This window comes from Paroedura picta, chromosome 3, assembly GCF_049243985.1.
Source record: "Paroedura picta isolate Pp20150507F chromosome 3, Ppicta_v3.0, whole genome shotgun sequence".
In the NCBI taxonomy this organism is placed as follows: domain Eukaryota; kingdom Metazoa; phylum Chordata; class Lepidosauria; order Squamata; family Gekkonidae; genus Paroedura; species Paroedura picta.
In genome coordinates this window covers 160,572,091-160,834,713 of record NC_135371.1, presented here as the reverse complement: position 1 = coordinate 160,834,713, position 262,623 = coordinate 160,572,091, and the positions used below count along the sequence as shown (strand labels likewise).

At 48.2% G+C, this 262,623-nt stretch overlaps 9 protein-coding genes and 3 long non-coding RNA genes across 35 annotated transcripts; 2 read left to right on the top strand and 10 right to left on the bottom strand.

The window, feature by feature from the left end:
• Positions 1-38,897: 38,897 nt before the first annotated feature.
• On the bottom strand, positions 38,898-185,834 carry LOC143833348 (homeobox protein Hox-D3-like). 19 transcript variants are annotated; one of them, XR_013229609.1, is made up of 5 exons: positions 161,165-161,310; positions 47,695-47,802; positions 42,824-42,934; positions 41,111-41,315; positions 38,898-40,895 (listed from the first exon to the last, which is right to left on the bottom strand). XR_013229609.1 is itself a non-coding variant. In XM_077329056.1 (3 exons), exons 2-3 carry the CDS (start codon positions 73,098-73,100, stop codon positions 69,449-69,451), a joined length of 1,011 nt encoding a protein of 336 aa, XP_077185171.1. In that variant the 5' UTR covers positions 73,101-73,145; positions 185,720-185,753; the 3' UTR covers positions 68,116-69,448. The 19 variants fall into 19 exon arrangements, 3 of the variants coding, with proteins under 3 accessions (XP_077185171.1, XP_077185169.1, XP_077185170.1); XR_013229614.1 differs by lacking the exon at positions 41,111-41,315 and having other exon boundaries at positions 38,898-39,668; positions 40,675-40,895; positions 161,165-161,302; XR_013229601.1 differs by lacking the exons at positions 41,111-41,315; positions 161,165-161,310 and adding an exon at positions 185,720-185,834.
• Positions 138,907-143,246, bottom strand: HOXC4 (homeobox C4). The gene is made up of 2 exons (XM_077329052.1): positions 140,057-143,246; positions 138,907-139,399 (listed from the first exon to the last, which is right to left on the bottom strand). The coding sequence occupies exons 1-2, from the start codon at positions 140,748-140,750 to the stop codon at positions 139,038-139,040; spliced, it is 1,056 nt and encodes a 351-aa protein (XP_077185167.1). The 5' UTR covers positions 140,751-143,246; the 3' UTR covers positions 138,907-139,037.
• LOC143833345 (uncharacterized) lies at positions 156,888-160,767 on the top strand. Its single transcript, XR_013229600.1, has 3 exons — positions 156,888-157,565; positions 158,495-158,607; positions 159,194-160,767. It is a non-coding gene; the product is annotated as an uncharacterized LOC143833345 (long non-coding RNA).
• HOXC5 (homeobox C5) lies at positions 165,524-167,214 on the bottom strand. The gene is made up of 2 exons (XM_077329063.1): positions 166,461-167,214; positions 165,524-165,745 (listed from the first exon to the last, which is right to left on the bottom strand). The coding sequence occupies exons 1-2, from the start codon at positions 166,999-167,001 to the stop codon at positions 165,531-165,533; spliced, it is 756 nt and encodes a 251-aa protein (XP_077185178.1). The 5' UTR covers positions 167,002-167,214; the 3' UTR covers positions 165,524-165,530.
• Positions 169,680-176,063, bottom strand: HOXC6 (homeobox C6). 2 transcript variants are annotated; one of them, XM_077329064.1, is made up of 2 exons: positions 172,032-176,063; positions 169,680-171,091 (listed from the first exon to the last, which is right to left on the bottom strand). In XM_077329064.1, the coding sequence occupies exons 1-2, from the start codon at positions 172,429-172,431 to the stop codon at positions 170,757-170,759; spliced, it is 735 nt and encodes a 244-aa protein (XP_077185179.1). In that variant the 5' UTR covers positions 172,432-176,063; the 3' UTR covers positions 169,680-170,756. The 2 variants fall into 2 exon arrangements, with proteins under 2 accessions (XP_077185179.1, XP_077185180.1); XM_077329065.1 differs by having other exon boundaries at positions 169,680-171,067; positions 172,032-176,062.
• A 5,767-nt stretch (positions 185,835-191,601) lies between the features above and the next one.
• On the bottom strand, positions 191,602-217,015 carry HOXC8 (homeobox C8). Of its 3 annotated transcripts, none has more exons than XM_077329059.1 (3): positions 216,715-217,015; positions 195,297-195,696; positions 191,602-193,511 (listed from the first exon to the last, which is right to left on the bottom strand). In XM_077329059.1, exons 1-3 carry the CDS (start codon positions 216,934-216,936, stop codon positions 193,219-193,221), a joined length of 915 nt encoding a protein of 304 aa, XP_077185174.1. In that variant the 5' UTR covers positions 216,937-217,015; the 3' UTR covers positions 191,602-193,218. The 3 variants fall into 3 exon arrangements, with proteins under 3 accessions (XP_077185174.1, XP_077185173.1, XP_077185175.1); XM_077329058.1 differs by lacking the exon at positions 216,715-217,015 and adding an exon at positions 197,846-199,062 and having other exon boundaries at positions 195,297-195,769; XM_077329060.1 differs by lacking the exon at positions 216,715-217,015 and having other exon boundaries at positions 195,297-197,470.
• On the bottom strand, positions 203,020-206,515 carry HOXC9 (homeobox C9). Its single transcript, XM_077329062.1, has 2 exons — positions 205,617-206,515; positions 203,020-203,557 (listed from the first exon to the last, which is right to left on the bottom strand). Exons 1-2 carry the CDS (start codon positions 206,173-206,175, stop codon positions 203,310-203,312), a joined length of 807 nt encoding a protein of 268 aa, XP_077185177.1. The 5' UTR covers positions 206,176-206,515; the 3' UTR covers positions 203,020-203,309.
• A 307-nt stretch (positions 217,016-217,322) lies between the features above and the next one.
• On the bottom strand, positions 217,323-222,646 carry HOXC10 (homeobox C10). The gene is made up of 2 exons (XM_077329051.1): positions 221,580-222,646; positions 217,323-218,431 (listed from the first exon to the last, which is right to left on the bottom strand). The coding sequence occupies exons 1-2, from the start codon at positions 222,427-222,429 to the stop codon at positions 218,154-218,156; spliced, it is 1,128 nt and encodes a 375-aa protein (XP_077185166.1). The 5' UTR covers positions 222,430-222,646; the 3' UTR covers positions 217,323-218,153.
• A 10,681-nt stretch (positions 222,647-233,327) lies between these two features.
• HOXC11 (homeobox C11) lies at positions 233,328-237,855 on the bottom strand. Of its 2 annotated transcripts, none has more exons than XM_077329049.1 (2): positions 236,049-237,855; positions 233,328-234,610 (listed from the first exon to the last, which is right to left on the bottom strand). In XM_077329049.1, the coding sequence occupies exons 1-2, from the start codon at positions 236,756-236,758 to the stop codon at positions 234,379-234,381; spliced, it is 942 nt and encodes a 313-aa protein (XP_077185164.1). In that variant the 5' UTR covers positions 236,759-237,855; the 3' UTR covers positions 233,328-234,378. The 2 variants fall into 2 exon arrangements, with proteins under 2 accessions (XP_077185164.1, XP_077185165.1); XM_077329050.1 differs by having other exon boundaries at positions 236,053-237,852.
• Positions 237,856-242,844: 4,989 nt separating this feature from the next.
• Positions 242,845-246,460, bottom strand: LOC143833342 (uncharacterized). 2 transcript variants are annotated; one of them, XR_013229598.1, is made up of 3 exons: positions 246,372-246,460; positions 245,991-246,127; positions 242,845-243,356 (listed from the first exon to the last, which is right to left on the bottom strand). It is a non-coding gene; the product is annotated as an uncharacterized LOC143833342 (long non-coding RNA). The 2 variants fall into 2 exon arrangements; XR_013229597.1 differs by lacking the exon at positions 246,372-246,460 and having other exon boundaries at positions 245,991-246,359.
• LOC143833343 (uncharacterized) lies at positions 246,349-252,574 on the top strand. The gene is made up of 3 exons (XR_013229599.1): positions 246,349-246,478; positions 246,688-250,546; positions 251,224-252,574. It is a non-coding gene; the product is annotated as an uncharacterized LOC143833343 (long non-coding RNA).
• A 6,945-nt stretch (positions 252,575-259,519) lies between these two features.
• HOXC12 (homeobox C12) lies at positions 259,520-261,984 on the bottom strand. The gene is made up of 2 exons (XM_077324376.1): positions 261,400-261,984; positions 259,520-259,984 (listed from the first exon to the last, which is right to left on the bottom strand). Exons 1-2 carry the CDS (start codon positions 261,962-261,964, stop codon positions 259,746-259,748), a joined length of 804 nt encoding a protein of 267 aa, XP_077180491.1. The 5' UTR covers positions 261,965-261,984; the 3' UTR covers positions 259,520-259,745.
• Positions 261,985-262,623: the final 639 nt, after the last annotated feature.

Genomic DNA, 262,623 nt, shown 5'->3' with positions numbered 1-262,623 from the left:
GGTTTTCTGGTTTGTTCTGGTTTGTGGGCAAACCCTCTATGGTAGAATTAGCTTCTTACCATAGAGTTTTGTCCCCAAACCAGAGTATAGCACCCATCCCAACATCATCTACATGTCTATGTTGCTTCTCTGGGCACGTTTCCCCCCCTGCTTTTTGCTTGTTTCATTTCTGCTACTTCCTGATAGCCCGGAAGAAGGGGGAAGGACTCCCAATTGGAGGATCCCCCACCACCACCTGGGGACTGGCAAACCTAATAAGAGCCCAACTGGATCAGTCCAGTGGTCCATCTAGTTCACCATGCTCCCTTACCTAGTGGCCACTCAGTTATTCTAAGCCACTGGGGTTTTAAGGGTTCATTCATGCCTGTTTAGACTCTTCACTGGCTCAGTCTGCTTGACCCAGGGGTAGTCAAACTGCGGCCCTCCAGATGTCCATGGATCACAGTTCCCATGAGCCCCTGCCAGCATTTGCTGGCAGGGGCTTGTGGGAATTGTAGTCCATGGACATCTGGAGAGCCACAATTAGAGGCTTAGAGGAATGGGAAGGCGACTGTAAGCCGCTTTGAGCCTCCTTTGGGTAGGGAAAAGCGGCATATAAGAACCAACTCTTCCTCTTCTTCTTCTTAACCCATTGTAAAGGACTCTAATGAGGGCACCTTCCTTGCACCTCACCCCTTTCTCGGCGGTCCAGCCCAGGCCCCTCCCCTCCAATGAAGTGTCAGAAACAAGGTTTTAAGTCAAGAATCCCCGCCTTTCAGCCTTATGATTCCTGCTTGCCTCGGAAATCTGTATCTCCATGTCCTTCCCCAGGGAGGAATTCATTCAGCAAGCCCTTCTGCCCCCTCCATTCCTCCTTTTTTGCATAATGCTTAATTAATCTGGTGATGGGCCCTTTAAGGAAAGAATTATATGACCAGGAACAATAAAAAAGAGACATCGGAAAGTCTCTGACAAGCTGCTTAAATCCATTTTATGAGGCGATTAGAGCCAGAGAGATCATCGTTCTGAGTGCTTTATTTTTATCCTTCCTCTGCTCCTGCAAACATGTTCTTACCCCTTCCTGTCCTCATTAACAGCCGAGCGAGCGTTAGATAGAGTTACCGTTTTAATGGTCCGCGTTGACTCTAGTCCCCCACCATGAGCACTCTCTTCCCAGCCCCTAACTGTTTTGTTTCCCCTGTTATGAGCCTCCAGCCAGCCAGTTGTCTGTCTTACGGTCACTGGAGTGTGCTAGCAGATTGGAGGCCCGGCAAATAAAGTGAGCAGAAGGGGAAATGGCTTGCAGCAGGAAAAGGGGCCTTTCCTCAGTGTGTCTGGGGAGGGGGGGGGAGAGCCTGAGCAGAAGCCTTACTATAGGCAAGACCTGAACGGGCACATTGCAAATGAGTCAGATCCTAAATACCCTGTGGACTAATTGACAGGTACATATGTCTCTCCAAGGCAGCAAGCTAGGGTCACAAGCTTCACGTTGTGAAATACCTGGAGATTTAGGGAGGTAGAAGGCTGATTCTACCACAGAGGTTTTGTCTCCAAATCATAGCGCCACCCCTGACGTCCCTGACATGCTTTCGTCAATTCCAGGTGACATAGGTGCTTGGTCTGTGTGGTGCTGTTGTATATGTAGCCAGGCTAACAATCCTACGGAGGTCCAAGGTAGGATCAACCACCAACAGGTTCTAACCATCAAGCTCCAGGGATCCCCGCTGCAGGATCCAATGCGTTTAAACTAGTCAAGAGGATCTGGCCAATGGCACGCAGCCAAACTGGATCTTTTTGTCTTGGATGTGTATATAATTTGGGGTTTCCTGAGGAGGGGGGGGGGGTTCAGTGCAGTCTTGGTACAACTTGTTATGTTCTGGCACCAATAAAGAGCTGCCACGATTCCAGTGCTTGTGGTTCTTAACCCACAAAGATCTACCACAGTTCTAACAGGGGCAAAGACCAGGACACTGGGAGTCCATTTCAGCTCTTTCTTGTCACCCCAGCATGATGGAGCAAGAACCAAGACTGAACCGAAGAAACCCGCCAGTGCGGTATTGGTCAATTTCACTTTAAACTGACTGGATCCTGCAGATGGCATCTAGCTGCACATAAGTCAGTTACCGTACAGGTTTACAACCCTGCCTCGGACGTCAAGCTTGGTCCTTGGCAGAACTAAAGACAGAACACCCATAGGTGCATCATATTTATTTCTGGCTGCTTCACTTCCTGCTCCAAGTAAGTCCCTCCCCCCCAGCCCCCACTGGCTGGTCCAATGGAACTGTGGTCTATTTAGAGCAATGAATGACACTTTTCGTGTGTAGCCATGTCTTTCCAAGGGGGTCTGATCTCCATGGCCTTGCATTAAATAAAATTCCATGGGAAGATAATGCCTAATGACAAGTAACCTTAGTATAGATTAGATTAGACCCAAGCATTAGAAGAAGAAGAAGAAGAAGAAGAAGAAGAAGAAGAAGAAGAAGAAGAAGAAGAAGAAGAAGAAGAAGAAGAAGAAGAAGAAGAAGAAGAGTTGGTTCTTATATGCCACTTTTCTCTACCAGAAAGAATCTCAAAGTGGCTTACAATCGCCTTCCTTTCCTCTCCCCACAACAGACACCTGGGAGGGACATGAGGCTGAGAGAGCCCTGATATTATTACTTGGTCACAACAGCTTCATCAGCGCCATGACGAGCCCAAGGTCTGGCTGCATGTGGGGGAGCGGGGACTCAAACCTGGCTCACCAAATTAGTAGTCCACACTCCTAACCACTACACCTCACTCCTAATCCATACACCAAGAAGAAGTTTGGTTTTTATACCCCCGCGTTTCACTACTCAAAGGATTCTCAAAGTGGAACAGTAGAACATTGAGAATGAGGTTCAGTAGCATCTCAGAGACTAAGGAGAGCCTCATGGCCTCTTCTGGCAGTCTGCAGTCCACCCAGGGATAATCTCTGAATAGTCTAACATTGGCCAAGCATTCGTGTCCTGTTTTAAGGTCTGGATTTAATATCCAATGATATTGGAGTTCAGGGGTGGCAAATTCCATGAAACTCACCTTTTCTCCAGTACAACATACATGATTCCTCCCACCCCAACTTATCACTGACAGTTTTGTGCTGTGAGGTGAGCATGAGGGGTAGTGACTGACCCCTGAGCTTCATAGGTGGAGGAGGGATATATGAACTCAGGTTTCCCGAGATCCTGCACTTCAACCACAATCCTGCACTTGTCATTCTGAACGGTGTGGATATTTATGAACATTCCTCACCTGGTGGAATGAGCTCCCTGAGGAGATCAGAGTCCTGCCCGAACTTCTGCAGGGCCTGCAAAAGGGAGCTCCTCCACCAGGCATTGGGTTGAGGCCGACCGACTTGGAACATCTGCTGGGCCCCCCCCTCAGACGCCCTTCCATGACTGAACAATTTGATCCCCCCCAAGTGTTGTTATTCATGTTGTGTTGTGAATTGTTACTTGATAGATTGTTGTGATGTTCTATTGAAATTTGTATAATGTTATAGATTGCTATCATGCTCCATGTAAATCGCCCAGAGCTGTAAAGAATGGGCGGTATACAAATCCAAATAAACAAAAGTGATTTCAGTGGCAGAGTCAGATAAATTGTCAAATATTGTGAAGGATCAAAATACAGACTCTTTTCTTTACAGGCCTCGAACCCTTTCCTAAAGTTTATAGAACTAACTATGTCTGGAACAGTCTCGGCAGCTTTTAGATTATAGATGGCAAAGACAGATATGAAAGAATACTATGTTCTTTTTGTTCTGCATAGACTTTAAAAGCTGTTATTTTTTCTTTGAGACCGAAGCACAACTAATGTTTATTGGAGATGAAACTTTGAAGATTTAGAGGGGTGGGCGGAGGTCCTAATTCGGTTTTCAATATGATATACATTTTCTCTTCACTACTCCGTACTCATATTCGTATAGAACGGGATTTTGTTATGGAAATTCCTAGCCGTTTCTTTTTTGTTTGATAGAGAATTCCATGAAATATTTTTGAAATAAGGAAAATCTGAAATTTAAAAACCACACGTTGGGCACCTACTTTGGATCCTAGGCCTGTTTCTTCACCGTGCGCACCTTAAGCCTTGCGCACAAAGTAAAACCTTTTTTGTTTTTTGCAAGCAAAGCAAGAAGCGTCCTTTGGCTCCCGCTCACATGAGCAGCTCTTTGGTCATGGCCGGACTGTGGGAGAAGTCAATGGTCCCTCCGTGGCCTGCCTGGAACTGCTTTGCAGGCCTCACGCGATGGTGGAAGCGACTTCATTATTATCAAGCCATCCTTGACAGATGGGTCTCTAGCCTTGAGTATCTCCCGTCCAAGGGAGCCACGCGGCCTCTTTTGGCAGCCTGCTCCATTGTCCAAACTGTTCTTAGAGTGATAAAGTTTCTCCTAACGTGCCGCTTAATGTTTCCCTGCTGCAGCATCAGCCTGCTCCTCGCTCGCCTCTCATTTACTAATGAGAATAATTGGTCCTCGGCCCACTTTTTACCGCATCCCTTTACATATTTTCCGCCAGCCATCATGTCTCCCATATGTCATCTTTGCTCCGGTCTGAACATGCCGGGCTCTCTCGGCCGTTCTCTCCGAGGTCCCGTTCTGCAAGCTTTCCATCATTTTTGTGTCTCTCCTCTGAACTCCCTCCAGAATGGCTGGAGGGGGGAAGAACCTGGCACCAGGCATTGCATATCTTATGCGATACGGGCAAATCTGGTGCAGGGGACAGTGGGCTAAGCTGTCGGGTCATGTAAAACAGTATGACCCCATTACAATTGGGCATGGATGTTTGTCGGTTTTTAGATCTCATCCAATAGCAACGGCTGGAAGTCTAAAATAATGAGTTCTTTTTATAAAAAGCAACAACCAGTGTTTACAACTGGAATAAAATTAGGCCAATTGGTGCCCATTCACTTAATTTACCTGTTTGTTTGCCTGACACGAATGGCTCTGTTTTTTTTCTTGCCGAGCTCAGAACGGCCGAGTCCATTTTAAACTTTTGGCAAAGAATGTGAAAGGAGACCTGGAGCCATTCCACACCCATTTAAAAAAGTGAAATTCGTAGCTTTTGTAAACACCATATTTTGGCATTTTGCACAACATGTTGAACATTCAGCATTACAGCAGCAAACTAGCAGCGACATCCTCCATCTTAAAGCGCTTGCAGGGGAATTGCATAAACTGGATTCCCCCTACCTTGTAGCCGGATGAGAGTAGCCAGCAATCCACTAGCAAAAGACACGTGCGTTACCAAAGTGGCCGAAGTAGCAAGATCTCCAGCTCCAGTACCCGCTCTCGACCCCGCCTCCCTCTCTCTTCACCCAAAACAGGGCTTTCTTTCTTTCTTTCTTTCTTTCTTTCTTTCTTTCTTTCTTTCTTTCTTTCTTTCTTTCTTTCTTTCTTTCTTTCTTTCTTTCTTTCTTTCTTTCTTTCTTTCTTTCTTTCTGAAAAATGCCTGGAGCAACAAATAGGCACCCAATTGCCCAGGCAGAGCACAAAATAAACTTTCCCCCACCAGTTTTCCCATAAAGCATGCCTCTTCCCCACCACAAAAAAAATATATATTCTTTTTAACTTCAAGGCTTTGGAATGCAAGAGGGCTTGCAGTAAAGGGAGCCCTATGCATCTATGAATAGATGCATACACGTTTAAAAGCATAAGTCTCATTTTAAAAAATGGTTGGCATTAAAGGTAAAGGTAAAGGTATCCCCTGTGCAAGCACCGAGTCATATCTGACCCTTGGGGTGACGCCCTCTAGCGTTTTCATGGCAGACTCAATACGGGGTGGTTTGCCAGTGCCTTCCCCAGTCATCACCGTTTACCCCCCAGCAAGCTGGGTACTCATTTTACCGACCTCGGAAGGATGGAAGGCTGAGTCAACCTTGAGCCGGCTGCTGGGATTGAACTCCCAGCCTCATGGGCAAAGCTTTCAGACAGCTGCCTTACCACTCTGCGCCACAAGAGGCTCATACTGGCATTGCGGTTGGCATTGCGGTTCCTTTAAAAAAGGGAGAAAGGTGATTGGCCTCCTGTCTTGATTGACAGGTGGAAGATAGGAGCATCTATAGCATGTTCCCCTCTTCTGCCATTTCAAGCATGCGTGCGGTGTGGCAAGACGCATGAGATGACAGCAGAGGATCCAGCAGGTGAGGAATACTTGGAGGCACGGGTTTTTTTAAGCATCACACCATTGCGCTGGCATAATGCTAGGTTTTTTTTTACTGTGCGGAATGGTCCCTGGCTTTTGAACAATATTGGGAATAATGTTAAGTGATTGGTGCGATGCATTTGGAGGGGGGTAACTGCAAGGATTTATCAGAAGGTCAAGGTTGGGGACTCAAAGGGACATATATACAAGGGCTCTCTATCTGAAACACCCATTTTATGCCTGAAAGGACTTCTAGGAGTTTGGGGAGGAGTCTAGGAGCCTCCAGTATCCCCCATAAACTATATTATTATTATTATTATTATTATTATTATTATTATTATTATTATTATTATTATTATTATTATTATTATTATTATTATTATTAAGATGCATTGGCCACCCCTTCCAAGGAGAGATTCAGGATGGCTAACATCAATAAAATAAATATACAAAGAAATTTGTTTAAAGATATGGGTTTTAATGGGATTTTATTTGGGGATTTTATTGTATTGGACCACTATGTAACCCTATGTAACCCGCCATGAGCCGGCAGTGGCAGGTAATAAATGTAATGATGACAACAACAACAACAACAACAACAACAACAACAACATATAAAGATGAAGATAAACATGAAGCCTGGAATTTACAGAGTAGAATGCTGTTCAGGGGACATACTCGGAGAGGCAGTCACCCTCCAAAGCAGCCCTTTTCTCCAGGGAATCTGATCTCTGTAGTCTGGAGATGCGCTGTAATTCCAAGTGCTCCCCAGGCCCCACCTGGAGGTTGCCGCCAAAGAGAGACTGACAATTCAAGTAGAATGGGAGCCAAGAAGAGAATGAGGTAGGGGAATATTCCTGTTACACATAGATTAATTCGCTTTGAACAGTTTTAAACGCATACATGGATATGATATTTTTTATTTGACAGAAAACAGCTATTACTTCCGAAAACATGGCGATAAACCTAGGTACCCGTTCTGGCTGATTTACACAGGATTTTGCCGGATAAGACAAATTACATTTTGATTTGTTGTGAAGTTTGAAATAAATAATTTATTGGACTGTCATTGTTGATTCTCTTCTCAGCTCCTCCCTGGAGGTTGGCATCTCTACTTGTTTGTAAGTCAATGAACAAGTTCAAAGCATTGGAGGGGAGAGGATGCATTTGGTTATTGAATGGCTGGTTTTCGCCAAGAACTGGAAGTCATCGGAAATACCAACTATTCCGTTCTGGCTTGACAAAGTGGCTGATTTGCCGAAAATGGCAAAACACACCTGTGCAGTTCATAGAAAACCGATGGTGGAATTTCAATGGTGGAACATTCCGATGGCAGAACAGTGGCACCTTTATATGGATTATCTTGCTGAATGAAAAAATCTAGGAGGCAAGTGGGACTTTGGGAGGAGGGGGAATGGGGATGTAATATAACATGATATGTTTCTTGAATGAATGAATGAATGAATGAAGGAATGAATGAATGAATGAATGAATGAATGAATGAATGAATGAATGAATGAATGGAGGGAGGGAGGGAGGGAGGGAGGAAGGGAGGGAGGGAGGGAGGGAGAAGTAAGCGAATAGCTGATGGAATGATTTCATACAATTAAAACCTTCCGATTGATAACACTAAATGCTTAATATTGAACTGAAGTCTCTTAAGCTGCTCTCTCCAAGTAAGGAAGTGAAAGGGGCTGATTTAATCTCCTTTGAGAGAAAGTTGTAGCCGATTAGGCAGTAAATCGCACTCTTTTGTTAGAGACGGAAATTTGTTTTCGTGGGAAGGAAACCTGAATCTGATTGTGTTTCTTATTACGTATATTCGTGTTTAGGGATTTGTATTGCTTTCGCATGGTCTCGTTCGTGTGTGAGAGGTATGTGCTTGTTGTATGGGAGATGTAGTTTATGCTACAGTGCATGTATGCATGGGCTAATTTTCCAGGTGCATGAATGAAAGGAAATATGTACACAAAAGGTGACTATAAAGCCGGTAGCTTTCCAGAACGGAGAAGCATAACTGAGCAAATATTCTGACTGGATCATCACTGTACACTGCAGGGATTAGGGAAGTGTGAACTTTGTGAAAAATGTGTTGGGTAAACAGACGTCCTGCGTTCAGCAGCCATGAGTAGTTAGGATTGGATCTGTTAGCCTTGACTCTGTTTGCTTATCTGCTGCCTGTGTCCTCAAAAAGCTGCCAAACAGCTTTACAGCCCTGAAATAGCTATGGGGGCTGAGCGTAATGATCTTTTGGGGTGCAGTTCAAGTCCCTTTTCTTGTGGGGTCTTTGCATCTGGACAGGAGTTATTTAAAACTCTTGTACTACTTGTAATATACTGATAGATAGATAGATAGATAGATAGATAGATAGATAGATAGATAGATAGATAGATAGATAGATAGACAGACAGACAGACAGACAGACAGACAGACAGACAGACAGAGACATGGGGGATCAGTATATATAAAGTATATCCATATCTGTGGTCTAATTTCACATGTTTAAGTGGTCAGTGGAAGGGTTGTGTACCTCTGCATGAGTATTTCTAAGGATTCAAATGGGTAGCCATGTTGGTCTGAAGTAGCACAATAAAATCAGAGTCCAGTAGCACCTTTAAGACCAATAAAGATTTATTTAAGGTGTGAGCTTTCGAGTGCAAGCACGCTTCCTCAGACTATCGATGGATTCTTATGTATTTATGGATTCCTTTGGATGGTAGTTCATAGTCTGAGGAAGAGTGCTTGCACTCGAAAGCTCAGTTGGTCTTAAATCTTTGTTGGTCTTAAAAGTGTTACTGGTCCCTGATTTTATTGTGTTTCTAAGGATGTTTGCTTACATTTCTGAATTGGAACATTTTTTTGTGTTCAGACCTTAGTTAATAATCAGTGTAGTTACCCTCAGGAAACTAGTCCCTCAGGAAACTAGTTCTTGTGTATTTTATGGCCTACCTCCTTAGGGTGGAGTTGCCTGGGCATGTGCAGCCCTGCTAGACTCCTTTTCTATCTCTGATTCTGAAAAGTTTCTTGCCTTTGTTGTCAAAAAAAACCTTCTACATGTGCACCCTGATTATCTGCTACTGGATTTTGGCTTTTAGGACTGAAATGGCCATTTCCAGAAAGATTTCCAACATTGTTCAGAACAATTATTCCAGTCTTTGTTGGGAAACAGCTACAGTCCACAAAATTGGAAACGTAAACCTCTGAAATGAGTGAGGTTTGCTGATTCCAGATTGGAAAATTCCTGGAGATTGGCAGGAAAATGGATCTTGGAGAATATGTGGTTTGGGGAGGGAAGGGACCTCTTCAGTGTGCAATGCCACAGAACTTACCCTTCAAAGCGGCCATTTTCTCCAGGGGAGGTGACCTCTGTTGTTAGATCCGTGGGTTCAGAGGTGGACCCTGCCACTGGAAGTGATTTGCACTCTGTGCTAAGACTCCAGCATAGTACAAGCAGAATTGAGAACTGAACCAAAGAAGCCCAAATGATCCCAACTTATATACAGAAGCCACACAAACAATCTTCCTGCCCATGTGTGCTATTGGCCGGTTTCACTTTAAACCGACTGGATCCAGCAGACAGGATCTAGCCATGCACTGGTCAATTTCGTGCCGGCTAGGATTCTGCCTCGGACCTCAAGTTTGGTCCTCAGCAGATTTACAGACACAGCATCTGTATAGAGCAGTTGTATTTCTGTGTCAAGGCCGACTTCAAGGTCAGCAACCTTAGCCTTTGGGCTAGCTACTCTGACCCGTCTCCTCAGAGGCCAAGGAATCAAACCTGCCGATGAATGGCACTGAACAGGAATGTGAAAAGATGAATAGTCACACGCTCAAAGTGTGCGTTGGGTAATATTCCTCTCCAAATCATCGATTTTTTTAATGCTGGTAAAGGTTTTCTGAATCTGAATCCTCAGTTTTTTTTCTTTTCTTAATTTTATTACAGATTCTTATTTTTCAGAAAGTAAGAGAAAGAAATAGAATGGTTAAAATTAATCATCCTACTACTTATACACATTATAATAACAATGTATTAGAAATGCTGGCAAGGGCTCCTGGGAATTGTAGTCCATGGACATCTGGAGGGCCGCAGTTTGACTACCCCTGTATTAGAAGATAACCTCCTTCTTATTCAATTTTAGCTATCTGTTTAAATAGTTCAGATAGGGGCCCCTGAATCATCAGTTTTTTCCATCCACCCAGATTTTGAATGCGGCATCGTCAGGACCAAGTCCATGTGTTTCCTGCACTCTGCAATGCCATTTTCCTGAACTGGGTGGGAATATATTGGAGTAGCCATAGACCTCCAGTGCTACCCTAGGCAGAGCTTTTGTGCTCATGGTCACTTCTTCAGACGGTGGAACAAAAGCCATAAGAGTACAGATAGAAGGCGATAATCATAAGTATTCTTATGATCCTTTCCCCATGGTCAATAAACAATAGATATTAGAAGATAAAGGGGGGGAGGTATCGATCTTCACCGACCCCAGCCTCAACTATAGACCTGGTGGAAGAGCTCCATCTTGCAGGCCTTGCAGTATGCTGAGAGATCCCGTAGGGCCCGCAGCTTACCCGGGAGCTCATTCCACCAGGTTGGGGCCAGGACCGAAAAGGCCCTGGCTGTGGTTGACGCTAGGCGTGCTTCCCTGGGGCCGGGAAAGTCTGTGGACATCTATGGAAGTCTATGGACGTAGGATACAATTCTGTTTAGGATGCTACGGTTAAATGTGCCTCTGTTAGGAAGGATCCAACAGTCCACTCTTATGTGGATGAACGGCACCAACCCCACGTCCATCTCTGTTGTGGAAAAATGTATTTGCTTCCAAATGTTTCTGTGACATGTTTGCAAGGCAAAAAAAAAAAAAAATACTGTGAGATTTTTCAAGCGTTTTCTGTTCTACAGTCCAGGCTCTCCATAGATCCTCCTCGCAAAATAACAGCAGCGAGGAGAGTGAAATCGCCATAAATTTCCATTATTTATACAAGAAGATGGAGCGTGCTGCAGGCCAAAAAACGCACAGTAATGCTTTTTACATAGTGAAATAATAATATCCCTTTTGTGGCTGGAAGACTCTCTGCTGCAATCCAGAATCCCCCCAGGGGGCTCCGGCAGCTTCCTTTTCTCATGTATTTATTTTGTGTTAGAAAGTTCTGAATGACAAACGACGAAATATTCCGGATCCATCAAAAGTCTAACACACTTCCCCCCTTGTTTGTATTTTATTTTCATAGCCGTTCCGAAGCAAATAAAAAAAATAAGGTACTTGGGGAAGCATAAATGCGCCCGTAACTTTCCCTTCTTCCCCTTTTATAAAGGGAATAAAGGAAGCCTTAGATTTCCCTGGCCCCTACGGTGCCCGTTTGCAAGGGCCAGCAGCTACAAGTTGCCGTGCGAAATCTGTATTCCCATCCCAGCCTAGCTTGAGAGCCAGAGTAATGCTTTGCTCTGTATGCAAACTCTTGTCATTACCATGGTTATCGATTGGCATTATTGGAGATCAGAGGCTGAAGACAGAGGGACAGGACACCAGTGAGCTTCCCAAGGTCACTTTTCAAGTTTTCATTAGTCAGGAACAGATTTCTTAATGTTTTAATGCCGCCCTCGTGTTGTGGATGCAAAGCAGCCAGTCAATCAGATATCTGGGAGATTTTCAGCCAAGGCTGTGTATACAATCTCCGGTATGCTGAAATTATGTGTCCAGGCCATACAAATCCTATGTCAAGAATAGATAAGGGGGGGGGGGAGCTGTGATGTGCATTGATGATGCAAATTGCATATATTTGCACCATTTCTTTTCCAGGATAAGTTGTTTTTTTTAAAAGATAATTTATTCTACGCCTGGTTTTTCACAAGGAAGTATGCAGAACGCTTCTTTGTGTGAGTGCCATGGACTTTTGCAGGGGGCAACTCTGCGCTGTAAATCTTCTGCTTGCTCTTGATAACCTAATGGCTATGGCAAGAGTCCAGTTTTGTCATCTTGGACACTCCCAGTGTCATCCTGGGCACAATAAAATCAGAGTCCAGTAGCGCCTTTAAGACCAACCAAGATTTATTCAAGGCGCTCTAGTGCAAGCCCTGGACTCTGATTTTATTGTGCTACTTCAGACCAACACGGCTACCCACTCGAATCTATCCTAGGCATAGTCGCTCCAATAAAAGTCACAGTGGAGTTTTGCTTTGAAAACCTAACGGGCTTGACATAAGTCACAGTGGTCTTATGTTGAGCCCGTTGGGTTTTCGAGGCAAGAGACATGCCGAGATGGTTTGCCATGGCCTGCTTCTGTGTCATGACCATGACCATGGTGGTCTCCCATTCAAACTCTAACCAGGGCCAGCCCTGCTTAGCTTCCAAGTTCTCACAAGATCAGGCTAGTCTGTTTAGGATGGCCCTTATGCCCCAGATGTTTGTTTTTACTTTGTCCTGTAGACTTCAGTGGGAGGTTCTGAGAACCGAACTGTTGAAGTCCTTTGTCTCCATATCCACATCCTGGTTTCCGTTTCTTGGCAAGACCCAAGAGCTGGCTTTTTGATATGATGAACAAAGGTAGCAAACTTACAAAAGGTGTACAAATCTGAGAGTGGCGGGTTATCTAAGACTGCGATCTTAAGGATGCTATCCTAGGAATAAGCCCCACGGGGTAACATAGAATTGAGTAGCCTTACTTGGACTGGCTCCTTTAATCTTACGTTCTCTTTCATCCATTGGCAATTATTCTGGATTGACCAGGCAGTGCTCAAACCTCTCGATGCGCCATCCTCAAAAGGTATGCGGATTTGTGCATTGGGTTTATTTTTAATGAAAGACATCTTTGGGCACGATCCAGCCCTACTTAAGTACCTTTTGTTCCTGTTTATTTTAATGAAAGAGAGCGAACAGGAGAGAGGGGTACCTTGTCTACTGTCTCCCACAGAAATCAATGGAATTCCTGGTTTTAGCTGGATCAATTGCCTTTTTAAAAATTGCCTTTTAAAACTACCGTTAGGAAACAATGAAGACATTTTCAACATTAAAACCTTTGAAGGTATAGATTCGGCCTGCCCGAGCCAAGGTATGTTACATACCATGTCATGTCCCACTGGGAAGAAAAAAACAACAAGAGACTATTACAATCATCCGTCAAATGTTACTGACAAGAGAAGAACGGGAGAATTATAGCCTGCTCCATCTGGAACATGCTTTCTTCAGAAGCACATTTCAGGAAGGAAGCCGCAGAACTTGGAGAAAGGAAACCAGACTGGGCATTAGGGTTTGTGGGGAGAAAAAAAAAACCCAAGCAAAATGCAAGAGTCTATTCTAAAACCCATTACACCAACGACTTCAAAACCAGTGAGCAGGCCATAGAAAATAAAGGCAGACACTCTTCTTTGAGTTATGGTGGAAAGTCTTAAGTACACCATTGCTAATTTTACACAAGATCATGGCTCGGCTATTTTGGTGGGGTTTTTTAAAATAGTCTAGAGAACGTTTTGTGGTTTGGTCATAGGGCTGGGTCAAGCTATATGTTAGCCGGTTCTACTGGGGTGGCAATTTGGATTACAAGATTTTTTGATGTTTCAGTCCACATTTATGACTCCTCCTCCTCCTCCTCTAACCAAGCGCAACTTCAATGTTTAATATTTCTAGGACGGGCTTCTGCTTTGGGGCATACAGCACAATTTCACCGATCTGCTGAAGTGCCGACAGAACTGTTTATACTAAGGATACTTATCGAACCAGCCTTTCCTTGCTGTTCCCTTGCGCCTCTCTCCGAAACAGCTCCAAGGAGTCAGGCACAGAATGTTCATAGAATCATAGATTCATAGAGTTGGAAGGGGCCATGCAGGCCATCTAGTCCAACCCCCTGCTCAACGCAGGATCAGCCCAAAGCATCCTAAAGCATCCAAGAAAAGTGTGTATCCAGCCTTTGCTTGAAGACTGCCAGTGAAAGGGAGCTCACCACCTCCTTAGGCAGCCTATTTCACTGCTGAACTACTCTGACTGTGAAAATCTTTTCCTGATATCTAGCCTATATCGTTGTAGTTTAAACCCATTACTGTGTGTCCTCTCCTCTGCAGCCAATGGAAACAGCATCCTGCCCTCCTCCAGGTGACAACCTTTCAAATTAAGTATTTGAAAGGGGTTTGAGTATTTGAAGAGGGCTAACATGTCCCCTCTCAACCTCCTTTTCTCCAGGCTGAACATTCCCAAGTCCCTCAACCTACCTTCATAGGGCTTGGTCCCTTGGCCCCAGATCATCCTCGTCGTTCTCCTCTGTACCTTTTCAATGTTGCATAGGCAGCAGAGGGGGGGGGGAATGTAGTGAGAAGAGAAAATTGGTGGATACCCTGGGCCTTTTCGCACAGGGATCTTTGTTGCAAATTGTTTGCGGAATGAAAAATCGCCATTTAAAATAGTGGAATTCGTCGTTATGCATACCTGCCTTTGTAGTGGAATCAGTTGCGTTTTTTAGCGTTTCCCACAGGCTTCCGGTCTCGGCAGAAATCGCTAGAAAGGAAGCGCTATTGCCAAGCTCGTCCCGCCCCTGGCCGTCAAGCAGCCAATGGGCAGCCGTTAGCATGCTCCCAAACAGCCCCTTTCCCTTTAAGAAAGGTTTTTTTTAAAAAAAAACGACCCATAGCAACGAATCTAGGTAGATTCGTTGCTACGGAGAGACCCATCCAGCTGCCTAATGTGAGCTGTCGTTTGATTGTATGATCGTTTGCACGCTGCCTCGAGTGATAAAAAAAAAATCCCCCCCCCTCTCACGGGCCCGATTTTCGGCTGAATTTATTTGTAAAAAATAAAGGGACTTTATTTCAGCAAACGGGCTTTTCAGTGGTTTGTGCTTAGTGACTAAAGGTGAAGGACTGAAGCCAGGGAAGCCTCTAAACAGAAAGAGGCTCGCCGGTGCGTTTATCCCCGCTCGCTCGGAGAAAAAAAAATGGCGATCGCTTCGCCGGAAGTTTGGAGGAGAGAGCCAGGGGGAGGGACTTTGAAGAACCAGCAACAATGGTAACGCACAGGTCTTTAGCGCTACTGTTGCAGATTGGTTGCAGGAGTGTATCGCTATCCGGAGGGTGAATCCACTTTTCTGGATTCCCCTGAAAGTGCCACAACGAAGCGCTTTTTGCTGATTGGTTTCAGGATTGTTGCAGATTGTCTACGACGTCGTGGGTTATGGCAAATTAGTAGCGTTTCCAAATAGCAACCATTCTGCTACTTTGAAGCCGTGCGAAATGGCCCCCTGTCTAGTTAATCCCCCAGTGAGGCTTGGAGGTGCCCCAGCGTTGTAAGTGATCCATAGACTACAGAGATCAGTTCTTCTTGGAAAAAACAATGGCTGCTTGGGGAGGGAGGAGGGTTCAACAGCATGATACCCTACTGTTGTCTCCTCCTTTCCCCAAACTCCACCCTCCCTTGGCTCCACTCCCAAAGCTCCAGACATCTCCCAACCCTACTCCTGCCAAATTTGTGAGCTGTTATGGAACCCCCATAAACATTGTTTTAAAGCACGAAGGGACGGCATTTACCCTTTGCTATACAAGCATGAAGCATTCAAGTGTACTGCTTGTCCCTCTTAACCACCTTTCCAAGTATGTAGGGTCACTGTTGCTTCCACTTTCATGGGACTCTTGTTGGCCTTGACCAAGGCAGTATCGACCTAGCAGAAGCATCAGTTTCTGGGCAAAGTCCGTAATACGTCCCACATAGGAATGCCAGCCCCTGGAATTATAACTTATCTAACTGGATTTATCTTTAAAGGAAGGAATTAGTTTTCATATCTGGATATAGTGCAAATTAGAGACACTTTGTCACCCCCAGCCCTAACCCTGCTATTGAAAGTCTACCTTCCTAGGTCCTAGCCCAGGGGTAGTCAAACTGCGGCCCTCCAGATGTCCATGGACTACAATTCCCAGGAGCCCCCTGCCAGCGAATGCTGGCAGGGGGCTCCTGGGAATTGTAGTCCATGGACATCTGGAGGGCTGCAGTTTGACTACCCCTGTCCTAGCCGTAGGGCTTCACGAGATGTAATACATGGCCAGCACCCTCCTCTCAATTCCTCTCTGCAGCTGACGAGCACTGCAAGAAGCAGAAGTCACCACCATATATGGAGCCCTGCACTTGGTTCCAGAGACCTCCCAAGATCAGTCTTCTTGCTCAAATGATGCTGCTACTAGTGGCTTCCCATGTGAGAACTGGGGGCACATAATTTGAGCCCTTCCCAGTGCATGCACCACTGAGCTGCATTCTGAGTTGCATTCTGCATTCTCCACCCTTGATCCTGTCTGCACATATTGGATGATGCACTTTTGCAGCTGGATTTTCCTGTGCAGAACAAGATAATCTACTTGGAAAAGCGCATTATCCAAAGTGTGCATAACAGTCTCTGCTACTGAATCACCTTTTAGGCGGGCGGAAGAGGTTGTAGTGGGGCATGAGGCATCAACAAGAATCCCTTCCCTAAAACTCCTTCCATTAAGCCTCCGGTAAATAAATAAAGCCCTTGAAAACCCATTGACTTCAGTGATGGAGACTGAAGCAAAGGCTCAATTGAAACATAGGGAAAATGTGACAAAAATAAATAGGATCTTCTTCCAGGACGAGGTTTCATGGGCAAGAGCTAATTTCTTCACATTCTGCATTGGATCAAGTGGTCTCTATGCAGGGGTCACCCCTGGTCACTGGTGGAAGATGGGGGCGTAGGGTTGCCAGGTCTAGGTAGGGAAACTCCTGGAAATTTGGGGGTGAAGCCTGGATGAACAGGGATCTCAATGGGGTGCAATGCCTTAGAGCCCCCCCTCCCAAGCAGTCATTTTCTCCAGGGGAACTGATCTCTGTAGTGTGTAGAGCTGTGATTACAAGAACCTGTGATTCCATGAACCTGGAGGGTGGCATCCCTGGATCCCTGACCCATCAAAGTTTATGCTGGAGTAAAATGTTATCAGTCCTGAGAGTGCTCCCAGGAACCGGGCTCCTGCCTGTTACTATGAACAATAATAATATTATTTTCTTCCAAATTATTGTTTTCTCCTTATCTAAATTCAAAGCTCGGGTAGAAGAAGCAGCAGCAGAAGAAGAAGCAGAAGAAGAAGAGTTGGTTCTTATATACCGTTTTTCTGTACCAGAAGGAGTCTCAAAGCGGCTTACAGTCACCTTCCCTTTCCTCTCCCCACAACAGACACCCTGTGAGGGAGGTGAGGCTGAGAGAGCCCTGATATTACTGAAGAAGAAGAGTTGGTTCTTATATGCCGCTTTTCTCTACCCGAAGGAGTCTCAAAGCGGCTTACAGTTGCCTTCCCTTCCCTCTCCCCACAACAGACATCCTTGAGGTAGGTGAGGCTGAGAGAACCCTGATATTATGGCTTGGTCAGAACTGCTGTATCAGGACTGTGATGAGCCCAAGGTCACCCAGCTGGCTGCATGTGGGGGATCGGGGGATCAAACCCGGCTTGCCCGATTAGAAGCTGCTGCTCTGAACCATTCCGCCAAGCTGGCTTTTCTCTTTCAATCCTGGCGATGTTTCCAATGCAAAGGGTAAGGTGCATGTTTACTCTGAAGTAAGTCCTGCTGGGTCCAGTGAGGCTTACTCCCAAATAGGTGCGTAGCAGTATGGCGGGGGTTGCTGTCCCAAGCATACTTGTTTGGGAAATATTCCCTGCTGGGCTCAGTGGCTCATATCTTCGGATTAAAATGCTTACGTTTTGGGCTGTATTTCTTACATGTCGCTCCCAACTAGACTGGGCCGGGTTGTCCTTTTATTTTAAAAAAAGGTGCCCTTTGACTCTCCATTTGTTGATGTATCTCACCTGTTTCTTCCCCCCTATTCCCAGCAATTACTCCCTCAAGATGAAATACATTCTGCGGGACACTAATGCCCGAAATGCCTTGCTTCTACATAGCAATTTATGAACATGCGAATTTATTGGGTAATGAAATTTATGGCCCAGGCTATTAAAAAGTGAACTTCCCAGCTCTGGAGAGAGAGGGTTTAAATCTTCGGATCAGCCACAGAATCTCCACCAAGCTTCGGACTCCAGCACGTGCCATTCGGAAGTAATAAACCAGGAGCATTCCTGCTTTCGGTTCCTTATCAACAACCAAACAGGAACAAGATGGAGGGAGGGGGGATGCATATTTGAACCAGTACAGTCTTCGGGGCTAGTGATAGGGGGGGTAGGGTGGCCAGCTCCAGATTGGGAAATCTGGGGATGGAGCCCGGGAAGGTGGGGACTCCAATGGGTACAAAACCACAGAGTCTGCCCTCCAAAGCACCCCTTTTCTCCAGGTGGAACTGATCTCTGTCATCTGGAAATGAGCTGTAATTCTGGGGGCCATTCCGCACCGGGATCCATGTTGCAAATTGTTTGTGGAATGAAAATTCGCCATTTTAAATAGTGGAATTCGTCGTTATGCATACCTGCCTTTGTAGTGGAATCCAGTTGCGTTTCTCACAGGGTTCCGGTCTCGGCAAAAATCGCTAGCCTGGAAGCACTACTGCCGAGCTCGTCCCGCCCCCGGCCGTCAAGCAGCCAATGGACGGCTGTTATCATGCTCCCAAACAGCCCCTTTCCCTTTAAGGAAGGTTTTAAAAAAATACACTTGTTCCAACGAATCTCCGTTGATTCGTTGCAACGGAGAGACCCATCCAGCTGGCAGGTAGTGTTTGAGCTGCCGTTTCATCGTTGACACGCTCCCCCCGAGTGAAAAAAAAAATCCCCCCCTCACGGGCGCGATTTTCGGCCGAAAACAGTGTGAAAAATAAAGGGAAAATAAACCAGCAAACAGGCTTCTGTGTTGCTTGTGAGAGGCAGGGGGAGGGACTTTGTAGAAACCGCAACAATGGTAACGCACAGAACTTTCCCGCTAGTGTTGCAGATTGGTTGCAGGAGTGTAGCACTTTCCGGAGGGTGAATCCATTTTTTGGGATTTCCCGGAAAGCGCTACAACGAAGCGCTTTTTGCGGATCGGTTTCAGGAGTGTTGCAGATTGTCAATGACGTTGTGCATAACGGCAAAACTGTAGCGATTTCAATTAGTAACCATTGTGCTATTTTGGACGAATGCGGAACGGCCCTGGGGATCCCCTGGAGGATGGCATCCCTAGGGGACTGAAACGCATGACCTGTGTACACAGTTGCATCCAGGGACAAAAAAGGGGGAACTGCTGCTGGTGAGACAAAATACTCTGTTAATAGTAGTGGCCAGCAATAGGAGATCTCATGCAAATGAGTCTGGCTCAGAATTAAATTGTGGGATGGAGGGGACGGAATCAGTATACTTATGGTGGAATATCAGTACACCTGGTGGAATGAGCTCCCGGGTGAGCTGCGGGCCCTGCGGGACCCTTCAACGTTCCGCAGGGCCTGCAAGACGGAGCTCTTCCGCCAGGTCTGTGGTTGAGGCTGGGGCTGCTGGGGTACATCGACTGCTCTCCCTGGGCTTCTTCTTGAACACCGTTGACCTCCTTCTCCTCCAACCCCCCCCCCTTTTTTTAGGAATGTGGGTAAGAAGGGGATCTTATTATTGTGCTGCCATGTTGTGACATTTTAAAGTCTTTTAATGGGTTTTTTAAGATATTGTAACCCGCCACGAGCCATTTGGGAGTGGCGAGAAATAAATTGAAATAATAATAATAATAATAATAATAATAATAATAATAATAATAATAATAATAATAATAATAATAATAATGTCCGTAGGCAACCAGTTGGTCTGGGGAAGACCCTCTAAAGAGTTTCTCGGGATCACCTACAAGCTCCCTTGCTTGTTGATGCTTATTCGTTGCAATGGTTAGATTTATGTGCTCACTTTCTCTTTCTGGTTGTTAAAAACTACGAACCAGAGGCACTGAATCCGGGCCGTAGCCCAGTACCCATTTTCAAACAAGGTAGAGCTACCAGATATTTTGGTGACTAAGGTGGAAAGTCTATCTTTTCCACCTCCCCCGGAAACAGCACAATTGTTACCATGGGCACCATCCATCGTGAAGTTTTCCCAGAAAATCCCATATTTGCTTGTGCAGGAGATCTCTTTAGTGTGGCGGTCTTCAACCTTTCCAGACATGGGACCCAATTTTAATATCCAGGTGGCAGCATGGAAGCCACTGGACTCCAACCATGCGACACCAAGAGACACGAACACACACTCATGAACAACTGTTGGTCCATCCAGGTCAGTGTTCTGTACTCAGGTTGGCCTCGGCTTTCCAGTTTTCCAGGCAGGACCTCCCTGATGCTTTCAAGTGGTGATGCTGAGGATCAAACCTGGGACCTTCTGCTTGCCAAGCATGTCCTCTCCCCCAAGGGATATCAGTCCCCAAGGGGATCTGGGGATCCTCTGGAAATATAGTTCATCTCCAGGTGGCAGGAATCAGTTCCCCCGGAGAAAATGGCTGCTTGGGAGGGAAACTCCATAGCATTAACACTGAGGTAACGCCCTGCCCCAAATCCCACCCACTCCCAGCACCACCCCCAAAGTCTCCAGGTATTTCCCCACCTAGAGCTGGCCACCCTCTCCAGACTACAGAGATCAGTTCCCCTGAAGAAAACGGCTGCTTGGGAGGGGGGGACTGCATAGCGTTAGACTCCACTGAGGCCCCTCCCTGCCCCAAACCCCGCCCACTCCCGGCTCCACACCCAAAGCCTCCAGGTATTCCCCAACACAGAGCTTGGCAACCCCATCCAGACTACAGAGATCACTTTCCCTGGAGAGAATGGCTGCTTGGGAGGGTGGACTCCATAGCATTAGACTCCAGTAGAGTCCCTCCCTGCCCCCGATCCCTCCTATTCTGGGCTCCCTGCCCAAAGGCTCCAGGTATTTCCCAGTCTCAAGCTGGCAGTCCTTCCATGTGACCTCAGAGTCATGGGACAGGAAGAGGTGGGCAATTGTAATGACTTCATCTGTGCCAAGACCAGGTGGGATACCAAAAACTGAGGGGAAGGAAAGAGCAGCAGAGCGCCAGGAGTTGTACCATAGCAAGTAGCAAGCCAAGGGTCAGAGAGCTATGGAGGAATCCTCACCACTGGCTCATCATCCTGATACATATCTTTGTGTGAAGAGATGGAAAATCATGGCGTGCTTGCTCCCGACACCAGCAGCAGGCCTGAGAGGCAGCCCAAAATGCAACTCTACAGGGTCTTGCAACTCAGAGGTTGGGCTCTGCAGCCCACCTGGTTGTCCTGGCTCACAGGCCGAAGATCCCCTCCTAGCGGATTGCGTGCCTGTAGGTCAGCATTATCTGCCTCCCATTCTGCTTCCATGCTGCCTGCCATCTGCCTCCAGTGATGGCCCTTGTATCTTGCCATCTGACTGCAACAACCCCAGTTCTGGCTGCCAACCAAGTATCGCTCATTGTCGCTCACGAGCAGCCGCCGCTGCCAGAACAAAAGCCTTTTGCATCTTGCCTGGCTCCACCGTGTCCCCTTCTGATGTCATGCTGTAATCATATCCCCCTGTTCTCATGTTCCGATCGGGCCTGCCAGATCCAGAAAACAGAGATCATGCCTGGAGCTCGAAAAGCTTTGGGGCCCTTAGACCAGGGGGAGTCAACCTGTGGTCCTCCAGATGTCCATGGACTACAATTCCCATGAGCCCCTGCCAGCGTTTGGGGCCCTTAGACCAGGGGTAGTCAACCTGTGGTCCTCCAGATGTCCATGGACTACAATTCCCATGAGCCCCTGCCAGCGTTTGGGGCCCTTAGACCAGGGGTAGTCAACCTGTGGTCCTCCAGATGTCCATGGACTACAATTCCCATGAGCCCCCTGCCAGCGTTTGCTGGCAGGGGGCTCATGGGAATTGTAGTCCATGAACATCTGGAGGACCACAGGTTGACTACCCCTGCATTAGACAATAATCTGCAGTGGCCACTCCAGTGGTTCAGAGACCCATTCACAAATCTGACAATGTCCTTTTCACTCCTTGTACTTCTGACACCTCACTTCAGCCTCTCCTACCAGGAAAGCAGGATGCCCGGGGTCCTGTCCGTATGCGTGATAACCATTTTGTGTGAAAGGGCCATTGGGTGCATTTTCTAGCCATGGTACATGCCAGCCAAAATTCAGATTTTGGAAGACTTGCTTTTGGATAGACCAAAACCTGCAAAAGATCGGTGTTGCCCTTTTCAGAGTGAGAGCACATATTTATTTGTTTGTTTGTTTGTTTGATTTCTATACTGCCCTCCCATATGGCTCAGGCCGGTTTACATACAACTGAGCAGGAAATCTCTTTGGCTATTGGCTAAGCTGCTGTGATGTCGCAGAAGGTTCCTAAAAGGTAAGTGAGAACCTAGGAAGTTCATGTATTGTTTTGAAATAACTTGACAAAAAATTCTTCTAATTCCTCATAAACATTTCTGTTCTGTGCCTCAGAATCGGAATTGTATTTGTGTGTTTACAGGATACGAACATCTTTATCACATCACATGCTATGTATAAACCAGAAATTACAGGTAACTCTAGCACAACGAAATTTGAGTCCAATAACATCTTGAAGACCGACAAAGGCTTATTCTGGGTGTGAGCTTTTGTGTGCATGCACACTTCCTCAGACAATGTACATGCACACAGAAGCTCGTGCCTTGAATAAATCTTTGTTGGTCTTAACGGTGCTCTTGGACCCAAATTTTGCTGTGCTGCTTCAGACCCGCACGGCTACCCCTTTGAAGGTAACTCTAGTACCTCTGTCCTTCAAAGGAAATTGTGTTGCATCTTCTCCTTTCTTTTCTTGCTTCATCCTCTCCTTCCTCCTCTTGTCTCCCTTTTGTTCGGCGTGGAGAACCGATCTGGCGATCATTTTTATGAACATCATGCTGCAGGAGCAGCTAGTGAAGCATTTCGAAATATAATTAGAAATCTAAATATGACACTGCTGTTACACTCAGAGACCTCGTGCCATAAAACACCGGGGCCGTGATTTGTGCCAGCCAGCCCCTGTGTCATGTCCCATCGTGTCTGCGTATAGATATAGATACTTATATACTCACATCCAGGCACACGTGCATGCCAGCTCCTGTAAGCACTTGATTACTTAAAGATTGCCCATGAGCTTTCAATTACTTCCTATTAATGTATTTACTCTTTGTATCTTTCATCAAGCTAAAGGGGGATGCTGGCCTTCTTTGTTTGTTTGTTAGCTGCTGCTGCTGCTGCTGCTGCTGCTGCTACTTCACTGGGGATGGCTTGAATTTAGCAAATGGCACATATTTCAACATTAAAGCTGCTTGCGATCATCACAGGCATGAAAGATGCCTCAAATAAAGTCTTGCTCCACATGCAGCCGTTCCTGTCTGCACTCGGGCAGTATATCTCCTGTATTTTAATTAAGTGGGTGTTCTCTCTCTTTCTCTCTCTCTCTCTCTCACTCACACACACACACACACACACACTCAAACAGTGTGTCATACATTACCAGCGGTCATCTCATATGTCACCAAAGCTCAACCATCCCTGAGAGAGAGCCAGTTTAGTGTAGTGGTTAGGAGTGCGGACTTCTAATCTGGCATGCCGGGTTCGATTCCACACTCCACCACATGTAGCCAGCTGGGTGACCTTGGGCTCAGCACAGCACTGATAAAGCTGTTCTGACCGAGCAGGAATATCAGGGCTCTCTCAGCCTCACCCACCCCACAGGGTGTCTGTTGTGGGGAGAGGAAAGGGAAGGTGATTGTAAGCTGCTTTGAGCCTCCTTTGGGTAGAGAAAAGCGGCATATAAGAACCAGCTCTTCTTCTTCTTCTTCTTCTTCTTCTTCTTCTGCATTCCCCAGTCAGTAGTTCAGAGGCTGGAGACAGTCATTGTGGTGAGAAAACAGAACACAGGAAGAAGCTGTGGGTCCCCAGGGGGAGAAAGATGGGTATAAATAATATTCAAATGCTTGGGAAAAATGCATGCAAATTTTACAAAATAGCTGCTGATTTCTGATTTGATTTGATTTGATTTGATTTGATTTGATTTGATTTGATTTGATTTGATTTGATTTGATTTGATTTGATTTGATTTGATTTGATTTGATTTGGATTAGGCTGCCCCTCTCCGAAGTGGTCTTGGGGCAGCCTATAAAACAGATGGAATACAGATCCCAATACAAGACAAAACATTATGCTAAAAACAACCCCCATAACTCTTACTGTAATCACTCCATCTTAAAACCAGATGTCACACTGTTGTCCACACGAAGACCCGGATGAAAGTTCTTTTTGCCAAGTTCTTGCTTCTTCAGAGGGCCCAAATAAAAGAACCACACAGTTTACAGCTGTCCTAGAAGAATTGTCCACAGTTTTAACAGAGTCTTTCCAGTTCACAGAAACATCTCTTCTCCCAGGTCATTCCAGAATCGTCGGCTTGGGGGCTTAAGGTGATATTAGAATTTGACTCTTTCTTACCTCCCACCTCAATCAATCAATCAATCAGTTTTTATTTACGGTCATAGACCAACCAGTAGAAAACATAAAATTACAGATATAAAATCATCTTTTTACAGTGCAGTCCTATGCACAGCTGCACCATTCTAAGTCCATTGATTTCATACTATGCTTAAGGGAGTCCTGCTATTGTCTATGGAAGAGCTGATGTCGCACAGAGACTAACGTGAGCTAAGTCAAACCTTTGTTATATTAAGAACCGGAAGGTTAAGAAAACAGCACCTGTGGGCCAGATAATACTGTTAGTTAATTTTAAAATTAATACAAGCAACAAAAACCCACTTTTATTTCACAATAAATGATAAACAATTGGCCCTAGCAATTATCTAAATTATCGTTAATGATCTACAATGGGGGTAGTCAAACTGCGGCCCTCCAGATGTCCATGGACTACAATTCCCATGAGCCCTTGCCAGCAAATGCCTGATTCTACAATACCCCTGATTCTACAATAACCTCTAGGATAGTTGAGGGATTGGAATCCGTGCCTGACACGGAGAGATTGAGAGAGTTGGGCACATGTAGCTTGGAGAAGAGCCGGGCCAGGGGAGATAGGACAGTTGTGTTTAACTATGTAAAAGGTAGACATGTTGATGAGGGGGCCCAACGTGCTTATGGAAGCTTTAGGCCAGGGGTAGTCAAACTGTGGCCCTCCAGATGTCCATGGACTACAATTCCCAAGAGCCCCCTGCCAGCATTCGTTTGACTACCCCTGCGAGACTAGGCCGAGGAGCATTGGGTTCAAATTACAGGAAAGCACGTTCCGTCTAAACATTAGAAAGCATTTTCTGATGTTGAGGGCTGCTCGTAGATGAAGTATGCTGCCTGGGGGGGGGGGGGTGGAGGTTGGCGGACCTCCTTCCTTGGAAGTTTTTAGGAGGAGATTGGATGAGCCCCTGTCAGGAGGGTATGTTTTTTAAGTCCCTGAGAAGGGGGCAGGGGAGGCTCAACTGGATATCCCTCTGTGGTCTCTCCGAGCTCTGGGTGATTCTGATTCTCCCAAAAGTGACAGTTAATGACCCTGACCAAATGTGATTGAGTCTGACCGGTCTTCCTCAGTGGTAGACTCATCACATTGCAAAACCACGTCTCCAGACGTATAAATGTTGTTTATCATAAAACTGACTGAGCTGAAGTCATTCTGGTCATTATTGTCTATGACTTAGGGAAAGAATATTGATAAAAATCCCTTCATTCTTGAGAATTTACAGCCTGAGTCAGCCACAGTTATTCCTATAATGATGATTCAGCCACGTACCTTTCTGTCTTGGAAAAGTTCTGTAAAGCCAGGAGCCAGTCGTGACGGCTCATTTATTGCAGGACAATGCATGAAGCCGCACACTTTTCTCTGTATAGATTTATGGCCTCTGTCTGTAACAACAGACCCATGACTGCTGCTTATACGCACTGGAAAGTGACCGTGTGAATCATTGGCTCAGAGGAGAAAAGTCTTTGGTTTAGCACACTCGTGCTGCTTGTTTGTAATGCTACACCTCCCTTGAATCCTGACGTCACCCTACGAAATTTGCTGATTTGACATTCCCAGTGTAAATACCAGCTTGGCCCCGAGTCCCTGTTTCCATGGGATATGGAACACACATTGCAGCGTGGTATCTCTCCTGAGCACAAGGAAACTTGACAGGTATGTGCACAATGGAAATCTCCATAGGAAGTTCAGGAATTATGCGGTTCCTCGCAGCTATTTTAGTGTGGATGGGAGAGGGGCTCAGAGTCTAAATCTTCACACCATGTTCATGTGCTCGTGCGCACTGTCCATTGCTGAGGCCCCAGCAGGACAAAACTGGATCAATTTGGGATGAAAACTCACAGCAGCCACCTGAAATTTAACACCTTTCTCCAAGGCTGTTAACCATCCATGCTAAGAGCAAAGGAGCAAATCCAAATGTTTGATAAAGAGCTCCCATTTGGCCTAATGGTTTCATACCTAATTCTATCCAGCTGGCTAAAATGGGAGCAAAATGAGAAATCCTTGTGTTTTTCTTTTCTTTTGGTGCACTAGTAAGTAGGCTGACAAATTATGCCGTTCAAGATTCAGACTGGAAAGGAAAGCAGTCTGGGCTTGTGTGTGTGTGTGTGTGTGTGTTCACAGGTGGCTTTTCACTTTTGCCCTTTAAAAAAAATTTACAAGATGGTTTCTTTCATTTTTCACGTGTCCTTGATCCCTAGCAAATGACCAAAATGGAAGAGTTAGTTCATCCTTTTCTCTTAAAGGATAGATTCAAATGGGTAGCCGTTTTTGTATGAAGTAGCACAATAAAATCAGAGACCAGTAGCACCTTTAAGACCAACAAAGATTGATTCAGGGCGTGAGCTTTTGAGTGCAAGCACTCGAAAGCTCACACCCTGAATAAATCTTTGTTGGTCTTAAAGGTGCTACCTGGGCTCTGGTTTTACTTTTCTCTTAAAGTTACACTTGTGTCTTGGAACAATTTGTTAGCACCTGCAAGACGCCTACTTGGGGAAATACAAAAAGGCTGGTAAAAATGTCCACTCACCGTTCTTGGCTCCCGTTTCATATTCACGGCAGAGACAGAGTATGAAAGGTCTCCTGATCTTTCTGCAGGGAGGGTAGCTCTGGGGAGTCAGGTTCCATACGGCAGTGCTCAAGGAGCCTTGAAGAAAATAAATATCATTCATTCCCAGAAATCTTGAAATGGTGGTGGCACCAAAGTGCTTTTGCGATAATAAATGTCTCTCTCGTTGCTTCACCAAGCTCTTGAAAGTTTTAGGGAACGTCTGAGTCTCCGGAGAAACGGTGGGTGATGCTCAGCACGGGCTGGGGTTGAAACCTGATTACAATTCTTCGGTAACATTCAGTCACACATTCCCCCGTGTCGTTTATTTATTCTATTTTATTTCCATTGTTTAGTGTCCACCTTTCTCATGGGGTCTCGAGGCAGATTACGCAGAGTGAGGCAATAAAATCAAACGAGATGGAATGTTTCAATAAACAATGGGACAGGATTTTGATTCTAAAACCAAGCAGTATTCTGAAAATCCTGAGAGCCAGTGTAGTGTAGTGGTTAAGAGAGGTGGCATCTAATATGGCAAGCCAGGTTTGATGCCCCCACTCATCCTCCCCATGCAGCCAGCTGAGTGACAGTCCTGTTAGAGCTGTTCTCACCTAACAGTCCTGTCAAGGCTCTCTCAGTCCCACCTCCCTCACAGGGAGTCTGTTGTGGGGAGAGGAAAGGGAAGGCAATTGTGTGTTGAGACTCCTGCAGGTAGTGAAAAGTGGGATAGAAAAGCCAGCTTTTCTTCTTCTCTTCAAAAACAAAACTGAGGCAAAGCAAAAGTGTTCACATGACACTAACTGAGGCAAAATTACACAAAGGGATTCAGCCCACAACAAACTATACCCGTAAATACAGCCCGCAGTCCCCAATCATTTATCCAAGTAACTTTATAATTACTTTTGTACAGTCCTAACCAACTGCTTGTGCAGAAAAACCCTCTTGAATAATTCCGCTACTTCTGCTGGTAGAGGTGAGGAAATGTTGAGAAAAACATCACCAGTAAATAAACGCTATAGAGAGAAAGATGGGAATTTTTCAAAGGTGGTCCCAAGTTGAGCATTCTGTAAAATTCTTCCCTCAGCTTCGTGGACAGCAACAACATACTTGACCAATGACTGATTGATTGATTGATTGAATTATATGCCACCATTCCCAGTAACTGGCTAATGGCAGATAAAACTCCGTAACAATACAATCCCATTAAAATACCAACACATTTCAAAAACAATTATTTAAGAACACATGGCCGTCAAAATCTCAGTCTCCCCATACCGGTGCACCTGCTCCTGGGGCAGCAAGGGGCTATGTCAATAAAGACACACCCTAAGGGGGGAGCCCATTAGATCTTCCTGCACTGGCGTCAACCATAAACCTGGCGGAAGCGCTCCGTCTTACAGGCCCTGTGGACCATCACATTGTTGCCACCAGCTTCTATAAACTACATTTAAAATGCTGGTAAGCTAATCTGAATGTGATCTCTGTGGAAGGCCTAATGGCCATCCTTTGCAGTACCAAGCAGAAGAAGAAGAAGAAGAAGAACAAGAGTTGGTTCTTATATGAGGCTTTTCCCTACCCGAAGGAGGCTCAAAGCGGCTTACAGTCGCCTTCCCTGTCCTCTCCCCACAACAGACACCCTGTGAGGGAGGTGAGGCTGAGAGAGCCCTGATATTCCTGCCTTCCCTTTCCTCTCCCCACAACAGACACCCTGTGGGGTGGGTGAGGCTGAGAGAGCCCTGATATCACTGCCCGGTCAGAACAGCTTTATCAGTGCCGTGGCGAGCCCAAGGTCACCCAGCTGGTTGCATGTGGGGGAGCGCAGAATCGAACCTGGCATGCCAGATTAGAAGTCCGCACTCCTAACCACTACACCAAACTGGCACCAAAAGCAGGTGTGTATTAGGCTTGTGTGCTTCGGCCGTTCAAGCCCAAAGTGGCCTGCGCCACAGGGTTACTAGGACAAGTCAAATGCCATCCTCATTCCATGGTTTATTTATTTTTTGCTGCATCTCTTCATGAGCAGACATTACTGAACCTTTGCAAGTCTCTATACCCCCCCCCAAAAAAAATTTTTTTTTAAGCACTAAGATTAATCTGCAGGCTAGGAGATTCCCATAAGTGCAGACATTACTGTATTCTTTTATTGCAAGTCTCCACGCCCTCCCAGTGTTGCTTTATTTAAAAAGAAAATTTATTTTTCTGCAAGCTATGGCATCTGAACCTTTGAGAGCTAAATGTATCTCCCCGATGTGACACCCATAGCTCTTCTTTTCCCATGGCGGCCCACAGCCTGTGTTTCAGAAATGTGGGCAAGACCCTTCCCCTGCAGGGACTGTGCTTTGCAATTGTTTCCCTCCTCAAGAGCAAGGCCACTAGAGTAGCATCAAAGTCATAAACCTCCCTGAAGTACAGCCCTCATGCCAGGGAGAACAGTAGCCACAGCCATTTGGGTTGACGGTATTTGTGAATGCGTTTTGGAGTGCCATGCACACAGCTCTTTCGTGTACACTTTCAGGGAAGAAGAAGAAGAAGAAGAAGAAGAAGAAGAAGAAGAAGAAGAAGAAGAAGAAGAAGAAGAAGAAGAGTTGGTTCTTATATGCCGCTTTTCCCTACCCGAAGGAGGCTCAAAGCGGCTTACAGTCGCCTTCCCTTTCCTCTCCCCACAACAGACACCCTGTGGGGTGGGTGAGGCTGAAAGTGCCCTGATATCACCGCTCAGTCAGAACAGTTTTATCAGTGCCGTGGCAAGCCCAAGGTCACCCAGCTGGCTGCATGTGGGGGAGTGCAGAATCGAACCTGGCATGCCAGATTAGAAGTCCGCACTCCTAACCACTACACCAAACTGGCTCTGGGAGTGGGGATGGGAGCAGAAGGGTCACCCAGCAACCTGAGGTGCAAACGGCCCTCAGTTCTCAGACTGGCTTTGAAGCCCTGCTCTTGGTTTCTCCACCAGACTGAGGCAAGCTTGCAGAACCAGGCCAATGAGAGAGGAGGAGGGTGAGAAGAGGATGCTGTGAGGATGGACAGGGGAGGGTCAAGGAGGCAAGTTCTTCTGCAAAAGCGCTCCCACTTGCAGTGTAAGCAGGAGGTAACTCACAACTTGAAGCCTGCTGGGATGCCACGGCTGAAGCTCCTGATGATGTAGGCTGGCCAAAGCTGGCAGCAGTCGGCCGGGGGAAGTGAGTGGAGGTCCATGCCAGTCTGAGGCAAATTGGCAGATCCAGGCTGGCAAGAGTAGAAGAAAACTGATTCACAGAAGAGGGTGAGGTGAGGATGAGTGGGGAAGGATCAAAAGGGCAAGAGGGTTCCCTGCCGGTCAGACTTGATGGTCCTTTAGCAACTACCTAATCTGGAAGAGATGCTAGGCACAGAAGAGTTGTCTTCTTTTTATTTAAAACCAATCATATTTGAAGGAAGGCCGAGCGTCAAAGAATTGAGGCTTTTGAACTCTGGTGCTGGAGAAGACTCTTGCGAGTCCCTTGGACTGCAAGGCGAACAAACCGGTCAGTCCTAGAGGAGATCAGCCCAGACTGCTCCTTAGAAGGCCAGATCCTGAAGATGAAGCTCAAATACTTTGGCCACCTCATGAGAAGGAAGGGCTCCCTGGAGAAGAGCCTAATGCTGGGAGCGATCGAGGGTGAAAGAAGTAGGGGATGACAGAGAATGAGGTGGCTGGATGGATTCACTGAAGCAGTCTTTGTGAGCTTAAATGGACTCCGGGGAATGGTAGAGGACAGGAAGGCCTTGGAGGATCATTGTCCATGGGGTCACAATGGGTCGGACATGACTTTGCACCTAACAACAACAAATCATATTTGCCTTCCAATGGCCATTCACAAAAAAACTTGTGTGCTTTCCATTTAAAATGACCGCAGTCTCTTCTCATGGTCATGACTATGCCAACCATGACAGAATGAACGTGCTGTTGGAAGAGCCCCTTTTGAAGCAAACTGGAAAGTTTCTCCAAGAACGTTGTCGCTTGACCCCATAAATGACTTTAGGGTCAATAGATCTGCTGGGGAAGCCCATCTGCGATTTAGGAGGGTATCTATGTAATTTCCGTTTACCGAAAAAAAGAGAGAGGTTATTTATGGTTTATTTGAGATACCAGATCATTGGATGCTTGCTTCCATCAATTTGTCACTGTTTTTATCATCACCAATTGCCCATAACTGGCGCGCATTTAAAACAACATTGATCTTGATATTATGGTGTCATAATATGACAGTAATAGTTGTAGCCTGTTCGGGCAGCCCAGTTGCTAAGATTGATGGCTTTCAACGCACCAATTATATTCTGTCCATCTAAGTGATAAAGAGAGCGTTGGAGGCATTCAATAGACAAATTAGATCTCTTTCCCAATTATTTCTTTTATTTTATAAGGCCACATGTTTGATTAACACCTTTTCCCTTCTCTTATTATCTGACACGTTTGGTACATTCATCCCCCATGTGTTTTAATTTTATGGGTGTAATGAAAGATATGGAAGACATCCACAGAGCTGACGACACTTGTATCCATTCTCCTGCCATATGTGTGCGATTTTCTATTTTTATTTTCCCTCTGTGAACATTTCAGAGCTGCAATCCTACTCACCGTCTCCTAGAAGTAAGGCCCTTTTAATAAAATGGCACTTGCTTCTGAGTAGACCTGCTCAGGATAGTTCACAAAGCTTCTCCCCTATTTCCTTGAATGGGGTGGGAGGGATAACAGGAGGGGAAATACGGGCTGTGCTGTAAACAAACCACAGTCGTCCCCCCCATCGTTGTTTAGTTGTTGTTTTTTTAGTTTACAACAGCGGCAAACATAAAACACACATAGAAACGATTGTAATGCAATTAGTTTGTTGCAAAGAAGCCCCGAAACACACAATACAGAGGCTGCGATAAGAACCATAAAAATGCATTTCTGCTTCTTAATAGCCATTAAATGGACATAAACTGCAATTGTAGAATTTATACAAAATAAATTAACGGGCACAGGCTAAGGAGGGGAACTTCCAGCGAGGCCATGGACTTCTTTATTGACAAACTGCCAGTCAAAATGTAATAAATGACCATCTCTGCTTGTTCTGAATACTAAATCTGCAGCTGGCTGGTATCGTTTTGGTGAAGGATTACTTTGTTGTACCAGTGAACGGAAACCAAAACACAGCAGTTCGAGATGCAAGGGGAAATCCCTTCCAAATAAGTGGGGTGAGATTTTATTTTTCGGTGTGAGCTACCCTTTGGTCTACACATGTGCGTAAGCGTGGTTCTGTATCCATCTACATTTCTAGATACACACTTGGTCCATGATCCTGCACATGAGGAGCTGGCAGCATCTGGACAACATCTGGGCTGCAAAGCTATTGCCTGCGGTCGCTTGTTAGCCTGCCAAATTGGAATCAAGGTGCGATGAAAACATTGGCCACAAAGTTACTGATAAACAGGGAGGGGAGGGCGTAAGTAAGAGGCAGTCCATGTTTATAGGTTATCTCATTACGTCCGGTTTTGGCCTTTGTATGTCATGGCAATGCTCAAGTTCATGTACTCCAGAGCAGTGATGTCATTCCCAATTTTATTAAGGACCCAGCATCACAAGTGGTGGTTAATTGAACATATGAAGCTCCCTTTGGTCCATCAACTTGAGTTTTATCAGTTCTGGCTGGCAGATGCTCCCTAGGGGCTCTAGATCTGGGATTCCCAACCAGGGGTCTGCGGACCCCCAGGGCTCCATGGGCACTCTGGAGGGGGCCTACGGCATTTCCCATCCTGCCCTAATGGACTTGGCCATGAGCTAGGGAACTGGCTGCTTCCGTGGCTCCCCCTCCTCCCCCTCCCAAGTGTGAGTTCTCTCGTGGTTTCTGACCCGGGAGGGGGTGGAGCCTGTGTGCCTACTCCTGTCTTAAATTGCCTCCTGTCGCTCCCCCCTGAGTAAGGTGTCCAGATTTTAACATTGGTAAAAAAATTGGTCTATATGGAGCAACAAAAATGTTCATAGAACTCATAGAACGCAAAAATAGCAATATACATATTTTTAATTCAACATAAGTACAATATGCCGCTTTTCTCTACCCAAAGGAGGCTCAAAGCAGCTTACAATCACCTTCCCTTTCCCCTCCCCACAACAAACACCCTGCGAGTTGGGTGAGGCTGAGAGAGCCCTGCTATTCCTGCTCGGTCAGAACAGTTTTATCAGTGCTGTGGCGAGCCCAAGGTCACCCAGCTGGCTGCATGTGGGGGAGCAGGGAATCAAACCTGGCTCGCCAGATTAGAAGTCTGCACTCCTAACCACTACACCAAGCTGATTTCAGCATCTCTCAAGAGGCAAGTGGGGGAGAAGAGGCGATGATCTACAGGGAGGCAGGGAGGCTTTTTTCCTCCATTGGGACAGTTGTGGCCAACCAGCCTCTGCCATCATTGAGGCTCAGTGAGAAAAATGCCACCTTCCAGATTTCAGCAATATCCGCCTCTCGAATGGCAACAGCGGGTGAAACAAGAAGCACCAGGGAAATGTGATGGAGCTAACATGTCAACTAGTTGGCCATCAAGACCTGTCTCCTCCAACTCATCCCTTCTCCAAGGCACTCAAGATGTCCCTGCCTACATTTTACCCTCATAAGAACCCTGCAAGGTCGATTGGGTGAGTAGCTCAGAGAAAAGAGAGGGGAAATTCTCAGGAGAACATTTGAAAAAGAAACAAACTTGAACAGACTGTTTTTTCTTTTAGAATCCATGAAGAGCTTCTCTGTAACGTGTAGGGTGAAGAACTATACCAGGGGTAGTCAAACTGCGGCCCTCCAGATGTCCATGGACTACAATTCCATGTAGTGCATAGTGAATTGTAGTGCATGGACATCTGGAGGGCCGCAGTTTGACTACCCCTGAACTATACCAACATGCAGCACTAAGGAGCTTTTAATTCCTGTTGTGTGCGGTAGACACATGACATATTCACAATGCAAATTGTTTAGCTGTGACCAATTTTGCCTAGCATTCTGTCCATTATGCATTTTCCTTCTCTAAGAAATTAGTTTTCCTGTTTCTGTTTTTTTCATACTAACTAGATGGCAGAAATTAAAATGCATGTGCTGTGCGCACCCACTTTATCTCCCCTATTAATGATTTTGGTGGTAGAAAACCTATTCATATTCTCAAGGAAATGGCCATGCAGTTTAATCTTATATAGGACCAACATGGGAGGGCTTATATTCTGTTAAAGCAGTATACCACAAAAGGCTGGGTAAGGCCAGGATTGTTTGTGTTTCAACTATTTTTCTTTTAACATCCTTGGCGTTGGGGGGGGGGATTTTGCCTGTTTCTGAAAGAAATGCTGATTCTGGAAACTTAGGGGGATTGTGAATGGGTGCTGAGGAAGGGTTGTGTCAGTGCTTGGGTCTTGTGGCACTTTGTAATCACCATTTTGTGAATTTCCTCCAGGCCAGACTAGCCAGGCATTCTGATTTGGTGGGTAGGGGGGCATAATCTGGACATGAAATTGGGGACACTGTGGGTGGGCAGCTAGTTGTGAGTTTTCTGCTTTATGCAGGGGGTAGGACTAGATGACCCTAAGGTTCCTGCCAGCTCCATGAATCTATGATTCTACTCTGACATTCTAATCACTACAATACAATCAGGTAGTTCAGATGGAGCTCGAACGAGTCCAAGAGTGAGATCTCTGGCCGAATGTCATATCTGGGAGGGTTCTGACCTTTACTAGCCTCCTGCTCACTTGCTGGAACACGTAAGTGTGAACCCTGTCCTCAGCTGGAGAAAGTTCCTCCATCCCGAGTAGTCTTACTCCAGCCTGAGAAGTCTTCAATGGGAGGAAAATCTAATTAAACTGGAGGAAATGCTCCTTAGGTGGAAGGACAACTTTAACCTTTGCTCCGTGGAGTAGCAAGATTACCTGCTGGCTATTTTAGAAGATGGACCAGTAAACTAATGCTGATGGTCAGCAATATTTGGGTACCACAACGGACTGAAGACTTCTAGAAGTTTGGACCGAAGTAATTAGTAGTGTTGCAACAGTGCACTCCTAAATAAAGGTATGCTCCCCTATGGACTCAGAAATCTATAACTATTTAGGATTACATTTGATGCATGTTCCAGTCCAACTACTAATGACACGTAGACAAATTTCTCAACAAAATGATATGTAGACAAATTTCTCAACTAAAACAGGAAAGTCTTCTGCACGCGGTTAGGGTAGTTCAGAAGGGGAGGGGGGAGCCAAGCCTCTTTCTTTCTTTTCTTGAAGGGGTGGGGAGAGGAGCGAGGCAGGGAGCCTCTTTCTTTTCTTGGAGGGGTGGGGGAGAAGATCAAAAAAGGCAGAGGAGGGAGGAAAAATTGAGGACCGACAGAAGTTGAGAGAAATTAGGGGCTTCTCCTTTAAGGCAAGCTTGTCACATGACCAGATGTGGCCTATCAGAGGTTCTCTACCACGGAGCTTGGTTTTCTAATCCGGATTTGAAAAATATTGAGCATTAAAAGCAGTCTGAGATATCACACAATAAAGGTAGGGTCACTCCGGATCAATCCTTCTTGCTGCAGAAGGAAAATTTAAATCGCCCAAAATCCAAATGGAAATCGCATTCTGTGTAGAGGGCAGGGACTGAATCGACCTGGGATTGGAATAAAAGCTCTGTGCAGTTTACACCTAGGTCGGTCTGTACCTTCCAAGTGATGCTTCCCAATAGGGTTGGGTGCTTTGGTGTGCCTCAGCTGCTTCCGAAATCAGCATCGCTGGCTGCCTCCAGCTTCCACGATCGCCAAAGCGGCCAAGGCATGCCAGAGCTCCCATCCCTACTTCCCAGTAAAACGGTGTGCTTATGTCCTGGCAGAAGTTGCTCAGAAACCCCTCTCCTCTCCCTGAAGAAAAGTTTCTTTAATCGTATTTTCCTAATATTGCCTTTACAAGCCGTTAGGTACCAGGTAATATTTGACCTACTTTCCAGTTCTTTCAAAAACTACAACTGCTTGCGTTCTAATAACATCTACCACCAATTGTCATCTGCTTATTTTCTTTTTTTAAAGAGCAGCTATTTTTAAACGGTTCTTGTAGTGAGTCTTGCTTGATTGTATGTTTTGTAAGGCTCCTTGAAAGCTCCTTTTTGGCACTTAGGTGGAATAAACAAGGCTTAAAAGGTCAGAAACTCATGGGCAGCCAGTCGCCACCACTCTTCCACCAAGTCTGACAGTGATGTGTTGGACGGGATCAGAAGGGGAAGCAAAGAAGAAGTCAGACACATTTTCCTTATTCGCATGAACACATGAAGCTGCCTTAAACTGAACCAGTCCCTCCACATCAGTATTGTCTACTCAGACTGTCAGCTGCTCTCCAGGGTCTTCCCTATCACCCACTGCCAGGTCATTTACCTGGGCTGAATCTGCATGGAGCTTTTATTCCAATCCCAGGTCGATTCAATCCCTGCCATCTACACTGAATATGATTTCCATTTTGATTTGGGGTGAGTTAAATTTTCTCTCTTTAACTTGCATGATGGATCCGGAGTGACCCTACCTTTCTCCCGCGATATCCTGGAGTGGATATAACCAGTAAGCGTGCAGTTGTCTGCTTTCCATGAAATAACGCTGCAAGTCTCCAATGTTGTAGAAAAGCCCTGATTGGCCAGGGTGTCAGTTCAAAGGCTTCCTTGTTCTCAGGTTGCAAGGCTTCCCTTAAAGGGGAAGCCCTAAGTTCTCTCGGCAGAATCTCCAAAAGCCTTAACTTCCCCTCCTCTGCTGTTTCCAAACCTCTCTCCCCCCTCCTGTTCAAGAAAAGAAAGAGGCTCCTTCTGCGCTTGGCTCCCCCCCCACCCCCTTCTGAGCTTCCCTAATCACGTGCAGAAAGCTTTTCTGCTTCAGTGGGGAGGGGGGATAAAGGAAGACCCGAGTTCAAATCAATCTGAATTCAGCGGAATCCACAATGGAATAAATAAAGTCAGTGTAGAATCAGCCCTGGAGAGGCAGGGATTGGAGAGCAAACCTTGAGGACTTCTGCATGCCCAGCAGATCTCCTACCACTGAGCCACGGCCCTTCCCTACTCCTTAGTCCTTAACTGGTTTGCAAGAATATCAATATTTTTTCCTTTATGTGAATTTTTCCTCTTCTCCATTGTGATTAAGAATGTAGTTGGATTTAGGACCTGGAGTAAAAATAATCAACCTAATTAAAATTCATCAACAAAAATTTGGATGTAAATTCAAATACGTCAAAGTCGAATTTTAATGGTCGAATGGTGAAATCGTCATTTTTGGAAAATGTCATGTTTCCAAAATTCAGTTTCTGCTGCATCCTTTGAACACCTTTATAGGCCTACCTTTTCCTCGGACAAATGTAATCTTTAAGTGGGTAACAAAGGGAGTAATCTCAAGCGTGCCTACTCATCCGTAGTTTTCATTGTAGACACCGGAGCTTACTCTGAGTACAACGTTCCTAGGACTGCAGCCAAAATCTGTCTTCAAACACTCTCTGGATTTGGCTTCTGAATAATCTTGCTTTCTAACCTTGAATGCATTTACACGGAAGCAAGGGAGCTGTCCTTGAAAGTGGTTCAGAAACTTTGGCTTGTACAAAGCACAGCAGGAACGCTGTAATAAACACATCAAGCCAGTTCTCCTTCACTTACGTTGCCTTCCAGTTTGCTTCTGGACTCAATACAAAGTGTTGTGTTTGACCTTTAGAGCCCTAAACAGTTTCGGTCCAAAGTGCCTAATGGATCACTTTTTACAGCATCAACCTGTCTAAGCCCTGAGATGGATGGTTGTCCTGTAGAAACCTGCCTTGTGTGAAGGGTGAGTGGCAGTGGTAGGGAGTCAGGGGGGGGCTTTTTCTGCTCTCCCCCCTCCCTGGGTGGAGTTCCGTTCCCACGGACGTGAAGCTGAAGCCCCCTTGACCTTCCAGACACAAGTGAAAATCCTGTTCCAGCAGGATGCTTGATGGCATCACGTCCTCTGACATTGTATTCAGTGGTCAGTTTTTAATATTTGCATTATTTTTTTCATCCCGGATTATTATGGGAAGGGTCTTGGGAGGGGACCTGAAAGGCAGCGCGGGGTAAATAAAGCACTAGAAGAGAGTACTAAATACATCTCTGAAGAGTTCGGTGGAATTGATTTCCTACGTGTGTCAAATCTGTCAATTTGCATTCAACTTATGGCAACTGCACAGGTTTCGCAAGTCAAGTGAGAAGCAGAGGTGGTTTGCCACTGGCTTCCTTTGCAGAATCTTCCTTAGTGGTCTCCCATCCAAGAACTGATTCTGTTTAGCGTCTGTGACCTGATGAGATCAGTCTATACCATACCATTACACAGCTGATCAATTGATTTCCTGTTGATGCAGAATTTAAGTTATAGATTAATCAGCTAAAACATTTAATGAATTCATTGTTGCCAGCTGGCTGTAATCAGAGATAACAACTGATCTGTGAAACAGTGCGTGTTTCTTTATTTCTTAAGGCTATTTTGTTTCCGGTATGTTGCTGTACTGTGACTTTAAAAACTAAATGCCACAGGTACGTCTAACAGGATTTTCCTTTAACAATAAGCAGTAGCTTTTGGCTGCAGTCCTAAGAATACTTTCCTGCAAGTAAAGCTCACTGGATAGCATGGTTCTTGCTCAGCTTTGGAGTAATCCTGAAATGGTCTACTCAGAACAAGTCCCATGTTATTCAATGGGGCTTGCTCATGGGGAAATGTTCTTGGAACTACAGTCTTTGCTTATTCTATGTCTCATTAAATTTCTTTCAGTATCTTAAAAAGGCATCTCAAATGAAGCTCCGATAACATGCAAACCTTTACAAAATAGTTTGGAGGCAGACAATTAACAAACGGACAATCCATGATCTGTTTACAGCAGCATTAATTTATTTATTTACCAAACTTATATCCCATCGTTCTGCCCTCATGGTGGGCCACCAAGGTGGCTAACAAATTAAAACACACACTATAAAGATCATATTTTAATTTTTTTTTTAAATCAACCTCATCACAAAAAAATCCATATCATTAAAACAATCAACAACAGAGCTAAAACACATACATAAGCATTTTAAAAGAACAATTTAAACATCAGTCACAAAAGAGGGTTCACGGGGGGAATGCCAAACAAAATTCTACAAGCGTCACCCACCCACCCCCAGCAGAAGAGGGCAACAGAAGGGAACAGACAAATCTCTTTCTAGAGAGATGAAATTCCAGCATTATGATGCCAACAATGGCTGTGCTTCAGATAGCCAAGTCTTATAATTTCAAGGCACCTTCAGCCATCCTTCCATGATTTGATATTAACATACAAAGTTGCCGGAGATAGACCCATTAGCCCATCTAACCTGGGACTATTCACTTCAAGCCCTTTCACACATGTTGAATAATGCCCTTTCAATGCGCTCTGCAAACAGAATTTACGGCATGAAATAGCAAAACTGACTTGCTGGTGATCACTGACGGGCATTGAAAACAGATTGAAAACACATTATTCAGTGGGTGTAAAAGCACCATTGAACAGCAGTTCTTCAAGAGTTCCGGCAGGGAAAGCTCGTTCTCGGTACTTTCTGCCCACGATCCCGGAGAGATCCTGGGATCATCTGGTCAAACAGATGCCCTACCACGATCCCTGCACAGAGAATCAACAAGTATGGATTCAGGGTTGGTCTATGACCCATGTGGAATGGAATTCTCGAGACTAGGGAGCATTGCATGTTTTAGTGTGCCTGTGTAAAATGAACGCATCTTTCTCTTTAGCATGCTAGACTTCTATAAATATGATGTGATTTGATTTCAGGGTGGGAGAGAAACACTTAACCACCACATCCCCCAAAACGGTTTTTGCCCCACTTGATTGATCTGCCGGTGCAGAAGAGCTTTCACTCATAGCACTGACAGCCAAAACGGACCCACAGCCAATGCGCATGCGTCTCCTCCTGGGAACGATGTGGGTGTCCCCATTTTTGGCACTAATGAACTGTAACAGCAGGAAATGGGAACCACTGGGCTTCCTGTGTTTGTGCATCTCATTAACATTTGAACCTGCTCTCAGCATCCTGAGCTGTTGGATCTGATTAGACGTCATCCTTCCCTAAATGCGGTGCTGCCCAGGGTTGCACAGATGGCCCTTCTAGACCAAAATCCAGTCCCCAGCACATCTGAACCTTTGGTGGTTCCTGTGTGTGTCGGCGTACGTGTGTGTGGGAGTGTGTAACCTCCGAAGAAATCACTTCCCTGTCTAATGACAGAGCGGAGATCAGGTATAGCCCCGAGGCGGGCGGTTTCACATTCTTCTGTCCCCTTAGTCTGTGAAACTATTAGCTATTCTCGCTGCTCCACAGAGATGTCCAATCCCTCTTTGAAACTTGCTGAAACCTTCCTCTCCTCGTGATGAATGAACTTTTAATGGAGAGGAATAGGTCGGCTTGTTTTAAGTGAAACGTTTATATGGAAGTGGATGATTTAAACAACTTGAGCTCCATTAAACAAAAAGGAAAGCTAGATCTTAAAACTCTCATTTGTTTCAGGCGAGTGTCTGGCCTGGGATAAACATGACATTAAGTAGCCATCTGAGCATTGCTAAAACATACATTTGCCTCCGTAATAAAATGTTTTTAAGAGATAGTAATGGTTACCTCGAGAGCGGTTCATATTAGAAGCATTTAAAAGAAAACAAAAAACAGTCCTGAATTCCTTCAATCACTGCCCATCAGCTAACGGAAGCGGCAGACCTCAGAACAGCAGGCACCCGGGATCCACTTGTTTGGCAGAAAACTCGCCTCTTGAGAGGCCCTGCCCCTGAATCGGGTCCCCTGATCTTCCTCCTCCCTTCCCGGATGTCTTGAACCCGCTGTGTCTGTGAAAGAACACGAATACGAGGAAATGTCGATCAACGATATTTAGATGTCGTCCACACCTATCGTAACCTCCCCCTAGCCCCGTTTCCCTGCCAAAATCGGCTCTCAAAGTGGCTCACAGGAACTTTAAAAACAAACTTTTAATAGTCAGCACAAACGTTCCTGCGGGAGAGGAACTGTCTGAGGAAGTGTGCATGTTCGCGAAAGCTCACACCTTGAATAAATCCTGGTTGGCCAACGTAGCGTAGTGATTAAGAGTGGCGGCTTCTAATCTGGCCAGCTGGGTTTGATTCCCTGCTCCTTCACGGGCAGGCAGCTGGGAGATCTTGGCTAGTCACAATCCTGGGCTAGTCACAATCCTGCTAGAGCAGTTCTTAATTGAGCAGTCCTGTCAAAAGCTCATGTACTTCACCGGGTGTCTGTTGCAGAGAGAACAAGGGAAAGAGATTGTAAGCCGCTTTGAGGCTCCTTCAGGCAGTGGAAAGCAGGGTATAAAAACCAAAGCTTCTTCTTAAAAGGTGCCAGTGGACTCGAATTTTGTTCTGCTACTTCAGACCAACATGGCTACGCACCTGAACCTTGGGGAGAGGGTTTCTCACAGTGCAAGCCCTTGCAGAGTTCCTACAGGCCTATTCTTGAGGACTGGAGTATATCTGATTTCAGCTGACCTCCCTGCTTGATTTCCATCCTGATTTCCTGCCCCCTCCTCTCTCCCCAGACTAGAGGCAAAATTGGGCAAATTAAACATTAACCAGCTGCCTGGAAGCAGTGACAAAATGGTTCAAGCAGAGTCGTCTGAAGCTCAGTCCTTCAAAGAATGAGGTCCGGTGGCTTGGTAGGAAGGGACCATGTGAGGAAGCACATCTAACCAAGCTGGATAGTGTGCAGCTATCAGTAGCTCACTCCACCAGGAACCTGAGTGTGATCTTGGATGCTTCCCTCTCAATGGAGGCCTAGGTCATGAGAGGAGCGCGGCTGGCCTTCTACCACCTTCGCCAAGCCAAACTACTAGCGCTCTACTTGGCCCCGGAACACTTAGCCACAGTGATCCATGCGACGGTCACCTCTAGACTGGACTTCTGCAACTTGCTCTACACAGGCCTGCCCTTAACCTTGATCCAGAAACTACAGCTGGTCCAAAATACAGCGGCCACCATGTTGTCCTCACAGCAACACCATGGAGGTTCCACATCCAACCCATCATCCAACAACTATATCCTCCAACAACTGCCCATCCTCCATACTTGGCCATGAGTGAAGAGGAGTTGGGCCAGGATGGCCCAAGTCTTCAGCAACTGCACAGCCCAGGTTCAACATAAGCCTGTTGAATCTATGTTCACTTGCTGCAGGACAATTGAGGGCCTGAGTCACGCCAGGCCCGAGACCATTCTGGACCGGCGCTGATGTTGTGCGGCAGTGAGAATTTGGCCTGATCCGCCACAAGCGGTGAGTCAGACCAAATTCCTGGTGCGGAAATGGTTTTGGAGACTCCTTTGAGTAGTGAAAAGCAGGGTACTTCATCCCAGGAGGAGATGAACTTAATTCCAGAGGGTCCCCAAGTCCCACCTGGGGACTGTCACTCTTGTTGGGATCTCCTATTGAAAGAGCCAGGTAACAAGTGCGGTGAAAGGCTCCTGCTGAGACCCTGGAGATCTGCTGCCCATCTGAGTAGACAATACTGACCTTGATGGGTCAATGGTCTGACTCAGTAGGAGGAGCTTCATGTGTTAATTTAAGACCACCAATGACCTCCTGCCCAGCCTCCACTGGGGAAGGTACAGGATAAATTCCTAGTGGATCATGCCCCCACTATGCTGTCCTTAATGACACCCAGGCCCTGACACCTGTAGAAGCTCTTAACTTTGCCTCTCAGGCAGGCGACATCGGTCAATTTTAAATGTTTGTCACATTCCCAGGTCTTACTTACCTTTGGCAGTAGCCAGGACTGCTCCTTCTGCCTTGTCTTTACTGCAGAGGTCTCCATTCCATTCTGGCTTTGATCATGATGCTACCATGTCTCCGAAAGGACATTGCAGAGCTGGAAAAGGTGCAGAGGAGGGCAACCACAATGATTAGGGAGTCAGAGCACCTTCCCTTTGAGGAAAGGCTAATGGGTCTGGGATTTTTCAGTTCAGAAAGGAGATGACTAAGAGGGGACATGATAGAGGTTGACACTGAGAATTTTTTTTCTCCCTCTCCAAAAATTCTAGATTTCGAGCACGTCCGATTGATGGGCAGTCAGTTCAGGACAGACACAAGGAAATACTACTTCACCAAGACAGTGATCCAACAATGGGCTTCACTGTCAGAAGACATGGTGATGGCCACAGGAATAAATAACTTTAAAAGAGGATTAGATAGATTCGTGGAGGATAGATCTATCATGGCCACTAGCCATGATGGCTGAGGGGAACTTCCACATCCAGTGGCACTAATCCCCTGAATCCCATAGACCAGGAGGGAACATCAAGGGGAGGTCTCAGCCTGGACGCCCTATTACTGGTCATCCCAAAATAGCTGGTTGTCCACACTGTGAGACACGATGCGGACAAGGTGGACTACTGTTCTGATCCAGCAGGGCTCTTCCAATGTTCTTATGTCCCTATCATCTCCTCTTTGGCTGCTTTTCTCAGTGGGGCACAGCAGCCCCCTCCTCCACTGCTGGGCTGAACACCAGAGCTGTGACCAAAGTTTTCAGCCCATCTATCCTCTCTAGAAGGATCTAACAAGAGTGAGAGAAAGCCAAGTGAGCCAAAGGCCCTGCTGTTGTTAACAGAGCTGATTTTGTTGTTGTTGTCGTTGCTAGATTTGCTGTGAGGGAAAGGGACTGCCTCGCCTTCTGTCATGAATTAAATGGAGAATGGAAACTTCCACAATAGGCCTGCAGAAGGAATTTCCCTCTAGCCTGCCCAGAAGGAGGACTCTAGGGAAGGGGAGCTTAGTTCCAGCCAAATTTCTCCAGCTGCAGGCTATCACCTCTGGTGAAGACAGAGGCCCTCATTTCGCCCTGGGCTCCTATGAAGTCATGCTCTTGTGAAGAACGGGAAGGGAAGGGGGCACGGCTTCCCTTGGCACTCATCGTGATCAAGATCTTCAACAGAGGGAGAGCGAGACAAAATGTTTTCCACTTATCAGATTGTCATTGGGGGGGGGGTGTCTTCCCCTGTTAAGGGCATCCAATGAAGCTGGTTGGCGGTGGGTTCAGGAGGGACTCTACGCAACAAGTCCTTCAAGTGGGGAATTCTTTGCCCATGGATGTGATGGTGGCCAAGGCAGAGGCAATTTTAAAAGGGGATTAGAGTGATGGAGGAGAGGTCCGTCAGTGGCTACGAGCCACGGTGACTAAAGGGAACCTCCATGTTCAGAAGGAATCTCAATACCAGGAGTCAACATTAGAGGAAGACCTCGGCCTCTCTGCCCTGCTGCTGGGTCCTCCAGGATAATTGGCTGGTCATTGTGTGAGGCAGGATGCTGGGCTAGATGGACCACTGGTTTGACCCATCTGGGCTCTTCTTTATTCTTCTGGGGTTTAATGGTGGCTCAGGAGTCAAGTATAGCTGCTGAATCATTCAACGCACAACTGCCAGTGGCAATAGCCTTAGCCAATGGGCAACAGAGGCTGCTGCACTGGGCATAGTGCTGGGGAGTTCATGCCCCTCCTGGAGGGGGGTAAAAAAGAAGAGCAGGCTCATGTCACTTGTTTGTACCCCACCCCCATCCGGGGTTTGGGCAGCTGGCTTCTGGTACTGACTCCCACTGACTTTTTATGGCTCCAGCTGTGGATTGGCAGTAATTCTGGGGCCCCATCCTGGATTTTCACTCAGGGCCCTAGAACCACTAAGGCCACTCCTGACAGCCAGATAATTAAGAAGCCAATGAAGGAACCTACAGCCCATTCTGCACACACTGGATAATGCACCATCATGGTGTTTTGCTGCTGGATTTTGCCAATGGTAAATGAAGCTGCAGTGAAGGCGGCTCCTCCCTTTCCCACCTTCTTCTGCCAAGATTCAGCATAGAATCATGGAGTTGGAAGGGACCCTCAGGGTCATCTAGTCCAACCTTCTGCAGAATGCAGGGAATTCACAACTACCTGCCCACCCACAGTGATCCCAGTTCCATGTCCAGAGGATGCCCCCCCCCTACCCCAAGGGGAAAAAAAGACTCTCTGGCCATTCAAGGCTGGAGGAAATTTGCCTTCTGACCCCAAAGTGGCGATGGGCATTTCTCTGGGCATGCAAGAAAGGGCCCCAAGAGCCAAGCTCAGACACATCCTTTCTGCCCAGCTGCTGACAATCTGCCTAAGTTCACAGAATCAGCCTCTCCATCAGATGGCTATCCAGCCTCTGCTTTAAAACTTCCGAAGAAGGAGAAGCCACCATCTTCCGAGGAAGACTGTTGCACCGAGGAACTGCTCTAACTTTCAGGAACTTCTTCTGGATGTTTAGCTGGAAATTATTTTGAATTCATTTCATCCCATTGTTTCTGGTCTGACCCTCCAGGGCAACAGAAGATGAAGCAGAGTTACTGTTACTGCAGAGTTACTGAACTCTGCAGTAACAGTAACTCTGCTTCATCTTCTGTGTGATGGCCCTTCAAGGACTTGAAAATGGCTATCATTCCTGTACATATTCCCCATCTCTCATGGTTGAGAAAATGGCTGCTTTGGAGGGTGGACTCTGGGGTGTTGCCCCCTTCCCTCCCCAAAACCGCCCTCTCCAAGATCCATCCCAAAAATCTCCCAGTTTCCTAACTCAGAGCTGGCAATGCTACCATCTCTGAAGATAGGCAGTAAATGCCCTCTGCTACTAACAGGCTGCAACTTTATTGAGGGAGTCCTGAAGCTACTAAACCTAAACTTTTCTGCTCTCCCAATACTGTCAATATAGGCCTAAAGAGAGAAAGGAAAGTATCTAAAAGCCACCTTTTGTTTGCTGTTAAGTGAATTTCTCTGAGCTCAGACCACCCGTCCCATCTTTTTTGCAGTTCTGCTCATGGGAAAAGCAAAGAGGGCTGTCCTAGCCTGTAGTATTTGGGAACATTTGTACCCTGGAAACTGAAGCCCAGAGCTAAGAGATTCCCTCCAGCCAACTTCAAGCTAAATTTATTTATTTTATTTATTTAAAATGTTTCTCAGCTACCTTTCTCCCTTGTGGAACTCAAGGCGGCTTAAAATGGAAACAAAACGATTCTAAAAAAGAAAATAAAAGCAATCAGATAAAACGACCATTATGAAATATACAGCTGTAAAAACTCCCGCTGGGATTGCCAATAAATAAAAACGGAATTGGTCAAATGCAGGGAGGCTCTTCCATAATCCGGGGGCTGCCACCAAAAAGGCCCTCTCTCATACACCCACAGACAAACATCTTTAATTAATGGGACATCAATCATCCAAGCAAATTCCTCCACCCCTTGGGGATGTTAAAAGGCACTCAACAGTCTTGTATCCTTCCTTCGCAACATGCCATGTCACTGCCAGTGCATCACAAACACCCTTGTTGGCCTACCGTCTCCCAGGCTTTAAGCAGCTCTAGCAGATGCACTGCAGCAATGGATCCTAAAGCTTCCCTAATCCATGTGATCAACACGGCCAATCCCTGTATCCTGAAATGTTACCCCACAAAGCACCAGGTAGAGCAAGAGGTAGGGCAGGACACAGAGCAATGTTCCGCCCAAGATGAAATGGATGGAACCCACTGACCCGTGACTGATGTCATAGTGAAGATGCATTTTTTCCCAAAATTCCAGAAGACACTGCTTCCTGGCAATGACATTCCGGATCTCCTTGACAACAGCCCGACTAGCATCTTATGCATTTGACACCTAACCAGTTCCTCCTTTCCTGTTGGGTTTCTCTCTCATCCTATTAAAGTAAAGGTAAAGGTATCCCCTGTGCAAGCACCGGGTCATGTCTGACCCTTGGGGTGATGCCCTCTAGCGTTTTCATGGCAGACTCAATACGGGGTGGTTTGCCAGTGCCTTCCCCAGTCATTACCGTCATCCTGTTACTGATGCTCAACCCAGTTCCTCAAAAGAATCCCATCCGTTCGGCATCCCATCATTTGCTTGATTATTTGGCTCACCGTTCCTGAGTGTTTCACAGTCAGCAAGCATGGAACTGACCCAGCTCCAGATGTACACCCAGTCCAGTAAACTAGGCAGCCAAAATAGGGGTGGTTGAGGGAGATCTGCCCTCAGATCCCTCATGATTTAAAAAAATAACAACAAAAGAAGAAGAAGAGTGGGTTCTTATATGCCGCTTTACCCTACCTGAAGGAGGCTCAAAGTGGCTTACAGTCGCCTTCCCATTCCTCTCCCCACAACAGACACCCTGTGGGGTGGGTGAGGCTGAGAGAGCCCTGATATCACTGCCCGGTCAGAACAGTTTTATCAGTGCCGTGGCGAGCCCAAGGTCACCCAGCTGGCTGCATGTGGGGGAGCGCAGAATCGAACCTGGCATGCCAGATTAGAAGTCCGCACTCCTAACCACTACACCAAGCTGGTTCTGAGCAGCTACAAGACAAAGGGTTCTGATCTATGGATCAGGACCATGGTAGAGGTTTAAACCTACTGCACAATTTGCCCAATAGTTGATCTCCCCCAGAGCTTTGGTGGGGTGTACAGGCAGATACCGAGCAATCAATTAATGTGGCCGGTTGCTGAAGGCATTTGGGTCGAGAACCAGGACCCACTGCTTGTTTGCTGAGAGGAGGCCATCTCCTGGATGAAGGTGCAGCCAAATGGGAGCATCCCACGGAAAGCGCTGCAACCGCAAAGTATTCACATCATACTCACCTTTCACCTTGCAGGTGGGTGCAGATGGGACGGGTGCAAGGGGGCTTTGATATAATTCTGCATAAGCAGAGTACCCTGTTTGGTTTGCTGATCTCTCTCTGGCAGTACCTGTGAGACACAGGGACAAGCATTTTAGTTGTACACAGTGGCATGCGGAGAGGCAGAGCTGCAGACTGGGGGGCAGGGAAGGGAAAGAAATGCTGGCATGTCCCTGGACACGGCTCCCTCTCCTGTGCTATCCTGCAGTCTGTAACAGAAGAAGAAGAAGAAGAAGAAGAAGAAGAAGAAGAAGAAGAAGAAGAAGAAGAAGAAGAAGAAGAAGAAGAAGAAGAAGAAGAAGAAGAAGAAGAAGAAGAAGAAGAAGAAGAAGAAAAGTTGGTTCTTAGATGTCGGTTCTCCCTACCTGAATGAGGCTCAAAGCGGCCAAATACAGAAATGTGTGCAATTGAGTTTTCCCCAACGAACAAGCATCCTTATCTTGAGTCACCACCAACAGCTGGCCTACGAACAAAAGGCAGCCCATCCCCCCCAAGAGAGCTCAGTCCTTCTGGTGAGTTGTGTGTTTCCAGCAATTTGTCTTGTTTGGGCCTGACTGTGTTGGAAGAAGCCTGCCCTCCTTGAAAGTCCTTCAGCTGTGAAGTGTACACTTGCCTGTTGCCGCCACCTCCCCGGGGCTTCCCAGATCGCCTGCAGCTGTATCTTTGAAGGCACCTTTCTGGAAGAACCTCTCCAGGAATGCTGGCGGGTTCCTTCTCTCCACACCCTCGGTGCAAAGACAGAAGCGCCCTGACAGCCCGCTGAGTGACTGGCTTGCAAGAGATGAAGCGATAACCACAGGGCCCAGCGCACACTTCCTCGCCTTAATGCAAGTTTCTTATTGATAAGGAAAGAGCAAACAGAGAGGGAGGTTCAGAGGGACCGCTGGTTCAGGAGGGCGCTTTGCTCACCTACCAGACATAACACGTGTGCAAACACTGTTTGGCAGTCACCCATCTTGCCCCAAAAGAAAGAGATTTGGCTCTTTTCATGCACCCATCAAGACTTAATCCCAAAGGGACTCCGTCCAACCACCTGTAGAACCCAACCGCCGGGAGCTTTCACCCAGTTTTATTGACGAAACAGCCGAGTTCACTTCCCTGATTTTAGACCTGAGATCAAAAGGGCATTCTCTGTTCACTGGCAAGCAGTGCAGAATCCAGCGTGCCTCTGCCTTTTCGAATGGGGAGTTCACAAGGTGAGAGTTTATCAGGTCTGGTTGCTGAGGACTGGGATTAGCAGCTGTCAAGAAGGTGGCTTTGATGTGCTGCTCAGGGAGGGAGCTGTGCATAGCAGCAGTGGGGCAAACGGCAATCTGGGCCTGGGACAAATGGATTTTTGATCGCAACTATTCTGAAATGTGGACTGGACAAAAATAATAATTCCAGAGTGACATTTTACTCTTAGGGTGGCCAACTGCAGTGGCCAGGATCCTTACAGCAACACCCTGAAGGTCCACATCATCTCCACCAACTGCAGTGGTTGCCAGTTGAATTCTGGATCAGACTAAAGGTTCTGGTAATTACCTTCAAGGCCGTATGTGGTCAGGGCCCAGTGTACCTGAGGGACCGCCTCCCTGCCTATGCCCCCAAAAGAGCTCTGCACTCCACCGCTACCAACCAGCTAATGGTCCCTGGCCCTAAAGAAGTCCACCTGGTCTCGACCAGGGCCAGAGCATTCTCTGTTCTGGCCCCCACCTGGTGGAATGAGCTCCCAGTTCCGCAGGGCCTGCAAAAAGGAGCTCTTCCACCAGGCATTTGGTTGAGACCAGGAATAACCAACAGCGATTGAAATGTCCCTGCTCCACCCCTCCCTCTCAGAACTCCACCAGAGTGTTCTGTGCCTGTTTTGCACTGTTGCAATGCACTGTTTGTTATAACTATTAGTTATTAATATTATTGTATGGTTATTCATATGTTATAGACTGTTTCATGTATTGTTCTTATGTTCCATATAAACTGCCCTGAGCCTCCGGGGAGGGCGGTATATACATATAATAAATAAAACTAAATACAGGATCAGCCTAAAGCATACAGGATAAGTATCTGTCCAGCTACAGCTATAGAATCATAGAGTTGGAATGGGCCATACTGGCCAACATCCTGATCAATCCAGAATCAACCTAAAGCATCTGTGACTTGATGGCTCTCGAGGTAATATTGACAATCCTCCCAATGGTGCAGTGAATGTTGCAAACTGGTTGGACTGATTGGATGGAAAGTTCTATAGGTGCAAGAGTTGATGGTCTTCCCTGCATCCCTCTGCCTCATAAGATCTGCTGAGCTATTGCCAGATCCAACCCACAGACTGCATCAGTTGACCTTTATTATTTTACTAGTATCAAAGCCCACTTTAAAAGTGGGCCTCTGAGCAGGCCTCCCATGCTGCTGGACAGGCAGGAGGCAAGCAAGCATGGTGGCCCAGCAATAAGGTCCAGCATGGCACCATGGAGTGCAGACGTCTGGCCTCCCACAGTGCTGGGTGGGCAGGAGACTTGCAAGCATGGCATGCCAGGCCCGGACTGGCACTACACCCTGCCAGCCTCCCTGACTCTCCAGCTTACTCTGCTGGTTCTTCCTCCTCCAGCCAAGTGGCTGGAAGCAGCACTAAGGAAGAAAAGAGGAGGAGGACAGGGGCGGGGAAACCCAACTGGTCCTCAGTGGGGGACTGCCCTCTCCCTATTGGAGGCATATCCCTCAGTGAGGGCCCATCAGGTAGAGTATGAATTACCTTATTATGGGGAATGACTGATTAAGTTTATAAAATAAATCTGGGATTGTCAAAGTTGATACTGCAGTTTACGGTTGCAATAATCCACTTGAGTGACTCTCAGGGCCATTCTGCACGACTTTAATATAGCACTAGTCTTACATTTTGTTTTCGCCACTAAAACTACGTTCCGCATGACGTCATGAGCAATCTGCAACACTCCTGCAACACTAGCGCCAAAATCGTTTCGTTGTAGCGATTTCCAGGGAATCAGGAAAAGTGGATTCACCCTCAGAAAATCGCTACACTCTTGCCAACAACCTGCAACTCTTGCGAAAAAGACATGTGCGTTCTCAATGTAGTGGTTGCAACAAATTCCCTCTCCCTGGCTCTCTCCTCCAAACTTCCAGCGAAGCGATCGCCATTTTTTCCCCTTGGAGCGGGGAAAGCAACGAACCAGCGAGGCTTCATTCACCCAGCGAGGCTTCTCCGGCTACAGTCCCTCCACAGAAGTGCTTTAAAGCTCCCCTAAGTCCCCAAGCACAACACAACCCCCTGTTCACCAGTTCCCTTTAATTTCGGCCAAAAATCACACCCGTGCGGGGGGGGGATTTTTTTTTCCACTCGGGGAAGCGTGGTAATGATGAATCACCAGCTCACATGCCAGCTAGATGGGTCTCTACGTTGCGAAGAATCAAGGCGTATTCGTTGAAACGTGTGTGTGTGTTTTTTTAAAGGGAAAGGGGCTTTTCGGGAGCATGATAACAACCGTCCATTGGCTGTTCCGTTTGATTGATGGCTAGGGGCGGGAACAAGCACAGAAAAAAATCCCTTCCTTTCTAGCGATTCCTGTGAGACCGGAAACCTGTGGGGAACAAATGAAATGCTACTGGATTCCACTACAAATGCAGGTATGTGGAACGCCGAGATTCCACTATTTAAAATTGTGTTTCTGCTTTGTGAAAGCAATTGGCAACATTGGTCCTTGTGCGGAATGGCCCTCAGAATTCACCATAGTATTCCTTAAAAAAAAACACACCCTCTAGAAAATGAGATTTCAAGTGCTCTCCAGAGATGTGATAATGATTGACATTCACTGGAGACTGTCAACAACTACAACTCCTTGTTTTTTCGCAGTATGTAAATGATCTGCCGAAATCTTAATTGCCTTAGCGTGAAAAATATACCTTCCCATTGATTAGAGATTGGTTAGTGAATGTTGGCAGGTATGGACAAGTTGACGAATGTCGTCAAAGCATATGGGAGGCAGACAAATTGACAAATGTTTTTTGGGGAAACACTGAAACCTTTATTGGAAGCAAAAGTGTAGAGTTAATATTGATAATGTGTTCTGCTTTGGTCAGACAGAGTAATTGGGAAGTATTTATTAGGTATGATGGAAACATTGTTTGGATTTGCATTAAGTATTTTCCATTTCTACCTTTGATATGTTTATTTAAGACGTAATTTAACAAACAAATGTGACGCAGAAACACGGCCGCTTGCCAAACTGTAGTAATGAAAGGCCCGTCCCACAAAGGATGCTTGCTGGAAGCTGCGCCTGATCCTGTGCCCAGTGGAAAAACCCGCTGTTTCCCCGTAAGTATAACTGAGCTCTTGCACAAGAGCCTCTTGTGGTGCAGAGTGGTAAGGCAGCAGTCATGCAGCCTGAAAGCTCTGCCCATGAGGCTGGGAGTTCAATCCCAGCAGCCGGCTCAAGGTTGACTCAGCCTTCCATCCTTCCGAGGTCGGTAAAATGAGTACCCAGCTTGCTGGGGGGTAAACGGTAATGACTGGGGAAGGCACTGGCAAACCACCCCGTATTGAGTCAGCCATGAAAACGCTGGAGGGCGTCACCCCAAGGGTCAGACATAACTCGGTGCTTGTACAGGGGATACCTTTACCTTTTACCTTTATAATTGAGCTACATTGAAGTCAGGTTGTGACCATTTGGGAGTCAAAGGTAAATAGTAACACACCAGCCCTTCTGCTAGGCAGCAGGACGATTCCCAGTGCAGTCTTAAGCAGAGTTGCACACTTCCGAGCCTACTGATTTCAAAGGTCTTAGCAGCATGTCAGTTTGTTTGGGATGCCATTGTAAGAGGTCTTCTCTTCTCCCTTAACAGGGATGCCAGTAGCTGGGGGATCTCACGGGATTATAGCTCATCTCCAGACTAGAGAGATCAGTTCCCCTGGAGAAAATGGCTGCTTTGGAGGGGGAACTCCATAGCATTAGACTCCACTGAGTTCCCCACCACCACCAGCCCAAAATCCCGCCACTCCCGGCTGCACCCCTAAAGCCTCCAGGTATTTCTCAACTGAGAACTGGCAATCTTATCTGCAAATAATCCCAGGTCAAAATGCACTGAGGATGTACATCACCCCCCCCCCCCAGTACACAGACACACACACCCTAACCCTCTCACAGCCTACCTGGATCTGGAGTCACCACCTAACCTTTTCCCTCCACCTGAATTGCAGGAGGGAAGCCTGGAGCCCAGGGCAAAACATAGTCTGAGGATCCTCCTGCTGCCCAGTGATCACCAAAGTTATATGAGTTGTGGGGCTGAAATGTTCTAATATTCAAGTGTGGTGCTAAATATCTTATTGTTACAAGTGCCACCATCTTGAAATGTTGTCTGTCCCAAATGTTCCTTGTATTGCACTATGAAAAACGTTCATTGCAAACCGCTCTGAACCGCAGGGGAGGATGAGAATTTTAAATACATCAGTTGCCATCAGGCCTGATCTACTAGCTCCTTTGAGGTTGGCGGAAGTGTTGATCTGAAGCAACAGAACCACGTTGCAGGCCGGGGGCACCTTAAGGCCAACACGGTTTAATTCTGGGTGTAAGCTTTCAAGTACAGGCACACTTGACTTTTGCTCATACCCTGAATTAAATTCGGTTGGTCATAAAGGTACCCCTGGCCTGGACTCACACTTTGTTCTACTAGCTATTTGATTGGATAAACCACTGTCCTGAATGTCAAAAGTGAAAGGTCAGGGAGGCACCATTTTGTTTGTCTCCTAACTTTGGTCGATAGGAACCAACACGGCTTGGACACTCAGCCGTGGACGACCTTGGCCAGCTGCTCACTCTGCCCCCGTGGTGCATCTCTGCCCCCCATGTTTTCCCCATGCCTAGCTTATGTGGGTCATGCAATATCTGGCATTGGAACACCAGGTATGCAGTTTGCCCCTAAAAAGCAGCCAAAAGGTATGTGCATATGTGTCCATTCTGATCTTGGTAGGAACAGCGGCACTGGGAGATGCCAGTTTGGTGTAGTGGTTAGGAGTGCAGACTTCTAATCAGGCATGCCAGGTTCGATTCTGCACTCCCCCACATGTAGCCAGCTGGGTGACCTTGGGCTCGCCACGGCACTGATAAAATTGTTCTGACCAAGCAGTGATATCAGGGCTCTCTCAGCCTCACCCACCCCACAGGATGTCTGTTGTGGGGAGAGGAAAGGGAAGGCGACTGTAAGCCGCTTTGAGCCTCCTTCGGGTAGGGAAAAGCGGCGTATAAGAACCAACTCTTCTTCTTCTTCTTCTTCTTCTAACCCTCTCCTACCCTGTGCCAGTCCCTTGATATGTAATGGCCTTTCAGAGCGACAGTCTTGATGGAGGGCATCTTCGAGCACAATCAGGGTGCTGGACTTTTTCTCACTCCTGGGGATTTAGAAAGCCTTGGGGGTAGCGTTCCCGATCAGAGAAATGGCATACGGGAACAGTCGTCTCCCCCCTTCCCCCCTACCACATCTGCCGTCCAGATTGCCTCTTTTTCTGCAGCTGTTTCCATGGGATAAATGACCTCAGTCTTGGAACTCCAGCACCACCTGGTTTTTACCCTCCCATTCACAGGGTCCCTCATGCTGGACTCGTTCCACACATGTCGGAAAACGCACTTTCAATGCACACTCAAAGCAAATTTTCCTGTTTCACACTGGAAAAATCCAGCTGCAAAAAAAAAAAAAAAACCCAGTGCAATATCCAGTGTGTGCAGTTCCACCTTTTCTTCCCACTGCATCTTGCAGAGCCCCTGTTTGCTCAACAGCTTTCCTTTCCTCCTGCACCACACGCTTGCAAGGGACCCCAGGAATTTCCCTTTGGGGGCTGCATCTATCCACCCTCACCGTACATCATCTAGGGCAGGGGTAGTCAAACTGCGGCCCTCCAGATGTCCATGGACTACAATTCCCATGATCCCCTGCCAGCATTCGCTGGCAGGGGCTCATGGGAATTGTAGTCCATGGACATCTGGAGGGCCGCAGTTTGACTACCCCTGGTCTAGGCCAGGGGGCTCATGGGAATTGTAGTCCATGGACATCTGGAGGGCCGCAGTTTGACTACCCCTGGTCTAGGCCAGGGGGCTCATGGGAATTGTAGTCCATGGACATCTGGAGGGCCGCAGTTTGACTACCCCAGGGCATCCTAGCCTGTGACACCCCACACACATACACACAAAGACATTCCCTCCAGACTAGCACAGTGACCATCTATGTCTTTGACAACCCTTCAGGTTTGGATACCCGGATCTGCAAAAGCAAGGGCTTGTTAACTACCTGAACTATACGGGCTGCCTTCCGCCGGCTGGGTCACCGGCGATAATCTAAATCACCGGGCGAAGTAGCTGGCCGCGTTTAACTGACACCTTCCCCGCTCCTCCGGAACCCGGCCTGGCCTCCCACTGGCGAGGCCCTGTTGTCTCTCGCTGTTAGAAGAACCCTACCGCCAGACGAGCAAGTCTGTTTATTTCCCCGAGTAATTAATAAGGAAAGGCAGGCGCGCAACTTCGCCTCGCCTGTTGCTAATTAGCGTGGCGTTATGAGGATGGCATTGACACTGCAGGAAGCCGAGGCGCCAGTGATGGTTAATGAATGCTCTACAACCCTTAGTGTTATTTAATTTAATAGGAGAATTAATATCGGGAGGGAAAGAAATTGCCTCTGCTCTGCAGATGGGGGGGGGGGGGAGAGGGAGGCGACATTCATCTTGCTTTATTCCCAGCATCAGCCCACGGAGCGAGCCTCTTAAAGGCGATTTGATTACGCCGTAATGGGCATATCTGGCCTCGGTGGCGGGCGGCAAGAGCAAAGGCCCGTGCACCTTTCGATAGCAGGACAAATGAAATGCACACGTCACCCTTCACCCAACGCAATCCGCTGATCAAGTCCCCCGGTCTTAATTCGATCTGCAAAGATTAGTCCGGCAATAAAAAGTATTACGGGGCCGACGTCCGCGGAGTCTCCCAGGGCATTTTGACAAATGGCTTTATGACAGTAATAGGAGAATTAGAATGCAGCGTTAAAATCCGTGCTGTTTAGCAGAGCTCAACTTTGCCCAAAGAGTTGCCGAGGCATTGCGGTGTTCCTCGGAGGTGGAGGCTCGAGTCGCTTTAGCCGGCAAAGGAGGCTGGCATGGCGATAAATAACAGAGATTTATAAAACGCTCCACTGCCTATTTATTTATTTAGGATTGCTGTTATCGCCGTTTGCTCAGCTCCCACGGCCCGGCACTGAGATGCTGCTTCTCTGTAGAAAGTCAAAGAGGTTGTTCTCCCCCCCCCCTTTCTTTTTTAACCGCATGCTAAATAGGCCTGCGATTGAACCTCATATTATCCTAAGCGATGTTCAGTCTTGGACGACTCGTATCGTTTCCCCAGTGTCATCGTCGCTCCGGAGCATTTATAAAGTAATGATCTGACTGCTCCCGGATCATATTAGCCCCCTGGAATGGCTGTATTTACACCCTTCTTATCGTGTGGCAGAACGAGCTGCAGAGAGATGGAGCCGGGCTCTCTGACGCGGTGGAGGAAACAGGCAGAGATTCCTAGTGTGGCTTTCATTTACCAGTATGACCAGCGCAGGGAGGAAGGTGATTGGTACAGCCTGATCTCAACAGAGCAAAGAAGCTAAGCAAAGTCAGCCTTGGTTAGTACTTGTCAGGGGAACCACCAAAGGAGACGGTGCAGGAGGGTGAGCTACATCCATGTGCTTCCGCTGTTATAGTCCCCAGTGTCGGTGCACATGTGCTTGATGTGCTTGATTCTTCCTTCCTTCTTCCTTCCTTCCTTCCTTCCTTCCTTCCTTCCTTCCTTCCTTCCTTCCTTCCTTCCTTCCTTCCTTCCTTCCTTCCTTCCTTCCTTCCTTCCATCCATCCATCCATCCATCCATCCATCCATCCATCCATCCATTCATTCATTCATTCATTCATTCATTCATTCAATTTATATATCGCCCTCCCCAGCTTTTTCGTCCTTTGAATAGACGACCCTGAAAAGCAGGCTTTAGTGAAACCCTGGCGTCTCTTGACAGCCCTGTAAGGGGTTCCTGAACGGATGGAAGTTAATTAATGTTTATATATTCTCTAAATTAGTTAAACATTTATTAGGTGATATGACCGTATGTGGTCACCTCGAGCCAGCCACCCTTCCCAAAATGGCCATTGAGAGGCCTGGAGGGGGTGGGGAGGGGAGGGGGGCCCCGGCTGGCATGTCCACAGCTGTGCTTCCCAACCATATTCTGCACGATCACACCATTCGCTTTGGGGGTTTATCGAAGCCTGGAGAATGTTTCAGGGGTTTCTCAGTGGTCAAAAAGCTGAGGAAGGCTACTGTCAAATAGGAACTGACCCGGTGGATAAAGCAGCACTGTGTGAGCAATAGAAAAGCTCTTGCCATGGCAGTTTGATCAAGGAGGGCTTCTTTGCTAGGGTTGCCGGCTATAGGTTGGGAAATACCCAGAGATTTGGGGCCTGAGAAGGGTGGGGTTTGGAGAGGGGAGGGGTTTTGATGGACTATAATGCCACAGTGTCTTCCAAAGTAGCCTTTTTCTCCAGGGGAATTGACCTCAGGAGATCTGTTGTAATAGTGAGAAATCTCCGGTCACCACCTGGAGGTTGGCAAGCCTACTTGTTGGCACATGTGGTCATCTATACAAAGTCAACCTGCAGGTGTCTGTAGGCCATGGTGTAAGTAACTTAGAGTGGACAGGAGGTTGCAGTACACTGGGAGCAAAGTGACCCCAGGGTTGGAGCACTGGACTAAAGCAGTGTTCTGAACCTGGAGGTCGGGACCCCTTTGAGGGTCCAATGACCCTTTCACAGGGGTCACGGAGGGGTGAGCCACTTGGGGGGGCGGGTGCCACTCTTCCACTCCTCCTGCAGACGTCTGTCTGGAGCAGCGGAAAAGAGCGAGATCGGCATGGTGGGACAAGAGGCAAAACTGAACTGAGAAACCCCAGGAAAAATCTAATTCATGTACAATCATGAACCATGGATCTTCACGTCATTGGTCAGTTTTGGTTTAATTTCTGTGAAAGAACCCTTGCATAATTTTATGGCTGGGGGTCACCACAACACAAGGAACTGTATTAAAGGGTCGCGGCATTAGGAAGGTTGAGAACCACTGGGCTAAAGGAAACTCTCAAGTGACACCCCATTAGAGGCACACCCTCCTTCTAGCATAAAAAGTGAGAACACCTGGCCCCTGATTCTATTAAAAAGACAAGCGTATCACCCCCCCTCCCAATATACAAAGCATGTGGTGTTGCCCTCACCAAACCTGCTGAAGGCCAGGAATGGGCTCTGCTGACAAAAGCGAAGAGCTGGGCATCTTTTCCTCACAGTTCAGTGGTCCCCAACCCCAGGGCCAGTGACTGGTCCCGGTCCGTATATCAGTCGGTACCGGGCCGCGGCTCCTCATCCTCCTCCCCGGCTGCTGCCTCGGGGGCTGCCCTGCCACTCTGCCGCCGGCTCACCTTTGGTGCTTTCCAGCGGCCGCCATGGATGGGGCTCCCCCTTGATGTGGCACTGTGCAGCTGCTGCTGGCAGCGCCCCCAGTGGGTGGCGGGAAGTTGGGGGTGCCGGCAGGAAAGCAAGTGGAGCAGGGGCTCAGGCAGCGATATCCCTTGGCAAAAGACTGCCCCCCCGCGCCCCCCGGGCCTCAGTAAAATTGTCAAGCGTTGACTGGTCCCCGGTGATAAAAAGGTTGGGGACCACTGCTCTAAATAATGCATTTCCCATCCCCTTTTAATGCGCTTTGCAACTGGATGTTGCTGTGTGGAAGGGCTATGTCCACTTGCAAACCGTCACTGACGTGGATGGAAACTGCATGACTTCGCCTGTGTGAAAGCGCCTGCAGTCTGAACGCACCGTGCACCATGACCTCACCTCTGCCCCACTCAAAGCTCCTGTGGGCTGAATGCAGATGGATGTCAACCAGAACTAGACTCCTCGATACTGAAAGGAAAGGGCAGAGTGAGGTGGGAGGGAAGACGGAGGCTATCAGGAGGACAGAAGGATAAAACCTTGGGTGAAGAAGCCTGCCTTGAACTGTCTCCTTGCCGGCAGCAAGCTTCACAACTCCTGCATGAGGTGTGGAATGGGTGACCGGGAAGGAGAAGAGCTGGGTGGGACCATCACCCGAGGAGGTTTCCTAAGTGCCCTGTAATGCCTTTATCCAGCTAGCTAATAATGAACCCCTTAATGACTCATCTGTAGCTGTGGAAACGACCCGAAGCCACATCAGCTTAATACGTAAATGAAAACCGAAACTGATTTTGCTGCTCTGAATAAAAAGGTATATAGGCCAAGAGAACAGATAAGGGAAATTAGAAAGCAATTCTAATTTTGTTACTGATTCTTGTGCACTGGAACAAAAACTTGTCTGCTTATGTGCCCACTGGTTGACTCCCTGTTCTATCTGGATATAGACACAAATATTACTACAAGTTTATACTGCTTGCAAAGCTGACCAGGAACCAGCCTCATCAGAGCTCACATATAGCACTCAAGCATCATAGAATCATAGAATCATAGAATAATAGAATCATAGAGTTGGAAGGGGCCATACAGGCCATCTAGTCCAACCCCCTGCTCAACGCAGGATCAGCCCAAAGCATCCTAAAGCATCCAAGAAAAGTGTGCATCCAACCTTTGCTTGAAGACTGCCAGTGAGGGGGAGCTCACCACCTCCTTAGGCAGCCTATTCCACTGCTGAACTACTCTGACAGTGAAAAACTTTTTCCTGATATCTAGCCTATATCCTTCCAAAAAGAGACAAGGAGGGATCAGTTAGTGGCTTTTGTGTATCCATACCAATGAGAAGTACTTTGGAGCCTTAAGAGAAAAATTAATTTTCATACGTGCAGTGATCTGAAACACAAAAAGACAGAGCTGAAAAGAAGCCAAGGATCATCTAGTCCAGCCTTTCTCAACTTCTTATCATTGAGAACCCCCTGAAACATTCTTTAGGCTTCAAGAAACCCCAGAAGTGGCACAATTGTTCAGAATATGGCTGGGAAGCCCTGCTGTGTACATGCCCACCTGGGGTCCCTACCTTTCCCACCCCCTCCAGGCCCATCATTGGCCATGGAGATGGGGGGGGGGGGGGCAGGTCAACATGACCATATATGGTCATATCACCCAATAACTGTTTAATGAATTTTAAGATATACTAAAAATTAATTAACTCCCACCCATTCAAGAAACCCTTCCAGGGCTGTCAAGAAACCCCAGGGTTTCACAAAACCCTGATCTAGTCCAACCCTTTGCAGAATGCAAGCCATTTCCAGCCTGCTCCCCCCAACTCCCCCAGTAACCCTAGATCTACATCCAAAGGAAGATCCTTCCTGACCTTCAGCAGGGCTGAAGAGCTGTCTCATCCCTTCTTGCCCTCCCCCTCACGGTCTGCCTGAAATCATAGTGAAGCCAAGACCCTTGGAGCTGCTCTTGAAGACCAGTTTCGTGTCAAAACATCGCCTTGTGTGCATGTCAAGCACATGGGTATACGGGAGAAAAATGTTTCCACAACCTAAAGGATATTCGAGTAGGTAACCATGTTGGTCTGAAGCAATAGATCAAGGTTTGAGTCAAGTGGCACTCTAAGACCAGCAAACCATAATGTCAGTATAAGTTTTTGCATGCAGACACACTTCCGCTTATGCCCAGAATAAAACTTTGTTGATTCAAACTACTTAAAGCAGGGATGGCCAAACTGTCGCTCTCCAGATGTCCATGGCAGGGCCTCATGGGAACTGTAGTCCATGGACATCTGGAGAGCCACAGTTTGGCTGTCCCTGACGAAAGTAATGTGAATGCCGTTTTGTTTGCTGTTGTTTTTAAGGGCTATGAGAAAGGATGAATAGTTTTGTCCTGGTCCCTATTAAAAGGGATCCTGTTTGAGAAAGACTTTCTCAGACTCTGAAGACACACGCACACGTGCAGTTTTTAAGCCAGCTGACCAATGACCAATGTTACCCTTTTTGTCTTTTTTGTTGTTGTTCAGTCTGTACAATGCGAATAATCATGACCTAATACGCAGTGTTGCAATGCAGCAGGCACAACAAAGATCACCAAGCAAATTCTGGTCTCTCAGAACTCTCTCGGCCCCACCTGCCTCACAAGGTGCCCGTGGTAGGAAAAGGAAAGAAAGGTGATTGTAAGCTGCTGTGAGACGCGCTAGAGTAAGGAAAAGTGGGGTATAAAAGCGTACTCTTCTTCTGAAGGCAGAAGGAATAATGGAGGGTGGGAACACCTTTTCAGGGGGAGAAAGGGAATGCAAAGAATTGGAGGAAATCTGGGGAAATGAATGGGGATTTGGGAACAATGCATTTTAAAGGTGAAATGAGGGTGGGGGGGTGGCTTCTGCACCTTGACCTGGATTCAAAGTGCAGCATAGAAACACTGTTTCCCATTTCTACTCCAGCAAAAATTGCGTCCAATAGCACCTTCAAGACCAATAAGGATTTATTCCCACTTTCACTGTGTTGATCCTCTCAGCCCTTACGCACATCCAAACACACCTTTGCGTATGATAATGAAGATCAATCAGGCACGGAGAAGACTACAGATTGCAGTGCGGAGCAACCCAGAAATATGGAAAGATAAGGCATGCTACTTCCTCCCCTGGCCTCAGCAAAGCCCTTTGCAGTAAGCCATTTGCAAGCTGTGGTTATAGCTTTGTCCATTAGTGGGGATGGAGGGGGGGGGGGGTTCAGGGGAGTGGGGCTGCCAAAGCATTCATTACTGAAATCCTGAGCCTGCAGTGGAACAAAGATCCCTTCTGACCTTTCCGTCATATTAGATAGAATTGAGTTAGCACAGATTTTTGATTTAATTCCAGCAATGGAGTTATAATTCGCTTATGGCAGGCTTTTGCTTGAAAAGGCATGCACTGGAATACTGCAGGAAAGTAAAGACGACTGCTCAGGCGATCCCTAGTTGAGGCCATCGTGGATTTAGGGCTGTTTGTTCCTGCAGGATACTGACCTGTATCCTGCCATTCCACGGAGTGATGTGTGAAGCCTTCCTCCAATGGAAGAATCACTTTAGTTGGAGGAAAACCTGGGCCATTTCTGCACATTGCTAAAAATAGCGCTATGCCAGCTGAATGGCATAGTGCTAAATATTATCCCACCTCCTGGCCAGTCCTCACCTTCTTGCTGTCTCTGCCACCTTTTCATGCTTCTCACCCTCCACAAGTGCTGCTGGAAATGGCGGAAGAGATTAACGCGGTTTATACACGACTCTCTTCTGCCTGTTAATCAAGCTAGACAGCCAGCCCCCTTTCTACTGTTTTTAAAGGTCCCGCAATGCCCGCCAATTTTTTTTTATTAATAGTTCTCCGTTTAAACATCTATGCATCTAATCATAGATGCATAGTGCTTTTTGAACATCACCCCTTATGGAAACACGTCTTGAGTCTTAAAAATTTAAATCATTTCTGATTTTTTGGGAGGGACTTTAGAGAGGCATGCTTTGTGTTTTAACTTCTGGAAAAAATTATTTTTGGCTTTGCCTGCACACTTGTACATCCATTCGTTGCTCCAGGCAGTTCGCCTTTAAAAAGAAATTCAGTCGGAAGAAGGGAGTGGGAGGCAGGTGCAAGGGTGGGACATTGGAGGTATAGATAGCACTTCTTTGCCTCCCTACACTTCTTTTGTGTGTAGTCTGTTGGTTGTCCACTGAGGGAAAGAATTTTATAAGTTGGTGAATCCACTTTTTGGGATTCACCAACTTGCGCTTTAATATGGCGGATATTGCAAGGAGTTTGCTGGCCAGATTTGGGAGGTTGGCAATATCATGTGGAGCGCCTGGAATATAGAGTCTGCAGGGGGTGAGTATGATGTTAAATTGATGGCATGCTGAAAGACCCTGGGGAAAGCCTCCTTCAATATGAGGAGCTTCCTCCAGGCTCTGTGCGATCCATGCCTCTGGAGTGGCCTTATCCCTCACAGGATTGCCAATTCCAGGTTGGGAAACTTCTAGAAATCTGAAGATGGATCTTAGGAAGGTACCTCAGTGGAGTTGGTATGTGTCACAGAGTCTACCCTCCAGAGGAACTGACCTCTGTTGACTTACAATCAGTTGTAATTCCAAGAGATCTTCAGGCCCCACCTGGCAACCATATGTGTCACCCACAGATTGCTAATAGGTACTTTTAATCACACACAAGGACATTGGATGTATTTGGAGTATGACATCCCTACACATATTTTTTCTTGTCCTGCTTTTATTTCTGGTCAAATGAGCATTGCAGGCGGGTTTTTGTTTTTGTTTTTTTAACAATGCAGAAACCTGCAGAACCTGTTTCATCAGAAGGAATAGTAGGATGAGTCACCCTTATGACACCCTTCAGTTCAGTGGAAAATTTGGGGTCTTTTCTACAGATTTCAATGACCAAGAATCCCAGATAGCTTTTAAAGTTACAAGATGCAGTTGATTGGGAAGTTCTCCTACTATATTGTACTGCTAGATCCAAGCTCCAAAAGCCTGAAGAAAAAGAAAAGTCTTTAATTTTGTTTTTTAAAAAAAATTCCTACCAACTCCAAGTTTGTTTCTGGGAAGACCAAAGAAGGATAAAGTTCTTGCCCTTATTAAATATTTATCAGTTAATTACAATATGTAGATTGCACCGGTGGCTCATTCATCTTTTAAGAGAGGGAATACAATGAAATACAGTTGAAAGTTGTGTTATCGTAATTGCCTGATGCCACGGGAAACAACCAGAGCAGCGGCAATGTATTTTACATTTATCTGCACCACCGCCTTTTCATTTTGTGTGCAAAGCTGCCTTGGCTGTTGTTTCACAGATACTTAATGTTTGCAAACTCGGCAGTTTCTTCGAAGGTTTCTTCCCAGGGAGAGAGCTGTTATCACCGCAGCAGCAATCTCTCTCTCTCTCTCTCTCTCTCTCTCTCTCTCTCTCCCTGCCAGTGGGAGTAAAAAGTGTTTGACTTTGGAAAATTAATGCTAGTTTCTCAGTGCTTGATTTGGAGCCTTTGTAAGACTTGAGGGGAAAAAAACACACAGCTCAGTGGTCCGTAGAATCATAGAGTGGGAAGGGACCTCCTCGGTCATCTAGTCCAACCCCCTGTACTATTCAGGACACACTCAACCCTATCGCTCATCCACTGTAACCTGCCACCCCCTTAAGCCTTCACAGAATCAGCCTCTCCGTCAGATGGCTGTCCACTTCAGGTTACCTGCCACCCTTTTATAGCTTGCTCACATATCTGTTGGCAAGAATACAGGCCAGCCCGGAACCTTTCTCCCTGACTAGCTAGATTCCAGTTGGTTTTCACTAGGTTGTGTTTCTGACATGTATTCTGCAGGTCCTGGAGTATGGTTGGAGGGTGCAACCTTATTAGTCTGGGACTGTATGGGAGCCCACCTAGGAATCTTATGCCAGCAACCTTGAGATGGAAGAATTGGGATAGTAGTGTACAAAGGCAATAAATTATAATGATGAACGTTTGGGAGAGTCCAGGAAGAGATATAGCAACATAAAGAGCTGTCTGTGCAGGCCAGGCCTTTGACAAGACAGAGGGGAGGGTTGTGGCTCAGTGGCAGGGCATCTGCTCAGTGTGCAGAAGATCCCAGGTTCAATCCCAGGTATCTCCAGTTTAAAAAAAAACAGGCAGTAGGCAATGGGAAAGACCTCTGCCAGAAACCCTGGAGAGCCTCTACCAATCTGAGGGTCACCTTCATGTAATCATCAAGGTCAAGGAAGAAGTGTCTCCTGAAAATAAGAGGGATAGTGCTGGTAATGGTGCTCCACTTTTCTTTGTTTTCCTTTAACTGCTCATCAGAAAGCTTCTCATCCTGGCTCATTTGGGTGGAACACTCTACCTGGTGAGATCAGGGCTCTGTGGGACCTTAAGAAGTTCTGCAGGACCTGTAAAATGGAGTTGTTCCATTGGGCCGATGGTTGAGATTCATCTGAGTCCACCGGCCCCCCTGCCTGATTCCACCAACTTTATTAAGGAGTTGACATCTCTCTAACCCAGTCAACTTTTTGACCATTGAGAACCCCACTGAAACGTTCTTCAGGCTTCAGAAGAAGTGCGATCATGCAGAATATGGTCGGGAAGCATAGCTTTAGACATGTCCACCCAAGGCTCCTCCCCTTCTCACCCCCTCCAGGACCATCATTGGCCACTTGTGGGATGAGAGTCATAGAATCATACAGTTAGAAGGTACCTCCAGGGTCATCTAGTCAAATCCCCTGCACAATGCAGGAAAGTCATAACTACCTGCCTACTCACAGTGACCCCAATTTCATACATGGGGATATCACCAATAAATGCTTAATAGATTTTAAAAATATATTTAAAAGTTCATTAACTCCCACCCATTCAGGAAGCCCTTCCAGGGTCGTCAAGAAACCCCAGGATTGCATAAGACTCAGGTTGAGAGAGACTGCTCTTTACACTGGACCCTCCTTTCTCCTCAGATCCGTGCAAGCGTGTTTGGAAGGTTCGAGTTTGCATTTCGTATTCTCAGAATCTAGATTTATTAGTCGTTTAATGTTAAGATTTTATATGTAAATATTATGAAATGTTGGTGTGCATAGTTTTATTTGTTGTAACTCACCCCGAGACCTTGGGGAAGGGCAGGCTAAAAGTACAGTCATGAAAATGATAATAATAAACTCCACCATCGCCAGGCAGCATCCTGTCCCCTGCCCCATTCTGTAAATTTCCCAAGTCAAAGTTGACATCCATTCTGCAACAGTCTCGCCAGCCCCTCCTGCACAGAAGCAAAAGGCAGTTGTGGGGTCGGGAGCAATTGGGAGGCATTGTGGGGAGATGCCAAACGGAAAGTTTTCTGATGAACAAAGGAAGCCAACCAATACTGAGACAGACCATCTGTGCATCTACCCTGGTTCTGTCCACTGGGACTAGCAGCAGCTTTCCAGGGTCCTGATCTACCCACACAAGAGAAGGATGTAGCAGAGGGCTACCGGAGCAAAAATGGACTGTACCACCATGAGGGGGTAGAATGGACTGCACCACACCTACAGGGGAAGGATGAAATTTTTCTAGCTTCATACTCTCATACTCTCATTGATTGTACCAATCAATTAAGCAGAGTTGCGCCCTTCCAAGTCCCATTGACCTCTATGAGTTAGTAAGGTATACCTCTGCGCTGGATTGTCTATGCCAGTGGTTCTCAACCTGGGGGCCCTTTGGGGGTCGAAAGATCCTTTCACAGGGGTTGCAGCAGGGCAAGCAGCTTGGCCAGGGGACACCATCCACACAACAGCCTTGCGGGGTAGATTGAGACAGAGCGTTCGTCTGTCTGGAGCAGCAGAAAAAAGCGAGATCGGCATGGTGGAACAAGAGGCAGAACTGAACTGAGAAACCCCAGAAAAAAAAAACATTTATATACAATCATGAACCATGGATCTTCACCCCAGTGGCCAGCTTCGGTTTAATTTCCGTGAAAGAACACTTGCATAATTTAATGGTTTGGGGTCACCACAACACGAGGAACTGTATTAAAGGGTCACGGCATTAGAAAAGTTGAGAACCAGTGGTCTACGCTATCGCAAATTATGACCACAGCACTAATGCAGACATTGCATCCCAAGATGTAGCATGGCCACACTAGATGGCTAGTTGAGCAGAAAACAACAGCGAGGGGATCACAATCAAATTCTTCTAGAGCCGCATTTCCTTGTAAAAATGTGAATTTGCATGCTGGTATTTATTTCCCTTCCCCAATTCCCAGTCATGCATGCTCTTAGACTTCAAGTTTTAATCACAAGATGTAATAAATGCTGAATTTCTCAGACTGGTACTTAGCAGCATTACCTGGAGAAAAAAAAAGAACCAACAAGACTTGAAATTTATGGGCAGGAGAGATCCAAAATTCAATCCAATCCTCTTTGTTTCAGTAGGAACAATTTAGGCAGGTGGTCCATTTCCCTCCTGAAACAAACAAAACTTGGAAAGCCCTCGGCTTCCGCCGACTTGGAAAACAAATTGGAAAAAAAAATGTGAAAATAATTTCACATTTCCCACAGCAGGTTTGAATTCCGGTTTGTCCCCCTCCAGATTTCAAATGTGAGCCAAATTTAATTCCAACTTGGGAAGTGCATTGCATACCGATCCCTGATTGCCGCAGAACGATAGTTGCTGTGACCTTAACAGTGTTCGTAATATATGCCTATGAGGTTTTTAAACAAATGTCCCCAATGGCAAATCAAGGGCAGTCTATGATCTGCAGCTAGCAGAAGGCCCATTGCTTTGTGTGGCCGGCGCTTCAAGCTGGGACTTTCGGAGGAAATTGGTTCCTTATTTTGACACCGAGACACAGACCTTCCCCCCCAAAGACCCCAATAAACCAACTGGATTCGCTTTTGCAAACTGGACTTGGGGCCTCCACCCTGAAGTCTCGTAACTTGACGCTGGCCCTTCCAGAAACCCTGCAAAGGAAGACAGAAGGTCTCACTAACCTGTAGGCCCAGGAAATGGAGGTTTCATGGAAGGCGGGGGCCAGTCGGGGGGGAAAAAAACAAAAACAAAACAAAAAAACCCACCCAAGCCCGCTAAGCTCCAGAGCTGCATACTAACTGGGAGATGAAAGAGCTAGAGGCCTTCTGAAGTACGTGCTGTCTCGATGATTAATGGGGGTGAGGGAAGGGTGAGGCCCAGCCCCTAGTACACTACAAGATGGCAAAGTGATTCTAAGAACAACAGAGCAGTGTTCGTGGAGGGAAACCAAGCGGGCCGCGCCAAGAAAACCTCCCGATGCTGTTTGAAAAAGCCTCTTTATTTCCCCAGTATCAAAACAGTACATTAAAAGAGAGGCAGGGAGCCCGGCCGTCGTTTCAAAAAATAAACCCGTGGAGATGCATCAGCCCCACGGCAAAAAAAAAAAAAGCATGGCTCCTCGTCCTGACGGTTGGGGGCGGGGGTTGGGCCCTGTCTGGCTGGAAGACAATGACCCTGCAGAGCGAGCCGCTGGCTTGCCGTTCTGCGGCCTGGCGCAGGTGATTTCTGGGCCGCTGCTGCGTTTGCAAAGAGGTATTAGGGTTCTTAAGAGGCAGGTTCGGCGTTTAGGAGATGCTCCAGGAAGGGTTTCTTGTCACGGAGATTGCTGGCCGTCAGAGCCTTCGATGGCCGGCTTTCACAACAGGGATGGGGGACGCCTGGTGGCTCAAGGCCTGTGGGATGAAGGGACCGGAAGACAAGGACGCAGCCGACTGGCCTCTTTCCCACCACAATTCAAGCTTATTTCAAAAAGTGTGGAGCAGGGGTAGTCAAACTGCGGCCCTCCAGATGTCCATGGACTACAATTCCCAGGAGCTCCTGCCAGCAAACGCTGGCAGGGGCTCCTGGGAATTGTAGTCCATGGACCTCTGGAGGGCCGCAGTTTGACTACCCCTGGTGTAGAGAGAAGGATAATATAAGGCAGTGGTTTCTCAAATGGCATTCTGGGGAACCCCGGAGTTCCTTGGAAGCCTATCAGAAGCTCAGTGAGAAAGTCCGTAGTAGATTCAGGCATGGAACATTTTCCAGGGTGGTTTATAGGATCTTCTGAGAGCCAAGGTGAGGCCTGGTAGTTGGTCAACATCCCTCGGAATGGGAGTGTGCCCTAAAATATTCCCCTGGAATCCTCTGCAGCATGCAAAGGTTCCTTAACAGAAACATCCCAGTGAAATGGGTACCAGGAGGTAGAGAATTTGAACATTCCTAGCGTTGTGTGGAAACAGATGATCATTTTAGGGAATTTGCCATGAGGTGTTTGAACCCTGCCCTTCCTCTGAGGATCTCGGGGCGGCAAACACAATTCTTCCAGTTTTTCCTCACAACAGCTCTGTGAGGTAGGCCGTGCGGAGAAACTGTGACTGGTTCAAGGTGAGGATTTGAACTCAAAGCTCCCAGTCCTGGGCACTGTGACGGAAAAACCTGTGGTTAGTCAGGGAGCTGTAACAACTGGCTAAGTGGCATGAAGAATTTTGCAACCCAGCCAAAAATCTGCGTAAGTAGGAGTTGGGTAAAATTCTTCCAGCCTGATAAGAGGACAGATTTGACCTTGTGTCCTTCATTTGCTGACCACAAGGTGATGTGCACACTATCATAAGGTATTTGTTAATAAATGCTCATCAGATGCTCGGCCGTAAAAAGACAAAGGATTTTGGACAGTCCTTGCTGTGAAAACTAGGAACCAAACAGGAGAAAGGGTGGATTTCACCCCATTGCCAGGAAGATCACAGTAGGGGAATGGAGGCGCTGGGCAAAAACAGGGTACGGAAATACTCCATTCAAGTTAAAGCATTTTACAAGATGGATGCCTGAAAACTAGACCTCCTATGATTACTGTTTTGTATTCCCGCCCCCCAGTGCTACCCTTTCCAAAACACTGGTAAACAGCTGAATACTGAGATAATGGTCATCTTTTTGCAAAGTCATTCACAAAAGCCTTTTTTGTCTGTTTTATAAAAAGGAGATTTATTGCAATCCGTGACCAGACCTTTTTTCATTGGGGGGGGGGGGAAGGACCCCAATCCCCTCTTACTTGAATGTTAAAACTTTGCAACATCCAGCAAGGACCTCTCCCCCACCCATGAACATTCGGTACAGCGAAATAAATAGGAGGTAATGGGTGAGCAGAGAGGAGGAGGGAAGAGACGGTCGTGGTTGCACTTAGAGGTATTTTTTAATGAGTTAATAGGACTGTAGCAATTTCCCCTGCTTGGTTTCCATGGCAGGGAGCCCCCTCACAGATGCATAAGATTTACAGGTCCCTGAGAATCTCCCTGAGGCACAGGATGTGTGGTTAAGTCTGTGTAAATGGGAAGGGAGTCGGAAGGCCCGAGCGGGTGCTGGACGGGGATTTCAGCCACACAGCTGTAGTCCAGGTTTGCCGAGGAGCAGTCAGGGAAGCTGAAGAGTGAGTCAGCCTCAGGCGCATTTCCCAGGTAATTTTCTCCCAGCTCGTTCGGGCTCCCTGGCAGAACCGGAGGTCCGTAAGGATGACCTTCGTGCAAAGAGAGGGGCCCGTATTCAGCCATTAAGGGGCTGTCAAAGAGGGGGTCTGGACAGGCTGCTGAGCTGTATACCTCTCTTGGGCCCTTGCTGCATGAGCCCAGAGCGGCCGTCTCGTAGTCGGCCTCCGTCTGACTGTAGTAGTCGCTCACCAGGGGGCTCCGGCTCGGGGATTTCCTCGTGGCCCCCTTGGCCCGGCTGTCTTTCTTGTACTTCATCCTCCTGTTCTGGAACCAGATCTTGATCTGCCTCTCTGAGAGCCGCAGGAGCCGGGCCATCTCCAGTCTGCGTGGCCGGCATAGGTACCGGTTGAAATGGAACTCTTTCTCAAGCTCCACGAGCTGGGTCTGGGTGTAGGCCGTGCGGACTCTCTTGGGGGAGGAGAGGCTGGGCAGAGAGCTCCGGGGGTCTAAATCGAGGGAATAAAAAGATTCGGTTCAGCTGGAATCCTGATGACCTGTATAAATGCGTATGCTATATACTGCCCAAATTCGGGTACCGATTTAGAGCGGAGTTGAAATCGCTCAGTTTTCGGCAAACAGTTTTGTCTGTCTGAAAACCCACCTCATCTTTTCGGTGGGGACTATCTTCAGTGATCCTTCTGAAGACCTCGGCTTGGTCATATGTATTTCCCTCACGCTCAGTTACTTCCGTCCATCAACAGCACATAGCCAGATCTGATTGGCTCTATAGAATGGTGACATCACCCTGATCACCACATGGCACATGACTGGCTGGGATCCCTCATGTGACTTGTTCCCCAAGGGGAGGAGGAAGTGTTGGGGTAATGATACCAATGAAGCTACAGCACGGGGAAATCCTGATAGTTAAACATTTTGACAGTGCTGAACCAGTGAGCATTTGCACAATTCAAGCATTTTAGGGGGAAATGTCTGACTCTTTGTTCAAAAAACAGACCTGGATAATATTCCATGCAACCTGATGAAATTCTGGATGCTCTTAAAAAAGAGCTCTGAACATCTTGTGGACAAGCTTTTCAAAGCATGGGGATATTGTCATCCATCTGTCTCCCTTTCCAGATGTTACAATTGCTCATACTGAGGGTCTACCAATCACAAATATTGGGATCCTGTGAGCCTTCTGACATATGTGAGCACCATGCTGAGTGAACGCGAGAATGTGCATATTTATTGTGCATGTCTAGCTTTGGTACATATGAATGTTAGCCCTGAAAAATCTAATGACCAGTTTGCATGTGCTGTTCAGAGCTATGTGTACATGGTAAATATGTACGCAACCTTTGTTCCCACAAACTGGTGACTGTACAAAGTGGGAGGATCTGAGTGGCTAGTGGGGTACTGGTCCTTGTGATTGCAACATCCGAATGTATAACCTCTTCTGTGTTTGGCTTGATATTTGTACATCTTTCTAGATATGACTCCACCCATCCTACTTTTAAGAGGTAGAGAGCATTGATCTGTCAAAACAGAACCACTATTCTGTTAAATAATTTTTTTTTAAAAATGAATAAGCGATATGAATGTTCTTTTAAAAATAATTCTAGCGCAAGATCTAGAAACAATGACTTCAGCACAACTTAATGTAATTTTATGACAGGGATAGCCAAACTGTGGCTCTCCGGATGTCCACAGACTACAATTCCCATGATCCTTTGCCAGCGCAGTTTGGCCACCCCTGGTATATGCCTTGTTGTTACCCACCCTGAGCCAACTGCGAAGGGTGGGCTTAAAAAATAAAGTTGTTTGTTGTTGGCATTATTATTACAAAAGCTTAATCCACAAGTGGAAAAGAGGCTCTGCTTGACTAAGGAGGGCAAAGGCCATTTCCAAAGATCCCCCTTATCCATGCAGTCTCACATGTTGTATCTAACATTGTTCCTGGTGCTCAGGGGCTACTTTTGGGGGCAGTGCATAGGTATTTGCTGGGAAGGGGAAGCAAGATGAAATGTGATCTATGACAGCGGTCCGCAAGCTTTCAGCCGCTGCGGACCGCTGCGGCGGAATGGGGGGAGAGGGCGGCCTGGGGGGCCGCGCACACGCGGCAGCCCCAGCGCAAACACGCATGTGCGGACTGCCGCGCATGCGTGTGTGCGCCGCTGCCATGACGGCGGCCGCGGGTCCCCCTCCCAGCACCTCCGGGCCGCCAGCAAATCGGCCGCTAAAGCTTAGCTCAAGCTTCTCTTCCCTCCCCTCCTGAAACAAGAAGCTTGCTGTGCCGCGAGCTAATCGGCCGCTTCTCGCTTCGGGGGGGGGAGGGAAGAAGGAGCCGCGGCCCGGTGCCAAGGTCTTCACGGCCCGGCACCGGGCCGCAGCCCGTGGGTTGGGGACCACTGATCTATGAGGTAGGTTCTTGGTTATGTCCCTCTGGAGCTAATCTACCATAAAGTTTACAGAACTTTGCAAACTGAAGGATTGTGATCCTATGGCTTGACGATCAGTGAACAAAGTAAGATATAAATATAAATAATTAAAATGACTTCCAAGGAGTAAGGGGGGAAATGCTGGAGACATGTATTGAAGACACCTGCTGAAGCCAAAGGAATGCGGCTAGGAAACCATCTAGCAGCTATGGGTTGGATACGGCCAACCTTCTCATTCAATCTCACACAATGACCCTCCATATTACAGTCCCCCCACCACTTGACTTTTGTCCATGCTGATCTCCAGTATGGTCAAAAGAGTGGTGGTCAAAGGAGACATAACTTCTGAGAACATAACTCCCATGAAAAAGCTGGTTGGATCCTCCCCTATATAGGGAGAAAGAGTAGAATATGAAACTAACAAGAAGTATCATACCTATTCTTCTTCTGAGGAATCTCAAGGCAGCATGCATCATGGTGCCCTCCCCATTTAATGCCGACAACAACTATGCGAAGGAGGTTATACTGAGAGAAATGTTGACTGGGCCAAAATCACCCAGTGAACGACATCGCTCTGAGCCTACTCCAACACGCTACCCACCAAATAGCTCTTGAGCTTGGCATCAACGTTTATTTGAAATGCTGGGCAATCTGTTATTGAGATGCGTATTGGATCTGACCACAGGAGAGGACCGATAGAACAAAGTACCTGAAGATGGACGGCTGTTGATCTGCTTGGAGCTGTGTCTTGTTTCCTTCATCCAAGGGAAGACTTGCTTTGGTACATGGTGATTCCGGCCTTTCCTGCTGCCATTGGTGGAGTTGCCACGAGGTTTGGAAGAAGTAACCAATGGAGGCGGTTGCGGACTTGCGGTGCGATCATTGCTGCTCTCTAGAGATCCCTGCTCGGTACCTTTTTGGTCTGTTGGAGACCCTGTAGATGTTTCTAGTTCTGGGGGTGCCAATGGAGCCAGAAATGATTGCTGACTAAAAGAATCTCTCCTAACAGGACCTCGGTTGTCTTCGGGAGGAGCTTTTTGCATTTCCTGTTCTTGACTGACTGAAGAAATGGGGAAGGAGGCGGATACCTTGAAATGAACGTGAAAGGAATCCAGGAGATGAGATGGCAGACAGAACTCCAGCTACTGCCGAGGAAGGATCTTCCCCAAACAAGTGTCCTCCCAGCAAAAGGAAAACATTCTAAGTCAATAGACCTTCAGAAAAGCTCTCACCAACTCTACTGGCGTCTGAGCCAAACCTGCTGAAAATGGAACGTGATCTGTAAACACAGACAGCCTTTGAACCTCAACCTGTCTGCAGTCAAAACCAATTTGCTTCCAGACATTTTCCTGCACAAATGCGGGCGGGGAGTCTTTAGTGGCTAGTTCAACATATTTACAGGGCATTTGGCATCAATATTGCTGTATCTCCTACAACTAACGGGCATCCGGTGGGACAGCAGATACAGACCAAAGAGAGTACTTCTTCACTCAAAGCGTAATTAATTTGAGAAATTCGTTGTCACAAGATAGAGGGAGGGCTGCTAGTTTGGTGGTGGAAACTGCCCTCAAGTCAAAACTGGATGATGGCAATCCTATAGGGTTTGCAAGGTCAGAGACAGAGGTGGATTGCCATTGCCTGCCTTGTAGCAAGGCTGGATTTCCTTGCTGGTTCCCCCATCCCAGTACTAACCAGGACCCACCCTGCTTAGCTCCACAGGTCTGACACAATAGGGCTAGCCTGGACCATCCGGGTCAGAATGGTTCATGACGCCATGGACAAATCTTCAGGGTGTCACAAGCCCCTTTGGCTTTCCTCAATGCATAGGGACATTTTAAAGCAGATCCTCTTTGCATTTCTGGGTTTCCAGCCACGGGGATTTAGGGCAATGCCCTCATGAGGAAGTGTCATAAGCACGAGAAACAGCAGGGCCAAGTGTTGCGATTTTGTCGGAGCATCTAAAAAATATAAAATGTGTAGCTGGGCACAATTCAGATTCGATTCTTTACAACCCCCAACAATTCATGTTTCTAGTCCTTATGGTTTGTGGGTATCCATCTATCCATCCATCCATCCATCCATCCATCCATCCATCCATCCATCCATCCATCATCTGTCTGTCTGTCGGTCCATCTGTCCGTCTGTCTATCTATTCTCTCTCTCTCTCTAAAAGAGTGGGGATTCAGAATAGGAAAGGGAAAGGGGGATAAAGGGTTACTTATGAAGGTGTTCTTTTTATGCTGTATGGGGAATGCCTGTAAGTATGGAGGAAATCAAGAGGGGTGGATGGGCATTGCTGGCAGCTATAGCAAATAAGAATTTTTAATGGTTTTAAATTTTATTAACATGCCATTCTTGTTTTAATGTTCATTGTGGGTTTTTTTTAATTGTTGTAAACTGTCCTGAGACAGCTATGCCAAGAAGGGGCGGTTAAAAATTGAATAAACAAATGTATTTTGCCTTTGGGAAATGCCTTGTTTAAACAAAAATGTATGCATGAGTTACACTTGTGATTTTCTTTCATCAAGGTGCCTCCCCAGGGCCTTTGGAAGGTAAGTTCCTTTGAAGATGAGTTGTAGTGACTCTGCTCTCTAGGAGGCATCCATGTGTCAAGTTGTACGCATGAGCATTAAGGCAGCGCACAACCTCCATTTCTCCCGGGGGACATGCTGAAATATATTTTGAACTGCTCAGAAATTATCTGTAGGGCATTCTTGGGGTGGTGTTGGGGTTCTTTCCCTGAACATAATTTTTTTTTTAATGGTATGTCTTTAAACAGTAAGAACAAACAACCTGGCTTCAAAATAGCTTTTGAAAAATTAACGTATGCAGCATAAACAGGCCTAGAACCTTTAGCAAAGCATAGTGTTGTGTGTTGTGTGTGTGTGTGTGATCCTTAGGTAAGCTGAAACAAACATGCCCCAATTCTGCCCTTTTCAGAAAGCAGTGAAAAGCATTTTCTTCTGCCTTGCATTTGGGAGCTGGGAATCACTTCAAGATGTTGTTTTATTGTCAAATCGAACAAATTTATCTTTGCCTTTTTATAGCCTTTTGCACTGTTATGAGCTGTAAGCTTCTGGGAGAGCCGTTAAGAGGTCTGCCAAGTGGGGCATCGATTTAAATATTAAAAAATTAATAACCTCCAATATTCTTGACTCACCCCACCTCCCTTCCAGATCCACTGCAGAGAGATTCCTTGTCCGCCAAGGGAGCATTTGTATGCTTCTCCTAACCAGTACACAACTGAGAGTGTGCACACATATGCACGGCCTGGTATTTTATATAAGCAGCACTCAAAGTGAGGGCGGGAAATCTCTCCGAAGCACAGATTGCAATGCCAAACCGAGGCCCTCCCATCCCAAGGCAGAATGGGATGAAGGAGCTACCATCGGAATGGTGTTTTCTGAAAGGGGAAGGAGACTCCTAAAGTGGGGGGGGGGGGGGAGAGAGAAAACAAGGCAGCCAAAAATGACTCCACAACTGCAGCCACCCCATAGCCATACCTTCTGCCACTGGAGGGGGCAGGAAAGTAGAAGGCTGGGAGGGAGACAGCATGAATCCATGAGAAATAGCAAGCAATCTCCATAAGATAGACCTTCGGGTGCTTAAACTTAAATAATTCAATCCATGATAAAAATCTAATTTTAATGGGGAAGGGCCAAGTAGCGGGGTCAGTCATTGTCAGTCATTGCTCACACTGGAAGCGGGAAACAGGAAGCAGAAAGCCGCCCTGCACGTTTCCCCTTTTATCTCCACATAAGAACAGATGTGTTCTTTAGAATATCTGTGAAGGAGGGCTGACAACGGCCTTGCTCTCCAGTCTGCCTTGCTGCTTTCTTGGGGACATGGTAGGCCTGCAATGTCACAACTTGGCTGGGGGGAAGGGAGCGCTCTGCCTGCCTTGGGATTTTGCAGCCCTCCATGTAGTGTCTGGCATCTTCTCCTGTATCGGCGAGCCTAATGTTAATCTTCTTCCCTCCATCGTAATGTTAATCTTCTCCCTCCATCGGAAGAGCTGAGATGGTCAGAGCAAGTTTGGAGGAAGACTCGCGATAAAGCAGCAAGAACGTCTTATGAAAGCCGATGAGATGGCAGTGAAGGCAGCAGAGGAGGATTTCAATGCAGCCTCCATTGTGTCCACAAGCTCATGCCCAGCGCAACTATTTATTTATTTATTTATTTATTTATTATATTTCTATACCGCCCTCCCCAGAGGCTCAGGGTGATTCCATCTCTTATCACCCTCTAAGAAGGTCACTCAGGTGGTACTCAATTGGCACTAAGCTGTGACGCTTTTGTGAGTTTTTTCGCAAATAAAACCTTGCCCCTCCACCTAGTGCACAACCTTCCACCAATGGTTAATACAGTAAGAGCAAAGGAGGCCCCTCGGGTATCTTCAAGGGAATGCTACGAATGCTTCAGGGGGCTCTTGCAACCTGGATAGGTTCCTTGCTTCAGTGAGGCCAACCGCCTGCCCCTTGGACCCCTGTTCCTCATGACTCCTCAAAATGGCCAATGAAAGGATTGGGAGGCCCCTCCAGGACATAATCAGTCAGTCCTTATTCACAGGGGTATTTCCGAGTGGGCTAAAGGAGGCCTCTGTTGTAGAAACCATCTCTGGATCTGCAGGACCGTGCCAACTACCGCCCTGTTTTGAGCTTAGCGTTCCTGGGGAAGGTGGTGGACTGGGCAGCTGTGGACCAATGAAAGGATTCCTTGATGCACTCATATCTAGATGATATACACTCATTGGATGGATGGATGGATGGATGGATGGATGCCCTAACACTCAGGCTAGCCCAGTGCCATCCAATCTCAGAAGCTAATCAGGCTTGTCCCTGGTTAGTATTTGGATGGGAGACCTCCAAGGGTGTCCGGGCTGACTACAAACAGGCAGGTAATGTCCTACCACCTCTGAATATCTTTTGCCTTGAAAATCCTGCTGGGTCACCATAAGTCAACAGTGACTTGACAGCACTTTCCATCACTACCACATACATATGTTTATACTTATCATTTAAAACTTATAGATATCTGTATGTACAATTTTAAGTGAACACATAAAACAACTGTGATGCACACCTAGAAAATGTGAAGTGTGGAGTTGGCCCAGAAGGATTTTGCACTGCAAATGCACATCCTGTTAATGTGAGTGGCAAACATCTCTTTCCTTTTTCGTGGAAGGAAACTGAATTTTGGGTGCCTGAAGCGATGCTGAGCCTTCCCCAGCTGGTATAAAGGAGCCAGGATTGCCTTTGTGATGTTGCCAGGATGTTGCAAGGTGTGTTGGCAGTACAGAAAGGTCCATGTTTGGGTGAAGGGATATCACTATTGATGCCTGTGTAATGGTTTGTTTGATGTACATATTGAGAACAATTGTGGAATTCAATTGTCTACCAGTACAATATCTACGTATATTAATTGTGCCAGGTGTGAGTGGATGGAAATAAGCAGGCAGCTCTTTCTAGCATCTCTTTCTCCCACCCCCTTCCCCCTTCCTTTGGCTCCAAAGAGTCAAAGTCTATTCAAGTTCTGCAGTAGGGAATTTTTATTTAAAAGGAAGCAATATTCTCCTTGGGGAGATAAGCAGAGGCTATTGGGGAAAGCACCGGCCTGTAGAAATGATGGCAGGCATACAAAGCAGCTTTGAAAGGTGTTTTGGCTTCGGCAAGAGCAACGGAAGCAAATCATATTAAGTTGGCCGGGGAGCTTTATAGCCGTGACCTCATGAGCAGAAATGGAATGGCCATCCACGATCTGTCCAAAGACAAATTCACTGGCGGAGTGGTGTGCATTTTATTTATTTACTTCATTTATTGTTTACTTATTTATTTACTTCAATTATAAACCCTGCCTTTCTCCTCAGTGGGGAACAACCGTGGGTTACAATCCTCTTTATTCTTTCCTAGCGATAGAAGTTATGTGGCTGGCCCCAAAGCACCCCAGGAACTTCCCGGGCAGCATACCAATTTGAACTCAGCCCTCAGAGATCTACGCCTGACACTCTGACCACTATGCCGCACTAACATGCTTGGCGCAATCTGAAGAATGTATGCATGTATGTATTTATATGGCATCTTTCTCCTCGACAAGGCCTCAAAGTGGCTAACACCGGTCTCCTCCATTTTGCTCTCACAACAACCCTGCAAGGTTGGTGGGGCTGAAAGTGTGTGACTGGCCAAAGGTCACCCAGCCAGCTTCCATGGTGAGGATTCAAACCGGGTTCTCCTAGGTCCTAGTCTGACACTTTAACCATGACACCACACTGGCACTGTTTTGCAGTAAGGCGAGAATTGAAATCTACATCTTTGTTTATATATTAAGCACACACACACACACGTGGTTTTGTAAGACACGGTAATGGTCAAGGAACTATGCAAAATACTGACCCCTTGATCACAGGGAATCAAGTGTAACCTCCAGTCTGGATTACTCAGGGCACTGCCTCACGGGTCCCAAGCCTATGCTGATCACAGCAATATGGGCTAGAAGCCTTCGATGTTTAATTTTTAAAAAACAACAAAGGTATTCTCTGCATGCTGTATTTGACGCCCATCAAACCAGGTGCATTTGCACATCCACCAAAGAGACTCTTCGTGAAATAGCACTTAGTTTGCCCGTATATTTCATTCGGGGAACAGCTGACCAATGACCAATGATGGATTACAGGCAAGGTGCCCAACATAGCAATATCTCGTCGGGACTAATGTCCCATTTAAAAACTTGATCATAACTACCTGAAGTCTCATTGATTTCAATTAGACCTTAATTGTGACTAACTTTGGCCGGTTGGCACTCAGTGGCCGCAGTTTACTCCCCTTTGTAAAAAGCTAGGTAGCCCCCTCCTATTGGTCCTGGGTGCGATAACAGAGACGATTATTGGAAGGAATAACATGACTAATAGCCTGGGTGAGAGGAAGCTGGTGTGAGCTGGTGTGGAATAATGATAAGAAAGAGGCTGCTTCTGGCTCCCCACCCTGTAACAGACAGACAATGCTGGTTAAACATGTTCATGGTGCAATCTTAAACAGAGTTACCCCCTTTTAAGTCCACTGAGGATGCGACTCTGCTTAGGGCTGCAGTGTAAGTTATCTTCACCCCTGGCAAGGAGCAATAGCCCCAAAGGATTCAGAATCCCAAAGCCAATTGGGTGGGGTTTGTAGAAGCAGGGGCTTTTTTTTTTACTTGCCCCCATGCCTGCATCTTTAACATGGAGTGGAATTTAGCAGGTGTCATTTAGCATGATAATAAATGCATGGGCAAGGAGGGGGCTTCTTCCTGGCTAAAATACTGTAATTTGGGCAGTTGTGTTTCCTAAGCACATGAGCCTCACCTTCAGAGAGAACTAGCCGATGTCCAAAATCAGTTCTGGAAGCCATGACAGCTACAGGTAATAACTGTGTTTCCTGATTATTATTTGTAGAGAGAGCATGAATCTCACTGAAGAAGATACTACTACTACTACTACTACTACTACTACTACTACTACTACTACTACTAATAATAATAATAATAATAATAATAATAATAATAAATCTCCCACCCTGAATGCGGATATATTTGAGGGACATCCCCATGTCAATCATCCCTGAGAAGTATTATTTTTTTCTATTCTGTTCACAAGCAAAAGGCTGCTAGCTTGTCCCTCTGCAAATGGGATAGGAATAACATGACTTGGGGAGTCAAGGGGTTTGCAACTTTTTTTCTTTCTTCTCCTTAACATGACTCACCCATGATGATTTTGATCTTTCTCTTCTGCCCCAGTGCATGATGACATGAAGGAGCTTTGTTTTGAATGACTGGGTTGGATCCAGACAAAGCTGTCTGCTGACAAAAGGGATGATGTAATGCCCCCCCTCCCTTCTGCTACAGACTCTTAATTCACCTGCTGTTCTTGAAGTACTGCTCTCTCCCAGAAAGCTGCATTTTGGAGAAATCAGTGGACACTATTCAAGGGGAAGGGAAATGATATTCTGTTCCACTGACAAAACATTTGCTTTGGATCCAACCCCTTATTTTCTTTTAGAATACAACCTGGAAGGAAACTTTTTAAGTGGATGGTGGGGGGGGGAATCTGGTAACAACCCAATTCAGAGTGCAACAAAACATAGTTCCTCTTCTGAACCCCTTGACTTCGTAGATGATCTTTAAAGGTTTGCCACTGAGTGAGAACAGACTATGTAAATGCCACAAGGGAGGAAAGGAAAGGAAAGGAAAGGAAAGGAAAGGAAAGGAAAGGAAAAGGAAAGGAAAAGGAAAGGAAAGGAAAGGAAATGGAGATTGGGTAAAGCCAATAGATGTGCAAGTCTGAAAAGACCTAACATTAAAGCATAAATATAAAAGGTATATTTATGCATCTTATTGGTACGGTCATCTGCTTAAACATTTTTGCCTTGAAAACCCAGGCCTTGAAAACCCATGTGTACAAGTTATCAGCTAGGTCAATCCGATAAAACAAAATATTTTGACTGGATAAAGATGTTCCCTCATTCATTATGGTGCTATCCTAAATATATTTATACCCCTCAATGGGTTTCAAAGGGTGTAACTCTGTTTAGGATTGGAAACTGAATAGCAGGATTTGTTTCCTTGCCTTCTATTGGATTTTGGGGTTGAAATTCTTACTAATTCCACATTGGCCTTGGCAGACATTTTTTAAGATGAAGCATGTCCGCTTCCTAGAGATGACTCTTTTAATATGGTCTCTTCAGCAAGCATAATTCAAAACTAATAATTTAAATTTATAACATTATTTTTCCTTCAAAAGTGCTGCTTTACTCGTATGTCGAGTAATTGATTGATCCATCTGAAAACTCGTCGCTGATTCCATTACAATTAAATAATACAGAACCGAATACAAATGTAAGGAGCGTAATAATGTGCAGGGCTGCATTCTACAAATCAGGGCTTTTTAAAAAAATCACCCTTCCTTCAGTGAGCTCGGGCCTGCATTAATGGTTGGCCCTTTCTTCATTTTATCTTTGCTGCAATTTGGTGGGGCAGATTAGGTGGCGGGAGGTGGAGAGCAGGGAAAGTTAGCCCAAAATCAGCCCATGAGCTTTTTCAGTTGAGTGCAGATTTCGGACTCTGACGTTCTGACCATGTCATCTTGAATACTGGTCTTAATAGGGCAAGATGATCCTTGAAAAACAGCTGAGAAGCAAGAGAGCAAGCAAATCAGGGCCTTGGGGAAATGGAGGCCTCCAAGCCTCAGGAGGTCTGGCTGTGCCAATTCACAAAGCATTCCTTCATTCTGTACATTTTTATCCCATCGTTCCTCAGACATCGTTCTGCCTCCCCCATTTTATGTTCACAACAACCTTACGAGGTAGGTTAGCAGAGACAGAATGACTGCCTAGCACACAGCCGCTAAGCTGTTATGGAGGACTGGGGATTTGAACCCAGCTCTCTACTGTCCAAGAGCCTAGTGTAACACTACACCTGCTTATCCCCCCCCCCAATCTCTCTATCTGGGGAGGAAGAGGATGCTGCAAAGACTTATCATGGCCTCTTTTGGAACCTTCCAACCCCTACACTGGAAGGGTCAGCTTTTTTTAAAAAAAAGACTAGTTTTATTTAGCGACCTAAAGGAGAAAACAAGCAAGTAGTATTCCATTCAGTGTGAAATAAGCTGGCTGCTATATGAATGCAAGCCACATATGTATATATGCATATATGCATGTATGCATATATGTATATATATGAGTACTCAGAGAACCAAACTTCTCAGAGAACTCAGAGTACTCAGAGAACCAAACTTTTAAAACTCTTGGAATAATTTCATTCATAAATTTGTCATATTATTCGGCAAACTATGCTTCAGTTTTCGGGGTCTCAGGCTAACGTATAGTGCCCCTGGTATATTCTTAGGTTTCAATTCCATTGCCACCCCTCCATTTTTCCCCAGGAGAAAGCAGGAATGGCTAGAAGTGGCACCCACCAGCTTCAACGGTCCCCAATATCCTAGGCAAGTGTTAATAGGGAAGTGGCCTCATACTTAGGGACTCTCCATAGCATCTGCCAGGGATTTAAAGTCCTATTTAACCCTATTGTTCCCTTATTGCATTTATTTCCTGATCGACCTCTTTTGCAACTTTGCTACCTAGTCTGGATCCCTTCTCCCAGGGAGGTCTGCTACTGAAGGTAGAATTATTGTCATGGGCTTTAGGAAGTCCAGATTTGTTTCATGTTGCTCAAAAACTGGATCCCATCCACTCCACCTGAACCTATTTCAGTCCTGCATCTCCATCCTGAATCTCCAGCACGCCAGTGACTCATGGGTAAGAAGCCGGGGGTCTGCACATGCTCAGAATAAAGGGAGCATAGTGGTTACGAGTGGCTGCCTCTAATCTGGAGAGGCAGGTCTGATTTCCCCACTCCCTCACGTGCAGCCAGCTGGGTGACCTTAGGCTTGTCATGGTTCTGTTAGAGCTGTTCTTGCAGAACAGTTCTTCCACAGCTCTCTCCACCCCACCTACTTTATAGGGTGTCTGTTGTGGAGAGAGGAAGGGAAGGCACTTTGAGACTCCTTTGGGGAGTAAAAAAAAAACTTTTATTTTTCTAAATTTTAGGGGTAGATCTACTATTTCTGGGAGAACTCCTAAGGGCAATGGAGTCCTAAGAACATTTTCCTGAGAGTAAACTGCATTGAACAGACTTGAGTGGGCTTCTGAGTAAGTCTGCTGAGGGTCTTGGAATTCGAAAGGGGTCTCAGCTCAACTTCTAGGCACCCTGCGAGCCCTTCCGATAAAGGGAGTTGACTCCCGAATAAATGTTGACATCGCTCAAAGTGCAGCCTGAGCCATGAATGACGTATCTGGTTAAGGGCAAGATCTTTTAGGGTTCTCCTGGATCCCCCTTCGGTGGAGACTGTCCCAGAATTTACAAGGAAAAGGTAGAACTCTCTCTATCCTGAGATCAAAGGGTGATGCTCAGTTGAATGCCCCTCCCCTAAAATTGAGCTGGGGGCATAAATGTATGAGCTGGGGGCTCATCCAGGGCCCAGGTGCCTCTGGAGAGCAAGGCATGCTGGGGCACAAGCGCTCCTCCTCCTTCGGGCGGCTTCCAGGTCTCCAGGGCCTCTGGCTGCCTTCCAATGAAATCGCCTGTCCCAGAGAAGGCTGCCGCCCACTACAAGGGCATGAAGAATGTCGTCAAGCATCCCCCTCTCTTTAAAAATATCAATCCAGCTGACCCCCGAAACAATTGAAGCCTACAAATATTAGAATATATCCCGCCCAAATATACACACTTGTAATGCACACGCACACACAAAGTCCTGAAACATTATTGTTCGTTTGTTTATTGTATGGCACGTATGTAGACAGGGGATCCCAGGGATGTATTTCAGGTTGACTTATTTATTTTCAAATTTAGACACCGCCCTGCTACGAGAGCTCAGGGCGGCTTCCAAAATCCAAGTGAAAATGATTGACTTTCTTTGCCAGCCTTGGGGTGTCTCTGGCCATCAGAGAGGACAGTCCTATTGGGTTTTTTTACTGGAAGATCTCCACATAGGGTCGTACTCTTAAGGGCAGCCCAGATGCTTTTAGGGCCATGTTGACCAAAACTAAATCCTGCCCCCCCCATTTAAAAAGAAATAAATAACTCCCCCAGAAAACTTTAAAAGGGGGCATCAAAGTCAAATCACTTTCCTCTCTGCGCCCCAATCCCTCCCCAGTGCGCGCTTACACACACGCAAGCCTTTCTGTACAAAGGAAGTCTCTCTGTCTATAATGTCTCATCCCCCAGTGCAGGAGTGGTTAAAAAAAATGCCGGCCAGTAGCACAGATCCAGTTTCAGGGTTTGCGGAGCCCTAGCAGAGAACAATTGCCGTGGGAGCAGCCAGAGTGCGGGTGGAAGGACCCCACCAGTGGAAAGGGGTGTCTCTGCAAGTGCCCTTAGAGAGGGAAAAGGGGGGAGGAGAGAAGATCCATGGGAGGAAGGCACAGTGCAGGGCCCCTGAAGAAGCCCCTCTGGGCCTGTCCTACATGAGATACATGGATAAAGCGGCCCTGCCCCAGTGAACAAACTTCTGGTCATGAAGGGTGCGCAAAATCATTTCCCTGCAAACAGCTGTTTGTTTGTAATTAGCGGTTGGTTTCTCCCAGCTGAATTTTCAAGCGTCAGGCGTTTGGGGACAGCGACAGAGCGCCTTGGAACGACATCCCCAAAACTTCTTTCTCTGCTGCTTATTGGTTATATCATGAGGGAGGCACGGATCTTTTACGGACACGTGAGTGCATGTTTGTGCGCTCAGAGAGCTGCAGCAGCAACAAAAAAAGTGGGTAGGAACACATGCGTGGGGGGGCACCATACACAGATCAAAGATCAGCACCAGCCACACTCCCTGTAAATCGAGAAACGGGTTGATTTCTCAAGAACTGGTCCCAGCGCCTCCTCTAACACCTCCTGGCCAGTCAACAATGCGCTATGCATTGGCCCACTCATGGAGTGAAGCATCCCGGCAACCCGTTGGGGTCAGAGGGTCTCAACGCGTTGGTCTCTGTGTCGACAATCCCGTTGAGGCAAGAAAGGGCCAGTTCCCCCCCCCCCATCATCCCAAGCCAGCCCCACTGAAATGGGCGCCAAAAGCCTCCTTTCCATCTCTGAAGGGCCATGGCCAGGGGCACATCCCGCCCCCCCCCCCCCCACAGGGTCAAACTGTTATTTGCTCCCAGGAAAATGGAGGGGGAGGTTTTATAGGGAAGGCATGTAGGGAAATTCCTTGGAATTAAGGGCTGATTTCCGAGGCCACGCGCTCGGGATCGGGGCCTAGTCTAGCGCGCCAGTTTCTCTCCTCCGGTCTGGGGCATGGGAGCGCTTGGGGCAGGGAAAGCCTTCGGAGCCCGCGCCGGGCACTTTCGCTTGGAAGAAGCGGACTTGGAACTTAGCAGAACTTTCCCTTTCCACGCGGTTTCGCCTTCGGTCGCCCGGGGGGGGGGGGACGGTCGACTGTGCGCACACGGGGACAAACCGGCCCCCGAGATGGCAGGGCCCACCGGGCGCCCTGGGAACCCCCCGCCCCTCCCCTAACTTGTGATTCCTCTCCCGCGGTTTCTCTGCAGTGGACGGGGCAAAAGATCCGACCTCGGGGGTCATTTGCATGCCCCGATCGGTCCCAAAGAGGTGATTTCCCAGGCAAATCCGCAGGGCCGCTTCGAACGCGCCAAGCCCGCGCCCGCAGCCATTGGCTCGGCCTGCTCCGCTTGCGTATTTATGCTCAGGCGATTCCGATTTATTCCTTGCCAGAGAGCGGCACGCCGGCGGTGGAGGGGAGCGCGCGGGGGGGGGGGGGGAGAGCAGGGCTCTTGGCAGGCCAGTCACGTTATGCAAATCTGGCCTTGATGATTCTGCAGGATCTTTTTTTAAACACACACACACACGCAGGCACACCCTGCTTCTGTTTGAACGCTCTCCCCCCCACCCCCGTCCTTTTTGGTCTGTTCTTTTTCACATTGATGAAGGTGGAAGGACAGGGTGTGTGTGTGTGGGGGGGGGAGAGCCAATAATCTAGGGGCGCCCCTCCCCTCCCAAAGAGAACACCCTACATTCTCTGGAATGGAACGGGGCGCCAGCTTCGAACGGCTCTTTCCACATTCGTCTAGCAACCCCCCCCCCAACAATCCAATTGAGCAACAAAGAAAGATGGGGTGAGGAAAGAAGGGCTTGTGGGGGAGGGGGAGGAAATGGCAGCCCCCCTCCCCCAAGACTGCCACCGCTTTTTCTCTGAAGAGCCTCGCTCTCTCGCTGTCCCCCCCACCCCGTATATTTAAACACAAAAATACATAATGTTAAAGATATATGTAAAGAGAAGAGACGTCTATTGAGCATATATATCTATAGCCTATATGTATACACGCAATATATACAAATAGTATGTACATATTGCCTCTATGTATATATTATTATATCTATGAAAAATCAACTGGATCCTTGAGAATCTGATTCCTGTTTATCTAAAAGCAAGGCGGGTTTTTTGAGGTTCAATTATAAACGATTTTGCACTACAGAAGATGAGAGAGAGAGAGAGAGAGAGAGAGAGAGAGAGAGAGAGAGGCATTTCGAATAGTCACACTTGTCAAACGAGACCATCTTTTAGCTCTCAGAAGCAGCAAATCCATGTGAACTCTGGGTGAACCAAGATTGAAGCCATAAATCATCACTACAAAAGCCGGCTGCTGCATACGAGTTCCAGACCCCTTACCTTTAACGCTTTCGCTGGCGAAGACGGGAAAAGCAGAGCTACAAAAGTTCACGTATTCTGCGCGCAGCCTGAGCAGGGGGGGGGGAGGGGGCCCGGGAAGCTAGACGGCGGGACTTGGGGAAGGGGGGGGCAGGGAGCTTGGGGGTCTGTTTTTTTTTTTAAGGGGTGGGGGTACAGACTGGTATTGGGTTAATCGGGGAAGATTTGGGCTCCTGGAGTGGTGGTTGATCAGTGGTGGGGCAAGAGGGAGGGCCCGGGGTCTGGAAGGGCGACGGGGACGTAATCGCACGTCACTCAACAAAGAGCTGGGACCAGAAAGAAGCGACTGGGGAGAGGGTGTGGGAGGTGGTGGGGGGGGGGAGGCGAGAAGAAGGGAAGCAAAGGGGCAAGAGACGTCAGCCTTGGGAGGGAGGGGGGTGTCCGGTTGTTCACTAACCACATTTGAACAGAAATTAAATATGGCCTTGTGCACAGGGACCAGCCCGAGGCATCCCGGGGCCCGTTCCTTCGTTTCCTGCGGGCTGGGGAGGCAGCATCTCCGCCGGGCTTCGATTCCAGGGACCACCGCCTCTTCCCTTCCTTGCTGGCAAGCCCTTCCCGCCGCCTTTGCTGGGGGCCAGTGGCAAGAATCCCCCCCTTCCCTCCCCTCCGCCCCATATATACCCCGATGCTGATCTTGGAACTGGAGGAAGACCTATCTAGGTTCCTATTTTAAAAGCCACGATTGTCTGGCTGGAGATGAACCGAGAGCGAGGAAAGGGGGGAGGGGAAGGTCCCGGGCGCGCGCGCGAGGGGGGGCGCGGCCGCGCGCCCGGACCCAGTTGACTAATCTATTATGACAAACAATATGATGGATATGGTTTATGTTAATCGCCATGCCCTTTCCTCCAGAATTTAACTGTAAGTTAATGTACACCGGAAACTAGAACTCTACATGCCTTGCTAATGGCTTTAGGTATTAGCTAGTTCTAACGATGCATACAAATGCCCGCGTCTCTGTAGGCTGCCTCAAGATTTATGGCTCTTTTGCCTTCTGTAGCTGTAAACAAGGAGGGGGGGGGGGGAGAGAGAGAGAGAGAGAGAGAGAGAGAAGGAGAAAGAAATCCCAGAGTCGGCGCTATTGACGGCCCCCAAGGAGCCCTTCCTTGAAAATAAATAAATAAACAAACAAACGACCCCAGGTTGTAGGAGGGAATTTCGACGAAGTCGGCAACTTTCTCTAAAATGCGAGTCTGCGGGGGTTTCATTATATAGGGCTGCTTCTCCGGGTGCCCACGCTTCCATGGGAGGGGGGGGGAGGGAAAAGCCACGGAGACCCACCAAGAAAGCATTAAGAGTCGTAATAAAGCCTTCGCCGCTAAAAGGGGTTTCTTTCTACTCCTACGTGAAGACGATGAAGAATGATCATGGATTAGGAAGCGGGGGGGGGGGGGTGGAGAGAAAAGAGAAAGCAAAGTAGAGGGTGTTTAGAAAGGAAAGTTTCGGGGAGGGAAAAACGAAAAAAAAGTATCCCCCCTCCCCATTTAAAAAGCTTGATTGGAAACGATAACAAAGGGACGAGGAAGGTTCGCATCCCACGGGGGGGGGGGAGAGGAGAAGTGAAGAATTTAACTTTTGTATGATTTTTCTCCTCTTTCCCCTTAGATTCGCCTTCGGTGCCCCCCTTCTGCGGGGCTGCATCGCTTGCCGAAGGAAGCGGCCCGGGAAAGGAGCGCGAGAAAACCGCCTGCCGAAGAAACAGCGAAAAGGTGACCGGGGGACGGCGCGGGGGTGTGGGGGCTTCCCTGCCCCAAAGGGGCTGGATGGATAGGTAGCATTTCTTCCGCGCCCGATTTCCTAGGCGCTGATCTTTCGGGGGCTTCGAGGAGGCGATTCGGGCCGTAGATGCTAGAGACCCAAAGTGGGACGGGGAGGGGAGATTGGTGGGTTCGTTATGGAACCCATTCCTGTCTTTTGGGGGGAGGGGGCTCCTGGTCGGCTCAAGGAGACAGGGACGCCGGCGAATCCCTAGATGGTTTCGGAGTGCCGAGGGGGGGGGGGCGATGGAGGCGGCCGCTTAAGGATCCGGGACCGGGCCTTCGCCAGCCCTGCCCAAGGCGGAAGGCCGCTGCTGGTTGCTCGGCCTTCCCTTCGGCTGGGTTGCTGGGCCGTCCGCGGGGCTCTCTGCCGCATCGCCGGGAGGAGGGTTAAAAATGACATATTTTCAAGCCAAGGTTACGATTCAGAAACGGAGCTGAAAGCACCGCTTCGTTCCCAGGCAGGCTTCTATTGCTCCTTTCCACCCCTCTTCTTGCAAAGGGACGATTTGGGGAGCCGTTCGGGGGTCGGGCGGCGTTTCCATCCGGAGGTTTCCATATCCGCACGCTGGCGGCCTGAGAAAACCCGCCCTGTCCTTAGCAGCGACTTGATCGTTTAAGATTACCCGGGCAATATTGGTTCCATGGGATCTCTGACCTTACCATGATTATTTTTATGATTTGTCCCAGGCAGCTATTTGACTGGTAGATGGGAGTCTACGGTTCCGAGATCTATCCAAATCCTTGGAAATTATTATTATTATTGTATTTCTGTTTCGGTGAAACAGCTTCTCTTTTTGCATCGGGATTTTGGTGATGGGCCGCAGCATGTGTGCGTGTGAAGGGGGGTGGTTATAAAATGTTTCTAGAAAAAACGCTGTACACTGAAAAAAACTTCAACCTCTCCTTTTCCAGAGTTACTTCTTCACTGGCTAATTTATGCCTGGAGCTCCCAAATCCTTTACGATTCTGAGAAAGAAAGAAAGAAAGAACAATGCAGCCTGATTTTACACCTATTTACTCAGAAGGAAGTCCCACTAAGCTCAGTGGAGCTTACTCCCAAGTAAGTGTGCTTAAAACAGCTGTGCAAGTTGTTGTTTACCTCTTCTCTGCTTCTTCGCAGTAGCTAGTCCTCTGTAAATCGGGGGTCTCTGAAATGCAGCCCACTGAATTTCCAGTTGTGGGAAACTATCGGGCATATGTGTTTTATTAGCGGTGGGGGACCTTTTTGGATGGGGCAACTGGTGGTGGGGAATCCTTCGCAGCACCAGCTCTTTGCTGGCATCCTTGGAAGACTCTGGCTGAGGGGGAAGAAATGCCCCCTTGGCTCTTAGAGGAACCCGAGGGCCCTTGGTCTGATCCAGCTGGCTCCAGGGCCCCTGCGGGCAGAGTACTTTTGCCCTCCACTGGGGAGAAGTCCTGCCTCAGGATCCCAACAGAGGACTATCGGACTCCAAGCCGGGCTTGCCGACACCCTTTGCAATCAAACCAAAAAAGCGAACCAAAATCTGGGCCCGAAGCATGGAAGTAGGGGGGGGGATATTCTTGGGGGGGGGGGGAGGCTGATTCCAGTCAACAGGCCGGCCCTGCCTGGAAGGCAGGCTTGGCGATTCATAAAATATTTAAAACTCCAAGTCAACCTTTTTCCTATTTATGGCCGTGTATAATTCAACATTATCGTGTATTAATAAGCCAATAATGATAATCTCTATAGGAAAAGCACGCGGGCTGGGCCGCCTTTATGGCCGCCCTTATCCTTTCTAATGACCTTTGGCTCGGCAGAGTAATAACTCATTACGGAATGAGCAATTGTCTGGAGTGCCTTAAATACTTCGCCATCTCCCTCCCCACCCCGCCACCCCCGCCCGCCCCTCGCGCACCGGACACTTCCAAGAAGAGGTACCGGAGGGCAAAACCCTCCTCCTTGGCTTGCTCGGAGGGAAAGAAGAGGCAGCCCCCCACCCCTGGAAGGCTTTCTGTGGTACTGGGGGACCCCTTTGTAGGACTGGAGGCTCAAAGATCTCTTCCTAAAAGTGTGTGGGTCAAAAGAAAAAAAACCAACACATTTTAACCCTATTTTTTCTGAAGCTTAAATAGTCCTGATTATTTAGAGACCCCTGCCCCCACCCCGTCCCAAAACTTGTTCTATTACCAGCAACAGCAGTAACATTAATAATAATTGCATAATCTCTTCACCACGTCTAGCTTCCTAACAGTCAAAGAAGTCGCAGTTCTCCCTCCCCCCCCCCCCCAATTTCGGAGATCTTGACCAGGACCAGCATAACTAGTAAGGGATCCTGAACGTAGCCAGCCTTGAACATTTCAGGCAGGTCACTGGACCATTGGGGGTGGGGGGAGAATTCTAGTGAAAATAGGCCGTTCAGCAAACTTCTGGGAACTAAGAGAAAGCTTTAAGGCAACTGAGAATGAATCCGGTGTGAATCTGGCTAGAAATCAAATCCTACTATGTTAACTTACTGGATCAGGTCAGGTCCCTTATGAAGGTGGCGGGATAAAAAGGAGCAAAGGAAGGCAGGAATAATTCTTATTATACTGTGAGACTTCAGTCATGCACACAACACAGAAATAACAGGTTTCGTTTGTATTTTAAAAACAAGGCAAATGAAATTAAGAAGATTGAAATATACATTTCTACATTGGGGCGGGGGGGGTCTTCCACAAAAGGTATAATTATGCGGAAGGTGAATTTTCTTCCCTCCCTCGCCCATCCACTTCCATGTTTCTAATGCATTTGTCCCTGTGTGTATTAAAGACAAATGTAAACACAAAACCGCCCCTTAGCAATATTCTTTCTTGATTTCCCTGCATGATTGCCGATCTCCCTTCTTCACATGCGACCATCCACCAAAGAGACAAGCCCAGGTACAATGCATTTGCCTTCAATGCTTTGAACAAGAACATTTGTTTTATGGAAATCAAAATGATTTGCTTAGGTGAGACCATGCGAAACATGTGTTTTGTATGGGCGTGTGTGTGAAGAGCCGTCAAGTCGCTTCCAATTTATGGCAACCTTTTGAATTATGACCTCCAAAATAACAAAAAAACAACTACCGAGTTAAAAGCCCCACATAAAACCATACCTTAACCATCCAGACAAAGCACTTAGAAAATTTTATGTGAAAGTAAAGAATTACCTCATTTGGCTGTAAAATTCTAAATGTTTCTAATACTTGATGGGGATTTTCTTCAGTTATGCACTACTTTTATCCTCAATGGGGATCCAAAGCGGCTGATACAGTTCTCTTCAGCTCTGTTTCCCCCTCTAAAGCAGGGGTAGTCAACCTGTGGTCCTCCAGATGTCCATGGACTACAATTCCCATGAGCCCCTGCCAGCATTTGCTGGCAGGGGCTCATGGGAATTGTAGTCCATGGACATCTGGAGGACCACAGGTTGACTACCCCTGCTCTAAAGGACCCTCAATTTTACCCGCAAATAGTGGAACAGTGGACCGGCCCCCACTGGCTTGGTCAAACTAGGTCCGTAAGCACCTCCACAAGATATGCAACTGACCAGGGTGTAGAATTTGATCCAGGGAAGAAGGAGAATGTTTGAAATTGACTGAGGTTTTGATTCCTAGTCTCAAGAAAATAAAATACCTCTCAACCAGTGTGACGTTTTGAAGAAGTGGTGTTAGTTGGTCCCAAAGAATGCTATGATATTGATGGCTGTGCCAGATTTGGGTACTAAAACGGGCTACAGGCTGTCAAGGCTCATCCCACAAGGTCCTTCCTTGGGCTCCAACAACATTCGGGAACTCTCCAGGCCCAGCTCACATCCCTTAGTCCATTTCACGCATTACCTTGAAGATGTTTTAAGTGTGCACCTAGGTAACTTGAGGACACAATGAACATCTGTATCACGTTGGCACGCTCATAGGAAAGTCTTGGTGGGTTGGTGGCTCACATGGAGCGGCCTTCAACTAGTTCAGACAACTGATCCATCAAGGTTCTCAGACCAGTGGTGGCTCTCCAGGGTCTCAGGCCTTTCACCTCACCTCCCATCTGATCCTGTTAAGGGAACAACCCTATGATTCTATGACTCTATGATTCTAACCTTCAGACCTTCTGCATACAAAGCAGATGCTCCAGCACTGAGCCACAACCCCTCTGCTTCCGTGAGTTTTTTTTCTTCCTTTCTTTACTTCGTTGATACCCTTGGCCTTCTCCAGTGGGGACCCAAAATGATTTACACCATTCGCTCCTCCTCCATTTTCTCCTCCACCCAATCTGGTGTGTTAGGGCTGGCTTGGAATATGTGACTGGCCCAAGGTCAGGCAGTAAGCTTCCTGGTGGAATGCTCTCCCCAGTGAGGTCAGGGACCTCTGGGACCCTCAAATGTTCCAGGTGTATGGTTGAGGCCAGGAAACTAACATCTTAGGCCTCCCTGCCTAATGACACCACCCACCAAATATCCACCGATCGAATACAAATTAGCTCCCTCCCCCATAAGGTTGTTAGAAAGTGGCTTTTAATAACATAATTCAAGTCAAGACACCTGCACAAGCCCCCAACCACCAACCAAAGCCCAGAGGCCCCTCTCACCATCCACTGCACAAACAGAAGAAGAAGAAAAAGAACCACAGTGCAGAAAAGGCCACATTACCTATCGTTGAAGGTTGAATGCTACATTATAAACTGCTTTATTCGATACAAGTTCTCATTGTTAAGAGATGTTACTATAGATTTAAGATGCCTATTGTATCGCATTGTATTCTGAAAGTTTCCCTGAGCCGAACGGGAGGGCAGTATATAAATACAATAAAAAGAGACTAATTTAAATTGAAGTTATGCATTAATTGTTTTAACTACGTGCATCGTTTGTATGTTTCATCTAGTTGTTACCTGCTCTGAGCCGCCTGGGAAGGGTGGGCTATCAAAACAAAGCATTATGACTGTTGTTATTCCCTGGCAGAACAGAGATGTGAATCTGGTTCTCTCCAGGGCCTAGTGGGCCGCACAGACCACACTGGCTTGGTTGGTGTCCTAGGTGTGAAACGGTCTTCGGGATGCCGTCTGAGCCGTGAGCGTCTTGCCAGCCAGCTGCTTGTGCCATGCAAATGTCTCAGGCCCCTCAGGAGGATAACGGCTTATTGATAAGCCGTAACAGGGAATCTTATGCACATTCAAGATGTTGCAGCCATTAACTCTCCCACATGAATACATCAATGATATTGATGGGAAGAGGGCATACTTAGGACACCATATGCAGAAGACGGTCACTCCGCTGCCCTGAAACGGTTGCCAAGTGGAACGCGCAGCACCAATACCGTCCCGCTCCCCGAAGCGGCCGTCCGCTAATGCACGGATCGGCGCCGAGAGGTTGCCGTCTGACCTACTCTTTCCAATCCGACAAACTTACTTCTTTCTTTTATTAAAATATTTCCGTGCTTGCTGGGTCACATTTATTACCTTCCCCGCAACTCTAACAACGATCTGATGCAAGACATGTGCCGCGTTGGGGGAGGGGGACGGAGAGAAGCAGGGAAATGAAGCCGGAGGGTAAACATATAACTCACATCACATCCTTTTGATGCTGGATGGCACCTTATGTTTTATAGGGTCCTCCCAAGTTGGAGCAGCCAGGTATGCAAAGAGAGACACGTTATAGGCATAGAAAAAAATAAATAAAGTACAACGCATTGGTGATCCAGTTTTTAGCATTAACGGTGCAATCTTAAGGCGGGTAACATCTTTCTAAGTCCGTGGACGGCAGTGGCCTTGGAAGGCTATATCTCTGTTTAGGATTGCACTGTAAAGAAAAGGAAAAGAGAACATTTCTTTCCCTGGCGACTGCCACTTGCCATTTGCAACCGAATTGTAATCTCAGCAGAGAGGCGATCGAGCATCTCTGGTCAATATTGCCAGTTTGAGACTGATTGGCCGCTATTGAATCTTCACGGGAAACATTTGCCTCTTGCTACCCAAGGATAATGAATAGAGCGACACATAATGCAAATGCTGCCCCAGCCCCACACACATAGAGCTGCTCCTTGCAGCGGCGCACTTCTGAATCCAAACGTCCAGGATGATCGATTCCCCTCTCAGATGGAACGGCGGAGCCTCGGAAGACATGTGGCAAACTGTTTCAAGGCAAACACATTGGAAAAAATCAAATATGGGTTTGCCTTATTCTAATTGCTGTTGGGATGGTTTACAGCATGTCCCCGATGCCCCCGGGCCTGGTGGCAGAAATCAGGGGACATGCAAAGTCTTGTTTTAAATTATTCCTTGTTTCATTCAAATTTGTTCTATGTCCATGTTCCAGGCCTGCTTTTTCTAAGGCAGATTTCAATCTTCACCCATCAAAAGAGAAGGGCAAGGATAAAAATGGGGGTAGAGGTGGGAAACTGTGCAAATAATGCTTCTACGGAAGTGAATAAGAAAGGTGAATTCAACCAAGTCAAAGTGGTGTAGCTGTTACGGTGCTGGACTTGGATCCGGAAGCTTCCTGGTTCGAATCCCCACTCTGCCATGGAATGCTGCATGGTGACCTTGGGCCAGTCACACACCTTCGACCTAACATACCCTCGCAGGGCTGTTGTGAGGCTAAAACAGAGGAGAGAAGGACGATGTAAGCCTCTTTGGTTCTTGTTGGGGAGAGCTGGCATCAACGAAGCAAATAAATGGTGTGCCATGGGATAATTAATCCCCTGAAGTGATCTCGAGCCATCGCCTTCTGTGAGCCAATATGCTATGGAGGGGTGGGCAAACGTTGGCTCTCCAGATATCCATGGACTACAATTCCCACGAGCCTCTGCCTCCTCAGGCAGAGGCTTGTGGGAATTGGAGTCTTTGGACATCTGGAGAGCCGCCATTTGGCCAACCCCGGTACATATTCTTCTCAAGGCACTTTTTGTGGGTATAGAAGAAAGCTCCCTGACAATCACTTCCAGGTACTGAGAAACGACACCAGCCGGCACGCATACATACTCATCTTTGACATCCTAGGTGCTTAGAAAATGCACTGTAGTAACAGATGTGCAAAAACAACGGAACTGGTAATACATAACCGTATTGATCACATCCCACGGAGGCTAGGAAATGTCAAGAACCAATTTCTAAGGATCAACATATTCTGCTCAACTGAAGTTACTTTTAATCAAAGGGCACTGAGGCCTTCTGGTAGCACACCCATGGGGGAAATACAGGCTTCTGTTGGCTGAGCAGCTTAAAGAATTGCAGCCCAGGTAAATATTTTCCGAGGCAGGAAAGCAAAGCAAGGACATCCGACAAGGCGGCCCAGGTGGATCGTCTGTAATCTGCCACTTTGGAAGGCACCGGGACCTCAGCCGTTTGATAAAGGACAATTTTGGGTTGATAACAACATGTTAATTTGCTTGCTTGCTGTTCTTATATGTCAAGCCTCTTTGGTAAAACCGTGAAGGCGGTTCTGAAAGGTCCTGGCAGGGTGGGGTTGGGAGGGAAAGAGCCCATCGTCCTCCTCCTGATTTATTGGCGGCAAAACAAATTCATTAGGGCTGGACCGTCAGAGAGCACAAGTCTTAAAAAGCTGGCAGAGGTGTGCAGCTTTTAAAAGGCCCACTCTGTCAAAGGGGAATGAAAGGAAATTGGCATGAAGGAGACCTGCGTGGAGGAGATGCATGTTATTGTGTTTCTTCTTTCTTTGTAGGCTAATATCAAACTGGCCGCACAATGAAAAGAAATCAAGCCACGGAACAGCATGGGGAAAGCTCTCCTTGGGGCTGACTTTCTAAGTCAGACTTTCATGAAACCCTGGGGTTTCTCGACAGCCCTGGAAGGGTATTCCAGATGGGTGGGAAAATTTAAACATGAAATATTTGTCAGTGCTATGACCATATGTGGTTCTGTTGACCTGTCCTCCCCTCCCAAAATGGGCCCGGAGGGAGTGGGAAGGGGAGGGACCTCGGGTGAGCATGTACACAGCTTTGCTTCCCAACCATATTGGGCACAATTGTACCTCTCGAAGTGTGAAGAATATTGCAAGGATTTCTCCAAGGTAAAAACATTGAGAAAGGCTGTTATAGATGCATATTGATTTCAAAGCAATGGGCATAAAATGACATCCAACATGCAGCCCATGGGACAAATGGGGGTCTCACATGATCATAGGATCGTAGAATCATAGAGTTGGAAGGGGCCATACAGGCCATCTAGTCCAACTCCCTGCTCAACGCAGAATCAGCCCAAAGCATCCAAGAAAAGTGTGTATCCAACCTTTGCTTGAAGACTGCCAGTGAGGGGGAGCTCACCACCTCCTTAGGCAGCCTATTCCACTGCTGAACTACTCTGACTGTGAAAATGTTTTCCTGATATCTAGCCTATATCGTTGTAGTTTAAACCCATTACTACACGTCCTTTCCTCTGCAGCCGGCGGAAACAGCATCCTGCCCTCCTCCAAGTGACAGCCTTTCAAATACTTCTGATCCCAGAAGGCAGCATGCCATAAAAGCCTTGCTGGTTCAAACCAAAGGCCCACCATGTCCAGCATTCTGTTCCTCCAGTAGCCAACTAGATGCCTCTAGCCCTGGGGCCAAATCCCTGCACCAGCATCCCTCCACCCGTGCTCTCCAGCAATTGACAGGAAAAAGCCGTCCTGCCTCTGGCACTGGAGGGAGCAGGCAGTCCCCAGGGCTAGGAGCCATTGTCCCACTCTGGCCTTTTGCACACAAAAACCCGAGACTCTTCAGCTTTAAGCCCAGTGACATTTACATCATGAAATGAGGGCATTCTTTCAGAGAACTGCTGAGACAGAAGCCAAAAGCCACCCTCAGTAGTGCAAACCCAGAGCCAGAATTGAGATGTGCCCTGACAATAGGCCAGACAGTTCTCAAAGAACAGTTCAGTCTGTCGAACACTGGCATTCGCATGGATGTCCTAAACCAGGGTCACCTGATCTTATAGACTCTTAGAAGCTAAGGAGGATCAGCCATGGCCAGTATTTCAATGGCAGCAAGTGTCAGATTCCCCTTGACTTTTCCAATGAATGCTCTTGGCACATTAGCAAAAGCAGTTTATTGAAGTAGCAATTTGAGGCTCATGGTTATTCTTGCTGCAACTGATTTGATAAGCAATACATTGATCAATATAAATTCGGGATTCCTCACTCCCAACAGACCTAAACATGTCCCACCTGAAGAAGATGAGGCTCCCGTTTTCCCCAAGGAAAAGGCGGACTCTTCCATTCCCATGGAAAGCACAGGGAGTAGCTGTTCATCCAGGTGTACATCACATCATTTGTGCCAAGCTGACCAAGGCCAGGCTCACCTGGTAACATCCAAGCTCCCCTCCTCTCATAAATTCTCCTTAAAGGAGTTTAGCAATTCGACTGCACAAGCAAAGCAAATAATAAAAATGGTTACAAGCAGACTTCAACTGTTCTCTCAGGCCCGCTACAAATGACAATCCAGTGCTGGCTGGCACCAACAAGTTACTATTGACACCTCCACAATACCTTACAAATAACAATCCCAAACAACCATGGCAGGAGGCTGACAGCCAGGCTGTGTTGGAACTCCATGGACCCTAGGCAGGAAAGGCGGTTCACATGGAACGTAACAGAACAATACATCAAATGCACTAATCATATGGAATGAATTACAACAGTAACAGTAGCGATCCCTTTCCTTTCTCCACAAGAGACACCCTGTGAGTTGGTGGGCAGAAAGAACTGGACCCATTCAGCTCACATTGAATAATGCACTTTCAGTGTGCTTTGGCAGCTGGATTTTCATGTGCAGAACAGAAAAATCTACTTCTAAAGTGTACTGAAAGTGCATTATCTATTGTGTACAGAATGGGTGAGTACAGCTCTAAGAGAACTGTGAGTGGCCCAAGGTCACCCAGCTGGTTGCATGTGGGGAAAGAGCGGGGATTCAAACCCAGTTCTCAAGATAAGAGTCTGCCACTGTTTAATCACTATGCCCCACTGCTCACACTCGATCAGTGACCAGCACCAGGACTGTAATTATGCGGTTTTATACAAATGGAGACGATTAAGTTGCTTTTGTGCTATTGCTAAGAACAAATTCCATCTTTTTGAATAGCCAACAGGCTACGCTTTTGCTATTATTATCAATGCAAAAATCATATGGCCAGCATCCCTTATGCTGATCATGCAACCCTCTACTGAAAAACCTCAGATCTCCTGACTTGACATCTATACACCTTGGGAGGATGAGTTGGCATCCTGTAACACTGCAGACTTTCTCCTATCTCCTATCAGCCTGCACCAGCATCGTCCCCAACATTGATTTTGTTTCAGGGTCAGGCAGCACATGAACAGCATCCCAGGTCAGTTGAATGTCCCATGTGCATGATAAGCAAGATGCTCTGCCAGTGCCACTAACTGCCAGGCTGGCCTTTGCACAGTGACAGAAAGATGGCTGGGATGCATATCCAGATAATCATGAATTTAAAAATAACCGAACCTTTACTATACTTAACACAGTGCTTTCATATCACTAATGTAACTGATGCAAACTGAAAATCTATGGCCAGGGGTAGTACCTGGAAATGTTTGGATCTAGCCACAATTCAGGTGTTTGGCTGTCTCTCAAGCACAAGGAGGTCAGAGGTAGCAGGTAAGACTCGGCAGATTTGGAATGGACAAGGACATTTGTCAATCAACAGAACTGCACGCACAGCTGAGCAGTCTGGTTTTCCAGAGTATAGTTTGCACCAATCACATTGCTGCTTTATTGACTTGAGGGTAGGGGTAATTTGACCCTCTGCACACAACAATGGCTCTCTTGGGGTACCCTTGCTAAGCAAAGATGTTTTGCTTGCACACCCTGGCATATAGATAGGCAGCACTGCAGACTAGGAAGGGGTTCAGACATTCATCACAATCTTCCCCTCTTTTGAAACAGGCTTAGTTGACAACTTTCCAGTGGCCAGGCCACTTGTCTATGCTAGCTCTTACTGGCCCCCACAGCTAACAGAACAATGCAATCCACATAGACTGTTTCCCATGCAGGACATATGAGTTCTGGTTCCCAGGACATGTTTGCTGTCACTGGCAGCTGCTATAGGAGGCCTACAGATGATCATGCATCATGCGGTAACTTAATACTGCATCTACATCACCAAGTGGTGCATTCCTCATCCATTATGGCTTTGCCAGATATTTTCCCATTGTGATTTTGTAACCAAAAAGAGCAATGCCAGCGAGTGTGCTTATGAATGTATAAAATGAATCTTGTGAACATACAATGATTTGGTGTCAACATTCACTTCTCAGGCAATCCTGTTGGGTAGCACTGCTTCTCCTGGCTGCTACTGTTTCAGCCCCATTTCTATCCCATTGTGCTTCCCCTCCACCAGTATTAACAATGAGGATACTAGCCAATCTGCAATCAGGCAACAACTAGGATGACATCACCATGCTATATAGCCAATCAGAAGCTACATAATGACATCATTTGGAGCAAATGAAATCAGGTGATGGAGAAGGCAGGCTAGTAAATAAAGAGACAGAGATTTTCGAAAGACATTCCAACAAATTGCAATGACGTTACAAATGTTTTCCAAAATGTGAACAATGTTGGTTAAGAGATCATCGCAGCTGGCCAAATGCAAAGGTTACCACTGCCTGTTTTCCCTGATGTGATGCAGATGTGGGGTAAAACTCTCCCCTCTTGTCAGGAGGATGTTACAGATGGTTTACTGACCAACTGGTTACACACATACCATGACCATCTGTTACGAGCTTGATAAATGGCCATATGTACCTTTTGTGGGAAGAAGAGATTAAGGTGTCCTCTCTGTCCCTATGCAGTCCAGAGCTCTTGGGTCTGAGGGCTTTATTCTGCAGGTTGCAGCTGGTTTCAAGAAGAGCTTCCTTTGCTGCCATGGGATCCCACACTTACAGGTTCTCTATTCACCTAAGCTTTTCTGAGCATGACTTGTTCTTCATGAATCAGTATCTCAGGGTCCTCCTGACTGCTGCTCAGTCATTATTCACCCTGGCTCTCCATCCCATCTGCTGCTCTGAACAAGAATGCTCCTCCCTACAAAGGGCAGTTAGATAGCCTCCTAACACCTGTCCATATATTCCATCTCCGACTCCTGATTCATTGCCTTGGGAGAGGATAAGCCCATTAAAATCAATGGGGCTAACCCAAGATAAGCACTAAAAGCAGTCCAAATGTCAAGTGATAGTTCCCCCATCATTCCTTTGACATGTCCTTGTCAACACAGGGGCAGTCCCATTCCCTCTCAGCCGGACCGAGCTCTCATAGCTTGGTGAAAATAAGAGGGGGAAAAGGAGAGGAAGGACAAGATAAGGGGGAACAGACAGACAGACAGACAGACAGCAGTTTGACAGTTTTTTCCCATAAGGTGATCCTGACAACAACCCTACAAAGTCAATTTAACTGAATGAGAATGACTTGCCAAAGACCAACACTGAATATCTTGGCTGCCCAAGAAAATGAAATCAAGCATGTTTCATGCAAGTCAAAGCTACTATACCAGCTGTTCAGGTTGTTTGGTTGCCAACTCCGACTCCAGCCACAACATTGCACATGAGACCTACTAATTTGCTAGTGAATTCCCACCCCCTTTTTTGTTTGTTTGTTTGTTTATTAGATTTCCATACCGCCACTCCCAGGACCAGCCAGCTTGTGGTGGTCCACAATAAAACCACAGCAATAGAAACACTAGTTCCCATAAGAAAGCAAGGCTATGCCATCTTGCCAACAAGTAACAATACAAAAAAGGGGAAATAAAATAGCATAGATGGTGACAATGACTATCCTCTGCTAGACTCTCAGCTCATCCATTCCCAGGTGTATTATCTAAGATCTTAATCAAGGAGGCGATGATGGGCCCAGGGGAGGGGGTCCAGATTTCATAAGGGACGAGGGAGGGCCCACTCTTATTCACCCGGTATTTGGCCTGGCCTCAACCAAAAGCCTGGCGGAAGAGCTCCATCTTGCAGACCCTGCCGAACCCAGAGAGCTCTGATGGGGCCCCATGGCTTTTTCAGCATCACCATGCCAATGATATATATGAATTCCACCACTATTTCTTTCCCCAAAAAAGTCCCAGAAACTGCACTTCTCAAAGAGGCATTAAGAATAACTTACAGAGAATTACCACCATTTCACCAAAAGTTTTCATTTCAATGATTCAGTGTGAGAAACCTTAAAATAGTGTTGTTGTTTTTTACAAACACCATACACGTTCATAATATTGTTAAGGCCAGTGTGCTTATTGCTAGTTTTCTCTGTTTTTGGACAGATCAGTACCTCCAATTTAAACTACTTTATTTGTGATATTAACCCCCCAGGCTATGCAAGGACTGGGAATTATCAGCAAGGCTAGTTAAACTAAGGTTATTCGGGAGAAATCTTGGAACATTACCAATGTTTTATACACAATACTATTTCTGGAAGATGAAATCCTCCCCCCCCCAAAAAAAAAACACACACACACCAACATACACATGTAATACAGATAGCCCCTTTCTGTTTCCCTTTCTCTCTCTCTTTCCCAGGCCTTCTCATTTTCTTCAGAGACAGAAAAAGGTGTTTGCAGCCCATCACAGCTCTTGAAAACAGTCTGTTGTGGATGCAGCTATGGGTCACTCCTACCTACCAATTAAAGCTCAGGGCCCTATATTGGCCTGTCTCTCTTCCTCCCTGCTTTCTTTGCTCTGTTTTCTTTTTTTCTTTCTTTCTTTTTTCGGGTAGTGGTGATGATGATCAACTGATCTGCATGCCAGCAAATATTCCTAGCCACTCAATGGTTTCTATATTCTCCAGACCTTGTCCTTTTTCATTGGCCCTCCGATATATCTTTTCTTGGGACATGATGTCTGGTAGAAGGGACATCTGATGCCTAAGTAGACTGCTTGTTGAATGTGTCTGCTCCCCATCCCACCTTCCCAATTATACTCCATCCAGGTCCTTCATCATGGGTGCCATTTTTTAAGCACCTGCTGAAATCCGTCCTTCAAGAGAGCCAGTGTGATGTGGTGGAGAACTGGGTTGGAGTCCCTGCTTTCCACAGGCAGTGAGTTGGGTGACCTTGGGCCAGGCCCAGTTCTCTCAGGCCCCTCTCAGCCTCACAGGCTGTCTGCTATACGGAGAGGGACGGTAGGCAATTGTAAGTTACTTTGGGACTCTTTCAGACAGAAGGAAGCGAGGTCCAAGAAAACAGCTCTTAGTCTTCATCACTGCACACTTCATCAGGTGCTTAAGGCTGATCATGTGATGAAATGTCCCATGGCCTGCTGGGACTTCAGCAGGGGCTTCTAATGCTTTGATGACTTCAGATGGGAGCATTCCCGTACCATTCGTGGATGCTTTGGTACTTTCCTCGGACCAGAGTCAATAAGACTACTGGATCATGACTTTCTATCGCTTCATAGTCATTACTTAGTAGACTCCCACTGATTTCCTGTCTCCAGACTCTTTTTCCCTGTCACATTTTGCCTCCTTAAACTGCATATTACCTGCATACGATGGGTTTCCCTGCATCGACATAACAGCTAGTCAATCATTCTGGAAAAAACATGCAGAGTTGTGTTGTATTTAATGATTCACAAAGTTACTTGGGAAAAATTGTTAGGGCCTGTGGAGCCTATCATTGCATACAACTTTCTTAAACTAGTATCCCACCACATAATTTTGTGTCGTTTTATCTGTTATCATGCTAACACTTGTGCCTTGCTTCCGTTCTGCTTTTAGACTTCTGGTTGTTTCTGCAAGCCTATCAACCTATTGCTTTGCTTATTGAATGGCCTGAGAGTCAACTGCATTGACTCCAAGGCAGACAATTCACCCTTACCATTTGGTGGCTTTAATATTTCTGAAAAGCCACAATGGGCGGAGTGGTGTCCAGGACACGTCCAGGTGTCCAGCTTGCATTCCCCTGCACAGGCCAACTTGGGCGCACCAAGCAAAGCTCCAGAAGCTGGCCACAAGGCGCTCAGCCAGCCTCATGGCCAGACACAACCTAGCCGATGAGGAGGGTGCTCCTGCAGTGCCATGTCTTCGCCATCTATCAACCCAGCCGCCAGCAGCCATGGCGGCCCAAATGGCAGCACAGCCATCACCCCACCTGGCAATGGGGCCTCCGGCTCGGCCGCCACACACCAGTCTTACCAGCTGAGGGGCCGTTGCCCCAGCCTGCAGCACAACACCCCGTTCAACCGCCGCACACCCTCCACCCGCCCGCCAAGCTGTCAGCCCCGCCACAAACTTCAATGGTAGGTTGGCCAGACCCTTCTGGGGGTGCCCACCACTAGCAACAGGATTTCAGGCAAGTAACATAAATAAAATACATATTGCCTCTGAGAAACCTAAGCCAAGTTTCTGGGGACGATACAAATCTCATGGCAAACATATTCAGTGGCCACATGTGCCTAGTTTAATTGATGTGAGTTGATCACCAGGTTCATTCAGTTCAGAATTACGTGACCGGAAAGTGGGCTGAACAGATTTGGGGAGAGGGGGTGTTTGAAAACTATGCCAGCTGGATAACACTGCAGATTCAAAAAAATCAGCAACCCTTAATGTTCTTCGGGACTACTTCACTGGAGAGCAAGACTTTAAAAAAAACACTGTTTATTTTGGACTGATTGGTATGATTAAAGACTGATTTAACTGCCTGTTCAAACAACTGTCTTCCACACATAGCAATGGCACAGCAAGGACAGGAGGATGTATGAATGTGGGGGAGCAACCTGACGGCCATAGAGGGGTCAACAAACAAACTGTCTATTGAAAAACTGACTCCGTTTGCGAATGATGAGCAGGACATAATCTGAAATGGTGGAGGTTTGAGCATCTTTAAGCTTTTCCTATATCTTGTCACAGGACGTTCTGGTTTGCCATTATGACACTCTTATTAACCTACAGATACGCCACTTATGTGGATCACTACAAAGGTAAATGGGTGTAGTCCCACCCCTTCCCAAACCCATTCCTCCTTGGGCTTCATCCACAAATCCCCAAGGATTTCCTTTGAGCCTTGGTTCACCCTCCTCCCCTCCACTGCCTCAACTCATGTTATCTAGCCACTATTCAAGTATTAGTACCTTTCTTTCCAAGGTGTGAGAAAGAGCAGATGAACTGTTTAAACAGCTTACAAGATCACATACGCCTCTTTAGCAACAAGTGTTTATATATATATATATATATATATATATATATATATATATATATATATATATATATATATATATATATATATATATATATATATATATATATATATATATATATATATATATATATATATATATATATATATATATATATATATATATATATATATATATATATATATATATATATATATATATATATATATATATATATATATATATATATATATATATATATATATATAACTAGACTGTGATCCAGCTTCTTCCAAGCTGCCCTGATTTTAAGCAGGTGCTGAAGTCACACCTTGTAACCAGCGCAAGCCCAAGTGCTTCGCTTTGGTTGGATTGTTCCCTTAATTCTTTGTCCAAGCGTTTGGGTCTCTTGCTGCGTCTCCTGCTTTTAGTGCGTAACAACAGCAGGACAGATTAGATTACAGATCATAATCTTGCTGTAGCCAAGAGCCAGCAGATTGGAATAGCTAACCTAATAAGACTGTCTCCCTTTAAGCTTGTGCTGAACACCTTTCCTTGAAGATTGTGTGAACCCCAAAGCTTCAGGGATTTTTTTAAAGAATCTGTTCAATGAAATATATTATCTCTTGTTTTATTGCAATCCATACCATGGGCTATACAGACAGATCCTTTCCTGGGAAAGTAATGGGAGTATATTTTCCCCCTCTCCTTGCTTCTGAGAATGCGTCTCATCTAGTGAAGAAGATAGAACTGATTTCTCTGCTTGTGTCTGTTAAGTGACTAGAGAAAAGGCTGTTGTTCCATGTGGATTGGGATCTGCAAGCTTCAGAGACTCCCCATCACCACCATGGACTTATGCCACACACCTCTGTATATAGCAAACTGTGGCTCTCCAGATGTCCATGGACTACAATTCCCACAAGCCCCTGCCAGCATTTGTTATCACAAGGATTATGGTCTGATGTGAAGCTTTGGGGGACTCCAAAACACTCGATTTGCCATTTCTCATCCAGAACAGGGACAGTTCAGCGCTGTAATTCCCATCATGAAGCTATTTCACAGGGCCATAAAGAACACAAGAGCCCCACTGGATCAGACCAGTGGCCCCCTTTTGGCAGCATCCTGTTTCACACAAGGCCAACTCCATCTCCTCTGGATCCCCAACAGCAGAGCACAAAGGCTGAGGCCTTCCCCTCGTGTTGCTTCCTAGCGTTGATATTCAGTGGTTGACTGCCTCTGAATGTGGAGGTTCCCTTTAGTCACCATGGCTACTAGTAACCAGAAGTGAGTGGAAAGGCCGAGGTCCCACCAGGGAGGCTCTGAATGTCCTGCAGAGTTTCTGTGTGCATTTTCGAAATCTCTGGATTGAACTGGGGAGAAATTACTGTGGGACTTTTGGTTTCAATTCCATCTATACATTCTTAGTCCTCCTGCGTGGAATCATGCTACCAACCGTTTAATGCAGGGGTAGTCAAATTGCAGCCCTCCAGATGTCCAAGGATTACAATTCCCATGAGCCCCTGCCAGCATTCGCTGGCAGGGGCTCATGGGAACTGTAGTCCATGGACATCTGGAAGGCCACAGTTTGACTACCCTGCCATATGCTTCCATCAGCACACCCTACGTCAGATTCATGGACTGGAAACCGACATATTGAGCAATACTACTTAGCATTTACATGGCTCTGCAGAACGTTCGGGGCATTTCACATACATTATGTTGGTAATCCTTACAACAGCTCTATAAATGAGATCAGCATTATGATTCCCACATTTCAGAGAGATGAGTGGCTTGCCTAAAATGTCTCCGCAAGTTTATGGCTGAGATAAGACTTCTCGGCTCTCCGCTAATTCATTTATTCTCTTCGCCCTGACACTAGACCAATTGCACAAGCCATAAGTTATGCTAACAATGAGATTTGGTTGACCCAGTCACATAAGGTAAGCTGCGAACCGTCTGTCATCTATGCAAAAAAAAAACAAAAAGACAACCCAAAACCAACCCCACATACACACAAACAGCACTTGCTTACATGACTAAGCAGATCCCTGCAAATATGACCTGAGTTTTCTGTTGCCTCCATAAGGCTGAGAGCACAACAATTCTCGAACACCGCCTAAAGGATGTGGATCGATGTATTAATGAATGAGGGAAAGCCTTAAGCGGAAATGTCCCAATCATTAATATCATGAATAAGACAACAACTGGCATCTGTTAATTTTGTTCTTTGGCTGGATTCACAGTTCAAAGAAGCTGGAGCTGGGGAGAGAGTCTCAAAACTCTGGAGACTGACAGGGATCCTTTCCAATCAGCGGTAAATTAATCGATCCTGCAAGAGAAGCAAACTGCTGACACGTCTTTCTTTCCTCCATGTTCCCACCAATTGCAATGGCTCGGGGTGGGTGTTTTTATATACACTGTGCTCCTCTGCTCATCTATGCCCCTCTTGTAGTTGCAACCGCCTCTTCGACAGAGTGAAGGGTCCCACTGTTTCCTTTCCCTCCTGGCTGAGCACCAGTTTCAGCCTCCCCAGAGGCAGATTCCTGGGGGCCAGTGAGCCAAAATATGACTGCTTCTTCAAATGCTAGGCAGCATTGCATTGTGCTCGCATTCTCTGCATGCCAGACAGAGCCAGGGATTGAGAAGGGAGGGGCAAACGTTCTACTCCTTCCCCAATAATTGCTGCTACAAGGCAGTCAGGTTGAAGAGCAAAGAGAGAAACATGTGGTTTGCAATTCCACCATGTTAGGCAGGGCTGCCTTTGCCTATTGTCGTAGGACGCTCTTTCTGTACCACGTCCCCATAAAGCCTTGTGTGTCCCCCAAAGAGCTCTTTGATCAGCAAATGCCAACTTGCTAGGGGTCCCCAGCCCCAAAGAACTGCGGCTGGCCTCCATCAGAGCCAGGACTTTTTTGATCCTGGCTCCAGCCAGAGCTGCCAGCGGAGATCTGAGCCCTTTGGGAGCTACCAATGTTCCGAAGGGCCTATAAAACAGCCCTCTTCCATTGAGCTTATAGTTGAAGCTGGTGTCAGTACTAGATGGCATCTATAATTGGCCCCCGGCCTGCACTTTACCCCCTCCTGGATTCACTCGACCCCAGGTGCATGGACAGTTTTGTGGTTGAGCAATTGTTTAACCCAAGGGTAGTCAACCTGTGGTCCTCCAGATGTTCATGGACTACAATTCCCATGAGCCACTGCCAGCGTTTGCTGGCAGGGGCTCATGGGAATTGCAGTCCATGAACATCTGGAGGACCACAGGTTGACTACCCCTGGTTTAACCTGTTAGGTGTTTTAGGCCACTGGTAATTGGGTTTTCTACAGTTTTTAAGAAAATGTTGTATGTGTTTTAGTGATGTTAGCCACCCCCACCCTCCAAGACTTTGGTAGGAGAGGGGCAGCCTAAACATCTCGTCAATAAAATAAATAAATAAATAAATAAACCATGGGGGCAGGTGCCTACAACGCCAGCAAAATAAGCAAACCAGAGGACATGGGGACACCTAGGCGCTGACCCGAGACTGCTGAATCCAGTGTAGCCAGTAGAAACCAGAGTCCTCAATCTTCAAAGTACCACTTCTTTAAGAAAAAGTATTCTTTCACGATTCCCAACACATTTCGCTAAGTAGCGCTTTATCAAGGGATTCTGAAATCTGATATGTGATCGTCTACAACAGGGGTAGTCAAGCTGCGGCCCTCCAGATGTCCATGGACTACAATTCCCAGGAGCCCTTGCCAGCATTCGCTGGCGAATGCTGGCAAGGGCTCCTGGGAATTGTAGTCCATGGACATCTGGAGGGCCGCAGTTTGACTACCCCTGGTCTACAACCTAGGATATTTCAGCAGCAAAACAAAGGCTTATGGGAACAGTTCCACGAACTGCTACACAAAGCCTACAGCAAGCTGAACTAGGTTGTAGACGATTACATATCAGATTGTGGAATCCCTTGATAAAGCGCTGCTTAGCGAAACGCATTGGGAATCGTTAAAGAATACTTTTTCTTAAAATTTTACTTTGAAGACTAGAGACTTCTTGCGTGTCTACTTTCTTTGCTGGATTCAGCCATTCTGTGTCGCCATAGGGGTGTCCCAGCGTCCTCCAATATGATTATTCTGCATATTTCACTGGGTCCCACCCTTGCTACCCTGTAACTAACCATGCCGGCAAGTCAGCCTCCTGGTATTGACAACCTTCTGGAGCCAAAGACCTTCCTTTGCCTTCGGTGCTGCTCTGTCTGGACTTTCCCCGCCCTGGGAAACCTGCTGCTTCCAAGACACCATTTGGATCAGAAAAAGGGATGTGAGGAAACCAGGGATGAACATCAAGAGAACCACCAGCCAGGATCCTTTCCAGTGTGCCCTCAGAAGAACACCACGATCTTCAAATACCAACATGCTGGTTGTCCCTGGCCCAAAAGAGAGCCAACTTAGTGGAACTGGTTGCCAGCTGAGGTCCAAACCCTGACGGAACTACTTAAGTTCTGCAGGGCCTGTAAAGTGGCACTATGCCACCACAGGCTAGAACATATAGGCCCCCCTCCTTCCCTCTCCAGAACAAAATCCCACCACTGAAGAAACAGCTGAGTTGTGGGATACGAGGTATTTATTGCTTTTACAGTTTTTTTATTGTATTTTAACCAGAATTTTAATATGTTGTAAACTGCCACAGGGCTGTTTGCAGGAGGGGGGGGGGGGGTCTATAAATCTGTTCTACTTGGTATTTCTGGTAAGGGCTAGGAGGAGGAGCTGGCTTCATGGCTTAAGTGCCACTCAGCACTTAACACCCACTCAGGAGAAAGGCCAGGGAGCTCTGTGAGAGCTCCAGGGAGGCCAGGGCCTAGTCTGCACACATAGGATAATGCACTTTCAATGTGCTTTGGCAGCTGGATTTTCTTGTGCAGAACAGGATAATCTACTTCTAAAGTGCATTGAAAGTGCATTATCTATTGTGTGCAGACTAGGCCCTGGTTGGGAACCCCTGCCCTAGGCTATTGCCTTGGGCACTTAACAGGTAAGCCACTTCTTCTGCAAGGCGATTATAAAATTACGTAGAAAGATAGCAGGTTGTATAATCTAACCAATGACCAGGTGGCATGTTCACTTCACCCATCTATTAGACATCATGCTAATCAATGCTGGGGCTCAAAGAACACAGAACCGCATCAGAAGGCAAAAAGCCAGGCACCCTCTACATAGACACAAAACAAGGTACGGGCCACTCAAAATGACAACTATCAAATCACAGTGCTCGGGTAGAGTGTGTTGTTCCCCTGCCCCCATCTTGCAGGTGACAATCATGACCAGGCATACTTTTTACAGAAGCGTTTCAGCCACACAGACAAAAAACTGAGATGTAGGTTAGCCAAGATCATGGGAAACCGAAAGGCACATGGCAGAAGTCAGAGAAAACTGCAGCAGCCCATTCTGACCTTCTCATTGCTGATTCTTCCAAGAAGGCTTACAGCATATTTAACTTTCAATGTACACATTGCTGCATCTCCCAAGTAGTTGCCTCCAACTGCTTCTAAACAGAAAGTGTGCACATCTGCTGATAGATGATACCCAGATGCAAATGTTGAGCGTCGGCCAAAAAACAAAATTCCCAAGAAGAATCATCGTCCTTAGTTATTTTGGAAATCTGTGGGACTTTAGTCCTTGGTCTCTATATGTCGTCCTCATCGATTCAGTCATTTAAAAATGATTGCAGGGCCTTTAGCCCACTTACGCATTGGCGGACTGCGCATGATGTTTGAAAATCCAGCATTTCAAACGTACTTTGCACTTTCCCAAGCCCATTTTCTCAGCAATCCTTACAACCTCCCAGGAATGTAGGTCACTGGTGTTCTCATCCTATTGCAGATTGGCAGAGGGACCTGAAGCCACATTTTGGAGTCTGATTTTGAACCAAGCTTTCCTGGGTATCACTTAGCTGTTCAGAATGGGATTCTCCATTAACTGTCATTGCACACAGCTTTGATGTTCAGGAAATTCTCTCTTTAGAATAATTGGTAACAATTCCCACTGCTTCCTACTACTACTAGAGACCCTTGCTTTGCCCTGGGTTGCTTCTGAGCAACTGCTGAATTTCAGAAACAAAACTGGAAGTGGGGAGATCGTAGAATCCTAGAATCACAGAATCATAGAGTTGGAAGGGGCCTTACAGGCCATCTAGTCCAACCCTCTGCTCAATGCAGGATCAGCCCAAAGCATCCTAAAGCATCCAAGAAAAGTGTGTATCCAACCTTTGCTTGAAGACTGCCAGTGAGGGGGAGCTCACCACCTTCTTAGGCAGCCTATTCCACTGCTGAACTACTCTGTGAAAATTTTCCCCCTGATATCTAGCCTATATCGTTGTACTTGAAGTTTAAATCCATTACTGTGTGTCCCTTCTTCTGCAGATCAAATGAGATCAAAGCCATATTCATTCTAAGCAGAGGAACATTGTGTTGAGTTTTTAACTCTCTTTCTAAATAAGTAATACCTGCATTTCTTGGGACTGCATGAAAACACAGGCATGCCCGTTTTGAGCAGGAGTCAGGTGGATAAAGATTCTGATACTGGTAGATGCATAGAATCAGATTTTAAAAGTTGAAAGGGGACTAAAGACACCCAGGCCAACACCCTGCATTATGCAGGATGATCTAAAATGTCCCTGACAAAATATTTATTCACTATTAATTTCAACACCTCCAAGGAGGCAAAACCCACAACATCTTTGGGCAACCAATTTCACCACTGAGCTACTCTGATTGTTAAAAGTTTTTCCTAACATCCTGCCCATCCATAATTTAAACCTATTATTACATCCTGTCCTCACTACCAACTGAAACAGCCTCCTGCCCTCATCCAAATGACAGCCCTTCAAATACTTTAAAAGATTAATCATATCCTGAGGGACAGTCTTACTGTGGCTGGTCTCTTTTCTCCAGAACTGCAGACAGAGGTGGGGAGGAACAATTGCAGGGTTGCCATCTCTGCTGTGGGGTTCCACAGGGTGCGATTCTCTCCCCCACACTCCCCCACACTGTTCAACAGCTTTGGACTGGCTTGCCATCAATATGCTGATGACACCCAGTTCTACCTCCTGACTCTCCCTCAGAAACATTTGCTAGGTGTTTGGAAGCAGTGACAGTTTTCTGCCTATGCTCCCCCGGAGAGCACTTTGCTATTTGAATACCAACAGGTCAGTAGTCCCTGGCCTGAAGGAAGTCCACCAGGCTCCAATAAGGGCTAGAGCCTTTTCAGTCTTGGCCCCTGCATGGTGGAATGAGATGCTCTTAGGCCTGCAGTATGAGGCCGAAGTGGGGAAATGCTCCTCCACAAGATTCCTCCCACGAACAGATCCCTTTGGGAAAAGCAACCGTAGTTAGTACAGATATCATGGAAATGCAATGGTTTTGAGTGTTAGATGGATGATGATTCTCACAGCATAGTCTTAAAGTTCATGGTTATATTATCCATTTTCCATATAGCTTCTATGTCTCTTCTATGTCTCTCAAGCTGATATGCATTATGTAGACAGTAGATGGGTGGCAACCTAAGGAAGGGCCTTCTCAGTTGTGACACCCAAAGTATGGTATTCCTTTCCCTATTGCCAGCCACCACGTATCTATTTTGTTTGGTGTTCCCTCACTGACTTTCCTTCCTGTTTTTGATGTGGAACATCTACTGGCGCACTCCCTCCAACGGAAGTCTATGGACATGACGTCCATGGTCCTGCCCCCAGGGACCGTGCCAGTTGATGCTGCTGCCAGTTTTCTGAGGCTGCTCCTACCCTCATGTACACAGCTATACATATTCTGCCCGATTGTGCTACTTCTGGGGCATCTTGAAGCTTGAAGAATGTTTCTCAATGGTAAAAAAGAAGTTGAGAAAGGCTGAGATAAGGTGGCACAGTATTTCTCCTCTCCCAGCATTGGTTGTCAATGTCTGTGAATGACAGCCTGTCTTTTAGCTATGCAAACACCAGAGAGAGAGAGAGAGAGAGAGAGAGAGAGAGAGAGAGAGAGAGAGAGAGAGAGAGATTCCCTCTCTAAATAGCTTTGGTAGTGTAGTAAAATTCCACCCAGGCTTCCTTGAGAGACTTTATTCATTAGGTTCAAAAAGTCCAGGTGACCCTCTGCTGAACCATGTCCTTGGAGCATCACTGCACAAGGGCCCATATGCCACGTCTTTGCTTCTGCTTGCCCTCAGAGGCACACAGACCAGCCACGCTCACACCACACAGAAGCAAGTGCCTTTCTCCTATCTGTCACAGAAACAACCACAATAATCGTGAATAAATAAATCAATCTCCACCCTCCAAAGTACGGCGTGCCGGTGGCGGTTCTGATTGTTCCACTCGCCGGACCACTGATGCTTGCAATGTTCCTCAGTGGCTGGCAATGCGGCCATGGCTCCCTGCTCATGCGACAGGAGGCTCGCTCCTTGCACAAAGAATCCATCAGAACAGGAAAGGGTCTTATCTAGCGGGAACCTGGCATCCGAGCACGCCGGAGCCTAATGGGAAACGCTGCTCCTGTCATTAATAAGCACCGTGCCAGTTGCCATGAAGACCAGGACGAAAATAAAACAGGCCGTCGATGGATTTCTAATTGAATTATTTGATCATTTAACTGTATTTTAATTGCCTAAATGATTTGATTTTTTTATTTTAAAAATGTTCCGCTGCCATGTAAATCCCAATCGGGTATAAAGGCAGTGTAAAAATGAGGAATAAAATAATAAATAAAATAATTAATTTAAATGGTTTAAACAAAATAAATAAAAAAACCCTGCCAAGGACACAGGAACCGGCTTTTTGGATTTGTCATTAATCAGCTGCATTGGTTTAGGGGTTGTCAAATAGCCTTTTCACTAGAGCAGTGGTAGTCAAACTGCGGCCCTCCAGATGTCCATGGACTACAATGCCCATGAGCCCCTGCCAGCGTTTGCTGGCATGGGCTCATGGGAACTGTAGTTCATGGACATCTGGAGGGCCGCAGTTTGACTACCCCTGCACTAGAGTCATTGGGCGACATCTGGAGATTTTTGGGGGTGGAGCCTAGGAAGGGATGGGCTTTCAGAGGGGAGGGACGTCTAGATATTATAATGCCCATAGAGCCCACCCTCCAAAGCAGCCATTTTGTCCAGGGGGGTCAGACCTCTGTTGTTGGGAGATCAACTGTAATTGCATGAGATCTCCAGGTCCCACCTGCAAGTTGCAGCAGAAACAAAAAATGCATCAGCCACTAAATGCACTGAAGAAGAAACAAGCTGACGTGGACGGCCACAAGTTCACTAATCCCTTCTGTATTCAAAGATGATGACAGCCGGAACGAGGTCCAGATTATCTCTTGTTTTCAGGGTAACCACTTTCCTCACTAGCCCCCAACTCTTATTTCTAATCAATACATTTCATAGGATCATTGAGTTGGAAGGGATCTCCAGGGTCATCTAATCCAACTCCTTGCAGAATACGAGAAACTCACAACTACCTGCCCACCACAGTGACCCCAATTCCATGCCTAGATGATGCCCTTCAGCCCACCCATTGACAATCTGCCTACGTTCACAGTAAATGGAGGACCCGCAAAACACAGGGACAGTTGCTACTTGGGATCCTCCATTCACCACTAGAACCAACGGACATATTGATACGTGAAAGTGTTGCATACTAATGTGGAAAGGCCTATTATGAGATATAAATGCACTGATTAGAAATAAGTGCTGGGAGCTACTGAGGAAAGTGGTTACCATGAAAATGAGAGACTATCCAGACCTTGTTCCAGCTCTCATCCTGCAGAAGAGAGGTCCTTGAACCTTATTCACTTCTCCATCATGGGAGAGCAGTGCAATATGAAGGTCGTGAATAAACATAACATTCCCAATAGAATCAGTAATCGGAGAAATCTTGGGAACCAAACAAATGCCTCCTACTTACTAGGTTTGATTGGTCTGCCAAAAATGTGGTCACCCTACAAGCCCCATCGGGGGCAGAAGTGTCAGAGTATGGGGTACCTTGGCACAAATTAACCTGCCTCATTTCCTTGCAGAAGGACTTCATGTTCTGAGAGCGGAACAAAACCTCATACCCAAATCTGATTTAAAAGAGAGGAAGTGCTCTCTGAGAGACTGTTAATAGGCTTTAAAGGGAATCAGAAGAAGCTCGGACGGGACCCAGAAGCTAAGGGCCAATCAGTACAGTCGAGGTAGAGTGGTACCGTTGGGGTCCCGAGGCTGCATTCTGCACAAGCTTTGAGGCTGTCTTCAAGAGCAGCCTCAAACAGAGCTAATTACCACATCCTTTAATGCCACTATTAAAAGCGCAGGTGGCCTGTTTTAAAAAATAATGGCAGCAATCTTCATTGGTGGAGCAAAAGGAATAGAACACGGCACTTCCCAATGTAATCACTTTCCTCCGGAAAGTTTCATTTCCTGGATACAGGCGAGGAGGGCGGCTGACAGCCAACCGGGACTCCTCTGAGAAAAGAATCTGCAAAGATTCTGTCCACTTTCCCAGATACAATACCAATGCTGTAGGAAACTATATAATGTGACTGGCTGCACTCCTTCTCGCCCCAGGATAATTACAGGCCCTGGAATTCTTTCTCCCAAATACACCATCTTGGTGGCCCTGTAGCCGAGTTATTTCTATTGCCAATGCTTTTCCCATAAAGCTCCCATGAAAACCTACAGAGAAGTATGGAATCTCGGAGAAGCAGGAAAATGTCAAGGGTGCAGGAGCAATAGAATTTCCATAAACATTTTCCAACCTCGCTAGCCTCTCCCCATTCAATTTTTTTCCACCTTAAACGTTCCAAAAACATCCATGTTGTTCTACTGATACATACGTGAATGCTGATGCTACAGCAAATGTTGTAATCTTTAGGGACTCTCCCTTGCAGGATCCGTATTCCCGCCTTCCCAGCATGTCATGAATATCACAGTGCTCATTGCAATAAATTGCTTGGCCTCATAATGTGTACAACCTCTGAGAAGACACTCCTGAACTTTCCCCAACTTTACAGACCATGTGTTTCTGCCTTTGGGTCTCCGTTGTGCTCTTTCTGAGTATGAAATGCTTAAACTGAGGGGCTTTTTGCACGGCTTCAAAATCGCACAATGGTTGCTAATTGGAAACGCTATTGATTTGCCTTAACGCACGACGTCGTAGACAATCTGCAACACTCCTGAAACCGATCAGCAAAAAGCGCTTCGTTGTAGCGCTTTCAGGGGAATCCCAAAAAGTGGATTCACCCTCCGGAAAGCGCTACACTCTTGCAAACAATCTGTAACACTAGCGATAAAGACCTGTGCGTTACCATTGTTGCGGTTTCTTCAAAGTCCCTCCTCCTGAGCCTGTCCTCCAAACTTCCGGCGAAGCGATCGCCATTTTTTTTTCTCCGAGTGAGCGGGGATAAACGCACCAGCGAGCCTCTTTCTGTTTAGAGGCTTCCCTGGCTTCAGTCCTTTACCTTTAGTCACTAAGCACAAACCACATAAAAGCCCGTTTGCTGAAATAAAGTCCCTTTATTTTTTACACATTAATTCAGCCGAAAATCGGGCCCGTGAGAGGGGGGGGGGGATTTTTTTTTTATCACTCGAGGCAGCGTGGCAACGATCATACGATCAAACGACAGCTCACATTAGGCAGCTGGATGGGTCTCTCCGTTGCAACGAATCTACCTAGATTCGTTGCTATGGGTCTGGTTTTTTTTTTTAAAAAACCTTTCTTAAAGGGAAAGGGGCTGTTTGGGAGCATGCTAACGGCTGCCCATTGGCTGCTTGATGGCCAGGGGCGGGACGAGCTTGGAAATAGCGCTTCCTTTCTAGCGATTTCTGCCGAGACCGGAAGCCTGTGGGAAACGCTAAAAAACGCAACTGATTCCACTACAAAGGCAGGTATGCATAACGACGAATTCCACTATTTTAAATGGCGATTTTTCATTCCGCAAACAATTTGCAACAAAGATCCCCGTGCGTAAAGGCCCTGAAAACTGCTACTCAAAATCTGCACCAGCCGCATTCAATCAATGAACAGGAATCGTACAATCAAAAGGGAATTGTACGTTCTAACATCGCACACCAATTTATTTACGGTCTTTCAGACCAAACGTAAAGATGCATTTAAAATATCAGTAAACGCCGAAAAGTGCATTAAGAATACAGAATCGTATTTAAACCAACAGTCTGCAATCGAAGCAGAATTAAAAGTCACTGTTAAAACACCGTATGCAAAGTATGAAATCAATTAGGAGGAGATACTTTCCATCCTATACGTACACACTACGTAATTGAATAGCAGCAGCACAGAACTTAGCTGTGCAGAGAGTGATTGTCATGGTTTTCATCATTAAGAAGTTTCTCGAGGAAAGTCTTTGGAGCCCATCTAAAATGGCATGATAAATAGGACAGTGCAATAATACTTGTTCTATTGTTTCTGCCTGACCACTAGCACATGGGCATAGTCTCTGTGAAAGAAGAATTTTCTTATAGCGGCCCTCCGTGTTTTAACGTCTGGACCTCTACCACCACAGTAGCATCCCTGAAGAATACGGAATCACTCTGGATCTCTCAGTAGGCCCACGCATGGCTTTCCTTCTGGCATAGCCTTGAGTGCAATAACCATCATATGGCAAACCAATATCATTATGAAAAATTACTCCAAAAGCTTATCATAAATCCCATATGGAAAAGCTTCAACACAGACAAGGATGGAAGGCCAGAAATGCTTCCACAGCAAAATTTTGCTGGAAGGGGTTCCAAAAACACAACCTACTCCTAAGATACTGTCATCTTTCCAACCGTCTTGCAAAAAGCTAATTCTTAAGTCCGTATGTGTAGCATTGTAGCCCTAGCCTAGTGCAGCAAAAATAAACAATAGGCTAGAGGCATTTTAAAGATTTTTTTTTTAAGATCCTAAAGTCTACTTTTCTGGTAATAGGAATTCATGTATCATTTCATGGAGGTGAGGAAGCCATTTCTGTTCCACATAATAAAAACATGCTGGTCTTTAAAGTGCCACAAGACTCCTGTTTCCTTTAATGCCTGTGAACCATTGCTATTTTTATTATACTTATGATCTTGTTTATTTATTTTACTTACTGCATTTATATCCTGCCTCGTGGTTAAAGAACACCCAGGATGTTCAACAATCAACCCGCAAAAACGACAATAATCAGTACAACCTGATACAACATCATTTAAAATGTAGCGATATTGAAACTTTAGGACAATCTGGAATTCTCAAAGGCCTCCTGGAATAAGCACGTTTTGGGATGATGAGGCCAGGCCTACAGGGATACAAACAGTCATATCCAGGGGGTAGGAAGTTCCACACTGTGGGAGTGGCTGTTGAAATAGCCCATCTATGAATCCCTACCAATTATGGGTTTTTAAATTAACAAACTTAACTGCTAATTAGTAATAGGCAACAATTCTACATTTTCCAAAACTACTCCATAGAAATTTAGCTCAAAGAAATGTTGATTATTCTCAGCCACAGCCCTGGAGGTGCACAGATGTGCACTTAGAGATTCTCACATTATGCAGTCTAAAAACAGGGAAGATGTGGAATCAGGGAAGACGAGGAAGAAGAGAAAGAGAAGAGAAAAAGAAAATGAGCAGGAGGCAGGCTCTGAAGGTTCAGGACAGGTAGAAGAATAGGCAAAGTCATTTGGCTCATTGCTTGATGACGAAATCTTGCAGGTGTGGATGGGCCCTCACAGGCATGATGCTACAGACAGAGCTTGCACACAGTTTCAAATACAGAGCTCGGGAGACTCAGTTCACACCTCCATCTGCCAGTCATCATTCAAGGGCAATCGAGTACCTATATCTGTGAATTAGGCCACAGCCAAATAAAAAGAGAGCCTATGAATGTGGACAAGGCAACACCTGCGGGTGACATCCCATTTCAAGCAGCATCCACCCTTGTCAGATTGATGAAATGCAGCTTCCTGTACCCCTGCTTTACAAGGTGGGGCATACTTTACGAATTAGCTCATTGCAAACAAAGAGTTCCTGATCAAACAGTCTTGTAAACAGCACTGCTTGGGATTCCCTGGTGCCGATGGGGTGGGGAGACCTGCTCCCTGCCTTTCAGAACAGCCTGACAGCCAGAAATTTTTGCAGAGGAGTCTTTTTCTCTCTCTTTTGCCTGGAGGAAGTTGGTGGAAACAAGCCCTCATCTTTGTGTGTGTGTGTGTGTGTGTGTGTGCGCGCATGTGAAAGAGGGAAAGGGGGGGGGTCTGTTAAAGACACAAAAGCAGGGAGAGTAAACTCATTGGCAACTCTGTCCACACACACACACACACACACACACTCTTCTAACACCATAGTGGCCCAAGCACCTTTCCACACACCAGTAAAAAAAGACTCGGTCTAAGATGGTCTCTCCTCTGCAGCATTTTGGAGAACTTTCCCAGTGGTGAATTAAGTACTAACTTGAACTATCCTGTGTATTGCTTTGTCCAGATCTTTAGATGCTTCTTGTATGGTTATGTTTCATAGAAGGCATAGTTTGGGAACTCAAGTTTGGGAAATTCCTGGAGAGGTGGGGGTGATGCCTGGGGAAGATAGAATTTGGGTAGGGACCTCAGGAGAGAATACTGCCCTAGAGCAGGAGTGGCCAAACTGTAGCTCTCCAGATATTCATGGACTCCAGTTCCCGTGAGCCCTTGCCAATTGGTCATGCCAATAGGAGCTTATGGGAAATGGAGTTCATTAACATCTGGAAAAAGTTTGGCCACCCCTGTATAGCGTTAGTTCTTGAAAGTAGGCAGTTTCTTCAAGGGACTGGATTTCTGTACATTGGGGATCTGTAGTAAGGTTTTTGGCTGGGTAAGCTTCAGTTTAATTTATGAATGCTTCTTATTAACTTGATATCTATGTAAATATGGTTCACATTATTCTGTATTTATTGTATTTTTGAATGTCTGTCATAATTGTCAGGGTCCAATAAGGAAGCAGTTGCAAGAGAAATGTAGGCTTTACCAGTTCCTCATTTGGATTTTGGGTTTCCAGTGGCATTCTTACAGTGATACAACACTTTTGTAGAGTTGTAATGTTATGTTTGGTCTTATGAAGCACTGGATAAACTAATTGTGCAAATTCCTATCAAGAAGTATTGTCATACACAGTGTTTTTTCCTCTTTTGTATAGCAGCGGTACACTGTGTACCCCTTTTTGTATCTTTGTTTCCCACCTGGAGTTTGGCAACCCTGGTCCAAACACAGAAACACCATACCTCATTGTGGCGGGACAATTCAGACCTGGTGCCATTCTGCTTCCTGTAACAGTTTGACAGGTGCAGAACCCATCTCAGCAGCCTGAATTTGGCATCCCCCGGCACAGGATGGGGGGCCTTCCCCTTCCCACCCCCTCCAAGCCCATCATGGGCCATTTGGGGAGGGGAGGGGGATCATCATGACCCTATATGGTCATATCACCCATAAACGTTACCAAACTTTTAAGATACATTTTAAAATTAATGAACTCCCACCCCTTCAGGAAACCCTTCCAGGGCCCTCAAGAAACCCCCGCATTTCACCCGACCCTGGTTGAGAAGGCCCTCAATAGTTGACGGGGCTAGGCCAGACTCTCCTGGCCTCCTCAGCCCTGGCTAGCCTTTGGATGGGAGACCCGGGCGGGGCCATGGAGGCAGGCCAAGGCAAAAACACCTCTGGAAACCCCGCCGGAGTCGCCATAAGCCAGCTGGGAGTGACTTCGACGCCCTTTCTGGCCACCATCAGGGGCGCCGGTTGAGTCTGGAGGGCGCTCTTCCCTGCAGCCCTCCCCCGGAGGGGGACTGAAAAGAGGTGACCTTCTCGCCCTTCGACCCAAGCCCGGGCGCCAGGCTTTCCCCGGGGCCACGCTCCGCGTCCAGCTCCAATGGAGCCGGAGGGTCGCGGCTCTCCTCCCACTGACTGGGGGGAACGGAAGGGCTCCGGGGAGCAGAGGGAGGGGGGGGCAAGAGGCTACTCCGCTCGCCGGTGACCTCGGCGTGGCCTCGCTTGCGGCCTGCAGGGAGACAAAGCCCCAGACGGGGCGGGAGAGGCTGGCAGGGGCGTCTCGGAGCCTCGCCCCGCTCCCACCCCGCAGGGGGAGCGGCCAGGGAGCCTGGAGGAAGCCCGAGGCTTGGGCGGAAGGCAGGCAGGCGGGCGGGCTTTGGCTCAAGAAGGCCTCCGGGCCGCCGATCAGCCTCCCCCTTTGTCCGGCCGCGGCTCAGCAGGCCTTACGGATCTGGGCCCGATGGCACCAATCAAGAATCGCGAAGCCATTGGGAGAAAGCGGCCTTCACACACAAAGACACACATACACAAAGACACACACCCGCACTCCGTCTTATCGACAGGCCCAGCCAGTGATGCTTAGGGCGCTATGACCTCCCCCCCCCTTGAAACCACAATGCTTTGCTTTCCCATTGCCGCCTGGGGGGGGAGTGTTAGTTACCCCCCCCCCCCAGCACGCTTCCTAGGGAGTCGAAGCCTCCCTGCTAGATTTCGCAGTGTGGACAGGGGGGAAGAGAACCCCGGTAGGTCCCTTCCGGAACGTCCTTCCTTTGTCTTTCCACGGTTTCGTCGCGAGTCGATCCCACAGCCGGGCTTTGCTAAGAATCGTCGTCCCTCCCTTTCTCTCCAATCCACCCCCACCGCCTCCCAGGACGCCCTTGGCAGAAAGGACGGGGATTTCAAAAGGAGGGCAAGTCTGCCAGGCCTTTCTCCACGCCAACACAAGGAAATACATCCGACACCATAAAGCTCCAGGCGGATAAATTTGTGGGGAGGGGCTTCTTTCTCCTTCGCGGTGGGGGTCGGGGGTGGGGGAAGAAAGGTGGCCTCTCTAGACGAAAATCCATCAGACAGGAACGTGCCCGCAGGTAAAAGGAGGCTGCCCGATTTCTCCCCCACCCCCCTCGACTCCAGCCCTCCCGGGATGGGTGTGGAGGGCTGGAGCCGAGCTTTAACAGACCCCAACCCTGCGAGTGCCGAAGATGTTAAGGGAATGACTCACTTCTTAAAACGGAGCTCAGAAACGGTTTGGAAGCTACCTTACCGGATCTGAAAGTCTGTGTGCTCCAGCATCTCCCCCATGTTTGAGACTACGGATGGCCCGACAGTGAAGGGAATAACCACTCTGCACATGCTCAGATACAATGACCTCTCTTCTCATTCACACGTTCCAGGATTGCCTCTTATCAGTGACAAGGGTTGTCTGATGCTAACCTCTCGCGTTCCTGCTGACCTTCTGATAAAGCCATGGGGGGAGGGGTACACAACATATCTGGGTTACAGGCCAGCCTCCAGAATACTTGCCTGCCTGCCTGCCTGCCTGCCTGTCCATCCCTCTGTCCAACCTTACATCTCACTTTGGCTGCATAACGTCCCTTGGCCTTCTAAGGAAGCACCACAGCATTTAACTAGACTTGTCCTGAGTACGCCCTTCTTAAGTTTCCTCGCAGGACGCCGCTGTCCGCTGGCTGGAACTGAAGGGCACCATTCGTGGAGCTGAAGGCCCCTTAGAAAAGGTCAGGAATCTCACCGGTCTGTCCTAAGCGTGACTGTGCAGAAGATGGTTGGGAAGCTCAGGTGGGTACAGGCCCACCTGGGACCTCTTCCCTTCCTCCCCCCTCCAGGCCCATCGTTAGCCATTGGGGAGGGGGCAGGTTGACATGACCATAGACGGGATAAATGTTTAACAAAAGTATATAAAAATTAATTAACTCTCACTCATTCTGGGAAACCCTTCCAAGGCCATCAAGAAAGCCCAGGTTTCATGAAACACTGCTAGAGAAAGCCTGCCTTAAGAGCAGGGGTTGTCAAACTGCGGCCCTCCAGATGTCCATGGACTACAATTTCCATGAGCCCCTGCCAGCATTCGCTGGCAGGGGCTCATGGGAATTGTAGTCCATGGACATCTGGAGGGCTGCAGTTTGACTACCCCTGCATAAGAGGTTGGGGCTCTGTTTAGGATTGCAGCATCGGCTTGGCTAAGGTTGACCCTTTATAAAGAAAGGGTTGGTGACTGGACCCCCATGGCCTTAGCTCTCTTCCCCCTCCCCTCCCTTATTCCAACAATGTACAGATTATCTTTGAGGAGTCCTTTGAGCTCGTAGCTGCTTTTGGCAGGGGAGGGGGACATGTTCTCTTCATTGTTGGCACCTGGAACAGCCCAGCCTTGACAGATTTATGGAGATGAGAGGAGGGGAAATAGTCTAAATTAAGTATACGAGCCGCTGATCTGTAAATATAAGGGATGTTATCGTCTTGTTTATCTGGGAGGGGGAAAAATAAAAAGGAAAAATTGACACTGGAAACCTGAGAGCGCTTTTTATTGTGAAGGGGCTGCCAGGAATCAATGCAGTCATTTTTATTTGGGGTCTCAAGGAAAAGGAGGAAACCCAAACAGACAGACAACCGATCATGTTCTTTCCGAGTCTGAAGAAATTTACAACTGCGCTTTCTTGCAGACACGTTTGGTGCATACTTCCCCAGGTGCAGCTAAGCGCCTTCACGCACCTCGTGTCCCAACCGCCCAGAGGGCCCGCGACCTTCCAGCAGAGAAATCCGGCCAGTTTGCAACGAGCCATGGACTTCCTCTGCAAAACCTTTGGAGCTTTCAGGATTCAGGGTTAAAGTTGGACTGAATGCTGGCATCTGAGCGTCTGGGCTGACTCCGAAAGAGCTGAACTACCCTGGCGAATACCCGGAAGGCCAGAGAGGGCCGCTGAAGATTAATGGCCGGAGCCTTGACTCCAGAGTGGGAGATCCCCAGTGCAAAGCACTGCACAGTCTGGTGGCACTTGAGCTTCCCAAGGAGATCTGGAGGAGCCCCCTTACATTCCCGAGACTGAACAACACCCCGGATCTGGGTGACCTTGGGCTAGCCACTCTCTGCCTTCTCTCTCCTTTGCCCCAAAATGGGCCCTGAAGCCGGATTCGAACTCCAGACACTTGGGCTGGTGCATTGCTCATCAGGGTTTAGCAAAGGGCCTGAAGGTAACAAAAGAGCCCTGTTCCCTTAAACAGAGGCACAATGGATGGCAAGGGGGCAGATGAAGCTTGTCAAGGTGGGGAGGTGGAGGCCAACAACATCCCGTTTAGTTTCTGTTAAAGAGACAGCGCTTCTTTCTGTCTCCTCCTCCTCCTCTTCCTTCTCTAGGCACTTGGCAACCCCAGCTGGTGGACAAGCCATGCACGAATCAGATCTCCCCACAAAGCTTTTCCAGGGAGTCTCCCCCCCCCCACATTCAGCCACTAAAAATCCCACTATGATGGAAAACGTGTGTGTCCCTCGGCCAACTCCAGCATCATAACAATCCCTCCAGCCAAAGGCACCAGCAGTCCTCGGGAAGGCCAGGAACCATCCCCGGACTTCTCACAAAAAAACCCAGAGAGTCTCCAATCTGCTCTATGGAGGAATCCAAGGCCGTTCAGTTGCTTCCGACAGGGTTTGAAATGGCTGGGTTGACATGCGCGGGCTCCCAGTGGAGGCTGAGTTCCTCGAACGCCTTGGCCGAAAGAACTAAAAGCCTCACTGCTGGGCAACCCCACTCCGCACCTGAGGGATGATCAAGCCAGAGTTAAGCACTTTCAAGAGCCATTGACTTCAGGGGGGAAGAGTTAAGCACCTGCTGACATCTCTGTCGCGGGGATCAATGGCTCTCCTAAAAGGAGCCTGGTTTAAAAGCTTCGCTCCTCTGCTTTGTGTCTTGTGATGCAAGCAGCGCATTAATGCACGCCCTCCAGTGACCTTTTCAAGGGGCTTAAACTGGAGAGGGTCCGCAGGAGACGGGGTAGCAGCCTATTTATTCCTCTGCTTCATGGACACCCCACCTTTCTCCCTAAAGGGGACCCCGCCCCCTAGCAGCATACCCCCTTCTGCTTTCCTCTGCGTTGTCCTCCTGGCTGAGGCCCTGTGACTAGCCCCGGGGTCACGCAGCGGGCTTTCATGTCAGAGTGGAGGCTGCAGTCTGGATCTTCCCCAGGCTGAGTGCTGCCCTAAAACCCTGTTCCTGGGAGTAAGCCCCTTGGATATTCCTGCTGGGGATTGTGCCCTGTAGCCCATCAAAATACAGGACCCTGAAGGCCTTGGCTGGCCTCCCACCGCCACCCAGTAAGGTAAAAGCCAGCAGGATATAAACGTGGCCGATGGTTTGCCTTTGCTATGCAGACCCCCTCTCCCCCTTCCTTCAATAAATATACAAGGCAGGCGCTCTTCTGTCAAAGCGCTCTCTAAGGTCAACAAACAGGGCCGAGGCAGGCAATGGCAAACCCCCTCTGAAGGTCACCCATCGGGGTCACTTCAAGTTGGCTGGGCTGATGTCAACAGCTCTTATTAAGCAGTAAGTCTGCCCGGATGTCCGGAAGGCAGCTGGTCCCGTCAATTGTCCTTCTAGGCTGGTGAAAGGACAGTAAAGCGGCTAACCTCCTGCTGAGCTGAGCACCCCCAGGAAACACCATTGCTCGGTAATGAAAGGAGCTCAAGCCAAAGTCGAGGGGACAAGGGTTTGCGGGCAACACCCGTGTCCTGGCATCACAGCCTCAGGGATACACATCTCTCTCCTGGTTCACTTCCCAGTGGCCGGTCCAAAGGGCTAGGTGTGGCACAGGGCGACAGCAACTCAAAATCAGGGAAGCAGCCGGCTCAGAAAGTCGGGGGGGGGGGGAGTGTGCTCAGGCAAGCACACACTAGAATGTTGAAAAGTTGGGTGTGCAGCTGTGTACACACACAGGCAGTGGCAGATCCTTAGGAGAATCTCTGCCAGCTCTCTGCTGGACGGTAAAACCCTCCTCTGACCCCGATTTAACTGCTCTAGTGCAAACCAAGGAGGCTACCCTAGGCGACTCTCTCTTCAGACTGTTACAGATGCCCACTAAAGGGGGGAGGGAGAAGTCTCAAAGCGGATTACAATCGCCTTCCCTTCCTCTCCCCACAACAGACATCAGAGAACTCTGATAGAACTGCCGTGTGAGAACAGCTCTAACAGGACTGGGACTAGCCCAAGATCACCCAGCAGGATGCTTGTGGAGGAGGAGTGGGGCATCAAGCCTGGCTCTCCGGATTAGAGGCCACGGCTCTTAACCACTGCACCACACTGGCTCCCTGCTTCCCTCTGCACCCCAGCTAAAAGCTGAGGAGATTCAGCCAGAGCTGAAGAAGGATGAATGGCTTTTAAAAGATCCAGGGAGAACACGGACAAGATGCTTCCTAGCCAAAGTCAGATGGGGCTGCTTGTCCCGTAGAGACTAATGGGAATTTAGGGATGGAGAGAGAGAGAGAGACAGACTGTGTGTGTATCTCAGGAATGCCCTTGTTTCTTCAAGACCTGCCTGGTCGGTTTGACCGATAACTCCCGCTCCAAAAACCACTCCAGCCAGCCAGGCTTATCGAACAGGGGATTTCTGGAGCTGACTAGGATGTGCCAGGAATTCCCTCTGCACAATTCTATCCAACTTTTCAGGATCCTTCCAAAGAGCCTGACCTCATTGATACCGTGCTAGAGACTCCTTGCGAGCAAATGACTCTGAAGTCAAAGGACAACGTTTGCCTGCAAAGTTACTCAAAGTTCTGGAAGGTACAGGGGGGGGGCACACTGTTGCTGGGGGTGGGAACCTCTAGGGCAGGGGTAGTCAACCTGTGGTCTTCCAGATGTTCATGAACTACAATTCCCATGAGCCCCTGCCAGCAAACGCTGGCAGGGGCTCATGGGAATTGTAGTTCATGAACATCTGGAGGACCACAAGCTCTAGGGTGCTTCTAAACAATACTTTGCTGCTGGAGGCCCTTTTGGAAACAAGTCCCTGGGACCTCAAGGGAGTTTGCTTCCTGCCAGTATTTTGAGTATCTGGAGGCAGCATTAGGTAAGCAGGCAGGCAGGTGTGTAGAAAGCAGGATCTTAACCACTGGACCATTTTTCCCCTGGATATTAATGAGCTGACTGATATCCTGGCAGGCTTAAAGACAGAAGAGCACAGAAGGGGGGGGGAACCTTTGAGCAAAACATACCAGCCGCGAGCCTAAGCAAGTGTGAAAGGGTGGGTCACGGGTTCACACATGCATTTCTAGTCCACATGCAAAACCCATGAAAGAGCCGCAGATAGAGCCCTTGTGTGTAGAGGATCTTGCACAGACACACTCCTTCCCCTGGAGGCCCTGTTATAAATCAGCCACAGGCAAACGCACACCTCGAACTACAGACATAAGGGTCAGCTAGCACACGGCTAGTTCATGGCACAGAACCTGTATTGGCAATCAGGTATTTGTGTGGATACATAGAGGCACAAACTCAGGAATATACAGGCAGACAAAGAGCGACCGATTTGCCATCGGAAACAGAATTGACTGGATTAGCAGGTTACATATAATGAGCGGCTTGAGTGGGCCGGAGCCAGATCAGGTGGTGTTTTCGGAGAATTTGCTGCCAAATGCTTTTTGATAAAGAGGCACAAAAGGCGCACGTGCACACTCTCATCCCCACCATGGCCAAATGTGAGATTTAAAGAATGATGCAGGTAAACAGCCACTTTAATAAATTAAGCATTTCGGTCTGTAAACATTCCCATGGAATTAACCCGGTATTCCTAACCCCTTTGGAGTCTATTGGGGTTTTTAAGGGCCCCACTCTGTTTAGCATCATTGCACTGGGAGGTTTGCTTCAAATCTGGACAGATGGAGCGTTGGAGCCCCGAGGTGCAGCCCTGCTCCAGTGACATCAGTGCAGGGGTGTGGTTGTGGTTTCTGCTTTGAAAATGCAGGTTCAGTAGAAGCAGGGTTGCACCCAAGGTGCATGAGATCTCGGCTTGAACATTTTCTTCACGGGAAAGGAAGAAAACGGCTTTCTGCCAGACCAGGTTGACCATCCAGGAGTTGGCCACCAATACTTCCTGGGAAATGTCCTGGGGACGAACATGGGGCTTACCCCCCAATTTAACTTGTTGGGGGGACTGGCATGCAATTCCTGCTTTCCCTGGGCCGAGTGGAGCTTGGGAGGGTCATACATGCACACATTTGCATCCCTGGATACAGACAGGTAAACACACACACACACAAACCCCGCGCGCACACACGCACACACACACAGGGCCCGGCTCAAAAAACAACCCTCTTGTGATTTATCTCCCGGAAAGTTTTCCTGACGCTGATCCCCAGATATATATATTTTTTATTTTTCCTATCCATTTTAGGAAGAAGTTCTCTGGTGTCCAGCAAGATGGTTTCCAGATAGAGAAGTGCTTATGTTTCCAAGCGCACCTCTCTGTGTGTGTTTTGCCCTGGGAGAATAAACAGTGTCCACGCACGCACACACACACCACCATCACACCAACACGGAGCAGACTTTATTCGCGAGTGGTTGGGTGAGGTCTGGGGAAAGGAGCCCACAAGGCACTTAAGAAGGGAAGGTTTGGGGAGAAGCGAACTCTTTCCAAAAGGTTTGGGGAGAACTGAGACCTTTCCAAGATCTTTCCGAGGACTGAGACTATCTCCCTCGAGCCGATCCATGTCATTACAAAGCGGTTTATTATATATATTTATTATATTTGCGCGAAGGGAGCATCCTGCCTCTTCCACATATTGGCACTCACTGCCCTGCCCTGTACAAAGCTACGCCTGCGTTGACAGGTTTGGGGGGGGGGGGGACATAGGAACCAAACGTTCCCTTCACCCGCGGCAGACCTCGCTCCTAACCACGCGATCCACCACCCAGTTAAGCCTTACCACGACGATGCATAGCCCTCTCTATTACCTTAGTTAAGACAACCACCAAGCTTAACCGAGCTGGGAGGAGTTCTTAGGACGCCATTCGGGAAAAGAGAAACGGGGGAGGCTTAGATTTCGCCACGTTGAGGATCCGTCTGGCAAAAGGCTGCCCCTTCCTTCCCCTCCCCCCCCCCAGCCTGATAACTCGAACTTTAACCTTATGGCTTCCCCCTCGTCCTCCACACCAACAACAACGGCTTAGACCCGTGTGGTCCTAAAGGGGCAAAATGAGGCGTCGCCTCCCCATTGAACTCAGCCGGAGCGTACTCCCGAGGAACCGCGCACAGGATCGGGATCGCGTTTCGGGGCTGGGAGGGGTGGCCCCTTTTCCTGGGAGGTCTCCATTTCCACCAAAAGGTGTATTGGCTTCGCGAATTGCTAGCAACTCTCCGTCGCCCGCGCTCCGCTTCCGCCTGGCGAGTTTGTTCGGCTTCCTTCGGCGGCTCTCTTTCATCCCTTTCTTATCGGCTCTTCCTCGGGCGATAAAAGCCCGCCAGTCCTTTTAACTGGTGCAAACGGAGCCCTCCTTTCAACTCCAGGCCTTGGAGAGGCTTCGCGGGTGTCCGCCGCTCGGCTCTCCCAAAACTCCCGCGTCCTCCGGGCCAAGCCCCGGAGGGGATCCAAGCCGATAGACACCGGGAGGCGGAAGGGAGGCCCACCCGCGCAAATCTGCGCCCTCGAAGGCGCTCCATAAGATCCGCTTTGGTGGTCCGGGAGGCGACTCCGTCCCAAAAGCCAAAGCGAAGCCCCAAAATCCGGCTTAACAGTAAAACGCGCTTCTGATTCTGCACTGCCAATGTGGAAGGAGACGAAGGCTGCAGTCCTTGGAGGATTTTCCTGGGAGTAGGCTCCGTTGAATCAAATGAGCTTTACTTTTGAGTAGACCTGCTTTAGGCTGGCTCCCCCAACCGCCTGGTAGGTGCCCAGGTCGGACCTTGCCTACAAGTTGGGGATGGTGGCCCAGGGCACACGGAAAAGGGCGCAGGTGGCTTCGATTCAGGATTCGGCTCCCGTCATGTCTCGCCGCGTTGCCTGCTCTCCTACCGAGCGCGCTTAAAGGTAGCCGGGCGGCGGCGTGCGGAGGAGCCGAGCTGGAAATCCCGACCGCCCTTTCGGGTCCTGGGAGGGTCAGGCCACTCACCTTTCAGGGATGAGGCGGAGAGAAACGTAGCTCCGTCCTTGGCATGCTTACTCGGAAGTAAGTCCCACTCAGTGCCAAAGGACTTGCTCCCGAGTAAGCGCGCCAAGCGCTACAGCATTGCAAGCAAAGAGGAATTCGGTGGGAGTCAAATCCGGGCCGAGGCAACTTTGAAAAGGGACCCGCGATTGTAGGAGAACGGCCAGGAGAGCTCGACGCGGAAGCCTTCCCCGCCACGGCCGGGCTTTCTCCTCGCCACCGGCCAATAAATTAAGGGCTGCATTTCCACGGAAGTCAGGATCGGCGGGAGCATTAACCGGAGCCGCTCGAGCCGATGCCGTCCTCTGCGGCAGTTAATTCCCACCTGTCTGCAAAGACGCGTGGAGGACGGAATCGGCCATTACTGAACTCCACACGGGCTAAGGGAGATGTGGGGCAGACCTCAAATCTGGCGGAGGCGCTGCACTCCGCGGCCCTCCACAGGCCTGCGCCAGGGCAGGTCCCGTCCGAGCCAAGTGCCTGCGGGAGCAAGAGAGACAAGGGGCTGGCCTGCACACCCCGATTCCCTAGCTAAAATTCAAAAGAACCCCCCTCCCAGCTCGAATGTGCGGTTACTGAGAAGAAAGTCCCATTCGTGGGAGAGGCCGCTTTTAGACACACCGCGTCTGTGTACCGCTGTATATGCAGTGCCTCTGCTCGGGAGTAAGTCCTACGGAACTCAGTGCTAAATGCCTTCCTAACAAGGTCTTCTTGGAATCCTGCTCAGGTCTACTGAGTAGGGTTTGCTTCCAGAAAATGATCTGTAGGATTGCAATGGGACCGAACCCCCCTCCCCAAGCAGGCACAGGACTACAAGGAAGAAGAGATCTGGCTGGCTTTATCTAAAGAATGTAGGATCAAAGGATCCATAAACAAAAATGCGGCATAGAAGAGTTTCTACTCGGCTGTTAATTTGCATAGAGATTCATTCCAAGATTTCGTCCCTCTTTTCTTTCTTTCTTTCTTTCTTTCTTTCTTTCTTTCTTTCTTTCTTTCTTTCTTTCTTTCTTTCTTTCTTCTTTCTTTCTTTCTTTCTTTCTTTCTTTCTTTCTTTCTTTCTTTCTCTCTATCTCTCTATCTCTCTATCTCTCTATCTCTCTATCTCTCTATCTCACCTCTTCTCATACCTTCTCTATGAGAAGGTCTCATCCCCACCCTTCCATAAGGGGACAGACGCCTGATTCCCGCTTGTCCCCAGGGGTAATTTCAAGTGGGGACAGAGGTCCTTCAGGGGGGCCCCCTCGACTGCCACAGGCCCCAGCCCCGTCTCCCGACTTCACAGTTCTTTGCCAAACAAGTAAATTAACCTGCTGCTCCAAACAATTGCCCCGAGATGATGTCTCTCCCCCAGCAACAAGACTTCGCGTTCCCCAGTCAACTCGCCCTTTGTTCTGCTGTCCAAATTCGGGGTCGTGACCTAGCCTAGCGCAAAGCAAACCAGCGAGTAAACATTTTAGTGGAGCTTCTTTCAATATTTATTAGAAGTGCTCCAAGTAAGTCAGGTTGGGTTGGAGGGGGGGGGGGGATTGGAGACCAGGCAAGTCTCTCAAAGATCTGGCCCTCCGGTGTCTCCAGCAAATGGTGCCCCTGCATGGCAGCTCCTTTCGGTTTATGGAGGGTTTGGTACAGGAGGGTGAAGGGATGGAGGTTACAGGTCTAGTTTCAGGACAATGTTTAGTTGCTGGGCAGCAGTGGAAGGAAGGAAGGAAGGAAGGAAGGAAGGAAGGAAGGAAGGAAGGAAGGAAGGAAGGAAGGAAGGAAGGAAGATAGATAGATAGATAGATAGATAGATAGATAGATAGATAGATAGATAGATAGATAGATAGATAGATAGATAGATAGATAGATAGATAGATAGATAGATAGATAGATAGATAGATAGAGCATTACCATACAGGGTGTACACTCCACAAAGGGATAGACAGATGCAATCTGCAGAAGATGTAATTCCTTGCTCATCTGAGGGCAGGTATCTAAACACACACACTCACACACTACATGGAGATAGTGTATAGATAGGGCCCATCTACCGGTTTAAAGATCTTCTCTTCTCCCCCCCTCCCTCCGAGCGTGTGCTCTTTAATTTCTTGGCATTTGTGCTAGAATCTAAAGGTCGTTTTATTGTGTTCGTGTGCAGGGGGGTGGGGAGATCTGGTAACGTTTCCCAGATTCGTTTGTTTGTTTCCTTCTCCAGGCCTGGCATTTCCTTGTAGGGAGGAGATGTAAGGAAGACAAGGAGCCTTCGGGGATTTGGGGGGAGGGAGGCACCTGGGGGTAGAGAAGCGCTGGGTGGAAGGTGGAAGATTTTCCGACAGGAAAATCGCCAATATTTGCTTCCATGGGCTTCGGCTCCACTGTAGAGAGCAGCCCAGCCCTCTGTGTGGTTCTGCTGTGCGGTGTCCCTTCTCTCTGCTTGAAGCAGAGGCATCGGTGGGGTGGGGATCATCTCAAAGGGTCATTCTTTCCCCTTCTCTTGATCCCTCTTCCCAGCTACGCTTTTGTCCTCCCAAGATTTCTCCCCACACACCTTCACAGGAGCACCAAAGGGCTGTGGGGCTGACCCTGGGGGGCCTTCACTGGATTGGGCCACTTGCCTTTCTTATGGACTCCTCCTTGCCCCGTATCCCGACAGGACAGGCAGAAAGTCTGAGCGCTGGTGCCGAGAATACTTCCCCATCACTGGAAGGGGGAAGAGACACATGCCCTTGCTTTGTTCGACCCCCGGTATCCTATTGTTTTCAGCAGCTAGGAGCCAGCCCAACACAGGCGGACGCTCAGGAGCAAAGGGATCGCCTTCCCCGCATGAGGGAAAGGTGCCAGCTAGGAGAGATTTGGCCAGAGACACCAAGATCAATAAATGCCCTCACCGCAAGACCACCAGTGTTTGGTGCAAATGTGAAGAGCCCTGGACAAGGAGGACAATCAGTGCTAAAAGGGGGTGCGGGAGAGATGCTACAGGGACACTTCCACGAATACCTTTAAATGTGGTGGGTTTTATCTGCTTGGAAAATTTCGGGGATTTTGCAGTGGCTTTTATCCAAGCCCGTATTGGAGAAGGATCCCTGGATGTGAAAAGCATCTCGGATCTGCCCCTTCCCTTGGAGCTTGGGTCAGGAGGAACCTCCACCCCACCCCCCAAAAAAGATTGCAATGTCCATATTAATATGCAATTCCCTTAAGAAAGGACCCAGAGCGAAATGATTCTCCACCGAGCATCAGAACTCTGAAAGTGGCTGGTTTCTATTCAGAACAACCAAACGGAAGCTCTTCTCTCAACAGTGTAGAAATATCTACCTGGTTTCCCCACCACAATAAGCCACTCGCTTTTTAAGCTCAGGCTACCACTGGACATCCTGAGATGAACCTGAAAGGACAGAGCAACCCAACAGCTCCATAATCTCCATGCCCTCTGGGTGAACTTCTGGCTGACCACTGGGTCTGGAGAGAACTGGGCTGATGCAGCCAGGTCGTTTTGAATGCTGCTCAGGATCTTTACTTGGGCCGGTTGCTCGCATCCGGATCCAGAAGCCATTCTAGCCCCCCTCCCCTGAGTCTTGTCCCTTTCTCTGCTGCCTTTGAGGACCACTGCAAAAGCCCCCCGGAGAGGCCAAGCTCTCTGTGTTAGACTGCTTCACAGGTCTCATGTCTAAGCTGGAAGTTTCTATACCTAGCTGAACTAGGGGACCTCCCGGTTCTTTCAAGGCACATGACTCTCCTTCTATAGACTTCTGGCATCGGTGGTGGAAAGATCCGTCAAGTCACAGCTGATTTATGGCAAACTCCCAGCATTTTCAAGGCAAAGAGGTGTTCAGAGGTGATTTGCCATTGTCTGGCCTGAAGCGAAGACCCTGGTGCGCCTTAGAGGTCTCCCATCCAAGTGCCAGCCACGGCTGAGGTTGCTTCGGCTAGCCTGGACTTTGCCACTACCTACAAGGGTAATATAAACTGTGCCAGATCTTTGTGTTAAATCCTAGGGCTGGCTAATAGCCAATGGGGGCCACCCGATCCTGTTGCCCTGAGGATGAGTTGGCGCTCTGACTTCCAGCAGACCTCAGTGGCATGGCATCTGTGTCCTTGCTTGCATTTTTAAAAAGGCACAAAGATTGCAGGGGATCTTTGGCATCAAAATAGCAGGCTGCCTTTTCTTATTTGGGGGTTGGGAGAGAAGAAAGAAGGGAACCTGAAAGCATAAAGAGAAGGGGGCACCTGGGGAGTAAACTTTAACACCGTTTGCCTTAGACGACGGGAAGGAGAGGGCTGGATAAATAGAATATGACCCCTCAGGATGCCATAGAGGGTAGATAACAGTGGTTGTAAAAACTAAACTCCACATATATATGATCAGCTAAAAGCAGTGGGTGAGGCAGAGAATGTTCCCTTTTTGCAGGGCTGCCAGCTTGTAGGGCTGGGTTGAAATCCGTCTCTGTGCAGAGTCTTTTTTACCTAAGGCAAAGCCTCCTTAACATCTACGAAAGAAACCAAGTTTGCCTCTGAAATGAATACATGGAAAGGCAGAGAAGAGCGGTGGGCAGCGTTGGCCCCGAAACCCCCAGGACCGCCCGCCTATGGACTGGCTGCTGGCTGTCGGGAAGGAAATACGAGTCTTTCGGCCCAAGTCCCCAAATGTTTGGTTTGGTCCCTTGCCCATCAAAATAAATCAAGGCGACAGATTAGGAAGTACATAAAACTATATCTCTTGGATAATGATATACGAGACCACAATAAATATAAGTTACATGTTGAAGCGGCTGGCAGTTATGGCTGGGAACCCCCCGTAACTCATTCGTTTAACACTAGCGGGATGTTTGTCTTTTAATTACTATTAAACAGGGGAGTTGGACACACGCACCCCTACACACACACACTCACACACACACTCCAATGAATGGGGGGAAGAGGGGAACACGAGAAGCTACAGCCAGCTTGGAGAAGTCCAGGGACAGATGCTGTTAACAATTTAGGAAACTAGGGTTAGGCTGCCTGATGCTAAAGGGGTGGGGGGAGGGGAGAGTTCCTTGTAACTATGCACAAGTTACAGCTCTGCGGAGCCTTGCCTAGCACCAGGGAAGGCAGGCTCCTTTGGAATTCTACCTTTCTGAAACCCGAGTTCCCATCTGCCCATTTCGGTGGCCTCCTTGTCCCAGGGCTTCCCTAACGCCTCCTTTTATGGCCATCTAAGTCCCCGCTAAGTGATCCCGGCAGGACCATTAGAAGAAACCTTCTCTTTGAGCAAGACACTCGTCCAAACAGTCATGGTAACTCTAACCGAGAACAAGAAAGGACGCACAACTCCGCAAGCAACTTCTAGCAACACACACGTGCGCGCCCGCCGGCCGCCCTCTTATCCTCCTGTAACCCTCTCACCTGGCTGGACTTTTGGAACAGGCCAAAGACCATCACCGAGGAACAGAACCGGCCATGTCAAATAAGAAGAGATCCCACCATTCCCCATAGCGCTGGACCAAGTCTCACAGAAAGTCAGCCCAGGCTTCTGGTCCCAGAAGCTACAGGAGATGCTGAAGCTGTGGCCTGAGGCTTGAGGCAGACATACATGTCCAGGAGCTGGCTGGTGCTGGTGTGTTGGTAGCCACCGGGTTCCACTGACTGAACTTTCCACAATAGTTTGCCGAGCTCCCAACGTGGACCAGTCAACACCCAAGAATCTGGTCCTCCCCCTGGTTTCTCTCCCCCCCCCAAAAAAAAAGCCTGCATTTTGATTTAGAAGGAAATTCTTGTTCATCTGTTGCAGAGACTTAAAGACCCACCTATTTCCCTTTAGCTAAAGAATTGCATTTTTAAAATATACGTGTATATATATATATATAGTTCAAGTTGTGCTTTTTCCTTTGTTTGGTTGTTTTTAAAAAAAAAATGCAAGGTACTTACTTGGCTTGGAAAGTGCTCTTGCCATAGGATCGCCAGCTGGGAAATCTTCCAAACTATGGGAAGGCGGGAAAATGAGATGGGAGGCTTGGCCGAGACTTCACCCTTCCTTCTTTTCTCTGGGGTTATTTTGGTGACAGCACAATGCGATAACAGGCATTGAATCTGCTCAGCCTCTCCCCCCCCCCCTCTTTGGCTCTCCCTCCCCACCCACCCGGCTCTCTATTACTATGGTAAATTTCTTACAAAGAGCCTAACCAGTGGCGATGCTCTGAAATGTGTGTAGAGAGCACAGAAGGTACACGTTGGGAGACTCACTCGGGTCAGAGGGGCCTTGGAGGTCAGTCGAAACGGCAAGAATAAAACTGCTGGCCTAGAAAAAGTTGCCCTTTGGGTGAACCCTCTTTTCTTTTTCTTTTTGGCTTTTACCCGAACTCCAATAAAGTACCTCTGAGGCTCTCAACATGGAGGTGTCAAAAACTTAGAGAGGGGGAGAGGAAGAGCCAGAGAGAGGAGCAAGCTGGGTGTATCTCCTGCCATCTCCCCCCTCCCCTCCCCTCCCCCCCTGCCCCTTCCTTCCTAAGGCATTCATAATCTCTCTGCCCAGCTAAGAGTTGTGTCATGGCCAAGTCTAAAGGCTAAAGCATACAAAATATTTTTTAAAAGGAAAAGAAAATCCCAAAAGGAGGTTAAACATTTTAGTCCACCCCAAGAAGGAAATAAGCGGGTGGGAGGGCATTATGCAGGTCCTAAGTTGAATCATGATGCCCCCCAAAAAGTGTTTCTTTTTTTTAAAAAAAATCTAAATATACAGACTATACAGTTGGAAAAGTGATTGATGTTTTTTTCCCCTCCCCCCCCTCCGGGTCTCCTGGGCAGACAACAGAATACAATCTCTCTCTCTCTCTCTCTCTCTCTCTCTCTCTCTCTCTTTCTCTTTCTCTCTCTCACAGACACAAAAAGGGACCATCGCTTTCAGCTTGATCCCTTCACAGACACTTTGTTAAGTATTCATCAAGTTCTGAAGTCAGCGTGTGAAATTTAAAACACACGCGCGCACACACACACAACCAAGCCAAGGCCTCCCAAGCAAAGATATAGGCGCATCCAGAGAGTTTTCCCAGGGTCACTTGCTGGAGAAGGACTGGTCAGGGTTCCTTTAAAAGGGGAGGGGAGGGACAGAGCGTGTCCCTCGGTGGCTGGACTGGAGTGCTTTGCAACCTGTGGCCCACGCAGCAGGCAGGACCATCCCCAGCAGGTTAGGAGTCGGGCTTCTTCTTGGTTTACTTTCCCCTGTCGTGTGGGTTTGCAACTCCTCCGGGGAAATACTGGTCCCCCTTCCTCACTGCCCCTCTTGCGGTAGATTGGCCGGTGGATGGGGGGTGGGAGGGGAGGGAGATCATTTCTACTCTAGATGATTCAGCTTGAAGTCCCTGTCTGTTTGCCCAGAAGTAAGTCTAACAGAATTCAGAGATGCTTGCTTCTTAATAAGTGTGCCTCTTTACTTAATTCATACACCCTACACATACACACACACACACAAATACTACACTAAGGAGGATGATCCAAAAGGCTTGGCCACAAGAAGGAAGGACAGGTTCAAACCAGCCCTTCTTCACCCATCCCAAGTGAGACAACCTGGAATTCTGCAAATGATGTTTTACACTTACCATCCCAAAAATCCTTGACTATGCTAAGTAAAGTTCAGGAAGCAATGCAACTAACAGGCTGAGGCATAGCGCCTCTAAGCCATGGATTTCGAGGCTTTCCAGAGCCACTGGCTTCCCCAAGCGGGTCTGGATTACACCCACTGAGTGTGTAATTCGGACCCATTTAAAATCAGTGCCAATTCTGCTTTGACTTGAATGAGATTTAGATTCCTCCCCTAATCTGTAGCCCCAAGTCAATTACATTCTCCTGGCCTGCCTCTCCCTCCCCCCTTATCATAGATGCTGAAATGATTCACTTAATGGATATCAAGATGGGGGGGGGGGAGAAATCAAAGGCCAGTAAAGGTCCCCTTCAGATCCCCACATACACACATAGCCTCCCCCCACCACCACTACTATTGAACAATACTAGTCCTGAAAACAGTTGGAAATGCAGACATGAATGACCACTGCAAAGGAACTAGCCTGGCTAAGTAAGAATTTAGGCCACAACACTGAAGGGCAAGAGGGTTGAAACACCATGGAAATCAGTAGGGGTAACCCGGATCAAATCCCTTCACTTCAGAATCGCTCCATTTTGGAGGGGCTGTTATAATATTTACAGGATACAACTGCAGGCCTCTTGAAACAAGCTTCTATCAGAGACAGGTACGGTTCAAGCACAATCCTTTCCACTAGGAAATGGGGACAGATTTTGTCCTAGAAAACCTCTTTCTATCTGATTTATCTATCTATCTATCTATCTATCTATCTATCTATCTATCTATCTATCTATCTATCTATCTATCTATCTATCTATCTATCTATCTATCTATCTATCTATCTATCTATCTATCTATCTATCTATCCACAGAGTCCCCAATGCACACACAGGGAGAAACACGGTAGTCTCTTTGCAAACACTTCTATACTCCTCCCAGCCACCCTTCCTGCTTCCCCTAGGGAAGTAAACAAATCCTGATTCGCTACAATTTCTTCCCATCACATCTACAGCAGTCTCAGTGCTAGCAATACATCCAAAGCTCAGAATTGGGGATGGGGGGGGGGGCACTTTAACTAAAGCTTACTTAAATTTGCAGAAGATGAAACACAGGGGAGTAAAGGAAACCTCCATTTCTAAAAAATAAGATTACTGGCATGCAAAGGGAAGAATATTAAAAATGCACCCTGATTTACATGGAAGGAGGCACAACGGCAGGGTTATTTTCATTAAAGGCCACACACCTTTGATACAACCGAGGCCTTCCAGTAGACTCAGAGGGCTGGAGCATATTTTCCCCCATCTTGTGATGTCACAGGGTACAAAGGGCACCTTCCCTAAACCCAGTGGCAAATTGGCTCCTGATTCACTGACACATGGAAGGTGTCTTAAATTTAACCAACAGCCTGCCCATTTCTTAGGAATTAGTGCCATTTCCTAACCGCCCCCCTCCCAGCCCCAGCAAGAAGAGAAGGGGGGGAAAAAAAGCAAAATAACTCACCAGCCATTCCAAAGTCAATCTGTGTTCACACTCACGGGTTTTATTGAACAAGGGGACTTTTTCACAGATAACACTAAAACTCTTTTTTTTTTTTATTGCAAGTTTACAATGATCATGTAAAATCAGTCCAAAAAACACAAGAACCACGACGAGGAAAAAAACCCCATCCCCCTTCAAAAAAAATGTCTAGCTATTGACTTCTTTCCTTACAACTTTCTCCTTCGCTTTCCCTTCCTCGCTCTCTCTTTCAAGCTCACATTTAAATAAATCGTAAGTTCCTCTGCTACTTCTAGCTCCTGTGCTGTTTGGTTGCAAACCCCCCCCCCCTTTATTGTTTTGGAAAACCTCACCCCACATTCATTTTTTTTAAAGAAAGAAATAAAAGGGCCCATTCCCCTTTTTTGTGTTGTTTTGTTCTCCATTTGTAAACGCACAGGGCAAAATAGCTACATTCTTTCCTTGCCTGTGTAATTATTAGCATATGCCCCAATATTCATCTAAAACAGAACATTTAAGCTTTCCCCCCCCCCAAACACACACAACACACACTCACACATACGCACACGTCCATTCCATCCCTCCTCTCCTTCCCTTTAAAAAATAAATAAAACCCTGAAAATGGCATTTTTAAAAAGAAAAGAAAATACCAGAAGGTCCTTCACCTGGCCTCTCATGCTAAGAATACATGCACCATAAGCGTGAGAAGACCTCTTTCTTTTGTGTGTGTGTCCCCCCCCCCTCTTTTTTAATATATATACGCACGGGAGGGGGGGGAAATAACCCTACGAGGGAGAGAGAAAGAAGAAAAAAAAAAGAACCAAAATATATAGATATATATTAGATTCTATAAATAATCAGAGTCAATTTTTGTTGGGAGGGGTTGGTTGGTTGGTTGGTTGGTTTCTGTTTTTGTTTGTTTGTTTCTGTTTTGTTTATAACCTCGTAATATCCTCTGCTCGTGGGTCCTGAGATGAGCTTTGCGAGTGCTCTTCGCTGGCCCCCGGGTTGGAAGAAGCAGCCGTCGCGGCCATGGAGCCGGTGGAAGAATTGCTCGGAGCCGTGGATCGCACTTTGGTATTGGGCAGCCGGTGGTCTTTTTTCCACTTCATCCGCCGGTTCTGAAACCAGATCTTGATCTGTCTCTCCGAGAGACACAAGGAATGGGCGATCTCGATGCGCCTCCGCCGCGTCAGGTATCTGTTATAGTGGAATTCTTTCTCCAGTTCCAAGACCTGCTGTCGGGTGTAGGCAGTCCTGGACCGCTTGGGCTCGCCTCCATTGTAATTCGGGTTCACTGGGGAGGGGGAGAAAAAGACACACACACACACCAGAGATTCGCGTGAATACAGGAAGCCAGAGGAGAGAGAGAGAGAGAGAGAGAGAGAAGCCAGGCGGAGAAGCAGGGCGAGAGAGGCGCACACCGAGAGAAAGAGAGCTCTCCAGTGGCTCAAGAGAAGGGGGAGAGCCAGAGAGGGGAGGCAGCGGGAGAAAAGCGAGAGCGAAGTCATCAGCTAAATGGGTTATAAAGAACCCGAGACTTTCTCTTCTAATAAGAAGGGGTTTCCCTGGCTTGGAAAGAGCCTGAATTATTTATGCACCCCTCGCCAAGCCTTCGGAGTTTCACACATACATAACAGGGAGCGAACCACATGGCTGGGGCTGCCCAGACTAGCTCGGCTATAAAATTTATGGTGGGTGTAATTACCCACTCGGAGTCGTAAATCCCGCTCAATTGTGCTAACCCGGGAGCCTCTCGCGGAAGGCGCAGGAGGAGACGAGGGAGAGAAGGAGCGAGAGGCAGCCAGGGAGAGGGAGAGGGAGTGTGGCGGCCGAGAGCGAGGGGTCTGGAGAGCCATGGGTGCTGGGGAGGTCGGGCTGGGTGGGGGGGGAGGGGGGGGAGAGAAGGCGAGAAAGAGCTGAGCCAGAGCGCGACGGGGGGAAAGTTGCCTACCCGTGCTGACGTGGATTTTTTTCATCCAGGGGTAGACTACGGGCTGCTTGGTGGCCGTGCCGCTGGGATGCTCGGGGGTCTGCTGGTTGCAGGGCGGCGGGGCCGGGGCCGGCGAGGCGGCCGCGCTGGAGAGAGCCGTTTGGTCACAGAGCTGCGGGGCTTTCTCGGGGAGGTGGTGGCCTCCGGGCGGCGGTCCATGGCCCCTCTGGTGCGCCGGGGGGTTGCCGGGACCTTGGAGGCTGGCGCAGCTGTACTGGCGCTCGGGGTAGCTGGGTCGCGGTGGCGGTGGCGGAGGAGGAGGAGGAGGAGGTGGAGGGTACAGGTCCTGGTGGTGATGCTGGAAACTGGGCTCCCTGGTCCGGCTGTAATATTCCGGACTGTGGTCTGGGATGTAATTATTTTGCGAATATTCTTCGCATGGAGGAAATTTCGGATCGATGTAGTTAGAGTCCATCAAATACGAGCTCATGATCATTAATTTCTGGAGTGGAAAATAATTTTTCTCGCTTTGTCGTTTTTCTGCTCCATAAAACCCTCCTACTAGCTGGCGACCCCGTAAAGTTAGTTTCACCATGTGACTCTTTGCGCCAATCACGCCCGCCGAGCGAGTCCCCGGATAAGGAACCAAAAGCTTATTCAAAATGTAGCCAATTTGTGTGTGTGCGAGAGAGCGCGAGGGCGCGCGCGCGTGCATGTGCGTGTGCGCGCACCAGTGTCTCGGGGTGTGGGGGTGCGAGGGAGGGAGGGAGAAGGAGAGAAAGTGTGTCTTGTGTTCTGGTGGTTGTTTGTGAGAACCCTTGGATGTTGGGAGCCAAAGAGCTGGGGGGAAGGGAAGGAGAGCAAGAGCCTTTTTCTCTGTCTCCCTCCCTGCCCCCCCCCCCCTTTGATCACAAGCGCACAACAGAGCATCACGCAAGGACACCGAGGCAGGGGGGAGAAGGAGAGGAAGAGTCAGGGTGAGCCGCCCCGCCCCCGCCCCTTCCAGGTAGGCAGGGATTCCTCTCGTGTCGAGACCCACGAGTGCACTGCTCCCTTCTCAGGAGGATCGCTGGGCGCCACAGAGGAAGAAGCAGGCTTCAGATAAAATAAAATTTAAAATAAAATAAAATTAAAAAAAAAAATCCAAAGGTTTCTTTCACCTTAAAAGAAAAAAACTGGCTAGAGATAGAGGTGCCTCCCCCCTCCCTCACCCACACAGGGCAGGATTCGAGGGACTGTCTGCAGAACTGTCCTCTCTCTCTCACACACACACACACACACAAACACACGCACAAATACACCCACACACTAGAAGAGAGTTCAATGTTTGGAGGGGAGACAAAGGAGGCCGGTTACCTGGGAGGAGAGGGGGGAGGGGAGGGGATATGCAAATCACCTTGGCGTCATTTGGAGTTCTCTGGGAGAAAAGATCCTCAACCTCTGCTTAAGGGCGAGCTGGTTTGGGGGGAGAGGAGCTGGTGGAGTTGGGAATGAAAGCAGGGCACCCCTCGCCCAGACAGATGGCAGGATCCCCCCTCCCTTCTCACCATTTGGGATGGGGGGGTTAAAAAGAAAGGCGATGAGTTATCTCAAAAAAAGATAAAGAAGTCTGCTTAGCCCTGGAAGTTCTTGCTGTGCCCCCCCCCCCCAAGAACCTCACAGGTGCCCAGTCCTGTGAGCAGGCAGAAAAGGAGGGAAGATGGTTTCCCCACCAGGACCATTTCCTCAGGAGAGGCAACTCTGATGACCCCCTTCCCTCTCCCTGGCAACCGCACATTCGCGGGGAGGTATGTTAAAAATGCATTCCAGAACCTCGGACTTCCTGGTGAATCAGGGATAGTGGGCAGGAGAAATGCCAGGGCAAAGTAAAAGAAGGTAATCTCAATCTCCCCCTCCCCTCCTGTGCCAGCATAAACAGACCCCTGGGTAGGCGGAGGAAGCTGAGCTGCGAGGGAAGGGACCCTTTGAAAAGAGCGCCCGGGATGGCGACCTGCAGGGGGTTTCTCTATCGCTTGCATTAAGGAGATGGGGCACCGGGAGTCGGATTAATCCCTCGTACGGCTTGATAACAATTATAGTTGAAAATCATAGCTTGCAGGGCATTGCCATATTTTACTTGATAACAATAAAAGTGACACATAAAGTTAACTGTTTATGTTTTATTTATTAGACTAAATGTGCCAGCGGTGTCGGAGGCTCTGGGCTGGTTGTAACAGTTTTTATGGGGCTGTAAAACGCCATAAATCAGTCACTTGGAATGGTTAGGTCTCTCCCTCTCTCTCTCTCTCTCCCTCTCTGGCAAAGGCTTGTGCGAGCTTGCCTTTGCGGTTGCTCCTCTTCCTTCTTTCCAAGAAAAGTCATAATTACGATTTTTTTGGTAATGAGCAGGAGCACCCTATGCCTCCCCCCCCCCCTCTTTAAAAAAATCTCCTTCATTTACGATGGAAGGGAGTCCTTTCTCTATATCTGGCCGGCCTTTTAGGAGTTTATTTTTAATAGAAAGAAAAGAAAACAACAACTAACACACACACCCCAGCTCAGATATTTGTGACTTTAATTACAACATCTGCAACTGGAGGGAGGGGGATAAAAGCCAGCAGAAAGCTAACAAGGCTCTGGCGTCATCCATATACCCCCCAAGAGACGAATCTGTGATTGAGATCCGGCCCACACGGATTCGACTCTACAGGGTACATATAAATGACCGGGAGAATTTGGCCTTTGTGAGCCCGAGAGGAGGGGGGGGACAGCCCTTTCCTCTCCCCCAAGAGATGTCCTCAAGCGTTTGTTCTGGAAGGGGAGGGGGCGTTCTCTTTTTCAAAAGTTGTCCAGCCAGTTAAGCTGTTTCCAGGGAAGGCGTGCAAAGTTGCATGTTTTGGGTGGATTCCTACAGTATTAAGACAGGACCTCTGGTTAGGAGTCGGGCCTTGGAAGACCACCTCCCATGGATGCCTCGTATTGGGCTGTTGGGCAAAGGTGGTGCACCCCCCTCCCCTTGACTAACTTTACCCTTACTCCTTTGTATTGGGGGGGGGGAGTTAATTCACAATCCCTAATTCTAGGGCTCGGGTCTGTGATCTTGCTACTGGTGGACTGATTGAGCCAAGAGGAAGGAAAGAACGAGGAGGAGGGGCTTAGCCCAACCAGAGCAGAAAGGATCCCGTAGGCCAAACATAGATGGGAGCAGAGAAAAGTGAGATCTTCTCCCCACCCCCACCCCCACACACACATACACACAGTCTCACACTTCATAACTTGCGCTTCTTTAGCCACACCTCTCTCTCTCTCTCTCTCTCTCTCTCTCTCTCTCTCTCTCTCTCTCTCTCTCTCTGCCCCTTCGGCTCCTTCTAGAGGGGAGGGGTTCTCTCCTTTCTCTTTTCGTCATTTGGCGGGCAAACTAGGGTGCCCGCTGGTGTTAATGAAGCCGTTGCACTGAACGAAGCCGCTTCCTTCTGCAGTTTCGTCTTCAAAAGCGAAGCCATTAACACATCCATCCATATTTAAGCACATGCCTCATTGTTTAAAGGGGAGAGCGAGAGAGTTTCCCCGTTGCCTGTATTGTTGCTGCATCCTCCGAGATTACCCTGGCTGCTGCTGCTGCTGCTGCTGCGACTGCTACAGCCTTTGCAGACTTCAGTTTCTACGATTCTGGGCCATTTCTAGCTGTTTTTATGGGGGTATAAAATGCCATGAATCAGTCATTAGCCTGGAACGGTTAGGTCTTCCCCTCCCTCCCCTCCCCTCCCCTGCTCTCTCGCTCTCTCTCTCTCTCTCTCCCTCCTATCCCCCCCCCCTCTCAGGATGTGTGAGCCTGACTTGGAAGCCCCCTCTTTCTAGAAATAATTGCGGGGTTACAACTAGCAGCATCTTCTTGGGCGCTTCCTACTTGTATAGCGCTTTTCTCGTTTGCGTCAATGCTCAGCAGCTATCTCCTTGTCCCACCTGGACACACGCTGCAGCTTCCCCTCCCCCACTGCCCCCAGCCAAGGCTCGAAGTGAAATGTACTGTTCACCTATAAGGTGCCCCTGGACAACTTGTTTTATTTTAGAAGTGTTTGGCCATAGATGGATTGGGACCATTGGCACATGGCAAAGAAGAAGGAAGGAAGGAAGGAAGGAAGGAAGGAAGGAAGGAAGGAAGGAAGGAAGGAAGGAAGGAAGGAAGGAAGTCTCTGGTTTTAAATGTATTTCCTAATGTGTCCTACATGAATTCAAGTAGGACTGTTTTTAAGAAGATATGTTTAGGACAGCACCACAAAACTGGACAACCAGTTGTCCAGTTGTTACATAACAATTCCTGGTTATGAGAGCAATACTGATAAAACAATCCTGGTTATTTCAACAAACTGATGACTACCCTTTTAATTTTTTAAAAAACATAATAATGGAAGGGAAAACAGCTTTGTCATCCTGGAACCCAATTCCTTGGCAATTGCCCCACTGTCCAGCAATCTCCAATGAAGCTCCAGGAATACATATTTACTTCAGAGCCTTTCTCACTGGACTCGGTGGGATTAAGCTCTTGGTAAACGTGTATGAGGTCAGGGCTAAACACGTGCATATTTACTCACAAGTAAGCTGAATACAATGTGCCTTCCTCCCAAACAGGCGTATAAAAGGGTTGTTTCTTGAACCATGTCCACCCCTCTGTGCGTCTGGACAGACACACAGGCTACCCCAAAGGGGGTTGAAATTAACCACTTCCTCGTTCATTTCAATTAATTCCCAAGTCTTATTTTTATTATTATCCCGAGTCGGTTTTATTTTTATTATAATATATATTATATAATGTACAATATTTATTAAAAGGTGCTGTTTTCTAAAGTTGAATTTTCATCAAAAGATCTATCCCCCCCCCCACCAAAAAAAAAGTCTGGCGTCCTTAACTGTTTGGAACGATTTCCTTTTATTGTCTGTATATCAAAGAAGGCCCCAAGGACTGGTGGGGAAAAAAAATTAGGGGGCAGAAATCCCTTTTGTCTCTAAAGCGTCGTCCCTCCCGCCTCTCTCCCACTGGCCTCAGTTTCTCCCAATCCGCAGAACAATGTCCAAAAAAGAAAAGGGGAAAAAAAAAGAATTTGTGTTTGTTTCTGTTGGATTGTTTGTGTGTGTGTGTGTGTCTTCCTCCTAAGTGACAACAGCAGAGAAACACTTGCATCAAATATATTTCTGGCCTTTATTTCCTATCCTGGCCAGGAGTCGGGTTGCGACCGTGTGTATCTATCTGGTTACCATTTTCAGGACCATTTCAGAGTACAAAGCGCCTCCTTGACAGTACTGAAGAAAAATAAGCGCTCATTGTCCCTGCGGATTCATTGTGAAAGCTATTACCATACTGACCGCTTGGTAACCTACACCTCTAGCCATTTGCAATCTGTGCATCTTGGTGAGAGAGAGAGAAGAGAGAAGACAGAGAGAGAGAGCACTAGGAAGAAGAAGTACCTATTCTCCCAGGCTTTGCTATTTCAGGGTTTAGGACTCATCATAGTTATAATATAATACTAATACTAATGATCATGCATCCTTCCGACCCTCCCTTTTGCCATGTGAACTGTTTCCTAGTTAAGGTGACACACAATCACCCGACAACAAGAGAAGGGGAGGGGGACACAAAACAACCCGTCCTTCATAGCTAAAATCCAGGGGCGTCATGTAAAGAGGGCAAATCCCCCCCCCTCCAGTATTTCAGACCACACGTGATTAGTCCTCAAGTACCGATATCTTTGACTATTTTTTTTAAAAAATCAATTAGTCAACAAATTATACAATATGCTGGGCAGGGAAGGGAGATGTAATCTTGAATGCACCCAAGAGGAGGTCTTTGAACATTGCAGTGAATCCTGAGCGCTTTGAAGGATGTTGTTCCCCAAATCCTGCTAAATTTTTACCATTGACTTCAGTGGCTGGATTGTATACTTTCTCTGTAAAGATGGCTCTTCTAATTGGGGGGGAGGGCTATTTTCTCTACAAATAACACTGCTAATATCATTATACAGTTAACAATTACATCTTTCTTTCTTTCTTTCTTTCTTTCTTTCTTTCTTTCTTTCTTTCTTTCTTTCTTTCTTTCTTTCTTTCTTTCTTTCTTTCTTTCTTTCTTCACTTGTAAGCACCCAGGGCCACCAAAACAGGTTTGTTGTAGGGGTTTTTTTTCCCCTTTCCCCCCTTTCCTCGTCCCCCACCACGCAAAGAGACAGGTCTAATTTATGCAAAGAAATATGCAAATGTTTAATTGATTTTTCCTTAAATCTGTTGTCACTAAAAGTAATGAGTCGGCACAAAACGATTTGAATAACCAAAGCATGTCATCAGAAGTAACACACACACACACACAAAACCCCAAACGAACAACACATTTTTCTTTTTTAGCCTCTCCAGAAGCTAAAGTCGTGTAAATATTTATCCCACGGTTTTAAAGCACCGAAGACTCATTCTTCCTGTTTGTTAAAGAAGGAAACATATATATGCAAACAATTTTCTCTTTCTCTCCGAAGGCCCCCCCCCTTGGCCGCGTCTACCCCCCCTTCCCTCTCCCAGGAATTCAATTTTCTTCAAATCTCGTTGAAAGTGGCTTTTTAAAAAGTGGGCGCATTTTAATATTGCTTAGACGGCGTGCCCTGAATTTCACCTCAACTGTTTGACTTGATCCAATAGGTCACTGCCAAGGAGTTATTGATGGGGAACCTCCATTGATATTTGTCTCCTCGCAAATGGCCCTTAGATCTTCTAGCGAGTTCAATAACTAGTTATAATGTAGAAGGGAAAAAATGAAGCCCAAAGGCAAACAAATATGATGTTTCATTTTTATGCTAGAGAAATAGTTGTTGTTGTCCCCCCTCTTTCCTCCCCCTCCTTCTTCACCCCCTCTTTCCTTACCCCCAATCCCACCTTTTTCACCGGCTCAGAACAAACAAATTAGGGGGGGGATTCTGGTTTGGGTGAAAGAGTTCCCCCTGGCCCCCTCCTCTTTCTCTCCCACCCTTTCAACTGAAGCCACAGCCTCGAACCCATATTGCAAATCTCCTCTCTTTATTTATTTATTTGAGGACTAATCGAGGGACCTCCGTTCATGAACTCTTCAAGGCTGATCTAGTGGGCCGTCCAAACAATAATTTTCAGCTGGGTAGGAATCAGGTTGTCTTTACTTTTAAAATAAAAAGTTTTCTCTCTCTCTAACTATCAATAGATTGCAGTGCTGAATCTGGGAAGGATGGGGGTTGAATTAAGAAGGCAAGGTGGTCTCCTATCTTTTACAGATACCATGTATGTCTTTTTTATTCTAAAAAAAAAATTAAAGATGGGCAAAGCATCCAACTCTATTAAAATGCTAATTTGAATGCAAATATTGGGGAGGGGGGAGTTGAAAGGAAACAAAGAAAACATCCGTTTTCTTTTACTTTCCCCGTGGTTCTATTTGCATGGCTGCCTCTGCTCGAACTCCCTGTCCTTCTTAAGGGGTTGTTTGTAATTATACGCAACATGTATATATACATACTATTTTATACCTTTATTTCTGGGTTCCCTCATGTTTGGATCTGGTGGTTGTTCACCTAGTCATTGGAGACTGAAAATTTTGGGAAAATCTGTGTGTGTTTTTTAAAGTGCTTTTTCAGATAAAGATGCCAAAATCTGCTGGAGAGAGAGAGAGAAGGGGAGGACCACCACAATTGCCTGCCTTATAAATATCTTGAATTAGTCCCAGAAACAGGAGCATAGCTTCAGAGGAAGACAGTGTCTTGATGCAAAGGAAGATTAGGGGGAGGGGGAAACTATAAGAAAAAATGAACACAGAAATTTAAAAAAGGACAGAATGCTTCTTGGCTGTCCACCACAACGTCCACTGAGAAGTTGTTCAAAGTGGGCTGGAAAGATATTGCTTTCAGTAGTCCTCAATAAAATGTCTTTGGATTTAGGATGCCATTTAGGATGCCCCATTCCTAATCCAGTCATCACATCCTTGGAGGTGGAGGTGGGAGAGGAGGACATGGGGTTACAAGGCCTATTGGTTGGCCTTGTTTCGTGTTCGTTTTAAATCTGATTTGTCGCTTGAAGGAAATCCTGGAGGCCAGAGGTCTCTGTGAGAGAGTAGCCAAGGCAATGTTTGCACTAAAGAGGCAGGAATATTGACGGGGGGGGGGGGGAGTTAGGACATGTCTCTTAGTGGTAGAGCAACACAAGCAATAGAGTATTTCATGTTGCTAGTGATGCTGAGAAATGGAGTTATATTTCCCTGTGTCTCATGGCTGACTCTCAAGACTGAGTTACACTCACGTCCATATCACATCCTGCATGTGGACGTGTGAACTGCCTCCCTATGAAAAACGGCTGTGTTTTTAGGAAAGGTCGACAGCTTTTGTCTGTCATCTCTTGGTGTTGGGATCCTTCAAAGATCAACAGGCAAGTAGGCACACGCCAGGATCCACCTGCCAACCACCTGGAAGGTCACCTTTTAGCATCTTTCCTCCCCATTGGGACCCAACTTGATTCCAAGCACTGTCCGATTTTTCTTCAACTCCCCGGTTTATTACAGGAGTCTTATTGCATTAAAATGCTTCCATAGTTGGGTGGCACGCATCTATTAAACGGTGTCCCCGAATTAACTGCTACAACCCTGGTCAAATGGGATGGCCCAGGCTTCTCAATTTGAGGGGGGGGAGTACTTGATTGATCCTACACAGAGTTAGACCAGATTAAGGCCACCAAAACCAAGGGCCTTGGAGTGGGGTAGCTCTGCCTAGGGCTGAGCTGTGGAAATGTGAAATGAGAGGCCAGTCTTTACGTGGTCCATCGGGAAGCCAGCAAAACTGCCCAGCTATCCATACCCTCTAGCGGGTTCAACAATGGCCGAAGAGGAATTGGGAAGGGGAATCACACGGGAGATGGGGACAATGGGCGCTGCTCCCAGGCCCGAAATAACCTTTCAGGCAAGACGCCCTTTGGAACCAGGTGCGTGGAAACACACGCAGTCCAAGCCATCGCCCCCCCCCCGCCCGCCCTCAAGATAATCGCTGTCTCTTGTTTTGTTTTTTTTGGGGGGGTTGTTTTTTAATGTGCCAAGATCTGTTCTTTTGGAAGGCATTTTCTTCCTCTATGTTGACGTGCAAGAAGAAATCCACCGTTTTCAAGGATTTTATTTGGGCACTTCCAAGTACATACAGATAGATGTGTACCTATAACATCTATACACGTTTGCCTGCAGACGGAATATATCCTTGCACCCTATGAGTATCCTGACTGCTCAGTCGGTCTCTCTCGCCCCTCCCCACAAACACACACACACAAAGTGTGATATAGATATAGATATAGATATAGATATAGATATAGATATAGATATAGATATAGATATAGATATAGATATAGATATAGATATAGATATAGATATAGATATAGATATAGATATAGATATAGATATAGATATAGATATAGATATATTGCTTTCCCAGGCACATACATATCTCAGTGTAAATAAATACTGTTGGAAACTGACAAGCCGACAGGATGGGGGGGGGGGAGAAATGTGTCTAGATGTGCTTCTTTCCTACCCGCCCCCACCCCCACACCATATGTCAGATTTTATTGGCTGTATTTAGTTATTCTCATTACTTCTATGGACAGTCGAGGGTGGGGGGGGGAGGAATTGAATGATTTGTGAACAGGGCGCCCGGCATTTTTTAAGGATCTCCATTCATGTATTGGCGAAGGAGTCCTTTCCACGGAGATCTACCCACCCCGCAAAGGTATCAGGGGTGGGCTGTAGGCTCTGCAAGCAGGTTTCCTTGGCAAGGGAGAGAGCCAGTTGGGCTGCCGAAAATTCCTTCCCTTTTTCTCGTGACAGTCTGAGCTTTCTACCTAATTTGCCGTTCTGATCTACTCAGCACTGATTTCCCTCCCCCCCCCCCCCAAAAAGAAAAACAACCAGCACAAAGAAAAGGTTTTAAGGAAAAACATATTCGTCATTGTCTAGGAAGATCCTCCTAATTGCCTTGTAATATCAAATGCGTCTTGGAATCTGTTGGAGAAAGGGTGCGGGGGGGGGGGAGCCAAAACAACCCCACCAAACCATCCAGTGAGTTATGTTTAGAGTCTGGGAAGAACGGCGCTTTGTGCTTAAAGAGGAGCCTAGTTATTTGCAGTGTTTATTTTTTTTCCCACCAGGGTACTCTCAGTTTAATCTTTCACAGTGTAATAAACTATTATCTTAGTTAATCCCAAAGGTGAATCCATCAAAACCTTTTAATAAAACGTTTATTAGTTCCAGCATGTCTGCGAAGGCCGTAAACTGTAAGTACAGTGCAGCAGGCGGAACTTAAAAAAGAAACTTGGGCCGATGGGCGGTGAAGGGGGGGGGAGGCTTCATTTAAAAGAGGGGGGGGCGTGTAAATATCTCCCAGCTGAGCTTGGGAAGGACCATTCTTACAGCGTGTGTCAGTTCCAGTGGTAATTAGCCAGGACCACGGAAGCCAAAGAAGCTCCAAGTAGGACAAGAGAAACGGCAGGAATAATATGCAGGGGTAGTCAACCTGTGGTCCTCCAGATGTCCATGGACTACAATTCCCATGACCCCCTGCCAGCAAACGCTGGCAGGGGCTCATGGGAATTGTAGTCCATGGACATCTGGAGGACCACAGGTTGACTACCCCTGAAGGACGGAACCAGGCCTCCTGGATGGGGACCGTCCTCATAAGGCCTCCCGTGGCATGTTTGGGAACTGGGAGGGGACCCTGGAGGAGATCTGATGCTTTTTCAAGGGAAGGCTCTCCACCGGTAGCTTGGCCTTCCCGCCCCTTCCCCCCCCCATGCTGGAGGGATAGAAAAGTGGACAACTAGAACATCCACAAGCATCCCTTAGGAGACAAGAATGACACCGTGAGAAAAAAAAATAGTCCCGTGGGTGGAAGGATCCCCAAGCAGAATGACAGTCGCGATGATGTAACTGTAAACCTCTCGTCTGCTCTTGAGCCATCCGGTTGGAATCTATGTCTGCGGAATGCTATTCCGTGTAAATCTGTCACGAAACGCGCTGCATAAACCACTTGCTCCGCTGGCACAACGTGAACCAGCAACTTCGCTTTATCATCAGCCTGATAAAAGAATTCATTTCGACAGCTCGGCCTCCCTCCCAAACTGAAGAGCACAGGTGCAAAACGCCAGGCTGTCCGGAGCAGGTAAACGGATTGCCCTAGATCCGCCGAGAGCCTTGGAATAGTAGAAGAGGAGGCAAGACAACCACAGCAGAGAAGGGACCCAGTTTGGTTTAATTTAAACCGCTGGCTGAAGCAGTGGTGTTTGATAGGAGACCCCCCCCCACCCACACACACACACACACTAGTAGCTATCCAACAGATCTGGGACACACACACTTATATACCAGAAAAACGAGGGTAAGAGCTCCTGTCAGGCCTTTTGCCTAGATAGATAGATAGATAGATAGATAGATAGATAGATAGATAGATAGATAGATAGATAGATAGATAGATAGATAGATAGATAGATAGACAGACAGACAGACAGACAGACAGACAGACAGACAGACAGACAGACAGACAGACGGGGGGGGCAAGCCTGCCGGACTTCCTGAAATGACCACATTCAACTCAGGCCCACAAATGACCCCCAAGTAGCTGCGTTGTCAACCTCTTTATTTTCTTCCTTTAAACATAATATAACCAGGTGTAGGGAATAACTCTTTACTAACCCACTGTGCTCTTGGCGGTGCTTGTGTCAAGGGAGATTTGCCTCTCCTTACTCCGAGGAGGGAAGCAGATTTACAGCGTGGGTCCGCGTGTGGGTGTTTCTGTTTCTGTTTTGGGAGCAACAGACCTCCCGAGGCGATATTCCTGAATGGATTTGGTCCTGGGGGTTGGTTTCCCTCGCTGCTCTGCTGTTGCGTCAGAGAAGGGGAGGTTGAAGGGGAAAGTTCCCCTTTCCCTTGCTGATCGCAGCGAACTCTCTCCTAAGGCGCCATCGAGGAAGAGAACGAGAATCCCCCACCCCAAGCTGCGCGCGGCCTCCGCCTCCTCGCAGCCTCTCTCCTCCAAGAAGCGGGTGTGTGGGGTGGGGTGGGTTGCACCGGCTCTTAAGGTCCTGCTCGGTGTCTCTGTTTGAGTTGTTGTGTTGAATGCGAAATTTACTGTCCTGAGGACGCAGCCTAGTCCGCCTGGCGCATCCATCTTTCCCTACTTTGAGGGGGCTCTTCCAACCCTATTACTGGTAGCCTCAGAGAAGGCGAAAACTGCAAATAAACTTCTCTCGGAACCCAGGCAAGGGGGAGGGGGTCGTTGAAAGCCAAGACGAGGGCAATCTTTCCCCACCACCAGAGCGCCGAGGGAGTTTATGGCACCCACCCACCCACCCTCCTCTTCTTCCTTCTCCCCCCCCCTTTCATCTTTTCACAGGCACCTTTGAGGAAAAGAAGGGCTGGTCGAGCGGTGGCATTTACAACCCGCCAGCCGCCCCTTCCTCCAGCCCCCACTTCCTGGGATTAGACAGATCAAACCGGACACCTACCGGCGTTTACGACCCCCTCCCTTTCCTGCCTGGAAAGGAATCCTGTAATAAAAGTCTAGCCACCCGGCCCCATTGAGTGGAGAGGGGCATGTAGGATAGCACACCACCTGGTGAGACACGAAGGGGGGAAGGGGAGGGCTAGGATAATTCTAGGGAAAGGGGGGGGGAATGTGGTTTTTGAAAGTTAAGATTCCTGCAATACTGCCCCCCCCACTGCCCCTCCCCCCCGAACAAGCAAGAGAGAATTTCCTGCCTACAGGGAGGGCTAGACGAGCGCCTTGGCCGGAGACATCCTTCAGAGGTTTCCTAAATCTCCTGCAAATGCTTGTCGATTACATTACAGTTCATGTTACTGTTACTGTTTATGTTACAAACGCTGATCTTGCCTGGGACAGAAAATAAATACTAAGGTCAACAGTAGTGACTCGCTCCCCCCCTCCCACGTGACTGATCCGTCCTTGGGACAGGCATGGGGAGAGATCAGTACTTGTCAGGAAATTCCAGGCGCAGCCTTATTAATAGCTACACAGATATACACATACGTCTGCAAGCATCTTGTAAGCGTCTACGTGTACATACACAAGAATGTAGATAGATGCGGTGCTATAATATACACTTGGATAGAGAAGGGAGAAGGGACAGGATATAGCTTGTTAGTTTTTGTCTCCTGTCAATTATCCCTCCCCCTAGGCTGCAAAAAAAAAAAAAGAAATTAACAAATCATGGAGGGAAATGAGACCCATGCATGCATGGGTGGATGGTTCGCTTTTTTCTCCCAATCTGGCAAGCATGGTAGTGTTTGTGTTGTTGAGCCTTGGGTCAGGAGGTTTGTGGGGCAGCGTTTCGCCCCTGAAGTCTAAAATGCCACCAAGGACAGCGGGGAGGGCGCCACCTGTTTACCCTCCTGTTGGGGGGTGGGGGTGGGGGGGTAGTTAAGAGGGAGATCTGGTGGGGGAGCCAGAAACTGCAAGTCAAGCAAGCCACAATCATACAAAAATCGATAGCTGGGAATTCAACTCTTGACCGAATGGAAACGCCATTTGATAGAGCAGCTCTTTCAGAGGTGGATCATAAATCAATACAACCAACGCATCAGTCAATCAAAGCCGTTTACGCAGACGCAAGATATATATACTCCTTTTATTTATCCTGTCCTTAAAGAGAAAGAGATAAAATCTAATATATGCAGCCATCTTTCCCCACCTTGCCAGGGGAAAGGCCGCCGAGATGTAACGGGAACCAACAAACTTGGTGCAAACCGCCAAACCGGCTTAACCCCCTCGGTCCCTCCAACGCGTCCCTGACTTTTCGCCAAGATCCCTCAACCTGCTACAATATTTTGGACATTTTCAAACACCCCCCCCCCCCCGCGCAGATTCATTACTATTCTCAATGGGTTTCTTGGAGAAGAGGATTCCTCGGCGTTCTAATGTATAAAGCGCCCAGGGGAGACATCCAAGCAGAACTCCATTCACAAGATCCGCCGGTCGCAACGCCGGAGACAAGGAGGCGATTTGGCCACGAAGCGAGCGAGTTCAAACGCATCAAGAAACCAGCATCCCCCCCCCCCCCGCCGCCGCCCCTGCAAAGCACACACACATACAAACCACTTTAAATGTCTCCTTAGTGATAAGATCCAGAGTGTAATAAAGCTCTTTTCTCGCACAAAATAAAACCAGGGTGGGAGTGGCGGGGAAAGCCCCTTCCAGGACAAGAGATTTGCCTGCCTGTTGGCGGAGGCAAATATTTGCCGGGGTTTATGCGCTTGCGTAACTTTGCGACGCCCAAAAGAACAAGGATCCTGAGGCCCTCCAGGCCGTCGGCAGATTTACCCAGAAGAGGCAGGGCTGATCCTGCGGGAACGCCGCTTCCTTTGACAGTTTGCGTCTCAGCATTTTTATTTGTATTTTTGTAACAACAGAGTTGCAAAATTCATGCATCGTGGGAAGGAGGGAGGGAGAGAGGGAGGGAAAGGAACTGGGTAGTTGCCCAAAAGCGAAAGTTCCCGTCCTTCTCCAATCCCGCCCCCTCGGATTGGGGCTGCGCTCCTCCACCTTGTCTGGCGGTAAGGTCCGGCAAGGTTCATCAGCTACCCTCGCTTCAAAGGGCCACAAAACCTACGTCCCTCCCGTCTCGGGCCGCCATCGCTTGCAATACGATTCCCGGATAAGCATGGAGAGCGCGATTTCTGGACCCTGGCGCTTTGGACACGGGGCGCGGCCTACGGATCGCACTTGGCGAACTGCGTCCAGCTCCCCGGAGCTCCTGCAAGCCGGTTTGGCAGGAAGATTCCAGCCTTGCCCCTGCCAAGCGTCTAGTGCTGGTAGAGTTCTCCGGCTACCGAACTGGGAGGAAGAACTCTGGGTAAATTCATTCATTCTTCTGTTCTCTCTTTTGGATCCAATCCAATTGAGAGTCAACATACCTACAAAGGCAGATCAACCCAGGAAAAGGTCACCTGGCTTTTCATAACCTAGATAGCTGTTTTCTTTCTTTCTTTCTTTCTTTCTTTCTTTCTTTCTTTCTTTCTTTCTTTCTTTCTTTCTTTCTTTCTTTCTTTCTTTCTTTCTTTCTTTCTTTCTGCACCTCACAGATCCTGCTGACTTTTCTAACTCGCTGGTTGTTGTTTTTTTTCCCCCCAGGTATCACACAGCCGAATTCCCCTCCCCCTTTGTACCGTGCTGGTTTGTAATAGAACCCTCTCCCCCCACACCCACACCAAATCATTCACAAGGAATTTTCAGGAGAATGCCAATGAATTACAAATATTTCCAATGAAAGAGCACAAGACGAATCGTTAAGCGTGATGATCTATCCTCTCTACCTGTAGCGGAACATAGGCTGTATTTATGGTTCATTTTAAAAGAGTGAGGGGGGGGAGAGGATATTTCCACATTGATACAATTTTAAAGTCAAAAATAAAATATCAAGCTTGGACTAATTAAATTCGACTAGATTGCGTGCTGGTGGGGGGTGAGGATGGTAATGTGGCAGACCTGGGTAAATGTCACATTGCCTCTGTCAGTCAAAATATGTTCTCCTCTATTTGGCTTTTGGATACATAGATCATTGCCTATGTGTGATTTCCTCTTCTGGAGTGGAGGGCTGGGAATCACATGGTCCCAGTCTGGGCATGCTCCCAGTCAATCTAGAAATAAGTTTTGATATCACACAAGGGCACAAATCTTCTAACTACCTTTCCATCTTGCGGGGGAAGAAAGGTCAGTAAAAAAAAAAAATCAGCCACCCCCAAATATCCATTATGAGGAAACCAAACAAAACCAAACCCCAAGAAACAATAGAGTGAATTGATGGGGGAAGGAGACTCCAAACTTGCCATAATCATAACTCCTCAAAGTAATTGTCCCCATTGTATAGATGGAATGCTTTGCGAGAGAGTTTTCCAGGATGTGCATGAGCTTTTCTCGGCCTGTGTCAGTAATAAGTGAACTGGAAACCAAAGTGAAAGTCTCTAGGTACAGATAGATAAGAATATAGATCTATAGATCTTTTTGGCTATCAGCAAGGAGGATATTGGCATCTGATCATAATCAAGGTCCATCTAGTCCAGCATTCTGTTTCCAACTAGGTCTCCCAAGAGCCACCAGTAGGACACAGATGTGCTGCGATGAAGACAGGGATTTCTACCCTATACCTTGATCTGACCTCTTGAATCTCTGGTTTCTCCATCTCACTGTGGGCTTCCCTGGCCACAGAAACTGGACTCATTGCTTTTTGTGACAACTTTTCCTAAGCAAAGCTTTCTCCTTGCATGCATGCATGCATGCAGAGAGCATGGAATTCTTGAGCACCCTACATGGGAGAAACACCCAGGTTTAGGAGCATTTTGGATGCCCAGCAATGGAATCGTTCTCCACAGGGAACCACACTCCATATTCAGCCCAGCTTCATGGGGCTCACCGCACAAGAGCAGTGAGAGAAACACCCAGTTCAGCTAATGGTAAAGGTGCTCAGCTCTTGCCTAGTCAAAATGCCTTGGGGCAATGCTGGGATTTCTCCCGACCAGAGTACAAGTGTTGGGTGACAGGATTCAGCAGTGACATGTCCAGAAGGTAGATTCAAGTGGGTAGCTTTGTCCAGAACAGTGAAATGTCCATTGTACCCCTGTTGCATGGGCTACAGCCATCTTCCACTACAATGGTGTTGTGGAGGATCTTTTTAAAAAAAATGTCTGGGGGTAGGCATTGCCAGTTGCCTTTTCTGTAGTATGCTTCACAGCCAACTCCTTCTAAAGGACCAATACCTGGGGTACCGCCTCCCTGAAAGCCAGCTTGGGGTAGTGGTTAAGAGCGGTGGCCTGTAGTCTGGAGAGCAAGGTTGGATTCCCCACTCCTCCTCCACATGCCGCTAACTGGGTGACCCTGGGCTAGTCACAATCCTGTTACAGCTGCTCTCATAGTGCAGCTATGTCAGAGCTCTCTCAGCCTTACCTACCTTAGAGGGTGTCTGTTGTGGGGAGAGGAAGGAAAGCTGATTGTAAGGCAGTGTGAGATTCCTTTGAGTAAGGAAAAATGGGGGCCTAAAAAAACACTCTTCTACAAATCCAAGTCCCCTTTATCTCCTCCCTCTCCCCATTGTCTAGATATATCCTACTGTCTGTTGACTCATTCCAGGAAGATTGTGCACCCAGATGTCCTTCCCCACCTCCACCCCCATGAGTGGACTCAAGCGTGGCATGGGCTTTCCCCCAGGAGGGCTCAAACTTCAGATTGCCCCCCTCGAAATGGAGAAAAGCAAGACGGTGCTGGCTAATCATTCCCCCCCCCTCCTTCCAAGGGTTCAGAGGATTAGAAGGGGCTTCCAAAGGCATTTTGGGTGGTCAGCTGTGTAAGGAGTTCCCTTACTACCATTTGAAATACAGTTAAGACCGAGAACTGCAGGAGGCTTTCATGTTTAATTCTTCTTTCCTTCCTTCCTTCTCCAAATGATGGAAACGCATCTGTGAAAATCTCCGCCCGGAGAAACAAGGACTTGCCTCGCTTCAGTTCACAAGACATTTCTGGTAAACAAAACAATTGCAATGGGTGCTCTGTGCGTAATACAGATTGCTGCTATGTTCCGTGCTACAGGAGTAGTCAAACTGCGGCCCTCCAGATGCCCATGGACTACAATCCCCATGAGCCCCTGCCAGCAAATGCTGGCAGGGGCTCATGGGAATTGTAGTCCATGGACATCTGGAGGGCCGCAGTTTGACTACATCTGCCGTGCTAAATACTGAAGTAGGCACAGAGAAGGGTCTTGTTTTTAGACCTCTGGGTGACTAAAATAACCCAAGAACTCTGGAGAATTCTCCCATTTAGCCAGCTGAAATGTTGTGGCAATACATAGAAAGTGTGTAAAAAAAAAAATCACCATTTCCACCACAGGCAAAATTTTACAGTAGACAAACCCTACAGTAGACAGCAGGTGTATGTAGTTATGTACGTGTGTATGCCTGCAGCAGACACAAAGTACACGCACAGATTCAGTCTCTGGAAACATTCTGAAAGCACGGTTCTGCTAGGTGGAAGGACATGAGTGGTTAACCTTCTTGATCTCTCAGCCAGTGCAAATCAAATCAGGGGGAAATAACCATCAATTAGTCTCCAGGAAAGGTATGGGTAAGCTAGAAAGGGCAATGTGTATCTTCTTTTTGTAGGTGTGTGACCTTTTCCTCCAGAGCTCCCTTTCTGCCTTTCCTGCTGACTGAACAGCTGGAGTCCACAGCCCATTATAAATGGTTGGTTTTGCCCATGTTTAAGGTCCTCTCTTACACATGTTTATTCAAAAGTACCTCCCAACCATTCCCAGTGGCTTTTACTTTCAAATAAGCGCGCTGAAGCTGGCAGCCTTGCATGCACCCACACCCTCCTTCTGCAACCAAAGTCCTTTAGCTGAGAGTCAAAGCGATTCTGCATTCTTGATGGGTCTCATTGTAATGCTGTTTTTCAGGAAGTTCAGGGGTAATAAAAAGGGTGGTGATCCCGGATTCCAGACTTACACCAGCGGACTCTGGGGAGGAGTACGGCCCACAACAGAAGGACGAAACCCCTGGAAGCCCCAAGGTGCTTAATGAAATATATTATCTACAATGGCTCTGTAAGCACTCTAAACAGGCACAATCAAGTCAACTTTCCTTTTCTGAGGTTCACCAAGGGGGCATGATGTAAACTAAAATGGCAAGCTAGACACGCACGGGAAAAGGTTACAGTGCTTTGGGGCAAACTGGTCTGTGAAGAATCCCCCAGAAACTAAACCACAGCACCAAAGGAAGAGTAACTTTTAAAAATACCTCCAGGAAAGGAATACCGATCAGGTTTCCCTAAAGCAGAACCTTCTCCTTCAAGTCCCTGCTGTCCTCCTTGGGGGCTTTCTAGGCCAGTGGGAGGTGTGGCTTGCTGTATTTCTTAGGGCGTGATGGGAAAAGTTTTGTGAACAGCTTATTGGGCGCCTTCAGGAATGAAATCTGATCATCGCCCTTTAAACTGGAAAGCTAGCAATGCAGGGGAGGGGGGCAGTCTCCGAACAGCCATTTTCCCAATGAAGAATACGTAGACACTCAGCATTGTTCTTATAAGGTTCCCCCCTTTTTTTTTCTTTAAATAAAGCAAATCAATTATCCTGCCCTAACATTTACCCCCTTTGTTCCAGGAGACATTTCTCCCCATTCCCCTGAAGATGTGTTTTGCCTTCTGAATGAGGTCCAGCAAGTCCTAGACAACTGTCTACCAGGCCTGTCCTTTCCAGCCACACATCCAAGCACATTTCACAGCTTTGCCTCTCAGTGAATCTTGCAAAAGGCCATCCAGCTGCCCTCCATGTTCCAACCACCCTCAAAACCCTCCTCAACGTCTCAGACCAGCTCAAGAAGACTCCCACTGCTGCATTTCATCCATCCAAGGAAGCAAAAGCTTCCAAACCCATAATGCCTCCAGCCCACGGCACAGTTTCCATATTGCTGGGATAACTCCGCTGACAAGGGGCTGCCTTGTTATCTTTGGGAGAGCCAAAGCAGACAGAGCAATGGCTGAAGAATATGCAGTCCTACTTTTCCAGCTGATTTCAGTGCTGCCTTCCTTGGCAAAGGAAGGACGGTGTGAAAGAGTTGTTATATTAACCCAGGAGCAGCTGGAGCCACTGAACCTGAATCCCAACTGTACTTTGCCTCTGTCTCTCTGTGCTTGCCTGATGGTTTCTGGCCTACGTAAATGGCAAGTGTCATTGCAATACCTCAGCAGTTTTTAGTCAAGGCAGCTCCAGAAGTTCTGTCTGCCTGAATCACTTACCGTGCAGGATGACAAAGAGTGAGAAAGACTCCAGGTTACAACTACTATCAGCTGGGAGGGAAAAGGAGAGCCCAGGGGATGGGGCACCTTGGAAACTATCTGGGTTCTTGTGATAAGATCAGACGGGGCACCAGGCTGCTCCCTACCTGAGCCACATAAAAGTCAATTGGCAGGGTGGGGAGATGAAGGGATAATGGAAGGAAGCTCAGGGATGCATTCCTAACCCCAGCCTTTGCATAAAGCCTTTTGAGTAGGCCAAGGGCTTGACGCCCATCAGGATAAGGCAATAAGGCCACACCATCTTATCACCCGCCCCCATCCACCCACTCCAGCTGCATAGCTGCTGAAACAGAGAGAGAGAGAGTGGGTTGCCCAAGGCCATCGAAGTAGCTTAGGAAGGATGCCTGGCTGGAGTCCAGGACTTGTGGCTCAGGGAGAGTCTTGTAGGTAGGAAAAGGCCTCTTTAATCTCTGCACAGGGCCTGGAGTATTCCTTGGGGCAGTGGTGAGGGGAGGTCAAAGGGAAGGATTTGAGAAGACGGAAGCTACTTTTGGCATTTTGGCTCCCAACTCTACCAAAAACTGTCCTACCAAAAAACCACTCCTCTCTACCAAAAATTGCCCCCCACCTTCGCTTTCCTTTCCCGTCCCTCCACGGGTCTCCTACCGCTTGGCTTGCCTTTAAGGCCTTGTGCCTTTCCGAAGCGGTCTTCCTGAACCCCCCCCCCCCACACACACACCTGCCTGCACTTCCAAGAAGCAAACTTTCCAGCCCACATCCAATGCGCATGCACTTTCCTTCCCAAATACCCCAACACCCCCCCACACACACACACACACATGCAAACACACCCTTTTCTTTTAAAGTCCTCCTGGACCTGAAACTTCTGGGTAGGACTTTTCTCTTTAGAATCAAACACAGCTCTCCTCAACCCGTTCCCCCCCCCCCCATTGCAGAAAGTCTAAAAAGGGGAGAAAGGAGAAAGAATTGGGGGGGGGGAGCCATCTCAGCCTCACCAGTATCAAGAGTGTGCGCTCCTTATCTAATTTCCCCCAAGCCCACTCCCTCGAGGAAGTGAAGGGGGGAGCAGAGGGCTGCTCTTGCTTGCTGACCGAGGGCGAAGCAAGACCGCGGAGTGAGCCAGCCCCCCCCCCCAGCCCCGCCACGCGCACCGCCCCGACGCACAGGCCCCTCGCCCCCTGCCCCCCCCTGACTCAAGGTGCAACTGAATCTCCCCCCCCCCCCGCAACAAAGCTCGAGACCGCGCTGAAAGGGGGGGGGGGAGAGAGAGAGAGAGAGAGGGAGGAAGGGGGGGCACACACAGAAATTAACTTACAGATCTCGCCAGGGATCCATTTGGGGAAGATGTACCTTCCCCAACAGCCGCCGGAGCCGTCGTAATCCGTACTAACTGCCTTGTCCCACCGTCCCAGCATTAAACAGCCCTAGCAGCTGCGATGGTGGACAGTTAAGATTATATATGATGTAAATATATTGTGGGTATGTCAGCTCCCCCAAACCATAAAACTTAGTTTAATGACACCACGTGCTCACCGAGAGCCATTCAGGGCCTTTGCTTTGGGCTATCCACATAAATAACCTTCAAAAGTTTTAAACTACTAAATTCACTTAGAAGCCACGGGTATTTTCGCCTAATGTTCTGAAGGGAAGGGGGGAAAGGCTTGGCTTTTTTTTTTAAGTCCTGGATTATTATTATTTGTTCCCCCCCCCCGATCCTCCCCCCCCCCGTCCTCTGTGTCTCTTTGAAAGCACACAAACATAGGCACTTGAGGTCTTTCGCTCTCTTCCCCCCCCCCCCCTCCCGCTCCCTTCCTTTCTTGTTTGGAGGCCTTTTTTTAAAAGTCCCCACTGTGTTGACACGGATGACAGTGAAGGTAAGCGATGTTTCATTTCCTTCTTGACTTTGCGAGAGTTCTTTTTAAGGAAGGCGGGGGCTTGGAAAGCAGGCCAAAAGAAAGCGGGGAGGGGGGGGGGGGCGAGGGAGTGAACGCCGAAAAGCCAACGACAAGCCCAACAACCCAATTATTAATCAGTCCTGAGAAATTACTTTTTAAAAAGACAGGGATAGAGGTCCAAATAGTCCCGCGTTGTTCGCTGGATAAACCAATAATTAATCATAAGGCTGCGCGCGTCCCCGGCTGGTTTGCGTTATGGTAATAGGAAGGTTTGGGCTGGCAACGCGCGAAGGGTCTCTCTCGCTCACTTTCGCCCTCTCTCTTCTCTCTCTCCCCCCCCCCCAAGATAAAACAAAAAGTGCATCTGATTTTGTTAACCCTCACCTGTCAAACGCAATTATTCTTTTGACAGACTTCCGATTAAAGAGAATGGCAAGGCCAAGATTTAAAGGGAGAAAAGGGAGGGCAGAAAGCCTTAAGACAAAATAGATTAAAACAGATGTGTGTGTTTAAAAAAAAAACACCTATGGGTTTAAGCCGAGAGTTACCTAGATGGGCGGCTGACTCCTCTGAGCCCGAGTAAGTAGGAATATACACTACATTTTCCGCACCAGGACAAGATTATAGATTTGGTTCTAGCCTGGGCCGTTTTATGTTGCTTCCTCTTTGGAACTCATAGATTATAACATGAAAGAAACGGCATTTTGGGGGAATAAATACATTCAAGATCCAAATGATAGCCCTGGTTCATACAAGGAAGCCTGGCGCTTTGATCTGGGTGACCCTGCCTTTATTGACAGTTGCTGCCTAAACAAACCAGCGAACAAACAAACAAATAAAAGGACAAGTTAGAGGCAGAAAAGGAGGGGAAAGAAGGACTTCCGAGCGGAATGTAAAATGGCAATATATGAAATGGTCATCGCGGCTGTGACGGTATCACTGGATCCCGTCCGAGACTTCTCCGGAAGAAGGGCAGTAGGATTCTAAAAACAGGGGTTCTCCTAGGGGAAGAACAGGGTGGCAGATCGGAGGACACCATGCCAACAAACTGACAATTTTTTTGGGGGGGTACTGCTCCAGTGGTGCCCTTAGAAGTTTCCCACCTCATAAAAAAGAAAGGTTTGTTTCCAGGTTCAGGAAATAGCTCCATTGTTTGGACCTTGTAAAGGAAACACTATAAAGGTTTTATGGACCAATTGAGGGTCCCCCATCCCACCCCGGGGTTGTTTCTCCAGTAAATAGTTCTGAAGACAGGACAGGCCCTGTGCGCCTGAGAGAGACCAAGAGAGAGAGCAAGAAGGAGGGGGAGAGGTTGGTGTATACAGTGAATGCATGTAAGTACATTGCTGAACAGGAACACGCATGGACCGAAAATACAGGCGCAGCATACACCAAAAATACAGGCGCAGCCTCCGTCTGAACGTACACTGGCCTGTTCCCCAAGTTAAGTCAAACTGTTATGTGCATGGCTATTTAAATATGTAAGTTGATAAAAGTTATGTTTAAAAAAACCCTCAAAAATCTTTGGGACCTGAATTTCAAGAGACAGGAGAAAGATAAGCCGGCTTTCGAGAGCAGAGGTTGTACTTTCTTCTCCTTATAAAACATCTAGAACAGAGAAAGTTTCCCCAAGTGCCCTCCCGATAAAGCCACCCCCCAGTCAGTCTGACCTGCCCTACTGACCAGCCAGCTAATCCAGTCTGTGACCATTCCTGTGGTGGAACAAGTACTTCCACAAAGTCAGCTCAACTCCATGGAAAGTGGCCTGGAGGTGCCATCTATAAGTGACACATATAAAACATGGGGGGAAAGCCTTGTTTCTCTCTCTAAGGCCTGGGGGACGGGAAAAAGGGGGAAGGAAGAGAAGGAAACGTACCCAGTCCTTTGAAGGTCTGCCGAGGAACTCAAAGCTACCGAGATACACCCGCTAGGTTGCCCCAAGAACTGGTCAACATTTCGAGAGAGGCCCAGCCGAGGAAAGAGAAGAGCTAGTTTGTGAAGACAGTAGAGACAGACAAAATGGAATATACACAACTCAAAGTATTTCTCTTGCCCGCACCAACAAGATTTGCCCCACTCTGAGTAGATACGAGCCTAGGTCCGCGGCAATCCTGTGCACATTTGTTCCAAAATAAAAGCTGACTCACATCCAACTCGAGTTTGAGAACTGGTTGATTTGAAGAGACTTACTCCGGAAACCCAGGGACAGGGACCGGTAGAAGAGAGCATTTTGGCTTTTAATAATGGTTCATTTCCCCATTGGACTCCATGGGATTTCTCAGAGGTTCCCTACCGGTGGATCGTGTCTCAAGATTTTGCTTGTCCGTTTTTAGCTTGGCAAAGGGAATGGATTCATATCAGGAGGATCCCCCCCAACGCAACCTGCTCCGTACCTGAGATATTTTAAAAACAAACCAACGGGGGAGAGGGGGGGGGTCGGACGAGAACCACTCAAGAAAAAGGCACTTTTGAAAGAGTTCTCCTGACAACCACGACAAACCTGGCCTTCGTTGGTTGAAGTATTATTTAACGTTTATTCAATATGACAAAATATATATGTTCCATGATTTTTTTTCCACATATGAAATTACAACCAATAAATATATGGAATACAACATAGCAGAGAGGAATGGGGGAGTGGCTAGGATGGTCTACAGGTAAACAAAAGGTGTACATTTGTATGAAGGTTCAGCATAATTTGAGTTGGGTCCCCCCCCACAAGGCTACATTAATTACGCGACAAATAAATACACAGGAATATTTAAGTCCAGCGACTCCGCGTTCTTCTCCCCCCCCTCCCCCACTACCCCACAGTGCTTTAATATTTTTGCACAGATCTCTCCCAGGGGGAGACTCTAAAGCAGATTTGATCTTTGTCCATTCACTTTTCTTTCATATGGAAATAATACAAAAATAAGTCAGCGAGGAGAGGATCATAAAATTGAAACACACACACAAACATTCAGCTCCCCCCCCCCTCAAGAACACGTCTCTTAGCAAGTATATTCCCCTCCCCCTCCCCAAACAACGTTTCAGATTAAGTGCATTCAGGGATCCACTTTCGTGGTTAACTCCAATCTGCCTCGAAAGTTTTTTTAAAAAGTGGAAGGGGGTTTTCTCCCATGAGGAGCATGCCACTCGGCCCCAGACGTGTTTACTCGGAAGTAAGTCTCCATGGAGCCCAGCGGGACCCTCCGGCACGTCTTGTGTAGAAAAGCCTGTGAGGTATCTCCGAGGGGGTAACTTCCGAGTTCTGGTCCTGGGGAACCGAGTTGGAGGACTTTCTCAAAGTCCTGAAGATATTCCCCCCCTCCCCACTTTTGAAACTCATCACTTGGCCTTCGGAACCCTTCCCTACCCTTATGAGAAAGCGGTACTCCTGGGGGAAGGCTGGTCAAATGTCCCCCAAGTCAACCCGGAGATGGGTTGTGATTATTTGATCTAGCCCGGGTTCCCACCCACCCCCCTTCGGCGGGTTAGACAGCGCGGCTTGCCAGAACTCCTCCAAAGGCGTTTAATTGTGGGTTCTACTGGAAGCTAAAGGGGGGAGGGGGGCTTTATTTTGCATACTGATAAGAAACCGTCTTTGTTTGATACATTTGCCAGGGTCAGAAGCCCAGGCCAGCCCCCAGGCCCCCCACCCCGCCTTTGCCCACTCTCCCTTCCAAAAGGGGGGGGGGAGTTTACCAAGGTAGGTTGCCCCTTCTGCTCCACACGAAGGGACTCCCCTCCCCCCACCGCTGCCGCCACCCCCACCTCCCCCCCTGCCCCATCCCAGGCTTCTACCTAGAGGGCTTCTTTGCTTTTCATTTTGGAATCTTTCTTCCATTTCATCCGCCGGTTTTGAAACCATATTTTGATCTGCCTTTCATTCAAACACAGGTTGTTGGCGATTTCTATGCGCCTCCGGCGGGTGAGATATCTGTTAAAATGAAATTCTTTTTCTAGTTCCAGAGTTTGGTAGCGGGTGTAGCTGGTTCTGGAGCGTTTGCCGTCTGCTTCTGGAAAAATGAGAGACACCGGATATGTGTATATACATTTAAAGCACAAAACAAACCAACCGTGAAGTTATTTGTGTGTTAATTTCCCCTCCGGGCGGAGCGAAGGGCAGGGAAGCCTAAAAGAATGAGGGAGATTCTTTGGTTTGTCGTAGTTTTTTTAATGTTTACTGGTAAATCCCGGGGAAGAGGGCGTATTTCCCAGTACCTTCTTCCTAAAGTTTGGAGTTCAACCTAAGGTTAGCCCTCCCCCCCCCCAAGAAATTATTTTTACTCAGATCAGGAGAGAAGTCCCTCGGAGAAAAGGAAATTACAACCTAGCCATCTCTGTCCCGGACTACGAAAAGTCACGGCTTACAGAGTCAAAACGTGGCTAGGTTTTTTGAAACCGGTACAGTCCCCCCCTTCAAGAATGCTCAGCCTTTCCAAGTTATTTCCCACCCTTTAAAAAAAAAAAAACCTTTCCTTCTTCCTTTCCCCACCCCCCCAAACGGAATATTGCCTTTATACCCGTTTTGTTTCTATGATCCAATTATGCCGTCATAAATTTGGGCGTATATAGCCTCTAAGCCTTTTAGAGGACAGTTTTACGAGCAATTGATGCCTTAGTCGTAAAATTTACGACCCCAGGTTTTTTTTCCCCCCTTATTATTTGCCCCGTATGGCCTATAAAACCCAGGCAAATCCTGCGGAACAAAACCGAGAAGCGAAAGTTTACCGTGGCTCATGTGCAGTTTGGTCATCCACGGGTAAATTTGTGGAGGCTGCTGGTGCGGCGGCGGCGGCGGCGGCGGGTGCGGCGGCTGCCTGGACTGTCCGCTATGCTGGGCGGTCTGCCCCGGTTCGCTCTTGATTTCCCCATTGCTCTTAGATCTATCTTCCATCGGCGTGGAGGTGGTGGTGGAGGAGGAGGAGGAGGAGGTGGTGGTGGTGGTGGTGGTGGTGTTACCAGTTTTCTGACTGTAAATTCCTGGGTTTAGAGGAGCTTGGTCGTCTCTGCCTAAAGTGTGCCCTGAAGATCCCATGACCGTACAGGAAGGCCGGTCGGGGTTAGTTCTGGGACTTGAAGACATGTCCACACCGCTCAGAGAGTTGGAAGCCCCAGATGAGGGGAATGTAATGCTCAGATCCAGCCCACTGTAGCAATACCTGGATGGCTGAACCTCAGACACTGATCCATAATTCCCATAACTTTGCATGGCATAAGCTGGAACATTTGGATTTTGCTTATAGAACGAATTGGCTACGTAGGAACTCATGTCAGGAATTATATTTCCCCCCCAATCTCTCTCTCTCTCTCTCTCTCTCTCTCTCTCTCTCTCTCTCTCTCTCTCTCTCTCTCTCTCACTCACTTTCTCCCTCTCTCTTTCTCTCACACCCCTTTGATTAGGCTTGATTTGTGGCCCTTTTGAAGTTCAGGGTTTTTTGTTCTCTAAAGTGCAGAATTTATAGGTGGGGATTCTTCTTTTCTTTATTCTATGTGCGCTGCCCAAATATGGGATGTTTAAATAGAATCACGTGACGGTGTTGGCCAGTCATAAATTTGGCTTGATGACCCCAGGAGGTTATTGATGGAAGCCCGTGAAACGTATGTGATATGTTGGCATAGCGAAACCAAAAAAAAAAAAAAAAAGGCAGGCCCCACACTCAAAACACCGAGACAATGAGACTATAGCGTCACCTGGTGCCGGGTCTGGGGTATGACGTTTCATAAAATACTACCCCTCGGTTTGAGCCTCCAAGGCTTAAGGATGTGAAAGAACTCGATCCGCACAAGCGCCCTGAAGCTTTCCTTAGGATAGAAAGCGAGAGCTCCGGTCCCGTCCTCGGCGCTTCGCGGGGAGTTTTTCTCCCCTTGAAGTAGATAATGTGAAATATGGCCGTGAACAAAAACGCGTGTAATCACATTTCCACATGTGTGTAGCCCAGATATGAGAAGCACGATTATGTTGCGTCCATGTGTTGGGGGTGTGTGGAACGTGTGCCCACCTCAACTCCAAATGGGCACCGTGATTTCGCGCAGACGTCACTCAGCCAAGAGAGCTGGGTTCGAATCCTCTTGGGTGGAGAGGGAGAGTCCGTATGGACGTAGACATGGGCTGCAGCACGGGCAATGCTCGCCGTCGGCTTCACGTGTGTCCAGATCGTGTGGCTGGTGGGCATGCATGTGCAGCGCTCGCTTTACATGCGTGCGTGCATATTTGATCAACCCTACGCAGCAGATGGAAGTCCGGGCTAGATTAATCTTCCGATCTGGCTGTGAAGGGTCTGGTGAGCCGTGTTGATATCTGTGTGGCTGCGTGTGCGTGTGGGTGGGTATCCAATGGCGGTGGTGAATCAAAACGGCCGAACATAAATCAACTTTTGTGCTGTGGGTGAATCAAATAAACACACACCTTGTCTCTCGTGTATGTGCTCTGTATGTAGGCACGTGAGAAGCCTGTTTATAAAGCTCCCCCCCTTTTTTGGGGGGGGATAACACAGATATAGGTATGGGTTCATATTTCCCTTGCTCCCTTCAAACGCCAGAGTGGCTTTACTGGGCGAGTCTAGAGGAATAAAATCCCTTCCTTCTGGGCGTTTAGGAAAAGGCTCGAGCAGGATTTCTTTCCCTTTAACTGTAGGGCTTTAAACCTTGGAGGGACCGAGGGATCCCCTTACTTCTGCTCCGGTTTGTAGATAGGGTTCGAGTAGGGTTTGTATGTGCCTGGGATTTTAACCCTCGCTCCAATCTGACCTCTTAAAGCTCTTGCACACTTTTAGAGGCCTTTCTATAATCTTTTTTCCCCCACTCTTTTTTTTTTGTTTTGTTTTTTGGCCAGGCCTGTCGTCAAAATGTTTAATATGGAGGACAGGGATGTGTGTTTTTGTGCCTGTATAGAGAAAAAGGAATATTTACTTTACACATTGGAGCCTAATTTTAAAATGTAGTTCTCTCCCAGGCCGGAAAGAAGAAAGAAACAGGGACTTTCTCTCCCTCCCCCACCCTCGGACAGACCCACAAATACACACGCACAGAATACAACATGTCTAGTGGTCCATACACACCCCAAGACAAACAGGAAGGGCTTGGGAGAGACAGAGTCGAGGAATCAACAAACTGCGTGGATTCTCCCTGGTCTTTTGTTTAATTTGGTGGAAGCCTCGGTGGTGTCATGCAACATCTCAAGAAGTAGCCCGGGTTCCCAAGCCAGTGGGTGATGCTCAGATCCCAAGATTTCGCTTTCAAATGGGTTGTCTGTTTATAAGGTGCCCGTGAGCTAAACAGAAGGCGCGGGACAATTCCTGACCCAGCGCCACAATGCAGCTTGAATGGGTACAATTGCACAAGAGGGTATTAATTGCCAAGTGAACTTTTTTTTTAAAGCATCTACCCCCACACACAAGGGAAAAAAGATTTCTTCCCCCCAGCCCTGTTTGTGACTCCAAAATACGGCTCAAAAGTCTGCCAGCTTCCTATTTTAGACCCCAGGATAATGTGGGGAAGACTAGGGGAGTTGGAGAAAACTGTTTTTGTTGTTATTGCTATAATACAATGTAAAAGAAACGTTTGACCTCGGCGATCATGAAGGGAGACCTTCCGCCGAGGCTGTTTGAACCCAGAACGCCAGAAGGAATGAAAACAGGTTTCTCAAGGCAATTTTCAGAGCACAGTAAGGGCATAGTAAGGGTCTCTCCGCCTTTTGGCGTGTTTACGCACCCACTAGACACAGGCACACACAAACACGAACAGAGAGGAGAGGCGCAGAGAAGGATCCTAAGCTCCGCTGAACTCACTGGAATTTACTTCTGAGTAAACAGGGCCAAGCTGGTAGGGGAAAGGCGACGAAGGATCCAGGCGTCTGGCAGAGAGGGCAGGTTCTCGCGCCCCGCGCTTCCAACTGGGAGTAGAGGGGGGGGGGTTTCCCCCATAAAATTTCAAAAGCCACCCAGTCCATTTTAAAAATAATATCCAGTTTTTATTAAATACTCAACCATAGTCCTCTGGACGTGACCTTTATACATGATGTTAGAGAGCGTTAACACAAGAATGAAATCAATTAATTATTATTCTTATCGTCTCCCTACTTGCTCTAACGCCTTTCACTTGATACGGTTTGAACGTTACAGTGCTAAACAGAAATATAAATACAAGAGACCACAAAGACAGCTAAAAATATCCACACAGAAACGGTCACAGCTTGGTAGTTTATGCATCATGAGCCCAGGTAGTGTTTAAATACAATTAGTTTACTCTGGAAAGGAACAACAACAAAAAAAAATTTGCTATATTTAGGTAGACATCGCTTAAGAGGCTTGGAAGGGGGGAAAGTTAATGAAGGAAAGTCTCTTTTCTCTCTCTCTCTCTCTCTCTCTCTCTCTCTCTCTCTCTCTCTCTCTCTCTTTCTCTCTCTCTCTCTCTCTCTCAGGGCTAGGAGATTCAATGGTGCCCACCACCCCAAGGATAACCATTGTTTTGGGGAGCAAAACTGCATAGAGTTCATACTGGCAGGGTTGGTTTCCAGTGCGGCCAAGAAGCGACCCTAAAGGGCGCCCTGCCTCTTTGTAAGCTCGGCTTCTGCCTTAGAAGGAGGAATGGAGGGCTGGTGGGGTAGGCGCGGGGTGGGGAGAGGGGGGGGGCTGGGTTGGAGGGTTGTTGCATTCAATACAGTCCGTATGCAAAGGTAGATAAATAGGCTGGGGGGGTCAGGCGAAGAGGTGGGTGGGGCTGGAGGGTAGAGGGCTCGGTGGATTTTCCGGGCAAGAAGGCGACGAGGGTTTGGGACCTGGCGTACGAAGTAGGGGGCATCAGGGCTAGGGCTGGGGGGCGGGCGGGGGGAGGGGAGAGGGCAAGGGAGCTTTCCTGGCTCCCCACATTCGTCTCTCGCTCTCCCGGCGTCGCCCAAAGCCTTCGGCGGAATGGCACGGAAGGAGACCGACCCCGTGGGGCTCGGGGTGGCGGAGGAAAGGGGGACCGTGTGTGCGTTTGGAGGGGCGGGGAAGGGGAGCGAAGGCTGGCCGCGCCGTCCACGGCTCATTCCTTTGGCTTCTCTTCCTCTGTTTCTTCTCGCTTCTCCTCCTTGGCCCCCAAGCTATCCGCGGCCGCTCCAGCGCCGCCTCCCCCCGCCAGGGTGGAACTCAAGTTGCTCTCTTTTTTCCACTTCATCCTCCGGTTTTGGAACCAGATCTTGATCTGGCGCTCCGTTAGGCACAGCGCGTTGGCGATCTCGATCCGCCTCCGCCGCGTCAAGTAGCGGTTGAAATGGAATTCCTTCTCCAGCTCCAGGGTCTGGTAGCGGGAGTAGATCTGACGCCCCCTCCTCCGATCCGCTCCATAGCCGACCCCTACGGATTCGGAAACCAAACAGACTAAAAACCATGAGCGACGGATAGACGTCTCTTCCCCAAAATCATCACCCACAGTAAATACATAAAAACAAGGGGAAGGCGGGGGGGGGGGGATGGAAGTATCTCGTCTAGCCCCAAACCCCATCCCTCAATGCTCTGTCTTCATTGTCATCTACCGACACTCCCCCCCCAACCCAAAATCTAATTCTGTTCCTTAGCCCTGCTGCCCATTAAAAGCCGGCAGCCCAGGGAGAGAGGGAGGGGAGGGGGCTGGCGTTTAATTGAAAGCCTCTTCCCCATCTTATTTGCAAAGATTCAGGATGTCTTGGCTTTAATTATTTCTTCCAAACTTTGAAAAAAAATCCAATTAGATCTTTACTCCAACGTGGCTTTAATTACTAAGAAGAGACACTCCTTCTCATCCAGGAGGAAGAGAAGTGACTCCATAAATCCCCATTTTCCCAAACCTGTTATTGGACATTTTGCATTTTTTCCCTCCCCCTTCATAAAAATGCCCTTGCTCACCTATCAGGGATATATACATGGGGTATGTGTGTATATATATACATAGATATGGGACACAACATACAGACTTACACTGGACCATATATATTTATATATATATATATATATATACACACACACACAGAAAGAAACATCTCAAGACTGTCCTTCAATTCCACACACCCCTGTCCTAAGAAAAAAATATATATATATCAAAGCCGAATGCACTTTATTATAGATATTTTACACTCTCAAAGTCTTTTAATTAGAAAGAGCATAACAAGCCATATTTGCTTGCAACAACTTAACAAATAAAAGGCCTGTAGCGGCAACTGTGAGGAAGCTATATTATTGTTTTTATGGGGCCATAAAAAGTAGCTGAGGCTGTTCTGCTAGGGAGACGGTCGTAAAGATGGTTCAGTTTATTTAATTTATCTCTGCAAGCTGTAAAACTTACCACTGTGGGAGTTCATGCGCTGCATCCACGGGTATATCTGAATGCTAGTTTTCTGTTCCTGGGATGCGCTCCTGTTTTGATCCCCTGTAAAATCCTGTGCAATGGAAGTTTGTGTATTGTGTCCCATAGAATTTTGCCTGCAGCTAGAAAGCATGTCTTTTTCTTGATAAAAGGCATTAGATCCGTAATCATAGGGTCCTCGACTGGAGCTAAAGACAACGTTATCTTGCGGTGAATAGAAAGGAGATGAATAGATCCTGTTTTGAGCCACGGCGGCTCCATAAGTTGAAAAATGCCTTACAGGGTCATAGGCAGTGGAATTGAGAGCCACGTTGGGTAGCACTTCTTGACCACTGGTGAGGTGGCAGGACAACGACGGGTTTGTGAAATAGGAATTCATATCTTCCCCCCTATACCTGGCTGTATGATTTCTTTAATATTTATTTCTGTCTCCAGTTTGTAGTCTGAACTAGATTGTTATAGGGACGGCTCCACTCCAGGACAGACAAAATGACAAAGTCAGCTGACCCGTTGTCAGCCAATAGGAAGCTAGATGTCAAGACACGGAAAAATTGCTTTTGCTTGTGTTGATTCCCCAGTTGAAACTAAGTATGCATTGAAAGTAAGTCTCGAAATTCTAAATATAAGATGGTTTAGAAGAAGAGGGGGGGAAGGAAGAGTAAGTATGGTTCGAGGGGGAGAGGGGGGAGGAGGGAGGGGCACACTTAAGAAAGAAAGGGAGAAAGAAAGAGACTTTCTTTTTTTTTAATATATATCACCATTCAAGTATACTTTTACTTTTTAAAAATTAAATGATTGTAGCGATCAGGCTATTTGGTTTCTCCCACCTCCCAGGGCTTGCTTAATATCTAGCTACCCAAATAGCCCAGAAATTATAGCCATAAATCTCAAGTGTGCATAAAATATTAAACCATAAATTCTCTTTCCCTCCACTAATTTACTGTTGGTCAATAAATGCGGAATCAAGTGCTTGTGTTCCTTCCAGGACCATCTTGAAAGGAGGGAATGGGAACAGGATGACAACTGGCCAAAGGCTGTGCTTGTGTGTGTGTTTTAGGCATTTCTGGACTTCACGATTTTAAGAACTTTGTAGCCTTCTTCCCTCCCTCGCGCCCCCCTCTCTCTTCTACCCAGCCACAACATTCTGAGATCACCTGAAATCTTCTCTTTTAACATATTCTGACTGTTTTGTTTTAAATCTCCTAGTAATTTTTTCCCCCCAGAGAGTTTGGAAATTTCTGGTTGAATGTTTATGTCCAACATGATCAGCCCTGAAAGCTCATGTTATCCATTTGCAATGGAGGGTGTTCGAAAGAGCAAGTCGTGTTTACTTTTGCCCCCCCTCAAAACAAAACCCTAAAAACGACCCCCACACACACACCACCCACCCACTATTTATGGCTCCAGATCACTGTCGCTGATGTTTCGTTAGATTAAAGGGGGGATTATATTCTCCTCCTGCATGGATTTGCGCCGACGCACTAATTGAAACGAAGACAGCAAATCTAATTTTAATTTCAATCCAGCACCATAAATTGTCCCTTCCATGTAAAATATACCTGCTGATCTGTAAATACAAGACAGGCTCCTTCAGCATTTCCCTGCCTGGCTACTGAAAAATTCAATTAGGGCAAGGAAACCTTGGCCTTATTTCCCAGGTACTTGGGCGAGGACTTTTGTTTTGTGTTGTGCTTTTAAAGATAGGGATTTGTGTATATGAAATGCCATCTGACGAAGACCCGGCAGAATGAAGAGCATTTCTCAATGGGTTTGGCTCGTGATGAATCAATGCTTTTCGGATTCCTCTGCTGGGGGGTGGGTGGGGAGCACAGCAGATTTGAGTTGTGAATGAAGGGGGAACACATCTCCTCTTCGCCCCCACCCCCATGCCCTGCTTTAACAGAAACCCGGATGCCAAAGGATTTTATTATCTTTTTCCTCTGTGCAACAAAGCAATCAATGGTAGTCATAAAACCATAAACGAGACTACAGCTGACAAAAAAAGGGGTCTCGAGGACTCATCTTGTACAACATTAAGCATTGCTGGAGTGTTAGTGTGTGGGGGGGAGATAAAGTTTCCCTCTCTATCCCCCTTTATTATTTTTTTTAATGAGAGAACATGAAAAGACTGCAAGGAAGTATGGCGCTTGTTATGGAGCTAAAATGCTCTCCCACTGGAGGGGGGGGATGTCTGCTCTCCTGGAGCAGCTGTCATTCAAACTTGTGCCCATTGAAGGCTGGAATATGGGGAGCCCAGTTCCTAGGATGTAGATTTGGGGAGATTCTGTCGGATTTTGTTTTCGTTTCTTCCCCTTGCTCAGCTCTTCATGGCGTTATTGACAGATAAACTATGCTCTCTCTCTCTCTCTCTCTCTCTCTCTCTCTCTCTCTCTCTCTCTTTCACACACACGCACACCCCTGCTTTCCTAGGAGGGGGGAAGGCACCATAAGGTGACCCCCCACCCCTTAGCCAGTCAGAGAGATATACATAACAATGAGTTCAGTATGCCTTTACATATAGGCATGTGTACACGCAGACGGTAGGTCAGGAGACAGGCAGACAGACAGACAAACAAACACAGGGCATCGAGAAGACAATGGTACTCATTTCAATTCGAATTGCTCTGAAAACCAATGGCATGCCCTGGGAGGCTAGGGAGGATTCTGGCGCACAGTCCACCCGAATTGGGAGCCCCACGGACACTTCCCAGCCCCCGGAACAAATGTTCGAGAATCCCCTTTTCCTATCTGCCTGTGTGCTTGTTTTTATTCAGACTAGACAGCGACTAACAGCAACAACAACAACAACAACAAGACCCTGCAGTGTAAATTAACAATGTATTAATTAACAGCCAACCCGGCCTTTGTGCGGTGTGTGTGGGGGGGGGGGGGGAGTTCTCTAGTTTGTTATAGTTTAAACAAAAAAAAAAAAAAAAAAACACCGCTGTCCCAGTCTCCGGCCTTCAGAGTTTTGGTCCAAGGGTCTGGAATCTTTGGCCCGGGTCCTGTTTTGGAGCGACCTGTGTAACTACCAAGGGAGTGGAGGAAGGGAAGTCTTTTATGACTTTGTCGAAACAGAAGAGAAGATGTAAAAGTCTGGTGGGGATGACAGGGAAGAGACACAGCTGGCGTAAAGTCACCCCAGCATAGGAATGCTCTGCTCTTTAAATTTGGCTGGGTGGGAAAGGAGGGGCAGGAGGAGACGTGGCCCCAAACAAGGTCTTTGCATTCTTCCACCCAGGGCTGTTGGCGAAAGGATATTTCCTGGGATTGGGATACTCTGCAATATATACATCTACTGTTAAGGTTGTGAGGCTATCAGGGCGAGGTGCTCTTCGCCTGTCTACCTCGGGGTGAGGGGTGGGGGAACGTGCAGGGGAATGTGTAGGTCTCTTTCTGGTTAAATTGGTCTGCAAACAATTATGTAAACTCATCAGCAGAAGCAAGAACAGATGTTTTATTAAAACTGCTACACAGCAGTGAAAATATGCCCGAGTCCTCCAGTAGATCTTTAATAGCAGTTGGGTCTTCCCCCCCCCCCACGCTGCCCCCTGCAGTTAAAAAGCCCACAGAAAGCTGCAATAACATCCCCAGACTCATAAGCTGCTTTCCCTTTTTGTTTTTTACCCCGGATTTTACCCCACACTGATGTTAAGGGGGGGGGATGCCTCCTTAGAATTCTCTCTCTCTCTCTCGCTGCCTCTCTCTCTCTCTCTCTCCTGTAATTAGCAAATTGATGAACTGGTTTCAAGAAAGGCTTCAAAATGCACACGCAACACATGTGTTTTCTATCCCACTAATTGCTAAAAGGAAGTCCGAGCAATTCTTGTGTATCCCCCCCCCCCTCCCCTCAACAGCCTGGCAGCTCCCTTCCGGAAGACGGTGACCGATTTTGATTTTGTTATGAAAATCGAGACTGCAGACTTGTTTGTTTGCTTGCCTGCCTGTTTGTTTGTTTGTTTCCAAAGAGAGGGGTTTGGGGGGCCAGGTGGGGTTGGCGATCAGCTGAGGGAGTCTGAACCCAAGTGGACCCCCACCCACCCACCCAAAACACACAGACACACAGACGATGCTCCCCCAATTTCATGCCCAGTCTGTTGCCTGGGTGTAGAAAACTGCTTGTCCATCAATGCAGGTTGTGTGTCTGGCTGGGTTTAAATCTGCACCTCAGATTGCCCGGGGTCCACTGTTCATGCGTTGGGTCAAGCTCGCCCTGTGGTTGGGAAGAGTTTCGCGTGGATAGATTGCAAAGAACTTCCTGCACGCCCACGCAGCCCCTGTCTGCCCTATGTGCCCAGGTTTACCCGATGAATTTCAGCCTGTCCGGTTATGCACCTATGGGCATACCGCATGCACAAGGAAAAGGCGAAGTGGCGTGTGGACGCGTTAACCCGTAGGCGTGCGTGAGAGTCAAAGGAAAGCCATAGGTTTCCCAAGCGAGCGAGAAAGCTATTCACTTCTTCCTTTAAAAAATTTAAAAAGTATTTATCTATGAAAACACGAGGGGAAAAAAAGAGGGTCTAACCGAGGCAGCCGGATCACAAATTAAGTCTGGGATGAGGTCACCCCCGCAACAGGACGCGAAACCTCGGATGTGACTCTTCCCGAAGTGTCCTGCGTAAATACACGTGGTGCCTTCCACGGCAGCGCGTACCTCGTTTGAGCTGATCTCACCTTAGATATGTTATCTCGGCCTTTTTCGACTTGACATTTATTACAGGCAGGAGCTTCTCGCCTTGTAATTATTTATTTAGAGCGTTTGCACTCGAGTTCTGCGGCTCCTACCGAACAACCTTCTTAATCAAACCTTGCTTTGGCCCGTAAATAACCGGGGGGGGGGGGGGGCGGGAGAGAAAAAAGCCAACTCAGAATGCTGGCTTAGAGGGACGCCACCGGCCCATTTCTCCTGGCGGATCTGTGTGCCTTGTTATGACCGGTCCCTTCCATTACAGTCATGATGCCTCGATTATATCCAGCATGCGGACTGCCGGTTTCACTGTTTTAGGGGGCCTTTCCCCACCCACCCCCCTTTTTCAAAAAAGCTCAGCTTCGCTGCCACAGGGATTACGAGGCTGTTGACAAAAATGCCTTCCAGATCGGGAAAGTTTAAGAAGACTAAACAAACCATTTCTGCTGACAAAAGAGAAACGCTCCGAAGTCGTGCCAAGCGATGGCTCACCCCAGTCGTGGCCCACAATTTCCCCCTCCTGTCCTGTAAACTCCGTTTCTGAGGTCCGGCCTGGAACTTTCCTCACAAGCCTGGGCTGGAAGGAGAAAGAGCCCCCAACCAGCTACAGCCGGCTGCGGGCTTCTACGGCAACGTGGAGCCCGAGTTTACTTCTCGTGGCCCTGCTGTGCTACAGGAGGGATTAAAAATAATGCTAAAAGAAGAAGAACCAGTTCTAACTCCATGTAGTTTGAGAAATCCTTTTGCCACCCTCTCCTATCCACCCTCTCCCGCAATGCCACGCGCGCCTCCCAAAAGTCCGAGGTTCCCAATTGTAACCTTGAACACTGCAGAAGATCCGAGCATTTACTCGAAAGCCAGCCCAGCAGTAACCAGCGGGCTCATTCGCCAGTAAATTTCGAAATTCGAATCTCTTTTTGTCGAGTTTGCTAAACGCCCTGCCCTAGTCATGGGGGCACCGTTGGGAAATGGAAAGGGGGGGGATTCTGGAAATGGTCAGAACACAAGTCTGCAAATGGCCAAACAATTGTGGCTGAAAGTGGCGCGGGGGGGGGGGGTGTGTGTGTGGAGAGAGCACGAGAAATGCATTTAATGCTCTTTCCAATCGATTGCTTTCCTGCTGCTAATAAGGATTCAAGTTCCTTTCCCGAAGTCCCCCACCGTCTATGCAGATCCCGCCTGCCCGCTCCCCTATCGATAGGTCGCTGATGCCTCGGCCCAGCCGGGCCATGTGCGTTTCCTCGTTCCTAGGTTTGTTTGTCTGCGTATTTATTTCTCCCTCTCTTTCTCTCTCTTGTCTTCTCATTTCAGATCTCTTGCTTCCTCCTCAGGCCCCCCTCAAGGTTCGGACCATCTCCTGGGCTCGCAGGAGGAACGTCACCAGCCTAACTACGTCTGGTTGCCCCAAATGCCTTCTGCTTTTAACCGGCCCAGTGCAGGCTCTCCATGTTCCAAATCGATTAAAGCATTTCCTCGCCCACAAGAAACTGTGAAGGTGTTTTTATGCAGTGAAGTTTGGAGACTTGAGGGGGGGGGGGGGAATCAAAGTCTAAAAATGTTTAGCCGGTTTCTGCTTTTTTTTTTTTCCCTTCCAAAATTCAGCTTGTGCTTTGAAATTATACAGGGCCTAACAGTTTAGGGGACACACACACATACACACACACACATACACACAAACACACACAATATTATTGGTTGATTCGAAGCCTTGCAGGATTCTTTTTTGTTTGCTCCTGTGGAATGTCTATTATGGCCCACCGGCCTAGCAAACTTCACCAAAAGGATGTTCAGTTTCGAAAACTTTATGGTTCACTCGGATGACTCCGTTTTATGGCACGGAAACGCGCTCCGCGATGGTTTCCCCTCCTTCCCTTTTGACATTCACGAGAGTGTTGCGGTCGTGACGTCACGCCGAGTTGTCATGGCGAATCGCTACCGGCTTAAAAATTATAAAGCGTGGTATTATATAGAGCTGTATAAAATATGGGTATAAGGAACTACTACGCCCGCGAACAGATTAAACAAAGAAGAATACGATTTTAATACGTTCAGGAAGAATAATTCAACAATGAGAAATGGTTGTCATTATCTATGAGTTCTTATTTTATTTTATTGTTTGCACATGGGGGTGGGGGAGAGGGAAAAATTAATCTTGGGACCCGGAGAGAGAGAGAGAAGAAACAATAAGTCAAGAGACCATATTATTTGCCTTAATGATGTGTGTTTTTAAAAGAAGTGATCGCTTAGAAAGAATTAAACGATATATTTGAAGAGGCTCTTTTTTCACTTCGGGAAAACGGAGTCCCTTTGTATTGCCTTGAACGGACTGAAGGTTTAATATTTGGAGACTGGTTTCAACCACTAGTTTTTGCCCTCCAGGAATGGGGTAAGAGGGGGGATTTCCAGTGAAAGTCTCTACTCGATTAGATTACTTTCACCCTGGAAAGGATCGAAGCCCCTGCATTGTTTCGGGGGAGGGGGGGACGCAGCGGAAGGCAGTAAGATATTCCTAAAGGATAGATAACCCTCTCAAACTGCTCACTGTCAAACAGCTTGTGGAGGCCAAACTTCCTAAAAAGTCCGTCCAGCACCTTAATAGGGGGGCTGTTGAGGCGGCGGCAAAAGGGACAGAGGGAAGGAGGCCGCCCTAGCTTTGAAAGTCGTAAAAAGTCTGCCCAATTCCGGCCTTTAGCCTTTCCCCACCCCCGAACTGAAATAACCTTATTTTTGTCTTACTCTTTCTCCCCCCCCCCGACCCCCGCCGCCCGTCTTCCACCCACCCTCATCCTCCGAAAGAAGGGGGGGGGAGTGAGACACCAAATTGGAAAAGTCCTGGCTTGCCAACTTTGAGTCACTTGGTGGCAGTATATAAAACAAGTAAACAACAAAAGAGTGAAATTTAAAAAGTGGGGGGACGGAAAGGGGGGGGGATATTGGTCGGATTTCCCACTCTCAGTAAAAGGCTTGGGGGTTATGAAGTGGGTCTGTGCGCCCCACATCTACGGTCCTGCAAAACCAGAAGGACGATTTGCCGAGCAATCCGTGTCTATAGAGGCAATAGAACGAAGGCTGAATTTGGATGTTGTGACACAATTTCCTAATGTAACAGGATTAACTTTTGCTCATATATTCCCACTGGTGTGATGGTCAGTTCTTAGTCTGAGGAAGGGCGCTTGCACTCGAAAGCTCACGCCCTGAATAAATCTTTGTTGGTCTTAAAGGTGCCACTGGACTCTGATATTATTGTGCTGCTTCAGACCAACACGGCCACCCATTTGAATCTATGCTCTCAGACTGTTAGTCCACGAATTCCTCAAGGAGGAATAAGGCCCATTAAATAAATAAATAAATAAATAAAATATAGGTTCGAATGACTCTCAACCCAACAGCCTTTGACTCGAGTCGCCCAAAGTCCCATCCGACTTTGCTCACAACTTTGTCAGGGCTTGGGACTGGGAAGAAATCGCTCTGTTTGGATTGAGACGCCGCCGCCTGGTCTGCCTGGGTGGAGGGTCCCTCTAGCTAAGAATCCCAACACGTTGAGACCGGAGCCCCTCTGCCTGTTTAGGATCAGACTGCGTTTCTATTAAGTTCTGTCTGGGACATGGGAAAGTTTGAGCGTGGCCTGTGCCCAAAACGTCCCATAAAGATAGGTAAGGGTCACAAAAGTAGCTCTTTCGTGGTGTTTGAACCCCACGGAGGTTGGTCCAGATAGATCACACCTTGTGCATTCACTGGGTTTTTTTTTTTTTTTTTTTGCAGACGACTTTGTCAGTTGTGTAGGCACACAACTGACCTACACCCATAATTCCTGAAAATCAGGCTCGTTCACTAGAAGATCTCAACTGACCAGAAAACCTGAGACGCGATTTTGTAACCCCCGGCGATCCCATTTTGCTCTCTTTTAGCCCTGTTCTTCACTGGCCAGTAACTATAGAATGGCCCGGGAAAGTGGTCGGAGGCCCTGGACTCCCCCCCCCCCCCAGCAGATCCCTTCCTCCCGTCGGCCTGCTCGGGGAGCTCCCAGAGGGCCCTTGCCAAAAGGGGCACGCTCCAGTCCCGCCAAATGATTGGACGCAATGCGGCAATGGCTGGGAAATCCAGAGCGGCCCCCAAAGCTCCAGCCAGGCTTTCTGCAGGGCCCTCGGCAGCCAGACGGGTTCCCAGAGCCAGACGAAAGGACGGGGAGGAGGGCGGAAATGCAGCGCGTGGCGTCTGGAGGCAGAGGGGAAAATGCAGAGGGGAAGCCATGTTGACACCATTCCACACCCGTTCGATAATGTACATTCAGTGTGGGTTTTGCAGCTGGATTTTCCTACATTCCTAAAGTGCATCGCCCAACTTGTGCAGAATGGGCCTCGCAGCCAAAACACCTCGAAGAAGACCAGCTTGCATTGCCCTGTGAGCTTTGGCCAGTTCTGACTCACAGAACCTCCTGGGGGAATCAAAGACATTGAGGGGATGCCGGACTTCTGCTTTAGAGATGACATTTGCAATCATGAAATCACGGGGTATTTCCCTCAGCTCCCAAATGCAGTCCCTTCACAGTCTCGGCTGCCTTTCTGTTTGGAAAAGAGGGCCTCCCGTCCTGTGACTATTTTTTTTTAATTTGGACATTCGCCGAGACTTTGTTTTGGTCTTGTTTTTTTTAAAAGAGCATAAATAAGACTACTCATTAAAATATCTAGGGCCCCGATCCGGCACATCTAAGCACGTGTTTCAGTAACCTCCCACTAAAACCAACAACCAGCCTCAAATGGGGAGGAAGCCAGACCAGTCTCCTGGGCTCAGAGCTCTGAACTGGACAAAATCCCACCAGGCACAATAATAATAGTCGTCGTCATCATCATCATCATCATCAACAACAATAACAACAACAAACAGCAAGGCCAAAGCAAACTGAACATGCGTGTCAATATCCTTCCCAGGTTTTCAGCAGTAATTAAAGGGGAGGGCGGCGACGACTGTTTTTCAATCAAATCCTCGCTTTCTCCCCGCAACCTGGCTTTTCTGTCGCAACCTTAATTGTTCCGAGTTTGACCACTCTTGTAGGAAACTGTAATTATGTCCCTCGTGCCTCCATACACATGTTTCCCGTTTCTCTCCCTCTCTCCCCCCCCCCTCCACAACGGGGGGAATGAAACAGACTTATCACATGATTTCAAAGCATTCAGTTTGCTTTTTAAAAACTTTAACTAATGATATTCTATTTCCTCCGACCCCCGCCCTTTCCCCCTTCTCGCCTTGGAGTGAATAAAAACCACCCGGCCTATTGCTAGGAAACAGATTGTCGTGGTTACGGTTATCGTCCTGACGAGCATTTTGCACCGACTGCTTTGGCTGTTTGCAGTCTCATAACTCCCCTCTTAATAAACATTTATATGTTTGCCGCTGCCAAGTCGAACGCGGGGCGTTTGGGTTTTTTTTTGTTCTCCGCTGTTCCGCATTTACTGCAAGGTTTATGACGCTACTTCAGGGTTAACCGCCGCCTGCGAAAGCAAAATAACTCCAGCGGCAGTTAACAGGATCGAATTTGGGTTGCAAAACCATCAATTCTTCCCTTTCACGAGGGTGTATGTCAATAATAAGACTTCGGGCCTGTTCCCTGCGACCCCTTGGTCTTACGGAGCCCTTCCGGCTAACAGAAGCCCAATGAATTTTCTTTCCGTTCGGACTGTAAAAATTCGCAGCGAATATAAATCAGGACTTTTGTTTCCTCTCTCTCTCTCTCTCTTACCCTCTTCTATATCTACCCAAATGCTTTGAGTGTATGAACGATGGCTATATGTCACTTCAAGGAGAAAATCAATGCATGGCGAGGTGTGTTTGGATGGGCGATCCTTAGCCCTTGAGAGAGAGGGAGAGAGAGAGGAGATTGTGGCGGAGGTGTGCAGACGACACGCGCAACAAATAAGGCTTCTGTAACGCAGGAAAAGGCGAGCGACTGAGACGCCTCCCGTCACCAGAGCAAACGTGGCTCGACCCAGAGAAAACGGACGGAGACACACCATTGCAGCCACCCTGCCGCTGGGGCCAGCTCACCAAAAGCTCTCCCACCACGACCCTCGCAAGACGACAGCGAGAGCCCCCCGCACACATAGCGAGGGGCATCCCCGGGCCCAGGTCCTCGCCAGCCAGTATGTTACGTCACCCTGACAGGAACACCAGAGAAAGCCAACAGCCCTACCCATTGACCCGACTGGCCTTAACAGCCATTTTCATCTTCCAGGGCTGCAGTCACGAGGCATTTACTCTCGAGTAAAGGTGCAGCTCGCAGAAGCGAGGCAGTGGGCATACCTCACGGCCCAGAAATCCGATCCTCGGCATCAGAACGAGAGACATAGCCTGCCTGTCTGCCTGTCTGTCTGTCCGTCTGTCCGTCCATCTCTCTGCCTGTCTGTCTATCCCCCGTCCATCCATCTTTAAGCCGTACATATCCACGGAGCACTTACCAGCTGTAGTGACAAGAAAGCCATGGAGCTTGACTGGAGATGTTGTCTCCCCAAGAATCAAATGGCAGGCACCGCCGGAATGCGTTGGATCAGATATCTGAACGCCAACCCGCCGGATCAGGACGGCTCACTTTTGCCACTTTCCCCCCCCCCCACCCCCACCCCCTTCCCAGTATAAACAATAGTCATTCATTCCGAGCAACCGGCGGAGCAATCCAATTAGAACAGCGTAACCCTTCGGAAAGCCCCGCACCCCATATCCTCAGTGGCAAATTTAATAGCGGCGAGGCCTTTATAAACCTGGATGCGGAATGTGTTAAATATTTCATTAAGGGATCGAGCTGAAGGCCCTTAAAACGAGAGACAAACAGGGTGCCGTTGCGAAGATTTGCATTTCCACATATTGTATTAATATTGGCAAGGGGAAGCCATTTGTAATAATTCAGGAAGGAACCTCGGTCTTTGTTCCCCCACCTCCCCCCACCCCCTTTTCCTGACAGTGCGCTTGTCTCAGCCTTCGTTTTGTTATTATTGTGTTTCGATTAGCTTGTAGTCATTGGAAAGCTGCCCTGAGCACGCTCTGCAGTCCACGCAGCCGAGAGAGAGGCCAAAACATTTTTAAACCCTCTTTCCTTCCATGAGCCCGTGGTTATTAATAGATTAATGTGTGAAGGAAGGAAGGAAGGAAGGAAGGAAGGAAGGAAGGAAGGAAGGAAGGAAGGAAGGAAGGAAGGAAGGAAAAAAGATCTATTGCATTTTACTGAAGCATTGAAGGAAACATTCAGAATCAATTTGACACAACTGTTTGCAGATAAAAATGGGCCGACCAGTCCAACTTGTCCACTGTTGGAAGGCGGAAACCCCAGGGCAACTCTATGGTTCTGCAAAGCACCCTTCGGTTGTAGAACAGGGTAAAACAGAGATAACAGACAGAACTGAGAATGACAAAGGCAGCCTCATGGTTCTTTGGGGCAGCCTCATCCCACAACATAAAGGGGGGTGGGTGAAGAATCAGGGCGTGAGTCGCACACAGCAAAGGGCAAAGGGAAGCACTCCCCAAAATGGGGAGGATCGATTTTTTTTTTCACCAAAAAAAAAAAAAAAAACAGCTTAAAATTGAAGAGGGCCAGGGTAGGCTTCCAGCAGAAGCAACGGGGAGACGAGCTGGGGAAGCAGGAAAGCCAAGGCACCTCCCGATCCACCACAACCGAAGCCGGCCCAAAATTGCTCATTAAACATGGCCCTCCCGCTTGCTTGCTTGCCGGCGGTTGGGGGGCGGGGGCGGGGGTCTACGCCGTTCTAGGATGAGGCTCTGCACTGCGCATGTGCTGGAATCACCCAATGCACTCTTATGAAAAGTTGCTCTTTTTTTAAAAAGAAGAAAAAAAAAAGAAAACGTTTTGTAAATATATAACTATATTTCTCTCTATATATATTTAGACATTGGATGCAGTGACCTTTGCCCGGGCTCATGCGCGACCCAGCCGCTCTCCTTGGCTTTAACCGGCGGGCTGTGGACCCCCGCGGGCGCCTTCTCCTCTTGCTCCCCCCCTCCTTCCTCGCCAGCCCTCCCGCCGCCCTCCCCACCCCAATCAACACTGCACCATTGTACAGGGGCGGCAGTCTGCAGCCGGCTTCCTCCCCGTCTCCGACTCAGCAGACCGCAGTGACATCACCGGCAGCGGCAGCAGCAAACCCTCCCGCCCCCCCTCCCGCCCCCACCCACCCGCGAATTAACCACATTCGCGCCGATCCCTTCCTGATCATATTCTATCATAACCGGGCGACACCCTCTCCTGCTTCTGCCTCGGCGAAGCACGATGCATCATTATCTTTAACACCCAAGCGCCATGGATCATTAGTTACACATTTTAGCCAATAAGGGAACACTTACCCGACTCTCTCTCTCTCTTTCTCTCTCTCTCTCTCTTTCTCTCTCTCTGTCTCCCTCTTTTTTCTCTCTCTCCCTCTTTCTCTCTCTCTCTCTCTTTTCTTTTTTTCTCTCTGCCTCCTTTCTGTCCCGCTGACGCTGCGCTCAGCTCCACAGAAACATTTTGCAAAAGAAGAGAGAAACAACAACAACCACCAAAAAGGAAAGGAAAAAAAAGGAAAGAAAAACAAACCCATACGTCAAGTAGTCCTGGGATATTTTTTTTTAAAGACCATGGGAGGAAGGGGAGCGAGCTGAGGGTAAGCATATCTTATCCCTTAAAAAAAGAAGAAGAAGAAGAAGAAGAAGCCAAAGGTATCCCCCGCTCCTCCTTCCCCCTCGCCATGGCCGTCTCCCGAGGAGATGTGTTGCGTTTTTGCCCCGAGGGGTGGAGAAGCAGCCGAGGAGGAGGCGACCCAGCCGCAGCCGTAAAGTCATTATTCCCCAAATGCCCGGAGACACCAACCACCCCGACCCCAAGGAAAGGAAAGAAAGGAAAAAGAACCGAGACCAATCCCTCCCCGCCCACCCCCTTCCCCCGAAAATGCTACTCATCATAATCAAAGGAAACAAAAAAAATGTACAGATACCATCGTACCCCCGTTTCACTGGCACTGCTTGGACTGTTAAAGGAAGGAGTACTGCGAAAGAGTCATAAGAGAAACCACAATAAAAAGTTCACGTTCATGGATGGAGTCCACATGACTTCCTGTGGCCAATCCAACTTGTGATTCAGTCGTAAACTTTTATTGCTCAGCTGTAAATTTTCTCCAAACAACCAAGAATGCGTTGCATTTTTTTTTTGGTGTGTGTGTGTGTGGGTGTGTGGGTGTGGGTGTGTGTGTGACGAGGGCAAACGCCGTGTTCTGTCGCCATGTTTACAGAATTCGCCTTTCTCTTATATATACATGTGTGTGAAGGGTGTGTTGTTGGGTGTGTGCAGAGAGAGAGAGAGAGAGAGAGAGAGAGACGCATAGCACACACATACTTTCTCCCCCCCCTCTCACAGACACACAGATTTTGCCTTTCCAAGTCTTCCTTTTGTCCCCCACATCCCACCCACCCCCATTAAAATCCATGAATACTGGCGAGATCGGAGGAGGTGTGTCAGCTTTTTAAGACTATTTATTCATTTTCTTTCCAAACAGGCTGGGGGGGGGGAGCGGGAGGGGGGAGGCGAGCGTCCATCATGCAATGCTTCTCTCTCTCTCTCTCTCGCTCTCTCTCTCTTTATTATTATTGTTGCTAATTTGCTTGTTGTTTCCATTTGGGCTCTTCTTGGCTTATTCCGGGGCAACCCCCCTCCCGTCCAAAGAACTCCCCCAGACTCTGGTTTTTAACCGAGCAAAGCAAATGAGTGGGCCCACATGCAGGGCAGAGAAACAAAGAGGATCCGACCCGAAGGTCCCCAATTATGATTAGTGCTGATGATGATGCTTACAGAGCCACGCAGCTCCTGGCTTCGGTACACAACAGACGGGAGGGAAAACACCCTCTCCGGCAGAAAGGTTGCTTGAACTCCTTCCCACACCGGAGTTCAACTCCAAACGGATCTTTTCCGAATAGGAGACGCCTCCTGGGAAACGTGTGCCTTCAGGTATCCCAAACGCTCTCCTTTTCATGTCCCCAAACGAGGACTGTTTCACTGCCCCGGATCCAGAGGCTGGAGAAAGATGGATCGTGTGGTTGTCACAAGCAAAATAGCGCCCGAACCTCCAAGCTCCGGTTCCATCGGATCCCGGCAGGTTCACACGCCAAGCCCCTCGGCTACCCCGGGACACAGATCGGGCTTTAAAGCCATTCAGAAGAGCGGCCGTGTGTGACACCTGATCGAGCAAACGGCTTTCAAGGCCAACGAGGGCCCTGCCCAAGGCGGCTGATATCAAAATTAGTTGGGTTCCCAATTAATAGGTGGCCAGACCATTCATCACGCAGGGAGCCGAGGAAAAACTCAGTGTCTAGTCCTAGTTTTAGAACTGGTCCCTCACTTCAGCATATTATTATTATTATTATTATTATTATTATTATTATTATTATTATTATTATTATTATTATTATTATTATTATTATACAAAGGCTAGAAATGTTTGAATTAGGAGGGATACACTGAGTTAGGAGGACTCGGGAGGTGACCAAGCAATCTCAGGGACACCCCCTACCCCCACCCCTCTTGAAGGTTAAAACGCCGAGTAAACCCTCGCAGAGGTAAAGCGGCAGACAAATAAGGGACAGAAAGATGGGCGCACAAACCTATGCTGTCTGGACGTGTTGACATTGCTGGTTTCAGCGACACTCGCAGAGCTAAGTCATAACCTTGGTAGAATTGGGGCGGCGAGCTCGAAAGGGGAGCCCTCTTTTGTCCAAGTATGTGTCCGGCTTTACCTGGATGCCGGTGGGTGTGAAAAGGGCTGGACGGCACCTGCACGCCCCCCCCTTTTCAAAATAAAAAATCTGCAGGGCAGTTAAGTCCCCCTTTTATGTTTCAGAATGCCCCGGCAGAGAAAGACGGGCGAATTGGGTGTCTTTCTCTGTCTAAGTGCGGGCTGCGTGTCTGTCCGAAACCGCATTATAGGCTGTAACCCAACCGGATGGGAAGGGGAAATTCCTCTCCCCCCCCCCCCCACTTTACAAACCGTCCATAAATTTTATAACAGGTAGTTAAAAGTTACGACGAGGAAGGAACCGTCACAACAGTGGCTCTTGAGACAATGGGACTCCCCGTTTTCCAGGGAGAAAAGGGTCCATAAAGAGAAGTGGGCATTAAAAAAAATCTCTGCGCCAAGCGCCTAACCTGTCCGCCACGTTCGCAGCCCTGGCAAAGGGGCGCGTCCCCCTTCCTTCCTTTTTTTTTGGGGGGGGGGTTGGAGCGGATATCTCTGCCGCATTCCGACGACTCTCCCGCCTTCTGGAAAGAGCAGTCAGGTCCCGTCCTGGAGGTGGCAAGGGTTTCCACCTGGCATCTGGAGGCCGGAAGGTGGACGGAAAGTGGCGGAAGGGCTACCCGATTTTCCACTAGCCGAAAACTAAATCTCTAACTTGAAATTGAGAACGAAAACGAGAGACGGAGCGAGAAGAGGACGCCGACGGGGTGAGGGGTGGGAGAGAAATTTAGTGGGAAAGAGAACTGATTTCTCCCTGGGTTTGGGACTTTTTTGGGGGGGAGGGGGGATTGGTTCCTATCTCCCCAACCCCCATGCCTGAAAACTTGAGCCCCGAAACTCTGCGGTGCCTAGGAAATATTGGGGCACCAGTATAGAATCGAAACTCTTTCTCTCCCCCCCACCCCCGAATCCCCGCCCGCCTAACGGGTGCGTTACCACGGAACGGCTGCTGTGATTAGAATAATAAATTAAGCCAAAATGAGCAATATGCTCCAACGCAGCATTTCGGGGGGATGATATTTTTCACAAATCACAAATGAAGATTTGAAGGAATTGTGATGGGCTAATCAAAGAAGAAAAGAAAAGAAAAAAGAAAGCTCCGAATACCATGATATTTCTTAACTCCAGGCGGGCGGAGGCCAATCTCATTTCGGTAATACTGAAGCAATGATCATTTCCGAAATCAGCCGCTTTGTGGAAACCGTTATCTTCTTTCAAATTACTTCGCCCCATAAAAATGGCCTTTCTCTTGTCTCCCCCCCCCAATCTTTTTTTTTTCTCAGCCTGGAAATGATGGAGTGATTACAAAAAAAAAAAAAAATGCATGTCATCTAAAGATGCGTTTCACTTGTGTTGACTATAAGCTATAAACACCCCCCCTCCCGAAGTAACAGCTTTTTTCTTGCAATTTCAATAATTTAACATCTAACCCTATGATGGATAAGTATCTTTCGGGAGATTCCTTCAAATCAAACCACTTAGGAAAGTTGATTTAAATATGATGGATAGCTTGCAGATACAGCTTTTCTCTCTCTCCCCCCCCCCCAGCCCCGTTGTCCTCTCTCCCACCTCAATTTCCTTTTATTTCGAAATTAACTAAGTTTTCTCGTCTTTCCCTCCCCCCTCTCCAGCTAACTCCAAATATCACCCAAAGAATTGTCTACTCAAGGGCTTCCTTGAAACTTTGGGTTATAGGGAAGGGGGGAGATGAGGAGATGAAGAAGAAGAAGAAGAAGAAGAAGAAGAAGAAGAAGAAGAAGAAGAAGAAGAAGAAGAAGAAGAAGAAGAAGAAGAAGAAGAAATTTAAAGCCAAAACCAATGAATTAGTGAATAGGGGGCTGAAGAGAAATTCTCTAAGCTTGGCTTTGAAAGGTTGGGGGGGGGGGTCAACTTTGAGATCCTTCGCTTCAGGGTCGCTAACCTGCGGCAGGCGAAGACAACCTCTCAATGACTGGGGAGGGGAGGGGAGGGGGGAAATATGAATAAATTCCAAGTATCTATTTCACATCGCAGTTCGGATAGGCCCGGCCTTCGGACGAGGAGGAATAAAGCAGCTTACCTTTCTACTCTGCAGCCTCCTCAAGCTTAGCCGATGGAGGCTTTTATTGTTCATCCCTTTGCCAAGAGAAAGAGAATTGGTGGGATCTGGTGTGTCCTTCCAAGGAGATGCCTGTTTAAGCATAGGGGGCTGGGGGTGGGGGTGTCTAGGCCGAGGCAAGAGCCTTCACTTTGTGTTGTGGATTCGAATCCCAGCCCCGGGTGCTGCATCCACCTGCCTCCGCCATGCCTGCCTGACGTGCCTGCCTGATGCCCGAGTTCCCGAGTTCACAATTGTGCCGGGAATGGTTGTCTCCTTCGTCGCCCCCCCTCCTTTCCCCAGCCTGGACTAGAATTTTGCAAGGGGCCCCTTCTAGTCCTAATCAATGAAATCCCCCATTGCAAAATGAAATGAATCCATGGAAGGTGTCCTTTGGGTCGGGAGAAGTGGGCTGGTGTGCACCCACCCTGCAGGAGGACTGCAGGGTTTTCAGGGGCATCTCAAGACACATCGGGCTGCAACCGCTTGCATGTCCACATTCTGGACAGGAATCCTCAAGCCACCCACGAGGGATATTTTAAGGCCCAGAAATCCATTGATGTATACGCCCGCCCTTGCACACACAGGCTGAGTGGTGTACAAGGACTGATGTGTGGACACATGGGGGAACAGACACACATGGACACGCCTAGCCATATAGACCACGCAATCCACCACCACCCCTTGTGTAGTTTCTTTCTCTCCCCCTTCCTCCGGTCCCTTCCTTGCACACCTATACAGATGCCTCTCTGGGATAGATTAAAAACAAAACAAAACATCAGAGATAGGAATGCCCCCAACGCTCCAGAATCTTGTCCAAATTCAGTTTAGGAAGCCGGAATGTATTTGAGATACTCTCAACAGGCCTTATCTTGGCCATCCCTGTGAACGACCTAAACATTTCCATACCAAATGCCGATGTGGTCCATTTCTCGTCACCCCAGATCGGAGAATATTATTTCTCTTTCCCCCCCTTCCCCCACATTTATAAAAGCACATACCAAAGGCACCAAAAATAGCATTCTGCCCCAAAGGGTGATAGTCTGTGGGCAATTACAGGGTGAAAAAGTCACCCTGTCCCTTCAGGTCCGGCTCAGTATTCTGGTACAGCCCAAGGAGGGCTTCTGCAGAGACACCTATTTTGCAGTTTATTTATTTTTTGCTCCCCATATGCCTCCTTCCACCACCCCAAACTGTATTGGAAAGGAGACCTGCAAATGAAAGATTCCCTTTCCAGCGATTTCCCTTGCCTTCGCACAGGGACACAAAGAAGCACCATGTGAAAGATTAAATATGGCCCACGGATCCAGGATCCACCATCTCGTGAACGCCACAGCCAGGAAGACAAGTATTCTGGTGGTCCTTTAACAAGAGGAGGTGAGGGTGGTGGTGGTGGGGAGGGCGAGAGAAAAGAAAGCGACGCATCTCAGTATTCCATAGCTACCAAAAGATACTGGTATAAAGGCTCAATAGTAATTTGAAGCGTATCAGCAGAATACGGGGATGGGTGGTGAGTATTCGGTGAATCCCTAGGAGGGAATGATTCAATCCTGACCCCACTGCCTGTGTCCTTGCATTGTCTGCCTTACCCAAAGGTCTCCTCTTATGGAACAATAACACCAGCCATGGATAGGTAGGCATGATCTTGATTTTTCCCTCTCCTCTTTGTTTACTACCGAGATGCTAAACCTGAGGATATCATCTCCTATTCCCTTGTCCCCAAGGATCTGGAATCCCCACTTCACTCAGTGCTTGCCCTCGAAAGCTCACGCCTTGAATAAATCTTTGTTGGTCTTAAAGGTGCTTTTGGACTCATTTTTTTGTCAGGCCAACACGCCTACCTACTTGAATCTCACTTTAGGATGTTCATCCTGTGATTGCACTGATATGACGCCTGAATTTCCACAGTTTTGAGGGCATCTGCCATTTGAACCTTGGAATTGTTCTCAGCCAGTGGCATTGAGGGGTCCCAGGAATTGTCCAGCTATTCAGGGAGGAGGAAAAAAACTCGAATATTTGGGACTTCTTTTTATTGTTTATTTACGTAATGTCTCACGTATACAATACAAATCCACGGTTGCCAGAATTGGTCTTTTCTGGCAGAAATTGCTACATTCAGAGTTTGGAACACGCAGAGAACGAAGATGTACATAAAACAAATGACGTTTTTTTTTCTTTCCTTTTCTTTCTTTCTTTTTTTTGTGTAATTCGAGCATGTTGCATTAACAGATAAAAGTCAAGACAAATAGATAACTATACATTCAGTGCAATTGAAGTCCTAAACTACATTATAAGCACAATAAAATAATACAATACTGTGCGTTCTTATCTAGGCAGTTTCAGTTGTTGGGAATTAAAATTTACCTCTTTTTTTTCCAAGAAAAAAAAAATAAGCAGCAACATACGACAACAAAACCGCGTTACAAATACTTTCGAAGCATGACTCCTTCTATAGGTAGTGATAAGATACATTACGATGTGGGGTGGATCTTTTTTTTGTATTTTTTTATTATGACTTATTATTCGTACTAATTTCTGCTACTTAGTAGCTTTTGCATTGGGGCATTACACTCCTCTCCTTTTTTTAAAAAAATGATTTCCACCAAGTTTATTTTTCCCCCTCCCGTCTTGTGTAAGCCCCCACTTTGTTGCTAACAGAGTATTATTGCAGGTTTCCCATTAGGTAGTATGTTAAGAATTTCGAGCGCTCACACCTATAAGTCCTATAAGTAAACAACGCCCATAGGAAATCGTTCCATGGGTCCACGTTCTTCCAAGCGCTCCTATGCAGGTTTACTCAGAAGTAAGTCCCACTTTCCCTTGATTGGGGTGGGGTTTCCTTCCAGGTGAAGATGCATGAGGGGCACAGCTCTTGCTTGCCAAGTAACAGGGCCATAAAATAGGTAGACTGTATGTACAGATATAGTCATAGATAACTAGTAAGCATGTGAATCTGTCTTCAGGCACATGTCAAGCCTCCTTCTCTCTTCCCCCCCCCCCCGCCCCCCCCCAATTGTCCTTCAGTAGGTACAGACTGAGAGCGAAAAGTTTCTTTTTAAAAAAATCATAGAAGGACCTTAACGTGGAAGAATATAGAATATAGGTAGATAGCATATTTTTTTTTGTTTTTAAGACTAAGCATAAAGCATTAGGATTCACTTCTCCCCTCCCTCCAGCCTCCTCCCCCCCCTTTGACATGAGTAAACTTGGGGAGCAAACAAGATCGACAAGAAGCAGGGACTCCCCCTCCCCAACTCCCAAACAAACACCTCGGCGCGTTTTGTGGCTTCCAGGGAGGCTAGAGCCAGGCGTGGGGAAGGGGCGAGGTCATTACTGGGGGAGAGGGTCGCAGGGTTCAGTCCTTGGCGAACAGGCAGTGCTGGGTTCGGACTGGGCTTGGGTCGACCCAGCTCGATATTTATTTTCTCAAAAGCCTGCTCTAGGAGGATGAAGGGGGGGGGGCAACCTAGGGGAAGTTCGACGACAATAAAGAAACAGGGGTTCTACAACTGTTTGACAGGTAGTTACTGTTGTGTGTGAGTCTCTCCATTCTATACTCTATAAAAGCGAATGACCGTCGTAAACATCTCGATTTATCATCTGCCATAAAACCAGGACTTCAAGGAGCTGAGAAGGGGATCAGTCCTTGCTTTCTTCTTTCTCCTCTTCTTCTTTCTCCTCTTCCTCGTTGCCTTCCTCCTCCGCTTTCTCCTCTTCCCTGGCCCCGGGGAGTTTATCCTTGTTGTTTTCCTTCTTCCATTTCATCCTTCGGTTCTGGAACCAGATCTTGACCTGCCTCTCTGTCAGTCCCAGGGCGTGAGAGACCTCGATGCGCCGCTTCCGTGTCAAATAGGGGTTGAAGAGGAACTCTTTCTCTAGCTCCAGGGTTTGGTACCGGCTGTAAGTCTGCCTGCCGCTGCGCCTTCCGGGAGCTGGGATGGGGGGGGGGGTGAGAGACCGCCGCCACCACAACAAAAAAGAAGAAGAACTTGTTAGGTTCTCTTGCCCCCTTGGCTTGGGTGCCGCCTTCTCCCCACCGAAGAGGACTGGCCACTTTCTCCCTCGCTCCCCCCCCCAGTCCCCAGCCCCACAACCTCCGTCGCATTCCAGCAGTCCAATAAAAGGCACCATTCCCTTCAAGCAAGCTCTAGCCAGAGCAGCCGTCCTGCCATTCAGCCCCCCCCCCCGTCCTTGCAATATTTACTTTTTAACCTCCTGATGCAAATCTCGTTCTTTGAAATACAGCCCCCTCGCTTCCCAGTCTGGGTCGGGAGCCCTCCAGACGGAGATTTCCCTGCCACGATTCGGTTTTTGTTGTTTTGGGGTGTGTGTGTGTGTGTGTGTGTGTGTGTGTGTGTGTGTGTGTGTGTGTGTTTTAAATGCAGGCGATGTTTTCTGCTTTCGCTGGGAGGGAGCCTTTGGCTGCTTCCCCATACGGAAGCCCTGCAGATATTGAGAAGGGACCCCAAGCCCCAATATAATTTTATTCCCTATAAGCAACGTGGGGTGATAGCTGTAGCTCTATGCATAGCAGTATGTGCACACACACCCCTCCGTATATATATGTGTGTATAAGAGTACGTGAGTCGGTTGTATACACACACAAATGCATCCATACCTATATACATAGAGAAACATAGATCCCACCAGCTCCCTTTTCCTACTGGGAAAGTGTCTGGCTCACCAAAACAACTTTTAAATCTGTTTAATGTATATGTATATATATATATATATATTTCCCCCCTCCTTCTGTCTCTTATTCGGAGCCTGTCTGGGCCACATCCCAGCCTTGTTTACAGGACAGCTGCCCTCCACAGAAGGAGCTGGGTTCTAAAGAAGACGAATCCCTCACTTAAAACAACATGCCCTTTCTGCAGATAAACAACCGTTTCCGAGAAAAGGCAGTGGAAGTTGTGCAGGGTAAGAATTTCGGCGTTGGAAGAGCTGCCTTAAGCAAAGTGGAGGCCAATCACTTGGACCTTATTAATAGGGGGATGGATATTATTGCTATGACTACTGTGCTGATCTTCCTGGAGCAGAGCAGTCCTGGCTTATCCCCCTCTTTTCCTTTTATTTATTTATTTATTTATTTTAAATCTCCCACCAAGTCGCCCTTGCAAGTTTCAACTTTCAGTTCCGAGGATCTCCCCAAATATCTTTCATGGTCTTTCGCAAAGCATACAGGCGCCCTCCCCCCCCTTTCCCCAAATCCTCTCACCTTTTAAGCTCAAGACGTCAAGCGCTTAAGAAAAGCAGTATGACATTTTAAAGGAGGGGGGGAGGCAGCGTATTATGAACATGCTAATAACCTCGTGGGAGCTGTCGCTTATTGCTCTCCTCGAGGCGAGCCATTAAAAAAAAAAGTTTTTTTTTTTTTTACTTCATTGTCATTTAAACCCAGAAATCACCTTCCTGGTTCTCTAAGCCAACTGCACCCGTGTTTACTTTTTTAAAGGATTCCCCCCCCCTCCCACGCCCGCCCGCCCGCAACAGGAAGCAGCAACATTTTATCACAACCGAAGCCTCTCTCTGCCTCTCTCTCTTTCTCCCAAATACAAACACATCCCCCCACAACCCCCATTATCCACACCCCCCTTCCTTTCTCTCCCTGCCGAAATAATTTTCTTTTTTCCTTCCCTTCCCTTTCCTTTTTTTTTTTTTTTAAACAAAATCAAACACATTTCAGGAAGAACAAACAAAAGAAGAAAAATCCTAACCGTGAGGTCTCATCCATGGGAACATGAGGCTGGGCGAAGAATTTTGATTTAAATGCCCTTGTCCCTCGCTAGAGTTACTGTTGGAAGAGGATTTACAGTCAGGATATTGTACCACGGCCGCCTCTTGCTGGGCACCATAAAGCGATTGCCTGGGTAGGGCTTCGTATCCATAGAATTTGGAAGCGTCGCCGTGGCACGCCAACGCGCAAGGGTTTTGCTGGTATCCCGAGTTCGAGATGCTGGAGGTTCCGTGGTGGAAGAACTCCTGGACGTGATGTGACGGGTGTTGAAAGCTGGGAGCCGTGGTGCCCGGACCGTACACGAGAGCATGGCTCCTGCTGACACTTTGTGGAAATCGGCAGTCGTAGTAAGTTGGTTCCAGGGACTCGCCGCCTTTGTACTTGGAGAAAAGAGGATTTACAAAGTAGGAACTCATGGCTGGCGCATGAAAAGGAGGAAAAAGAAGCCAAGCTCTTTGAAAAAAAAAAAAAAGAGAGAGACAGAGTCTTTTAATACTTCTAAGAGATCAGTGTTAAGGACTGGCGCGCTCCCCTCTCCCTGGGCTCTGGAAAGTCCTGGTTAGTGGCGGATTGTGGGTTGTTTTTTTTTTTTTTTAAATGCGCTCTCTCTCTCTCTCTCTCAAAGACGTTTCATAGTGGCTGAGTGGGTATGGCTGCTTATGCCTAATGCTCTTGACTTCTCTTATATCCGTCGATAGGTAGAGCTCTTTCTCAGTTTCTCTTACTTGTTCCCTTCCCTTTAACACCACAGGCAAATTCCTCAAAATCCCGGTGGTGAGGCGGCCTCTCACTCTCTCCCTCTCTCTCCCTCTCTCTCTCTCTCTCTCTCACACACACACACACACACACACACGAGCATACACTCACACACGCACACGCATACACACGCGCCCGCGAACCGGATTCATCAATCCAGCCCAGCAAGACGGGTTAAGGGAAGGAAATGACAAGGGAAGGGGGGGGGAAGGGGGGTTCGAGGGGGTGGCGGAGAGGTGAGAGAAGCCCCCCCCTTCGGAAGGAGGAAAAGGGGGGGACACACGCACACCCACCCACCCACACCCACACCCTCGTGGCTGGTGAATGAAACAGGGTTATGAAAGGTGCGCAGTAATACCCTTAGGTGCTCTCCTCTCTCTCTCTCCCCCCCCCCTTCCCTATGCAACGGAGCCTCTTCACTTATCTGAGCAAATACATGCGCCGGCGAGGTCAATTTAGGTTACTTCAACAGGTAATAGGTTAAAAAGAAAAGGCAAATCCAGATCGAGGGTGGTGTTTTTGGAGGGGGGAGTATTTTTTAGGTGGCCCTAGAAGGGGCAAAGCGGTGCTAAGGAGACCCCTCCCTCTTTCACCTAGGGCTACTCCCGTGATGTGACTGTCATTCAGGGAGGGGGAGTGACATGATGGGGCCAATACCCCCACCGCTATATTTAGATGAAAGGGAGAAAAAATAAAAGATCCCAGGGACACGTTTCTCTCCTCTTCTTTCTGTGGGCCTGCGGGGCAGGGGGAAAGACTCCCCTCTGAAAATCATTGGAAGACCCCCTTGAAGCTCTGTCCACAGGAAACGTCTTGGCCCAAGGCGTAGCAGAGGGGGGCACAGGGATGACCGAAGCAGGGTAGGATCTATCTCGTGCCCACCCCCTTGTTGTTTCTTAAATGCTGGAGAAGTTGTCCACAAACCTCTCGCGTGTGTGTTTGTGTGTGTGTTTGTGATATGCCTGCAAATGGAGGGAAGCCAGCCCTGCTCCAGCCTGTACTTTTCTAACTCTGGAGTGACCATTGGCTGAAACCATTTTTTACGACCGCGTTCATAGAGAGTTCGGGGCCATTAAACGGCAGCCTCAAAGACCAGGAGCCGTTCTTCTTGGTAAAGTTCGCAAATTAATATTTCCTGAACCACTTTTGGGGAGCTTCTGAAACCTGACAAAAAAATCAAGCTCACTTCTATAAATTAAATGTCCGCCGGGCCCCTCCGTGAACTCATCGGGAGACCCCCCCTCCCCCTTAGAAACCTCTCCTAGGGTTTCTCTCCCATCCCCCAGTAGCGAGTAAATGAATTTCATAGGGGGGGAAACAAACCCAGCCTGAGGAAATCCCCACAGTTAGGAAGTCTGCAAAACCGTAAAACACTCTTTAGAATAAAGCTGCGGAGCCCCAGACTTCTCTCCTCCTCGCAGCCTCCCCCCACCCTCCCCCTGAACTAGCCTTCACTCCCACCCCCCAAGCCCACCTTGGTCAATAATAACGGCCAAATCTGTCATTAAGTTGGGTTTTTGTTTCCCCTCCCCAGCAAATGTCTCGTCCAAGGAGGGAAAGGCCCATTCCTCCCAGTTCACCCAAATAAACAGGGTCTCACTTCCCAAAGTGTCTCGCTTTCGAGAATTAGGCTCCCGAAGATTCACACACACACACACACACACACAAACACACACACACACACACACCCAACCGAGGTCCCCTCTCCCTCCCCCCCCCCTTCTTCCTGTTTTGCATTTTTAAAATGCAATTTTAAAAAAAGGTCACACTCACGTTGCAAATGCAATTATGGTCCTATTGTTCTTGGTCTTAAAAAAAAGGGGGGGGGGAGGGGGGGAAAGGAGAAAATGATGTGGCCCAGCCGGGCAGCTCCTAAACAAACCGCGGCAACTCCTGACAGGGCTTAATTGGCAGATAAGAGTCAATGGGCTCATCGCTCAGAGACGCTAATCAATAATGGCTCTCGAGTTTGGAAATCTAGTAGCGAACCCCGGCCTCCTTGTTCTTAATGGCAACGGAGGCAAGCCGGAGGAGGTGGATTCTCCTGAGCGGTGTTGACCGTGATTCAATGAATCGCGGGAAAGGTAGAAAGTTGCTAAATATGCATTTTCCTATCTTCTATATTCTGCTCCTCCCAAACAACCCCCCCCCCAAAAAAAAAAACCCCAAGGAAAAGCACATTGAGGGGGGGATGATTGTTTGCAGGTTTGTGACATCCTGAGACTATAACACACTATTTTAAACTCTACAGAAGAGACTATCACACACACACACACACACGCGGATCCATATACAGAAAGCATTTTAATAACATTCCAAGAGAGGCCACCATTTTGACGGTTCGAGTCGCTGGGAAAATGGCTCTTTGTTGCTGCAAGGGATCTACCTACGAGTGGCTCTCGAACTGGTGCCATTGTGTTATACCTCTGAGGGTGTTGCATTGTTGCTTTAAATATATATTTACGTCTGGCGAACACATCACCCCCAGGGAGGGTTTGCCAATAAGACCTTCCCGCTTAATTTTCATCTCTCAGCCAGACTGGAATATTTTCTTAGCTTTGGTCAGAGAAAATGGAGGTCCAGCAGGTTTTGCAACGTTCATGCACTTCCCCAGCCCTCGCTGTTGGACCTTCTTGGCCCTTCTTCCACTGCACGTATGCATTTCATTTATACGCAGGGCAGGTCAGTGCAAATATAATTCCGGGATCGTGTCCCCTGAAAGAGTCGTTCACTTTAGCCATCGAAACGCCGGTTTGCACCCAGGTCCAAGTCTGAAGTTCTTTTTTGCAAGTCGACGCGAATGTAGTAGCAGGTGAGGTGACTTTATGGAGCTCTGGTTTTCTTCCAGTCTCCAATAGGAGCCTAAAGGTGCAAACTTGAGGCTTTGTAAGTAAAACGGCTAATCGCCTCTAAGATTGAGCAAGAGCGCCATCTTGCGCCAGTTTGTCCCAAAGCACAGGCCTACTAAACAAAACCTTTTCGGTCAAAACAAGGAGAGAAATCCCCCAGCACCAAAATCTCCCCCCTCCGTTTCCCCCCTTAACTCCCCCCTGCCTTCAGTCTTTCCAGGTCGTGCATCCCATTCGGCCCACGGAGAACCAAAGGAGACCGAAATCCGGATTTGGTTCAAGGCGGGCCGTTTGGAACGGGATGGTTACATGTCTTTATGAATTTCTCAATCAACCCAGAGTTGTTTTGTTTAAAAAATCAGAAAAAAGGGGGGAGATTTGGTTTTTTTTTTTAAGTCACCACAGCGCAAGTGCTCATTTAAAAACTCCCTCCCCCTCATTCACCCTGAATAACCACCCACGATCACGATGCGTACCCAACACATACGTGTACACAGACTTACGTGGATACGCCACCGAAATGTTGCAGCTTCTCTTATCTCGCCTGCCAACCACTCCCCCCCCCCCCGCGCCCGCACGCCGGGCGATGTTTTAAAAGATTTCTCCCCTCTCCCTCCTCTGCCAAAGAGAGGGAGGGGAGGGTGGAATGAACGGGGGGGGGGTGCGCGTCTGTTGTTTGTTGCTGGTAGACAAAACATTCCAATAAGCCGGTTTCAAAGAGAAGAGCACCCACCTTATTTAAACCATAAAACAATTAAGGCCAGACGTCTAGCCGGTTCTGTGGCCCTGTTTTTGTTCCATTCTATTCAGCGGCCACAGCAGTGAGACAAACAAGAGCTGTAAAGCTGGCATTTTTGGGGGCTGCGGAAATGTACCTATGGGTGGCTTTCAAAGCCGCTGTATCCTGTCTTTTTGTTGAGTGTCGCCTACAAAAGGGCCGGTTTTTAAGCTGTGAATGGCTTTCTTTTCTCTCCATCCTGAGCCCCCCTACACTCATCTATCTATCTATCTATCTATCTATCTATCTATCTATCTATCTATCTATCTATCTATCTATCTATCTATCTATCTATCTATCTATCTATCTATCTATCTATCTATCTATCTATCTATCTATCTATCTGATCGCTGCACACTCATTTACACAGAACACACACACACATACCTGGGTCATTCTTCAGTTTGGGGAAGGCCTGTGGGGTCAATACTGGGATTTTGCCTTTGTTTAATATATATACACGGCATCCGAGCCTCCTTGGAATGCTTTTCCGCAGGTGGGGGAGGGGGTGGGACGACGCAGTGCTTGAGTCTGGTCTAAAGCTACCCTGTCCCAGCACCCACTTGCCTGCGAGTAAAAGCCATTGGAGTAAACTGCGCAATAAAGGCCCCCGATTTTCCACACCACTTTCCTGAGGGTCAGTTTCCGCACCCCCCCCCCTTTTAGACTGCCACGGGCCTCCTTCCGAGTAGACGATCCTATGGAGTCCCCGTAGGGGCCGCCTGCATTTTGATACGGGAAAAGCCTTGTCCATGAACTGAAACTGTATTCTAGCTTAAGACAAAGCGAGCGAGGAAGACGGAGAGCGGGAGGCAGGAGGGGAGGGGGGGGAAAGGAAGGGAACAACAGTCTTATGGAGACAAAGGGAACATGACTGACATTCTTTTCGTCCCCATTAGCTTCAATGGGAGATCAGCCCTGCCGAAGATTGCCGAGGAGGGCGTGGGGGGATGGGCATGGGCGGAGGGGGGGGGGAGACAGGAAGGTGAAAGAGATTGGATCTTTAGTCATCTTGAAAATGAGGTTTGTGAGAATGGAAGGGGGGGGTTGTGTTCCAACGGGGTGAAGGATCAAAGTTAGTGAGACCCATATCAGGAGGGGGGGGGTTGTAGGTGGTGAGGAGGGCAGCAGCGAGAAAGGGAAGGGAAGAGGCAGGAAGAACACGAGAAGGCCTTTTCCCCCCGTTGCTATTCTTCGCCCTCAAACTGACACACGCGCATAAACTGGGAGGGGGGATCCGAATGGCTTCGAAACCATAATATATGTAGTTATTTATTTATTTTAACTTCGGTTGTATCATGTAGTGGGATGGGGAGGGGGGCAAAGAAAAGGGACGAATAACGAAATAACTGCAGGAGGGTTTTTAGAATAATTATTGCACTGTAACTCTCCCCCTCCCGCCCCACATCGCTTTCCTGGCCTTTCCCCAATGCCTCTTCGCCCCGGATGCTCAAGGCAGACCAGAGCAAATCGTCCCCACCCATTCTTATTTGAAGGGGGTGTGTGGATAGCGACGGCTTCTCTTCAGTCATGTTATGATAGTATTAGACAAGTAAAATTGCAAGCCGGCACGAGTGGACTCCCAACGCAGGACGTGATGGGAGAAATCCGGCCGAGGAACAGCCTCTTCACGCCATCACCCGGCGGGGTGGGAGGGCGGTGGGAGGGGTGGGGTGGGGTGGGGTGGGGTGGCTTCCACGTTTTGTTTCTTTCTCGAGAAGGTCGGATCCAGCGGCCAAACCCCACCAGCCTCACGCCCATGACGACCTCGTTCTATTTGTCATGAGAAAGATCCCCCCCCCGCTTTAAAACACACGCACGCACACTCAAACCCCCTCGTTTCATTAAAGAGAGGAGACCTCTAACGCGTGGTTGTGGGGCAAACATCTTCCGGCGGTTCATTTGTTATGCCTTGACTTTCATTTAGTGAGCCTTGGAAAGGAACTTCGGACACTTCCATTTACAGAAAAGGCGAAAAATGCATTGTTGAAAGAGAGAGAGAGAGAGAGAGAGAGAGAGAGAGAGAGAGAGAGAGAGAGAGAGAGAGAGAGAGAGAGAGAGAACGACGCCCCCCCCCCCCACGGCCTTCCCCCTCCACTCGCCCCATGTCACTTAACTCGTTCCTAAGCAGTTACAAACATCTGATTTTTCTTCTTCGTTTTTGGGAGACGGGGTTAGACTTGCCCTCGGCCTGCCAGGACAAGCCCGGGATAGCTCTTTGTGCAAAAATAGAGTGGTTTTTCTTTTAGGAGGAGTGGGCAGTTTCCTTAGTGTGCTTAAAAAAATATTCCTTTTTAATTTCTTTACAGCTCGCTCTTCCGTTCCTTCTCTTCCCCCCCCCCCAGTACCAACATGTACAAAAACATTGACGGATTCTCCCCCCCCCTTTGGTCCTACAACGTGATTAGGCGGCCGGGCCCCCCTAAAGCAACACATTTCGGGCCCTTCGTGGCTAATCCGGAGACCTTTCTCAGAGATTTGCCTGGGACAGATAACCCAAGCGATCATTTCTTGCTGCAAACAAAGGGTTACCTACCACACATATTTAATCTCGTACATATAGCTGGATTGCTCGGGGGGTCATAAATTAGTACAATTAATTACCCCAGACTAAATTCGCGGCACGCAGTTGCCCTTCCTCGAAGTTCCGCTTTTACGAGACTCCCTCGGTATAGATACAGATCTGTGGACAGGGAAGGAGAGAACTACGCAGCGAAGAAAGTAAATGTTCACAGCGGAAGTTCGATTCTGTCCCAGTTCCATCCGTCTTCTAAGATTTCCCCCCACCCCCACGATCCGAGATTATTATCACTACTAATTTCTACGAGTTTATTGGGGGGCGGGCGGGTTATGTCTCCCCTTTAGAATCTCAAAGCTTTTCCACCCATTTGTGTGTGGGTATGGGGGGGTCGGTCTTTGAGTGCAGTTTAAACAAAAACAAACAAAAAAAAAAAGACACCTCGATTAAGAAACGTTTTTTCCTCTCTCTTATTTTTTTCCGTGTGACGTGAGCTATATACAGAAAGCTGCTCTAGCACAGCAAAACATAACAGCAATACAAGGACGGTTCTGTGACAATCAAAAAGGACGCTAATAGGTACACCGGAAACGCTCAACACTATGACAGAAACATTGTTTGGAGCCGTCACCCCATTCCCCCACCCCCTTTCGTCTTCCTTTCCCCACATTTCCCCCCCTCTTTCCTTTTGTACAAAAGATGCAGTCGAGACGTCATGGAATTAAAAAAGAAAAGAAAAAACCTGGATAAATTTTTAAGTTACGAAATAAAATACTAAAAAAAAATATATTCAAGTACTTGGTTGATTTCTGCAAAGAACAACAAAAAAGTTTATTTTTTAAAAGTTGCAATTACTGTTATTCTTTTTTTTATTATTATTATTTTAGAAAAGCACTCCCCCCCCCCCTCTCTTTCCTTTTTGTCTTCTGCTCCAGGAACGGTTGCTGGGTCGGAAACTAATTTCTCTAAACACTCATCAGCAAACGCAACAAAAGTCAGAAGGACTTCGAAACCCCCCCAGGAAGAGCGCGGCAGCGCCTCGGTCGGTTGGTCGGAGCTCTCCTTTCCCTCGGGGAGGGGACTCGGCCAATTTCACTGCTGCTCTTTATTATCGGTTTTCTCCTTGTTCATTTTCTTCATTTTCATTCGCCTGTTCTGAAACCAGATTTTGACCTGGCGCTCCGTGAGATTGAGCACCCGGGCCACTTCATAGCGGCGGTCCCGTGTAAGGTACATATTGAACAAAAACTCCTTCTCCAATTCCAGCGTCTGGTACTTCGTGTAGGGGCACCGTTTCTTCCTTGTGGAACGTGCATGGATCCAGTTCGCCACAGGGTTGTCTGGAAAAGAAGAGTCCATGGGGGGGTTTAATATCAATCCATTCTCTGGGCATCACTAAATCCTCCTTACAGTGACTTGCCGAGCCCCCCCCCTCCCATCCCTACACAATAATCATCCTTGCTTGGTTAGAATGGGTGTCCCAGCGATTTTTTTTTTGGCAACAGGGGCCGATCGTTTTCTGAACTGACCTTCAGTGTAGTTTAAGGGCGTTAAGGGATTCTTTGATAACAACTGAGAAGGTGCCATCGACACTAACGTGGAAGGCAACCAGCTCTTTTGTCCTTGCAGGTTTTTTTAGCAGGCTTGAGCTGCATCCTGTCTCTGAGCCTTATTTTCATATTTCCCCCCCCCCTTCCAGCTCTCGCCTCCTGCAAGTCCCAGTTTTAAAACAAAAACCAGGGCGGGAGGTTCCAGAAGAGCCTAGAGGCACACGTGGAAAGGGGCAGAAGTCACCCAACAACATAGTCATAAAAAGTCAAAATTCCCACCACTTCACAGGCCCATAAACTTTGTTTACAACCATCGCTGGACAGCCCTCTCCCCATAACCTTCCTACTCCTGGAAGCGCGTGCATTTTTATCTTCTGGATTCCAATATCTGGAGAATGCCCCAGAATAACCTTCCTGGTTCCAAGAACGTTTTCTCCCCCGCAGCCCTCAGCCACTTTTAGCTAGACTACTTGGTTACAGGGGAATAAACCACATTTCCCACTAATTAACTCTTGGATAAGCTTTTTGGAAACCAGGGCATTTGTTCCTAATTCAAGGCTATGGAGCTTCTCGCCTCAGCCTGGGTCCCGAGTCTACTACCCTAGGGTGTCCATATGCTTCCCCAGGCTTACAAGAGGGTAAATGGTGACTGTCCACAAAGACATCCAAAGTTAGCCAGACCAAACCAGCCTTCGATCAGATAGTTAGGCCTGAAGGCGTTGTAGGAACACCTGGCATGAGGCTGGGATGGTGGGGATTTTTTTTTGGGGGGGGGGTGCATAGACGTACAGGCACACCAATGTGCATCTGCACACGAACTGGCCAAATTCTTGGAGAGCTGGGAGTTGCAGTTCCATCTCTTTTTCTAGTTATGCTCGGGACTCTAATCTATATGGCTCAGGGACAATCCCCCCCAGGCTGAAGTCCTCGAAAAATAAAAGTCAACATTTTTACCCCTGCAGAAGAATGATGACTTTTTAAAACCACGAAGGCAGAAGTCCTTTCAACCTGCCCTATCTGCTGCTTTTCTTTTCTTTAAAAACAAAAAAACCCCAAAAAACTATGTTCAAGGGTATTTATTCTTTTGCTGCTTTCTCTGGCAAGTTGAACTGCAGCCCACTTTTTAAAAAATTGCATGGTCCACTGGTCTCCCTTACCAAACATCCCCCCCCCCTTCCATCTATCAAACTCCAATGTCTATTTGTACTTTTCCCAGCTCAGTTATTTAGCTTTGGAGAATCTACCTTAGTTTTCTTTCTTTTCCCGCCCCCCCCTTCCTTTCCCAGGACTTTCCCCTTTGGCAAGAAGCACAGATTTTATGAATCATGACATGACTGTGGGGTTTCTGCTAGTCCCCCTTCCCACACCCCCATGCACACACATTGGAAAATACAAGAATGAAAATTATTTCCTTTTTTCTTTCCCTCTGCTTCAAATACCACTAACCACCACCACCACCACACGGTCTTGCATGAACTGCTAGCCTGACTGTATCTTCGAAAACTCGGAAGCCCCCCAGCGAGGGCTTGAGAGGCTATGAATATTTGATCAAACCCCTGGATTCCCCTTCTCCAAGACCCCCAAATATAATTTTTAAAAAAGAGACGACCTCCCTTCTCCTGGCGCCCCTCTCCCCCCCCCCCAAACCCAGACAAAAACGACTAGCAGTTGGTAGGATCTTCTAAGTTAGGTTTCCTTTTCCTCCCCCCCCCTTAAGCCTGTGCATTTGGAGGTTCGAGGCAGGGACGCCAAGAATTCTAAACAGCAAGGTAATTCCTTTTTATTGAGTACTGTGCAGGGGCGGGCTGCAATGCCCTCCCGGTTGTAAACAAGAATGACTTCGACTTACTAGGGTCCAATTCGGTCTTTTCTTCTTTGTGTTTGTTGGAAGCGACGGCCTCAGATTCCGGGGAGGGAATAGTCTGCGGGGTTCTGTCCCTGAGATCTCCCGGGGATCCGTACATATAATCCGGATAACTACGTCCATCCACCGGTCCGCAGTCCCTGCGGCCGTGGAAGGCGTCGGGTTTAAGCCCGTAGTGCCGGCTGCTGGCTGGAAAACCTGGGAAGGAGACAGCGCCGGAGATAGGCTCCAGCCAAGTGCGCATATATCTGGTGTCAGCTCCAATGTGAGGCTGGTGGGTATACGGGTGGTAGACCACGGACGACTGGGAATGCACGGGCGCCCACGAAGTAGTAAAAACGGCCGGTTTGGGGGCAAAGCTGCAGGATGGAAAATCGGCACACTCCGGTACAAGTCCTGAAGGTCTGGCTGCAGCCGGGTGAGAGCCTGTAGCTGGGAACCGGGATGCCAACAGTTCTTCGCTTTCATGACTAATCAAGGAATCTACATAATAGTTGCTTATGGGACCCGAAGCCGACATTGTTCCCCCCTCTTTTACATTCATAAGATTATTGTATGAACTGTATGTGTACTTTTTATCTTCTCATAGAACAATCAGGGCAGGTAATTATTTTTTCAGCCTTTCCTAGTTTGCCATTGGCTCCCGGCTCTCACGTGATTGTATTTACCCAAAAATACAGTGTAGATCAATCCGCAGGTCTTTTTTTTTTTTTTTTTACCCGGCTCTCTGTCTCTCGCTCTCTCTTTCTGTCCCCCCCCCCCTCCTTAAATAGCGCCTATGCGACTTGGGTTTTCATTTTCTTAAAAAAAAGAAGAAGAAGAAGAAGGAAGGGGGGAAAAAAAACCTCTTGAAATAATGCGGTTATTAGCAGCAGTTGGATCTTACGTGCCTATTCCGCGGGAAGGCGACTCGCTCGCTCCTTGCCTGGCGGGCTCTGCGACTTGGTTTTCCCATAGCCCTGCAGTTAATGAGTGTGCAAGGTATCTGGCGTAGCAAGGTATCACAGGAACTATTTCTTGACGCAATTTGTCTCTGTCTGCTCGTTCGCTCTGCTTCTACGGCTTGTATTCTATAATGGATACATTGCATGGAATATCTTTAAGAGAGGAAGGGGGGGGGTCGGTTCAAGGTCCTACCAGAATCCTGCAGCCTGCTCACCCCTCTCTTCAGCAGCAACCCCCATGAATGGCTGAGTTTTATTATATATTTTTTCCCTTCTCTTTTTTTTTGCCTGGAAAACAGAGGGACTTTTTTTTGGTGTTGGAGGGGGGTCATCCATACTGCGGTGCACATTCGCCAGCCTACTTAGGAGCAAGGATTCTTGGGGGTCATGGCTCTTCGCTCTGGCTTCTGTGTGTATGTACTTGTGTCTCTTGCAAGCGCGTGTCTGTGTATCCATAGATAATCTGTTCATAATGTATGTTAATGAAGAGCCAGGGATGTACTTGGAGGAAGTGGATGACCTTGTAAAACACGAGTGGGGAATCATAACAACAAGCCCTGCAACCACAAAAATTGTGGCTCTCATCTTTGTGTTCTGGGAGAGGCTGCGTTTTCGGCAACCAACGGTGGATGTGTGTGTGTATGTTTTTAATGTCCTTCAATAAAAATTTTTACGAGGATCAGTTGATTGTTCATAAATGTGTCGTTCATTACATAAAACTGTACGAGGAAGTTTTTGGTTCTAAGGCACAACTGAACCCGGAGGAACCTTTGGCATAAGTGGAGGACGAGCTGGAGTGCCTGATTTTGGGGAAGAGGTCCCCTACTCCTCCAGGTTTCCCTTGGCTTCATGATCAATGGTTCTTTTTTTATTTAAAAAAAAAACCACACACACAATAACGTCATTGAAAGTTTTGTTTTTGTTTACCAAACCGATTGCAGAACTTGGCTTTTGTGACTATTAGGATTATTTTTTTTAACTTCCCGGGGGTGGAGCAAGGTGGATGGCTCTGTAGCTCACAGTTTTGGGAGTCTGCGAGGACGGTGCCTTTGGGAACAAGAAACCTGCAAAAGGACATACAGTTCACACACAAGCACGCACCCCAATACCCCTCGAAGGCAACAACAACAACAGGAAGAAGACGGAGGCGATGGGGTTTGTGTGGCGTTGTCAAAAGAGGATACAACATTTCCCCTTCCCCCTCCCCCCAATATATATATATATATAATACAGCAGAGGCGACCTGGAGATGCGGTAAATAGGGGGGAGACCCAGGGAAAGTATGAACGGAGAAGGTAATGGAGGTTTTCTGCGGGAGGGAAGAAGGCAGAGAAACCGAGAAGGGAGGGGGAGGGAGAGATGTGCTTCGGAGGGATGCAGCATCCACTGGTGACTTTACACTCGACGCAGGCAAGGCAGCGTCCAAGCAGATTAATTTGGGACCAGGCTTTAGGGATCTGAGGGCAGGGAAGGACGCAGAGACAGGGGGGGCCCTCACAAGGATCCCTGTCCCTCACCCCCTCCCTCTATAGAGAAGAGAGTCTGGCCAAGTTACTTTGCTTGGGCTGCTTGCGGACAGCATCTCTTCCTCCGGCAGTCCCGGAGAGCCCCGCGCCAGCCTCTTCGGCCAGGGCCGAGAAACAGGCTTTCGGTGCCCTAAAGAGGCACGCTTGAAATAGAACTCGGTGCGGAGGGGCTCGTGGGGAGCGCGGACGCGCGCTGGTGTGTCGGCCACAGAAATCCCAAATTGAAAAACCGTGAAACCTGAACTCGCCCTCTCCTTCCCACATCGGCGGTTTCCACCCAGCGTGCTTGAAGAGAAACATCCCTGCAGGAGTGTAGCATGTCCTTTGGCCTTTCCGGAGTTCAGTTTATCTGTCAATCAGAAGTCTCCAGTGAATTCAGTGTGTGTGTTTTTTTAATGTTAGGGAGAAAGCAAACACTTAGCTTTTCTCTGATTTCTTTCTTTCTTTCTTTTTTTAAGAAGAGGGCTTCCTCCAAGCAAGGATGCACATGTGTAAAGGGGGGAGGGGGGCTTTACAAAATGCGCCGAGGAGTTGACACGCTCGCGATGGTGGCACGGAAGGGACAGAAAATGGCTTTCCCCCCCTCAACGCAAACCCCGCACGGTGCGCCGGTTGTCTCCGGCACCCAGAATTGCTTTCTCCCTCTTGGAAACACCGACAGGCAGGAAAGCGAGGATCCGCAATGACAATTGCGACCCAAAGACAAAAGTAAGGTTGTCTTGATAAAGGCGAGGAAGCTAACCCCTCGAAGATACCCGCTTCTCAACGCCCTGCCAGCAAAACAGCCCACGGTCCCCTTATCGCCCACCAGCAAGGTCACTCGAATAGCCACTGAGATGAGGGGTGGGGGGAGGAGAGTTTTAGTGGTACTCCAAAGAATAAATCCAAGCGGAGGGAAAGTCTTTTTTTATTTACAGTGAAGCTCGCCCTGTGGCCGTCGTCCCCCCCCCCCACCCTTGCAGGTTGCTCTTTACCAAGACCCCCATAGGGCTGGCAGGGGGGAGCCTGCCTCGTTCAAGGGGCCCCTGTAGCCGAGCCAAGCAGGACCTCAAGAGGAGGAAGGAGCACATGCCCTTAACACCGAAGGATCCCGGCTGCCCGGAGAAGCGCAGGAGCGCCGGGTGGGACCTGTGGAAAGACCGTGTAGGCATCTTTGGATCTCTATCTCGGTGGGCTCCGGACGCCGCGGAAACCGAGGCTGGTCTTTGTGGAGAAGAAAGGCAGAGGGTTCTGCAATAGTCTTGGGGGGGATGCATTATGGGGGGCTCCGATGGCACAGATCTTGGTTGCTACCTGCAGATGGCTACACTTCTCCGCCTGGCCCCATTGCCTACCTTCCAGATCCTGGCCCCTTGACGGAAGACCATGAATTCCGAACTGATGGGACCCACCACCCGTTCCTTTTAAAATATATATATTGTTTTAATGCCTCAAAAAAGGTAAATATTTTTGTAAGGAGAGGGTTGCTGGAGGGGGGTGGATGGGAAAGTAGGAATTTTTTTTTTTTTACATTTGTATATTCATTATATAAAAAAGAGAGAAAGACACCGGATCGTCATCTATGACGTGAGTGAGGGGGAAAAAAATAACAACAAGCCAAACTCTGACCTCAACTGGTTACTTTATTGATCCCTCCGTTTAGTCCTGACAGGAAAATTCGTTTTCTGCTGCCTACTAGCGCCATGTTGGGCACAGAAGCTCCCATCGGCAAGAAATTGGAAGACCGCCCCTCCAGCCCCCTCAGACACTTCTGTCTCGTCTTTCTCACCCCCCTCCTCCCCCAAATACTGTCTACACCAAGCCGTACTTCTGTATAGCTCATCTTATTTGGATTAGGAAAATCCTCCTCTAATTTTAAGGGGGGGGGGGCAAGAGTGAGAAGCTGAAGCCCCACAGAGCATTTTTAAAGGGTGTGGAAAAATATCCTCCCCCCACACCCATCGCCTTAGCCCCCTCCAGCAGAAGCCCTAGCTGCCTCGGGGTATCCTTGGTGCCACCCTGCCTAGAGTGACTCCCGGCCAAAGGGACCTACAGCTGCCCTCCCCCCCCTTCACTCCCTCTCTCCCTCCCTCCCTCCCTCCCTCCCTCTCCCTCTCTCACACACACACACATACACGCGGGGGGGGGGCTTGGGGGACTCCGGAGCAGCTGCTGGATTCGCACCGGGAAGCCCCGAAGAAGTCAGGCCAGAGAGTCCCGCCGAGCTTTTTATAAATAGCTCCGACGTGTCGCGGGCGAAGCGGAGGACGGAATCCGGCAAGATCAACAAAACTTCCCACCGGGCCCTCCGGGGGATTAGCAGACCGACACGCCACCCTTGACACGCAGAGCCGCGGCCACTCTCACGCCGCATTCCTGTCCCTGCGCGTTTCCCCTTGGCTCCATAAACACCGTCAAGTTCGGATTTTAAAAAATCCCGTTTTGCTCGTCTTCATGGGAACTCCCGGCGCGGTTTCCCTGGACTCTGCAGGCCCGGCGGCGGTCAACTCGCCGGCGTCGCGGCGCTGACAGCCGTTCAGGAGCGAAAGCAAACGAAGCGTTTCTTCAAAAAGAAAATCCCCTTGAAGTTTTCCCTCTCTGCTCGCGCCGGTTTGCTCGCGCGAAGGCTGCGATCCTCGGAAGGAAGTGGAGCTGGCATCGAAGAGGCTTACTTTCAAGTAGTCGGGCTTAAGCGCGGGGTGTGGCTTCCGCGCTTAAGTGGGTTCTACCATCCCTCGACCTGCCTTAGGTCCTGCGGAGGAGATTCTTTCTCTTCCCCCCCCCTCCTTTTTTTGCCTGGAAACATTCCCCCTTCTACCTGATTCCCCCTAGAACAAAACCTCCTGCCGCATCTTCTGGTCTTGCTGAAGCAAACTTCAATCACAATGAAATAATAATAATAACCATAATTTTGTCTATAGTAATAGAATACTACAGCAATGCAGCCCTATGGTATTAGGGATAACAATAGTAGTACTCTTCAGATGCACACGGTCCATGTTTATTTTCTTGCTTTCCTAAAGAGATGGTTCGGGGCTGCGCTTGGCTAAAGCAGCATATTCGCTATTAGGAATCGAGGCTTTTCATGTTTATTTTTTCCCCCTATGGACGTGATCTTTGAATTCTACCCAAGGGTTAAGGCTGGGAAGGGGGGGGGGAGGCATAGAGGGCACGGTTCATTTGAATTCACTTGGGGGGAAGTTGGTACCTGTTTAGAGCCCCCTTCTTTTTCTTTTTCTCTTTCTCCTCCCCTCCCCACCCGGCTGGGTTGCTAAGAATTTTGTCAGATGTTATGACTTTGGATTCCAGACTCCTTAAGTGAGACAATAAATTCCGAAGTGCAATTAAACCCCCAGACCAATTCATTTCGCCCCTGTTGGGGTGTCTTGCCAAACATGTTCACGTTTCCACGCAAGAGAAAGCCGAGGAGGAAAAGGAGGAGGCGGAAGAAGCCGGCGGATAGAGGCAGCCCGTCGGAGGGAAGGCGCAACAACCCTTTAAACAAGACATAAAATGGTTGGTCCCCCGAGCCACAGCTCACCTCGTATCTTGGGGGTCAAAGACACAGGCTCAAATGTACAGGCGCTCACACACACACACACGCACGCACGCACAAAGGCAGGCGCAGGGGCCAAGAGATTTCCAAGTGGAGTTGATACCCACGGTTCTCAGGAGCCTGAGCTTACATTCCCCCAGTGGCCTAAACGCAGAGCCAGACAGGTCTCTGATCCTTCTCCCACCAGGGTTTTGTTCTTCTCTGCCAAGGCAGCCTGGAAGGCGCTCCCATCCCAGAGAACTCGGCCGCCAGTCCAGTCGCGGTGGGCTCCTACAGGCCGTCGAGGAGCTGCGGAAGCCAGGCTGGAAGGGAAGGGGTTAGAGGCACAGAGGCAGGCAAGGCAGACAGCACTGGTCCCACAAGGGCAAGTTGCAACGCGAGGCGGGCCCGTTCCAAGGCGAATCCTTCCGAAACTCCACCCGCGCACAAGTTCCTCTCTAGGCCGCCATTCATTTCTACCTGCCTTCGGCGCACCCGGCCTCTTGTCAACAAAACTGTCTCTCCTCCCCCCCACCTACACACACACACACCCCACACGCAGAAGCACGCAGGCCCGGCACCCCAGCCTCCCTCGAACTGGGTGAAGCAATCTGTGACAGGTCCTTTGGAACTTTCCAGGAACGGGCTTCCAGCACAGGGCGGGTTCGAGGGAGGAACGAGGAAGGCCAGCCAGGAGCCTCTGGCCCAAGGAGGTTGCATTAGCGAAGCCTTTGAGTGCCATGAGCTATGCACAGTCGTGGACCCACCAGGAAAAATCCTCAGGCGCCAAATCGAAACCACGAAGGGGTAAAATACACATGGCAATGCCCCAACACGGAGAGACGCTTTCTGAATGCACTGCGTACACCACGAGGAACACGCTCGCTTTCTTATCTGTCGGTCCGTCTGTCTACCTGTGCATCTGTCACCCATCCATCCATCAGAGAGAAAAAGGCCAACACATAGGAAGACTGGGGCATGTACAACCCAGCACAGGATAGGTGGAGTTACATGCGCATTTCCCTTATACATCTAGGCACTTCTGTATCACGAGATCTCCCACAAACTCCACAAAACAAGACCTGAATTAAAAAGTACATGGAACGGCCCCAACGGTAGATCCACCCACGCGCAAAAGGCAGCTGCCTGCTGCAGTTACACCTGCTGAGAAATGCAGAATGAACAGCCACAGCTACCAGAAATATGAAGGAACCCCTGAAGGTTGCCTAGCATTTTATGCGCCAAACAAACAGCCCCAGAAAAGACAGACGCATTTAGCAAAAGGATATATCTGCATCTACACATGCATATTTGTATATATATATATATTTATATTTGATCTGGGGAGAGATGTACAGGAAACAGCACGAGATCCTTATAATTACACATGTTCTCACACAAGAGCTAAAGCAACACGCAGCAATAACGTTTTAAGTCTGTAAATCCTCCGCTTTCATCGTGCTCTAATAGAATCGTTTAAACGGAGGGGAACACAGTAGGAGGGGGTGGAATTTAACTTTTATTACATTTCTTGACTCGGGTCGATTAAACATATATTAGGCTTCTCCTCGGTAGGTAAGGGTGCGTGTGAGTGAGTGAGAGAGAGAGAGAGGGATTCCAATTAAACTTCATAAACGCATGATACATCTCTTCCCCCCCCTTCCCCCTAGCCTTCTTTCACGCTGTTAGAAAATAAAAAAGGGGGCGGGTGGGGGTTGATTTGAGCGTGGTTAATCCAGAAAAAAAAGAGGAAAGTTTTGTATAAATAATAAATCTTGGGAATCAATCAATTACCGCAGGACTATTGCGAATAATTATGCTACCTATGAGCAGCCATTTATCTGTTTGGAGATGCTAATTTACAGTAACAAAGCGGAAAGAGCAATTCTGGCCTGGCTTGCTTTTGGCTTATTAAAACGTCTCGAGCGTGGAAGCCAGCACGTGCCTTCGGGTTCCCCCCTCGGAAGGGGTCCGAAAGAACCTGGAGCCCAGTTCCAGTCCTGCGTTATCATGAGCGGCATCTCTGGTCTTTTCTTTTTTTTTTTTAAAGGCAGCTCGCTCCTGGAAACGAAGGCAAAGAGGCGCCAAGCCTAAAGCCAAGTCTGCCTGTCTCTCTGCAAAACGCCTTCGGAAGGCCATGTTTAGACGTCTTTGGGGCACTCGAAGCGGAAGGCGCCCCTGAAAGTGGAAAGATCCCCGGGCGTCCATTGCCTTTCCTGCAAGACCTTGTGAAGGAGCGGGCTGCTTGGCGGACGAGAAGGAAAGGGGAGCACCGGCACCTTCCCAAGGGGCAGAGGAGAGGAAGTGGTCCTCTTCCCGGAAAAGTTTTCTGACCAGAAACAAGAAAGTGGACGGGGAAAAAAGAGGCGCCGTCTGCCATCTTGCTTTTCCTGGCCAGGAGGACCCGGAACGCAGATCCCTTTATCCGCAGACTCGTAGCAACTATTTTGATCCTGACTCTGAAATTCACAGATCTCAGAAGGTTCCTCTATTAAATGAAGACATAAAGAAGGGACCCGAGAACACCAAAACCGAAGGCTCCTGGTTCCTCTTAGGAGGCCGCCTTCTTCTTAACGCTGCAGGGTACCCTGAGTCTCATAAACAGATGTGGGAAGAGGGGGGGGAAGGTTTTTTTTGGGGGGGTCTTTCTTTCTGTAAACCCCCCCCCCCGCTTCTATCCCGCAAGGGTGGCCCTCGAGTTGCTGCCTTCCCCTGCAGCATCCCCAATTGTTCTCCGCGCCCCCCAACCATGACACCCAAGGAGAGGAGCAACTTGCTGGTCACAACCCCCCGAGCCCCCTCGGTCTTGGAGTTAACTTAGCTCTCGCCAAGAGAGAGACGGGGGGGGGAGGGAAACCAACAGATGATATTCCCGTCTGGGTTGAGAACGCCATAAGGAGTCGTGAGCCTCGGCGAGTGGGCGCCCACCCTCGAGGGGGTTTGAAAGCCCGGGCAATGGCTCTCCGGCTTTTTCAAGGGAGCGCTTTGGGGTTCTTCGGGAGAGGCAGCCGAGCCCTGGCGACCCCCCCCCCCTTCCCGCCTGCTTTTGTTCTTCAGGCCCCCTTCGGGGCTCATGTCTGCATAACGGGGATCGGCTTCGATGCTCTGAGGAGCGGCCAGGAGAGGGCAGCGGGATTGGGCACGCCCGGAGATCCGCAAACCGCCGCCAAGATGCCATCGCTTGGCGCAAAGTCTGTTCTCGGGAAAGACCCCCCCCCTTTTTTTTTAAGAGCATCGATGAAGGAGCAAGAGCCAGCCGTCCCGTTGAAGAGGACAGGGCGGCAGGGGATCCTGGAATCCGAGTCGCCGTTGGGCGAACACCGGCGCCTGAACATGAGCGAGCCCAATAATTTGAGGAGGAATTCTTCAAGAGGGACCCCCCCCCGCCCTATTGTCCGCCTGGAAAGCACCGTCGGCCTGAAACAAAAGCAGTGGGGAGGGGATCATCGAAGCCCATAAGTTGTGTACGTGGGGTGGAAGGGGGAGGGGTGTGTGAATGCTTGGAGGACACCGAAGGGATCTGTGCCTGTCGCATTCTGCCTTATCCAAACCAGAACCATGTCTCCCCATCTCTCGGTTCCAAGCCTTCTCTCTCTCTCTCTCTCTCTCTCTCTTCCTCTCTCCCTCTCAATTTACTTATTTTTTAATGCCTGCATGATACCAAATTGCTCCTCGCTTTGCCCCTTCCGTGAGGGGAGAAGGGACCGGTCTCGCAGCCCTGGTCTGGCTGCCAGCGTGAAACGAAAGGGGAAAGAGAGAGAGAGAGAGGCAGGGAGGGGAGGGAGAAAGGAGAAGAAGGAGAAAAAAAAAAAACCAAGGAAGGTTGCCCTTGATGAAGACTAACTGACGTAATTAAGGCAGTTTCTTGTTGCCGAGTTAAAAGCCAACCCCAACAACATGAAACTACCTAAACCACGGACCAGCTGCATGAGAGGGCGGAAGATCCACACTCATTTCTGTCAAGAGAGAAGGACAGACCAAATAAATAAATAAATAAATAGATAGATAAAAGAGCGAGGGAGGGGGGGAAAGAGAGAGAATGAGAAAGAGAAAGAGAGAGAAGGGGGAAAAAGCAAGCTCTTGGTGGGCGCTGGAAGGGCTGACTTTCTAACCCAAGTGAGAAACGTAAGGATGCCAGAAACGAATCATCTCCCCCAAGACAACATTCCTCAAATTAGGGCAACATCTTTAATCTCTTCATTAAGATCCCCCCTCCTTCTCCTCCTCCTCCTCCTCCTCCTCCTCCTCCTCCTCTCCCCCCTCCTCCTCCCCCTTTAATAGAATCTGCAGCCAACTCTGCCTGTAGTCGTTGGCGTCTCTGCGAGGGCAGCGTTTCGACCGAGCTGCTTGGGAAACCTTGAATTATAGCCGGCTCCGCTATCCTTCACGGGCAAAGTGGCTCCGTTCTAACGCGATCCGTTTTCCATTGCAGGGAAAATCTGATATTGCAGGTTGCCCCAATGCAAAATTAAGAAGGAAAAAAAATAATACCGGGGGGGGGGGGGAAGCCACCAAGGAAGGGGGGAGGAGAAGCGTGTGTCCACAACATTCCTTCCAAAATATGCCAACCAATCTTTCTGTCTCCCACGGTCCGGTGCCAGCCAAACTCCTGGAACCAAAAGGCAGGTGAAGGGCAAACTCAGACCACCCCCCCCCCCAGGGTGTAAAGCGCTCCAGAGCCCAACTTCGACGCAAGTAAGTTAAAAAAACGAGAGCGAGACAGAGACACCCACAGAGAGGAAAGCGGGGTGGGGTAGGGAGCTGGTGGTCGCGGGGGTGACCGTGGGTGGGGAGGGGGGAGATCCACATGGAAATCTATGCGCCACCGTTCCTCGGCCATGCACAATCCGCTCGAAAACCGAGCTGTCACCCGCGGAAGCAGAAGCCAACTCGCCCCGCGAGACAACTCGGGCGAAGCACAGCCGAACGCCCCAACGGCGTGGAAAGCGAGCGCGGCTTCAAAGTGGAGTTCACATCCACGCCGCCTTTGCCTTGGCTCCCCGCGCACACCACAACACACGCGCGCCCGAGAGGACAACACGGCAATCCCACTTGCACGACAAGGCATGCATGTCAGCCAAGAAAGGGCTCCGTCTTACCTTGCCACGACTTCCACTGTGACATCCCATGATCCGTGCTTTTTGGGGTGGTGTTTTTTTTGGTTTTTGGTTTTTGTAGGAGGGGGAAATAAGAAGAATCAAAGCGTATTCCCGGTTTTTATAGAGCGATCCTTCCAGGGGAGGCAAAAGGAAGCGTGCCTTTTCCTTGAGGGGAAAAAAAAGAAGAAGGAGAAGAAAAAGAAGAAGAAGAGCCCAAGCCATGAGGAGTCTGCATCCCAAGAATGCTACTCAGCTTCTGACTTGCTTCCCTCCTCCACAGTCACCTTTAAATGCATCTTTTACTGCTGCAGCACATTATATTTGCAGATCATAAAATCCACCTCCAGCGCTTACCAAGACTGTCCTGACATTACTGTTTTATGACCTTGACTTATTGTGGTCACCTGGATAATATTTAAATCAACGTTATGGTCTCTCACTTATATTAAACCCGCTAGGATACTCTCCTGAAAGCCTTAAAAAAAAGGGATGAGTCCTGGGGAGGAGGAGAAAAGAGGGGGGGGGAATACTCTACATGGAGAAAGGAGAGGAGGGGGGAAAGCAGACTTCTTGTGATGGGGGAAGACTTTGAAAAATACCCAGTGGTCCACGGTTCTAAGAAATTTATTTGGCTCCATAAAGGAAGATACATGCAAAGAATACCACGTACAGGATAGATATAAATAACAGTCACAGGAAAATAATAATAATAATAATTATAATAATAAAGAAAACGGACCTGTTCCACCCCTCCCTCATCATAAGATACCAATGCTGCTTTATTATTTTCTCTCTACCTTTTCTTTTCTTTTCTTTTTTCAATATAATGGTCCTCACTGAAGGGAGACTGCATAAGTACACGGTGGGAGCATGTTCCCCGTTTCATTTACAGACAAACATGAAATTCATTGGGAGTCATTTTTATTATACAATAGGCAGACTACACTAGGATATGAAAAGCAAACTTTCGGACGCACCTAGGATTCCTAAACATAAAAAAAGGCATAGAGATGGGTCCTTCAGTCTTTTTTCTCCCCCTTTTAAATCTCCCCCTTTCCTTTGCTTTGTGCTGCTCGTGAATAACTTAAAAGCTAGGCGCTTCCCTCCCCCCCCCCAATCCCATTTGTTTTGGCAACCACCATAGTCTTTATTTTACATAGGAACGTTGATGCAATATATATATATATATCTATACACATATATATATTTTTTCTTCATGCTTTATCTCGATGGCTGCACCTTCGCTCTACAAACTCTAAATACCCCAATAAAAGAACTGCACGCTAGCCTGAGGTCCTGGTTTCCTTCTTCTCCCCCCCCCGCCCCCCCCGCCCCCAAACCACGCATTGCATTTATACCCAGGAAAAATGGAAGGGGAAAAAAAAATACTGCACAAGATTTGTAATGATTTCCCGCCCCGATCCTTTTGGCGAACACTTTCAAGTGAAATTAAAATTGGAAGTCAGTTCTCGAATTCGATTCTCTCTGTTCATTTTCTTGAGTTTCATCCTGCGGTTCTGAAACCAGATTTTGACTTGTCTGTCTGTTAGATTAATACTCTTACTAATCTCCAGGCGGCGCTCACGGGTCAAGTACATATTGAATAAGAATTCCTTCTCCAATTCCAACGTCTGGTGTTTAGTATAAGGACATCTTTTCTTTCTTCCGCTCTTTGCTGTCAGCCAATTTCCTGTAGTGTTTTCTGCCTTTATATCCTCTGTTAAAAATAATATTATTAAATAAGTATCCTCGGAATAGTAAAGAGAGCTTCCTAGTGTAAAGCCTTATTCCCCCCCTTAAAGCAGGCTCTTTGTTAATACCAGAATCTCTGTCCTGCACCCATAGAGGGGGGTCATAGCCACAGTTCCCGCTTTATTATTTCCAGATTTTAATATTTCTATTAACCTCATAAAGCTAAGAGGGTCGGTTGTCCCTTAAGAAAAAAGGGTGGGTTTTTTTTTTTTAATTATCACCATATTCACCTGGGCATCAGAGACAGCGCCAAATCACAACTGATGTACAGATACATCTGAGGGTTAGGGAGAGCCTTACTGGGACACAAATGGCGCTGGAGCTGTTTTGCGCTCTCCTCGGGTGTAGAGTGTTCCCACGTGTCAGATATGTCAACAGGATATAATTTCGGGGAATTATCCTTGGAGAGAAAGCTCTCTGTGTAGGTTTTTCCCCATTTTCATTCCGGCCTTTTGCCCAGCCTGGCTGCAACTCTTAATTCCACTATTTCATTCTTACTCAGACTTTACTGTCTTATTGAGTCTAAGCAAAGCAAGACCCAGCTAAGCGACATTTTTGGAGGGGAGGGGGATTTTGATAGACTGGCTATGGATTTTTTCCCCGCGCATTAGCCCGTCTTTCTTTTTCCTCCAACCTTTTGGGATCTGGAGCATGGAACTTTCACCATTGCTCCCAGTCTACGACAGCTCCTACCTTTCCCTTTGGACAAACCGAGGCTGTCTCTCCAAATAGCTGTCCTACATATGGGCAGGCATCCACAATTCCATGTATGCAGCCCTTGGGAAGCACTTCAGATGAGCGTGCAAGGACATAAACACCTCGGCTCTGGATTTGGGCATGCAAGGATTTTCTGGGCAGCGGTAGGCGGCTAACATTGATCTGGCGAAGGTGTGTGTGTCTTTGTTTATGGAGGGGAGATGTTTTGCGATCCCAGAAGCCTGTATGTGTCAGAGTCACATAATCGGTTCCTCGATGCTCGGGTAGAAACGACAGCAGACCAAGGACGCTTTCGAGCAAACGAACCAAGCGAGCAAGCGAGCAATCCGCCTCTGCTTCCATTTCGCCCCCCTTCCACGTTCTCCATTACATGCCATTGAACCCTGCAAATACCTCGATGCCAAAATGAGAACTCGCGTCTCCAAATTTTACTCTGGGCATTATTAGAGAAACGGAAATTAAAAAGACCATAGACAAAGAAAGAAAAAGGGAAAGGGGGGAGAAATAAAAATCAAAGACAGACGCAACATGGCCTTGAATATGAAATCTCGTATTGCTGGCAAAACAGATCTCCACCCCCTCCACCCCAGCGGGGGGGGGGGAATTAAAAAGGAAAGTTTGAAAATCTAAGGTGGACATTCCGAAACCCATCGCTTGTTTGAACTGGTGCATCAAAATGAAAGGGAGAAAAAAAAATAACCTTTTCATTGTCCCGTTTCCTTCCAACTCCAAATTCAAACGCAGATCATGTTTATACACACAAACACACACACCCTAATTTGACTCTGCAGAAAATAGGACTTGATATGGCATAAAGGCATTGCTTGACTTTTTTGCAGATCGCTTGGCGGAGATTTTTCATAACCTTGACTTTGCAATTTCCCCCCATCCTGGCCACAGAACAGGCGGGGACCGTTTGCTTCTTAGCTTTGCCGAAAACAAAGAGTAGGGAACCAAATTTTGACCAATGGAAATAAATACACAGGAAGAATAATTTTGACGTGATTCTCCCGTGCAATGCCATAATCAGGTGAGAAACAGCCGAGCGGGTGAGATGCCTGCACCCTTTTGGTGGTACCCAGGCAGCCAGCGCACGTATGCATATGCATGGAGGAGGACATACATACGTACATACGTACCACAGGTATGTATGCATGAATCCTATTCACGTGCCTACACAGAGCTACGGATTTCCCAAGCCTAACATTTCACTCCTGCTCGTTTTCCAAGTACGACCCATGGCCATCTGAGAGGATCTGAGCCCGCGCTCCAAAACAAATGCACTTCAGCCGCCTCGCTTTCATCGAAATTCACTCTTAATTGTCGTTGGGTCTACAGACATGTCACGCCACACGGGAACGCATTTTGGCGCCTCCTTTTTCCTGCGTGTGTCTTCCTATGGCCTTCCATGGATCCATTTGAATCCTTCTTTTCCCAAGTGGGTTTAATTAGGCACAGAGAGCTCAGCCGGGGGGGGGGGGTGGATAAGGCTGCTGATGGGAAAGGCACATGCAAACATTCGATACAACCCTCGCCAGCCCTAAAAGACGCCTGTCCGCGCATCCCTTAACTTCAAACCGATGGTCCATACGCGTCAATTGGGTGGGTGGGTGGGGGGCGCTTCCAGCCCAAGCAAGACTGTGGATGCCGTAAACCGCCCGGTTATCCAAGGGGGATGCAGCAATGATCATGAAATTCAACAATCAAGTCCAGCCTGAAGTGTTTAGCAAACCCCTTTCCACCGCCCTCTCTCGCCTCCCCCCAGCCAAGCAATCCAAGCCCGGCAAGGTTAAAATGACAGTAACAACTACCACAACAACCAAAACAACAGCAACAACAAGACTACATGGACAATTTTCTACCCAGGGATAAGAGGGAGAAAGGGGCTTAGGGGAGCCAGGGACACCTTCCGCTAGGACAGCCACTAGACTCCTGCCCGCCCGAAACGCCATCCGTTCGCCTTCGGATCCTGGGAGCGACCACCTGGCCACAACCTGCGCGTAGCAGACACCAACCGGCGACGTGGCTGGCAACTTCAGGAAAACAACCATGCCCAGGGAGTTTCGACCCGGGCGTCTGAACACATTTCGGCCGCCTCCCCCGGAGACCCGAGTCTTTTGTACATCGCCATTACCGTTTTTACAATTATTATCACTAGCATTACTATTATTATTACTATTACTATTATGATGATGATGTCGCCAGTATTGCTAAAAACGCCAAACATCGTATCGCTCAGAGCCTTGCGGGGGCCAAAAGTTGCTTCAGCGGCCCCGAGCCATGTCCTGTGGAATAATAATAGTAATAATAATGCTAATAATGCGACTAAGAGTAACCAGAGCTCGGCGGAGGGCCGGTGCTTCCGGGAGAGCTGCGTCGGGAGAGCTTCCCCTTACCTTTCGCTTCGTTGTCCGAATTGTCAGTGCTCGTATCTGTGCATTTGCTCAGGTCTTTCTCGGATTCCGAGGGGCTGATCTTGGCCACGGGGAGACTTTTCTCCGTCTTAATCTCGCTGGCCGGCGTGTTCGGCGCGTTTTCCGGCTTGGGGTTCTCCGGGAAGCCGACTTTCGCTCCAGGCTGGGGGAGCGGGGTGGGTTGTTGAGCCGGCGGCGGCTGGGGCTGGGGCGGCTGCGAAGGTGCCGGAGGTGGAGGTGGCGGCGGAGGTGGCGGCTGCGGTTGCTCCAGATGCTCGCTCCTCTGGCTGAGGCTCGCCCTGGGTTCGAAACTTGCCTCGAACTCGGTCGGGTTGTTGCAGCTGGCCGCCTTCTCCATGGAGGGATAACCTTGGCTGGCGCGGTAGTAGCTGGGCACGGGGACTTCATGGTCACCGAGGCAAGAGTCAGGCATCTGATTGGGGTAGAGGGTCGCCTCGGTGGCGTTTTTAGCCCTTTTGTCTGCGTTGTACATGCAGCAGGCATTTTCTTCCTTGACATTGGTCGGGAAAGAGCAGGAGGGGAGTTGTCTCGCAACAGGTTGCTCGATTCGGTAAGTATTTTTGGGGTCACACCAGGTGTCTAGCTGAGAAAGGTAAGATGGATAGGTGCTGAGAGACAGGCTGGCGTTATTCACCTCGTCTCTTTTGGAAAGAGACGGGATTATTCCACAGTTCCTCATCATCCCACAGTTGAAGTCGCTCCCAGACTGCATGTACATTCCTTGGTTAGAGGAATAATTCTCCCCTCTGCAGGTACCGGCTAACGAGTCCATCAAAAACGAGTTAGAAGTCACATTGTTGGGACATGACATTTTCAGAGAGGGATTTTAAAGAGGAATACTACGGCTAGGGGCTGACATCTTTTTTTTAGGGAAAAATATCAGCACCATAATTATCCACGCATTGGTCCCAACCACGTGACGGCTAGGCCAATGAGGATTGAAAATGGCCTTGATGATTCAGACGCCGGTGACGTCACCGGGGTCAAGTTGTTGGGAGAGGAGAAAACCAGCGTGGAGCAACAGCGACATCTATCAGTTTCTGAAGGGTAGGGAACCCGGGACCTTCACGTTGAACAAAGAAGAGGGGGAGAGAGAGAGAGGGAGAGGGAGAGAGAGAGAGAGGAGCCCCTTTCCCTCCAGTTTGTTTACCAATGAACGAACGCGTGTCTACAGCAGAGTGGGGGGAAAATAAAGGAAGCCAACGCGTAAATAGAAGCAAAGTCAAATTCAAATTAAAAGGTCAGCAAATAATCAACCTTCCTTTCCCCCCCTTTGATTTCTTTCCCCCCTTCCCTTTCTTCCTTCCACTCCCCTCCTTTTCAAAATAAGTCCAATTGCTTGAAGAAGTGATTAATCCGTCCCAAATCCGAAAGGAACTTTTCCCCATTCCTTCTTCTTACCACAAAAATCCTCTCCTTTGTTTCGTTATCCTGCGCCTCCCCGCTTAAATGCCGGCATCTTCAGAAATATTTGTGGTCCTTCTGAAATACTTTTTTGACAAATTTTGCGAGGGGGGATGACTTGGGTTTTTTTAAGTAGGTTATTGAGAATAATCCCCTGAATGTAGAAGCAAGAAGATGTTTAGGAGTCTGGTGGATTATTTTAAAAAGCTGTTTGAATCAGATAAATATAAGAGATCAGTTAGGAGATCATTTTATTAATTTCAGGTGTTGTCTGCGTGAAAAAGAGCTTAGGAATGGAAACCGGAGCTTTTTCGGGTTGTCTTGGATTCAGAGAAGCCATTTCTTGCTTTCTAATTCTTCAAGTTTCATGTCTCTCCACTCAACCTCTTGAAAAGTGCAATTCTGCCCCCTTCAATGAAACATTTTTATTTTTTTTAAAAATCAACAAGCCTGCTCCTTTAAAACCACCCTGCACTCTCAAACTCTGCAAAAGTAGTCTTGCAACTTTACAAAGCTGTATTTATTATAAATATTGTGAGAGATTATGGAATTTTGGAAACTAACGGAACCTACGTGGGATTTTTTAAAATGTCTCCGACAGATTGCTATACCTGATAAAATAAAATATCAAAATGATGGTTTGCTCAAACATTTCTAGATTTTTTCAGGAAGCTGTCCGATCAGGCAGGGATTTATTTGATTGGGTTACTCCCAATTGATGGATTTTTTTAAATTTTTTGCCAAAACGGATATGTTTATTCCTTCTCAGTTACATTATCTGCTCTTCGTTAAACTCGCTTATCTTTTGACGAGTTTATAACTCTCTGCTTCGCTTTCTCTCTCTCTTTTTGAAGCTGACGAGCTCAGAATAAGAGCTGGCATTTCGAAAAGAGAGATCCGCTAACCTAGGTGCTTCCCTCGTGGCTGATTTCCTTTTCTTAGAGGTCCCGGAAGCCGAGTTGCAATTAAATCGCAGTGCTCTTCTCAGAGTAGATTCTATGACTCTATGACTCTATGATTCAGTCGACTAACGTGGTGCCCTCTCGCCTTGACAGCGCCGTGGATGGCTTTTTAAAAATTTTACACCCGAGTAGTATTAGGCACTTCCCAGCCAAAGCCATGCAAAAGAGACGAGGACTGAATGACCTACGTGAACAACGCTAGACGAGGGATCGAATGGGCCAAAGGGACTGGAATTTCAAGATCATTACGAAGGATTACAAACCTTAAAGGGTTCATAGTCATTTTCAAGGGGTGGGAGGGAAGAGTCTCAAAAAAAGAGGGGGGGGGGGAGAGAAAACTAGTGGAGACAATTTTGCCAGAAAGGGGAAACATGGAACTGAACATTCCAGTGAGATGTGATTAGCTGAAAGGGCAGCGAGCCCTGCCTAAAGCTGCCAGACCTTCTACCTAAAAAGAAGAAAAGGAAAAGGGGAAAAATGTTTCCCACTAAACAGGCTTGCTACACCATTCGGCGATTGCTTGGGGAAGCTATGCAGTCTGGAGCCCGGACTTAAGCCCCCCCCCCACCTTCAAGGGTGAAAAGTTTTAATATCTTAGGCCAAGGAAGTCTTAAACAACATCATTCTATTTGTCTCCAGCCCCCCCAGCCCCCAGCCCTCAAATCTAGCAGGCTAAGAGCTGCCCTGCTCTTCCATCGCCTTGGAAAGCTATTTGCGACTTTTACAGCCCCTATTTGTGTTATCTGCATAGGTCTTTTTAAAACAGTTTGATAGAAATCGTTCCGTTTTATGATATCCAACGAAAATTCCACATAATATTTATAAGCAAAGAATAAAACTTTAGCATGGGAGCCAATCCTTCCTCATTTATAGGTGATGAAATTAAGGACTAAATGCAGTTTGGCATTATATGGCTTCCCCGTCCTCTCTCTCTCCCCCCCCCTTCCCTCTTTATTATTTTTTTTTTTTTGCAGATCATGTGGCTAACTTCATAATTTTAGGCAGTGAGTCCCCTATGTGTTTCTACACATGCTCTTTGGGGAGATCCAACTGGACCTCTTTTGCTGGATTCTCTGAGTGGGAGGAGGGGGTGGGAAAGGCCTTTTATATCCTTATTTACTACCATGCAATCTTGCCTGTGTTATATTCTCCTCCTCCCCCCCCTTTTAGGTAGCAGGACGTGAAATGTATAAACCACAGTGTGGTGAAACCTGTCAAATAATTTGATTTTTATCCTCTTCACAGAGCCGCAGCCGGCCAAGAAATCTGCAGCGCATTCGTCGACGTTGTGCCCATATCCCTGAAGACAACTGCAAAATGTGGAAAGCCGGTGTAGATTTTTAAAAAATAATAATAATAGCAACAATAAAGCGAGGGTCGTGTGCGCTGGTATTAGTTTCCTCTTGGGATCCTTTAGATGCTTCTAAAAAGCATGGGTGTATCCGAAACTATTTATTTAGACAAACATTTAGACGATTGCCCAGGATCTCCCGTGGGCTGATGGTCAAATTTGTCCCCCTTCTCCCCCAAAATATGGAGGGCTGGGGAAAGCCCTCCCCCCTGGAAACCCCCTCCCCCTACATGCATTTCCGTAGTTCCTTCCAGATTCTTCCCTCTTCTGTCAGGTCGTGTTGAGGGAAGGGAGTGCTGGGGAAGGGTCTCCAGGAGGCAGAATATTGTTTAAAGTTAAAAATAATTAGAAGTATGATAAACATGGGTCATTAATGGGGAGAGGAATAAAATTCATCAGCCTAAGTAGGACCCCCGTTGGGAAAAATGCTCTCGTCTAATTGCAGAGAATAAATAGCAACAAATGCTATTAAACTTGGGGTGGGGGGAAAGCTGGGCATAAACAGAGCTGAGCCTCTCGGGCGCTTGGCGAAACCCCCGGGTGCACATTCGAGAGAGAGCCCACCTCTTGTGAAGGGAAACGGAAATGGAGGGGGAGCTCACGCCCCTGGGATATCTCTGTGGGCTCACCTATGGAGCCTTGGTTCTCTCCCGCTGGGATGCTCCGGGACGGTTTTAAACAAAGTGAATCTTGGACAGGAGGGAAGTCGAGGTGACTTTTACTGAAGCAAAAGTCCAAAGGAAGCAGCCAGGGGACTGGGGGTGGGGGGTGTGGGGGGTGGGGGTGGGAATGGAAACGGGAAGGTTTCTTCCCATTCTTTCTTCCAATGTCTGGGTTATATGAAGCAGGCTGCAGACGGTCTCCTATTGTCTTGGGTGTCTGATTGCCCTTTCTGAATGCCAAAGGCAGACACTTCAGTGGACCCGACACAAGAAGTCCTGTCCTCCATCCACTTCCCCTTCGGTTCACTAGGGCTGGAGACGGAAGGGCAAGCGGCTAGGAAGGGGGGAAGGTTGGGGGGGGTGCACACCCATGCAGCCAAGAGCCATGCATTCCCCCTTGGTTTTGTGTGTGTGTGTGTGTGTGTGTTTTAACCAAAAGCATTTGTTTTGGTTAGGAGAAAACATGCACGTGTCTCGTAACTCACACCCCACCCCAAACTTGCGCATTATATTTTACCTATTCCCTTTTCTCTTTCTAATTATTTAACCATGAGTTATGCTCGGAAAGAGCCTCTTACGGCCATTGTATTTTAACCAACTTTTTTTTGTTGTTTTGTTCCTGTTTTGTTTGCCCCCTTAACGTTTTTACGGCAAGCATTCATTTTCGCTTCTAGGAAGTATTTGGTAGCAACACTTTAATGATTACCTTAAATTTGTATGTTCTTGCCCGGTATTATGTCCCGTGTTGTGGCGGAAATAATTCTGATTTATGGCGAAGTACACTGGAGTACAATAACAGGGATGCAAAAATAAAACCCCACGCCTTTAGATGTTGGCTTAGAAACTGTAAACTATCGCCACAAGAAATCTATCAAACTTTACAGTGCCTCTTATACCGCTTCCTTCTTTCGGAGTAACTTAAGTCAAAGAATTATGGAATGATATTATGTTCCTTGTGGTGGTATGGGGGGGGGGGGCAGGCGACGAAACGTGCTCCAGTTGTTTCTGCCCCCAACATAGACCCACCCGCACACGGGGCTGTGCTTGACTTTGTGCCCGGGTAGTAGAGCCCAAAAGTGGAGGAGAGAAAATCTTCTCGGTTACACTCACAGAGGTGGGGCTACACGTGTAGCTGCTTAGATGCGGTGTGCGGGTGTAAACAGATGCTCAGGGACACATCTGGGTTGTAGGGAAATTCTGTGTGCACGAACAGATTCCTACTCTTGACAAAGTATCGGTGGAATTATAATAAAATCAGAGTCCAGTGGCACCTTCCTCACGGTGGAATTGTTCGTGATATGACAAGCGTATTAAAAAAAAGTGTGCGGGGGGGGGACGACGACCATGCCTTTATCAAGCTTAAGAGATATTCCTGTGCTCGATTCAATATCTCTTCCCCACCCTTTAACAATTTTAGGAGAAACAGTGGATGTGGAAGAATTAATGACACTGAAACAAAAGAAAATACCAGTCAGGGAGTGTATTCGGGAAAGCAGAGCAGACATTAAAACGGTACCTGGATTGGGGCACATTGCGGCTTAAAAACATGGGGGACGGGGCAAAACTGTGTGAAGCATTCATGGAAGAGCTGCTAGATCCGAGATGTCTACCTACCTACCCGTCTATCGATCAATACTGGGTGTGAGACGAGCTTATAAACGCCAGTTTGGGGGATAAAATTGCGACCGAACATGAAAGGCCAACCGGAGACCATTCTGTAAAGGATGGAGCCATGGTCCTGCGCTTCATCCCAGCTTCAGTTTTCTTAGAGGGAACAAGGAAGTATTTCGAGGATGCACCCAACGCCGATCGGTTCCGAGAAATTATTCAGCTGGGATACAAGGAGGGAAAATTTCTCCAGGAAAGAGATAAGAGAAATACGGTTCGAGAAGGATTTTTAAAAAGGGTTGAAATATGTCAAGTTAATTCTGTAAAATTGCGAAAGAAAGAAAGAAAGAAAAGAAAGAAAGAAAGAAAGAAAGAAAGAAAGAAAGAAAGAAAGAAAGAAAGAAAGAAAGAAAGAAAGAAAGAAAAGCCCATGTGAATATTAGAATTCCATCCCCCTCCCCAATGTCTTGATCGCCAAGGACGATTTCGGTAAACGTGGCACAAAAACGAATTTTGGGATCGCAGCCCCCTTTTGCATTTCCCTGGGCTGTTCTTCTCTCAGGCCAGAGGTTAGAACAACAGTGAGGCGATAGATCCCTCTAAGCTGGGCTCCTGCCTCCATCGGTTCCGAAGATTCCTTGCTAGTTGCCGTGAGGATTCCCGCCGAGGCGTTCAGCGAGGGATCTTTGCGCCAAGGCAGAACAGACTCCCCGGGCTCCGAAGGGTCGGGAAATCGGCCTGTCTCCCCCGAGCACCAAGTTCTGGGGGAATTGCGTCGGATCCTGAACTTGCCCTCCACACCGTGGGATCCATTCCTTTGAGCCACCCTTTGGGGGGGGGGTCACGATTATAATATTTTTCGGGGAGGGGATAGCTGTGGGGATCTGCTCAGATACCTCTAAAATCATTTCAATACACCTATAAGCAGATTTAACTCCCAGCTTCCCTTCCGCCAAGGAAAGGGACACACATTCGTAGGATCAGAGGCAAGTTCAAGAAAAATAGGAAAAAAGCTCGGGGAGGTGGGGGAGAGAAAATCTATGAATTCTGTCTCTCTCTGTTTTTTCACCGAAGAGAAAAGAGAGCTACCTTTCGCCCGGCTACCATCAACAACGCGATCAATTTTCAGTTGTTGCAGCAGAGAGGTTTGGAGGGGGGGGGGACACATTCAGATCCAACACTTTTAGGAGGCTGCGAGCCGCATTCTTGCGGTTTCGAGTTGTAATTGCGGGGATATCAAAAGCAGAGGGACGTGCTCCAGTCGAACATATGCTGAGCATCCGTCGGGTTCTCCGACCTTTATGAAAAGCGTCAAAACAGGGCCTTAATGAGACGCCATCTTGAGGCGTAAGTGTGAGTGGGTGTGTTTGGTGTAAGTATTATAACCCAAAAGTCTTCTTGCTTTCATTGTTTTTCTTTTTTTTTAAGTGGCAGAATTTGTATGATTATGTCAAGTCGACCGCCTCCCGAAAACCACAGTCCTCCTCCCCCCACCCCGGCTTCAAACAAAAGGAACGCTTAACGCCTTCGCCCACAAATTCACCTTTCCAATATATATATATAGAGGCCTTCTAGCCTACCTCCCTTTTATCTAATTTTGTACTCATCAGAGGTATTTAAAAAAAAACACGAGGTAAAATTAATCGTACATTCAATTATGCATGGTTAGGGGGAGGCAGGGAGGCTTTAACGACCCACAAGAGTCTCTGAGCGGCAGAGCGCTCCGGCAAAACTGGAAAGGGGAAGGTATTTTATTTACAGGTCTCTTCGCCGGAGCACAGAGGTGCCCCCCCCCCCCGCAGAAGTCACTTGCGAGCAAAGGAACAAAGTCATTCCCCTTCTTCTGCCCCCACCCCCACCCCCACTCTGCCACGGTGCGACGGTGAGCTGCCGGGAGACAGTTCGGTCGGCTTCAAGTCCACTCGCCAAAGCCACAGTCTCTGTCGGGGAGGGGGGGGGAGGGCTTGCTTCCCGGTTTCGTCCTGGCCAAGTTTCCGAAGCCAGCCTCGGGTCCCCGCGGAACTTCAGGGGGCAGCTGGGCCCAAGGCGCCGGTCCTGCGGGTCTCGCCTTGGATGGCCGGCCAGGGTGACGCTGTCTACGTGATGTCACTGGCGAGGACTCGCCCCCGGGAAGCCGGGCCTTGCTACACAGTCAAGTTTATGGTGCCTCCACTGCCGAAAGCAAGAGGCGGCGGAGATTCGCTCTCCGCTGGGGAAGCTTCGGCCGAGGAGCGCGGGGGCGGCTGTCTCCGAGGGTCTGCACAGCCGTGTTCGACGGGGCTCAGGCCCTTCCGACCCCAAGCGAAGCAAAATGGGTAGAGCACGGGCCCACACAAGCACCCACCCACCCGTTCTCCCCGGTCTTCCTCTCTACTTGGGGGGGGGGAAGCGAAAGGAACCCCCCACCCACGCGCAGGACGCGGGAGCTGTTTCCCCAACGCAGGAGGCTGCTTTCCGAAGCCGGAGAAGACAACCGCTGGCCTTCGCTGTCCTCCCGCCGAGAGCGACCATCTCCCAGCCAAGCGAAGTTTGAGTCCAGGGACGCCAACAAAGTTTGGGGATCGGCGCTCCTCGGGCATCTCGGCAAGGGTGGGCGCGCACGGAAGCTCCTACCTTGAGCAAAACTTTGTTGGCCTTAAAGGGGCCGCCGGACTCCCACTGGGGCCTGCTGCTCCAGCCCCACTCGGCGACCCACCTGAATCTAGCTCCCAACCAAGGCACCTACTCGCGGCTCCCCACACGTTGTGCAAGGACTCCGGGCGGGGAAAGGAAACAGGTTGGCTCGCAGGGTGTTTTGCGCGTCACCCGAAGAGGTCCCTCGCAATTAGCCTGAGTATCATTAACGTGGCTTTACACCGCCGCCGCCCAGCCTATGAGGGAGCCCTCATCCGGACGGACCTTCCCAGCGAAAAAAATACAGTGGCCGCATGCAAAGCCTCGAAATGCCAGCGAGGAATCTTAAAAAAAAAAAGGGGGGGGGGGAGGAGGAGCAGGAGGAGAGAAAGAGAAACCCGGGAAGGGGGGGGGGGGCTTGTAAAACTTTTATGCCAAACAAAGTTATAAAAACTTTCCATGCGTTAAGATATCAAAAGGTTTATAACAATAATAAAGCGCGTATGTGCCTTGCGTGGGGGCGGGGGGCGGGGGGGGGGGGAAAGGTTGGGTGCGTGTTTGCCTTCTTGCAGATACACTAAAACCACGGCGCTGGCTGAGTTAAATATTAAGCGCCATAAACACCACGCCTGGTTCGAAATTTGTATTTTTTGTCTGTTGTTGTTGTTGTTGTTGTGTGTGTGTGTGTGTGTTTTAATGTTCTGGCCACCAGCCCCCCCCCCCAACTCAGTAGGCGGGGACATTGAAAAGGGGACTGCGGGCCCTTCTGATTCCGGTTTATTACAAAAGGGTTAAAGGTGCTGGCCTTGACTCCATTGAAGTTCAAAGACATCATATATTCGCATTTTTTTTCTTCTTCTTGTGGAGCCCCCTCCTTCTCCCCCCCCCCCATGCAACAAGCATAACCTCATCGGACAAAGCCGGCTTGACTCTTGGCGCCTTCCGTCTCCAGATCCCCAAATGTAGAGAAGAGAGAGCCGGAACTCCACTGCAGGCTCAAAAACTGCACCGTCTTCCTAAGGAAAATGGTACCTTTACTTCCCCAGCGAAACGTCCTCCCCCCTCCGGAAAAAAAAAAAAGAGCCGAAGGCACATTAACGGGTTATCCCTAGCTCGCACTGCTGGTTAATACCCTTGTAAAGTCCCACATGGTCTATAAACTTGGATTTTACAACTGGCATTCCATTTTAGCTCGAGAAAACTTTGAACTAGGCCTCCAGTTTCATTGTGTCGCAGTCCCAGCAAAAGCCGGGGAAGGGGAGGGGGAAGGGGGAGGAAGGGGGAAGGAGAGGGGGAAGTGAGAGCGTGTGGGTGGGTGGGTGGGTGGGTTTGAGGGGGAAAGAGCTGGAGGAAAGCTCAGCTAAGACACCCTGGTTTGTTTACTATTTACTGCGGAAGTCTTTCTCGAGGGCCAGACGGGGTAATTAAGGGAGGGGGAAAAATTAAGCTGTTTAGGGCCGCAGTCTTTATTACAATGTCTAGACGAGTCGCCCCCTTTGTCCAGACAAACTGCCACAGTTACGGGATATTTGTGGGCTTTTAAACCTGGCCGATAAGCACCTTATTTTGCCTAGATCTAAGTTCGGCCTAACCCAGGAGAGGATTCGAGAGCCCTTCTTTCACCAGAAGGGGTTGGCTCCGGGGGGGGGGGGGGAACAGCCCTGTTATTCCCTCCTCCCCCATCTCCCACCGTAGACCCACCACCATGTGTGGGGCGGTGAGTCCCACTTTGCTTCCAAAGGTGTCCCGACCCTTCTCGGCCATCGCGGAACCGTCCTTTCTAAGGAGACACCTGGATTAGGCCTGGCGGGCCCCTTTCGCGTAGAGGCCTGGCGCTATCCTTGTTCGCCAAAGTGGGGGGGGGGGGAGGGTGGAAGAGAAAAAAAGATGGATGAGGAGGGAAATGGAGGGGAGGTCTAATCTTATCCCTGCATCTCATGTAATGAGAAACACTCCTGTTAACATCACCCTTTTCAGATAATATCATGGCGAGAAGGAAGACGGGTCTATCCATAAGGCTAAAGTCTCTCTCTCTCTCTCTCTCTCTCTCTCTCACACACGCACACACACACACACACACACACACACACACACAGGCTCACCCTGATTTTTTGCAAACTAAGCACATTTTTGAGGGCTTTTCTCATTGCTGACGAGTCAAACCAAAGAGACAAGATCAAAGAATGTTCATTGGACAGGATAGTGCTTAAAAAGAAAGAAAGAATAAAAGTAAAAAAAAGTTTCCTTGCCCATGGACGGGGGAATATAGTTTGGTTGGAGCTTGTCCCTTCGCCCTGAAACCCTCCTGAGACATCCGATGCGAGTCATACAGATATGCTTCAAGAGCCCAGAGGGACAAAACACACAAATCGCGATCCCCCCCCTCCCCGATTTGTTTAAAATTTGGATCCCAAGTTAAAGCACTGGACGAAGGCGCCTTCTTCTGGCTCTCTCTCCCTCGGAAAGCCAATCGGGGAGGTTTCTGCCACGGAGGGAAGCATGCGTACGGAGCTTAAGGTGCAAACCTAAAATAGCGCTTCTCTCCAGTGTCCGGGAGTTGAACTTGTTTTGTTTTAAAGAAGCATTTAAGGACTTGACTTTGCATTTGCGCATTGTGCAGGGAAAGGAGGGGGGGAGTTCCTTATCCTTGACATTACAGAAATTTAGACTTGGGGACAAGTCACCTCCATTTGAGGGTCTGCTCATTAAGCCCCCTCTTTTAGCCTATTGGAATAGGTCGGGGGGGAGGGGAGAAATAGGAAAAGAAATAAAAAGATTAAGTGCATTGGGAAAACAGACAAAGACATCTGGAGCCAAGCACAGAACTGTATTACTGGGCCAAGAATTTCCTATAAATTTAAATGCAATGATGAAAAACAATGAACTCCACAACAAATGTCTAGTTAAACGCAGAAGACTCATATTAATTTGGCCCATATCTCATATATATACCTTTTTGGGTATGTATATATTTATATATAGAGACACACACACTTCGGTATTTAAAATTCTATAAGAAAGTCCATACCACACTGACCGCAATGAGTCTTTTAAAGAAGGAAATACTAATAAAATGGTCAAATAAAATCATGATGTAGAACAGCTTGAAATGTCTTTATTTGCCACAGAATTTCACAGAATTGCCCGGGGTTCACTCCTTTACATACACAAAGATTTTGGGGGGAAAATTCTTTTTGTATAATGGCGAATGTTTTTCTTGGTGGTGTCGGTGACCTTGCTGCTGCTGTTGGTCTCATGTTGAGGGCAAAGAAAAATAATGCATTTTTATATACTATTTAAGAGACAGTTATTGCAAATTTATTGTCATCCGATCCCCTTCCTCCCGGCCCATCCCCCCAACCCCCTGCCCGGACCCCCGGATGCAAAATAAAAATAAAAAATAGAAATCCGGGACTGCATAGAATATGAACATAGAAAAAGATACAATGAAAATCACACCATTAGAGTGGTACGGATTCCTGGAGTACTTTAAATAAGTTTTCAGACAAACGACAGTCCTTGGCATGTACAGCAGTGGAACTCTGAAGGGAGACATGTGTACGTGCGCGTGCGTGCATGCACAGGTGAACACGTGTGGGTCGATTCGCACACACAGCCCCCTCTGCGTGCACCCTCACGCAATGCCCTCCTCCCAGTGAAGCGCAGGGAGTCTTTGGGGGGCGCTTTTGAGTAGCCTGATCATCAACCCACGTTTGAGAATCAGGGCGCAAGCAATCGGGAGGTGCAGAAGAGAGCTCGGCGGTTTCTTGCATCGAACCCAGACCGGCGTTGAGGCAGAAGAAGGAAAAACAATCGTTAAAAAAAGGACATAATCCCAGTTCTTCGAGACTAAACGTTAAATTAAAAAACAAAACAAAAAACGCAGTTCATACAAGTCTTCGAGTCCTTTCAACGTTTAGGTCATGGGGGGCGGGGGGAAAGCTCGTGTGACGCCTTCTTGTGGTTAAGTCGACCAGGTCCCACACCTTACAAAGAGAAGGAAGGAAAAGGCTTGTGGATCGCCTCCCACAGTCCAAGCCCGGCTCGCAGCGTTCCTTCTTGATACACCGAATACTTCAACAAGCAAGAGAAGCATTTTTAATTATTTTTTTAAAAAATAAAATAAAAACAAAAAAAACAAGAACAAAATCAAAATAGGTTCACAATAAGGGATTTCCAGAGAAATACTGCAGGCGGTCTCTGCTTAGTTTTTTTTCTTTCATCCGTCTGTTCTGAAACCAAATTTTAACCTGTCGGTCGGTGAGATTCAACATTCTGGACAGCTGGAGCCTCTTCTCTTTGTTGATGTAGACGTTGAAGAAAAACTCCCTCTCCAGCTCCCGATTTGGAATTTCGAATAGGGACATCGCTTCTTTCTCGTGCGGGGGGTACCTTGAGCAGAAGAGAAAGAAGAAGGAGGAGAGGGAGGGAAAGCACAGCCAGGAGGCTATGAAAGTGACCAAGCCAATGGAACAGCAAATGCCCTCCATTACCTCCCCCCCCCCCCAATCATCACAGCACATAGATACAGGCGCATTTGGATGCACAGCTTGTGCCATGTGCAGGATCTCAGCATGTGTGTGTATAACAGCCATGAGGACACTTGTCCCTTTTAAATATGGGAGACATGAGCATCGAAGGCCGGGGACGGGGGGGGGGGATGCTGCTTTCTAAGCTACTGCAGCAGCAACAATGGCTGCTGGGGGGGGAGATGAGGGATCCACCGCAGCCATGGGATAGCCAGGCGTTCAAAGGGCAGTTCTGCAGGACCCCCCCCCCCCTCTGTCGAGTCAGCATGAACCATGTTCCAGCTCTAGGAACCCGGGGATTATGTCCTGCATAAGTTTTTCATTAAGGGGAGTGATACCCTCCGCAGACCCGCCGCACACACCGAGACCCACAGAGAGGGGAGAGGCACAGGGGGGTTTGGGGGTGGTATTTTTTTTTAAAGGAACTAAAATCCAAGCAACAGATCTGAACAGTGGGGGGGGGGCGGGGAAGAAGGGACAGAACTGCTGCCCGTGGTTCCCTGCATCCAGCAATGGATTGGCCAGTGCATCTGGTCCGGAGCGCTTCATTCACATATGAATGGAGAGGGACGGACCTCATCAGGGGACACTTGCTAGACCGGTTGCTTTGATTCAGATTTTTTTTTAAAACAGCAACAGCAGCACAATCCCCAAGCATTTGCATGCCCCCCCCCAAGCACCTTTAACAACAAAATAATGTTAAAAGCAAACCCAGAAATCCCCTTTAGATTTCTTATAGGGGAAACAAAGCACGGTCCGGAGATACCACGGGACTGTGGCCTCCCCCTGCCCGGAAAATGCACTGAATTCACTCTAGACACGCATTTTGAATTAAACATAAATAGAGAGAAAGACCCCTCTCTCCCCCCCCCCCCCAAATGCATCTCTCAGAGCCTCGTCGACAGGACAGGAAGCGCGCGCTTGTGTTCTGCCCAATTGCCTTTTACCCCCTCAGAAGCCCGGGACCGAATCCTTTTAAAATGCTCGTGTAAGTTCATGATCAAAGTTAATATTTGTCACCATGGTGCGCTTTTAAAAATTTCACAGACTTCGGGAGATACTGTGTCTGCCGCCCTAACATCTCCATTCTCCCTCCAAGAGCCTTTTCCCCCCCTCGTAAAAATCCTTCTCGTTGCAAGAAAGAGCTTTGTAGGTTATAATAAAATCCTTTGAATGCTTATAAAACTCCACATAAAATTTGACCGACAAAACAGCGGGCTAGTCCCTTAACCTTTCCCATTTACTGCTCCGCTCTGCTCTGCTCTGCGCTGCTTGCTCGCTCGCTCGCACGCGCTGGCTACCTACTCGCGCTGCCGCCTCCGCCGCCGCCGCCGCCGCCGCTTTTGCTGCCTTCCTTGTGGACGGAGGAGGAAGAGGCAGAGGAGCCCGGGTTGGTGTTCTCCTCTTCGTCTTCCGGGTCTGCGCCTGCCTGGTCTCCGCGGGATGACAGCGCGCCGGGCTGGGCGTCGGGCTCCAGCTTGCTCTCGCCCTTCTGCAGGCAGCTCTCCGGCGGCGTCTCGGTGGCGCAGTAGGCGTTCTCGAAGAAGCGGTCGAAGCCTTGCGGCAGGACGCTGTTCTTGTTCATGCTGGAGTAGAAGCCGGTGGGCGCCGGGTGGTTGGCGCCGGGGTGGTGGTGGTGGCCGTACGCGCCCTCGTTTTTCATTAGCATTTCGGTCATGGTGGCGGGCGGGAGGCAGTCGCGGTGCATCAGCTCCTCCGCCGAGTAGCACGAGGCGTAATTGCTTCTAGGGTGCCATTTATTGGAAGGGTCCAGCCCGTAGGAAACCTCCCGCACGGGCTGCACTTGCGAGAGGTTGGCGGAGTAGGGGTAGGAGATTTGGCGCGAGGGGGCCTGTGGCAGGAAAGATGACACAGTCGAAAATTCGGGGACGTAATAGGTGCAGCTGGGGAGGTAGAGGTTGGAGGCGCACCCGGCTCGCTCGCCAAAGTCGGCGCTCCGCTCTTTGCGCGTCTGCGAGCAGAAGTTGCCCAGGTTGACTGAGTTAAACATCTTTCTCCTTTTCGCGCTCCTATAGATAGATGTTTTGGATCCGATGTGCGGAGGGGGAAAAATTTGGGAAGGCGAGATGACGCGCGATCCGTCTTAGTCGCTCTCTCCAGGACACGTGATCCAAAGTAGATATTGTCATATATCAGTTTGGAGCACTTAGAAGCGTAGGAGTGGTTCACTTAGGTAAGATTCTCAGAGGTTCAAACGATTGGTTTCAAAACACCGCAGAAACATTATGAAAATCAATCGCAGATTTGTATTCATTTTCTTCCAGGCACACCCCCCTGTAAGCATTCAAAGTGGTCGGCGAGTGGATGGCTTGGGACCTCTCTCTCTCTCTCTCTCCCTCTCTCTCTCTCTCTTATTTGGATTTTGCCTTCAGTGGTTCAGGAGGATTCGGAAATGGGTATGAGGTGGGGGTAGCTCAGGGGTGGGGGGAATAAGGGAGGGTCTAAGGGATGTGTTAACTGTAATTCTTTCCCCCCTTTCACTTTCCCCCCCTCCCTTTCCATGCTAGTCACATTTTAGGCGTGATCAGGCATATTCTGTTTCTCCTTTCTTTTTTAAAAAGGCGATCTAACTATTAGAAGCCCGGGGGAGTGGAGAAAGATTCTTCTGTAAGTTTTCCAACCTTTCTCAAGCTTTAAGTTGAATAAGGAGGGCCTGTCTCTCTACAGTGTGGGGGGGGGGTTTAAAAATGACGGACAGACGGACAGATACCAGTTGGCAAGTTTCTAACCTTTATGGGTGAACTGGATCCCTCCGTCTGCATCTCAGGTATGCAGCAACCTGATGTGCGCCAGAGAATGTCCCCTTCTGCAGCAATGCCAAATGCCACAGTAAACTTTTAAACTTTTTTGGGAGATCTAAGCCCAAACATCGCACCCATTGAGGCCTGGCATTGCGACTCTGCAATATTCAAACTAGGATGGCTACAGACCAGGGTGCAGACAGAAACCCATGAATGAAGTCAAAGCTTGCGAAAGATCTGAACGTTTACTTAAATATTTATTATGTAAGAGTAGTATATTGAATATTTAATGCAGCTGTTTATTGTCAATCAATGAAACTTCCCAATGCCTGGCGAGCTATAGCCCGCCGGCTAAATTAACAAAAAAGGTGGGGAGATGTGGGGGAAATTAAGATTAAAATAAAAATAAAAATAAACTTGCCTTTGCATTTGGTGCCTTTTGAGTCTCACCTCCCCACCCCGTTTCCCGAAGTTTAGAGTTGGAAGAAGGGTTCCCCATACCACGTCCAGACAACTGCTAACCAAACGTTTCTTCCTCTAAGTCGAATTTGGAAATCCGGGCTTGGCAAGGCATATCAACCTTCTGGATGGTCGTCAGGTAGCCTGCGAGTCCGATCGGGGGAGAATCTCCAACTGGGGTTCGGGGGGGGGGGTGTGCTTACAAACCTTCCAGTCTGTCAGATTAACTCGAGTCCGGAAACTCGCTCAGCAAAGCGGGGTGTTTTTTTTTCTGTTTTTGTTTTTTTGCTTTTGGACAGAAAGCAATAATGCTAATAACGCTAATAACGCTAATAATGCTAGTGATGATGCTGATGCTCATATAACACATCTCATACTTCTGCAGCATCTTTGTGCCTATCTCGGGTTGCCCAGGTTGCCGCTTTGCTTCAGTATTCTGGGGAAGGGTGTGTGTGTGTGGGGGGGGGGAGACCCTTGCTTTGTTTACAATAGATTCCTCCGGCCTGAACCTTCCTCGCGGGCTCCAGCACTGGACAGTTAAAGAGCCCCATAAGCAAATCCACATAGCATCAGGCGGGCGAAATGACTTTACTGGCGATAGCCTGTCAATCCGCGTTCCCGTAAATTAGCCTCCTAAGAACAAATAACAAAGCCCAGAAACATAACAGGCAGCAATACCGGGATATCTGAAGGAGCCGGGACTGTTTGGGAACGCGATGGCTCGTGCCAAGCACTTCTTTTGGGTAAGTCTGAGGATGCCTTTCCAAACGCAGAACCATGGCCGGTCCCCCCCCCCCCCGGAAGGCGAGAAAGCAAGAGGAGTTTGGAGGACGGGACGGGACCTCGTTGGCCCTCTCTCTTTCAAGAAAAACGATGGCTTCGGAGAGATAGGTAGCTCATGTGCCTTTTAAACCAGCAGGTAGCGTCTAAACAGCCTTGGGTTTACAGGCAAGGAGAACGATAACAGTCGTAAAACATCTTTCACACGCCCAGGGAAAAAGAGAGAGAGAGAGAAAGAGAGAGAAAGGATGACTACACAGACCCCAAAAGAACATCAAATGAATAAGAAAGGTGCCTGGGGGGGGGGTTCATAACGATCCCAAGGAACGAGGGGAAGAAAGAGCAAAACCCTTGCAATAATAATCATAATAATCATGGGGAAGGGGGAAGGGATACCCCTGGCCGCAATCTCCCTTTGCAGACGCCTCGGACATCTTTCTGGAACCTGGTTGGGTTATACTGGGACCGTGAAAGATCCTTCAGGCAATACCCAATCTGAAAGATGGCGGCCGCATCCTTTTACCCTGACTCTAGTCATTCCGCCAACCTGAATTTGGGGTTATAGTCGCACTGGGCCCCAAGGTGTGGGGTGGTGGCGGCCTTGGGGGAAGAAGCCTTCCATGCCGTGTGCAAAGATCACGATTTCCAGCTCGCCGGGGCTCTGCAAGCACACCTCATTGCCAAGGCAAAAAGGAAGAAAAAGGGGGGGGGGGAGGGGAGAGGGAGGGATGCTAGAAATCTGGGCTCCGCCAGCCAGCCAGCCACCCACCTACCCACCCCCAGCTTTTACGAGTTAGATGTTGTTTTTGACCAAACTTTTAATTAAGCTGTCAGGCAGCCTTCAACTTGCCCTTTTACGGAGCAATATTAGAACAAATTATGATAATAAAGATATTCTTTACCAGGGTCATTATTGTTTGCCTCCCAAGACTTTAGAACCTCCCCGGGTAGTGAATAATCCCCTGCTTGGGCGATGATATCGGACCTGGGGTGGTGGTGGGGCGGGGGGGGGGATGAGGCGTGTGGTAAGGACAGGAAGCGCCCCTTGTAGAATGCCTTGGCCCCCTCCCCAGTTTGGAGGGGCAGAACCACTTCCCTAGTCTTATTCGGCTGGGCCGGCGACAAACCGAAGGGGTTGCGGCGGAAAGCGTGCAGGGGGGGGGTCACCCTCTAGGTGTGCCAATCATGCCTTGCTCCGAATAGGTAGATACAAGCCAAAGCAAGCCTCGGAGCCCCTCGTGTTTTTTAAAGCCAGGTTTAAAGGCTGGGATTTGTCGACTTCCTGCGAAGAGGCACAGAGAAGACAGCTGTGGAGCCATAGCACTTGAATTTGAACCACCAAAGTCAATTCCCTGCCTACCATAAAACAGAAGAATGAAGGCTGAGAGTCTCACATTCCTTTTGGTCTCCACTTAAAAAAAAAAAAAAGGGGGGGGGAGCAATGAGTATAAGGCAAATAAACCGTAAGGTCTGCTAAGATCTTTAATCGTTGATAGATTTCATTTTCGCAGCCAAGAATGACAGGGGCGTTGCTTCCCCCCCCCCTCTTTTTTAAATGGCTTTTTAAAACGGGAGGCGAAAATAGGAACCGTAATACTAACAACAGCAGTAACAATGGCTTTAGGAGTACTTGGGACAATAATAGTACTGATTTTGGATTAAAATCTAACAGTACTAGTAGCAGTGATCATAATATGAGTCGAGGTATTAAAACAGCCCAAGAAGGGAATGCGGAGAGTTTTCTAAGATGTCCCTATGGTGAGGTGGCTTGGAAGGAAGGAAGGAAGGAAGGAAGGAAGGAAGGAAGGAAGGAAGGAAGGAAGGAAGGAAGGAAGGAAGGAAGGAAGGAAGGAAGGAAGGAAGGGAGAGCAGCTATACATCAGAATATAGGATCATGTCAATTGTCAATCAGGACTTCAGTTGTGTAATTACACATATGCCTGTGGATCTGGGTGGCTGCGTGTGACTCTCTAAGCGTAGATCAACACTGCTTTGTGCACAGATTTGCAAATACATCAATTAATATCCGCCTAATACATAAATTAATATCCGCCTGGTGCCACCAGATCACTTGCTTCATACAGCGAGGGCACGGTATATCCTGCAATGTGGTGGGTGGGAGAGTGAAGGGCGCAGCATAGCAATTTGGGCAAAACTTTTGAAGGAAACATTCTTTCTTTGTGGCTCCAAAAGGAAAAGAAAAGAAAAAGGAACTTCGAAAGATCCATGGTCCATTACATTTGTGGCGGACTTGGCCAAAGAAATGCAACCATACAGGGGCTTGTGTACAAATGGAGACTGAACTTTGTCGAGAGTCCAAGTTGGATTGGCACCGGAATAAACATTCGCCATCAGGAAGCTGGTTTATCTTCTCCGTCTTGAAGTTGTGAAAGAAAATGTTAAAATGGGATTAACTTTTTTATTTGGGGGGGGGGGAGTTAGAGCGAACTTCTGAATACTTAGGTTTACACGTAGGTTATGATGCCCCATGGGATTTCCTTCATGGGATTTCTCATGAGAAACTCTATAGGGTGACCACGAAAAAAAAGTTTCCACCATTTAGTATATGCCTGCCTATGGTTATGGAATTGTATACGGGCAGAGTAACACGTACACAAACAGAAACCGATTAAAAACAGGGCAATTTGTGTTTCCCTAGCATTCTAATGGTAGCCATATATATAATGCCTACATCCGAGGGAAAGCGACGTAAACGAGGCCAGAGAAACTAAAGTATTCGGTTCTAGCGTCTTTCCCCCCCTAATGACCTTGAGGCTTCTTTTCTTGTTCACTTTTTCCACGAATTTAGTGAAGAAACAGGAGCGGTTAACTTGGCTGTCTGTCGACATGAAGAGCAGGAGAACAAATTCTGCTGTGCAGAAGAACAAACTATGTAATGGTGGAAGGGGCGCAGAAGAGCCACCCAGACCTCTGACGCCTGTGACCTTACCCAGTTCGCCTACGCATCTGAATGACCTTCCTCGTAGGTAAACACGTGTGGATTCCCATGCAAATGTGCTCGGGATTTCCGACTAGCAATGGCGCGGCCTTTCTGGGTTTGGTGCGACCACAGTGTGATCACTTCCTAAGGAAAAATAAAACCTCGAGAGCATTTAAATCAAACCCACGGGCACAGCGGACCTTGCGCCAGAAAAGCGGATTATTCTCCTCGGCCTGCGTGTTCAGGAAATCCGGGGCCAGAGACAATAGCTACAAGTAGGAAGCCCTTAGAAAACCTTATTGTCCCCCAATGGCAAAGATAAATTTAATTGGATATAAGCCAGCCTACTAAAGACGACTTCATAAGCTGCGAATGAGCCAAAGCTTCAGATCTTCCACAGACCAGGGCTGCAAGTTCAAAATCATGTGGACCCAATAAAGATAAAAGCTGATAAACTGCTTTGCTTCCCAGCCACACGCAAAGTCAACACGGCGCCTCGTAAGGGCTCCGAGGGCTGTCCCTACTGGAGGTCCCACACTGGATTCTTCCCCGGACATTCCTGATGGAATAGAAGCCGCCAGAATGGTGCGGATCGCTAGGGATGCCTGGCTCGTTGGACGCGAAGCCAATTCTCAGCGGCTCTGTTCCGATCCGCCTCTCCTTCCGAGTAAGAAGAGACCGGCAGGCTGAGTCTGGGCAAGTTGACTTGGACGAAAATCCCTCCCAGTCCCCTGGCACTTGCTTCCATAGGATCGCAGCTTGACGTCCATGGGAGCAAGTTGGTCTGGTGATCTCCATGCGAATGTCTATGGCTTGTCAGGCCAAAGGGTGGACAATCAGTGGGGAGCAATGAACTCTGTTAAGAATCTGCCACCCTCCACACGAATCTCCCCCTCTTTCTCTCTGGATGTGCATGATTTTTCTGTAATTATAGTCTATGGTTTATTTTGCTCTTTCAAAGGAAAGAAGTCAATTTTCGGACCCCTGTTCGGTTTTGAAGAAATTACAAGAGCATTGCGTTGCGTAAAATTCAAAGAGGGCCGTTCATAAACCAATACAATATATAAACCTTACGGGCAGGGGAGGGGGGGGGAACCCGTCAAAAGCAGCAAGCAATCTAAATCACATCCATATAAAACACACAACAGACTTGCATGTATTTAGAAGGCTTTATTTCCCGCAGAGGAACGCTGACAAACGCAAGAGCGCATATAAAGTCCCATCTTTCCCCTATGAAAATGTTGTTTCCCACCCGAGCCCTGTTTATGACCAAAAAGCTGGTCACACACAATATAAAACTGCCTGGGAAGGTAGATCGTAGGCCATGAGAAGTCGCCCGTGTGAATGAAGGGTCTCCAGAAGGTTTATAGAAGAACCATTGAATGTTGGTTGTGTGAGTTGAAGACCTTTTGGAAAGCACAAATACACACACACACACACACGCACACACGCACGGACACGCACACACAAAGCATTAATACGTGCATATCTTTTATTTTAGCCAGCAGGCAGCTTTTTTCCCATCAAGCAGGCCTTGATCAAAGTCAAATCTTAACGTTTTTTACATTGTGGGGGGGGAGGGAAATATCTTGCACCGTTTTCTTCTTCTCTCTCCCCAAGGTAGGCCAGTCATGCTGGAAACAGCTCCAGGACCCACGTAGATCAGACTAAAATTTAAAAAGAAGAATGCCTGAAATAGTTGTGTGGTGACAGTTCATCAACCACAGAGCCCACCTATAAGGGCTGCCCATTACTTCGGAGCGCGTTTGGACAAGGCTAGGAAAGATCTGTCCCTTTGTTTTCAGGGAAGGCTGTGCGCCTGCGCACGGCGGAGTGTCTGTTTCTTTGGCTAGGGATGAGTCCCTGGATTATAAACAAACAGAGACCTCTGGAAATAAGTTAGCCTGCTTTTTCACCTGGACTATAACTTTAGAAATCAAGGGAATGTTGCGGATTCAAGTATATATAGATTTCCAAAGTCATCCCGCCATGTCATTTTTAATGCCACGCTCCAAGAGCCCTTCTTTTGGATAGTCGCCTAAATCGGGGCTTCTTCTCTTCCCCCCTTCCTTCCTCTGAACTACCCAGAACAGGTCCTGATCCTGCTCCCTAAAACACGCTTAAATGCGTGTCTCAGGTATCCAGTTTGTCTCTTTTCATATTGTATGGTCCTCGGACAGGCGCCCTGGAAAGAACGTATGGGAATCTTTTTAAATGAACTGAATGGGTTCAAAATTGTCGAGAACAAAAGACTTATTGGGGGCACGATCCGACCAACTTTAGGCGCTTTTAAGCCTCATTGATGGCCACGGGAGAATTAAGAACCACTTAACCCCCCTCCCTTCCCCCGATCAATTGGACTCCAAAGTTTGACCGCATCATACCATTAGCTTATTCACTGTCTGCCAAGTGAATATTTTCACTTATGCTCCCGGTTTTATTAAATGAATATTCTTTCTTTCTTTCTTTCTTTCTTTCTTTCTTTCTTTCTTTCTTTCTTTCTTTCTTTCTTTCTTTCTTTCTTTCTTTCTTTCTTTCTTTCTTTCTTTCTCTCTCTCTCTCTCAATTTAAAATTTAGCTCCCAAACATCTCAACTTTCTGATCCTACAGGATTCTAAACGGTTCAAGAAATTAATTAGGTGAGAAGAGGTGAATGCCAAACTTTCAACGCCCACAGGACAGCGGTGCTGCCCCCCCTCCCCACTTCCTTTTCTGCAAAGGGCGCGATCCTAAACCTCGTTATTGAGAAGCAAACCTTCCTGCGTTCAAGCAAAGGTGCATCCCACGAAGGGCACCCGGCTGCCATTTCTATTATTATGTAGCAAACACGGCAGGCAGGTGACATCTGAAGGGAAATAGGACCAAATTAACCCGGGAGGCAACTGAGAAGAGAACCGTCGGGGCATTTTGTTTTGATCTTGGTTTTCGGAGGAGGAGGGAGAGAATCATCTTTCCATTCGGCTTGTTGTCCTGCGGGGCAAAGGCATGGGAAAACCTCCCCTGCTTTCTGTCCCCCACACAGGGCTCCAATAAACGCACTTATAATTGGAAATTTCAAAACGAGAAGAGATAAAGCTCAGAAGGCACATCTGGCTTTCGTCTGCGAGAACACACGCAACCACACGCCGTCTCCATTAAGCGGCTTTAGAGACTGTCGCGTTGGGAGACCCGCTGGCCCTTCCCCACCAGAAGACCAGCCCCAAAGCGAAACCATTTCCCTCCCAGGCGCTCTGCCCACTCCAGGCACACCGAGAGGCGGCCTCGGAGGCGTCCTCCGCCGGGCACCGCGGGGGAAGGCCCGGGGACCCGGTCTTGGAGCCCTCTGGTCCCCGTGGGGGTCTGCAGGCCGGGGTGGGTGTCTTATTTCTGGGCTGGTCATGACTTTCCTTGGAAAAGAAGTCCGAAGGGTTTCCCTGCTAACGTTTCCCGAGCAAGCCATCGCGGGCTTCCCTTCCGCTTTGTTGGCTTGTTTGTTGTGACTTAAACTGGAGAAATTGTTTTCTTCTTTCTACTGTGTGAGAGTGTGTTTTAAAGATCGCAGCCGCAGCGCGGACAGATAAAAGAGCGGTGGAAGCCACCGGCATTTGGTGGGGGGGGGGGGGAGGGCTGCGACCAGATTGCCGTATTCCACCGATTTTTTAAAAAATGGCTTTATCTGTCCAAATCTGCTTCGTCCCCGCAACCCCCACGGCCCCCCCCCCCCCCTATTCACAAGGAGTCACGTTGCTGGGTCAGGAGGAAGCGAATCCTGGTTCGTTTGCAGCCGGGGCCGAGAACAGCTTCGGCGCTCGAAAGAAGGGGGGCGCTCTCTTTGGCCAAAGGGGCTCTCCCAAGTCTCTCTCTATCTCCCCCTCCGCCCCCCCCCAAAAAAAGCCCAATCTTAATACCAGCCGCTATATTACCTTGTCAGCTATGCGTTCAAACGGCCACCCACCTTCCCGGGCTCTCAGGCCCCGCTCTAGGGGCAGACCTCAGGACACAAACGCTCGACCCCCTTGTTTTCGGACCCCGAGCGCGCTGTGACGACCGACGTCTGCATGCGCGTGTGCGTGTGTATAAGGACAGGACGTGCACACGCTTCCGTTACGCGCACACGGAGGCATCAAGACGTCCGAGGATCCCCCGCTTCCTTGTCCTTCCCGGGCCCGGGTCTTTTTCTTCTTAATTCCTGCCTCTCGCTCCCTTCTCCCCTCCCGCCCTCCTTTGCTCGAGGTCTACCCGTTTAAGACGCCTCCAAGACGGGGGAATCTAAAGCCGCCCTCCCCCGAACCCATCGTCTCCCCCCCCCCCAATTTCCTTACCGAGAGAACTTCATTGTTTTCTGGAGGAAACGGTAATGCCGAGACATTAAAAGCCTAATTGGACTTTTCTTTATGATGTTTAATTTCCTCCGCGGCAGACGGGCTCGCGTCTCGTTGCAAGAGGGCTCGTTTGAAGTCTGCAGTCCCAAAAAGTGGGGGTGGGGAGAGAGGGGGGGGGAAGAAAGTTTCCAAGCAGCAGCAGTCGTCGGGAGCAGATCTGGTGTCCTTCCCACACAGTCCCCCCCTCCTTCCCCCCCCCCCCGCTCCTCTTTATCTTGGTCTCTGCCTTGAAATCCCCCCAGGCTCCCCCAAGAAGCCCGGTGCGGAGCCGGGGAGGGGTGGGGGGTGGGATGGGATGGGGGTGGCGGCCGAGCCACAAACCCGCAAAGACACCGGCTCTTGTTTACGCGCCTCCGAACGAGCCGATGGTCATTTCGCCCCGTTGCGACAGACCCGGGAAAATGGACGACCGCCGAATACCATATAAGGTAGGATGCTAACTTGACCTTCACTTTGCAATGGCGGCCCCCGCCCACCCAGACAGACAGTTGTAAACAGAAGTCACCCGACGCACACACACACACAAAGAGAGAGAGAGAGAGAGAGAGAGAGAGAGAGAGATTAGCACCGGACAGACAAGGTTTCATTGTATTGGCAAAATCTTTGGCTGATTTCTTTTTCTTTTTCTTTTTTAAAGCTGCGGGCAAAGGTGTACCTTCCCTGCACTCTAGCAGGGGACGGGAAGGGTTGATGGGGAGAAGAAAAAGGGTGGGGGAGTCATCGCTGGAAATCCGCAAAGGTTCGTCTCTCCCCCCCCCCCCATCTTTAGCCCACCCTAGGAAGGGGCCATTGAGCAGACTTCTGGGTTGCAGGGTTGGTTGGAGGGAGCTGTTGTGTTGCTGTTGAATGTGGCCTTGAGAAGAGGGAGGGGGCTGGCGGGGCAGGGGGCTTAGCTGTGAAGAGCACTTCCTTTCATGAAATTGGGGTCAATGTGGGTGGGCAGGTAGTTGTGAGTTCCTGCATTGTGCAGGGGGTTGGACTAGATGACCCTGGGGTTCCTTCCAACCCTATGATTCTAATGAAATTATCTGTCCGGCGTCGAACAGCTGGCTCCTCTTTTAATAGGCTGAAGACGACCACCATTCACCTTTCTCTGCCTTCGAAATCCAGTAGGTCACGGGAGGAAAAAATAAATGGTGATTTCTTGGCCTTGACTGTGGTCCCTATAAAGGATCTCAGGGAAATCAAGTCACCACCGAGAGTGCTTGAAGGAATTCAGGCCGTATTTTTTTTAATGGAAGGTGATGGGATGGCCTCCGTCGCGGGCTGTGTGTGCAGCCGTCAATTAGAAAGCTTTAAAAAAAAACGAACAAAAATATTTTACAAGATAAGCCGCGGCATGTGTATCCCATTCTGCTAGGTTTATTTGGAACGGATTGTATGCCGGCCTGTCTTAAATAAGGACACGCTGGAGGGAGACCTTATTGTTAAGGTGGGGCGTCAAAGCCCTGTATTTGTGGATGTGTGAGACAGAAAGGGGGGGGGATCCAGGTAGGGAAGAGGGAGGAAAAAAATGGAGAAAGAATACCTCCAGTAGGGTATTACAAAATTTATCATGCATTATTCCCCCCTTGCTAAATAAAAGAGCTGCAGAAGAGGTTTGGGGTGAGGGGTTCTTTGCCGAGGGGACCCAAAAGCACGACTGGATGAGGCCTAACTACTCGCGTGTAAGCAGTTCTGATCCCCTGAGAACAAATGTGCAGAGAAATCCTCGCTCAGACTTTAGGTCTTACTGGGGATGGAGGGCGCTTCCTTCCCGGTACCCAGGAGTAGCTCGGGGTTGTTGGGAGCTCTGAGTTGTCCCTTGCCTCTAATTCAGAAGGTCCAGCGGCTTTAAAAACAACCGCTCGCCGATTTTAGGGACGGGGCTCGCCCCATACCCTTTCAATAGATGCGACCCTTTGACAGGCACAATGTGGTCCAAGAGAATCATTTTTAATAGTCCCATTAATTTCACCTGGGGAAAATGAAGGAGGCGCGTCAATCGCATGAAGGGCGCTTCAGAATAATTCGGGACCCAAGTGGCTCAGGAGCATGAGGACCGGGAGGCCGTGGAGGCATTATTGGGGCGCTTCTCATCATGGACCCGAATTCTCCGAGGCATGTGTAGGGAACTGGGCAGGCCTGTTTAGGAAATGAATGCTTGTGGATGGAGAGCGAGACATTCGGAGAGATGCGCAGAGACGCAGATATAGACCAGAAGCCAGGAGGGCTGTGTTGGAGAGTCCAGACCTTCATATGGAAGTATGGGGATGTGTGCAGATAGACCCCCGTGTAGGTGTATTTGTGCAGCCGAGGACTGCGTTGCTGCGAACAGAGGGAACATCTTGAGATCTTTCCTGGCCAACGCGGACATCTCTTACCACATCTTGGCAGGCCGGGGGCGACTCTCAAGTCCAATGGAGCCCTTCCCGCTGATTTCAATGAACGCTTTGAATGATGCCTATGGCGAGAACACCCGTTACTGGGCGGCCAGCTATGGGGGTTCGTATGTCAGGGTTTGGAACTGGCTTCCAGACAAGTAGCCTGTGTGTTCCTATGAGTCGTGACTTACACGCATGAATGCAATTTGGTGTACCGGTAATAGATGGAGGGGGGGGGGATTTCGGGGACAGCCGGGCTGATCTGCGGAGAGACCCCTTCCCACAGGTATGGGAAATAGGTATGACATGAATGGCAATTTCCACTTCGAGCATGACTTCTGCCTTGTAGGATCTTGAAGGGACCCAGGCGCGCACGCGGGGCTCTGCTGCTGCGTTTTGCAAGCCCTCAAGCCTGTTAGATGCCCTGCCCTGCCCCTGGAAAGAGAAAAAGAATAGAAGAGAGGGTGGGGAGAGGGGAAAGGAAATAAAAAAAACACCTTCTCGTCGATTTTGTTGATAAGCCCGAGCAGCAAGCACCCCATGCACAATTGTAAGATCCTGTCATCCCGCCCAGCCTATTTCATGTAATGATGCTAGTTGCTCTGATCATAATTGCACGCAAAAAAGCCATCACCTAGCCTCAGAACAGATTAACACAATGGAATGAATTTGCATGCGCCTTGTAATTATCCTATCATCTTCATGAAACATGTGTTTTGGAGAAGGTGAGATCCAGGAACCATTTTCTCCCCCCTCCTCTTCCCCCAAGCCCCGCTTTTGCTGGAGATGAATGTTGGCGAGGATTCTGAGACATTCCCAGGTGTGGTCTAGGCGCGTTTTATAAGAACAGAACATACCTTCTCAACACCGTGCAGGCGGGGAGCTGGTGTCTATGCCAGACTGTTGTATTCTTGTTTTGCTGGCTACCGCAAACAAAGCAGCCTGGGGGCGGGGGAGGGGATATAGTCCTTTCATGTTGGGCCTAGCAAAGGTTTTCTGACTTTTGGCCATAAAAGGAGGGATATTTCCAAAACTGCTCTCGAATTACAGCACGAGACTCTGAATAACGGCGAGGCTCTCTGGTTTCTAAATATAGGACACGATCCATCGTTGCCTCGTGCGCTTCTGCTAGCGAACATGGGTAGGATGGGGAACCAATAACCCTGATTTGGGTGGGGGGCAGAGATGTAAACACCTGTTTGTGGTGACGACCCCTATGTACCATTAAGGATTAAAAAATATTAAGGAGAACTGTATGACTAAATTTACCAAGGGAGGAACTCCATAGTAGCTGGATCGAGCCCTGGGAAGCCCTGCCTTCCAATTTTAGATGGTTTGTATGTATGCATAAACACCTTTCGTAGGAGAGTGGTGCTTTTAAAAATTGGGGAGGGGGTAAATAATGTTTATTAATGGATTCAAGGAGTTAAGACAATTCCGCTTGAAGAAGGCCCAGCCCTGCGGGGCATCCCAGGTCTGGCCGTTCCTTGAAGGAACGCAAAACGGGCCGATCTTTTCTATAATTTCCCGATCCTTTTCATCTTTATTATCGCTCTTGTTAACAACGCGGGCGACGCTTGATACATATATCTCGTTCAAATTCAGTCAGCCACGACGCCGCAGCAGTCGGTGGCTGCAGAAATATTAATTAATCTCCCCCCCACAGTAAAATATTGCTGTGTCTTCTTGCGACCTATCAAGTCATATAAAAATCAGTGGTGTTTTTTTTTGGGGGGGGGGTTGTTTCTGCAGTTCACCAGGCTATCAGTTTCCATTTGAACTGCTTTGCTTTAAAACTAATGATCGGTATTCTATTTCAGGCCCCCTACGATCCTTGGGCTTGGATTCGAAGGTGATGGGGGCAGCATATGTTGGTAAACATTACTAATTATCCCCACTCTGTCCTGATTGTGTATTTATGAACCGACCCTTATAAAAAATAGGGGGGGGGAATAGTAAAAAAGGGTGCGCTGGCATTATTGATGGGGATGGTGCATGTCGTGGCTTGGAACAACATGAGATCGCCGGGAACAGTGGAAGATGCTCATGTGTCAACGGGGAAGGGGTGTTTTATAGTCACTTGGTCGGAGCTGCTCACTTTGAGAAGCAAAGAGTGGATTCCACTTGAATAAGGTGAGGACAAATCTTCTTCTTGTTGCCTGTTTCTTAATGAAGTACCCAAGGAGGGACCCCAAACCGTGCCTTGCCCCCCCACCCACCCAATAGTGTTCTGGGTTCATTCACGTGGGCTGTTTTTGGCCAAAGAATTAAGGGGCTTTTAAAGATCTCTGAAGGGCCTACGCCAAAGCAAACGTCCTTGGCTTCAGTTGATGGGGAAAGTTTGCTTGGGATGGAGAGGCAAAGGACAAGGTTTGCCCGCATATGGGAAAGGACAGCCGCAGGTCAGGTTGTGACTTGAGGATGCGAAAAGCTTGCCCATGGGTTTTTGGGATGATCTTAAGGAAAGGCAGGCCTAGTCTCCCAAAATCTAACAGGAGGGTTAGTGTTATTGTTACCGAGGGTAAAATATTAAACTCTTTCAGTTCCTACTGATCTTGATAAGGTCGTTCCATGAACCGAATTTGGGGAGAGGGATCGTGTCCATTACTAAATTGAGACTCTCTAAGGGGTTTTTAGATTAGTACCACTACTACTCCATCGTCCCCGAAAATAGGTGCCATTTGTATATAAGAAACCACGCTTAGTCCCAAATGCCTGACCGAATGACCCTTTGGTAATGGGATTTCATGTGGATTGCTTCACCCGCAGCCATTTATTTTCTCTCATTTTATTTCTGGTTTTCTCCACAGCCTTTCGGGAGTTTCCAAAATACCCAAGGAACAGCATGGGGATGTCTGCATGGGCGGCGGCGGCCGGGGGGGGGGGGGAGGAGGTGGGGGGGGGGAGAGGATGAAGGCCAAGGCAATGCGAGCTGGAGACAGACACCCATCGGTGGCCGGAGCCTGCGTGAAGTCCAAGACCAAGGCGAGAGGCCACTTGTCACAAAGGAAGACGCCCCCCAGCCGGGAAGGAGCCTCGCTACGACCATTGTTTCATCGGCTTCCAAATAGCGCCGATGATGAATTCTCAGGGAGGCGCGGCGTGGAATGTAGTCCAGGGGCTAGGCTTACCGAAACGTTAGATGGAGAGAGGGACGGTCGGAGGGGTTCTGCGGAGACAGACGGATAAGATGGACAGAGACGCCCCACAAATATAGACAAGGCCACGCTGTGTCCATTGCGCATCTGCCGGGGTGCGGGAAGAGGCGTTGAAAAGGCTTTCTCTCTCTGTGTCCTTATTTGTAGATATGCACACACACGTATGGGCATGTATATCCAAGTCATAAATGGATAGAGAGATGAGATATCCATCTGTACATACCCATATCTGTCTGTTCATCCCTATGCCTGCATATGGAGTCATAGTTCTTATCAATGTTTTCTTCTCCTTGATGGTTCAGGAAGAGCCACTGTTCTACTTGGGAGTAAGTGCCACTGGGATCGGTGTAAACCTGTTGCGCGCAATAAGGCCTTGTCTTTCTTCTTGTCTAAAAACGCAGCGATCCTGTTGCACCCTTGCTTGGGAGGAGGCCCCTGCCGCACTCAGCAAGATTAATTTTTTTGAATAAACTGCCTCCCGGTCAGCCTGGACAGCAGCCGAAAACAGTTCTTTGTTCGTCTATCCACGTCTAGGCTTGCCATGGGGGCTTGTTCACCTTCCCGGAAGGAGGAGAGCGCCCCAGATCCCTCGCTGGGGAAGGAGGGCGGTCAAGGGAGGGGCGGGGATCGCTTGAGCAACACCCTTCTGCCTTGAACAATGCGCATTAAACACCCTTGTTCAACTTCGAGGAGCGAATTCCATATTATTTTCTTCTTCTTCTCACCCCAGCCAACGCATAAAACATTTCCCTTTCACCCTTCTTCCGGGACTGCGAAAAACGCGGAGATATGAATCACCTTCGGCCTGAAGGAATAAGGGGGTTTGCAGGGATGCATATTTCCCGTTATGTTTGCAATAATTTGCCCTGCTGAAATACAGCTTAACGTTGTGGTCTTCCCCACCCCGCTGAAGACAGAATTATTCTTTGCACTTGGAGAGATGGCTGGTGGCAGCAGCGGCCGCGGAGGCGAAATCTACTTCTTAATGAATTCATTTTAAAAGCCCCGGCTATGAAATACACCCCTATATATATATTTATATATAAGGAAGAGGCTAACAAAGGGAGAATGTGCACTTTTACAGCAAGCGACAATTTGTTCGAGACGCTCATTGCTAATAAATAAGTTTTATCGGTTTGGGCTTGAGCCTCCTTGGAAGCCCGCATTCCCTCTTCAAGGTGAACCGACCCACCATTTTCTACACAATTTATGCCACTATATACAATTCAGACCTCTTGGCCACTGTCCAGAGTCCTTCTCATGTCTGGGAACCCTTTCGCTACACCCACTTTCCCTTGAGCACCTCTGCAGCAACAAAATTCTTAAAAAAACACAACAAAACAAAACAGCTACCTCTTCCAAAGGAAGGGGTGGAGGAAGCAGCCACAGCCCATGAATTGAGCTCACGTCCTGGTGAAGTCAAAGGTGAGTCTCCAGTTGATTCGGAGGGTGGTGAGAGACACCACTGGCTGGATTGGAAGCTGGATTGGGTGAGTGTATGCCCGGAAATCCCCCAAAAGCGGAGTGAAACCGGTTCCAAGGAAGCTAGGGAGCTGTCCACCATAATGTTTAAGGTCAACACATGTAATGTCAACACATGTAAGGTATTTCAGTAATCCTTACAACAAACCTGTAAGGTAGGCTGCTGGTATGATCTACATATGGGAGTGGGCAGATACTGAGTGGCTTGCCTATGGCCATTTAGAGACTTGCGTGGGAGGGGCAGGGGGCCAAACTCACAGTCCAACTTGCTTTTGGGAATAAGCACCTTCTGCCCCCATCCTAAACCCTTGGGAGCAACAGGGCAGTCTTATGCAGACTGATCCCACTGATTTCATTGGAATACCTTCTGCATAGGATTGCACTGCAAGATCTCTCTCGGCTCTTCATGCAAAATCCTAACAGTGAGGCCCTAAACACTCTTACTCCGAAGTAGACAAAGGAGCTAAGCACTCAAGAATGGGCGGAAAGTCGTACGGATCTATCGCTTGAAAAACTGGGTGGCAGCCTTGGGCCACAGTTACCCCCTTCGAAGCCCTTGGACTCTAGCGGATTTGGAAGGGCAGAACTTCATTTAGGATGACACTGCAGGCCACTACTTTGATCTAACACCATTAGGTTGGCTCCTTAGCTTTGGGATGGATGGAATTTCCTTTCCTTTCACATTTACAGGATCTGAGTCCCCTTGTCTGGGGAGGGAAATGATGCATAGGTTCATCTCATGGGGTGGTAAATGAATGTAAACCACAAGCCAGTTGTACCGGGAGTGGTGGTTGATAAATATAAGTAGTAGTAGTAGTAGTACTCCTGCATTTAGGAATGCGTTGCAGGATCACAGTCCCTCTCAAGGCAATTAGGCTTAAATCCAGTGCTGGAGTGGAGTAGTAATGGCTTCAAATACTCCCAAGTAGGTTACAAACTTGGATGAGGTAGCTGGATGGAGTCACTGAAGCAGTCGGTGCAAACTTAAATGGACTCCAGGGAATGGTAGAGGACAGGAAGGCCTGGAGGATCATTGTCCATGGGGTCGCGATGGGTCAGACATGACTTCGCACCTAACAACAACAAGGTTACAGAAGTAGGGGCAGAGGCCTGAACCCACGGGATGGAAGAAAGAAAGAAAGAAAGAAAGAAAGAAAGAAAGAAAGAAAGAAAGAAAGAAAGAAAGAAAGAAAGAAAGAAAGAAAGACTCCCTTTCCCCACGGCCTGGGAAGGGCCTAAGGGTTTCCTTTCTTCAACTCCCCTTATTTCTTAGGGCCCTGGGAAGGGTCGAGGGTGTAGTATCCTAGTGCCTAGGTTTTGAATGGTGGTGGTGGTGAATTCTGTGACGCCCTCTTGGCTGGCCAGCACAGGAGCCCAAAGGCTCTTAAAAATATACATTTTTTCTTACCCCTGTGCATTTCTAATACCCAAAGACCAAAAGGAAGCCCCAGCAATGCCCGGTGTCTCTGAGGCTGAACCATCTGGGCTGTCTGCGATTTCCCCCGGAGAGGTGGGCCGGAAGGCGTCCTCCAAGGCACAGAGAAGGCACGCTCTAGGTGCGCGCTGTACGAGTCAATATGATATTTGTTCAGAAGAGGGCGTCGCGCGGGGGGAGCAGGAGGGGGCCAGAGGGAGAAGCACCGGGTGTTCCACCAGCGGTTAGATTTGAGCCATACCTTTCTTTTCTGCCCTGGGTTTCAAATCAGGCCGGCAACTTTTCTAAACAGCCAGGTAAAAGGAAAGTCAGGAGGAAAGGAAAAGAGAGCCCCCCACCTCTCCCACTCATCTAGCCCCATTCTATGAAGAATTCGAGATCCGGATCTGTTGTGTCTTGGTTTGCTTTTAGGAAGAGGCCTCCCCCTCCAGTTATCGATCTTTTAAACGGTTCTTGGGGGTGTGGGGATTACTAATGGTTGGCTTTAGCCTTCACTAAAGGCCAGGAGTGATTGGGAGAGCGGAAAGGGGAACAAAGGCGCTTCCTCCTTCCATGAGAGAGCGAAAGAAAGAAAGAAAGAAAGAAAGAAAGAAAGGAAGGAAGGAAGGAAGGAAGGAAGGAAGGAAGGAAGGAAGGAAGGAAGGAAGGAAGGAAGGAAGGAAGGAAGGAAGGAAAACCCAGATCTAATTTATTTAAATTCATTCCATGGTACCTCTTAGAAATCACCTGGCTGGCCTCTCCAGGAGCGAGACTCCCCCCCCCCCCTTTACAGGAAGAATGGAATATGAGAACTGATCGGGATCAACCCAGTTATTTATTTAAAGGGCTGTATGCTTCTTGTCTGCATGAATTTAAAGGGGAGAGTTGATTAAAAATGTACTTCTAAAAGAAACACCGTGATAATTCTTTACTTCAGAGCGCACAAAATCAGCCGCCGGCTTATAATCAACTCCACCACTCTCCGGGGTTTTTTTTCTTCTTCTCCCAATTAATGCTATCGCCATGCACATACTCATTAAAACAGTAGAATCTGAGATTAATATACTCCTCTGATTTCCTCGGGATTTTTTAATTATACGTATCATGGTTCTCTGGCGATCTCTCTCCCGTTTTACAAGGTATTTTAGACATCCATTTAATTTTTTAAAACAACAACAACAGAAAGCATGATCTATACGCCTCCGCTGGTTTTCATTGGCTTATTTCATTTCATTTCGGCGCCTTCCCCTTTTTTTATTATTAACCTTGCTGGTTCCTCCTAATTCGACACAATCGCCAACTAGAGGTTTGAGCCGTTTTATTTATTATCAGAAATCACGTAATAATACATACAATTTATCATCATCTTCTCCTTCATCCTCATTAGTGTGAAACAACTTTTTACACGACTATATAAAGCCGGGGGGATACGTGCTATGACAGACAGTTGCATAGGCCCTACATAGAATAGCTTGAGGTAAGAACATTACGTATGGACTATATTGAGGACGAGGCATATTTAACAACGGCGGGGAAGCTAGACTAGAGGGCTAAACAAGCAGAAAAACCGAGCCACGGACACGGAGAGAGAACGAACACAGGACGAACAGAAGTCACACGGAATAATACTTTAAAGCAATTTGAAAGAGAATATTGCATATATTTCATTTGTGTGTGTGTTTTTTAAAAGAAAGCATCATATTTCCCACCCGCCCCCGCCCCCCCCTTTCCGATTATTGAAGTGGAAGCAGAGAATCGACTCCGGAGCACCCAGACAAGGAGACGATTCTCCAGTACGATATAGATTCTTGCTGGTGGTCTGTGTTTACTGTATTTCAAAGCGTAGCAGTCTTTTTTTTTTTGTTTTTTGTTTTTGTTTTCTTCCCTCCTTCACTGTAGACAGAAATTGCTCTCGGCAGGTAAAATATTAACAAGGCAGGCGCTCTTCTTTCTCTCCCCCCCTCCCCAGTTGATGGGGGCTGAAATCCGGCATAGCCCCATAAAACAACCACCGCACACTTCAAAATGCAACTTTTTCTTGTCATTTTTTAAAAAAAGACACCCAGTGAGTAAATATATCACAGGAGGCGATGGTATTAGGAATCTGGGGGGATCAGGAAGCTAAATCAGGTATAATATTGAGAAGCCCGGCCTGATGCCTTGGACCTTCTTGGACCTTCTATCGGCACGATCCTCAGGAGCTAGACTTTATACAGAGAGATAACCACACGCACACCCACACGGACACGCACACGCACACGCAAGCACTTAAGTGGCCCGTAATGCTGATCGAAAATGCCTCTTTCTCTGCCTTTTTACAGCACGAAGCTGGGTTATAGTAGTGTTGTGACTTAAGTCTTGTTCCGGCGATTTGCAAAGAAACTGTTCAAAGCCGGTAGGGGGTCGGGGGAAGAGAGAGGTGTCATTCTCTGATAAGGACGGTCGGAAAGCCCCTCCCACGTACATGCACCTCTTTGCTCCATTGCACGTAACTGAAACACATAGGTATACTTTTGAATTTATTGCACAGCGTCATGATTGGCTAACTGTTGTTTGGGCGCTTTTTAAAAGAGGGACTAATTGGGACGTGGTGTGAGGAATCTGCCTATTCCGAGCGGCACGGGTGAGGGAGTCTGTTTTGGACGGGGTGGGGGCTCCCCCTCCCCCGTGGAAGGATGATATGGGGATATGGCTGGTGGAATAGGGCGAAGAACTGTTAACATAGGCGTGGGGACCCGATCTAAAGAAGAGACCGTGAGGAAGGAAGGAGGGGGGAAGGAAGGAAGGCGGGGAGGGGAGGCGAGTTGGAGGCACAGCCAGGGCTAGACGGCATCCTCCGGAGCTCATAAAGGCGGCGCATTCTTGCCACCGGTCATGACCATGAACGCGGGGACCGGGAACCACGTGGTGACAACTGAGCCTTGCCCAGAAAAAAACGTTGCCTTTGTCATAAAATTAATCCCCCCTGATATAAAACGAATGAAGCAGAGCGTGTAAGCAGCGGAAACTCAACGCCGTCTCCCTCGGCCCCTTGCACCCAGCCCGGCTCCCGTAGACTAAGCCACCCTTCTCCTTCTGAAACTATGATCCATGCAGAATTGAGCGAGAATATGGTCTGGCCCCGATCCTCCCCTTGAATATCCACTGGAACCGCATCTCCAGTAAGTTGTCTGGAGCTGGGTTCCCCCCCCCCTTTCCAAATTAGCCCGTCCAGCTCCATCCGCCCTGCAGCCCCCGTCACCTTTCTCCCCCTGCCTCCAACGGAGCGAGTGGGATCACCGAAGCGTTTGGGGAAAGCGCAAGGGCCGTTAGGAAACCAAAGGGTTATTTCCCTCCAGGAAGCCGCGCCATGTGTGCAAACAGAACAGATGACCGAGAAGAGGAACTTCTCCCCGAACGCCCTCCCATCCTGCCTCCGGCCTGCCCTGGAAGGGAAAGTGAGAGGAAATCACCCTCTATCCCCATAAGTAGTTTGCGGTGTGTAGGGGGAGAAATAAGGCGACACACCCCATAAACGTTCACAGCCGGCAGCTGCTACCTATGAAGACTCAGAAATGAAAATAAAGTGTGTGCGCGTGAGTGTGTGTGTGTGTGTGTGTGAGAGAGAGAGACGGATGGAGACATACAGGCACCCACCCAAACACACGCGCATACCCACACACATTTGCATAATGCTTGGTTCTCCCGGTCCATCGTCAGCCAAGGTTAGTTTAAAAAATCCGCCTGTAATTCAATGTCTAACTAAACATGGGAAGCATTAAAAGGGGAAGGGAGGGAAAGGAGGGGAAAATCCCTATTCCTTCATTTCGAAAACAGCAATCCTTAAAGAAAGCATTCACGTTAAAAGATCTCTCTCTCTCTCAGAGAGGAGGGGGGGAGCTATTAATAGTTTAATGAGCTCCAAGGGGGCAGCCACTATAGTTAATGTATAAAAGGGGCATCGCCCCCCTCCCTCCGCCACCATGTAGATCATCCATAAACACAATAGTATACTGAGCAGCACAAATACTCCGTGGGTGGAGCTATTATCAGAACACAAATTGAAATGGTTGGTAATTGTTGTTGCTTTTCCAAAAGGGGGGGTCGTAGAGAAAAGGAGCCCCCGCAGGCAACCCGCTTTGCATGGATGTGAGAACGCTTTTATATTTGACCAGCCTCAGGTTGGCTGGGGAGGCAAATTCCTTCCTTGCGGGTGTTCCATCTGACTCAATGGGATTTCTGGGGTGCGGCCCCACTTCCGAGGGAGTGTTTCCTCGAAGGTCCAGCCCCAGCGGCTCCAGGAGAGCTTCGCTCCCCAAGGAAGGTGCGCACCGGACGATTTACACCCCAGGCAGCTTATGGGAATGGAAACCTGCCAGAGTCGACATTCCAACCTTCAGGCTGGACTTTCTGCAAAACAGACCCTCGGAAGCACCATTCTTTGCGGAGTTCCTAAGCACAGCCAGCTCCATCAGGACACAGCTGCTGTCCAATACATACGTACATACATACATAACCATATATCCGTGCATACCTTTTGGGCGTTCACTGCCATTTATCACCCGGTTTCTAATAGGGATTGGCTTTGCCAAATAAACTACGGCCAAACATAAAACACCGGCTCGCCATTCTGCATCAAGAGCGGCTACAGTTGATTTAAGGCGGATGCCAAATCCACTTAAGCGGTTACTCCGGAGGATGAAAAATCCCAGCATGTTAAACTGACCAGAAGCTAGCAGGACAGCGACTTTCCTGCCAACCTGCCCTCTTCTGGTCCTACCCAAGAAGGACGCCGCGAAGAAGGATGCCCCTGTGGCTCGAAGCGGGTAGCCTACCTGTGAATGCTTACACGAGTCTCAATCACCCCCCAAAAAAGGGGAAGGAAATGGTCGTAGGACTCAGCTTCACATTCAGGACACTGCTGACCAACCTTGAACAATAGAACCCCGGGTGGACTGATGGAGGGAGCGTCTTATTCCCATAGGGTCCTTCCCAAAGGGTCTATCTAGGAGAAGAAGAGGAGCATTTCCCCCATGCGCTCTCTCTTTCACCCACCCACCCACCCAAACACGCTCATATCTATGCCTGCGGTTGGATGTTTTGCAAAAGGATACTGATTCTAGTTTTAGAAAGAGAGAGAGAGAGAGAGAGAGAGAGAAATAATAATCACAATCATCTAAACCGGCTGTTCAGACCGGCTCAGGTTGTCAGAAGTCCCGGGACCATCAACTGCGACCAAGGCTAGAGAGTTCTCTGCGGTGGTTCCCCAACGTGGACTTGTCTGAACTTCTTCTTTGTTTTAAAAGAAAGACAGGGCTTGCTCCCTCAGGAGGAGTCTTTTCTTTTTCATTCGCCGGTTCTGGAACCAGATCTTCACCTGCTGGTCGCTCAGGTTTAAGCGATCCGAAAGCTCCCGTCTTCTTTGGCGCGTAATGAATTCGTTGACCATAAACTCCCCTTCCAGCTCGGCCAGCTGCAGCTTGGAGTAGGGTTTTCGCTTTTTCCGTGACCTTGTGTGCATCGGGTACCAGGGAGCACCTAAAGGACAGCGTGACGGGACAGGAGATGTAACACGTGGGGAGCAAGAGAGACCGAGAGAGAGCCTGTTCCGAAAACGGGAAGACTTCCCCTCTTCCCTTCTCAATGCTACCTCTTGTACAAAATCCCCGCACATGCAACAGAAAGACATGCTCCAGGCGCAAGAGAAAGGGGGGGGGGATGTTCCCTACATCGCCGTTTTTGCTTCCAAGAGCGGGAGGGCTCATGTCACGCCGACCACCCTTGGGGTAGCCAGAAAGTGTAAGGGATGAACTCCATCGAAAGGGAGGGAGAGACACGGGGAGACACCAAGGAGACAGAGGTTGGCCGCGCAGTTCCGTTGGGGGCCAGACTAATCTGGAAGTGATGGGCCGGGCACGGTCGGTCATAGAGTCCCCGAGCTAGGGAAAGCGCGATCGACAGGCGCTTTACCCGGAACAGACGCCAGCTGCACCTTCCTGGAAGTGTGGCTCTGCAGAAGAAGAGCGGGCACATAGCGGGAAGCTGCTGCTGGTGGTGGTAGGGGGGGGGGGGAGGAGTAAATGGCGCCTCGGCGTTAGGCGGAGGCAATGTTTTAAACAAAATAAACCTTTCACGATTCTGCACGGGAAACGGCCGGGTTTCGGGGAAACGACGGGAGGAGGGCTTGATCGGAGGACTCGCTCTTGGAAAAAAAAAACAAGGAAAGAATTTTACGCAGGACTTGGCATCCTCTTTACAAGGCTATTTCTCCGGGATACTTCACCGGAGAGGTCTCTTCTGGTCAGGTCTGGTCTTTTCCAAGAGCCCTCCCGTGAAGTTTCCACCACCCGTCCCGGCAAGCCAGGGCTTCCTCCAGCCACATCGCCCGCAAAATCTCCCCAGGCCGGTTCCCGTTCCCTTTTTTTGGCCCGCCTAGCATCAAACCATGCAGCTGGAGGGGGGGGGGATCGCCTGGTAGTGGCTGCCTGCGAGAATTGGGGGGGGGGGAGAGAAGTAGGCTGGAGGGGGAGAGAGTGAAAGAGAGAGAGAGAGAGAGAAGACGAAGAAGAAGGGGAAGGGAGAATCTGTCTATCTGGCCCATCGCGATCTCCTTTTTATGGGATATTTACATGTTTATAGGCTTTTCTTTTAAAAGAAGCACCACCTAATAAAGCGCGAGGCATTTGAGTGCTACCCCTAGCGGCCTCGGCACAAATAGGCATCCTTCGGCCCGGCTGCTAATTTCATGGAATTTATAACTGCAAGCGCGGCAGGCAGGCAGACTTTGCAAGCCGGAAAGACAGAGAGAGAGAGGGGGGGAGAGAGAGAGAGAGAGAGAGAGGGAGAGAGGGAGAGAAGTCAAGAAGAGGCATCGCGTCCACTCGCTTCCCTCTTCCCACACGCTCATCCGCGCACACACAGACCCCGTTTTCCCTGGCCGCGCAAGTTCTTACCCCCGGCGGAAAGAGCGCTTCCTTGGTTGATAGGGGAAACCAGGGTGGACGGCTCGCTGGCGGCGCCCTTATTCCCTTCATTGAGTAAGGAGGAGCTGGAGTCTGACTCTAAGGACTGGCAGGAAGGGGGGTCGTGGGACACCGCCTCGGCCGCCGGATAGTCAAATTTGCCGAAATTGCCGCTCATTCCATTGGGGATCCCGGCCTCGAGAGGCATCAAGGCAGAGTCCCTGACCCTGTCTTCCCTCTTGAGGGGGGCGTTCTCGGAGCACGCCTCCCTATAGTAGCACTTGCTCTCTTCCACTCTAGCCAGGTCGCAGGCTCGGCTGAAGGAGGGGTTAATGGACACGGGGCTGCTGAGATAGGGCTGGGGGTATCCGTTGCACGGCTCGGAGGATGCCCAGGGCAAAGAGCAGACATTGTCCCTTCGTGGGTAGGAGAGAGACGGTAAGCCGGGCAGCTGTCCTCCGGAGGCTCGGAAATTGGGGAAATAGAAGGTGTCTCCCGTATGGATGTTCACCAACGGTCCCACAAACCCAGGATTAAGGAGATTATGTTCGCCCATTTCCGCGGGCCTGACCGAGAGCTTCTAGTTTATTGCTATCTGACATTAAACATAGTTAAACCTAAAGGTCCGCCCGATTGGTCCGCGAGGGTCACGTGGGCGCCAACTTGCGTTGGAGGAGAAAAGGGTGCCACCCACCCTCCGCAATTTGAGACAAAACAAAACATTAAGTTCTGCCTTTCGGGGTTTTTTATATGCTTTTTAAAAAAATCATAAAACATTTTATAAAATAAAACAACGGGCTTTAAGCACTGACCTGAGAAACCCGAAGTATTGTAAAAAAAAGAAAAGAAAACCCTTTTAAAGACAGGACACCCCGCTCCCCACCCCCCCAGCTGCGTTCAGGGTCCCTCCAACAGCTGGCAAAATTAAGCCATTTTCTCATTAATTAGCTCCTTTATTAACTAAAACAGTCGAAAATTTACAATATCTCCCAATAAATTACTATTAGATATTGTGTCATATAAAGTTTACAGGGTCTTTAAGGAGACGAATGAGTCTAACCGCAACAGGCTCATATTTACAGATGACGGGGGTGGAAGAATGTTAAAATATAGCGAATCCTTCTCCACCTTTAACAAGGGGTGCAATAGTCTCCCCCCTTCAGACCTCTGTTTATTTATCTATTTTGAACAAACAAACAAACAGCGTTTGCCTTC

What these genes read in the sequence shown, in the direction of transcription:
- HOXC4 (XM_077329052.1), bottom strand. Translation starts at nt 140,750, where the DNA reads ATGCACGCGCGCGCGCCCTCGCGCTCTCTCGCACACACACAAATTGGC. An exon ending in AAAAATCCACGTCAGCACGG is followed by an intron (nt 139,400 to 140,056) that starts GTAGGCAACTTT and finishes CCCCCTCCCCAG; the next exon opens with TGAACCCGAATTACAATGGA.
- HOXC11 (XM_077329049.1), bottom strand. Translation starts at nt 236,758, where the DNA reads ATGTTTAACTCAGTCAACCTGGGCAACTTCTGCTCGCAGACGCGCAAA. An exon ending in GGAGGCGGCAGCGCGAGTAG is followed by an intron (nt 234,611 to 236,048) that starts GTAGCCAGCGCG and finishes CTTCTGCTCAAG; the next exon opens with GTACCCCCCGCACGAGAAAG.
- HOXC5 (XM_077329063.1), bottom strand. Translation starts at nt 167,001, where the DNA reads ATGAGTTCCTACGTAGCCAATTCGTTCTATAAGCAAAATCCAAATGTT. An exon ending in CAAACTGCACATGAGCCACG is followed by an intron (nt 165,746 to 166,460) that starts GTAAACTTTCGC and finishes TCATTTTTCCAG; the next exon opens with AAGCAGACGGCAAACGCTCC.
- HOXC12 (XM_077324376.1), bottom strand. Translation starts at nt 261,964, where the DNA reads ATGGGCGAACATAATCTCCTTAATCCTGGGTTTGTGGGACCGTTGGTG. An exon ending in AAGCGCTCTTTCCGCCGGGG is followed by an intron (nt 259,985 to 261,399) that starts GTAAGAACTTGC and finishes GCTGTCCTTTAG; the next exon opens with GTGCTCCCTGGTACCCGATG.
- HOXC9 (XM_077329062.1), bottom strand. Translation starts at nt 206,175, where the DNA reads ATGAATGTAAAAGAGGGGGGAACAATGTCGGCTTCGGGTCCCATAAGC. An exon ending in AAAGACCGAATTGGACCCTA is followed by an intron (nt 203,558 to 205,616) that starts GTAAGTCGAAGT and finishes CTTCTTTTCCAG; the next exon opens with ACAACCCTGTGGCGAACTGG.
- HOXC6 (XM_077329064.1), bottom strand. Translation starts at nt 172,431, where the DNA reads ATGAATTCCTATTTCACAAACCCGTCGTTGTCCTGCCACCTCACCAGT. An exon ending in GCGCATGAACTCCCACAGTG is followed by an intron (nt 171,092 to 172,031) that starts GTAAGTTTTACA and finishes CATGGTTTTTAG; the next exon opens with TCTGTTTGGTTTCCGAATCC.
- LOC143833348 (XM_077329056.1), bottom strand. Translation starts at nt 73,100, where the DNA reads ATGCAAAAAGCTCCTCCCGAAGACAACCGAGGTCCTGTTAGGAGAGAT. An exon ending in CAACAGCCGTCCATCTTCAG is followed by an intron (nt 70,126 to 72,766) that starts GTACTTTGTTCT and finishes CCCTCGATTTAG; the next exon opens with ACCCCCGGAGCTCTCTGCCC.
- HOXC8 (XM_077329058.1), bottom strand. Translation starts at nt 198,006, where the DNA reads ATGAGCCCATTGACTCTTATCTGCCAATTAAGCCCTGTCAGGAGTTGC. An exon ending in ACCATAATTGCATTTGCAAC is followed by an intron (nt 195,770 to 197,845) that starts GTGAGTGTGACC and finishes TTTTTTTCAAAG; the next exon opens with AGCTTGGCTTCTTTTTCCTC. An exon ending in CCCATGGATGAGACCTCACG is followed by an intron (nt 193,512 to 195,296) that starts GTTAGGATTTTT and finishes CCCCCATCCCAG; the next exon opens with CTCCCGGAAGGCGCAGCGGC.
- HOXC10 (XM_077329051.1), bottom strand. Translation starts at nt 222,429, where the DNA reads ATGTCATGTCCCAACAATGTGACTTCTAACTCGTTTTTGATGGACTCG. An exon ending in TTCGGACAACGAAGCGAAAG is followed by an intron (nt 218,432 to 221,579) that starts GTAAGGGGAAGC and finishes TATTTTTAACAG; the next exon opens with AGGATATAAAGGCAGAAAAC.